The 288,358-nt window shown below is 40.8% G+C and overlaps 11 protein-coding genes across 16 annotated transcripts; 4 read left to right on the top strand and 7 right to left on the bottom strand.

The window, feature by feature from the left end:
* The first annotated feature begins 80,019 nt into the window (after nt 1-80,019).
* vps53 (VPS53 subunit of GARP complex) lies at nt 80,020-103,293 on the top strand. Its single transcript, XM_044031898.1, has 22 exons — nt 80,020-80,155; nt 80,568-80,648; nt 81,664-81,713; nt 81,821-81,887; nt 86,990-87,076; nt 87,446-87,561; nt 88,467-88,586; nt 90,931-91,009; nt 91,120-91,263; nt 91,371-91,513; nt 91,914-92,055; nt 92,622-92,720; nt 93,275-93,369; nt 94,346-94,588; nt 95,649-95,796; nt 96,039-96,121; nt 96,227-96,305; nt 96,492-96,640; nt 96,740-96,809; nt 96,939-97,076; nt 101,035-101,139; nt 102,060-103,293. Exons 1-22 carry the CDS (start codon nt 80,069-80,071, stop codon nt 102,228-102,230), a joined length of 2,496 nt encoding a protein of 831 aa, XP_043887833.1. The 5' UTR covers nt 80,020-80,068; the 3' UTR covers nt 102,231-103,293.
* A 945-nt stretch (nt 103,294-104,238) lies between these two features.
* LOC122773310 (refilin-B-like) lies at nt 104,239-107,055 on the top strand. The gene is made up of 3 exons (XM_044031899.1): nt 104,239-104,772; nt 105,668-105,762; nt 105,941-107,055. Exons 1-3 carry the CDS (start codon nt 104,464-104,466, stop codon nt 106,257-106,259), a joined length of 723 nt encoding a protein of 240 aa, XP_043887834.1. The 5' UTR covers nt 104,239-104,463; the 3' UTR covers nt 106,260-107,055.
* A 935-nt stretch (nt 107,056-107,990) lies between these two features.
* Nucleotides 107,991-115,805, top strand: LOC122773880 (tRNA-dihydrouridine(20a/20b) synthase [NAD(P)+]-like). 2 transcript variants are annotated; one of them, XM_044032858.1, is made up of 13 exons: nt 107,991-108,319; nt 108,679-108,800; nt 109,281-109,398; nt 109,662-109,784; nt 110,232-110,458; nt 110,970-110,971; nt 112,721-112,824; nt 112,909-113,009; nt 113,335-113,482; nt 113,940-114,075; nt 114,222-114,324; nt 114,413-114,513; nt 114,767-115,805. In XM_044032858.1, the coding sequence occupies exons 1-13, from the start codon at nt 108,228-108,230 to the stop codon at nt 114,800-114,802; spliced, it is 1,413 nt and encodes a 470-aa protein (XP_043888793.1). In that variant the 5' UTR covers nt 107,991-108,227; the 3' UTR covers nt 114,803-115,805. The 2 variants fall into 2 exon arrangements, with proteins under 2 accessions (XP_043888793.1, XP_043888792.1); XM_044032857.1 differs by lacking the exons at nt 112,721-112,824; nt 112,909-113,009; nt 113,335-113,482; ... (2 more) ...; nt 114,413-114,513; nt 114,767-115,805 and having other exon boundaries at nt 110,640-110,980.
* Nucleotides 115,806-116,894: 1,089 nt separating this feature from the next.
* Nucleotides 116,895-123,124, bottom strand: LOC122772977 (protein lifeguard 2-like). Of its 2 annotated transcripts, none has more exons than XM_044031320.1 (12): nt 122,964-123,124; nt 122,550-122,595; nt 121,616-121,683; nt 121,410-121,474; nt 121,243-121,296; nt 121,085-121,135; nt 120,670-120,709; nt 120,531-120,568; nt 120,357-120,444; nt 120,181-120,276; nt 118,597-118,650; nt 116,895-118,504 (listed from the first exon to the last, which is right to left on the bottom strand). In XM_044031320.1, exons 1-12 carry the CDS (start codon nt 122,976-122,978, stop codon nt 118,355-118,357), a joined length of 765 nt encoding a protein of 254 aa, XP_043887255.1. In that variant the 5' UTR covers nt 122,979-123,124; the 3' UTR covers nt 116,895-118,354. The 2 variants fall into 2 exon arrangements, with proteins under 2 accessions (XP_043887255.1, XP_043887254.1); XM_044031319.1 differs by having other exon boundaries at nt 122,550-122,598; nt 122,964-123,123.
* Nucleotides 123,125-127,785: 4,661 nt separating this feature from the next.
* LOC122772959 (nuclear receptor subfamily 1 group D member 1-like) lies at nt 127,786-131,194 on the bottom strand. Its single transcript, XM_044031284.1, has 4 exons — nt 129,784-131,194; nt 129,492-129,677; nt 129,192-129,402; nt 127,786-129,095 (listed from the first exon to the last, which is right to left on the bottom strand). Exons 1-4 carry the CDS (start codon nt 130,432-130,434, stop codon nt 128,899-128,901), a joined length of 1,245 nt encoding a protein of 414 aa, XP_043887219.1. The 5' UTR covers nt 130,435-131,194; the 3' UTR covers nt 127,786-128,898.
* A 1,605-nt stretch (nt 131,195-132,799) lies between these two features.
* si:dkey-202l22.3 (7 transmembrane receptor domain-containing protein) lies at nt 132,800-144,759 on the bottom strand. The gene is made up of 4 exons (XM_044031542.1): nt 144,571-144,759; nt 138,289-138,761; nt 137,128-137,525; nt 132,800-136,376 (listed from the first exon to the last, which is right to left on the bottom strand). Exons 2-4 carry the CDS (start codon nt 138,743-138,745, stop codon nt 136,149-136,151), a joined length of 1,083 nt encoding a protein of 360 aa, XP_043887477.1. The 5' UTR covers nt 138,746-138,761; nt 144,571-144,759; the 3' UTR covers nt 132,800-136,148.
* A 7,440-nt stretch (nt 144,760-152,199) lies between these two features.
* si:dkey-202l22.6 (interferon-induced very large GTPase 1) lies at nt 152,200-159,976 on the bottom strand. Its single transcript, XM_044031514.1, has 4 exons — nt 159,807-159,976; nt 158,701-158,835; nt 153,192-158,130; nt 152,200-153,087 (listed from the first exon to the last, which is right to left on the bottom strand). The coding sequence occupies exons 2-4, from the start codon at nt 158,741-158,743 to the stop codon at nt 152,946-152,948; spliced, it is 5,124 nt and encodes a 1,707-aa protein (XP_043887449.1). The 5' UTR covers nt 158,744-158,835; nt 159,807-159,976; the 3' UTR covers nt 152,200-152,945.
* A 910-nt stretch (nt 159,977-160,886) lies between these two features.
* LOC122773002 lies at nt 160,887-163,490 on the top strand. 2 transcript variants are annotated; one of them, XM_044031356.1, is made up of 4 exons: nt 160,887-161,140; nt 161,453-161,569; nt 162,756-162,798; nt 162,971-163,490. In XM_044031356.1, the coding sequence occupies exons 1-4, from the start codon at nt 161,087-161,089 to the stop codon at nt 163,168-163,170; spliced, it is 414 nt and encodes a 137-aa protein (XP_043887291.1). In that variant the 5' UTR covers nt 160,887-161,086; the 3' UTR covers nt 163,171-163,490. The 2 variants fall into 2 exon arrangements, with proteins under 2 accessions (XP_043887291.1, XP_043887292.1); XM_044031357.1 differs by having other exon boundaries at nt 160,888-161,140; nt 163,034-163,490.
* Nucleotides 163,491-166,484: 2,994 nt separating this feature from the next.
* LOC122773631 (Down syndrome cell adhesion molecule-like protein 1 homolog) lies at nt 166,485-256,641 on the bottom strand. Of its 2 annotated transcripts, XM_044032435.1 has the most exons (35): nt 256,042-256,609; nt 246,655-246,975; nt 240,162-240,308; nt 200,586-200,732; nt 199,453-199,731; nt 198,735-199,010; nt 197,711-198,010; nt 195,019-195,161; nt 194,231-194,360; nt 192,228-192,506; nt 191,513-191,641; nt 191,197-191,376; nt 189,226-189,431; nt 187,885-187,981; nt 187,574-187,702; nt 187,210-187,377; nt 186,953-187,023; nt 186,468-186,708; nt 182,793-182,939; nt 182,542-182,697; nt 179,771-179,910; nt 176,750-176,903; nt 175,257-175,374; nt 174,056-174,219; nt 173,873-173,971; nt 171,607-171,795; nt 171,000-171,128; nt 170,721-170,879; nt 170,464-170,619; nt 170,265-170,295; nt 170,017-170,135; nt 169,729-169,881; nt 169,286-169,480; nt 168,854-169,162; nt 166,485-168,064 (listed from the first exon to the last, which is right to left on the bottom strand). In XM_044032435.1, exons 1-35 carry the CDS (start codon nt 256,082-256,084, stop codon nt 167,478-167,480), a joined length of 6,291 nt encoding a protein of 2,096 aa, XP_043888370.1. In that variant the 5' UTR covers nt 256,085-256,609; the 3' UTR covers nt 166,485-167,477. The 2 variants fall into 2 exon arrangements, with proteins under 2 accessions (XP_043888370.1, XP_043888371.1); XM_044032436.1 differs by lacking the exons at nt 166,485-168,064; nt 168,854-169,162; nt 169,286-169,480; ... (22 more) ...; nt 192,228-192,506; nt 194,231-194,360 and having other exon boundaries at nt 195,069-195,161; nt 197,718-198,010; nt 256,042-256,641.
* Nucleotides 256,642-269,330: 12,689 nt separating this feature from the next.
* Nucleotides 269,331-277,565, bottom strand: fxyd6 (FXYD domain containing ion transport regulator 6). Of its 2 annotated transcripts, none has more exons than XM_044032730.1 (8): nt 277,311-277,565; nt 272,920-272,973; nt 272,306-272,329; nt 271,472-271,507; nt 271,275-271,349; nt 271,145-271,172; nt 271,003-271,052; nt 269,331-270,342 (listed from the first exon to the last, which is right to left on the bottom strand). In XM_044032730.1, the coding sequence occupies exons 2-8, from the start codon at nt 272,966-272,968 to the stop codon at nt 270,308-270,310; spliced, it is 297 nt and encodes a 98-aa protein (XP_043888665.1). In that variant the 5' UTR covers nt 272,969-272,973; nt 277,311-277,565; the 3' UTR covers nt 269,331-270,307. The 2 variants fall into 2 exon arrangements, with proteins under 2 accessions (XP_043888665.1, XP_043888666.1); XM_044032731.1 differs by having other exon boundaries at nt 269,331-270,339.
* A 789-nt stretch (nt 277,566-278,354) lies between these two features.
* Nucleotides 278,355-287,249, bottom strand: tmprss13a (transmembrane serine protease 13a). The gene is made up of 13 exons (XM_044032729.1): nt 287,076-287,249; nt 284,331-284,499; nt 284,126-284,236; nt 283,405-283,566; nt 282,910-283,036; nt 282,438-282,542; nt 282,162-282,205; nt 281,694-281,856; nt 281,417-281,595; nt 280,588-280,686; nt 279,774-279,916; nt 279,505-279,657; nt 278,355-279,097 (listed from the first exon to the last, which is right to left on the bottom strand). The coding sequence occupies exons 1-13, from the start codon at nt 287,097-287,099 to the stop codon at nt 279,083-279,085; spliced, it is 1,494 nt and encodes a 497-aa protein (XP_043888664.1). The 5' UTR covers nt 287,100-287,249; the 3' UTR covers nt 278,355-279,082.
* Between the last annotated feature and the right edge of the window lie 1,109 nt (nt 287,250-288,358).

Genomic DNA, 288,358 nt, shown 5'->3' with positions numbered 1-288,358 from the left:
CCGAGACCTCAGCGTGTCTGTGCAGCTCCACTCCATGCTGCTTTTGAAGGGGGGTTTAGTGGAATGGCTGTAACTGATCACTGTGAATCCACCTGCTGATTCGCCACATCGTGCCTGGCTGTGCACGGCTGCACCTGGTGTGTGTGTGACAGACCTGTGGTTATTAAAATCGCAGAAAACTGCTGGTCAGGTCTGTTCATGATTTTCACTTAGAGAGTCTGCCTGTATTTGGGTCTTTGCTTTGTTTCAGGGAAAAAATAGTCCAAAGTGTTCCTTCCTAATCTTAAAACAGCCGGGTGTTTATATTTTTTACACGTCTTCCGCAATTGTGTCATGAGTGACACAAACTTTGTCTCAAAGGCAAAGTTAAAAGTAGCAGAATGATGACCATGGCATGAGTTTTACAGTCGGTTGTTTTTTTATACACCCAAAGCCGGTGGTCGGTTATGAGGCTGTGTGTGTGTGTGTGTGTGTCGTTGAGGATTTAGTCTGCATTGCATTCAGTGCACGTCATCTTTAAGGCCCTAATCTAGTCCGTTGTAGGGGAATTCAGAGTTTCTGTGAAGATAAAGTGTCCCACAATATGCTTTGATGTGTTCCTGACAGAATTGTGTCCTGTTCAAGTGACCTCTCACGCGCCTTCAGTGCACATTTACCGCGTAAACACTGGGTGACACAACTGCTGGTCACTGGCGGCTGAAACATCGGTTTAGCAAAGCGGAGCATCATCACAATCACGCTTTATGAAGCCATTTTGGGTACCGATCTTCATAAAAAGCAACACACAACACTACAGCTGTTCTTTTACAGGAATAAGAGAAATACTTCACTGATCAGCCTGCAGTTTGTTTTTCCAATTCAAACTAACCCTTTTTGAGCAAAAATTCTCCATCGGAATCAATGTTTAATCATAACTTATTATTCTACTCACACCAGGCCTTGACCACTAAAGTAATGTAATTTAGTTTTCCCATGAATTAATTATGGATTTAATTCAACAGGCATTTGAAATATGGAGATTTTAATAGAACGTTACAGTTTATCACAGTGTATTGGCTTTGGTTTAGAGTGGTGTTATTATGCTCATGGTGGTCAGGCTACATGGAAGTTAAAGGGATCATTTGCTCTTTGATTAAACAAAATCTTCTTAATTATTAAAACCTGTGCAGCCACTGTTGCATCACCGGGTCAGGGCTCATACATGAGATTCATTGTAATCCCACTCTGTTGTTCACAGTGTAGTATAACCCTGAAGTGATGAGATAACGTATTATCATGGATGCCTTTGTAATTTCATTTCTTTTTTGTTTGGGCGCTCATGACGACTCGAACGAGTTCTATCCGTTGCAACAATTTCATCACATTTACTAATGGCCTCAGCCTTTCAACTTGACTGCTCGTGTTGTGCTCGTACTTGTGGGGGCTTATTTCAGGGCTGGGCATTAAATGAAACTCAGTGAAAGTTGTATCTGAGAATGAAGAACAACATGTGCGTACACAGAGCCATGTGTGCATGTAAAAGAAATCCCTAGTATGTTGTAGAATAAGAGGTTATATTGTTTTGGTTTTTTTTATCAGTGTAATTAGCATATTTAATTTTGTTTGGTTCCTGTTCCTGTTATGCTTTTTAAAAAAGCAGATTTTATTATCACCATTACTATGTCTTAAACCAACCCCTGCCTGCTTCAGACTTTAAGTGTTTGGCTATCTTGATTAGAAAAGTAATTGGGTGTGCACTTATATCCAGTGATTCATTCTCTCCTCAAATCATTCTGCCAGCTTTAATTCAGCTTCTTCTTTTGTTGTTGTAAAAACACCTGGAGCCTGCAGGCTCATAATCTAGTCCAGTCTGGCATTCTGCTGATCACTGCAAACAAATCTAGCTATCAACAATGGCAACTTACCAGAGGAGCCACACACACATGTGGCTTTTACAGCAGTGTCATTTATTAAAGGTTGCTTCCCTCACCAAACAGAAAGTCATAAAAAAACTTTGACTGGGACAAAGTGCTGAACCTAACCCCATTATTCCTCCCACGTTCAGAGATAATACTTTGTCTTTTATGTTGCGTAGATTGACAGTGGATATAGGCTTCATTGCACGAGATGCATCAAGAATAGCCCGTCTCTATGATTCTATTCACACCTGAAATAATAGCAGCATATTCAGCGACAGCATCTGCACACACACACACACACACACTCACACACACAGCACATAACATTCACACCAACACTGATCTCACAGCTTTCCCTGAGTCAAGTAAGCCTTCACACATCCCTGCAAAGTCACAGTACAAGCGGAAGAACAACACAAACAACTTTTAGAACACATATCCAAACAAACCCTACCACACACTGTTGAATACGGCCTCATTTCCTAAGGTGCTCCAGGAACGAGGCGGTGAACATCCAGCCAGCACGATTTCCCCCAAACCAAGCGCGGCACCTCCTCGTGACGTCAAAAGCAGCGCACCCTGCTACCATAGCTATCAATCAAGACATAAAGCACAGCTCTGCACATGTCCATAACACTCTCAGAAAAGTGTCATTTCCATTTCATGATGTTCTCCCTAAACTATTGGAAATGCTGCTGCATCAGTGACAAATGTAAACCAAAAATATCCTGTTGCTGCTCCGTCACAGGCATTTTTTACAAGACACGTGGGGGAAGGGGGGCAATTTGATATTTGGAAGATTTCTCCCCAGTGGTGTTGCAACAGTGGCAACAGAGATAAACAAGCAGCCCTGACTTCACTGCCTCTAAGCTGAGGTTCCATTAACTTGTTTTTGTGTCAATCAAAGGTAAATAAGAAGGGGTGCAGTGGAAAATAATTTAGTTTCGTTTTGAAATCACACAACAAAACTGTCTCTCCAGATTTCCGTATTTCGCTGCACTGGAAAATCAGCCAATATTACTTCAAATGGAAACAGCAATGAAATGCCACCAACAGCAACTCTTTATTTAAGTAAAGTCGCACCCTCTTATTATCAAGTTTTATTATTCCTATTCGTATTATTATATATATATATATATATATATATATATATATATATATATATATATATTTCTTTTTGTGTTTCAGCAGACTTTAGTCATGCAGCCTCTGGCCTCACCACCCAGAGGCGGATGACAGTGCAGGTGGGTGAGCACAGCTGGCTCCAAATGCAGGATAATTCACCTGCAGCCAGACAGAAGATAAAAATGAGGCAGCAGAAGGTAGAATTTTCACAGCATTAAACTGCAATCTGTTCCACTGTTTCGAAAGGACACACTGTTGGAGCTTAATTCAGCTCCACGACACTGCTTTTTTCTGTTGACTTAACAGTAAACACATGGATGTTCTTGAGCACAGATGCTGCATCAACTTGTCAAGTACCATCTCTGTGTGGGAGTGGTCTGTGTTAACGAGTGTGTAAGAGGCGACACAGATGAGAAAGGGGGTCAAAGAAAAGAGAAAGAGAGAGAGACGTGTGTGTGTGTGCATACAGACGTCTTTGCACACAGCACTGCAGTCGAAACAAAGTTACAACTCATTACACTTATAAGCTATTTTCTTTTTCCCTTTTTTTCCCTCTCACATATTCACTAAAACTTTTGAGAAACAAAGATGTCTGTAAAACAGGAAATGTGAAATTCCCCTCGTCTCTCTTTAGCAGTCGCTAAGTTTGGGGATATAAAGTATGGCCGGAGGCAGGAACACACAGCAAATGAGATTAAACCAGTGTAGATGTTCAATTCATTCACAACACCCTCCCTCTGTCTTCACCTCTCTCTGTAACTGTCTCTTTTATTCTTTTCCGTTATCATCTCACCAATCCACACCTCTCTGACAAAGCTTCCTTCTGTCTGGTTCTGTCCTGCCACCTCATTCTCAGGCCTCATCCTGACACGCGTACATCCTTTTTTGTCCTATTTGCTCTCCCCTTGTACCGCTTGTACCGCTCACACTTAATTCCATGTCTCTCTGTTTCTTAAGTCCTTTTCCCTCTCCGTCGCACCCTCCCTCCATTAGTCCTGTGTCTCTGCGGTGACACGAGCTGATGTGTCAGCTGAGTTGATTATTCCCTCCAGCTGCTGTCTGCCAACCGCAACTCTCCTTCCGTCATATGTCACCGTCTCTCTTTCTCTATTTCCCGCTGCCTCTCCTTTTCACTCTGACTGTCTCCCTCCCTTCCACCATCTTTCACTCTGTCACGTCCACTCTCCTCTCATTCTCTCTCTTTCCTCCCCTCCCACCCTCTATTTTATTTCCCTATGAGACAGGCCTGTCGGGAAGAGTCAGTCACAAGCAGTCTGATGTTGTTGTACCCGTCTGCATATGTATGTACACACGTGCTGTGTTGAGACGGTGACTATATGTCCCTTGACCTAAAGCATGTAAGACCACCTCAAGGTTTTTCCTCTTGGTTTTAGAAGTAGATGGACAAAGTGAAGACAAATGGACAGCAATGTAAACAAAGTCTTAGGTTGGACAGATTGGACGAGGGATGGAAACAAAGAAAAGGCTGGAAAAGAGCGCAACAGATTTCATTGTCCATGCGCAAATGGGAGAGGCCTAGAAATGCGGTAGATGAATGGATAGATGAATATTACCAGACTAATATTTTGCAAATGGGTAATGGAAGAAAAGCTACTGAAATGTCCTTCAAATAAAAAGGACTGTGAAATTAATCATCATTCTTGGCACTATTTTATTGGATTTTATCATGGACTAACTAACGTGGTAGTAAAGAAGGTAGAGGCAAGATGTTGGCAGCAGCATCAGGAGCAGCAGGAGCAGCAGGAGCAGCAGGTCCAGCTAAACAGGGTTAATAAAATAAGGCACTTATTAGTGATTAGCTTCAATATGGGTGAGAGAACAGAGCGGTGAAGGTTTTGACTGAGATGTTTTTAAACTAATGAGAATTTGTATGTCACGTAGGGTGAATGGTAACCATGGAAGTGTCGTCAATTATGTAGAACAGGAGTGGCTGGATTAGTGGATTAGTGCCTTACTTGCTATAAGGCAACAAAGCCTGTTTGGTTTAAGGTCCATTGTGTAAAGTATAGGTAAAATTGGTTGATTGGTTTTATTTATTACTCCATAATAAGAACAAGGGTGATGGTAGCTCAGCGGTAGAGCGAGTTGTCTTTCAACAGGAAGGTTGTGGGTTTGGGTAAGACACTTTGACCACATTGCTGCACATTGATGGGTTGTATTGACGTGTGAGTGAATGGATGTGAAGGGGTGAAAACTGCAGTGTAAAGCAGCTTTGAGTGGTCATATCATGGTTTGTAGTAAATGCAGACAGAAGGAAAGCATGCCCATAGCATCATTTTCAATATCAAACAAAAACCACACACTTTTCCAAACCAAAGGACTTTTGTATGCTAACTTGAGGCAACATTCGGTTAGTTTGGCCCAATAAAAACCCAGTGAGCCTGTTTTGTCCAAAAATAACCAAATCCACTTATTGCACCTGTAAATCTCACAATTTAGTGAGATGGGTCCATGAGTTAAATTGGTGAAATGGTACATTATGGTCAGTGTCACTCTTTTATTGCCACCTGAATGAACAATAATGTTGGAAAATGATATGAATGATTACTGTGCAGTTTGAGTTGCTGCAAACTTCCACCTAGCTGCACTGTAATAATCCCCCACGTCTAATCCCACACAGCCGACACTGGAGATTATGTGAAACTGACATGACTCTGCACTGCTAATCAACAATTACGGCATAGCACTAACACTACCTGTATTACATTTCATTCTTTAGCCTCCATTGTCTATTCCCCTGCTGTATCTCACATCATGTTATGCATACAAATGCCTGGTGCGGTGAACTCAAGACATATACGTCGCCGAATGTATTTCACTGCGTAATGGAATACATTATAAATGCCATGCTTGTCACTTAAACTTTGTCACACCTGCCTTTTTCCATATGATATTAATCTAAATGCATAGCTAGCTGTGTCCGGTGGCTCAATTATGAAAATGTATTCAGAGATCTGAAGATGAATGACCACATAATTTGAGAAAACGTGATAAATTGCAAATTTCAACCATATTTTGAAATGGAACCCTTTGTTCCAGCTTTGTGAGTCATATCACTGGTTATCCACCCCTTTACCTCTTAATCATACACATCCGTCTTTGAGTATTTGCATTTGGGTCCTTTCTATAGACTGAAAATAAACATGGATGATGCATTTGTCACTTGTCTGTGTTCATGTTGTGCCTGGTCAGGAACTATGACATGAGATTTAAATCATGGTACGGATGTTGTGATGATCTGAGGAACAACTACAGGTTCCTAATCAGGTGCTCTTCGCCTCATAAATCTTTATCATTGGCCGTCTTTCCTCAAAAAGCATCACAACTTGTTAAGACACTACCGTGTTGATATGCACATTTGTAGATTAGATTAGATTAGATTGGATGAGACTATATTGATCCCACACTGGGGAAACTCACATGTTGCAGCAGTTAAAGGACAGAGAATAGAGATACAACACAGTCAAACAGATGTGTAAGTAAGTTTACTTTGTTTCACTTCAGAAACATACGTCCCTTTTAAATCATAAATGTGACTGCGGTTTTGTTGTTTGTTGTGTGGAAGACAGGGTGCTATAACAATAAGCTCTTTTAATGGTTCTCTTGCTTTTTTTATTGGACCTGTGACACAGCTGCTAACATGGAGGAGGCCGGATTTGTGACCTTAACTGCAGCCAGTACCAGGGGGGAGATTCAGATGTTTGGGCTTCACTTTTGTGGCGCAGTTATGTCACCCATTGTTTTGCAGTATCTCTTTCTTCAGTCTTTTTAGTTTTTATTATGTAAATGATTTCATATTTTTCTCATCAGTTTGCTTCCGCATAATAAAGGATGGGGACACATGAAGCCTAAGGGAATTAATCAAGCCTCATGTTTATCTGTGCAGCACAAAATGTACATATTTTTATCATTTCCTTCCACACCCTAAATTGATGAAACAATAATGGGTGAATTAAGTTATAAATGAGCTGCTGTGAGCTACAACAAACAAGAAATGATGACTACACAGGCTCGGTGTCCGTCTTAATGATGCTGATTGAATTAGTTTTGCCTTTTTTGTTTTGAGAGGATAAGATATGGGGAACATTACAAGAGACTAAAGATGCTGTCGGAGGGGAGGGGGATGTAAAAATGGGGGGATAAAAAAATGCACAGATAACTTTTTTCTCAAATCATTTTCCAAGTGTGTTTATAATCTGACATCGATCAGCCTCAAGTTTAAGTTGGCTGTTGGTAGTACATCAACAACAAATGTTCCATTCTCTAGAAAGTGTACAACTGAACACATGTTAGCAGATAGCAGTCGCGGTAACATTGGCGACAAAAGTCAATCATCATCGTTGAATGGGCTCAGGGACGAGAGAAGCCAGCTGGCAAATGAGGTGCACATCCATGATCCCATGTATGAGAATATACGTAGGTAGAACTGCTCACACAAAGGACAATGAAGACGCACATACACACTTTCTTGCACAGCATGCATGGCCTAACATTGCTCATACTTGGTTTTCTACAAGGTGTTCTCACAAACCGATCGTACTGATTACCCCCGAGCTGTCATAAAAACACTACTTACGCGGCGTGACAGCGACCATAACCAACACCACGTCTTAATTAGATAAATTGAAATCTCTCACACAATGGAGATTTACCGTACCTTATACAATGCTTGCCGGTACGTGCTTATGGGCTATTCCTTGGTATGTATTCTGTAATGTCATTGGACAGGATGTGCATATTAGCTTTGCTTCAACAACCCACTTCACCACTAATGCTACTACGCCTGTCAAACACTTCTGTTCAAGCACAGGATTTATACAGTGCAGAGCTAAAATGGAGGCAGCTTACTTATAGTGCTTAACAGTTGTTACAGGTAGAATTATTTTAAACCTTTAAAGTGTGTTTTTTTGTGTGTGCTGTGAACTTCCCGTGGTGATGAAGTAGAGCAGCCAAACTCTACTATCTGGTTTAAAACAGGTTTGCAGTTAAGAACAAGCACCAGTAGTTGATGGTGATGATAAAGGTACGAATAAAGTACAAATAAGCGCTGGGCTTAATTAAAGACTGCACACATCAGCACTAATGTATGCATAAGAAAAGAAGGAGATTACAAAAGTCACTAAAGACTGCTATGTTGTAAAAGGATCACGTACTTGGAAGGGTGAGGAGGTAGTGGGTCTGTGAAGTACATTTATTTGTGTCAGGGACAGTGAACAAAATACATGTATCTCAGCAAGAGGATATAAGCTTTTTTACCTAATTAACTAGCCAATTTCCATTTGTAGTGCCACGTGACATGGTGACACTTGCAGCTCTGTAGCGGATAAACACATCTTCCTCATGTGTTTTGAATTTTGAAAAAAAAAGCACTAACCTTAGGGCTTTTGTACATCAAAAGATGCATTTAGAGTGGTTAAGGAAACAAGTGACATGATGATGTTTTTGTATGTATATATATATATATATATATATATATATACAAATCATGTATGTATATATATATATATATATATATATATATATATATATATAACTTAACCTAATGACTCACCTTCAGTGCTGCTGCTGTACACTTTGCTCCATTAATCAATGTATTTGAATGCAGACTCCCATGTCCATACTGTTTTGCCTCAAAATTGTTCCCATTACCAGTGATTCTCAGTGTGAACACATGGGGAAAGGATATAGAAAAGGTTTTATTTTTCTGCTTTGTTATCATGAATGGGGGACATTCCCAAAGGTGGGGTCCCTGACAATTTGAGGCAAAGTGAAAAAAAAAAAAAGTTCTAATCAAGATGTTCCAAAAAATTAAGATAATATTTTAATGAAGGCCAGTGAGACTGTAAAAACATAAATTAGTAAAGTATAATTCACATAAAGTAATGTGAATAATGTAATTGTACTTTATATCAGAACTGCCAATAGTGGCAAAAGTATAGGCAATATTTCTCTGATGAGCAGACAAACTTTGAAATCTCTCCAATAAATATGCTGGCAGGAAACCCATTTGTGAAGAAAGTGAAATTAAGTTGTGTGCGAGTGCAGTTTTATTTATTTTTTTTTATTTTTTTTTAAGTGGCTCTGAGGACCCACTTTAATATAATGAGGTTGTCTGATGCTGGGCTAAGATTTGGAAAAAGTGACTGAAATACTACTTTAACTCAGCCAGTGTGAAGGCAGTGCTTTTTCCTGATAAAAAGGTTGGACATAAAATAAAATAAAATAGAAGTCCATCAATTACCTAGGTGGCATTGATTCTATTCTAGAAATAATGTATGTTTATTCATTCAAGCATGTACTGTGTACTGTGTGCAGAGAAGATTTACTTTAGTTATTGTGGACTTATGGTTGTCAAATGCAGTTCTATATACTGTAGTTTTTTACTTAATACTTCATGTAAAAATGTGCTAGTGGTGAGACAGAATTTAATTTAGTTAGTTTAATTTGGCAGAAATTGAAAATAAAATAATACTGATTGTGCGAATTGTTGTTTTTCATTTAGCTGTAGAGTAACACACAATGGACAAACTAATGAATACATTTTGATGGTAAGTAAAGTTTGCATAGGGTGAGGTGAGAGACATTCAGCTACTACATGTAACTATAGCTCATACTTTCTGCATGTAAGCAAAAGCATTTTGTTTGCCTGCAGAGAAGCAGAGAAGTGTGTCCTCTATGGTCTGCAGCAAATGGATTGGGGCGATGTTGATGAAGAACAAAATGCCAAACTGAAAAACCGACAAAATGCAGCAAGAAAAAAACCCCAACAACAACTAGAAAAGAACCAAAGAGAGGCGGTGCAAATCATGGTACTACAGGCAAAGTCTATTTATTTAGCACCATTCATACGAAATCATTTACAAAATAATTTCAACATTACATTAAAAACAAGGGAATTTAAATACAAAAGAAACAATAAAAACAAGCAGGTAAAGTACTTACCTGCCTCTTGGGATTTGAAACAGGGAATTAATACAAAGTAAAAGTATGATTTATAAACTAAAGCAGGTAACGTGGCTGAAGAATTAATGGGAAAACTGCAGTAAACAACAAGGTTTTTAACCCTGATTTAAATGAGCTGACGGTCTGTGCACACCTCAGGTGTCCAGTGAGTTTGTTCCACAGGTGAGGAGCATATAAAGTAAAAGCTGCTCTACCCTGCTTGATTCTGACCCTGAGAACAATGAGTAAAACCTGTCCCTGATGACCTGAGGGGTCTGGATGTTTCATACAAGTAATGCTTAGGCTCAAGACGATCCAGTGCATTGTGGACCAATAACAGGATTTTAAGACCATTTACACACTGGAAGCCAGTGCAGCGTCTTAAGGACAGGTGTGTTATTTCCCTGGTGTTGGTCAGGACTTTGCCAGCAGCATTTTGAATGAGCTGCAACTGCCTGGATGATTTAAACTGACACTGTGAAGACACCATTACAATAATCAAACCTAGTGAAAATAAAGTTTGGTAATAGACTGATTTTGTAAGAGTATATGTGGCAGTTAAAATTCAGGTATGAGTCCATAATTACACCAGGAAATGTCACTGTGTCAAGTTGAGTGCTGATCATTAACCTTGCATTGTTGGGACCAAAAACAATGACTTCTGTCTTTTCTGCACTGACGTGGAGGGAATTCTGGCCCACCCATTCTTTTATTTGTTGGACACATTTACTTAATGAATGTACGCGACGAGTTATGTGATGACACAGTAATGCAGAGTTCTGTGTCATCAGCCTAGATATGGTGAAAGATGTTATAATTCTAGCATGTAGACATTGAACAAAAGCGGCCCGAGAATGGAGCCTTGAGGAACTCCACATGTGATCTTTGTTTGTTTAGATTTGTAGTTACCAAATGAAACAAGTAGTCCCAAGTTGCACCATCCGACCCACAGTATCTCCAGTAGTATGTTGTGACTGACTGAGATCTAGTAATACCAAAACTGAAGTTTCTTTTAAAGCATCAACGTTAAGGTGTATTTCACTGAACACTTTAGTAAGTGCAGTTTCAGTGCTGTTGAAAAGCACTGACGAGATGGCTCAAGAAAATGTGAACAACCCTTTCAATAATCGTTCACAGAAATGTTTGGTCTGATAAGAGCCTGTAGTTATATATTACTGAGGCATCCAAATTTGCCTTTTTTTAAAAAGAGGTTTGATCACTGCAGTTTTCAAGGCCTCAAAAAAAATTCCCTGATTGAAGAGGAGCTTTTATATTTGCAATACTTCTGGTGCAACACTATTAAAAATGTTTTTAAAGAAGCTTGTAGGCAGCATATCAAGACTGCAGTGTTGAACAATTTGTGACAGAGATGCATAATTTAAGAGGTGGAAGTCGCCTTTATTCGCAAGAGAAAATGGAGGGGAAGGTTGTCTTATTGTTGAAGTTTTACTTGACTGGGTTTTGGTCTCCATGAGGACTACTGATTGTGACAAAGTCAGTGTTCATGCCAGAAATGGTTATAAAAAGGGAAGCAACAAATAGAAGTCATATGCGCTGCCATGGGGTGTGTCGGAGGAGTTCATGTGTCATCTGAACTAATTCCTCAGTGTTGATCAAGCAGAACACAAAGCGGCTTATAATGACCTAAACATGGCAGCTTTTCTTATAAAACCCTCATGTTTTATGGAAAAGGAAAACTAATAATACAGTCCAGGGACTCAAAGTATGCTTCTTCTTTTTTCAAATATCCCTATTACTGAACCAAGGCCACCTCAGGCAATACATTTTAATCCAGCTGAAATATTTAAGAATACTAACAGAAATGTATTCGTAGGTCAAACAAACTGCAATAATTAAATCCATGGTCGTCTTGAAATAAGTGTCATAGTGGCACATTTGTTCTAATTCCTGCATTGTTCAAACTGTAGACATTTAGTTGTTGTTTTGATATTTTGGCAGAAAAGTTGCAGGAAGAAAATTAAGTCAACAGCATGAATTAAGCCTTGATCCGTTATACAGAAAATTTCAAATACAGCGTGCTCCTGTTTATTCGGCCAGTAGAAGTACTGCTCCGTTTTGTTGTGTTCACAACATTTACAGAGCATTTCCGCGAGAAAGTCTTGTGACTTCAGCTGTCCAGCCGTGCCAAAACGGGCGGACATTAAACGCAAGCAGTGAAAATTGGCAAAGCTGTGCAACAGAGAGCATTGTGTCCATTCTGCAGTGTATTTACCCGGCAACAATAGATACTATTTTCTGATTGGCTGATAGGATGCTAATTAAAGAGAGCTCTGGTTAAATTGTACCTAGAGATTTGAAAGCATTTGATTTGCATTATGAGGATCACATTTAATCTGATAAGAAAATGTGATGTATTATATAGTATAGTCAGGCCAGCTTAAGAGCTATTGGTTGTCTCACTCTTTTTTATTTTGTGTCAATATTGACACAAAATATGTTTTGCCTTACACATAAAGTTAAGGGTCAGTGACTGAATGTTGCACCCTGTCAAGCAGCTGAGTGATATATGACCAATGTCCTGATCCTGTGGTGAAGCTACCAAGTCAACCATGAGTGTATACACTTTAATGACATAGGGAAGTTTCATGTTAGAATTGTGCCGCTTCAGTACATGCATGTGAAATAGCAACAGTAAGTTGTTTGATTGTAGCTTCAGGACAATAGTATCTGTGGGCTTGCTTGACTTTCCATAATGTCTTTGTCTGCTGGTCCGCTGACTGCACTCTCACCCTCTCACATGCAATAAATAAAATCAAGGAACCACAAGCATCACTCAGCGGTGCACACGCGCAACTGCTCGTGAGCTTGAACATAAACGTAGTTACAATGCAAATAGAGGAATAACAATGATGAGGTGTCCTTGCAAACAAAAACAGCAGACAGTTCCCTGTTTTTTGTTAAATTATCTTTTGCATTGTAATTAAAACTGGGGATCAGAATTATGTCTTGTTGCCCAGCTTAAGAACAAATCAGTCAGGAACAATTACTTGCTGTCACCTTGGCATAATCTTCTCCTGTTCAGTTTTTTCTAAAGCTCTTTAGTGCAGTCACATCATATCCAAAACAGATTACTGTTATTAATCCGTTATGTTTCATAATTTACTACCTTGGGCCACTGCACATTTTGCCTTCTTAGATATCGAGGTTGCTCAAGGCACATGTGTTAGCATATTACCTAATAAAGGAGTGGCATGCTGGGAGCTTACAAACTGAGTGGCTGTGCTCCACTCACCTGCCTCACTGTCTCACGTCCACCCTGCTATGCAGACGATTTACAAGCTACGCTTTACAGTAGCTGCACAACTTGTGTAATAATGTGCTGCTTCAAACTGAGAACGTACTACAGATCCTACACAGAGATGATGAATCACAGTGTTTGCGTGTTTACCTGCTACTCCTACCTCTAAACACAGAAGAAGCAAAAAAAATCCATTGTTTTTCTTAGTGTGGTATTCCATCCTGGGATGTGTATATAATATTGTGTTGAAACATCACAACTGACAGGCACAGCACTCGTCTGTAGTTATCCGTCTCATATAGCGGGTCTCAGTGTCCTTAATGTGCAGCCTTGTCTCCTCCTTGACAAGCTCAAGTAGTGAAAATAACGACTAACATCAGAGGGTAGTTAAAATATTCTTTATTCTTTAACAAATCAGGCACTGCTGGACTTGCTTATCCCGGCGGCATGTCACTACTTAATGAGGGGAGGAGACCGTTCAGTCTGCAGCATGATTGGCTGCAACACTAACATATTCAAGTATTAACGTGTATGTCCAATTTAAACATGACTGACAGGCTGTACATGGACGAGGTTTACAATGGCAGGTTATTAAAGTGCACATACGGCATCTCCAATTTACCAGTCTGTAACTGGATGTCTCGTTGTGATTGAAGCTAACCTTTGTGCTAAGCAGCTGCTTATTTTTCAGCCTTGCAGCCACTCCTTACACATCATGGAAATAAAAAAAAAAAAGGCTCTGACATTTTCAACGCATCAGAATAATGTGAAGACACCATATGTGTAATTGGCCTGGCAGCCATGACATCAGTGTAAAATCTACTATACGAAATTCAAAGATTTCTTCCCCTCAATTACTGAAAAGCTATCGCTTAAGGAGGGAAAAAAGGTCCCAGTGTGTTTCTGATGCTGCAATAGAAGATGTAATGCTGGATGTTCTCTGAGACATTCATATTCATGATGTGCATGTAAATGAACTTTAAAGAGAGGAGACGTCCACATGGTGTCAGCAACCACTTCTTCTGGAGCCACTTAAACAGGGGGGAAAAAAAGTCAGTAATTACAGCTCGAAAGATAAAGGACAGCTGGACAAAAAAATGAAAGGTCACAAATGACGAAACAGGGAAACTAATTGACAAATTTGACAACTATCAGAAAACTTAACATCCGCCACTGTGACAGAAAAGGGGAAATAAATAAGTATGGGGAGTCATTTTGGAGGCAGACGGAAAAACAAAGAGATTGAAAGAGAGGAAGTGAGAGTGAGCGTAATTAGTCTGATTCCCCTATCATTGGATTACAAATCCATTCTAATCTAGAGAATTATTTGCTACAGGGATTTAAAGCATGAGAACCTGATGTGTTGACAAATCTCAAGCATTTTATGGTTCAGCAGTAGGTCAGCTGAATTGAAGGTAGGTTATTGTTTCAATTGCAAATCATTGTAAAATTTGTTTTGTTTTCTATTGTACACGAAACGTTTTGTCTTAACAAAAATGACTGCCCTGTAAAAAAAAAAAAAAAATTAAAAAAAAAAAATTGCATAAATGAATTGATATTTAAAGTAATAGCTATGTCGCTATGTAGTTTGCACTGTTAAAATGGCAAAGGCTCCTGAGTTCCCCCGGAAAATGGAAACACAATGTGCAATTGCAGCTGATCTCATCGTGAAACCTGAGTACTTGATGATGCTGCGTGTTACATGCTATAAGTGGTATTTCCTGTCATGAGCAGTGACTTTTTGACCCGTAACAGCATTTTCTTATAGGATTCAGTGTGAGCGTGTCTGATCTTTTCTGTCATAAATGCTGACCTTGTCTGGACCCATGTTAGGTTAAGGTTTGGGTAACTGGTTAAAGGTTAGGGATAATGCTTTTTTTAGGGTGTCCAAATGAATTAGTACAAACCTCTGTGTGTGGGTTTTGAGTCAGGGAATCACCCTTTAGTCCATATTTAGTGTGAGGGTTTTCTCTACTCCTTCCAAAAGCTATTTTTCAACAAATAAAGCTCTGATCATGTAATTATAAAGTTACCAACTAATTCTGAGGTAATGAAATGAACGTGATCTCATAAGAATATACAGTGTGTTCCTATTCAACCAAAAATATACACTCCATTTCAGTGCTTGAGGAACATGTTGTCTGTACAGACCATAATCATTAAGTGTGAGGAAATTAGGGTGATGATGATAATAATGTCCTGGTTATGATTTTATGTTTCGGAAGAATCCTGTAGTTTAGGGAGGAGATTACATTTCTACATCATAGCGTACATATCCCTTTAAGCACCGGTGTCAAACTGGCGGCCCACGGGCCATATGTGGCCCCCAATCATTTACATGTGGCCCATCAGTTAATATCATGTTATAATGAAAACATGGCCGGTGAATATAATACTAACTATATTGGCCAGCAACATTTTCACAATTGTTAAATGTATTACATTCAGCAGTAGATTTTTAGCTCATTTAGTGTTTTAATGACCGTAATCTAGTAATAGATTTATTTTGCATCATATACATGTTTTTTATCATGCAATATGCATCATTCCATATCAGTGCAAAGACTTTTACTTTAAAATTTGTGAAATATCATCACATATATGTCTTTTTTTTGATATCATGATGGAATATTGTACTTTTAAGATCATATTGCCCACTCGCTACCCAACTGTTGTTTTCCTCACTTTCCCCCCCCCTCTTGACCAAACTTGACGCTCATTGGCCCCTATTCATTTGAGTTTGACCTCTGTCCTCAAAAAGAAACACACAAAAAAGCACAAAGTTTGCTCCTGAACTAAGCTGCTTGTTGTCACCATCTTTGTCACACACTCTCCTCCACGGTGGAGGAGAGGAGAACATTTCACCTCAAATTCCTTGTAAAGTGTGTCACTTCAGTGATATGTTAGAATGAAACGTACTATGGGAGGAAAATGTGTTCCTTACAGAATGTAATTTGTGAGTGCAGTTTATTTTTTATTTATTTTTTTTAGATGACAGGGTTGAATAAAAGAGGTAAACAAGGAAAGACTTCCAGGAAGAGGAAACATGACTCAAAGATGACAGGATGATAATTTAGCTCTGTGTCTGCTGACATCGTGACATGTCACTGTGTATCACATCCATCTGCAGGGTGTTAAAGTTTAATGGGATGTTCAGCAAGTTGGTTTCCTCCTTTCTTTGCTCTTCTTTGATGATCCAAGCAATCCAAGAATGAGTGAGGCTAAACTGAGGCCATTACCTTGATTATCTCATGTTTATGCTCTGTATGTGTGTGTGTGTGTGTGTGGTGGGTGGGTTTGAAACTAATGTATGTAACACGGTCAGACACTACTGGATTTTCTGAAACCAATCGGTCACTCATCACAGTGAAGTCTGAAACTTGTCATGCAAACCTGAATATTTAGTGCACACCTGTGCAAATGCATAAACAGAGGAAAGGAAGAAGGTGAAGGATAGAAAAGATATTAGGCTGGAGAATATTATAGGGATCAGGGGCACTGTATCTCTGTGTAATTGCACAGCTTGTCACCTTGCTTATACATACGCAGACATGCATATACATTCCTGCACATAGTGTTTAATTCACAATGACTTGAGGACAAGAAATGGAAAAATGGTCACATCTCACTGCTGTTTATAAAGCACGTCACATGCACAGACGTGAATGATCGACGTCAGGCCATAGTAATAATGGGATAATACTGTTCACAGGAAGCATATGTTGTAAATCAGAAGAGATAAGTCGACAAAAGACGGAAGGGTTTTGTTTTCATCAGCGAAAAAGGACCAGTGATAGAGGAAAGAACATAGAGACGGCGAGGGAGGAAGGCCGGCACGGCAAGATACAGCGGAGTCTTTATACTCGAGCCAAATCCTCTTGCTTTTATAACCAGCCAAACATTTTGTGTACATATCTTTTTTTTTTTTCTAGCTGTAACACACACATACAATCCGACGGTTAGGGGTATGCATACATGTATGCACTGCACAAGGTATAGTATATTGTGTGATTACGCCATTTGTTATATCTCATTAGGGGATAGAGCGTAACATTCTTCTTGGCTAAATCTGGTAAATGCTTTCCTGTCCAAAAGATTCATGTCAGCGTATAAGTGCTAATCAACAGCAATCATTAACCAGCATCTGAGGTCGTCGATCAAAAAAAAACATTTACTCCATACCATCCTTGGCCTCGTCCTGCTTATTCAAATGTGAGTTAAGAATCTAATTAGTGTTAAAAAAAAAAAACAGGAAAAGAACAATTGGCAATTTGTGGCCTTGCCTCCTGAGATGTGTGTGTGTATTTACAGAGAACTCTTACCGCCTACAGATTGACGGTAGACTCATGATTAAAACAGGACGCTTCAGGCTCACGTTACAGCAAGACAGAAGCCATCTGGTGGATTCAGTCCCTGCTTTTAGAAGAAGAAAAAAACAGCCTACAAAGGATGAGTGTGTCATGCATGCTGGACAGCCTTAAGGCCAGAAGGAAAATGAAAGGATTGACAGAGTGGTCTCTCCTTGGCCAGACTTTATAAGCCATGTAAGAACACACGTCTTTGTAACGATGGACTAAATCAACCTATTGTGAGCAATCAAAATACTTGTGGTCAAAAATCTTGCACGGTTCCCTTTCTATCTTGATGTTCCATCTTTAAGCAAAAATGCATTGCACATCAAAACCAACGTGTGGTTATTACGGTAATGTCACTTGCACTGTTGCAGGAAGTCGGAGAGTCTTTTGTCACCAGAATGTGACAAAAGGGGCAGAAACGCCTGTACATAGTTTCCATTTTTTGGCCTGTTTTTGGACATTGAGACTCAACAATTGTTATTTTCTTGTTGTTTTAATTGTTGTTGTTTTTTCAAAATCTGGAGTGTGTGTACAACTGCAGTTTTTTCATTTTAACATGCAGTACATTGTAAATAACTGCCAGATATTGAAAGTTATTCTGGAATAATTGACAAAAGCACATTTTCTGTCCCGTTTATGGTTAAAATAAGCAAAAAGAAAAAAAGTCCAGCGCGACATTTTGACGCTTGTTAAAGGGTTAAGATTCTTTGGGGACTTCTTTCACTCTTTGTTGCTTCTGCTACGTTTAAAGCCTCGTTCAAGTGGCATTAAGACATCTGCTCATGCCACTCTGGTCCTAAACCACTGACTGCCTTTAAAAGTAAAGAATCAGGGGAAATGGAAGTCACACCACTATTTCCAGTGTCGGCTGTACAAAGAGAGATGGTACATCTCACACAAGTGACACAAGGAGCTATTAGTGGCTGCTATAGATAAGATAGTTAAACTGACAGAGACCTATGTAACTACAAATGTATGAATTCTTAATGATGGCTTGACGTACACGAAAATGAAATCCATTAGTACTGATAAAAGCATACGCTGTCAGTCTGACTCCACATTTTGGAGTGAATCATCAGAGACAAGCATTTTCCTTTCATTTGTTGGAAAATGCTTGAAGTTGGACAGCGTCGTGTTGGAGACTCGTCTCACGCTTCAACTTTTGAAGAAAACTTGTTTGCCTTTAATTTGTCATTATTACGTTCAAACTTATTGCACAATGGGAATAGGAAAACGACACCGTCTGTGTTTATATTGATCCCCAATAAGCCTCGCTTTCACGGCTGTTCCCTTTGCAGGCTCGCGCTGCAGAAAAACGGCGACTCGATTGAGCATTCACCTCATATCTGAACGCACGGATGCTCGTTAAGACAACAGAAGAGGGAAAGTACCTCGACAGCATCTTGATAATGCTATGTATTTGTGAAATCAGTTTTCTCAAATTTGAATGCAGTGACCTCCCATCTTGAATTCTTCTTGGGAAGAAGCAGTCCAGCTGAAATTTGTGCCTGGTAATCCTGAACTTATGATGCCCCAGGTTAAACGGATCACACTCTTATGTCTGAACTCATAGCCAGTGATGAAGATCAGTTTGAGTATGGTGACACATTTTGTTTGGGCAATTTAACATCGAGAATGTGGACAATTAGTTTAGCTTGGCTAAAACTGGAGGCTTCTTTTCAGCTCTTCCTTCCTTTCTCAATATTGTCGCTTGCTTGTTCTCGTCCTTGCCACAATAATGGTCATTATTTCAAGCTCTCCGTCCAACCTTTGTACAGCCAGGTAAGGTTTATTCACAGCTGAAGAGGCAAACACATGCTGTTGAAATGCAGACAGTTGTAAAGGTCGCAGTTACTAACACTCCTTGATTGGCTTTATGCCTCATTGTTTCGAGCAGACAGTGAAAAGACTGGTGGAAAAATGCTTCCTTGCAGCCACAGTGCCAGCATGCCCACTTCTCTGCGCCAGCCATTCTCTCTCCACTTCCCTTTCATTTATATTGTTTCTTATTTCCTCTGTTTGTTCCTGCTGCTCCATTTCCTTCTCCATCTGTTCCCTGACTGTCTCCCACACCCAACATGCCAAGGCCTCCCTGAAAGTAGCATGTTTAATGACAAAACTCAAACCACGCTTTAACAAAAATATAATTTCCTGTATCTTCTTTAATGCCAGATCCATTTTTCTTCCTTTCTGTCCTTGTACCACAACCACCCCCACCTCCCCAAACCTCCATCACTCTCTCTCCGTGTCTCTGCTGCCACAGCCAAGGTCTGCAGCTGCCAAGGCTCCATGTACACAAGAGCAAGGTCCCACTGAGGAGGGTGAGAGACAGTCCCTGTCCAAAAGAGAGAGAGAGAGAGAGCGAGAGAAAAAAAAGGTGATAGAAAATGACACTGCCATGGACCCTGAAGCTAATCACTCATACAAGATTCATTGGGAAACATTAATATTTAATATTGAAGGGCAGAAAAATAGTATAATTTCTTGTTCCTGCACTGCAAGAAAAATATGTATTTTAAAACTGTCCGTCCTGAATATCGCCCGGTTGAATAGCTTTATCACGGCAGACATTTGTGACTTGTTCGACAAGCACTAGGTGAACTAGATGTTGACTCTGTTCGTCTATTCATGTCTCCCGTTAGCATGCCTGTGAGTCAGCATGAACAATACCCTGACCCTGAAAGGGAAACAGCTTAGTAAAATTCAGACATCTCTGGATGTGTTATTATTATTTGTACCTGTACTCGTCCTTGTGCGACATCTCGCTGCTCCACGTGACTTTTGTCACGATGACCAGTGGGTAAAATGAGTATCACCGTCTGAGTTTTTCTCTTAACGATGTGCTCCATGAAACACACATGCAGCATAATATGCAGCACATACTGATTTGAATGAAGACTTCCACCGTGCAAACACACGGTGAACTACACGAACCTATATACATCGAAACTGATTGTACACATATTATTTATTTGTGACTTTGTGATATGAAGACAAAGAATTATCGTGATGTGCCATCAGAGATTAAGGACACAATTAAATCACTGGCTTCACTGATAGCAACGATGCAGCTGGTACATTCACAAAGGGAAGTTTATGTTTTGATTTGTTAATCCGGTCTGCTGCGCCACCCACACACTGAGGCATCGTATAGCGCTTCAACACACGTGGTGCCAGCAGAGTGAGCAGAGAGCAGCTAAGCATCTTATAGAGTGAACAATGTCGAACCTAAAAAGCCTCACTACACTTATCATTATTTTGTTGCTGGATATTTAAAATGTATAATGTTTTTCGGGTCAATATGTGTCACCTTGTGTTCTCCTCTCATGGGATTATTCTCTCAAGCAGGCACACTTTCATTTATAATCTCTGCCTGTTACTGACATGCTAAAGTCAGGTTGTATGTTCATTATTGCCTATTATGATTGTGCATGTGCACAGTTTAACACAGGGTATAAGAAATTCTGACAACCTAACTGAACTACACTCCTGCAGTGTTTTGAATTGAGCTTGCAGGACCATTTTTAGCTCCAAAGTTCGCTGTCGCACATTATTTTACATAAATCATCCTGTCTTTTACTTCTTCCAAAAAAAATCCTATCCAATTTTATTTATAAAGCACATTTCTAAACCACAGAATGGACCAAAAGTGCAGTATGTACAACACAAATCAACAATAAGAGGGCTAATGAGGGCTAAAGGACTCAGTATTTACACTCATTGTTAATTTTTCTTCATTTGAAAATTGTTCTCCAGCTGAGTACAATCAGCCAGGGCTGGAGTCAAACTTGTGACCATGGTGTCTTTCGCACACAAGGTGCTGGTCTTAACCACTGAGCCACTGCACCCCCTAAGAACAATCTATTCTATGTTATTCCTCTTTTGTAATTCACTTTGGATCACAGCGTCTGCTAAATGCTTCAACGTAAACGTAAATGTATCCACAAACAAACTCTTTTTCTTCATTGTCTCGTTGCATGTGTCGCCTCATGTTTGAGACAGTTAAGTCTTCAGCACGGCAAGCACAGAAATGCACATTCACACAGGCGCACAGTGCCACACACACACACACACACACACACACACACACACACACACACACACACACACACACACAGTTACCGCCCCATCGACACATGTTCACGGACGTCAGCTACATGTTGAGGGTGATTGTTCTTTTGGCTTACGGCATGTTGTTGTGACAAAACTGTCGTAGGAGAATTATTCATACCAACATCCTTTCGAGTGTCTCATTGTCGAGTTGGCCCAACCTACGTGTGTGTGTGTAAGTTTAGCTTACACCCACCACTAACCATCAGCAATGTGATGCCCATGATAGCCCAACAACATTTGGTGATCATGTAAACAATGACATGACACAGTTATGAGTAAGAATGTTGAGCGCACTGTGTGATTAATCCTCATCTTTTGTGCAGCAGCATACTGGCCCATTATAAAGTGTAGTTTATTTTATTTTTTGTGCTTTTAGTTACCACAGTGTCCTTTGGGATTTCCTTGCACAGAAGCCAAGGCACAAATAATCCCTGTATTTTGGGTCTGGGTTATGTGGGTTAAACTGTGCTGTCACTGTGTAACATGTAAGAAACACAAAAGATCATAGTTTTTGCACGACTATGAACAAGGCTCTTGTTCCCATTTGTTGTGACAAGTGTGGTTGTTATTTTGTAAAACCTCCCTCTTTGTTGTGTTGTGCGAGTCTGTTGCTCTATCAATCTAACGCTCTGATTTTCTCTTTTATGATTTTATGTTGATGTGCTGACACTGCTCTGCGTTTTCACCTCCCCCTGCACTTTCTCTCCGCTTTATTCCCTGTATTATATCTGTCGTCCCCTGTTATTTTCCCAGTTCATCTTCTGTCCAATTGTAACCTGCCTTGCCGCCAAATATTGTTTCTCTTTTTATTGGCCGCCACCTATTGTCCTGTTAACTGCGGCGACCGACCTGTTTTTATAACGCCAAGACCAAAGGTGTGAGCTAGACATTGATTGTTCTGGTGGCGAGAGCGAAATGTTATGGATTTTCACTTGTATTCATAGATGTGATTACAGCGGGGCGTTCGTGTTTTCATTAGGTGAGGACAGGAGGTCATCCATCACAGTGCGGCCCTGGAATATCGAACATTACTGTTGCCACAGATGCGCACACTGTATATGTACAGAATCACTCATTCTGGGCAGTTCATCGCCAGATTTTGAGCATCAATAACATACGTGCCAAACTAAATTATAAAACTGTAGGAGTCATGTTAGAGAACAACTATTTACTTTTGTCTTCTGACATTTATTTTATATTATAAGTGAGCAATTAAAATAATAACAATAATAATAATACCAATCTTGTTGTCTTGTTCTGTTTCCCCCGATTGAGGCCTTGAAGTCATAGACCCATATTTTATTCACTTGCTCTCTCTCCTTCCAAAAGAAAAGAACGTCTTTGTTTTTTCGATGCATTGTCCCATTTCACTCAATGTGTCACTGCTCTCTTGTTCGCTGTATCTAATCTTTTTTTAATAAAGTTTCGAAAACAAAACTATCAATGGTGTGTGTGGGGGAACTCAGGAAGAGTGTTAGTGACATGAAAAAATACCGGTTCCTTTTAACTTCTCAAGGACTTCTCAACATTCATTTTTTATTTGCTATGGGTACATTCTTTCATTCCTGTACAAGCTTTTCTGTTAACAGCAGTTATGAGAGTTAAGAGCGTCTCCCAAGGTTGTCTCGCTTTTTTTTTTGTCTCTCTCTGTCTCTCGCAATGGCTTTTTCTCTCTTTCTCTTTCACTCGCTCTGATTGTTATTATTATTATTTTTATTTTTGAAAAATAAAAACAGAATTACGATATAGCGAGTCATAATTGTTACAGATGTTTTTGATTATCAGGTGAGATGAACCTATGATGGAACCTCTGGAATCAGTGATGAGGTTTTATTGAAGACAGCTCATGAACGTGCCAGGTCTGATGGTGACCTGTGATAGTGAGATAGTGTCTCAGGCCCAGGTTCATAGTTTGTGTCTTATCATAAGTTATGGCTGTTTCTGTTGAACACTGGGTCTGGTTATAAGAATATGTGAGTAGTTAAACATAAAGATGGCTGAAGATTAGAACCTTCTCTCACAATAAGTGTGCGAGATACTAAATCATAATTATGATACTCTAAGTCATTATTACGAGATACTTTCCCCTGTTTCCCAAACAACAGGCTCCCTAATACTGAAAATGAATTACTCTCTCGCACGCAATATTAAATGGAAGCTCATAATTATGAGACACTTTCTCTTAATTATGACTTAATTATGGTACGCATTCTTTTTTCCATGTGGTGGGAACAGTGAGCATGAACAGGAAGAAAGAAAAGCTGCAGTTACGAGGAGATATGTATGGTACACATAGTACAAATCTGTATGTGTCGTACAACACACCAGCTCTGTGTCACAGAGAAACTCGGTTTAAACGTCCAAATCCCTGCATCTCTGTATCTTCATATCACTGCACACACTGCATACATATTGCACATAACACATGGTGTACATATGGCAGGGAGTGGCTTACATTAGAAAAGTGGCCAGTAAAAAAAAAAAAAAAAGAAAAGAAAGAAGATAATATGCTATAATATGGGCCCTGTGTATTGCCACTTTGTATTTTGGCTCTGTACATGTTGAAAGTTGAGAGATGAAGATGAAAACAGTAATAATAATAATAATAATAATAAGAAGAATAATAATAAGAATAATAAGAATAAAATAAACACTGCTTTTTTCCACAGATGCTAAATGAAAACACCAGCAAAAACATGCCAATTCTGTCAGGGGACAATGAATGACAGACAGCAAGCGAGAGTTGCGTTCAGCAAAGGCAACAATGAGCAGTTATGATAAAAATCCATCTGCACATTTTATATAATCTAGAAGTACAAGAAAATGTTGAATAGTGCCTGTTCACTCCAAAAGACAATTATGCAACAAGTTGACGAAAAGTTTTTGGTTTCATTTGTTCAGCTCATCGTCAGCCTATAGTCCTGTAACTTTCATTACATGAAGCAGGCATGTACAGTTGTTGGAGGTCTTTTTTGCGACCTGTATGTAACTCGGCCCTGCGATGGACTGTCCACCTATCGCCCTACAACCTGAGCAGGAAAAAAACAAACTGCTGGATGTCCTGTGTTGTTATCTGTCCTGTTCGATGTCATGCTACGCATCTCGCTGACACGGCCTTCAGGCACGGCACACACCCCGCCTACCAAGTAAAGGTTCCCACTCAAAAGGCAAGCCTGACTGAGGGCTTTACCGCTCCAAACCGTACTGTAGTACTGTACCCATCCAAACTGTGCCGTGATGGAAACATGGCTTTTGACAATGGAGCCTCTCAGGGACTCCTACTCCCAGCGGGCACTGCGGTTGACAGCTTCTGAGCTGCTTCCCCCACCACGACGCAGGGGATCAGCTGAAAAAGGAAGAAGCGGGCATAACAGGGCCAATTCCTCTGAGACAGCCAGTGCGAGATAATTGGCTCCTTCAGCGTTGTTTAATTGAGATATCTCAGAGATTTGATTCAATTAATTTGATTGTGTTGACTGATTATGAAGGCAGACTTTCGATTGTTCTTCTCTGACTTCAGGGTGGTGCCCCGATTTGGCTAATTAATTATGAATTCACCTATTTAATAATTAAACAATTGTTTCTATGTCATTCTTTAAGGGTTGGGATTATTGGTGAAATATGTTCACAATGTTCTATCGCAGCAGTAGTGTGGTGGTCACACACAGACATTATCATGCATCTTTGCTGAGGTTGTGCTGTTAGTGTTTTTTCATATACTATATAGATTTGTATTCATCTATAAACACAAAGGTGAATTTCTGTCCATTGTTGAGCCTCCTTGTCCTATCAATAGTAAATAACAGTAATATCTCCACTTATATAGGAGGAAGGAAGCCAGTGCCCCAGATTATGCCCCATAATGCTCAGCAGCTGCTTCTTGCCATGCAGTATATGTTACAGCCAAGAAATCCCCCATGCTATTAAATAGGTCATGGCATTTAAGATGCATGGAAATGCAAATGAGGGACAATTGCAACTAAATAGTTGTGGCACTGTACCCCGAACCCCACTGTGAAACACACAACGCGATGTTGAAAATAAAGTACACAGAAGCTAAAACCTTTTTTTATGTTTAGCCTCTAATAGACTTGAACACGGTATCATTATTCAAACAACCATGTGCTTTTTGCTTTTTTTCTAAAAATGTCATTTACATCACATCACATTCTCATCTTGTGAATGGCACATTTTGTTCCCTCTCCTGATTGTAATGTGTTTACCTCCAGTCAGCCTGAAGTGGTTTATATCATCTGCGCGTGCATGTGTGCGAGACACACAAGATCAGTGTGACAAATAATCCCAAATAATTATTGGATCACATTCTCTCTCTCTCTCTCACTGACTCACACACCAAGCCTCTTAGGTGGGTACTGTATACTACTCGATAATTACCTTGTCTATCAGACAAATGAGCTCAGAGAGAACAAACAAGGCAACGAGAGGGGGAGAAAGAAACACAGGGGGAGGAGAGGGGCGATCGAGCGAAGTTGACTTGGTGGGAGGCCAAAGCTAAAGTTGGTAGCAGGACATCATTTACATGAACAAGGTAGGAGGAGAGGAGATGCCGAAAGCAGGTGTTCTGTTACGGCGCAAATTGTCACTTTTCTTCTCTGTGCTCACTTTCATTTCTACCTTGTTCCAAAACTGTTGCCGCCTCCAATGCTGTTTCTTGTCATCTCCGTTTCCCTACTTGATCCTACTGCCACTGTCCTTCGGGCTGCACCTGTGGCTGTCATACATAATTCTACAGCTTCCATCTCTCTCTGCAGCACATCTTCTGAATAACTGTAATTACACCAACACCCCAACTGGTTCTCACTCACACTCAGTGTACATTGAGTTTCCCGTCCACCTACATCTTCTCCTCCCGGTCTCGCTCCTACACCTTTTTCTCCATATGTATCCGACTTCAGTATGGAGAGCAAGAATGGAAATCTATGCCAAGAAAGATTGAAATTCGCTGTCAGTGACTTGTAGGCCATTAATTCAAGTGAGTGAGGTGTTGATGCCTTATATCTCTTCCCAGTGTCCTCTCAGAGCAGGAAATGTGTTTTAAACAGAGTGTGAACCTTATTTACGATCTCCTTATTTAACTCACTCTCTTTTGTGAACGGGAAGAAACTGACAGAACCAAAACCCTGATACATATTTGACTCGTTAAGTTGTTCTAGCGTGTGTGTGTCACCAGTCGCCATTTCCCTACATCCGTTAGACACGGATCGCACATAAGCATTCATTTACCACATTTTTCTAACAACCTGGCATATCAACAGTTCACTCTGTTCACAGCTCTGTCTCTGCCATCCACCCAGGAACAAATCTACTTTTATAACCATCTCTCTTCACTTGCCAGTCACAGTTTTTCTCTGTCTGCCAGTAAATGTGCCATAAACCAAACGAAGAAGCTACAAAAAAAAAAAACACTTCATTTTAAAATGATAGCTGAGTAGGTTTGTTAAGCACCCGCTTTCACATCAAAGCAGGCATTGTGTTTGAGTGTCTGTGAGGTTAAACTTTGTGCCAATCCATGAGATTGTTGGCTGTGTATGTGGCGCATATACAGTACACAAGAGTATATGCGAAAGATGTTTGCCTTGATCAAAAAATGATGCATTGACTGACAACCTTCAAGATAATAGGACGTTATTGACATAGTTATTCACTCATAACGATACTGATATTATAAACATGAGCTTATGAACCAATATGATACAGGAAATATTATCTTTTGCCTCTTTTACTTCAACTTAGCTGTTAGTTACACACGTGTGTATTGATGAATTTACTGCTTAGTTCTAACCAGCCACTTCAAAAGCATAATGTTCATCACCCTGACAGACTTGTGCAGCCCTCATTCACGTACCAGTTTGGTGCTCAGTGAAGCTTGTATGTGATGTTTAGAGTTTATGGATCATACCAGATTCCACTTTTCTTTTTCCAATAGCCGATCCGGATGTTTCAATCAGTATCGGACCACTACCATTACTGAGTGTTGTATCAGCTTATCCCTATTTCACACACCAAGTGGCTACTAATTAGCCATTTCCTCTTGATGCACAGTTGCTCGTGTGTATTACGTCCTGTTTGACATGTGTGCATGTACTGACGTTTAAGTTTAGTCGAACCAAACTTCAATGCAGCGTACTGTCATCCATGCTTGATTATGCATCATGTATGCCAAACACAGTATGCTCACTACAAACTGTGCCAGGTAGAGTGCAAAACGGAGTGCTCGGATACCTCTGTCATGCCAGCTGACACGGCACCTGTTGCCGGGGATGAAAGAGTGAGGATTACTTGGAGGAACTTTGGGCAGATGGGAGTTGTGCCAGCCAGCTTTGGAAGCAAGCCCAGCGATTGAGGCCGTATCCATATCAAAACAATCAGGGTGCAGTGAAAATGTCGGCACATTTCCCTGATTTGTTAGCACTCGGGTTCTGCTTTTGCCAATTTCTGTGACAATCATTGCAATGCTCATGCACGTATTGCACTTCACGGGATGCGTCATCCGCACATAGAAGCACATGTCATGCTCAACAGAGCAGCCATTATTCAGTTTAAATTGAAATGTTCAATGGAAGTGTACTCAGATTCATGCAGTTTTCTCTAACATGTGTCTGTATAGTTTTTGGTGTGTATGTGTACATGTCTTATTTGAGAAGAGCAGAGAGTTTATATTAATTGGGACAAAAAGATAGATAGATAGATAGATAGATAGATAGATAGATAGATAGATAGATAGGTAGATAGATAGATAGGTAGATAGATAGATAGGTAGATGGACTGGTTATGTAGATACTATTCCTAATGGAAGAGCAAAAATATATGCACTGTACTGTACAAAACCAAACCGTTCAACTCGGTTGACACTTGGCCTCAGTATCTTGGGGTCTTGTTCACAAGTGAGAGAAGAATGGAGCGTGAGATTGGCCAAAGAATCGGTGAAGTGAGAGCGGTATTGCGTTCGTTCCACCTCACCATTGTGACGAAAAGGGAGTGAACGATGGGCGATGGGTCATGACCGAAAGAACAAGATTTTGTGCACAGGCGGTCGAAATGGGTTTTCTCAGGTAGGCGTCTGGGGTTTCCCGTAGAGATTGGGTGAAATACTCAGTCATCCAAGAGAGATTTAGAGCAGAGCCACTGCTCCATTGTGTGGAAAGGAGCCAGTTGTGGTGGTTCAGGGCATCTGGTGAGGATGCCACACATGGCGCTTTTGCTAGGGAGGTGTTCCTGGCACGTCCGAGTGGGAGGAGACCTCGGCACAAACCAAGGGCGAAGTGGAGAGATTACATCTCCTCGCTGTCCTAGGAGCACCTGGGGATCTCCAGTCAGAGTTGGATGATGTAGCCAGGGAAAGGGAAATTACTCATACCTATAGCTGCCCTATACTGTAAAAGGAATTCTACAAACATTGCTTGCAGTGTCATCTGTAACGGCTAAGCATAACTTTGTCTCATTAAAAATTCTGTTAAAAAAAATCTCAATCTGCAGTTGCTGAGATGAGAAATTTAATTATTACCTGCTTTCCAGATGTGTACACTCCTTCATCCGTAATATGATGACAAAAACAACCTTCCTGGATCATATTCCATATTCTCTTGTATGCAACACCATCGCACCATTATTTTTTATAAACACATTGTTATTTTATGTCTAAACCCTCCAAACACTGTAGCTACTGTCAGGCTGCATCAGACTGCTCCCACACACACACACACACACAGATGAAATAACAGTGCATAAATAAGTGGAAATTTACTATAAACGTGGTTTGTGTGAAATGCACACAAAGGCACACACGTTTTCTCATTTCTCATTTTTGACTTGTCATCGCATAACACTTTTTGCCTCGCTCACTGTCTCACACAGAGGCACAGACACACACACACAAACATGCACATCAAATTCCCAGACACACTCTTTCTCTCTTGCTTTTCTGTCCATTCGAAAAAGACAAATTCTTTGTAAATATTTAATTATTTTTATCGTCTTGAAGCGTGTGTGTGTTTTTTTTCAGAGCAACATATCGCTCGTGGGCACAGACAGAGAGGGAGGCTCGCGTTGTCACATTGACGACAGAGAACCCAGACTTATGTCAATGACGTCTAGGTGGATGTTGGAGGTGTGGAGGAGCTTTCTGATGTCTGCTGTCATAGCTATTTTGGGGGGTAAAAATAGATATTCAAAGTGATGCATGACTGTTTTAATCTCAAATCAAGTTATTTTATTGTATTATTGTATTTGAATTGCTCTTATCACCCTAAAACATCAGTCAGGACTCAGTGTAGTCTTGCATGCTTTCTCTGATCAATAGGTTGTGTTCCAGTTGGATGTTGCAATATTTTATTGTTTAAAAATGTGACATTCAGTTCTCCCAATTGTCCAGTATTTCTTTTATCCCCCTCCCACATTAGATGGTCCCACTATACAACTCTCTCAAAATGTCATAATTCTGTGAGTAATTCTGACTGAGAGACAGAAAACATAACCTCAGGATGAGGGAATTATGTTTTGGATCAGTGATTCTCAAGCGTTGGGCAGTTTGAAACAAATACAGTGGGTTCCATGACTGGACAATGCCACCGTGTTACCTCGGGCACGAGACATGGAGGGAAATATTTAAGACAGCACACAGTGAGTAATGTAAGTTAAACACAGACTGGACCTAGAGGTGCCTAGATTTACTCACACTTATGTACGAAGGAGTGTTAGGACCAAAATATATATTTTTTTGCCACAACAAGATTAAACTCGACATTAATCTGTCCATCAGAGAGAGTGACTGCTCCACAGGAGCTGCCACTGTATCTGGACAGTCAGTCTCAGACAGGAATCCTCGCTCTGTTAATTATGCGCAGAAACACATAATTAGTGTAAGGACGTTGAAAAGGTTGTGCCGGAAACTGTGTGTAAGTGGGCACATTCTTGCTAAAAGTAATAGCTGGAAATGGACAGATTTCAAGGATATCGATGCTTACGCCTGCGTGCAATACAAAGAGGTTATGTTGTTTCCCAAGACACAATAAGACAATTGATTAAGTTGCTTGATCCTGAGGGTGTGGAGCACAGGCGTGCTTCTGAGATGCAGGTATTTCTGCAGCAAAGGTCCCAAGGTGCTCCGGCACATGGATGGGTACGATAAACTGAAGCCATACGTTGTTGCTGTCAGTGGTGATATTGATGGTTTCGGGGTTTCAGCAGGTCAAAAATGCACATTCACATTCCCACCACGTCTGAGACTGATTGTTTGGAGTCAGTGGCAGCTTCTCCTCAACGTGGGCGGGGTCTTCATAGCATTTGATTCCTGTGTTGGACGTCGCGCTCGTGACTGTACCGGTGACAGCTCGCTTGGAAACTCGCCAAAAAGAGCACCAGGCACCAGAGGCTATCCCTAATGGAAAAGCAAAAAAAGTAGTGCTTGAACGTTATATCATTATATATCTTATATCTCCTGCACGAATAAAAAAAAGAAAAAGAAAAAAAGAAACTGCCTTATGGGCACCGAGGCTACTGCACAGGATGGTGTGTGACAGTGAGTGAGGACATTTGCTGCAAGGCTGGTGATGACAACAATGACGATGAGGTTTTGTTTACCTGCCAACTATCACAGAGGCTTAGTGAGAGCCAGCTGAGAGAATTTGGGAGAGAGAACAAGACAGATGCCAGCTCCTGTCTTAATATATCCCATAAAAACTCTTCAACCAACACTCACGTGGAAATGAATTCACATGCTTCCCTTTCCTTCATCAGCCTTCTCTCTCCCTCTCTCGCTCTCTTGCTTTCTCTTTCAGTGGGCTGTATTGGCATGGGAAACATGTGCATAGTGCGCATATACAATTAAATGTAATTGCACGAGAAAGAAAATGCTATCGCACGACATATGATCTGCAGAGATAGGTGCATAACGCCTGGGCTAGGTGGGTTGCAGATGGTGACGGTTTAAACATCAGGAGGAGGAGGAGGAGGAGGAAGACCCGGGGGCCGAGCTCTCACTCCTGTTCAAGGTGGTTGCAGTGCATAACAAGTCCTTTTCCTGTCACAGCAGTTCACAAATCTTGCTGCTGTGTTTGCACATTTGCTCTCTCTCTCTCTCTCTCTCTCTCTCAGACACGCAGCGTCACACACATTTATAGACACGCATGGAGAAAGTGCATCCATCATTTGATGGTCACTGTATTACCATTGTGCCCCGAGCGATAAAAAAAATGACATGACCCATGACAGAAACACACTTGTGCACAGTATATTTGTCTGGGCCCCACACTGATGTACATATAGCTGTGGTGTGTGTGTGTGTGTGTGCGTGTGTGTGTGTGAGAGAGAGAATTAAGAGGCATGCCAAAGAATAATCTGATAGAGATAGATTGTTCGTGTGAAGTGTGTTAGTGTGCGCGGTATGAAACGCATGTTGCTGTGTCTTAATCCACCGTGCAAAATAATACGATGGAAGTCACAGTCACAGCGAGGGAGTAAATCAAGTGGCGGAGAGGAAAAAGAGGGGGAAGAAGAAAGTATGTGCATAAAGTCATTTACTGATGTCTAGATGCTTTGGTTTGTTTGTGAAATAATTAAATGGGACATAGAAGAGGAACAAATGACTAGTTATTTAGTTTGACCTGATATGAGGGTTTAACTCAGATATACCGCACTGTTCTCATTATTTCTTTGCATTATCCTTCACATCACTTTCCCGTTGCGTTTATGCACTTCCTACATGGTGCAGTTTCACCCCACGGCTTAAACTGCATCAGCGCTCAGCTTGCAGGGCACTGATTCAAGGTCTCGGTGACTTTGTATTGAATTACGCTAATTACACTCATAGGGAAATTAAAACAGGATAGGAAATGAGGAGTGTGGGAGAGAGAAAGATAACACCTTGGAATAGATAATTCTGCTCAAGTCTGTGAAATCCACTTTGATAATGCTGTGGGATATTTAGGCGTGCAGCCTCGTTATGGTCTCAGACACACAAACAAAGCGGGTTCACACTAAAGATGAATTCAGAGAGCACTGGCATACTGGGCACCAGTCTATTACCTGCAAATGTAGGGGGAATTTTCACAATAAAATATCAATGAGTGCATGTTTTATCTATTACTGTTATTACTGCAGCAATAGCCATAAGCAGATGTGACTAAATGTCCAATTTTACATTTGTGGGATTCTTATGTGCAATCTCTCGTACGATAACGTGCAATTTTTATATAGTATGTTTTATACAGTGTATTTTATGTATGTATACATATATATACTGTATATATGTATATGTATATATATATATATATATATATATATATATATATATACATACAGTATATATAATTCTATTTGTCTTATTTATTACTTGTACATAGGTTGATTCTATTGAGGGAAAGCCACACAACATTTCATTCTACCTGTATATAATGAGAATAAAGCTCATGAAGCTATTTCTTTATTCTCTATATCCAAAATAGTTGTGACCCCTTTTTGTACTTGTATTTGGACCTTTTCATGTGAAAGATAATGTGTTTAAGGAGCAGCAGCAGCAGCATGACAGTCTCAAGGTCTAAAGGAGAAGGAACCAGAGCATGTGCCGTTGTGCCGATGTTTGTTTCAAACATCTGTTTTCCTAAATGTCCTCTCACACAATCATCTCTCTTACACACATACACTCAAACCAGACAGGTGTTGAAGAGACAGAAGTTTGTCATAATTATGCTGTTTAAATATTTCATCTCCACCTGATAAATGTGAGGCGATCTTGCCATTTTTTAAACCTCCATGTCTAGTTGCTCTGCATTCTGCTGCAACACAGTTGCTTCAGCCTGATGAAGACGTTTGTGTTTGAGTAATCACCGTTGGTATTATTGTGTTTTCTTTTTGCTGCCACAGCTATTGCCTTGACATGGGTTTAAAAGCATTGACGTTATAGGCATTGCTTCTGTGTCTTTATCTTGATCTCGCTGCCATTTGTCATTGCTTTGGAACTCCGGTTAAGTGTTTGTTTATCATTATGATAAATACTGCCTCTATCTGGAACAACAATGTAATAATGCACGGTGTAATGCAGGTTTATTTGCATTTACATTGTAAATCTTCTCGAATACAAGCAGTGCAAAGTCACAATGTGGTGTGCAGCTGCAGTATATAATACATTACTTGGGCTGTTTAAGCAGTCCTGCACACACACACACATGACTATACATTGACTTCCATTCATTTGGACAGCCTAAACAGAGCATTGTCTATAAGATTAATAATAACCAGTTAAAGAGCCAACCATCATTCAAATTGTGGAAATGAGGTTTCTTTCTCATCAGGACCAGGTATTGGTCTCCTGACGATTGGTCCTGCTGTGTTTAAGCCAGAAAAGGTCCTAAAGAGGAAACAAATACATGCACACACACACACCTCATTTATCTTAAGCATCTGAATCTCTCACCCATATGCTGGAGTGCAGCTTGTGTTAAAACAAACAGCCAATGCTAATTTTACCATCTCATATCATTCCAGTCCAACACTTGTCTCTGTTGCTGAACTTTCTTAACATCGCAGGTCATCATTGTGGCTTCTCTGTGGATTGTGCATGGCGTAGCAGCTGCGTCTGCCAAGAAAGTGTTAGACTGTGTAAAATATCACTATCTCATTCCTTTAAAAAAAAAAAAAAAAGGATGTATATGCACTTTACAACACAATTTATGGCCCCTGGTTTCACTGTCCTATTTATTTACCCCAGAACAGCTAGTTTTTGTGCATTGTTACCATTATGTGGATATTTCCAACAACAGTTTTGAGCTGCAGTGACTCCCGGTGCACAACTGTATTCAAACTTGCTCCGTCTTGATCTTTCTTCTCCGTCACCTCTCTCTTTCTCTCCCTTTTCTGATGTATTCCCTTCAGCTTTCTTTCCCCATTTTGCTCTCTATGTCTCCCTCTCTGTGTGTCCCACTGTGGTCAGCCAAAAAAAACATTGTTCTTATTAGAAGCGAGGTTCTTTGTTTGTTCCATCCCACACACACATTGTTTTCTATCTGGAAGGCTCAATGAAGCGACATGTGATCGATACAAGCCTGCTGCCACAGCTGAATCTGTCTCTCTCTCTCTCTCTCTCTCTCTATGTTTCCCGGTGGAACCTTGAATTTGAATTCAGCCCTGACCCTCAGCCAAACCCCCTGCAACAACCCCCCCCCCATGCTCTAGTCGACACACAGTGAAGATATGCCAACTGGCTGATCACCGGCAGGCCCCTCTGTGCAATTATTTACCACATCCCTGAATAACTGTCAAAATAAAACAGATACGCAGGGAATGAAAACAAGGGAAAATGCCGATCCTAACCTGGGAGAGAAAGATATCTAGCTGCGAACAACTGAAATGAAAAGCAGGGAACAGAAGAGAGACTAACCAGAGGAGATGAACATGCGATGAAAAGGGAAGGTGAAGACCACAGGAGGGACCTGGCGAAAAGGAGGGAAGTGACTAGATGAAGATGGAAAGCTGAGACAAATCCCCTCTTATCTGCTCTTCCACTTTGGAAGAGCAACCACATTTAGAGAGGAAACATCTTGATGTTTTGCACAATTTAGGTCAACTTCCATCCAGGGCTACAGAGAGGACTCGTTTCACTTAGGAAGAGACATTACAAGTCAGAGTCAAAGCCTACTGCCATTAGGGACATGAACAGGAGAAGAACAGGAGGTGTATGTGATCACAGGGGTAAACATGGCATCTGACAGGCTGAGAGGCTGACATGACGAGACAGTTTGACAAGAGGGAGGTTTGTCTGCAAAGATCTGATTATAAAGATTATAAAGTCACCGCATTGCGCATTCACTTGCACTACGTTTACTGTGTTAATCCTAATATGTCAAGAGGAAGCGGTGATGTCACTGAATGCTAGAATGTCAAAAGTATGCCTGGTGGGGGGGAGGGGGATTGTTTGATCATCCATCCATAATCACAAATCCACTTTTACTTTGATCCCTTGTGCTTTCCCCGCAGCTGCTGCTGCTGCTGCTGCTCTACTCCCAGAAATGGAGCGGCGACGACAACTATGCCCAGCTCATAATTTCACCTGCTTACTTTATTATAATGCAATTCGCTCGGCAATTCAAAATTGATGAATGCATGCTTTATTTGTTGTTATCCATAAATAGACCAAAACAAAACGCAATTCTTTCAAAGTGCCCCTGCACTTCGTGCTAATTATGTGCACAGTGAGTGGTTTCTCCACTCCTGCTCTTGAGTGACTCAACAGTGTGGAGGAGGACAGGCATAATCTGAGTTTCAAAGTGTCACATGCTGGATCAAAAGGTGCGCTGCTATTTTCTCGTCAAGGGTGGCGTTTGGCATTCGCTGACTTTTTGAACTAGGCTGCTCAGACAGGTTGCACACAGGTTGCACACTCCCCCGCCCCTCCACTCCAACCAAAGTTGATGGCCACACATGTGAAGATCTGTCACACTTTTTTGACACTGAAATTATAGTGTTTGTGTCAGAGTCTGAGCATGTCTCACACTCCCATGCTGCGTCTGTCTTTTGCATGCATTTCTGAACCATTACTAACTTAACTTCTTAATGCATTCAAATGCATATTTTTATTTGATATTTTGTTAGTTACCACACAACTACTGTTGTGTTGTGTTCAGCCTTCCTGTATAATGTCTCTCATAACTTAAATGAAACTATGTGTGCAGACATCAGTCTATTTCACAGGTCTGGAAGAATTTATAGAGAACATTGACGGGTTGTTGTGTTTCTTTTGTTTTGACCAGATGTCAGGCCACATATCACAGTTACAAAGCCCCAGAAACACAAATAAAAGGTGAAATGATTCAAGGCTTGAGTCTCAGATCTGTATTTGTTGTAATGTGTCTGAAAGCCGGACACTTGCTCTCACTGATAGCACGGCTGCTGTCTCGGCCAGAAGGAAAAACAGTATTCCTTCTTTATTTGTGGAGCTTTAGAAAAAAGCTCCGCCAATAAAATCCAAACCTCCTTAAATCCATGATATCTTCAGAATACGTTTGCTTTTGTGTCGCTCTTATACCTCACACAAACCCACTTCAGAAACTCTGAATAACTAACTGCACATAGGAGTTCTCACCCTGTCACCTCGCAGGATGCGGGTCTCCGTCCTGTGCAGTGCAGCGGAGCAGTCCATCATATGATGTTGTCAAAACGGCTACAGCCTTAAACCTTGAACGTCATTGCTGCCAGATTATATTGAATCAGCATGAGAAAGCAGAGAGATGTGTGCAGCGCACAAGGGACAATTAAACTTACTCTAGGTAGTCCAGATTAGATTGTTTCTACACACAGTGCAGCTGCAAGGTGTTTATGCAGCTTTACCTTTATGTTGACGTTCTTGTTTATAGTCATTTTTCGCAATGACATCTATTGAGCTAGTTGAAGAATAAAACAGAAGAAGGGAGGCAGGTATGTTACGGGTATTTCAAGGGGTATATCAGCAGAGCTAATAGTGTACATTTTTAGTAGGCATGATAGCTATAGACTGTACTGGTGCGCTTCTTTTATACCACTGAGTTTATGTCATTGTTCATGCAGAAACAATGCATCATTTCTAGGCCAGTGAAAATATATGACCTGGCAAAAATGCTAGAAATGCTTGGGCACACTACCATTACATTATACAGTGACGTTACAGCAACAGTGACGTTATACGTATATAAAATGATATATATATGTATATATATATATATATATATATATACATATATATATATATATATATATATATATACATATATATGTATATATATATGTATATATAGTTATACATATACTGTATATCTATAGATATAGATATATATATATATATATATTGGTAAAGACTCTAGAAACACAGTCCAATCACAGTGACTAGCAAGTGACTGGCAGTCTCCTCATTGTTTCACTGGTGTCATGATGCAGCATTTACCCTATTAACAGCAGTATTATACTGGTTTCTGCTCCTTCAGTGTTGCACTTCAGGTCATTTCCAGCCCTGGAGTTAATATGTGTTGACTGCGATCCAATTACACCTGGACAGCCCTAAGTACTGCTGTGAAGGCACCCAAGACAACTCGACCATTTTAAAGCCTGATAATTCGGACCCGTTCGGACTGAGCACGAACATCCATCCTCAGAGACTTGATCCCCATCAGGCAGCTCGGAGTTTGCCTGTTCACACCTGGAATTCAGCCGGTCTTGAGCATGCAAATGCATGCTGATGTGTTTGCGTTCACAAAAGGGCAAATTATGTGGTTAACCATGTCTGACTGGCACCACTTTGCTCCGCTCTCCTTTCTCTCCCTGTTCTTGCACACACACACACACACACACATTCTCACGCAGCATTCATAATGAGGAAACAAAGTGCTTTTCATAGCCCCTTACCCTTACCTTAAACATCACAGCGAATGGCGTTTTTCCACGAGTGTGACTCGACTCGGCACGGCACGGTTATTTTGCTTTTCCATGAGCGACAGAACCTGGTACCTGGTATGATTTTGTAGTACCTGCTCAGGTGAGGTTCTAAGCAAGCTGAGCCGATACTATGTGTGACGTGCATAAACTTAACCCTTACTCTTACCCTAACCTAAACCTAATTTGATCCATAAAAAAGGCTTTAAAGTTGTGAGGACCAGACAATATATCCTCACTCACTCAGATTTGTTTGTGCTCAAGAAGATACCCATACAAGAACACAGGTTTGCACAGCTATTTTACTTCCCAGTTTGGTATCAGGTACATCGTTTTCCATTACTTTATAGTACCTCCTCAACGCGGGTCGGGTGACGGGGGTAACTAGTGACGAGCAAAGCAATTCTTCTCAGTGTATGTGAATATTACAATCAGTAAATGAAAAGGATTTGTTTGTGCCCATTACGCTGATTCAGTGAGTGACTCATGTCTGGAACGACTCACGTTCGTTCGCAGCTGTCTATGACCATTCGCCCGCCCGCTGGCCGCTGCCTCATTCGACCCGCAACCATGAGATGAACAAATGATTTCACTAAGTGAATCAGTTACGAACGACACGACACCAACACAAAAAATGCAGCTCAGTCTGTAGCCTTTTGTCACACACAAAGGGGATCACAGCCCATGTACACTCGCTCTTGCCGGTTTTTAGAAATGGTGGGTTTGATTCTTGTGTTGGACGTCATGCTCATGACTCTTCCAGTGTCACTTTCTGACCAATCAGTGGCCGGCAGTCTGTTGACGTCATATTTTACCAGGTACCAGTACTATCCTTAACGGAATGGAAGTCGAGTAGTGCTAGAACTGTATAATATAATATCTGTATGCCTAAACAAAGCAGTATTCCTAACTTAACCATAGTTAATGCCTATTCCTAACCTTAACCTCACCGCAATTGAAATCTTGGCCCTAACCATTTACTCAGAAAAGAGGTTCTGGCTCATTAGGATCAGGATTTGGTCTCCATGAGGACTACTAGTCCTGACAAGGTCAGTGTTTATGCCAGAAAATGTCGAACAACAGATCCATCATAGCTAGCCTGACTTAATGCATTTGCATATAGAGCACAGAAGAGAGACCTGGTCACAAACGGTCACATCAGATGTATTCAGGGTGAATTCTAATGTCAAGTGTGGACAGATGACCTCAAAGCTGCTCCCTAGTGATTGGAAGTCTTCAGACGTTTCATTATGGAGTCAACTTCAGACAATGTCGTCCATGCTCTAACACACAAATGCCCAAGTGTCTGCGCTGTCAAAACTTAAGAAGGGCTAAACTGGAACTAAGCGGATGGAAAGTGATCAATAAATGTGATCAGCAGGGTGAATTGTTGGTTGAACAGACCATTTCAGGCTCCATTAACTTCACTGATGGTGTGAGAGAGGTCACAATGAGGTTTGTCTGCAAACAAGTCTAAGACTCTAAGATGTTTGCAGCAATCCATTCATGCCCTTGTACCTCATTTACATGGTCGGCCTTTCATACATAGAAATGAAAAAAACAGTTTCCATTTTGGAAAAGTGTATTTTTCCCATGAACTATTTAGCAGTAAGGCTGAAATGAGTTGTCCATCTTCTATTCAGTCAATTTAACATGCTTCTCTTTTTTAACTCACTGTATGTAGATGTCAGCCTAAAGCATCACAGAGTGCAGGAGAGACCCAAGAATATGCTTCTTCTTCTATTTCATCTTTATGGCTAGACTATTTTGTGAAGTCAAATTGCTGCCAGGGTGCTGGAAGTCACATCTTAATTAGTTGCCAAGACTGATTTCAAGTATGCTCCACTTGCAACTGATGTGCACCAGTCAGACCTTACTGTGAGTCTTTTGGGTTTGATTTTCTGACAATTTAGTTGTGAATGCAGAGCGTTTTGCCAGCCAGCTGTCACATCTTGGATTTCGGTGCTTCCCACCAGCACACGAATGGGTCGTCTGTCAACTCCATTTCCAAGAAAGTGAGATGTGAGTTATAGAGGAGTGTAGCTCTTTCCCCTCCTAGCCTTTCATATCGCAATAAAAAGCGTAGAAAGAGCAAATGTAGGAATGAAATGTATTATATTGTGATTTAAGAACTCTTTAGATTTTTCAATGTCTTAGAGGGATTATACATCTAGTTGCAGGCCACAGCTAACTTAGCTGGACCACAGATGTCAGTATTCTAACCTACAACCTGTGTGCTTTGTCACATTTCAGTCTTTGAGGACAACTTTTGAGTCTTTATTCAAAGCATAAGTATTCATGTAAAATCTTACAGAAATATTCAATTCTAAATCCCGTCAGTCAAACTCCTCCCTCTTATTTTTTTCCTTCTTCTAAGTTTTTTCCATTCCCATTAACACTTTTTTGCTCCATTTTCCCTCCCTCCAGCCTGTTCTTTGGTTTTCTTTTTAAGGACCTTTGACCTGCTTAATAGTTCTTGCTGGCAGTCAGATGCCACATCACTAATCCGCTTTCTACAACACTGGGGAGACTGTGCTAATTCAACCAACAATGGACTTTTAAAATAATGACACTGGACAACTATTGAACAACCACTTTAAAGTACCTGTTAATTAGGTAACTCATGCTACTCTTCTTTGTATTCAGTAAGTCTGTCTCCCATTTAGAATCTGTTGTATAGTTTCACACTTGATTTGCAAAAGGGCAATGAGTGCAACTGACAGATGTGTGTCTGTGTGTTGTGTGTGAGCATTTTGTGTAGCACAGAAAGAAAACACCATGTATGCATAATATATAAAAAATGAACAGCAGACTGGATTTCTGCCAGTGTCAGTTGCTGGTCTTTGAAACAGGGGAAGCTACAGGGAATGAACAACTAGAACAAGGACACATGCTATAAAGGTGTTTTTATTTTTATTTTCAGTGTATATGTTCAAACAAAAATTGTCTATATCGCTGAGCAGCTATTTGTCTGCAGACTTCCCTCACAAAATCCATAAAGGACTGAGGCAGAAAAGGCTTCACTGCGGTACATTTCTGCAACACTACCAATCGGAATTTCTGGTTCTGCCTTTCAGACATTGTCCGCAACACCCTACCGCTCCATTGACTCCAAGAGAAGCTGAGCTTCCCTGGAAGTGACACACTATTCTGTGTCGTCCCATAGAGAACAGTTGAAGCTGAGCTTCTAGTGGTTTTCTAGAGAACGCTGAGCTTCCCCTCGTCATCTCAGAGCATTCGCGACTGGTTTCTGCATATATGCTAATGTCGCTGCATGTCTTCTTGTATCTTGCAGTGTCCCCTCCCTGACCCCGTCTGTACTCCACAGCTGTCTTCCTCTCCCTTTTGCTGCCTTTGCTCATCTGTAGGCAAGTGCTTGTCTACTAGTACTGACAAGGTAATGGAGAGAAGGGATGTGTATGGACTACTGAACAAATGCCCACGCCTGCATCAGATGAAAAGGGATAGAAACAAAGAACTTTGGTAATAAGAGAAAGGAGAGGGGAGAAAAATGGGGGAAGAGAAAGGTGGGGAAATACAAACTCAGTGAATGAAATGGAAACTCTGAGGATGACAGACAGGAAACACCACCGAGGACATAATTTCAGCATCAATAGCAAAAACTCCATCAAGAAAACACTTGCAGAGTGAGGTGATTGATGCTGTTAATTGCTTATTTTCACATTTGCTGCTTAAGCATCTGCATTTCCATACAAAGTGACTGATAAGATGCAGCGCTACAGTGGAAACAAAACAAGTAATGATTTTTCCTCGGGGCATTGTGTTGCTACGTGTATGATCAAGTTGAAACTGTGAATAATTCATAAGTTTTGATTGATGCTTCTGGCCGTGTCTTTACCAGGGTGGTCCCCGTGTTAGACATCGCAATCATCCAATGAAAAAAAGATTTTCTTTGAAATCGATAAGAGATGGTGTGCTGCAATGCACTATTAAAACCAAAAACTGAATAAAGGATATTCTGTACTTATATTTATATATAACGTTATTTATTTATTGTGTATTATAGATATTTCCATGGCTTCAGATGGAATTTTCTAGGGCTTCTATTGGCTTTGCACTAGTTGTCATAGTGTCAGTGTAGTTGAAATGGGTGGCTGCTGTTTTACTCACTTGGTGCACTCTGCAGTTCACTTGCAGGTCACACACCTCCAGTGTTGTGTGGTGGAAAAACAGAGCCTTCCTGACACCTGGTATACCCAGAAAAAAAAAAAAATAATTAACAACCTCAGTGGTGTCAATAATTTTGTGAAGGTTGTTCCTCACTTGGAGAGAATTTTCATCCTTTTCACACTAAACAATGCTATTACCTGATGAGAGCACAAGTCACAGTCCAATAACTGTGAAGTGGAAAGTGAGGGAGACAGTCTCAGCTGACTGCTCTTGTATGGTGGCTGTCTGGGAGCAATTAGAGTGCGCTGCTGTGGTTTGGGCAGAACGTTTTTTAACAATATGTAATGTGGAGTTGTGTGGCCATGCAGTTAGCAAATGTTAGTGTGGTGAATTGGATATTGTAAACGTGGTGCGGTTTTTCATAAGTAGCAGCAATCAGCCAGACTCCACCTCTGTCCCCGCCTCCTGATTAGGGCCAGGATATAAAGGGTGTCTGTGGTATTTTGCTGTATATATTGCTCTTTTGATTTACCTTGTATTCAGTTGTTTTGCAGTTTCATGATAGTATAGAAATAACACTTCTGGTCAAACACAAATTAAGGAAATGTGTTGTAAACAAAACACCACCCTCTCCACCTCACACTGGCTGGTCTCCATCCCAGTCCTCAGCAATCAGAGCGCTGCTGATCTTCAGTCATGTTGGCTGCAACTTGCCCTCACCTTGTTACATTACATTACATTACATGTCATTTAGCAGACGCTTTTATCCAAAGCGACTTACAATGGAATTAAGTACAATCAGCCAGGGGTGGGATCGAACTTGCGACCATGATGTCTTTCGCACACAGGGTAGGGTCTTAACCACTGAGCCACTCCACCCCCACCCCCACTAGGACACCTTGTGTCCTAGAATTGATGATTTGATGAATTGATGACCACGGTACACAAAGGTGCGTATAGTACCTCCGAGAGCCAGAATTAAAAACCACTGACCCAGAACTTCATTGAGCATTTTAACTGGAACTCACAAGCAGACAAATGGCTGCAATTCTCTCAGGGATACTGCATGCTGCCTTATGTCATTATGAAATGACTGGATTTGTCATGAGACCTGCCTTAAGAAAAGCATTATGAGTTGGACTATACAGTCTGTGTCGTGTCCCTGTTTACTAAAGTTCCCTTTTGTTTCTTATTGCTTATTTAGTCTCGTATTTTCTGTTTAATTTTGAAACTCACATCTTGTTCATTGCGAGGTGTTGTCACTTCCTGCCGCCCTGTGTTTCTCACCTCTTTGATTACTAACCGCACCTGCCCTAATGTTTCACACTTGCTCCGACTTGTGTCCCTTTGGAACAGTGGTTATCAATGTTGCCTCACAGCAAGAAGATGCTGCGTTCACACCGCGGTCCATCCCAGGATGTGTAAAAGACAAATGTCCACACATTGGGATGAACAACATTTCCTTAGCCTTAACAGTCCCCTCAGTGTACAGTCTCTGTGTTCCAGCTCATCCTGATATTTTGTCACAAGTTTTTTTTTTTACAGTTTTTGGATTTTTCCATGTACCATTTTTGGTACAAGGTTTTGATTAAAGCACTGATTTTTGCTTCAACCCCTGTGTCCGAGTCTGCTCTGTGGGTCCAAAACCGTGGTACAGTGTGATAATACGAGCAGCAAGCTGTGTCTCAGCATGACAGCGGTTTAGTCGGCTGTCTCGGGCAGTCACAGCTGTGTACCAGACAGTTGCAGTGGATAGCCAGCTCCCTTTTTGTAATGATGACTCTCATCCGTTCATCTGGTCGGAGATTTAACGTCCCGAGGTCTAAGACTAAGCACTATAAAAACAGCTTCATTATTGCTGCAAATGCTCTTTTAAATACGTCTTAGTATGTTTCATTTGCACGTTTCCCCCTTATCTTATTTACTGGATCAGGGACTTTTTTTTTTATTCGTTTTTAATCCTCGCGAGTGCTCGTCTGTGTCCATGGTTTGTGTGGTTTTAAGCCGTCTTAAGGTCTGTGTGTAATATGGATGCCTCCCTCTGTTTTACTGCAAAACGAATCCACCAGCAGGTATAAATGAAGTCACCTGAACCTGACCCAGCAAGAAAGAAAATGTTCAGGTGCACAGTTTGGGGGCCTTCAGGTTTACAAATTTAAAAAGCTTGTGGTTGTCAAAGTCATCTTAATTACCTATATGAAAACACCAGCAGTGCATTTGTATTTCATGTTAAATGTAAGAAAGGTATTGTATTAAGTCGTAAAAGGACCATGTCATGTCATCAGATATTAAGGAAACAGCTCGTAGCACTTTGCCAGAAAAGTGAGTCTTCACAGCAGCCGCTTGGTCGGAAATGCCGGACATTATTGAACCTGAAAAGCTTCAATATCCATCTCGAAAATGTCGTGACTAGAGGACAAGCAACATGAGGGTTTGCAGAGATGCATTAAAATGCAGATGGCTGAAAGTGGAAGGGAAATTAAAGATTATGTCTATGACATTGTGGATACTTTTCTCCTGGACATGGAGGCCAAAGACTGAACGCTTCAGCCAAGGTCAGCAAAGACTGTCTCTCCCACACACTGTTGGTAAAAATTCTTTACAGTTTTTACATCATTTTCTGGGTCAGGGTCACTCAGAGCTCATTCATTGTAAGTGCATGAACACAGTTGAAGATTCATGTTCCAACTGTGGCAACCATATTCTGCAATGTTTGGATTACAGTAACGATTTTAAATGGCTAAACGTCACATATTTTACATTCATCCCCTTTCAAGGAACATCTTGGATCCCGAGAAATGTACAATAAAACCAGCTCATGTGCATCAGACAATTCCCACTCAAAACGATCTATAACCTGCCCAGCGCCACCACGACATCAGCACTGTGGACATTGCTGTGTTTGCATTCTCACATAGAATTAAAAAAAAAAATACCGCTACACAAACACAACATCCTCGGGCCAAACTGCACACAGGCATTTCTGTCATTGATAAAAGCTCCAAAGCAGCACGAGACACAAGTACAGAAAAGGACAGGACCCAACTCACAGTGAGAGGCAGCAATCTTCCATCAACATGTCAGAACTGAGACCCGTAGGTATTTGTACTTTGGGAGCAGCTTACTCTCTTCGGATATTACACATTCTGCAATATTTTGTATTGGACATTGAATAGATCAATTTATGTATTTGCTGCATTCGATTCAACTCATTGCAAAGAGCCCCGCTCAGCTATATTGCTGCAGTGCCCAGCTACTGAAGTGTTTTACCACTTCACTGGTCTTGTTTTTCCCAAGTGGGTTCTTTTGCTGGAGGTCCATTGCTTCACACCCCTGCCATTGTTTCTCTGTGCCACAGAGATTAAAGGGCCTTGTACTAAGTAATAGTCTGTCTATTTCTTATTTAAATACATCAGTGTCCTGTTGGCATCACGTACAGTATGTTAACAGAGTGAGGTTAATGTAGTTGTACTGGCAAAATAGGTCATTAATTGTAGGCGTACAATGTGTGATGTGATAAAAATGGACGTATTGGTGATGCATAATTAAAACAAAGGTCGACCATTTGTGTGAATATGCATCATTTTACACAGTCATCTTACATCACAACACTGAGCTCACTTTGTTCTTGTCCGACCACTGAGGTTTGAAGCGTGTGTCTGTATCATGCTTTAAAGTTACGCTTTGATGTATTATCTCCACATGTATGTTATGCATCATGTATATTTCAAAGACTATCAAAGAGAGGAAGAAAGCGCTCTCTCTCTCCTACGGGGCTGCTCTCGCTTTATGACACCGTTCAGACGTGACACAAATGTGTCCTGATATGATCACAAACCACATGAGGTATTTTGTGGATGCATGTGGTCAAACTAGTGTGCATGCATTAATGTCTCCTTCTTACAGTATTTTCTAGACTTCTCGGTGGCCCATACATTGATTTATGAGTATTGCATTGGCATTAAACATGTTCATTCGTAGTCATTTTAACTTTAACCAGCGTTGTAACCTCTATTTATGGAGATAAATGATTTATCGTTCACTGTCAGTAATGGAGAGAAGCTCATTTTAGGTTAATACAGTGACTAACTTAACATGCATAAAAGTCAACACACGGATGAGTAACCAATTTATTTCTACTCTTGAGTGAAGAGGGGTCACTCATCAGCAAACTACTTCATTGTCATATAACAGTTAAGGGTACTCTGGATCCGAATAAATGTGGCCACTTGAGTTCAACTGTTACAGTGGCTCAGAACTGGTAATGTGATAAATATGAAATACACAGTCTCTGATGGTGACAGGTTTTCCTAAAAGACGGAACAGTAAATAGAAAGAGGTCACGCAACACTTCAACTCTGCATGAATGACTCTCAGGTTTGTCAACACTAGCACGACTCGACTCACCTCGCCTCGCCTTGCCTCGCCTCGGCACGGCATGGTTATTCTCTAATAAGGTGTGTCCCAATTTGGGTGAATCTTTGTAAAACTGAACATAGGAGGATTGTTTTATCACTCCGCAAATCAGAAAACACTGTCTGCAGCCATGAAACTAAATACATTTTCACCATTTTTCAGTGAAAAAATGTTGTATAAATAGTTTTGAGAACATAACCATAAAAGTAAGGTTCTGTCATTGCAATATGGCAGTTATACATTCTTCAGCATCCTAGGATCTATAGCAGGGGTTGCCAACCACTCAGAGACTAAGAGCCACATTTTTTGAAGTGTTACTGCAAAGAGCCACATCCCCCCTATCCCCTCCTCTCACTCTCTCTCTCCCCCTCACACACACAGAAGACAGACCTCTGCTCAGCCAGATTTACTGTAACTGTCACACACCAACGACATGACAGAATGGCTTGCTGTTTCGTTCAACAAATAAAATATCAACTCTCCCACTTTGTTAAAAACGTCCTCCGTTCATCTTCGTATTTTCGTGTCGCTGTGCATTTCTTCATTTTCAGAGCGAACTTGACACAAATTGTTAACGCATGTGCACGTTTCATATTGACCTAAGGCGAAAATGTGTACACATATACATGAAAAAAAACAACCCACACACACATCATTTGATATGAGCGCAAGAGCTGCATGAAACTAGCAATGAGCCGCATGCGACTCAGGAGCCACGGGTTGGCCAGGCCTGATCTATAGCATAGATTCATATATCCCCACTGTATTGTGCATTTCACCCATTTTCTTTTATTGAAGTTTTATTATTTTAATGAGGATTTTTAATTCCTTTTGTTACAGTTAAAGTGTCATTTTCCGCAAAGAGGGTACAAATTTCACATCCATTTTAGACAAATTGGTCTCACTGTACAAGCTGTTAAATCACGTTTTAATATGCCGAGAAGCATGTGAAATGTGGTTCTATTTGTGGATCGCTCACGAGAAAGTTTGAGTATAACTGGGTCATGCGATGGACAAAAGATCCAGTTCAACAGACCAAAGACTTTTCTGTGGGATCCTTTGCCCGTGACTGTTCTCTAGTTAGTGATATGCCTCTGACATGTCACAATGTCAGAAGCATGTTTGTTTGTTTGCAGTTTGGTCTCTTCTGGACTATTAAACTTGCCAGGTCTTTGCGCGAAGGCACAGAACAAGCAAATTTGTAGAATGAGTAACGATTCTGATGGTCCTCTCATGTCAAACCACTTATTTGAACGTGTTGATACTAATTGAACCTATAGAAGGTCAAATCTTGGGATTGGCATCTGATACAAAGCAGGAAATGTTGTCATCAGGCAACACACACAACATTAGCACTAGAAGCCGTTCTAAAAGCAAACCTGTGACACAGTGTTTTCTGAAAATGACATGGATGAGAGTGGCTAAATTACGTCCATGAAATGACACAGAAATGCTATTATTTTATGAACGTCACACCGTGTTCTCCTTCTGGGAGCAGATGATGTTTGTATGCACTGTCTATTTCAAGCCAACACTATTTTCGCCTTCTTGTCACCAGCGCCTTATGTTGTTGGAGTGGGCCTCCTTGGCAGGTTCTGCACTGTACTAGGCACACTGGTGGATTTACAACCCATCAGTAACAAGGACATCTCATCTCTTAAACCCTCCACCAACTGCGTGGTGTCCGAAAAAGCGACAACAGGCGCCTCAAGCTGCGGTCTACAAACTTTTCCGCACCACGAGTTAGAAGTCACCTCATGCTCGCTTGTCTACGTTGTTGCTGAAGGCCACACATCACCCTCGTGAATTGGATTTTATTTCCTTTCTATAGATTAGTGGCAGACACGAGTGAAACATTTCTCACAAGCCATTGCAATTGTATCCTCATTGGAACCCAGCGCAGCAGTCAATCATAGCTGTCAATGTCAAAGAGCCGTGATGGAAAAGTGTGAGATTCCCGCAAATGAAAAACAACTAAGACAAAGTGTCCCACGTTTTCTTTACCTTTCACTTCCTTTACCTGCCACCACTGAGCATGAACGTCCTTAGCCACATGTGAGATGTTCATTTATTTCTCACGGAGTAGAAATGACTGCCTTCTCTGCTGTGTCAGATTTGCATTTAATGGCTATATTTCACTCCCAACAGAGTTAGTAGACGGAAGTCCCAGGAGAAAAACTTAACAGGATTCATTTGCAGCAAGGACGTACAGTATGCAAATGGCTAAAGTCTCTGAATTATCCCCTAAACACAAAATGGATAGTGCTTAACTGCCTCTTATGTTGCACAGCAGTATGTTACAGCATATTGCATCATACAGTATGGAGAGAAAACAGCAGTGTTTAAAGGCGACATCGAATGCTTGTATCACACATATATGTTAGTTATGGAGGTCTACTTACATTTATTAACTTGTTTTCATGGTTAAAAACCTCCTAATCGCTGCAAACGAGCCGATCAAAATATCTCCTAACTGGCGCGCTGTTTCAGACAAAAATCACACCCCCAGAACGTGGACTGTGTTGTGATTGGCCAGGTACCTGGAAGTGACGTAATAGATAGGCCAGCTCTCAGATACACAGCTCCCCCTCTGGCACGGTGGATGCTCTGCATCTCAGCAGCTACAACGAGAGTAGTTCTTCTTCTGCGGTTGAATGTACGCAACCGGATGTGCCCGGACTAGTGCCCGCACCAGGAGGCGCTACGGTGGTGAGAGGAGTGGTGAGGATTTCTGATGACGACATCAACCTACGGAAGTGCCGATCCGCTTCGCAGAGCCCAGGAAAACAATAAAACCCTATTTTCTCAGCAGTGGCTGAACTGTTTGTTCTGAAACTTTAGGGTTTCATAAACGAGGTAATTAAGCAGATACACACACAAACGCAGCGTTAATTGGAGCTTCCGGTCTATGTTGCCTTTAAAAACATAACGGCATCAACTAAATATGCTTGCGAAAGGACATCAGCTGTCAGTCGTGTGGTCTGGATGAATCCATCGGGCAGAGAGAGCAAGTCACCGTAATGCAGAGAGAGGAAAGAATAACTGGACTGGACTCCAGAGCTCTCCACATTGATCAGGCGGACCTGACTATATAGTTAAAGAGTTGAGAGATAGTGTTGGTGGAGCAGAGTGCGTCACCTAGAGACGTTCTGAAGTGAAGAGATAACACAGATATAAACGAAACACATTACTAAGACAATTACGAGGGCCCATAGTGGACAGAGGACAAAAGTATGTAGGACGAATTTCATCATTGTGAGTTGCTGGCTTCTCATGAAAGCTATCAAAAACGAAATGTTCAACGCTAGTTAACTGAAAGTGTAGTTCTGATTGTCCTCATGCACTATCAGGAACTCCGCTTCAAAAGCAGATCTGTTGACGAGAATTGATCTTCCAGATTATTCTGTCTGCCAGACAGAATCTATATGAACAGCACAAACCTTATCACATGCAAGTGACAGTGTGACTTTTGTCATCCCAAAAACCAGATCGAACAAAGCTGAGGCAGTGATCGCGGCGTCATTTTAATCAGTGACAGGGTCCAATATGTGGTGCTTTGGATGACCTTCATAAACAGACAATGTGTGAGAAATAGTTTTGCAGGAAAAAAAGACATATATATGTATATGTATATATATATATATATATATATATATACATATATATATATATACATATACATATACCTTTACATGACAGCAAATCTAAAAGTAAGTTAAATGTTTGTTACCCTGGTGGTGTCGCTCTGATGACAATGCAGAATTTTACAGCCTTGTTTTAACATGTCAGGACTTTTTCAAAATGTGAAACAAGTCTCGCTCACTGAAGGCTCTGTAGCAGATTCATGTTGTGGCCGTTTTTGTCTATAAAAGCATAACCATTTGTGTCATTTGTAATATGTTATACAAGTATATGCTTGCAGTTATTTTATTACACATAATGGTAATTATTATTATTATTATTATTATTATTATTAATAATAATAATAACAATAATAATAATAATAATGAACACAGATAGCTTATATTATCTATGGTCAATGTATAATTGTTTTTGCATATTGACTGCCTGGCAACAGGAGGGAATTATACTCATCGGCTAAATACTGAATCAGTCAACACAAAACGTTAAGGAACAAGACATCAGTAGAATATCAGGGGCATTAGTATATGTCCTAAATTCATTAAAAGATAAAACACCTGGTGGATTATGCGGTGGAGTCTTCAAGCTTAATGATTTTCTCTGTACAATGACTCACCAAGGCACGTTTTTTCTCACAGCATAGGTTGTAATGTAATACACACTTTTACCTGTGTTTATCCACATAAAATGTGCAAAGAAAACTCTTGAGCTTAAAAAAAAAGGAACATGACGAACAGCCGCAAAATGACTGGTAGTACATAAGAAGAAATATCCCTTATATTTTCATTCATTCTATCTACTGTACACCATGTACTTTTGCTGCTTGTCCTGAATGTGCTTTCATACGAGGGACTCAGAAGGATTATGGGGAACCATTGAATGGATTGTAAACAAAATGATGCCTCGATGTCCTCTATGTTTGATGCTGCCCGTCTTCTGTGACAAGAGAATATTGCTTACTAATGGTCCGAATCTGCTGTGATCTCGCTGCATCAAAGACTGAGAAACAGCAAGGGGGTGTGCAATATGTTGAATATTTTTAGCAAAACTTTTTGATTCACATCGGGTCAGCATTGGCCATAGTGGGAGGCATTAAATCACCAGTGACTCATAGGTTTCAAAGTGTGACTCTTTCATGAAGAAGACTTGCATTGGCCTGTTGCTCAAACATGAAGATGAAAAAAGTGAAATAAACAGAAAAGTGTCGCAGAGATGCTGTTGGTGTGACATTATTTTATTTGAGGATAGTTAATGATGGAAGAAATCGTAGCCCAGATTAGGTCCAGAGTCTATACAAGCCTGTAAGATGGACGTAGTCCTTTGCTAGGATGTTTTTCACTGACTGTGAGGTCCAAATGTAACCATGTTGTTTACCGGGCCTTCCTTCTTTAAATAACAACAGGTGGTGCAGAAAGAGACGCCGCAATGCCGTTTAAACAAAGAGAACTTTATTGTTACAAGCCAGCATCAGTTCAAACACTGCAGAGTTTCAGCCGAATCCTAGAACATTCTGGCCTCCGTCATCGCAAACATCCATTTTAAAGGTTATCTGACATCGTCATCCTATACATCACATTGCCCATTTTTGGTATTCTAGCTTCAGCACAGAGTCCACCTGGAGGACCAAAGATGGTTCTTCCTTAATCCAGTTTCTGGGCCCACGGTTGCTGAAAAAACAATTTACATCAACTTATTCTGTACTTACCTTACAGTCGTAAATATTCAATGCACAATGACAGATTTGACAGCAGTGCCATTTAGTCCAAACAGGTTGGCCATTTTTTCCAACCTGAGTCACCCCAATATATTCTAATTTCCTTGTTGGCCTCTATGAATCAACCACTATCTGGGTTGTCGCAAAGATTATCTTGCTTTGTATCATCAAATGTAGGGCGCTCATCTGTGAAACCAAGGAAAAGACACATGCAAGTTCAAGATAGGCTTTTGAGCTGTGTTCAAAAATCATTCTCACATACTGTGTTCTATCAGTTATCTCCCGAGAAAAAAAATAAAAACTAAACAAACGTGGTGTATCCAAGAAAATAACCCTAATCTCTTACTCAGCATTTAAATAAAAAGGGTTTGTTTTCCCCCAGCCTTAGAATAAGCCCTTTATATGTGCACTTAAGACAAGGCAAGGGCCTTGCTTTAGAGAGGCCAACATCCCACGCCCCCATGTGTCTTCAGCAGCCTGCAAACAAACGAGCCAGAGCGTGTATTTTGAAGCAGAAGCTTAGTATGCAAGATAACAATAGCTCCACCCACATAAATGAATACATAAACCAATGTGGTGGAAGGAGGAAATGGCAGAGAGAGTGGGAGAGTGGAAACATGAAGAGAGTTATGAAAGAGTGTTTACAGCCTCTCTGGTATATGATGGGAACTGTACAGTTGGACCCTGAGACACTTGGGAAAGGGAGTGGTGGGATGAGGAGGAGTCGTCCATTTGTTGCAGTCTGCAATCTCACCATTAGATGTCACCGATTCTTTCACACTGGTCTGGAGAGGTGACACCACGTGTTGGTCACTGGGGTTATCTCCTCGCTGGACTATATCAGATTAAAACTTGGAGCATGTTGCCTTAATTTGCAATTGGAGAGTTGTTGAATGAAAGGAAATTAAACATAAACATTTATGTAATCGACTGTATTTAATGCAATTATTGTGTTACACATAATGTGCATATTGTCCACTTGTCCATATTAACTTTGGTACAAAGGCCTTGGATGGCGGACTCAGTGGAACAAGACATCAGGAGGAGTCAGAGGTGTCAGTATATTATGTCATACCTTTTAGGAGGAAAAAAAGTCAAGTCTTAAAGCTCACTACATTTTCTCTGTGCACTTGCCAAATCAGCCTACTCACCACTACATCACACATGTTATCTTAAAGCACAGTATGCATGCAGTGAACACTTCCACCCTGACGCCTTAGGATCAGTGAAGAGTGTAACATCTCAGGACGGCGACAACTTTAGTGCAGAAACTGTCCGAACACTTTCGTAGCTAAAATGTTTGGTCGTGTACACATTTGAACATTTACCGTTAACACACGACTTCCCATTGTTTAAGGCCTCTAATGTTTCATGTTGCGGCGATAACGGTGGCACGTTTGTTGACGGCAGGTGGATTCATGGAAATGTGAAATCATTGTGGTGTGATTGGGAGGCTACAACAGTCCTTCAACCAATACATAAAACAAACATAATTTCATTTTTCACCATCTTTGTATGGTATTGGGCTCAGTAATAACCACAACCAACTGTTCATCTGCATAAGCCAACTGCTAATATGTTAAATGAAGACATAGTTGATAGAAATGTATTTGAATTCTGCTAAATAGGAAAACAACAAGAAAAAAAGAAAAGAAAGAAAAAAAACGCTGCTAACCAAACTCATTTTGTCCATTATTCCAGCTCCACTCACACTGTTTCCGTATGCAGACAAATCCAAAGCATGACAGTGGTGATGTGCCCACTGCAGTTATAAAGGAGCAAGGATCAAGAACATCTTTATTATCCCAAAGGGGAATTGCTGTAGAGTCAGCAGTAACCACACAGCCATCAGACAAACAGTTATAGAACAAATGGACAATAAACACAACATTAAATTCTCACTGCATTATGTTTGCTCAGCCATAATTGAACAATCACTGCACAGGGGAAGGGTTTTTAGAGAACAGTAAAGTCATTATTTTAGCACTTGCGCTCACAAAATTACCAAAAGACCTGTTGGCCTGAGAGACCATGATTACAGCTTCTTACTTCTTCTCTGTGTTCTTTGTTCTTTGATTCTGACAGAAATATATATGTTATGGAATGTTATATAGGTCACTGTATACATCATGTACATTTATTCAGTGTGAACGCTATGGTTTAGAAGCCTGTCAGTTCCAATGCAGCTTAAATAATTAAACATATTATAAAAGTTACTACATTCATTCCACCCATACAGCCTGTGGGGCAAAAAGACAATAATAGGACACAGGGATAGTACCTGGTGCTTTTTTAGTACCTGTTCTGACGAGGTTCCAGTCGAGCTGAGCCATTACTAAAATGTCCTGAGTCATGAGTGCGACGTCTGACACAAGCGTCAAACTGAACAATGCCGAACTGTCGAACAGTTAAAAAGAGTTGAAAATCCTGAAAACATACGTTAGTTTCCAACTCACCAAAACACCTTCCCCTCACGCTATTGTTTTCACCAAAAGCAAAAAAAAAAAATCTTTGCGAAACTTTACTGTAAATTAAGCCGCGTCAGCTTATCCAAATGTGCAGGGGCTGTAGTGCAGTGTGTGGAAGAGTTCACTTTTCAATCCAAAAGTCACTGAAAGGGAAAGACATCTTGAAAGGAGTGAAACTGTCAAGATAACCACACTTGGGCTCAGTTGGTGTGGGCTGAGTGAAGTGGAAATCAGAAGGGAACATCCACAGGGGTTATGTGAATGTGTTAGACATAAGACACTTCCACATGTTTTACTTCACAGTGTGATATATAACAAGGAAGATGAGAAACTATTTGAAGACCTATTTGACTTGGAGTGCGCTCCTTTACCTTTGCTGCAGCTGAATAAGGATCAGTGCTTACAAGTGAAAAGGGCTGTTTGGGCATCATGGAGTTATTTTCAGTTTTTACATACAGTTATTTGATTTTTGTATTTGATCAGACTTTTCTTAAAATCTGCTCATCAAAACAGTTCTAGCAAAACAAATCTCACGCTTTTTTCAGCAGCATTTTCACACACACACATGCTGGTTTTGCTTTCTGTTGTTTGTTTGTTGTTTCTCGAGCCCCTGAGCCTAACCTCAAAGGAATACTTCACTGCTTTGTATTACGAGAATAGTAATACAAAAATACTACCCCTATTCTAATACAAAGCTAAATGCAAATCAGTGAACTATTCCTTTAACCATCACTACTAAATGCCCTAACACTGTACCCTAATTCTAACACCTTCATCCTCAAAAATTCAAGTTACGAGAACCAGCCCAAATGTCCTCACAAAGATGTGTTTACTTGACAATTGTCCTGTTTAAGACATGCATTACATTACATGTCATTTAGCAGATGCTTTTATCCAAAGCGACTTACAATGGAATTGAGTACAATCGGCTAGGGGCGGACTCGAACTTGTGACCTTTGCAACCATGATGTCTTTCGTACACAGGGTACCATTCTTAACCACTGAGCCACTCCACCCCCGAACCCGCATGCACACACACACACGCGCGCGCACACACACAGACAGACAGTCCGGGCCAGGTGTCATGGAGATGGATAATATTCTAATCATCATAAACAATAAAACGTTTTTTCATTATTCTATGACAGAGGTGTCAAACATAAGGCCCACGGACCAGAACAGATTAGAATCTAATCATAAAGTCAAATACTATATTGTTCTGTTCCAGACACCTGGGACTAAAGGTTTTGTGCCTTTGTGGATCCACCGTGATCTGTAAGCTGTAATGCACGTGTGTGGTTGTTGGTTGTTATGCTATTATTTTACTGGTCCGGCCCACTCCACATTGTGGCCTCTGAACTAAAATGAGTTTGACACTCCTGTTCGATGATTACATAAAGAAATATGATGCAGAAAGGACATCTGTTATGTAAATGCTCATAAACTTGGATACATCCCATCCAGACATAATTGTAATTGAATGCAGTTTTGCACCTCTTTGTCATTTTGTCATCACATATGCACACGACGCACACTCAGGATATACAACTCTTCTGGCATTGTGGCCCCTCCTCCGTCCCGCTATCGTATGATGTGATCTGTATATTTTAAATATTAATTCACATTTAGTCATTTGGAAAACACTTAAGTGCAGGCAATATACATCTGTAGTAATTTACTGACGGAGGATTTTTAAACGAAACCAGGCTTCATTGCCACTTTAGGTGCTACATTAGTGTCCATTTCAATTTAATCCCTGTTTGTTTTATCAGGGGAATGAATCATGGAGTCATTTGCTTTTTTCTTTCTTTTGCACCGAGCCAATTTACCACAGCCACTAATCCAAGCTGGTGGTTTTAAATGACTGCAACACTCAGACGTCGAATCCCTCTGCTTTGTAATAACTATTTGTAATCTCTGTGTGCACTGTTTCTTCACCCACTTTCATTTACACTTAGTTAAACTTAAATCATATGCAAGTGATGGAACGTTAAGGGCTTTCTTGATCAAATTAGGGCAAGGATGAACTTCTTCAGTGGCTGTCTTGAATGCGTCTCCCTTCCTTTGCACTTCTCCATTTCATCCTCCCTCTCTCTCACTACCTTTGCTCGCGCGCTTTCTCGTATAAATATCACACTTTCATTTTAAGTTGGATTATATTTTCTGCCAGAGGGAGAAGAGGAGGAAGAGGAAGACAGACATAAAGGAGCGGGTGAGGCAGAACAGAGCGGCTGTAAATGTGGGAGTTCACACCTAAACTGCAGGGGAATACAGAGAGGAGGTGGGGTAGAGGAGGGAGAGATTTGATTCTACCATATTAGTGAAGAAGGCATGACTGGAGAAAGAAGCCCTGCAGCCTCCGTGCACTTGCATCTCTGCACAGACAATGCGAAAAGCACAGTCCCACATATTTGTGACCATGTTTGACAGCTCTTTTAAATGTGCATATGATATGTGTGGAGCTTGGAGCACAGCGACAGCTGCAGCTTAATCAGGTGCTTCTTTTTTTTCCCCTATAAGTATATGATACGCTAGCATCCCTAAATTAACATTCTCCTTTTCGTTTGGTCATTAAAATAAAAGAGCTTTAGAGTCTTCAGTGCTCAGGATTATTCCTAAAAATGTAATAAAACTCACAGTTGATCAGGGAACTCTCTTCCCCAAAGCAACAAGATGAGAAATTCATGAGACATGAGAGCTCATAAAATGAAGAAGCAGTTCACCATTTTGAGACGTGGAGGATTGATTCACCAGAGACTGCGCTTTACATCTGCTTTGATTAAATGGGCCACTCGGGGGCAGCGTAACAAGCAAGTGGCAAAATGGGGACTTGAGTGAAAAATGCATGATGCTTTGGGTGTTTTTGTATATTTTATTAACCTTTTTTTTCCTCAGTTGTGTTTAAAATGATAAAAACTGACCACTACCATGATAATAATCGAGGCTTCCATCAGTGTCATCTTAAAAAAAAAAAATATATGCCACGTGCTCCTATGGATTTGATCCCCATTTTTGAGCTGTGTGGCTGCAATACCAAAACAGTGAGCGAAAAAATATTAAACTTTCCTTGGAGCTGAGAAGAACTGCAAGGTCTGTCTCTGTGAGATTGGTAGAAGTGAGTCCGTTTCCATTATGCATAGTCATTTCATCAATAGTTGACCTAAAAGAATTATGTTGGCTAAGTCAAAAGTTGAAGTAAGCCTGCCGAATTTAGCTCCAGTTTTTTTAAACTACTATGATTTTAAAGCACAAAATGTGCTTTCCAACCGTACCAGGCAAACCAAGCCTTTGGATAATACTCCAAATTTTAAACCTTAAATTTCCAACAGTGTCTGAGAAATGCTGAATGAGGAGTTTGAGGTCGAAATAACATGCAAATTATCTTCCTTGGTTGAGGTCGATTTGTCTGAACTACATGTCTGTCCATCTCAATTCATGATGTGTGTGTTACCGTACCTGTTTGCTTATTTGTCTGTATGACATTTCGTTTCACACCTTGCTTGTCGTGTTTGTGTTTTAAATGTCACGCTTTGATTTTCACACCTTTCTACTTATTTGCGTGCTTACCTACTCAAAACCGTGTCTTAAAGTTCAGAAATTCTCGACTGTCGTAGTCATTTTGAGTTCCACAAATTTAGAACTGCCACCGAAGTGCTCATTTTCCATCAGCACATGCTGTTATTATTTTGTTCTCGGACGTGTTGACCTCTCAGTCATCCTCAGTCTGACTGCTTGTCTGCATTTTTACTCCTTTTGTCCTGGTTGTCCCGTTTCTGTGTCTGTTCCCACTCAGTCTCTGTCAGTTTCTGAGCTCTTGCCTTCTTCCTTCCTTGTATCTCTCTGAATTCCCTCAGCTGAGCTGTCAATTAACAGGATCGTTTTCACACAGTACCAGAGGGGAGAGTCAAGGACAAAGGTGCAATTGAACAGCTGCTAATCAGGAAACACGGGAGTGAAGGATGGTGGAAGGACGGGAGCGGAAAACAGCTGCTTGCATCTTTGGAGGTTTTGCCTGAAAAGAGGAGAGGATTGAAGCGAGACATGGAAGGCAAGGGAGGAAAAAGACTGAATGGGAAGATAAAGGGCAGAACAGAAGAGTGGAAGAGAGAAATATCAACGCTATAGAGGGAGAAATGTGCCAGGTTTAGGACGGTATAAGAGAGAGAGAGAGAGGGAGGGTAAAAGAACTCAGAGCACTTAAATGTGTGACAATGCTGCACAGACCTGAATCTACCATTAGTCCATGTGGTTTACTATAATTCAACTCAGCACAGGTCACATGTTCACTTGGGACTTTAGTTATAGCAAAGTTCCTGTGTTGCATCGTTAGTTTGGTTTTAAGAAAGGGTGCTTTCACTTCGCTCAGTACCTCAGGATCACGCGTGTGTGTGTCATGAATCACGTTCCGTATTTTCATCGCACTGCTGGAGCAGTTTCACATACGCGCTTCGAATGCCCTCTATTAGTCAATGCCAGAGACTAGAGCTGAGAAAGGGGTTTGGCAATCTCTTTGCAATATAATAGACCACAAGGGTGTGTATTGGCTCACAAGCCACAAGCTCACAAGCCAGTTAATACTTTGGCATGGGGACTGAAAAGTTTCTTTAAAGCTGTCAACTTGGCCCCGTGTTTAAAGACCAGATCTCACAACTTCTCAAGGGCATACACACACACACACACACACACAAAAAAAGCATTAATTTTTTTAAGCCCTGCGTCAAGTATCAAACATTTTTCTCATGAGGAAATATAGGGGCTGGGTCGTATAACTAGAGAAGGTGGATCTGGGCAAACCGGGGTCAAAGGGATCACTTCTTGTCCAGTTGGAGATCATATATGGTGAATTTGAGAGTTGCAATGATGGATTTCACGCTAGCAAGTTATACAGTATTTATTCTTTATGTTTTCCTGTAGTATTTGCCTTAAGCCTTCAGCCTTTTTGGTGCTGCTGCAAATAATGTAGGTAATGTAGATGCAGGTAATGAAAATAATGCAGGTGATGCAGGAGGGAATTTGGCCTTTGTTCTCAGCCACATGACTCCACACTTTCTCTGCAGAGCAAAACTCAGGCTGCCAATTCCTTTTATTTGCTCTCTGCATCTGTTCTATTCTCATCTCTCCCCATTCTATTCAACAGAAGGTCTACTAGAAGTGCCTGTGATCCACCAATGTGTGAAGTTTGTGGTCTCATTAACTGCACGATAAAAAAAACTCAGCCATGACCTTTGGGGACAGGGGATTACTTTTCAAATCTGTTCTTAACTTTTAAGAGAACCACCCCATTAAATCGCTTGTTGTCAACGTCCCTGAACGTGATTCAGGGCTAAGACCATTGTTTTACCTCACCTAAAAGAAACAGTCCCTCATCAACTGTAATGGTCTCACTGTGGCCAAGTGATGAATTTCCTTTACGCTGCTCATTTACAATGAAGGGCCGTTCCCTGTGCATGGTTCCATCTGTGTTCATCACTCATATGGCCTTGTGACTCTCACCTTTCACTGATATTTCTCATTCAGTAGTCAAATATTTAGCTGGTCTATTTGGAGGGAAGTCGTTGTTGTTGTTGTTGTTGTTGTTGTGCCTGCATCTAATCTGTGGGAGAGAGTCTAAGCTGTGGTGAGCATATCCTATAGTTCTCTGTGTTCCTGTGATGCGCTAATGAGTGTGAATATATAGGTGGTGTATATACAGTGTGTGGGCAGATGCTGCACAAAAGAAAGACCATGGGCACTCCGCAGTGTTCACAAATGTCCTATTTCCCTCTCAGACACTTAAAGATGACAGAAGTTCAGCCATGTCCATCCATTACACTGCCAAATCATTGGTGGTCAGTTGTGGCTGGAGCCAACACCAACTAATGTTGAGCAAGAACCATTTGACTCTGAACACACAATGCACACATTCATGCTCACGTACGTACCTGCAGGCAGTGTAGAGTCTCCAGTCATGGTGGGAATAACCTGAAGTACCCGCTAGTGATGGGAACAAAAGTTGCTTTCGGTGTTCTGAATCTTTAGAATCAGTTCACTGAAACGATTCATTCACCGGATCGATCAGTTCTTCCTGTCGCCGAACTGAAACAGAACAGTTGCGATTCAGTTTAGTCAGTGCTGTCGCTAAATACACCAACCCCCCCCCCGTTAAAGTAGAGATTTTAGAGATTTCCTTGATAAATGTTGGATTTTAACACACTGTTTCTGGAATTGTAGGTCTTTTGAACTGATCTAAAGTTCAACATTGTTCTGGGATTTGCTGAGGCAGATGTTCTGACACTTTAAGCCACTGAATCACTGAACTGGAGAACTGATACACTTATCAAATCAAAGAACACAAATCACTTGATGTATCAGTCCACGTGCTGTTTCCTCACAGCGAGAAGAACTGAGACGTCTCCGTCCGCTGTTTTTGTCATATTGTAGGTTTCAACATGCAGCGGAAACTATGAAAGGTTCAGGTCAGAATGCCGCACTTTTAGACATAATTCCATCTTGTTGCACTGTCCTCCTCCTCCCATCACAGTGGCAGCTGAGCTGCAGCGTTGCAGAGTCTCGACACTGTCCGCTCATTACGGGCCAGCCTAACATTTAAGTTTGTGCTTACTGGGAAAGTCTGTAGTGTGAGTGAGTGACTGATTCGTTTAATTGTGTCTGCAGTGATCTCAACTGTGAGACGAACGAGCCGTTTCAGTAATCGATTCAGTTCAGTTCGTTCACCCCAAACGATTTGTTTTTTTGAACCAACACTCGTACCCACATAAAACATTTTTTAACAAAACATTATAGTATTTGTTCACATCGACATCAATATTCCAACTTTTTATGATATTCTAAATTTAACATTAATGATGCGAGCCAGTTCAGGGAGTCAACTTGAGCTTGAGCATTTCAATGTCCATAAGACACGCCTCATGTACACCCCTCTCAATTTTGTGTGCGATTTAAGCTACAGAATTTCTCCATCTCTCCCTCTGCTCGTCAGTGCCATAGCTACTCATGCATTAAGCCCCAGCATCCACCTGCAGGGATTGAGTGATTAAGAGTCCAAGTCGAAGCTGGGATGCCCAATGATTCAATAAACAGTCAACTAACATTCAAATGTGAGATGTCTGACTGAATTGAGATCATGAGGAATGTTGTTTTGCATTGTTAGAATATGCAATGTATATTCCCGCTCACCAGGTTAAGACTAGGACGGTCCATAGCCGTCACTGAAGCAGTGAGTGGCATCGTTGGCACCCTTCGTTTTAAATTCAAATCAAAATGTTGCCTACCATATGCAAATAATCAAACTTTTCATTTTAATCCAGACAGACTCTTATCCTAAATGACCTTTGCAGAATCCACTCTATTTGTTACATGGTTTGGGTAAAAGGACTTGTAGTCCTCCTTCAACTACAAGTACAGATGTAGAACTTTCACGCACCCTTACAGGAGAAAGGTTCTGGATAAGATTTGCTGTGGCAGTATCCGGATTATTCACTTTGACACCCAGAGCATTTATTTCCTCCTCTAAAGTTCTGGCTGCTGCAGCCCTGCAGTATACTTTCATCAGTTTTACGTGAAGACATTCTTACTTTGCTTCCTAACAGCTCAGCACTTCTTTGCCTCCTGTGAAGAGCACCAGTTTTAATTTCTTCCCCCTGCGTTCACAGTTCTGTCCAGTTGAGTCCTACTTCTTTTGTCACTGTTAGAGACACAGAGCTCCATTTTCTTTCATTTTGAGGAGATAGATGCTGCTTCTCCATTGCAAAAAAAAAAAAAGAGTCTGCAACCTAGGAATAAAGTGCAAGGTGGCGATCTTATTCCTTTAAATCATCTTGGTCAATGTCTCTGAATCCTGGTCCTGGAGACCGAGTACTCTGCATGTATTAGTTTCCCTTCTCAAACACTCCGGATTCAAATAAACGGTGTTGTCAGGCTTTGATGATGAAGAGCTGATGAGTTTAAATTGAAAATGGTGGTCAGTGATACAAGTCAAAACTGACATTACCTGGACTAGTTCACCAGTTCTATAAGTGCATCTGTATTATTAAGTAATGTACGGCTTAAAATCACAATAATAAGTCATGTAAATTTAGTGGAGATTATAACTGAAACATGGACATGCATCCATGAAGCACTGAAACGGGGATGAGTGGGTGAAAACGGATGCCTGTACTGTATATCAGAGTCTACCCTTTTGATATGTGGCAGCACACATTGGGCTGGTCATAAATCCACCTTAAAGGTCTCCTGAGACGTAACCCTTTTAGATCTGAGTTTGGGTCTGAAGATCAAATGCATAATTAAAGCGAGACTCAAATGTGAATCCTTTGTGTTCTACATGTGTTCGTAACACATGACAATCAGATATTTAAGATGTAGCAAATACCTTAGGAAGTTCATTATCATTTAGACCACACTATTTGTAGTGTAAAAGCCACATGTCAACGCCCACCTCAAAACTGCATCTGGTGTTTTTTTTTGTTTTTTTATAACAAGCTCCAATTAACGCTCAAGTCAAAAATCAACACCTTAAATTTAGAGAGAAAAGCAAACAGCCCCCCAAAAAGCTTTGGATTTTTAGGTTTTAATTGAGGAAACCATCCAAGTCTTATAGGAAAGTGAAGAAGAGGGTGTAGAGTTAAGAAAGATGGGAAAGAAGAGCAGCTGGGAGGGATAAAGCAGGGGAAAGCAGATTATCGTGTCTTTGACATTTGAATGTTTTTTCTTTTTTCCTGAGGATGGGAGAAAAAAAATATGGGCAGACAAGCGATTATGGGCCTGAAAAGAAAGAGGGCTTCTTCTTAAGATGCTTTCTCTCTTCAATGCAAGTGGGCAGAAGTGAGAGGAGGACCAGTGGTCAAAAAGAAAGCCAGAGAACATAAGAAATAAAAAAATGTGTTAGAGAGATGAAGAAAGGAAAAGTGAGACAACCCTCCCACATTCAGTAGTCTGTTATTTCTAAAAACAGCCTTCCAGGCTGTCAGCATGGAGTGACGCATGTCTGTAATTCCTTCTTTTTTTTTAATACGCAACCTCAGAGATACACACACTTTCAGAAAAGGAACTTTAATTTTCTTGAATAATGAGCTGGGTTTTTTTTTCCATTTCTGTTCCCATGTCCCCAAAAGAAGATGGAACAGAAAATAGGCAGAACACATCCTCTTATCAGATTTCATTAGGGTTATTTTGAAAGCCAAGATATGACACATTAGCACATTCTATAGAATCTCTTCATAAGCTGGCTGTTGGGACGTGGCCAAGTAGGGTTATTTTGAAAGCCAAGCTGTCACACAATGAGGCTTGAATAAAGAAACAAAAGAGTTAAGATTGTTCATGTTCCCAAAAAAAACCAAAAACAAGGCCGCTTTTAGATTCCAGTTTGGAATAATAACGTATAAGTACAATGTTTGTTCTTTTTCTTGGCTGTGCAGCCACCACACGTCTGTTGTTCTCTTTTAACGACGCAAGATTACTCACACAAGGCAAGAAAAGCGACTTGTTTTCTTGGGGGGTTTTCAAAGTGGGTTGGCGTCACACAGAGGGGACCTGGAGGTGTGTCTATTGTAAGGGTTAAATGAATACTGAGATCAGTGGAGAGTGCAGAGAAACTTTTATGTAAGTGCTTTCTTTACAAATATCACTGCCTTTTGCCCTAACTGCAGTTTGTGATGACCTGTGATGAGTGACCAACATCCCACTTTCACTTTAAATTGCGGAGGACCATGCATCTGCTTATCCTGATCCTTTTGCTATAATACTTTGCATTGTATTTCCTCTGTTTCCTCATTTGAAGGCCAGAATAGACAGAATAGTATAGAGTCGTCAACTACTGCAAACATTTCTATCATACATTTTCCCTGACTGTGATGTCTGTCCGTCTTTGTACAGATAGATTTGTTATCTGACAAAGGACTTTGATTACCCGGAATATAAATACAATAAGCAACATCTCACAGGATGTGTAATGTATGTAGGAATACTCCTACACTATTTGTGTATTATAAAACACTTTTTATTTTTCATGGTTAATTACCTGCATTTAACACCTGTTGACTCCTGAGAAAGCTTAAATGCCCAGGCAACAAGACAAATAAATTTCATTTTGTCAGAGCACCTAATACTGCTGTTGACTGCACAGTAATATTCTGCTCAGCAATCCACCAGCATGGAGATCACACACATAATCTTTTAAAAAAGTACAAATGGAGGCGCACTATTTGTTCAACACTGAGGTCAATATTCCAACCAGAGGTAAAAGGAAGCAAAGACAATATGTTATCTCCAATATACGTCGTAGCATCTCATAGAGAACATCAGTGATTGGTGTAAAACCAGCTGAAGTGCAGCCGTGTTGCTCCACAAAATCACGTGTAGAGGATTTCTATAACGTAACATATCCTGCTCAATCAAAGTGTTTTAGAAATACAGGGTCGTCCTCCGTCACTATACCATCCGATTTACTTCTGAATACTGCGTTTCTGGCAAGTGAAGGCCTGCCTCTTCTGAAGAATCCACTTTTGCCTTTTGTTTGAAATAGACTACCCAAGTTAAACTACTCATTCAATGCCTTCGTTTTTCCTCTGCAGCCTCAGTAGCCAAGAGTCAGAAGTGGAGGTGCATTTAATACCTCTTCTCGAGATTGTGATATGTGCTATATCTTCTGTCCCTCTTGGCCAACTGAATTACAAGTCTGACACCAGTAGTGAAAACCTTACCTGTGCCAGGCTGTTAACTCTCACAGTGTGGACAGTTGTGTTTGGTTTTTTTTTGTCTTGTCACTCTCTGTGTGTGTGTCTCTTTTATCAAATTCAAAAACTGATGGAGACAATCACTTTGGACCTGTTTCAAAAGTGTCCGCGTGACAGTAAAAGCCTGTGAGACAGATGGTTCCCAATTCTGGTCCTCAGGGAACACGGCCCTGCATGTCATGCTAATTATGACGTCGGCATACCAATATAGTACACAGTGAGGTGATTGATATTTCCATTTATTCATATTTTTATGACAAAAAGGTTTAAAGAATTTCAGTTTTTATGAACACGTATGCTGAATGAATATATAATATTTTGTATACAGTTCATGTTCAATTATTAACATTTTAATTGCTTCAATAGGTGCATGGCGGAACAAAATTCACAGACCTGCCACTATATTTTTGTAGTGTCTCTCTCTGATTTGGACCGAAGCATCTTGTATTGGCTTTCCTTCGTTGGTTTCCAGTCTATGTGTATCATTGGCTGTAAATCTCTGTGTTTTTTTACAGTGAGATTTAGAGGGAGGCAACGAAAGCCAATCAGAGCAGGGGCAATTCATGTCACCACAGTATAGATGTAATAAGTCTCTGTAGTGTGTATCTGTGTGTGTGTGTGTGTGTGCACAGTAATAAGTTTGTTGGTGTCTTCATTTCATTTATCTGCAGTGACCTTCAGTATTGAATATTCTGCACACACACACACACACACACACACACACACACACACACACACACACAGGTTCATGCAACTATCCTTTTAAGGACTCCTCATTGACTTCCATTCAATTGGACAGCCTAATTTGGGCCCTAACTTCACCTTAAACCAGATTTATGAGGGTTTAAGCAAACGTGTGGGCCTTGAGAGTTCACAGTTTGCAAACAAAATCTTCACGCCATCAGCCAAAACCTCAGGCAACAAAGCCCGCACAGGCCCAAAAAAGAATAGCTTTTAAAAGGCGCCACTTATACTTAAGTGTTGTTGAATAACTGCTTCACATTTGCTTTTCCGTCAGTTTTGCTACACTTCGGCCTGACATAAACACTTCCCTGGAGTGTTTGAGCCCCTGAAATGGGGACTCATGGAAACACTGTTTTAGTTTAAAAACTTTGGTGATGCATTATTGTCTGCATGCTGGAAAATTAGACTTTTTTTTAAGCCAGTGATGTAGACATTAGGTTCCTGATTAGCTATTTTCAGTTGAATCAATAACCATTTGTCAGTGCAACACAAATAAATAGAAAGTGCTGTGAGGGCACACACCTCTGCCAACATTTTAAACAGTTTGGCCGCACAAACTTCTTGAAAATTTAATCGGTTCTTAGTTTTTGACGAATCCTACTCACAGAAAGACACACAAATAGCACCAGAATAACCTATAAATAAAAAGTATCACACTTACTTTCAGAACCATGTACTTCCTTCATCAGTCCTTTGAAACAAGTCCCTGTCCATACGTTCTGTCATTGCTGTTCCTCATTTGTAGTATTTTGTGCACATAAGCAACCAACTGGGGTGTAATCAGTCTGCTTGGGTGGAGTTTGTTCACTTGCTTGTTTGTTTGTTTCGTTTGCTCAAAAGGGAAAAAAAATATGTTAGCACCCGCTTACGACCACCAACCAGCTGCTGGAGATCCTCCATTGTTGTCCGCTGTGTCGTGTCCGATGTTTTTGTTTATTGTCGCCGCACTGGTACGACTTCACGCTATGCATCCCGCTGGTGTGGCCATCGGGCACAGCGCACTCCCCTCCTACTGTACTGTAAGTAAACGTGCTGTTACCAGTCGCAAGCCTGACCCACGGCTTTACTGTACCAAACCAAACGGTACTGTGATGGAAACACGACATATGTAATGTTGTTTATAATCATACAGTTGTATGAATGATCATGCAGGGATTGGTATTATAGTATTTGTGGAGCTGAGGCGGTTGGAGGCCCCACAATCAAATTCTGCAGAGGGCCACAGAAAGCCTTAGTCCAGCCCTGTAGTTATTATGGAAAGATTTCAGGCAGGAAATGAAAAAGAGCGCCGGTTGATTGGTTTCAGAATCTTGAGGGGGAGAAATAATAGAATCTGTGCATCAGGGCTGATGACAGGTTCCTTCGGTGTGTTTTGATCTCATTACACTCTCCTGTCAGTCTCTTAGACCTGCATGGGTCATTTTAGGACCACATGAAAAAGAAATCTGATTGTTATTATGTTTAATTCTGTCACTCCATCAAGAGGAAGACTCTGTGTCGTGTGCTGTGGGTTAAACTGGGCTTAAAGTTTCAAGTTTAACCGTGACAGGGACATGACAAAGATTAGTTTCCAAATAATCCTAATAACTTTGGATATTTCACAGTAAAACAAACTGTAGAGTAGCAGGGTCTAAGGATCAATGGTATCACTTTCTGTACAGACTGTAAAACCCTTCAAGGCAAACTGCGTTTGTGACGTTGGGCTTTAAAAATAAAACTGACTTTAATTGACTTCAGTTAACGCTAATGTAAAGTAAGGAGCTGAAGTGGATGACTGACAAAAAAGAGGGAGGGAGAGAGAGAGAGAGAGAGAAGGGAAACAGTGAGAGGTGGTGACAAGACGAGAACGAGGGAGCATGAATCATGAAGGTGAGAAATTTCTGTGTGAAAGATCTGTCACCTAGGGGGTCAACTGTTTTTTTACTGGGACAAAACTTTTAATTAGAGACATCCATAGAGGGTAGCAGTCGGCTCTGTTTGCAAAGTTTAATTACTACCCTTTTTTTTTCTTGAGTAACAATTGCAGCCAGTAGAGCTTTATCTATCGAAGCCGAAATACTGTTCAGGATGAAAAGTGTTCCCCACTCCCTATGGCTTGTTACCTAACCACAATTCAAATCTTAGTCCGAAACGTTTAACCAGTCCCTCATAAATGAGGTTCTGCCTCATTAGGACCAGGTTGGACGACTGGTCCTGGTGAGGTCGGTGTTAATGCCAGAAAAGTCCTGTGGGGCAACAAATATAAACACACACAAACACATATGGGCATATATAATGCGTTCTGGAAACTTTTGAATCTTTTGAGGCAATAAAGCACCTTTGAGCTTCAGTTGCAGTGGAAGAGATAGTCTGTGAGCAGTTTATGACAAATCTATTATGTTTGCCTCATAATCCTGCAGTGTATATTTTTGATAGATTTATTTTACACAGATGTGAAGATTAAAAAGAAATATTTGCCATGAATTTATACTGGTCATAAAACATCCAACTCAAAATGCCCATGAAAATGATGTGTGTGTGTGAGTGAGAATATTCTGAAACGTGACCTTAGACGTGAGACACTGGTGAGGTAAAGACTGTTCAGACAGTGGCGGAAACTCTCTCAGGAGATGACACAAAGACAGTATCGCAGTGGTGATCGGGACCGAGCAGTGCCGTGCAGCACTTTGTGCCTGAAAATCAGAACGACAGATTCGCCAATGACATTTAAAGTTCAACAGCTGCCAGCTAAATGATGCGTTGAATACAAGAAGAGAGAGCTGATTTGTTAGATAGGACAACACTCGGAGTTTAAAATGTTAAGCTTTGTACTTTGATCGAGTGGGAAACATGTGAGTTACACATTTGGATGTGAAAATTAAACAGCAAGTCATCAATGGATGCATTAACAAAGAGAGAAAAGCATGACAAATTGGGTTGTATATTGAATAAAATGACTTTTTAAACAATGTGTTACCTTCAGGCTCAAACAATAATATTTTTAAAGATTTGAATGGCGCATACTGTTTAAAAACTGGTGCTGCTTACATGAAGACGCCACAATTTGATGCCATCCATAACATAAAGTTTCTGAAAGGGCAAAATGAATTCACTGAAGTGGCCAAGGAAGGACCTCAGAGTGGGGACCGATACAGTCAGTTCTCAAAAGACTACTCTACAGTCTGAGTCACAACAAAGCATTTCCCTCAACCCACTGTGGAGACTCACATATGAATTCTGCTTCATCTTCTCAGTCGCAAAATGTGTCTTTTTTGTGGAAAAATTCCCTTTGGCTCCTAAAATAATGCGGGCCACACGGTTGGTGTAGTGGTTAGCACTTTTGCCTTTGCAGCAAGAAGACCTAGGTTCACGACCCGGTCAGAACAAGGGTCTTTCTGCATGGAGTTTGCAAGTTCTCCCCGTGCGTGCGTGGGTTTTCTCCGTGTCCTCCCACAATCCAAAGATATGCAAATTTGGGGATTAGACAAATTGGACTCTCTAAATTGAGTGTGAGAGTGGATGGTTGTGTGTCTCTCTATGTGGCCCTGTGATGGACTGGCAGCCTGTCACCCTGTGTCAGCTGAGATTGGCAGGGCGTCCCCACGACCCTCGAGTGGAGGATAAATCAGTGGAAGATGAGTGAGTGAGTAAACACAACTGACAGGCCAGTATGCACATACTTTCTCTCGTATTAAAATAAATCACGTTCGTTAAATTAAATAGAAAATGATCATATACATTTTTGATCGCACATCAGAATTCATATGAATTCTACAGATGTATGGAAAATGGTAAACTCAGGAGTTTTAAAAAGAGAAGAATGTGGAATCTAAAGTGTATACCTGGAGGATTTTAACATTTGACAGCCAAATGTAAATCTGATTGATCGTATAGATTATAATTATTGATGCTGGTGTTAACCCTCTTATGACCATAATTATAATCAGTCCGCCTGGCAATTATTCAATATTACTGTGTGTTTTGACTGTGCAATAACAGTTTAAAGGAATAAAAGACAAAAAACTGATTTGGATGTGACAAGTTTATAACAAAATAGGAACTCTAGAGATGACACAAACGAACAATCTCACATTTACAATTTGAACTTTGAACTATTTTATATATGTACAAAAAAATGTGTCAGTCCTGGACTTCTTTCTTTCTTTCAACTTTCTGCCTGTTTTTGGAGTATATGTCTAACCGTTTTTATTTTGTGTGGTACTCCCTGCCCTGCATGTTTCAGGTGTTTCGCTGCTTCAACACACCTGATTCATATAAATGGGCCATTACCATACCATTACCATTATTGCCATTTTTGCAGAGCTTGGCCATGAGCTGACTATTTGAATCAGGTGCATTGGAGCGGTATATGTATATAGGTGCAAGCTCTATTTCTCTGCTTTCCGGTAGTTTTTGAATTCTCTAGATATCACAAATGGTCTATAGGAGGTATGGTAATGAGAAGTACGCATGCCAAATATTCATGGTCACATGGTCATGACAGTGTTTCACCCGCACAAAAACTGGCTCTGGTGAAACAAAGGCGGTGAAAGCTCCTGTGGTGCATGACATCACAAATACACACAGATATGAAAGTTATGAGAGTAGAACTTCTTATATGGGTCATTTTGTGATTCCGCCACATAGATACACACACAGTTATTCATCATTTACTTATTGTTTTCCAGTGGCTGCATCTCATTTTGCTGCATCGGTGGTCAGCAGAGATTGGGAGTCACTTTTATGCCAACTGTAGGCAGAACATGAGATGGCAAGTATTATGTTAAGTCTTTATGACTTAACCTTGACTTACGGTGTCCGTATACCTCATAAAACAGATTTAGTTTTCAATTTGTACGGGTTATGGGGGCTACAAACAAAAGATATTGTCCTGTTAATACGAAAATGCTTCGCTATAGAAGATGTGGACAAACATGTAGTTGTATCATCTGATGAACTTGGCCTTTTGAAAGTACTGGATTTGGACCAATGTTCCCTTCAACCCCCAAGTTTCTAAAATAGTCCAAATGATTCTGGAAATATCAGGTGAAATTTGAAAATCATCACACATTTGCTGACCCCCTAACCTGACACAGCAGATGGTTTGTTACACAGAACCAGATGGGAAGGCTGCAGTGAAACTGATTTGGAAAGTGTTTTTTAAAAAAAAAAGAAATACTTGGCAGCTGATTGGCTGAACCATCTGCTCATTACTGTCTATCACTTTTTGAAGAAGAGTGAAAAGACCTTTTTTCTTTGCGGGAAACACCCCCAAATTTTTCATTTTTCAATGAAAAAGAAAGTTTGAAAAAAGATAGATTCGATAAATCGGACCATACAAAAGCATCGGCGTGAACTTGTGTCACATTTCATCGGTTTTTAGTGTGCTTCCTTCTGTTGTGTCGCTGTGTGTCACTGTTTCCCTATTCATATATACATTTAAGAGGGAAGAAACTATAGAGGCAGGAATGAGAAGACATGGCTTGTTCGAATGTGCGGAAAGTTGATTCAGACCAGATTCACAACAGAGCGCTTAAAAGTGAATGGGCGCCGAGCAATATAATTCATCCGACAGCAAATACCAAAGCTTTATGTCTCGTACTGTATATTGCAGTTGCAGCCAGAAGGAGCTTCAAAGTTCAAAGTTCTGTATGACAGAGTTTGGAGAACTATGACCATTACCAGTGTGGTGGCGAACTCTTGGTGTCTCTTGTGCAGACGCAGACGTTTGTCTCGTTAGCTGTATGGTTCCAATGGCTTGTTTTGACCCTTAACATCCTCACATGCACATAAAACTTTTGTTGTTACGTACATCATTGAAAAATCCTGAATAGGAACAGTTTGTATTGGCATCTGCAGCATTTGAGTAATTGAATACTGGTAAATAATGACACAGCGTGCACTGTTTTGTTTTCCCTTCCCAACCTTCTTTTTGGATTTGTTGGATGATTGCGTCTTTGGGGGGCGGGGGGTTGGGGGGTAACACACAAAGATGACTTTTTGAAATTGATTTTTTCTTTTCTCTCCACATTGATTTTGCTCGTATTTCCCATGAAATCGCATGCACTGAAATAATGAACGTGCGAGAACACAACAGATGGTCTGACAGAGGCTATATACAGAGATGGACTTCTATACAGGTGGATGCAACAGTGCATGAAAACAGCCAGTGACATGACTGTGCATGACAGTGAGGCTTTTGTCATTTGACCCGGAAGAGATCCCACCTGCTCCCATGCAGCCTGAACTTCTATCTTTGCCTCCACTTTAAACACATCACGCCACGAGAAAAGCAGATGCCGAATATTTTATAAGAATAAGAATGTGAGAGAGAGAGAGAGAGGGTGGGAATAATGTAAAAGGAAGTCAGATTGTAAGAATGAAGACAGTGCCAGAGGTGAGACTGCTAGAGAAGCAAAATATATATAATAGAGTAGATGGAAAAACAATGAAAGTAAGATTCAAGTTTGAAAAGAGAAAAAAAATAGAGATGAGGTTAAAATTTAAAGAGAAATATGTTCTCCAAATATTTAAACCTTTATTCTGAGGTCTGACTCATTTATGAGACATGCTCATAAGCTATGTGATGAGTTTTGATACAGGCAATTGTGATGGTAATCTAGTTTGATGCATTTGTGTTGCTTTTTTCTTGTTTTGTTGCCAGGTGGAGGCAACAATGACTGATGCACTGCTGTGTAATTTGGTAGTTGAGCCCAAGCCAGACCTTTATGGACCTTTCAAATTCTATCACCCTGCAGGAAAGACAACACAGCGGGGATTATATATCTCTGTAAAACTCTCCCTCCTTTTCTTAACTTGTCTCGTTCTTCTCTCTCCACACTTGAGCTCCTCTCTCGTTTCCACTCCCTTCTTTCTCCCTCTGTCATGATTTTGTCTGTCTCTGTCTAATTTAATAAAAGCGGCAAAATAAAGGGTACAAACTCAAAGAGGAATCATTCAGGGAGCCGGGGAAAACAGAAACATCCTGTCTTAATCGCCGCGTGCACACACGTGCATGCACAGTTTCAAAAGCACCCACACAGAAGCGCATGCTCACATACCATTATCACGGGGTTCCAGGCAGCAGATAATCCGGTAATAGCTGACATTTAACAGCCATGTTGTTCACACAAGCACATTCAATAGAAGCCCTGATTAACACTGGGCATTAACACATTCTATGAAGACAAGATTAACACCAGCTACCAGGAGATCCATGGCCTCAAAAGCAGCGACAACACAAAACAAACAATAGAGTCTTGCATTGCATGTGTGTTGAAGGTTTTATATAAAATGATAGAGACTAAGTCTCAGATAGAAATAGGGAAGTGAGTCATGTCTCTTTAAGTGAAAATGTAACACCTTGAAAGTGTGCCCTTCTGTAATGAGATTACAGGATGAATGTGGTTTTGTTCTATGTATTCTTGGTGCCGATAAATCCAATCCCAACTGAAGCCAGTTGTTCTGTCGAGAACCCTTGTCAACAAAACAATTTATTCCAGATGGAGTTGTGTTTCTGTGTGTGTGTGTGTGTGTGTGTGTGTGCTCATCACTGTCTGTGTGTAACTGACTGAAATGTCGAGTTTTCACACTGAACTGGAGGAATTATACATAAGTACTTAAATAAAGCCATCAATCCATCCATCTTCAACCATTTTATCCTTCACAGGAGGGTCACACTGTGCCAATCTCGGCTGATATAGGGCGATAGGCGGGGTCACGCCCTGGACAGTTCGCCAGTCTATCGCAGGGCCAAATATAGAGACAAACGACCATTCACGGTTAACCTGACCGCTCACGGTCAGGTTAAAGTGTCCAATTTACCTAATCCCCATAATTGCAAGTTTTTGGACGGTGGGAGAAAACTGGAGAACCCAGTGAAAACCCACAAACACAGGGAGAACATGCAAACTCCAACCAGGGCTTCAATAAATAAAGAAATTATTTTTGTCCTTGTCAAGTAAAAAAAAAAATGAAAGGAGCCTACACAATAGAAAGGTACAAAATAAAGCACTTTATATGCACATTTGAAATATGCATTTTAAACTCAAATGACAAATTTCAGGAAGAAAGGGTGTAAATTAAGTTTCCTTTTGTCCTCGTTTTTAAATGAAAAAGAGCCTGTTCAGAATAAAAACTCAGAATAAAACCTATTTATTCTACTTTTTCCTCTGATTTATAAGTCTGTTCTTCTTCCCCTCCCTCCTCTCCTTGAAAGTGTCTCACACAATGACTCTGTCTGAGTGTCTTTATATGGCGCATGTTTTTGGTCTTAATTTTCTGGTGCCAACCGAACAGGATATGTGTTTCGGTGTAGTTTATACCAAGTGAAAAGCTTGTTCACTGATCCATCCAATCCTCGAAATTCGCAACTGTCTGGGTGTGAATGTGCCCGTGGGTCCGAGCAACAATTTGACAGCAGATTGGAAATGCATGAACAATAATCGATGAACTGACTTCACAGCTTTAAAAAATGAGACAGAAATATGTGATGGAAGGGAAAGGATTACCCACAGAGGCAGGCTGGGGGGAAAAAAGAGCAAACAGAATTATGCATGTAATTATTCTGTTGATTGCAGTTATAAGACATTCAGCCTGAGAGAGGAAGAAACATAGAGACTCTACATGGACGGAGTCATTAGTGCACTCCTGCCGGGTTCTGCTACGACAGTATTTCTGCCTCTACAGGGTCTTCCGTGCTCTGATTAGGCCCACACATCCTGACACACACTCTGGCAGTGTCAAGCACATACATGCAAGCATGCGATCCACGCTCAGCCATACGTACAGCGCTTCACGGTCATCTGCTCCCACACCTGCACGCATGCACAGGAACGCACCACGCATGGTAATTCCTTGGTTTGTCATAGCTTAGTCATATGGCACAGAAAAAAAAAAGAGGTAATCGTGAGGAAAATATGAAACAAACATGAAATTAGATATGTAAATTTGTCAACAGAAATATTGAAAGGATTTGTTTTTCTTCAAGATTTTTTTTTTTTCTTATATTAGCAGAGAGATGATGCTTCCCGTCCTCTCTCTTGTCTGCCAAAACTACACATCTGCTTTCATTCCCACGCAGCTGTGTGTCACACCAAGTTGTAGAAAGGCTTACAGCATTTCATACAGCAACTTCTGCTTCATTTGACTTTTTTTGTTCAGGGTTTGTGTGGGTTTTGGTGAATTCAGCACTGTTTTGATTTTTTTTAACACTTTAGAGACATGTTTGGAGATATGTCCTTGCTTTTGTTTGTGTGCTGCATCTTGAATCTGTGGCTCAACGTTTAAGAAATAAGCTAAAACGTTTTTTTGCCAAGATAATAATACACCTAGTTTGCATCTTCTCCCCGTGTGTGCGTGAGTTTTCGCCGGGTTCTCCGGCTTCCTCCCACAGTCCAAAAACATGCAATATGGGGATTAGGTAATTTGGACACTCTAATTTGACTGTAGGTGTGAATGTGAGAGTGAATGGTTGTTTGTCTCTATATGTGTCCCTGTAACTGTCCAGGATGTGACCCCGCCTATCGCCCTATGTCAGCTGAGATTGGCACAGCACCCTCCATGATGGAATAATAGACCTATCATATGTGTGGTAAATATGAAGCTGCAGCCAGGAGACTAGCTTTTAGCATAAGGATGGAAAAGAGGTCTAGTCTGGCTTTGTCTATAAATGGCCACTTTTCATAACTAATGCTAGTTGACCTTTAGAACACAGAGCATTAAGGCTGATTGTTTTCCCCATTACCATGTTAAAACATATATACAGAGGTTACAAAAAGGCTATAAGAATATATTCTTCAGCACAACCAATAGGCATTCTGATGAAAAAAACGCTATAGACACAACTGAGCAAAAAGTACTCAAACGAAATACGTCAACGTTCAAAGTTCGCTTGGGTCATTTTTTTATGAACAAAAATAAAAGAAAAATGATCTATTTTGTGACTTTTGCACAATTATCACTACTCCCGTTTTTGGGCTTTTTTTTCAAAAATATAAGTAGTTGTGTATTATTCTTGCTCCAATTTACCAAAGGTGTCTGTGCCACATGAGCACTAAGAGTTAAGTATTAGTGTCAGAAACTGAATTTAATACCTGTAAGTGTGTTTGTTTAAGTGTATAATCACCTTAACATTAAAATTGTTTGGTTTTCATAGCATCAGATAAAGCCTTTTATTTGTACTTTAGGCAAGGACCTTGCTTTTGGGAAGCAGCTATCTTGCGACTTTCACTAGTCACTCGTTGGTCGCATGAAAAACGGAGACACAGCGGTTTCATGCAGTGGGGTTTCATGTGCTGTGATGACTCCGCCCACGTTGAGGAGGTACTATAGTAATGGAAAACGAACCAAACCGTGTAAAGTAGAGCCGTGCCATGTCGTGTCACCCTGGGACTATATAGTGGAAAAGCGCAAATGAAGAAGAACAGCATCATTTCTCAAATGTTGAAGGCCTATTCGTTCCTTGACATGATCAGGAAAGGGAGGGGTGAACAAACGCTTCCTCCATTTGTTTCAATACGCAGTCTCACTCTTAGATGTCACTAATTCTTACACACTGGTCCGGTAAAAAGTGAAGTGAACTATTAAACTTTGACTGTTAACTAATGGTCATACTGTGCGCACGCACACACACACAGGAAATACACACACGGTCAAACACACTCCCAAATCCCAACAGGTTGTTCTGTTCTATTCTTTGGTCATAAAAACGAGGTCATTCCCCACATCTTGGGCATGCAAACCTCACAGGCAACCGTGCAAGGTTATTAAATGGGCCATCTGTCTCACACACACACACACACACACACATTTGCCCATGTGAATAAAATTCCAAGTGTTATATGAACACACAAACAAATCAGTGCGCACACATAGATGCTGCATGACAAATATAGCTTTCCTATATACTCACTGTATACACATATAAAACATAAAGGTTATTATTTATATGTATCCCTGTGTAATGATCCCATAATGTCTCTTCACTTTGGTCAGAGTTAGCTGTTTTCATTGTACTGACATAAGCTCAATATATCATGATAATTAATTTAGAATAAGCAGAATGCCGGCCAAAGCTGTGTTTAAATAAAACGGTCATGACTTAATTATCAAAACAACAGTGATGCAACACAAGGAATTGTGCCTTAAAGTTCCTTCTATATCCTTTGAACTTCATGGTTGTGCTGTGGAGAGACAGGAAGGAGCTCAGACAACAGCATCTCCACGTTCATTTGCAGTTTTCAGGCGTGATCAGAAAGTTGTCTGGCTTCCACTTGAAAAGTGGCTGCACTGCGGTGCATCTCCCTCTGCCAGCGTTGCATCTCTGCCTTTGCGAGTGTTTCTCCTCAGCAGCAGCTCGTCACCTCCAGTGATAGGGATTGTTTGTTTCATGCTGTTTGTCACATGGATGGTGATTTATGCTTTGTGATCATCCCAAGGAAGCCTGACAAGCTGCTTCGATCCCGAGAGCTGGAAAAATGTCATCTGACTTTCAGCAGGAGCCTCCCACAAATCCCAGTCGTAGATATTGCGGGATCAAACCAATGGCAATATCACAGAAGTGTGGTAAGTGTTTGAAGGATCACAAAAACAGAGAGAATCTGAGTTTCACGAGACTGACAGTGTTTATTAAACATTTTGGTTAAGGCAAGATGAAGTAACAAAATGAACATTAAAAAAACAACTACAGTTCTGTCATCTAGCGACTAAATCTTAGGAGCAAATTTTAGAATGAAAAAATAAGATGTACTGTAGGTTCTGTACATGAGCATCTTTTCCCCTCTTCCCGGAATGACTTTATCCAGACATCCATTCCTTTCCTCTCCATATACTCAGGTATGCTGTTCGTTGCTAAATCATTTGTTGTTGTTTGACTCGAAGTCTGTTTTTCTTGATGTTGACCAACAATTGGGTAACAAAAAGAGTTGTTAGTGACAATAGTTGAGCACAGTCAACTCATGCATATACCAGTAAATAGATTTCTCCAAAGAACCTTTCTGCAAATGAAGTGTTATCATGGCTATGATTGTCTGTCTATGCGGGTCACAAACCTGGGTCTTCTTCCTGCAAACAGTGCTAACCCACTGCTTTATATCTGCTGTCTGTCAGCTGCTCTGCCCTGTGCACACAAAACACAATATAGCCATCTTCTTCTGCTGCTATCTTTGTCTTCCATTTCAGTACATCAGTCCAAAATATCAGACAACAACAACAACACCTTTTGGCCAATGCATTTCAACAGTTTTATCAATAGCCTTTACAGTGTTGCTCTGTGAAGTATAAATTCCATATGTCCTGCGATTGTCTTGTCTTTCAATTTCACCAACATAAATCCTAGAGGGAATCTGAGGACTTGTTTCATCTGATCTCTTCATGTCTTTCCCTTTTTTTTCTCCCTCTATTGATTTCCATCCAATCATATCCACTTCAACTTGATACTGCCATTTCTGTCTTCTCCTTTCTTTTCTGTCTTCCAATTTCACTTAACACCCCCATGTTTTGATAGTTTCCTCCCAACTCCCATCACTTTTCTTCTGCTTTCTTTGTCCTCTACAATAATCAGTCTTGTCATTCTTCTTTAATCCTTCTTTCTTGTCCTCTAAATGTTGTACGAACACTCTTTCAATAGTTTATATGCTCGTTTATGTGCATTTGGACTAGGATGGAATTTGGAGTATGTGTGTGCGTTTGTGTTTTTTTGGTTTGATGACAGCAGGGGGCACTGCTGTAATAAATTACCATAGTATAGGAGATTACATTCTTAATGTAGTCCATGTGGTGGTGGAAATTTTAGGTAAATTGGTCACTGCACATGGGAGCAGGCACATTGTCAAGGGAGGAATCATGTTACAGGTCAGTAAAGACCATGATATGCTAAATCAGAGCGGCAGCAGTGGAGAGATCCAGGTAGATGATATGGGGAGCAGATGTAAGGCTGTGAAACATTTAATTAAAATAAGGATAAAATGGGGATTTTCATCACCTCAGTTCACACAGGGCTTTAAGTGATGGAGGTGGAATAGAAAATGAAAACAATAATATCTTAGAGAACTTAACCTTCAGATATCTGGTATATACATTGTATATATATGTATTTGATTACAGTTTGTGAGGATGTATTTAAAGATGCACAACCGTTTATGCTGTCAGAGTAAACCATGATGCATTTTAGTGGCGGTGACAGTATACCCAGTATACCCACCACACACCACTGCATGTGTCTCAGCTAAACAGTTCATCACACCTCCAAAACTCTTCGTCATCAACATAGCAAATCATACATGTCTCAGTATAAGCTCATTCACTCTGTTGCCACAACAGGCAGGAACCAGACACTGTCTCTTTTAGCACACTGAACTACAAACTACCCCAAAAAAAACAACAGAGAGGAGTACATAAAATACATTTTATCTTTAAAGTTTGATGTTGTTTCGAATAAGATCTTTGCACTAAATGATTGTGTAATTGTATAGTGTAACAAGAATGAATCAGCAATGCAGAAGTTTCATTCTATATGTTTTTTTACAGTGATTTACAGTAAAATGCAAGTGGTAAAAATGAAAGCACAAAACCTCAAAATATATACGTAGAACATATTCAGTCCTTCTCTTCTGACCAAAAGTAGTTAACCTGGACAGGGTTTCAGATGCAAACTGCACTCAGCTGTGTATTGATTTTTTAGCTCTATTTGTTTCTATAAGTGTTTCATGCGACCAACTATTTTGAAGTGTTTTAAGTGTTTTTGAACAATTTAATTGTAGAAGCTATGGAAGTATAGTCTTTTGCATGTTGTGGACTGAGAAAAGAGAGGATTAATTCACTGGTCACTGAATTGTGGCATTTTATTTTATTTTATTTTATTTTATTTTATTTTATTTTATTTTATTTTATTTTATTTTATTTTATTTTATTTTATTTTATTTTATTTTAGTTTAGTTTAGTTTAGTATATTTTAGTTTAGTTTAGTGTGCAAAAATCTATACCAGTTGGTGGCGGTATTGCGCCAAGTCGTTGCTTACCAACTGCGATAAAATAAAATAGAAGAAGACTCCTCCCACTTTTTTTTTTTTTACCAGGAAGTGAAATGCCGGAGACGTCTCCGGTTTTGTTTTGACAATGATGGAGGAGGAAGAATTTGAATTTGCTGAGGATTTGGAGGGTATTTTGCACCTTACCCCAGAGGTGCAGTTAGCCATCGAACAGGTAGCTGCTTGAACTCGTTGCTGTTGTATGTAATTTGAACGTTGCTGTTGGTTTTCATAACACACAGCCAGCTGTTAGCATAGGCTAACCTGTCCTGCAGGCTCCCTGGACGTGACATTGCTGTTTTACTATGACATTCGCTTCTTCGGCTTAAATAACGATGCTAATAAAGTCTGTCAGATCGTTTTATTTTTAAATTTAGCTTCTCGGGGAATCACGTTTACGAAGCTATCTCAACTAGCTCCACTAATGTCACATGTGTTAATAATGATTAGCTACAGCTCTTGCATGACACAAGTGAATAATGTTGTAAAATATCATGGCTAATCCACAGTAATCTCAGAGCGTTGTCAGATAGTCAGAAAGACAGTAATGACTCTCCAATAAACATATTTTGTCTGTTGTTTACAAGGTTTTCCCCAGCCAAGACCCACTTGACAGAGCAGACTTCAATGCTGTGGAGTACATCAACACACTGTTCCCCACCGAGCAGGTGAAACATCCGCAGCATCCTCATGTTATTTTAGCCAATTTAGTGTGACTCAGTGTGATAAGCTTTCATGACATGGCTTTGCTTAGTAGAAAATAAGGATAGTACGATCCACTCTATTATAATGTGCATCATAATAAAAAGCACTGACAATAAGTTCACTGTTGTGAATTTGTATTATTGGGATACTTCTTAATGCAATAATTCATGAGTAATTCACATATTTTATTGATTCATAGCAATCTCATTTTATATTCTTGTTTTTTCCACTTTAGAATAATTTAGAGTAAAAATAGTAACAGTAGTTCATCTGTATTCTCTGCATAAATGGGACCTTTCTCGGTACATTTGTTTTACTTTCGTGATAAAATACTAGTAACAATTATAACCCTGAGGTAATAAATGAAATGGATTGATATACATTATGTAGGACCTTTAGCTGAAAGCTGCAGTCCCTAACTGTGATTTGTCCTTTTAACACGCACACAAATAGGATGACAATGTGTGTACAGTATGGGATGAGATGTCTCTTTTTTGTCATGAATGTCATGAATTGTATTGGACTTACAAAGCACCAATACAGACATACATTATATGTCTACTATATGACCATTTGTGTTGAATGAGTGTTGCACATTATTTTAATTAAACTATCCATACATGGGTATATAACATGTGCATGTATACCCCATCTCCATAAGGGGTCACTGTAATCCTATAGTTTGTGTTTATATTTTGCACTAGAATATTGCAAAATTTCACCTACTTGGTTTTGTGTGTAATTATCCAGCAGGTGAATTTACCAGTTGATAACGTTGAGCAGACTTATTATCCAATTACAAATGCATGGAATACTAGAAAGCCTGTATTTCTGTTTAGAGTTGTTTTATTATGTGTAAACATATATACAAGTGTTAGGATAGGTACTAAAGGGTGTCACTTGTGAGACAGGCTTTAAATGAAGTAAAATGTGACTTTTAGGATACAGTGTTTTTCTGACTTGTCTACCTGTCCTCAGTCCCTGGCTAATATTGATGATGTGGTGAACAAGATTCGTCTGAAGATTCGGTGAGTGAATAAAATAGTTAGACATGTTTTTTATGTGCTTGTAGTGATACTGTATTGTTAGATTTATTTTTAACTTGTTGACTGCCATTTTGTGTCACATTTCACAGGCGTCTGGATGACAATATCAGGATGGTGGTGAGAGGCCAGACTAATGTAGGTCAGGATGGCAGACAGGTGAGTTGAGCTTAAAGTCTTGAATGAACAAACTCAAGCAGAGTTGCCCACTCAGTTGACCTTTTCACTGTAGAAATGCAGCTTGTGTGTGCCTCGATGGGAAGACAGAGAACTGCTTTTGCATCTTGTGCAAGCTCATCGCCATGCCTATTAGTCATGAGTGATTTTTCAAAACAGCATATTTCTTCTAAAGTAAGAATGGTGCCATTTGTTGCTCTCAACCCAGACAACATGTCCCCCCCCTCCTCCCTTTTTCTGTGCTTTTCCTTCTTCGCATTGCTTCCATGGAAAAGGACAAGATGACTCAGATCCATTCCTGCTACTTAAACTGCAACTCTTCATGGAAAACATATCTGGGAAATAGATTCCCATATGTAAATACTTGGATTTCTTTAAAACCCAGTCGGTTGAGTCTTTGCCTCTTCTTGTGGGAGCAAGACGGAAAAGAACAGCCCCTGCTGATTTTAACCAGGTCCTTGCTCTGTCAAGAAGCTGTGGTTTAGAAGGAACGTGACACCTGATGGGTGAGCCGTGTATGCTCTGACCAGCTGACATGATAGGTGTGTGCTGTCGTCAGGGTGTCTGGCCCTGTGGCCCTGTCTTAACCAGTTAGCTACCGTTTGGTAGCAGAAATGTTCTATATCCTATCCAGACCAATAACATTATACAGTCGCACACAGTAATTTCAGTTTATTTTTCCAGCCCCAAAGAGCCATTCCAAAATTTCCAGGGGTCCTTTCTGCAGATGGAAAGATGGAGAGGTGTTCATTTCAAGATGTGATTGAAACATAAAGACAGCAACAGATTAAAACCAACAGGATCAGCGGTTTTGACATTTCTATGTTGACTGGACTAATTCACTGAGCTAAATGCTATGCTGTTGAAACCCAAGTTGGTAACATTAATAGAGGAGGACACGGAGAGCTCGATAGGAAGAGAGAGAGAAAGGAGGAGGAGGAGGATTTCTGGAGAATGGCTTTCTCACATTTTCTGTATGTAGACAGTGGGTAATATGCTGCAGGTCTGAGACTGGAAATTTGATTGTGTTTGTGGTTAGAGCCTTGCAGCTAATGGAGCTGTTGGATGATTGTGTTACTGTGAACGTGCTGTAGTTCTTTCTACATTATATTGAAATGATTGCACATTGCACACTTAGATTTATTGTAGCAGCTGATAATGTGATTAGAGGTCTGTTGAAGGATAGAACCACCAGTTTTATTACCTGTTAAAAATGGCAAAGGACACTTTCATAATATAATGATTTGCCAAATACTCAACATCAGTATTTTGTTGATATTCAGATTCAAATGACATTAGATTACCATCATTTGCAAGTCCACACAGTTTTGCAATTAATTACCAAGAAATGCTCAGTTGGCTGTTGCGTTACATTGACTGCAGACAACATAATTGACTTTTATAAATGGCATCGAGTCGCAGATAGAGACGGACTCAGTTATAATGACATGAATTCTGTCATTAAACAGATATTATGACGGTTACAACTACCCGGGCTGAGTTGTCCAACCTGTATAAAGAGCTGTATCTGACTCCAGTCTGCCAACTGAGAATTTGCTATCACGCAGCTGCCATTGTTCAATGTCCTCATCTGCCTGTTGTCATGGCAATGTGGATACCACACAAGCCCCTGCTTCACCGTCAGCACGAACTGTATCATATTGCTAATGAAGAGGTTGTGTTCTATTTATTCATTTTCCTGGGATGACAATTGAAAGCGTTTTGGCTGGAATCCATGTGTGGACGTCTGAGACAGACGAGCTCATTAACAAAACCAAATTTTTTGCTGTCCGTCGTTCACATTCAGTGGAATTGTGGCATCTTCTCGTTGAATTTTTGTTTTGACACATTCAGCACAGGTGCATGCTTCACAGCGTTTCCTCTGCAATGGAAGTCAAATAGGACTGCATTTTTCCCCCAACACTCTTGGATAGTGCTTCACATACATGGGCACTTCAATAGTGGATACTAGAAATGTGTTGTACTTTTACAGTTTTCATTCATTCATTCATTCATTCATTCATTCATTTATTAGTTATACTTCTCACCCTTGGGTTGTGAGCTGGATGCAAAGTACACCCTAGACAAGTTACCACCTCCCCGGGCTAGCATACAGAGACATATAACCATCCATGTTCATGTTCATTCCTACGGGCTGTTTGTAGTCTCAGATTAACCTAAGACAACCCTGACTGTTTGGCTGGTTCAAACATTTTTGTACATTTAATGCTTTCTTTTGTATCCTTCAAAGTTAAGCACCAGTTAAAGTTATTCACCAGAATGTATCTGTTTACATTTAAATATATTTACAGAATCACACTGTATTAAGAAGGTATGGCCTGACATTTTTCATCTATGAACTTTTATATCCATTGTAGTACGAAGACAGCCACTTTAAAAAAAAAGACTGCTGAGTGGCCTTTATGTAGAAACGACTTTAATGTAAATATTTAATGTTGACTCAAAAAGAGTATTCACAGTTTCTTTAAGTTTCCGTGCCTTCAGCTTCTCAGAGCTTTAATCCTACACTACTACACCATACTACGCTGACTTTCCTAATTTACATTTGCAGTGTTCAGGAGTATTCACGTCTTTCTGATTTAGAATATTGTCTGTAAAAAACAACTTTATCAGAAGTTTATACTTTTTCCAGGACTGAATATGAAGCTGAATTAAAGGAAAATATTGTGGTAGTGTCTTACATTTTAAACATTTTTACTTGTTAGTGGCACATTTATTTATTTTTCTCTGCACTGTGAAATACTCATCTGTCTAAATTGTCTTCGTAAAATATTTACATGAAAAGCTCCATGTGTTAAATGTATTGTCAGTGGCCCTTAACTTGTATGAAACATTTCAAATACACAGCTGGACTGATGTTTGTCAGATAAAGTGTGTTTACTCCTGTCTAAGTTTTTGGAAAGAAGCTCTGCAATACCCCTTAATGTGTGCCAAGGAACATGATCTGCTTATTGCATGTTGGGGGTACAATGGTGTGCATGTGCACACATTTGTGCAAGTGGGAAAGTAGATAACATCTTGGGCATGGAGGTGCCTGCTGGGCAGTGGGCTCTCTCTGCTTTCCTCGAGGCTTAATGCAGGAAATGAGTGCTAGGAAGTGAGCCAGATAGACTAAGCTGAGTGTTCATGAGCGACAATTGCAGCCTTGGAGGTTTTCGTCTCCTCTCCTCTGCATGCACTATGCTGGCTTGAGTTGTCCTCGAGGGAAGCTCTTGAAAGATTCAGTGGCACTCTCTTCTCGCTCTCAGATCAAAAAATAATCACATAACCTGCCTTAATTTTCCTATTTTATTTTTTTTATTCACCCAACAACCTAGCCAAACTTACAACTAAAGGCTTTTATGAGGCCGAAAAAAAAAACAATTATGCAAGACTGGAGTTGAGTCGTGCTCAACTTGATTGAAGAGTGGCATAATTCACATTAAATGTTCCTCCCTGTCTGACCTCCACAGCAGACAATGCTCACAGAAAATCACATCACACCCAGACTAGATGAAGTCTTAATTTCATTTCACAACATTCAGGAGAACTCTCCTCTCAGGATTAAATGGTAAATTGTTTTTGCGACTTTTTGACCTGGCCATGTTTCCACCGCACTGTTGCAAGGCAGTGTGCTATGATTCCACCCTGGAGGGTAAATTAATCCTCTCTTGTCACTGCAAGCTGTATTTATGTTTTTGTGTGTAATATGCAAGTCTTCAGGTTCTCGGTTTGCACACTCACTGTTCACTTGTGTCTGAGAGGTACTTGTAAAAGTAGTAAATTCCTTGCACAGCTGGTGCCGGCTGTTAGCATTCCCTGTATGTGTGTGCGCGTGTGTGTGTGTGTGTGAGGGAGAGAGGGAGAGAGAAAGTCAAAGTTGTGACTGCAGCACTGGGCCGAGTGAAGCCAATTACCTTGGCATCAGATGTCAGAGCTGAATTTAAGTTTAGGAGCATCAAAGAACAGCTGTCCCATCAGGGCAAATTTCACAAAAGCACTTCAGCTATCTTACAATTGTATTTGTCTAATGTCGTCTAATTCAGTCTGGCTTTATAGGCTGTTAAAACTACTAATGATGCCTTTAGCTTTTACAGTGTCATCCTTTTTTAGCCTTCTGGCCTGAATGTGGATGTAAAACATATCAATATCAAGTCTATATAACTTACCAATTAGAAGTCCAATAGTCTGTTTGACATTAGCAGGATACATTTTTACACATCATGCTAAAGCCAGTGGCGAACTTGGATTAAAAATAAATAAATCATTGGAACACTGGTGATATTTGATATTTGACATGATATTTCTTCCATCCTGTTCCTTTTTTTTAAAATGAGAAATGTATTAATATAGTTTTTTTGAATAATATGCGATACATTTTCATTAAAGGTGGAATAAATCTGTTTTACCACCTTCATTTTGTGCATGAAGGAATATCCAGACTTTTGTCCTTTGCATGCAATTTACATGTAATTGTGCATGCAGTTTCTTACAGAGAGACACCAGAAAGTAGTTTAACATGCATTTTGAATATTCATTTGTTAGGGATGAAGATGGAAGAATGATTTATCGCCGTAAACACACACGTAGTCTGCCTCCTGTGGAAACACTAACCACAGATGAGCATGTATCTTATTTAATGGCTATAAAGTTGGACACATTAGTGTTGCACTGACTCATCAGCAAACAAGTACAGACTCCTGTAGATGTCCACTCGATGGAGCTGTGGCTTGATAACCACCTTCTACGAGTATCATTTTGTCTTGAGTAAACTGAGGAAGAAAGATTTCATGTCAATGTTCCCCTCAAGGTTTTGGCAAAATGTCTGTGTTTGGTTTTCCATTTTCCATCCACTTCCTGCTGTTGAAGCAGCTTTTGACTGTTATTCTGGCTTTATTATGGATGTGCTGAGCTGGTCTTTGGCCTTGAAGACCCCTACATTTTCAAGCTAGATTTATAGCGTTGCCCAATCTCAGAATAAACACATCAACACTCACACACATTCTTGGTGGGTACATGGTAGTTAAAATGTGGCTTCTTCGTATGTTTTACTTGTTGTATTTTATTGCTCTGTTTTTGTGCAGGCCCTGGAAGAGGCCCAGATAGCCATCCAGCAACTCTTTGGCAAAATCAAGGACATCAAGGACAAAGCAGAAAAGTCTGAACAAATGGTATGTGCACATGGCCACACACACACACACACACCTTATCAGGGACATGACCCTTTAAAGTCGGGGTAGTGTGTCTTCCATGTGTCTCTGTCACAGGGGGAGGCTGTGTGAATGTGTTTGTGTGTCGGTAAGTATGAGTGCATAAAGAAAAAACAAAGATAATTTCTCAAACAGCAGGTGCAGGTGTGCTCTATTATCCTTCATCACTTGGCTCCATTCAGTGAAGAACTGTCTTACCTTCATTCACCTGTTTTTGTTCTTTAGTTTTTTTCTTACTTTTACCCCTTCCTTTCTTCCTGCCATGCTATTTCTCATTCTGTGTCTTTCTCTGTACACCAGCGTATCTGATTGGTTTCTCTTCCTGCACAGGTTAAGGAGATTACAAGGGACATTAAGCAGTTGGATCATGCCAAGCGCCACCTTACTACATCCATCACCACCCTCAACCATCTGCACATGTTGGCAGGTGGTGTGGACTCTTTAGAGTGAGTATCACTTTTCACATCAAAGTTCACACTCAGTTTACCCCCAAAAACCCTATTGCTAAAACCAAATTAGTGTTGTATTGTGTGGAGGAGATGCTGCCACACATGTAGGATAAAGCATTAGCTGTTTCCAGTACAAGACAGATCTGATATCCAACCTGAAATGAACTCCAGATCAGCAGCTGAATTCATATCATATTTGTCTGCTGTGTTTTAGTCGTGTTGGGAAATCAATGACCTTGGGATAAAAGCTGCTGCTGTTTACTGTACTGCTGAACAAGGGGAAAACCTTGTAATCTATGATTCACTTTGATGGAAGCTGGACTAATTTGGATGTTTATGAGGATGGTTAAAGCTGCAGTGTGTAACTTCTAATGATTAATTGTATTATTATTCTGCCTCTGTTAGGTCCTTGTGAACAGAAACAATGTTCATGCCATGTCCTTCATCTGTCAAACAATACTATATGACTGAGGGAGCATTTGTGTGTAGACAGTGGCAGCTCAGGGGTAGATGGGGACAAGAAGTATTTATCCCATCAAACTGCTAAACAACCAGGTTTTTTTTTGAGCAGTAGAATTCACTTCTGAAACTTTTTGTGGGTGTGTTTTGGGTTTTTTCATTCATACTCCAATGTGCTTACAGATGTCTCTCTTTACAAGGGCACTATTGCCTCCATATGTCTCAACATAAAACAAAGTACTTCCTGCGCACAGCAGGTTAATGTCACTGGGCAACAACGAGATCCAAAAAACTTTCTACTGAGAGATTCTGATCGGCTAAATTAGCATTGTGCGGATTCATTTGACAATGGATTGTATCTAACACAAGATTGTTTATGTGTAAAAGAGAATATTAAGATGTATTTGAAATGGATATTGTTCAAAATATGTGTTGTGTTACAGAGCCATGACCAGAAAGAGGCAGTATGGTGAGGTGGCCAACTTGCTGCAGGGAGTGGTCAATGTGCTTGAACATTTCCACAAGTACATGGGCATTCCCCAGATCAGACAGCTTTCTGAGAGGTAACTAATATGCACACAATAAAACCCCCACACACTTTTACTTGCACACACTCTCTGTACAGCTGAAATATTCCACTGCTGGAAAGTGGTTGCAGTGTTTAGCTGGAGGTATTGTGCGTATTGCATCCTGTTTATGCAGATATTCACACACATACACAAACAGTCCCACACATACAGGAACACACAGGAAGGAAACACACTCAATAGGGTTCTGTTATGCCAGTAATTCTCCCATACTCGGAGATTAAATGCATTCTTTTGTGAGGGTGTGTTTGTATCTCCATGTTGGTACTTTTGTGGGAGCATGATGATGCATTCACCACACTGTGTGCTTCTGGTTGAGATTGTTGTGCATGTTAAATGGAGCATTTTAATTAACAATATAGTTTATAGCGACTGAGAACAAGTACATTTTTATGCTGTTGTTTCCCTTATCTCTGGCCTGTTAAATTTCCAGCTTTATTAGTGTATAAAGCTGTATAATCACACACATAATTAGTTTGGGACATGTCAATGTTCAGGTTCAAACAAGAAAGGATAGCCTTCTTTTCTGTTGTGACTTAGGTGGGGCAGAGTGTGTTCATACCAAATAACAGCTGCACGGAAGAAGTGACTCTGCTGGAGAAACAAATGATAGGAGAGACACAGGGAAGGGAAAGATGTAAGGGCAGGGCAGACAGCTGGACACAAACAGTTAACAGAAAAAAATGCACCGCTGCTCTGCGAGAGACCTGGGCAGACTTGAGTCATCAGCCGCCACAGTGCTACAGAAGCCAGATCAGACCAGATAAAGATGCACAGACAAGTAGACGATCAGACAAACCAGCAACAGTTGATGTAGCGATACTATAAAGGGGAGGATGATGTGGGGAGTTTACAAAAGGGCCAAAATATTGGAAGCTGAAAAGCAACAGATTAATTGTCAGTGTAACATATACAGTCAGACCATTTTTGTTCATAGCTGCAGGAAATGTCTACGTTTTCGTGAATAAAAACATAAAAGAGAAGATATGCTCTACACCAAATTACGTATACTACATTAGTGGGCTGTAAACAATCACTCGCAAGGTTAAGAAAGGCTTGTGGGAGACGGGGCTTTCTTTGAATTCAATTTAGTCAAATTGGTTGATTGGTTTAGTTGTTGTTTTTTTATGATAATCCTTGCATAATGCTTTTCTCATGATCATAACAATAATCAGCTGTTGCAGTCACTGTCTATGTATGGCTGTACCTTTTGCTCTATATGTGAACATGAATGGACAAAGTGCAGCTGCACCATGAGTACAGTCAGACAGATGTTGACAGATAACCTAGCTGTACACACTTGTTTTATGAATTAAACACTGGGATGTCAGGAGTTACAGGATAGTGTGTCTGATCAGAGACTTGTACCTAATAGTTCCCAGAGCGAAGTGGATATTTCGTTCAACAGAGTGCTTGAAGTAAAGGCTATAATTTTAGGAGACAGCCAACAGCATGATCTCTCTCCTCCCTTTTGTTTTTATTATTATTCTTGACGGTTGTCTGGACTTTTGGTTAACCTGGCCTGCATGCTTTTGAATGTAAAAAGAGTGTGATTTCTCTTGTCACGTCTCAGTCAACACTCTCATGTGTGGATTTAGTGTGTGAACTCTGACACTCAGTTGTCCCAAACTGCACACTGTCTGCTGACAAAAATAATTGCAACAATAACTCCAACTTTCTGACAGCTTGGACTCAAGAGTGCATAGACCATGTACTTCTAGATATATAGAACATGTTGCCATTCTCACTTGTATGGATGCACTTGTGCACTCAAAATTGCAAGTGCGAGTAGGAAATTGTGCAAATTGGGACACTGCACATGCCTTTGTAGTGGCTTTTTGTGCAGAATACACTTTATTTAACCTTTACAGAAATAGATACAGACTCAAAAATACAACCGCAAATGCGTATTGCTGCTAGGAATGAAAAATGGTTACTAAATGTAGGGAATAACTGGTTGTGACAGGTAATGGTAAAAAGACAGTTAGTGTCTATGCAAGGACAGTGTTTGTGTTTTTGCCATGAATAGAAGATATGGAAAACACAAGCTTTTACACCAGTGACTGTAAAAGCAAATAACTACATATAACAGCAGGTAGCTTGAGATATAGTGATCATGAGGAATGATACAACGAATATGAGTCTTTGTCACTGATTTTGATTCTTAATTAAAAAAAGAGGCACCATATCTTGTCGATAGTTTTACTACAATAACCAGTGGGCTAGAACACTCGAAATTTGAAACCTTGTACATATTGGAGGGAATGTTGTGACCAGGAAGCAATGTAAAGCTCAGTGTCACTTTTTTTGTCCTTTTTAGAGTGAAAGCAGCACAGAGTGAGTTGGGTACTCAGATACTGGCAGATTTTGAAGAAGCCTTCCCCTCTCAGGGCACTAAGGTAAGAATATTAAATAAGATGTTTTGTTTTTTGCCCTCTGTTTAGGCATTTTCCTCTTCAGTTTCCACCTGTTCTCAAAAGTTTCCACCTCTGTTTTGTCATCCATGCAGAGACCAGGTGGTCCTAGTAATGTGCTGAGAGACGCCTGTCTGGTGGCAAATGTGCTGGACCCACGTATTAAACAGGAGATTATTAAAAAGTTCATTAGGCAGCATCTCTCAGAGTATCTAGTGCTCTTCCAGGAAAACCAAGATGTGAGTAAAATTGTCAATCAAACATGGATTTGGAGAGCTTCGGAACTTATCTCGTTGATGTCAATGACCCTAGAGATGTATAAAAATGCCTGCCCCCGGTCGCTCAGGTTGCATGGCTGGACAAGATCGATCGCCGCTACGCTTGGATCAAACGGCAGCTGGTGGACTATGAGGAGAAATATGGACGCATGTTTCCTGAGGAATGGTGCATGACGGAGCGTATTGCTGTGGAATTCTGCCACATCACCAGGTAATGAATGCTAGATTATATAATTATTTTAATGAATATTGTTCATCTTTGAAAGAAAATAAGAAATGAAAACAATCCGGTTAAACCCACAGAAACTGACATTGTTTATGGCTGTGATTTTTGTACTATCACTGGGTCGTCGTCGTAGGCGGCCCACCTGAGCAGTGACCTATTGGCCGCACTTGTCAATCTTTTCCCTCAGTGACACAAGAGAAGAAAGTAGCTGTCAATGTTCCCTCTACCTGCAGCTACGTAAACAATCGAGCAAAAAATGTGGTGTCATTCCAAAAAGGAATGATAGTTATGAGCAAGGATTATTTTGGGATGTTTAAGCATGGTAATATAGTCAACGTTTTTGTGTGTGTGTGTGTGTGTGTGTGTGTTTTTGTGTGTTCCTAAGGGTGGAGCTTGCCAAAGTGATGCGAACACGGGCTAAGGAGATTGAGGTGAAACTGCTCCTGTTCGCCATCCAGAGGACCACAAACTTTGAGGGTTTACTGGCCAAACGCTTCACAGGATGCACCCTCACCGATGTACCAGGAGTGAGAAAAGCACACAATTAGTCTTGCAATACAACTGTCTAAAAGCTTAGTTCCATCTTCTATAAATAAAATGAACACGCATTTTTCAGTGCTGCTGAAACTGCTGATTTGTAGCATGTTTCATGTAAATGATACAAACACAGTAAGTACTCTGGTGTCACGGCCTGGAGAAAACCTTTTAATTCCTCATGTGTGGTTGAACGTGATACACAAAGGATGGACACACTGTGAAGGGTATGATTACCTTTGTTCGGACACATATCGGCAAATCGTGGTCAGAACTGAAAATATTTTGTATATGCTTAAATGATATACACTCATACCTGCTGGGGTTTGTAATTCAATCATGGATTTGGGTGACGGGAATTTCATAAATGGAGGTGCAATTTCCTCAAAGTCGCCCTATGAAATGGTTTAAGACATTAAAAGACAGCAATGGAACCATGGCTGTATTTGAAATACTGATAATGTTACAAAACTAAAACTAACTTGAAACATTGTTATTCCAGAGTGTAGATGATGATGCTTCTTATTGAGCAGAAAATGAATGTTCTGTGTTTTTACAGCAAAAGAGACCAGAGAGCCCTTTAGAACCAACTAACCCCTTCTCGGAGGATGAGGCAGGTGAAGAAGTGAGCACAGAAAAGGATGAGGATCTAGCTAAGGTAAGTTCCTCTGGCCTGGCTGACTGTTTACCAAACTCCTTTTTTAAAGATGGCATAATGAACCTATTCACCATATAAGTCATATCAAGAGCAAATGTTAAATCACATTTCTCACTGTCTAAATGTAACACCCATTATTTTTGAATAGTTAAATCATCATTTTCAAGAGATACAGTATATGTTTGATAAATGAATCACAACATTGTATGCATTCTTTTGAATGAATCTTGGGTAAACGGCTGGAATAAAATTGACCCAATTATGGGTTCTGACCCAGTCTCTCAGAACCCATAATTGACCCAGTAATGACTGACCTAAAGGGTCCATCACATATTGCTTTCTCACGTGTGGAGTTTCCATGAGGCCAGTTAAACTACAAGGGAACATGACTACAGTATCGAGCTATAGACTCTTAACTGACCGCAACATTGAATCAACATTTAATAGTTATGTGCCATTTGTAGTTTCTAAAATGTTGAATATTTAAGGTAGTTTAGACTGTTTAAGATACAATAGCCTGCTAACGAATACATTATTTTCCTCCATTTTTTCAGCCGAGGAAGCCCAAAGCTCCAGACAACCCTTTCCATGGCATTGTGTCCAAGTGTTTTGAACCTCATCTATACGTCTACATAGAATCCCAAGACAAGTAAGCAACACACACACACACACACATGGAAATACACAAGTCCAAATGGTGTTGTGGTACACAGACCCCAAAAGAGGAGCAGGTTGTGCATAAAGCTGGCACCTACATTATTTTTCCATTTCCCGCTCATCAATCAGATCCTTCTCCTACCATTCTACTCCATTACCTTCTCTGTCTTTCCATCTCTTGTTCTTGTACATGCCTCTGTCTCCACTGTGGCAGAAATGTTTCCCATTAGCTGCACAATCACAGACACTAGAAGAGAAAAGAAGATTGAGGATTCAGATCTGCCTGTTTTTATTTCCAACTCTCTACTTTTCCCCTTTTTGGTGGGCATTTGCTGTCTCTTTCCTTGGGTGTAAATCGTCTTTATTTCCTCTTCTCATTCTTAAATCTCACCCTTTCCTCTTTTTTTCCTTCCTCCTTCACTTTCTCATTGCCATCATCATCATCGTCGGTCTCTCCCATCCCATCCCCTCCCCTCCCCTCCCCCATTCATGTTGATAGCTCTTGAAACAGAGCACAGTCCTGGTTTGCTTGCAGCCCCCAGCTCTGGGGCTCACCGGTGCATTTAACGCTGTTTGTCTGTCCAAGGGAAAAGAATTGACCTATTCTGCAGCTACTACCTCATTTCATTTCTGTCCAAAGGCATTAAACAGGCAACAGCCAGATCAGTTTGTCCCTAGTGGGACATAGCAGCAGAGAACAGTGGCTTGCTTGTTTTGCCTTTGGCTTTAGTTCCAAAATTGAGTAGCATTGGGCCGCACCAACAAACTGTGGACTTGTTGAATGGAGTACCGAGGATATTTTCTTTTGTTTATCCATCTGGTTTTATCCTTTCATTTACATATTGGATTAGAGCCTGACAATGTGCTTTTAATGTTTGAATGTATCAATTTTAATTCCTTTCATGTGCCCCTAATCCCACCACCCATGTGTACATGAATGATTTACAGTTTATTTTGGACATCTGCAGGAACCTGGGTGAACTTATCGACCGGTTTGTGGCTGACTTCCGAGCACAAGGTCCACCCAAGGCAGGCACGGAGGAGGGCGGCGCAGTCTTGCCCAGCTGTGCTGACCTCTTTGTCTATTACAAGAAGTGCATGGTGCAGTGCTCACAGCTAAGCACTGGAGAACCAATGATTGCCCTCACAACTATCTTCCAGAAATTCCTGAGGGAGTATGCTTGGAAGATTCTCTCTGGGAATCTGCCTAAGTAAGAGTGGTTCAAGTTTAGTTCTTAAAACAAACACTAATCTTTCAGAATTTTACTTTCTCATGTGGAACTAGAAAGACCCATGGTTTTCTCTATGAACATTTTTTCCATTCCACAATGACAACATAAAACAGACATTGGAGAAAGAAAAGGTCACAAACACTGTTTTTGCTGTTTAAAATGATCACTTTTGTGTTTTGATAATTTCCATAGAATATTTACTAACCCCACACAGATTTACGTAGGATTAACTTTTCCCAAGTGGCATGTTGCACACGCATATTTGTTCCTCCTTTTTCTCTGGAAGTGGGGTTGTCTCATTTAGTTTAGTATGAAGCTTAGAGTCTTTAGACCTTGCTGGCTTTGATGGATTGCGATGGCATGTAGGAGCGATCTGGATTTGGTTACGATGTGGCGAAGCTTAATAAGCTAACATTAAAAACATCTCTAACTCATTGGCCTCATTAGAACTCATCGCTGGCTGTGGTGTACATGCACACACTCACACAGGCACACGCTCGTTTTCTTTGTCAGATATGCGTGCATGCTAATGATACACTTGCGTTTACTGATTAATAGATTCCGTATTGAGCTGCAAAGAGACACTCGGTCAAAGATGCACTCGCATTTTTTTTTTTTTTGAATTGGAGCTTGTATTATGTTGTGATTTTACCCACATGTTTCAGTGTCGAACATTTAATAATGACTGGGTTGTTGTTGTTGAAGCCTATTTGGTCCAGTATCCTGACACCTTTTATGTCTCAAGTTTTCAGCAAAACGAGTCTTACTATTGTGGATAGTTTAACCACAATAATTCGCAGCATTTCCGGATTCATTTCAACTCCCAAACTGATCAGTTGACAAAAGCAAATTACAGATTTTCTTTCCAGAAATCGAAGTCTCTGTCTATTGTACATGTCAGTATGCAGCATGTGGTACATAAGTATTTATTTGTCTGTCTCCTCCCAGTCTTCATTTTTTTCCTTGGTTTTTTTGTCACATCTTTTTTCCCCTCTCTCGCTCGCTCTCTCGCTCGCTCTCTCTCTCTCTCTCTAAACAGGTCCAGCAGTAACAGTGGTGGTCTTACCATCAGCAGTCTACTGAAGGAGAAAGAGGGCTCAGAGGCTGCAAAGTTCACCGTAGATGAACTCTGTCTCATCTGTAGCATCCTCAGCACTGCTGAGTACTGTTTGGCAACCACACAACAGGCATGTTTATCCACACAGATGCATAGCACTCAGCAGCTATATTGTATTATACTGTGCCTTTAATCAATATAACTGTAGTGACATTACACGTGAGGGAACATGAGTCTCATTCATGCTGTTTTGGCAACAATCACCATTTTCAGTTGATGTTTTAAAAATAAATGCATTCAAAAGACAACACAATAATTCCTTATGTATTATTGAGTTTTAAAAAGATAATTTTTATTATTTATTTGTTCCAGCTGGAAGAGAAGCTAAAGGAGAAAGTTGATAAAGTCCTGATGGAGAGAATTAACCTGACTGGGGAGATGGATACATTTAGCACGTAGGTGACAATGGGCATTCTTTTTTTTTTTTCCTTATGAAAAGAGACCAGTATCTTCCTATAATGTGTAGACTCTGATTTAATTTTTTCATGTATTTCTTTCAGCGTGATCTCAAACAGTATTCAGTTGCTCGTTCAAGATCTCGACGCTGCCTGTGACCCTGCTCTTACTGCAATGAGCAAGGTTGGACACAGTTTACACACTCACACATTCATATATGAGTATTATCCCAGTGAACGATGCTTTAAGAGGTTTCCACGTTAAAAAAATATGATTTATGCATTAGGCATTTGTCCCATAATCTAGATTATCTACAACAGTGTGTCATCGCTAACACTACATCTTCTGTCTGTCCTTCACATCATGCAGATGCCGTGGCAGAGTGTGGAGCATGTAGGTGACCAGAGTCCTTATGTGACGTCAATTATCATGCACATTAAACAAAATGTGCCAATCATCAGAGACAATCTGGCCTCCACACGGAAATACTTCACACAGTTCTGCATCAAGTTCACAAAGTAAAGCACACGTGCACACACGGTTATGCTTGCACGCTCTGTGAACTACAAGTAAAGGATGCTGGGTTTAAATTGATGTGTCATTTGTTTTCTATTTAGTTCTTTCATTCCCAAATTCATCAACCACCTGTTCAGATGCAAGCCTATCAGCATGGTGGGAGCTGAACAAGTAAGTTTAAATAACGATTTTCTGTCTGAAATGGTGCACATGTATCACAGAGCATTACATCAGAAAATCAGTGGACTGCATTCATTTAGTTGAGTAATACGGAATGTCTCGTGTTTCCTACACCAACAGCTCCTCCTCGACACCCACTCCCTGAAGACGGTCTTGCTGGATCTGCCCTCCATAGGCTCCCAAGTGCTCCGCAAGGCCCCTGCCAGCTACACCAAGATAGTTGTAAAAGGCATGACCCGAGCAGAGATGATACTTAAGGTGATGGATGGAGGGGGGACACACACTCTTGTACAAAAAGCCAGCACATTCTTTAACTATTTCAGTATACCGTCCACAGTGTAAACATAGAATGAACTTGAATCCTTTTACTGATGGATTTTAATGAGATTATAAGTTCAAGCTCTAAATACAAAATAGTTTAACTCAAACACACGATCAGAATCGCTCCGACTTTATGGCACACTTCAGATTTTATGACACTTAACTTGGGTGGCTAAATTCACGTTGGCCATTTTTTACAACCATCGCTACAGTTTCTGACCTTTAAAGGATTGGAACTTTCAATCACCCTTTTTGTGTGAGTGAGGCTTCTTTATCTTTTGTGTGCCTGTTTATGAATTTAATGCAGAGCCTCTTAAATATCCACTTAAACGCAACCTTTGGTGTTGATGGTAATGCTTTACAAAGAATTGCCCTGCCCACAGTGCGGCTAACTGCTTTTTCCACTAATTGAGGTTCCATCGTAAGAGGCAGCAATAGACCAAACAAATACTTCTCTTAAGTGTTTGTGGTTTGACTGGGGACCCAGAAACCCTAGAAATCTTGAGTCACAAAACCATATTATCCACCTGGATTTTATTTGTGGGTAGAATAATCCTTTTAAATGTATCATTAACCTCACTCAAAATAGCACTTTATGAGCATGTTTCCATAAAACAAATAACTCACTTCATGCGAGTTAGAAAGGGAATAGAACAGGAGCTCACACACCACAGGTTTAATGAGAGACACACAAAGAAAACATGCATATCCTTTAACACAGTATGTGGCTGACGCTGAAGCCGTGGAAAGTTCTGAATGAGTGAGTAAATAAACAAATGCATACAACTATTTGTCTACTCCTGAAAACCCATGCAGCACAAATGTGTTGTAAACTGGTTGTTTCCAGTTGCCTCCCAATTATTTCTTGAGACCCGAGAGGACACCGGTATGTAGTTGCCATAGATTAACCCCTCCCTAATTAACTGTCCCTGGAGTGTAGAGAAATGCACACACACACACACACACTTGTATGCAGAGGCTACACGCCTGTCTGTCCCTTGATTTCATTTAGACTCCTGGGAGGCCTTTTTCCCTTCCTGAAGTTATCTTTGTTAAAAGCAGGCAGTGTGACCTGCTTTAACTGTGATGTGCCCAGTTTTGTGCGTCAATGGCATTTGACTAATGGCAAAATTCCTGTGTATGTAACCACTCATGTACGCTGAGCCCATAGGATAGACTAACTTTGTCTTTGAGGCTAAGACACTGATTGGCTTTCACCATTTCTTGTTTCTGCTTGAAGCTGGGATGCTCAAGGAGTGTCTTTGTTCCATGGCAAAATGCCCTGAATGGATGCACATACATTTCCACTCAGCCGCCAAATGGTATATAGGGCATTTCACATTATAGAATTATAAAATGTCTTCACATCAGTCCACTACTGTCTGCTTTCTTTCTGAATCAGACTGCCAGTGGGCCTCTCTTGAGCTGCAATGTGATCTATATGGTTTCTCAGAGTCAGAGCTGATGCTGCATGAAGGCCTTTTGTATGATTCATGTGCAGCATTGAAACAGCAGAGGACAAAACAATCGTTGTGGGGAGAAGAAACTTTATACTAGAACCAATATCAAGATCAAAAAAAGTACTTCTAACATAGAACGAACGTCTCTGTTATACTGGCTCAGGCTAAGATAGATGATATAGTCTAAAATTTAAAAGTAGCAAAAAAGCACAACTCTTTTTCGTGGACTACATCTCTTTGTCAGAGGGTAGTCTACACAAGAAGGCTTTTATACTGCAGCCATCGACTTTTTGTAAGGTTACTTGCAGGTAATTGCTTCCACCTTGGGCTAAGACTGATGCTTCTGAAAGAAGAACCCAACAAATATATGGTCAATACAAAAATTCCTCTGCCAACACTCAACAATAGCTTTAAATGACCCTTTGTGAAGCTGTGACTTAAAGTTAAATCCAGCCCACCCCAGCCAAGAAACCCCAGTTGCTTGGGCCAAATGAAGGAACACTTTAGAGTTTCAAAGCTCACCTTTGAGAATGTAGTATATAGCCGACTTGTGCCCTTTAAATAACTACGTTTTATGAAGTGGAACCGTATTGTTTTTGCAAGTTTGGATTTGAGCCCCGGAGAACTTGTAATAATGGTCACGACTGACAGACGCACACATATAAAAGACTGGATGTTTTATAGTGTTTTTTTATGGTTTTAGAGTTTTTTGTTTTTTTTTAACAATTCAATTGATGTATTTGTTTTAATTGTATTGTACCCGCAGTCAGTCGCAGGGAAATAAGCTGATACCTCACTAGCCATGTTATTATCACCAAGTTAGGAACTGTTACCTATTCATACATGCAGGCGATTTGCACTACCATTGGGATTGATTTAGCGTTTGTCTTGTTGAATTGTGAGTGAAACATCTGGCTCTTTAGCTGCCAGATGCTCCACAGTGTTCACCAGCTTGTTGCTTGTGGCGTCTCTGCTCTTTAGTGCTGAACAGGTAGCGAATGCTGGGTTTATCTGAGCTCACGTGGTCCGTAACAATGGGGGAAAGGAATAGTTGGGTTATAACTCTCTCCAGTAATTGAGTTTTTCTCACTCCGAATGAGCAAATTCACATTCCATTTACTCATTTGGTTTGCTGTCGATAAAACAATAACAATATTGATCAGTGCAACTTTATACTGATGCAATAATAAGTTGCCCTTCAGTTCACTGAATAGTTCAACTGCTTATAGTCCTAGCTGCTTTATAAGATCCTCTAAAAGATAATGGCGTTGTCAAACTATAGCTACTGTTAAAAATAATGCATTTGGGTCGTCTGTTATGTTAGACCGTGTTCACTTATATTCAAAGCACATAAGCTTCTATGTGTGCCTGTCTCAGCTTCCCCTGGCTGATGCGATGCCTGTGAGGCGTGGCTGTTTTCCACACTCTTCATCCCAGCCCACCACAGCTCCAGCTCTTCCTTCCGCACCTTTGAAGTTCTCTTCTGGGGAGTATTTTAAATGGCAACCCCCCATCCCCACCCTTGTTTAGCCTTTCTCCCCCACCTCTCTCTCTCTCTGTTTCTCCCTCTCTTTTAATGCCAGATTTCATTCTTAAACTCCCTCTCCCCCATTCTTTCTCTCTTTTTTTTTTTTTACAAGGTCGCTACAGGCCTTTCCCTTGGCTTGGCTCCAAGACAGTTGCTAAGTAAATCACTCAGTCAGCAGGGCTAGAAGGAAAGCAAAGAATTCCACACAATCTCGAGTCTTTAATGTTTGCACTTCCCTCCCTTTTGCTTCTGCCTCTCTTTTTCGGCACTCTCCCTTCCCCGTGCAGCTCACCTATCATGTCGTTTATCTGAAGTAAGAAGTGAGTAGCAAAGCTTGAAAGGAGAGTGTGGAGCTTTTCTGAAGTGAAAGATAGAGTCAACATTTTGTGAGATGGTCCCTGCATGCATATGCTTGAGATAGGAGGTGGGGGTCTGTCAGCCATGTGTTGGTCTGTCTGCTTTGTAGTGGCTTTAAGAAATGTTACCCGATCCCCGTTTTCCACCCATTTGCTATTGTCGGAAAAAACACAACCACGAGACTCCAAACCAGAAAGACTTGTGCCCCATTAAACTTTTTCTGTCTGCTTGTGACTGATGCAGATTTCTGAGCTCATTATAGTCCCCAAAACAATTTCTGGTAAAGCTGATTGTTGCTCGCTCATGTGTGGAGTAATTTGTTTATAAAATAAAGACATATTGAGGAATAAACTTCTAAATATAGAACCATAATCCTTTTCTTTATTTGTAGTCATATGTAGCCCCCCCACACACACACACACACACTCACACACTTTTCTCATTCTGGCACATGGCTGCCTCATGTGGAATCATTTAAAGATCTCTTGGTCATCCCAGGATGGTGCACAGGAATGGAGAGCAACATTAAACACTATACTTTTTCACGCAGGTGGTGATGGCCCCACATGAACCGCCAGTGGTGTTTGTGGATAACTACATCAAGCTCCTGGCTGATGGCAATCCTGAGACCTTCCAGAAGATTTTGGACATGAAGGTCAGTTGTTGTGACCCATAGTTTTAGAATTTTAATGTGTTCTGCCTGTATAGATAAAACTCGTACTCTGCTGTAACTCATTTGCTTCAAAGTTTGATGTGTTGTGAATTGAGATATGTTCTTCCACAGACCTGCGCTGTAACGAGTGGTTATTTGAGTTGCTGTTGTGACTTGCTGTTGCTTTTCTATAATTTAGAGAAAAAAGTCTAGCCGTTCTTCTCTGACCTCTGGCACCAACGAGGCATTTTTTGCCCTGAGAACTGCTGCTCGCTAGATATTTTCTCTCTTTCTGACCAATGTTCTATAAACCTTAGAGATGGCTGTGCTCAGAAATCCCAGCTCAGCAGTTTGTGAAATACTCAGACCAGCCCGTCTGGCACCAACAGTCATGCCATGGTCAAAGTCATTTGAATCACCTTTCTTCCTCACACTGATGCTCAGTTAGAACCTCAGCAGATCATCTTGACCGGGCCTACATGTCTAAAATGGATTTTTGCTGCTGTCATGTGATGTCATGTTTGGCCGATTAGATATTTGCATAAATGAACAGTTGTACCTAATTAAGTAGCCAGTGAATGTATATCTATATCTTTGATATGGAGATTGTCATATATATGTTTTAGTAAGCTTTAAAGCTACTTTGTAGATTTTGTGAAGTTTGGACTAACAAGCTGCTGGCTCGAAATCCATACTTATTCTACAGATATAAGGGTGGATATTTTCATGTGACTAACGGCAGGGAAACAAATGAGCATATTTTACAAAATGCCACTTGGACGATTTCTATATAAGGTCTACCATATTATTGTCAAGCACAACACCCAATTATTTTTTGCACTGCCTTCTTTTTGCATGCTGAGAGAGACATTTCTAACACTGTGGTATCCCCCCTCTGTTTGTGTGTGCTTGGGTGTGTATAGGGTCTGAAGCGCAGTGAACAGAGCAGCATGCTGGAGCTCTTCAGGCAGAGGCTGCCCACTCCACCTTCAGGGGCTGACGGTGGCCCGTCTTTGTCCTTCAGCGCCCCGACCCCAGAGCAGGAGTCGTCCCGCATCCGTAGACTAGAGAAACTGATCAAGAAGAGACTCTAATCAGAAAGGCACTGAACTTACATAAAGGACAGTCAAAAGGCTGTAGGATAAGACCTAAATTTATTCCTCTCACAAACTCCCATCATGACTGAAGGGACCATGAAGAATGACACAAAGAGAAAAAAAAAAAGCAAGTTGCTTAACTTTTCTGACTGTGATGTTGAACTGAGTTGATGTCAAATTATGAAGAAACCTCTTCAACTGATCCTTGCTGTTGCTACATATGTCATCCACTTATGTAATTTCCTCTTGCTTTTCGTGACACTAATGTCTGGGCTTTGTAGCACTGGTACATGGTTGCACAGTACATTTGCACTCACAGGACAGAACGTAGTGCTGTCAACTAAATTCTGCTCAGTAATCCACTGGCTGCCTCTGGGATGTGTCTAATCCAAGATGATCACCAGCAGCCTGATCTTACTTAAAGTTGATGTTTTCTGAATATAGTGCACTCCAGCGATACCCAGGGCGTTGCTCAATTATTTTAATTTAAAGTGAGGGATACTGGGTCCAATTCTGTGTGCATCTCTGCATTCCATTAAAGTGAGAATGCGTCATAGGTGTCGGCATAGTTTCTGTGAACGGTGACCTAAAACAAATCACTAAGCCTGAGAAAAAGACATGAGACCGAGGTTGACTTGGAAAGTAGCTAATCAAAGACTTTGGGCTTGGGACTTTGCCTAGAACAGGCCGATGATGGTATACTGCATGTAAACATAAGCACATAATGTGTGTGGTCAGTCCTGTTTTGTAAGGTCAAAAGTATTCTCAGACAATTTAATCATCGCTGTCTCTTGATTTGACATATGCTAAAATGTGTTCATGCAAGAATGTGTATTTGTCTGTTCCATCTACACTTTGCTGTACTTGCAGGGCAATTTACAAACTGTTATTTGTGAATTAAGTATTTATCCTAGAAATACACTGAAACTTAAGAACTGTCTCAACACTTGTGGGAACTGACCTTTTGTTTATCCTCATGTATGTCAAACACAGCAGGTATGCCACAGACTGCAACCAAGGTTCCCTGATTCCCTGCACATCAAATAAAATGTAAATGCATTAGTGTAGATATTCCTGTTTTCAGGTGCAACATATAAGCTTGTGTTTCTGGCAGACTGTCCACACTGTTACTTGCAAGCGACCAAATCAGATTTGTATCTGCATAAGTCGCTGTGGTAATCATGTACCCATGTGCCCATGTCTGTGGCGTGGTTTCAAACATGAACGCACCTAAAAAAAAAATGCCAGCGTGTCGTCTTGCCCTCCAAATAACTGCCTCAAGAAAGATTCAGTGACAGCGGTGTGTGAAGGTCACGTTCCCGCCAGGATTACTGTATTGGTCCTTGTGCCGTATTCATGTCCTCGAAAAACCTCACTGCAGCCAGAGCCCGGTCAGTGTTCAATTCCTCGTTATGGAGGATGTCGAGCAGCTCTTGCACCTGGGTCTGGTATGTATCCCATGCTCAAATCTGTAAATTTAACATATTCTTCTTTATTAATTTATGCATCCACGGTGAGTTCTTAGTTTGTGTAGTAAAGCCTCTGTTTCAAATGGCAAAATGCATCTGGCTGGTTGTTCATTTGCTGTAGAGATGGGGTGGTGCAAGATGGTCGCCTCTGTAAAGCAAGGCCTTGCCTTGGGTACATATAAAAAGGTTTATTCCAAGACTATGAAAACCAAATGATTTATATTTCAAAGTGATTAGACACTTATACGAACATACTTGTTGACAGTATATTCAAAAAACTCAACGTCACAGTCAACTGGGGAACATTATTAAAACCTTGCCACTGATTTCTCCCCTGTGCACACTTCTTCATTTTGCACAATACCAGGGAAAAATATCACCTTGGTTTCAAAAGGGTCCATGAGCGGTGTTGGAAGTGTTCCCACCCATCCAGAACTTCGTCTCTTGTTGCCCACTTATCCCACATCCAATCAGAATCCACGAAACGCTTCAGAGGGCGTTTCCTTTGCCGTGTTTGTGGACGTGAAGGCTCCTTGAGGGAGAATCAGTTTGAAGAGGAGCCGCGGGAGTTAATGTGCGTCACTACTCTGACCTCTTCGCATAAAAACTTGTCATATTTTCTCGTGTACATCGACCGTGGGAGCGATTCATGTGTTTAAGCGTCAAAATGAAGATATTGTTTTAGTTTTACAGGGGTCTACTGGTTGGGGATCTAATTACTGAACGCCGGTTGATGGTCTTTCCAGCGGGGGCAGCTGTGCATGCTGTCCGGGAGAAAGTTAGTAGTTAACTCCGTGGAACTTCCTCTGGAAACATTCCTCTTTCGAAACCTGCGTGTTGCTCGCTGGTGTTTTGTAACTGTTGAACTAGAAATGGTTGGCAGGTTAAACTTGCCAAATGTTTGTGAAGGAGAGCCACTGGATATGAGCTACAGGGCTGAGAGAGGACTTGACAGCCCGGACTCTGGTTTACCGCCGAGTCCGAGCCCCAGCGCCTGGCTGCTGCCTGCGAGTGCAGACAAAGCCAGGGGCGTGAGCCCGGAGTCCGAGGACGAGGGACGGGGTTCCCTGGTAGGTAACGTGTGTCTCTGTGTCTCTCTCTCTCTCTCTCTCTCTCTCTCTTGCAATGTTACAGTAATTTGATAGTGGCAAATCCATATTGGAATTAACAATAATATTACATGTCCACCTGTTTCCTCTGTATCTGTAAGACATCGTATTTACCAAACCCTGTCTATTTACTAATTACTTACTAAAAGTAACTTTACTTACAATGCTCACTATCTTGCATACATACTGTCTTAGTGATTTATTCTTGGAGGTGTTACAAGTGTTTGGAGGTGGAGTCTTACAGTACCCCTTATTTTTCACTATGTTCACTAAAAACATGCATCATTCTGTAGTAGAATGTTATTGTACAAAAAACAATGGTAATGGTGAGTTATTTCTTTGCAGAGATACACATTATACGCCTGTATTTGTGCGATGAATGTCGTCCTGCTGTTTACATTTAGAAATAAACAGTTTGATGTTTTGAAGCATTTTTTTTTTTTTATTAATTGCAACCATATCATGGTTCAGTGGTTTCAGTTATTTTGGTCAGGATAATTCTGCTAGGAAATTTTCACATTGTCCAATGTTGTCTTTGGAGCCAAGCAAACCACCACAGCTGAATATTTGTTTTAGATACCATAACTTCATAACTTTACGGAGTTCATTCTGCTGCAAACATACATGCATGCAGTTCAGCTGACCCTCAGCTGAGTCAGTGTTTTGCTTGAATAAGTAAAAGGTTGGAATAGGTAGTTTGAGTGTGCATTTTATTTTGCAAGAATTAGCTGCATGTTCTGGCCAACTGTTCAAAAAAAATCATCAGGGTCAGATCGGCAATGATTTGAGGCACTGGGGACTACTTCAGATTCATTGGCTCTGCGTGTGATGAATGTACTTCACTTTTTCACTCTAGGTTTCAGTTTTACCCTCTGGATCTGCCCCGCTGCTTCACCCGCTGTCTTTTGGTGAAGGCATAGCCCTGGATCCATTACCACCAAAAGAGATAAGGTTGGTTAATATTTATGACTTGTTATGTGCATCGTTCGACCTGGTGGACGATTCAGTCAAACAAATTGGGCACAGTGAGGCCATTTGGGCTTTGATTTTTACTTTAATATGCATTTAAGTGGGAGTACCACATTGTTTTACACCAAATAAGACCACTGCACTTCACACTCTTCCACAGATACATCTCATCCCTGCACTACAACTCAGACCGCCACTTCATCCAGGATCTGGCTCTGCAGCCTTCAGGGCAGGGCCTTGAACACTGCAGGCAGACTATCATGGCTCTGCCCCACAGCACCTGGCGTCACTATAAAACACAGCTAGATTTCCAGCCCCGCCATCGGCTTGAGCGCTTCAAGAGCACCACCATCATCTACCCCAAGAAAACCAGTGCTGTTTTCACCACAGAGCTGAGCTATGACTGCCACCGGCTGTCCAGGCGTTTCCTCTCCAGTGTGGAGCTGGAGACAGTTGGCCAGAGAAAGCTACCTCAGTGAGGGAGGGGCCAGGTGATTGGGGACAGACGAGGTTTGGTCATTTCCATGACCCTGCACTGTGGTTCCCTTGAAGTTGGCTGCCAGTCACCTGCTGTGTTGTATGTTTGCATTTGTGTAGGCCATTATCCTTTTCAGTACCTATCCTAAGCTGACGGCTAGAAGCATCTGTGCTGTGATGTTACAGGGAACAGTAATGTATGTGTGTGCTTAATTTGAACAATGAGGCCTGTTTCAGTTCATAGAATTTAATCAAAGGGAGTTTTTTATGATGCTAACACAATAGTGTTTAAACAACTGGCATGTAAAGGAGAGGAAGGGTGAATAAATGTGGGGCTGGATTTTGAGTGCATGTGAACAGATCTATAAATTATCCACACTGTACAAAGGAGGTGAAAATACCTAACACATGTTTAGATTCTTGTGTATTTCTGCACATAGCACCAGCTAAGCTTTTCCCAAGCCTGATTTATTATATATGACCTTTTTTGTTCATTATGAAGTGGTTAGTGACCATGGTGTTACTGAGAACTGGGTTGACTTTTTATCGCTCACTAACTATTGAAATGAACAAGCTGCATTCCACTGCTATCACTTTCTTTGGCTGAATTTAAATTGTATTTATTTTGTTTGAGTTTTAAGAGAATTTATTAGCTGATTAACGGGTCTCTTATTGTTGTGGCCATGGACATATTTGTGAGGCCCCTTTATGTCTTTTATAGATTTACCTGTTGATGCTTCTTCTTAAAAGTTAGTCACTTATCCAGTACCAATTTGAAATAAAGTGTGTGGTAGTTCATCAAATGTGTAGTTATTCATTTTAATGACCACAATGTTTAAAATATGACACAGACCTCTAAAAAAAACTCGAACTGCACAAAGAAAAGCATGCATATTCGTTAAATGGGTTATTATGTAGGTATGTTTTTCAAACATGGTACAAAGAAGCTCCTTACGCTCAAAACATATTCTACCTAAGGAATCACATTACAATACGTTGGATAGTTTGTGTTGCCAAAATGTTCAGAAATCATCATAGACTTAAAATGTCCATTTTGAAATTCGATGAGCAGAACCATTTTTATACAATTGTGGTGCTCCATTGCCCTCTTGTGGCCAGATGGTAGAAATAACAAGGGGGATCCTGTCCTTCAAATCATATTTCCAATACTGTAAAATTATCCTTATTTTGATTCATAAAACGTTTTGCATGTCGGTACAATTTCAGTCATAGTTTCCAGTCCAAACTGCTGTAGCATAAATGTCCTAAAACATCAAATTATTGTCCTTTATATTTGATATTTGATTTTCATTCACTATATTTTCCGAATCAAAATGCCTTTGTCACCCCTCAGCTGTACAAAAAAGAGGCTACTGCTCCTCAGTGGTGAATAGACAATTTAAAAAACAATTCAGTGCGTAAATATAATTGCAAAACATATTAGTGCAGCATTGGTCAGTCTGCATAGTCCCGTGCTGAGAGTCTCGGGAGGAAATTTTGTTATGCTTGCATAATAACAATAAAGAATCTTGAATCTTGAATTAATGCAACAGTAAATAATCACGGTGGCATTTAATGTTTTTTGTTTGTTTTTCACCAAAATATGTAATCTAAAAATTGTGTTAGTTAATGTGAGTCGTGATGTTTATAAGGTGAAGATTAAAAACAAACTCACAATTTGGGTTACATGACGTATGAGTTCAAAGGTGACGGCTATGCCCCGCCCACTTCCCCACCCGCATGGTGGACGGAAGTACGTCACGTCAGTTTTGTTTATGTTGTTCAGAAAGTAAACCTAGCTTTTTCTATGCATTCGTTAAGAGTTTTGTGCTGTACACCACTTTTGCTATTTTCTTCTATAAACGAAATAGATGTTTGTCAGCAGAATCGATCCTAAACGCTACTCTCCTCGTGGATATTGTGCTAGTTAGCCCTTAGCGCTAACTGGTTGCCTGTGCTACTTGAGAAGCATGAAGAGTGTGAATGGAAATGCTAGCATCATGGACATGTTTGAAAAGGGAAAAGTCCTGAAAATATGCGCCCCAATGGTTCGATATTCGAAGTAAGTGAAATCTGGTTTCCCGTTGTCATATTATTTTTCACAGAACTTAGCAATGGTAAAGGGAAAACGTACTTATGAACGTTTCTTAAATCGTGGGGATATATAGATAGACAGACATTTGGGACATTTTTCTTTGGTTAACTAAGGTTAACTACTCATTATCATTATGCATTTGGGCACATATAGACGGAGAAGAAAATACAAACGTTAATTCAATAGAATCAAAATCGTTAACTTCAGTCAGGAAAACTAAATACATAGTTATACGTATATACATTTATTTTGACAGCTGCACATGATACATGCATGCATGGACACAATGTAGTAGCAATATGATGATCAATCTTTTGTTTCTATAGACTTGCTTTTAGGACCTTGGTGAGGAAATATGACTGCGACATCTGCTTCACTCCAATGATAGTTGCTGCAGACTTCTTGAGATCTACCAAAGCTAGAGACAGTGAATTCACAACCAATGAGCGTGAGTAAATAAACCCACAATAGTTGGTAAACACAGATGAAACTAATCCAACTAGAAATTTGTGTTTGTTGCACATTATATATGTGTTCAGTAACACTAGTTCATGTTTAAGTGGCTGCTGTGAAAAAATGCCCCTATTGCACCACCTCTTTCTAATGCACGGCAGCCACGGTATTTACACAAAGATATCAGGTGTTCCTCATGATTGATGTGTTGTCATTGAGCCTTATCTATGTTGTCATACTGCGTAGTCACACCAGGAAAAGTACAGGTAAAATTAAGCATATTAATGATGGCTGAGTTCAGTTTAGCTTCCTCAGTTTTGAGGTGTATGTTGGCTCACTGTCGCACTGTGCTGACGTACATAAACAGAACAGAGCCATTGCTGAGGTTGTCAGTCAGACCTACGCATTTCTTGCCCAAAATGTCTGCTGTGTCTGACTATTGATATGATAGATTTTTTTCCCTTTTTATCCTCAGGTGACCGGCCCTTGATAGTGCAGTTTGCTGCCCATGATGCACAGTCTCTGGCTGATGCAGCTTGTGTGGTAGCACCTTTTTCAGATGGAGTTGACCTCAACTGTGGCTGTCCCCAGAGGTACAACAACAGTAGACCCTGAGACAGTTTGAGAGTGTTTATTAGTCTGTTATAGCATTTATTAATTAATAGATCTTAGTTTCTATTTAAATTATTTACATTTTTATTTCCACTTTCCAAATTCTGTGTTGGAACAGCTGGATCAAAATTTTTCTTTCTTTCTTATTGTGTTTCTTTTTTCTTCCATGTTAGTTTGAATATCAATTAAGCAAGGATAGGTTAACAGAATAGATATTTTGGCTTTGTTTTCTTTGTGTTTTAAGGTGGGCAATGTCAGCTGGGTATGGTGCGTGTCTCATTAACAAGCCTGAACTTGTGAAAGACATGGTCAGACATGTCAGAAACCAGGTGGACAATCCAAACTATACAGCATCCATCAAAATAAGGTAAGAGTAAGAAATGACTTCAAATTCACTGTACACAAGAGCTAGACCAGTGATATGTGAGGTTGATGTCGTCCTTTAATCTAAAAGAATCTAAGCTCTAGATCAACATTGCTTGTCACATGTTTGTCAAAGAACTTGCAATGTTGTCTTTTTAATAATCCAATCTATCTCTCACAGTGTGATAATAGGTAGCCCACATATTCTGCTGTATGAAGTAAAAAACACATATGAATACATTTTTTAACATTTAAACACTTCATGTGTGTAAATAATAGTCAACATTTTTATTATATATAATTATATATATTATATTTTTGTTATTATATTAATTATAATTGAGTGACTTGAAGGTGGACCACTCTGTAAAGTCTCTGATGGGTTAGGGGCAGTAGTTTCAGAGGGAGATTAAGATATTGATGGTGATGATTGAATTCATGTCACCCACAGAATTCACAAGGATTTGAGAAAGACTGTGGATCTATGCCAGAAGGCTGAAGCAGCTGGTGTGTCGTGGATAACGGTCCATGGCCGTACAGCAGATGAGCGTCACCAGCCAGTCCATTATGATGCCATAAAGACTATAAAAGATAGCCTTTCTGTACCTGTCATTGCAAATGGAGACATAAAGTACCTCCGTGATGTGGAGTCCACCTACCAGCTTACTGGTGTTGACGGTAGGTTTTTATTTTTTTAGTGAAAGTGCACTCATGATTACATTTATTATTTAACGTATCCCTCCTGCTGCCTCCTGCTGCCTTGTGTGGGTCACTCTGACCCGAGCGGTTCAGAGTGACCCACACAAGGCAGCAGGACATTAATTTGTAATGGGGATTTCTTTCTTTTTTCGTTTGTTAGGTATGATGGCTGCACGGGGGTTGCTTGCTAACCCTGCTATGTTTGCTGGGTATGATGACACTCCTCTGGAGTGTATATGGGACTGGGTGGACATCTCTGTAGAGCAGGGCACTCCATTCACCTGCTTCCACCACCATCTTATCTACATGCTCGAAAGGGTTAGCTCCCAGCCTGAGAGAAAAGTGTTCAATTCTCTATCCAGTACCTCAGCTGTAATAGATTACCTCCAGAACACATATGGGTCAGTACAAGATCTTGGAACATCTGTATGTTGAAATGGTTTTAAAACTATTTTAAATTTATTTTTTTGTACCAAATAAAAGTGCTAAGGTGTTGTTGTATTAATGGTGTCTGTCTTTTTAGTCAAGCTTTACTCAAGCAATAATCATATGGCTAAGTAAACTAGAGCTGCAACTAACGATTATTTTCATAATCGATTAATCTGTCAATTATTTTCTCGATTAATCGGTTTGTCCATAAAATATCAGAAAACCTTAAAAAATGTTGATCTGTGTTCGTCAAACCTGGAAATGATGATGTCTTTTGTCCACAAACCAAAATGATTCACTTTTAATGATTTCTTTGTTATCCAGAGCAAAGAAATGAAGAAAATACTCACATTTAAGAAGCTTAAACAATCGGAAATCTTGTTTTAATCATGAAAAAGGTTGATTTGATAATCGATTATCAAAATAGTTGTCGATTAATTTAATAATCGATTAATTGTTTCAGCTCTAAAGTAAACTTAATATTAAGTTGTAAATGCTTGTCTTACTTATCTTAAGATGTTACTTCTCAATTTAGAATGTTCTCAAAACCAGTGTATGATATAAAGGGCATTCAAAACTAAAAATATCCTTTCATTGTAATTAACAGAACATCTCAAACTGAACTGAAATAATAATATTGGTATAACGATTTATTATCAACATCTAGCTTTTTGTGAAGCAATTCTATTACTTTTGAAATAATCTATTATGATTATTTGGGACATGAAAGTACAATTAGTTGGCATGTACACCGAAGTAAAACTGATGCAACCGTCCTGAAATAAATTCTAGTAACTAGGAAGTGCATGTAACTAGGAAGTGTTTAACACCGGAAGTTAAGTGGAGTTAAACAAAGTGCCCCGAATCAATTTTAAATGAGGGAATGTTAAGTCTGAATTGAAAACTTCCAATGTCCTTTTACATTTTAGAATCTAAGTATATAACAAACAAATACGCATTTTATATCCGCCTTAATGTTTAATGTTTGTTACGCACATGTCCATGGCTTATTTTTTAAACCCCGACCGGAAGTGTACGCTCTTTCGTCGAACTTGCTGAAGCAGGAAGTGATACAGGGGGCGAGCAAACTTTGCTCTGTTTGATATCAGAGGTAAGGTGAAGAAAACCTACACTCGTGGTGTCAGTTTTTTGGCAACTTGTTGGTAAGGCTTATGGCTTTATGTCTCAACATTTGACATGCATTTAGACACTTTCATTATTGTATATTTAAAAGTTTAATTAGCACCCTGCTGCTCTGTAAACCTCCCACGTTGAGCTAACATTAGCTGATGTAACGCGTAACGCTAATAATTTGCTGGGGTAAAGTATATTTGTCAGACAGACTTATGCTAGATCAGACTGATCAGAGTGGTCATGTAACTGCTGGAGTAACTTGCTTGAATAAACGGTGCCAGATACTGCAGAGTGTCTCTTACTTCGTGGATCCAAGATACCACAATATTGTATGATGAAAGGAAGAACGTTTACCCTAAAGTTTAAGTGTATGTTGTTTGTTTGTGCATTGTGTTGGAGGCATATAACTGCCTTGTACCTGCCAGCAGGAAGTAGACTATGTATATCGTGCATCATTTGGCGCAAGAGTCGTTATATTATAGTATGTAAACTAGTGGATAAGAAGCTTAACGTAGTATTCTTACCAACAGAGGGTTTATTGTTGTAAGAGAAAACATGCGTATTACTGGTTATAGTCACACCCTCCAGTTATCACAGCTTTGTGTTTGTCAGAGAGGGAGAGGTCGTTTCACACCTTGTTTCCTGAGTGTCTGGTATTCGTGTTTTTGTCTGTAGGAGGCACCCACGACGATGACACTGCAGTGGACTGCTGTGGCCCTCTTTCTCTATGTGGAGATCGGCGTTCTTGTCATCTTCTGTATACCCTTCATATCTGCCAGAAGGTAAGTAAAAGTCAGCTAGTGTTTATTGTCTGGAATAGATTTACATCCTGCATGTATGTAAAGCTTGTGCATGTCCGGTTCCAGATGGCAGAGTATTTTCCGGCTGAGGGTTTGGAGCTTCATGGCAAGATTCTGGAACAAAGTGTTTCTCACCATGATCATTGTACTTATCGTCCTGTTCCTTGGTAAGTGTGACACAAACAAGACGATGTGAACTGTTGTGTTTTAAGCTTCCAGTTCAACCTTTACGGTACTTTTAGAGGTTGAAACTGAATCAATGTGGAACCACATTTAATGTCATCTTAGCATTTCAGACTGCATGTCTGTCACCTTCAAGGTTTCATCTATAAGAAACACGGACACAATAGGCCTCTGCCCCCATTGTCCAGGGTCGCACAGGAACAAAAACATGGATGCATGTACACAAACTCACATATATAACCAAGAAAGAACAGTTAAGTAATATTAAATAAATACATTCAAACCAAGTCTTTGCTTCATTTTCCTTAGATGCTGTCCGTGAAGTGAGGAAGTATTCGAGTAAAGACGCCGGCACGAATGCAAAGCTGCAACCAAACATGTATGACCACCTGCACATGAAGCTTTTCAGAGCTCAGAGGAACCTCTACATCTCTGGTTTTGCTGTCTTTCTCTGGCTGTGAGTCATTCATTTTTTTTACATTAATACGAATAATACAGGAGGAGTTTAAGTAGCTCTGGGTCTTGTTCACGAGTGAGGGGAGCGCTGCGTGAGAGATTGATCGGGCAGTGTCTGCAGTGACGTGGATGCTGTGCCCAGTACGTTGAGGTGAAGAAGGCGCTGAGTCAAAAGGCAAAGCTCTCAATTTACCGCTCAATCTATGTTCCCACCGTGAACCATGGTCATGAACTCGGAGTAGTGACAGAAAGAGTGGCCAAAATGAGTTTCCTCCGCGTGGTGTCTGGGCTCACCCTGAGAAATAGGGGTTGAAAACGACAATGGTGACAACAAAGAAACAACAAAGAAAACATAATAGAAAACTACTGCTGTATGGATGATCTGGAGTGAACACACCTGCAGCTGCAAATCTTTGCTTAGATCAAGGCTTTTTTCTGAACTTCGTTATATTTTGCAGGGTTATGAAGCGAGTGGTCACCTTGATTAACCAGCTGGCAACTGCGTCTGGGACGACAGCTGCTCTTCAGACTCAGGCTGACAATGCTAACCAGACTGCCAAGAAATACATGGAGGACAATGAGCTGCTGAAACAGGTAGGCCCCACACTGGTTGGGTGCCAACTAAAAAAGTTTCTGAAATAGTTCTAGATTAAATCATAAAGGATGAATGATTGACATTTACAGTTCAATAATGTAACTGTAATGTACATTCTTTGTTATAATTTGAATTTGCATTACAGACTTTGATGGAAGGAAAGGGTGATAAGGCTACTGCAGCAGGCATGGAGCTGTTGCAAAAGGAGCTGGAGAAGCTGAGACAAGAACAGAGGACTACAGAGGAAGGTTGGTATCAATGCTCTTGTTCACATGTGCACCTCACCTCTAGTGGATGCCGACACCCTGTGTTGATGTGCGATTGATTCCTCTCCAGCCTTGAAGAAGTCCCAGTCTGAGGCAGAAGTGATGAAGAAGCAGACCGATGGCCTTGCCAGGGAATACGACAGACTGTTGAAAGAACACCAGGAGCTCCAGGTAATGCACAGATCTAAATATAGCTCAATAATTCATTTTTTACATACAGTTAATACTGGCAAAGTGAGACATTAAAGACAAAGGCTGTGTCCACATAATTCACATTCTGATATCACAACTATACAATTTACAGTAGATGAATGGTAGATTTAGTTTGATCAATTAGTATGAAAAAAAAGTCCAAAACTTCTCTGCATTTTTATTATCGGATTCAATATTATCTGATATTTACTTTTGTTTCTTATTGTTTCAGAATAATCAAGATATTGAAAACAAAAAGGACGACTAGCTTTTTGTAAGACATTTAAAAGTTGGATTGCTTACACAGCAGAGTTCCGTCTCGGGAGAACCACTGCAACACACACTTTTCCCTTCATATTCCTCCTTGTGTCACAATGCATACCGGAGAAGCAGGATTGGCTCCTTGGAAGGACAGGCGTTTGGCTGATATCTGTAATGGCTTTAAAGCATGGGGGAGACTTTCTATCAAAGCACCAGGCTTCCTGAAATAGAATGGGTATTCGAGGGCTTCTTGTTTCTGCCTGGCACAGAATTTTCAAGTTTACACTTAAATCACAAATTTAAATTGAGTAGTCTAACTGGGAAAGAATTGACTCAGGTCTGATCACAGAGCATTTAAGGCCATGTTCAAGGCATTTGTAACTAAACTGGGTGTAGTTAAATGGTTTGTGTCATTTGTTTAAGCACAGTACACTGTTATGTGCATTTTCCTCTTTCTGTTCTCAGTTATTGTTTTGATACTCAATATTTGCTCCTTTTATTTCTGTATCCGACAGAAATAGTTTGCTGCTTCCACTGAGTTCTTGCCGCAAAATGCAAAGTTAGTCTGTCCACATACAGTTTGAATACATGATTGCACTTAAACAAATCACCTTGACATGGGCAGTGTTCTTTTTGGTAAAGGAAATGCTTTTGGTGGATGGTAATAGTCGGATAGCATATTATTTTCCTCCTTAATTTTAATATGCAAGTCTGTGGTTATAGTTTTACAGCGTATCATTGTCTATAGTGACCAAATTTGAATTGATATTATTATTATTATTATTATTGTTGTTGTATATATGCGGCACTGCATGTTTCAAGTGTTTTTTTAGGATAGTTCACCAGTTGCACTCTTTTTTTAAATCAGGAACATGGCTGTATGGTTTTCCCCGTCGCTGTTAAAGACGGTTCATAACTAAGATGTTCAACAAACACAGAAGTCTTTTATGTTAAAGACATAAATCAAAATGAAGTGCCTTGTTTAATAAAGATCTCTTCCTTTGTCCTCAGCCTTGTATTTAAACATGTATTTAATGAAGCACCTTGAATAATATCGAGTCAAATCACATGTAGTTTCAATATTGCATTTTAATATATTCTTCGAAACTGTTACAAAAAATAATCCCAAAATATATTTACATTCTGATTGAATGCAAGAAAATGTCTCACATTTTTGAAATGCTAACTTACTGCCTCTCACTGCTCCTCTGAGTCTACACTTGTGGCCACCTGTGCCCGATACTGAACCTGAATTCAAAAGACAGTCACTACAAACGTGTACGTTAACAAAACAAAAAGGCACATAAAATCTCACTGAAATGTTATACATTTACAAAAACAAAATCATATTTTCCAAACAGAGGGCTTGAGTTAACATTGGTAGTGAACTGATATACTTTAAGAAATACTTGTGACAGAGTTCAAAGTAATGTATTCTGATTTAGTGAATGAAATGTCAGAGATTGGTTCCAGCCAGTCCATAATTTACCAGTGTAAATTAACTTCTTCCAAATGGATCTCAGTAGACAGAGATCAGCACCCTCTGACACCCCTGAGAACATTAAGTTGCTCTTTCCACCACAAATGAGAACAGTTTGCCTGGTGTGAAGTAACTGGATGGTTCTTGTAGGATTGTGGTGATAGATGGGTCAAGATGTTGCTCATCAGTCATCTGTCGTTTTATAAATCCTCTCATTATGTCCAGGGTTACAGAGTGTGCAATTCTGCTGGGGATGGAGGACGAGAGCCACAACTAACGATTATTTTCGATTAATCTGTCGATTATCTTCTCGATTAATCAATGAATCGTTTCGTCCATAAAATATCAGAAAACCTTAACAGATGTTGATCGGTGTTCGTCAAACCTGGAAATGATGATGTTCTCAAACCAAAATGATTGACTTTTAATGATTTCTTTGTTATCCAGAGCAAAGAAATGAAGAAAATGTTCATATTTAAGAAGCTTAAACAATCAGAAATCTTGTTTTAATCATGGAAAAACATCAATTATCAAAATAGTTGTCGATTAATTTAGTAATCGATTAATAATCGATAATCGTTTCAGCTCTAATAACAATAATTATGAAAGACAGACAGCATACTGTTGAGTCGTCGGTTTTATTTGAGTTATTTGTACACAGCTCAGTGTCCTTATAAAAACATTATGTCATATATTAAGGTAAATTTATGATGTAGGTAAAAACATTTAGCTTAAAAAAAAGCTTCAAATCTGGTCAGCTTGTTAAAATATGTGTTTTCTATTTCACCCCAAAGGCCACGGTAAAGTCAGACAAAACATTCTAGGTATGAGTAAATGACTAAAGGTACGGTGTGTGCAGAGACAAGCACGTTTTTCCCTTCATGTTTGGCCTTTGTTGTGCACACACACACGCGCGCACATTGACTTCCATTCTCTCAATCAGCCTAAACAAAATGTTATCCCACAGTTCATATCAGCCCTGAACATGACCACATTCTCAGAAATGACGTTTTTCATCATTATTAATACAGGTTTGTGTTTCCATGACGACCGCTGGTCCCGACAAGGTCAGTGCTGATGTCAGACGAAAGGTCCTTACACAGACACACACGTGCGCAGCATTCGTAGTGAGGACCCTCATAGACATAATGCATTCCCAAACCTTAACCTCTCAAAAACCCTTAAAAGATATGAGGACCAGCCAAAATGGTTTATATGTTTTTGTCCTCAGAAAACTACACACACACAACCTTCTTTTTATATCTTAGTGAGGACACGTTTTCGAGCCCTTTACCTTGACCTTAAATATCACAACTAAGTGCCTGACCTTAACCTAAACTTTTTTTTTTTCATTTTTGATTTCCCTTCCTGCCTGGCCAGGTCTTTCTTTAATCCTAACCCTAATTTAACTCCACCCTGTAATCCTAACCCTACCTGTTTCCCTGGGGTTCGCTACTGTAGTAGACTTTTCTATTAGAGCACATTTGACTTAACCTATTTTATCATTAGTATTTATAGAAAAAAGGTTTTTAAGGTTGTACTGTGTGACAGACTTTAAACGTCAGGCGCCGGCCTGTGGTTCTGTGGACTGTTGTGTTGTCTTTCCTTTACCTAACCGTATAAAACCAGGTGCTAACCCTGAAAAAGCCCTTTAAAGTTGCGGGTTCCCAAACATAATGACCCCACAAGGTCAAAAATGTCCAAACAAAGATGGGTTTGTGCAGTTTTTTTTGGACCTCACGAAGACGATGTGTGCTGTACATCTACATAGCTTTAAAGACACGGTTATTTACAGAGCAAGTTTCATAAACGCTAAGTTGTGACGCAGAGAGAGACGCAGCCAAGTAAAGTGAGCACTGATACTGATGAACTCTGTGACTGCTTTCATCCACTTATGGGCCTCGTGTGTGTTTGACGGCTGAGCTCAGATTAACAGGAAGGATCAGACACAACGGACAACTATGTTGAGGTGTGGTGTAGGTGAGGACGAGATTACACAGCCGGAGACAATGGCTGCTCTCTTCCTGCTCTCAGGTGTGATGGGTCTGAGAGGTGAAACAGACACGTGCATGAGGTTCTTCAGTCGCGCCCCTGTCCTGTGATCTGTAGCAGGAAGCTAAACAGGTAAATAATGTCCAGGTAGATGCTGAGCGTGGCAAAGATGTATTCCTCTGGACTTATGGCGTAGCGCTTGTTCCCCAACAGCATCTGAGTGTCAAACGCCAGGAACTGTAGCAGCAAGAGGCAAAAGAAAGACAAGAAGTCAATGAGGAAACGTCTATCATTTCTTTTTTAATAATGTCGAAGCATCTGCTCCTCACCAGTGTGAAGACGATGGCTCCTATCACGGCGTAAACAGCGTGTAACCAGGGAACCTGTGTCAGAACAATGTTACACAGAACAGAGTTAAGAAGGAGAGAGACGTGTTGCTAATTTAGGCGAGACAGTGAAGTGCTTTGCAGAACACGGCGTGAAGCTAAGCCCCTGACGCACACCCAAACACGGCCACGGCACCTGAGGTATTAACCTGCCAATGCTGTTTAATAATCACAGCTATTTTAGACCACGTCGTCTTCTCACTCTGGATGAAGGGAACACACTGTTACCACACTAGTGTCTCCCTGTGTGTGTGTGTGTGTGTGTGAAGCCTTTGTAACATTTACCATTCCAGGTATCTGTGATGTCAAAACTACAGTTACACATATCCATAATTCACTTTTTACATAACTTGCCATTAATGTGTATGGGGTTTGTCATTATAGATATTTACGTTTCATAAATGTGCATATTTATAATTCGTCACAATTGAAGTTCAAGTTATCTACAACTTCATTCCAACTATCTGAAACTTAATTCAGGATATCTAAAAAGGGCAATGTAGATATCTTCAATTGAGGATATTTAAAGATATATTAAACTTGAGTTATGACTAATCATAATAATGCTGTCGATACAGTTTTTATTGAGTTTTGATTTATTTTTTTTAATGAGTTAATGAGTTTAATTAGTTTTTTTGTTTTATTTCAGTGAACAAAAATTGCTTTTTCCTTATTGTGTTAGTTTTTCATTAAGTAGAATAACCTTGGTGTGTGTGTGGGTGTTGCAGGTGTGTATCCTTGATTGAATGACGTGTGTGTGAGCGTCTCAGTGGAGCCTTGGAGCTGATTGGTCCAGCACAGGTGGCTCCAGTATAAAAGGTCTGATTGTGGCAGCTGTGAGAGGTTCATGGTCTTTGTGGACGTTCTGTGCTTGTGTTTCATAATCCTTTCAAATGGTTTTGTTTTATGTGTTGCTGGAGTCACCTCACTCTTGTTGTCATCAGGTTTCACCTCGGCCTGTTCTTAACACTAAATTATTATTAATCACTATTTTTTTATCAGAGAGTAGAGCAAAAGAAAAGCGACCAAACATAAAGAAAGAAAGAAATGAAACCTCTGCTAAACATTAGACGACTGTTTCAAAGTAAAATACACATCAATTGGCTACAGCAAATAAATGTACTATTATAAATGTGTTACCTGTAATCTACCTGTATGCAGCCAAGTCTTTATAGTACATTTTACTTGCAACAGTTATTTTAATATTTTACTCCCACGTACCCAATTTGCAATTAAAAGATTTGTCAAAAAGTCAAGAAAATAAATGTAGACAAGAATAAATGTTAGTTCACTTATTGTAAGTCGCTTTGGATAAAAGCGTCTGCTAAATGACATGTAATGTAATGTAATGGAGTCAAAGATCAGGAGCTGAAGACACTTAGAAACAGTTATTTGTGACGTCCTATTCTCCTTTTAAGGAAAAAAAGAAGATGACTATAATAACCTGTAGCTCACATAATAACGTCTATGTTTAAAATACTTTTCTAAAGCTACAGAGAATAGAACCATGAAATATGGTGAACTTACATAACCAAAGGGGACGACAATGGACATGGTGATGGCACAGAGAAGCATGACCATGCACAGAGAAAACAGGACGCCCTGACAGGACGTCACATCGATCTGCAACAGTGCAGGAGAATAAAAACAAACATCGTTTAATGAGTCATTCATTATGATTATTAATAAGCTGCTTCTCTCACCTTGCTCTGAAAACTGAAGACAGTGACACAGAGACACACCAGAGCTGTGATTCCCACACACAGCAGCACAGACTGAGTGTTGTAAAAGCTGCAGGGAAAGCAGACGCGTGTGTTCATGAACGTGGAGCTCTTTCTCTGCACACACACGAAACACACTCTAGTATATTTTATTACCTTGACACAAATCCCATCATGATGGAAATGCTTAACGTCTAAGAAGGAGAGAGGAAATCCATAATTAGTTTTGATAATTGGCGTTTGATAAACTTTATTTTAATGTAATATGTCACATTTCACGATGTGAAATACTCACAAACAGAACTAAGAGAATGATGTTCCACGGAAACTGCCTCCTGATCAGGTAAGATTAAAAAGAATCCAGATTAAGTGACATCATTCTGTATGTGCTGCTTTAATATTTGTGTGGTTATTGATTTTAGGGCTGATTAATCTGTCGATCATTCTCTTGATTATTCACATTATCATTTGGTTGATATCTTCTTAAATGTCTTGTTTTGTCCAACACTGATTCAGTTTTAAGGATTTCTTTGTTAAATGGAGCAAAGAAATCAGAACATTTTCACATTTAAGAAGCTGAAAAATCAGAAAATTCTTTACAAAAACACTCAACCTGATTAATCGTTAATCGAAATAGTTCACGATTCATTTGGTAATCGATTGATAATCCATTGTTTCAGCCCTTACTGATGTTCCAGAGAAAACGTTACCTCAGCTCTCCACAGCAGGACAGTGCAATGTAGGTGGCAAAGAACATCATACTAAAAAGGGGGAAAGATAATAGAAAACTTTAGAAACAATACAAATGCAAAGGAATAGAAGGTGTAATGTATCACGTTATATAAGTTATTATATCACAGGCACTTACTAAGAGGCCATGTACAAGCCGGGATGAGTCTGAATGAAAAACCTGACAGGAGCGCTGCACACACAGACATTCAACTCATTAATACTCTGAATAATAATGAATTAATAAATAAATAAATAAATTAAGGAACAATGTAAATGATCATTCAGAAGAAACAACGTATTTACCAAAATGTAAAGAGACCAATGATCGCCACGGTAACCAAAAGCTGAACCATGAGGATGGCGTAGACCTGCAGGAGGAGAGGGTTTTATATCAGAGAAGTGGAGTTTATATTATTATTATTATTATATATATTATATTATATTATTATTATATAGTGTTTTTCTGTGTCTGTGTCATCAGTGTTTTTCTGTGTCTGTGTCATCAGTACCTTCCTGATGAAGGTTTGCCTGATGAACTTATCGTCCCAGGCAAACTGAGCCTCCATCTCCTCATAGCCTGAAGAAAAAGAAGCAGTTCTTCATTGTTAATTCTTAATTTTGTTTATTGCAGAAGTATTCAGACACATGAATGTCAGCATGTGCCTGACAGCTTTGTTTGTAAATAAACTGTGTGCATTGCAACGTGTACATTTAAAGGTCCAGTATGTAACATTCAGTGGATCTATTGGTTAAAAATGTGATATACTACCTATATGAAGGTTTATTATAATAGCCTCTAATAGCCTTAGAATAAGACCTTTATTAAATGTACTTTAGGGCAAGAGACTAGCTTCACTGTTTCATATACATAACTACTTCCTGTCATTGATAATGTATCACAACAGTTGTGGAATGACATTCAAATGTGTACAAAAATACAAATACAATGGAAAAAGACGATAAAATTGTGAATTATACTTTTCAAGAATTTATTTACAGAAAACCCTGATTTGTTGTGCATGTTTAAAACTGCAACGACTTTCTGTTACTGCAAATGACAGTTGTGGAACACTTAAAATCGCTGTCATAAACCTGTCATAAATGATTGTGACAGGAAGTAGTCACACTTCGCACATGTGCAGAACAAACCGAGTTTCCGGTAAATCAGGTAACAACGACAGAGGCCACCGATTTCTACAGGAGCCCAAACTAGGACAAACTAGTCAGAATGTGAGTTTGTATGTTTTCAAAGAGAAGCTTCTGACGCAAACCAAGACTCACAACATCCTTTCTGGTATGTGAAGGCCACCGTAGTTCACTGACACAGCCGTCTGTCTGTTACCGCTCTGCAGTCTCTAACTGTTACACACTGGACCTTTAATAACTTAAATGATAATCAAATGATTACTTTTTTAAATAATGATAAGGATGTGTTATTCTTACCTGCTGTTGCCTCCTGATAGGTGGGAGGCTCATTGTCGTCAGTCACCTGCTGGGATAGGATTATAGTGGTTGACTTATCATATACATATATACATAATTCACATGTAGAAGTTGAAGCAGCTCAGTAACAGATTGGCCTATGAAACATCCGCCATGTTTCATGTGTTCAAAGGATTAGGAGGGAAGAATGTGATGGATGTCCATCTGTGTTGATCCACCACAGATGTCAACTGTGTTACAGCTGCATGACAGAGAAGCTCTATGTCATTTATTCTGACTCACAATAATTCCATTTTTGAACTTGTCGAGGACAGTCCAGATTTAAGTTCCTGTCCATGATCAATCAAATGACAAACAACAACAAAAACAAATGTCAAAAATCTAAAGAAATCACAAAAAAAATCAAAAACCTACCTTTCCCTTTTTCATGATTATCCCCTTTTTGCTCCTTTAACTTCCTGTGTGTCGTCCAACAGCGTGATCAAAAACACTGAGTGCTGTTGTTGTTGCTGTGAGTTTGTCTCCTGTGTGCGGATTACACCAGAGCTTTATAGGCCTCCATGTGGTTAATCTCTGTCTAACCCTGATCCCTCGCCACCCCCGGTCTCATCCGAATGGTCGTTCCACAAATGTCCAGGTAGTTTCCAAACATTGACACAAAGCCAGACTGAACCACTGCTGCTGCGAAAATAGGGGGGTCTCTAATCTGACGTGCCGCCTGTACAAACCTTGTAAATAGTGTCCCGTAGTAAATGATCACGTGTGTTTGAATTACTGGAAGATTCAAACAACTGGACCTGCTATAAATCAAATGACAGATTATAGATTACAGATTACAGGTGGTCCACTAGTTATGCCCACGTGTTAATGACACAACATGTCTCATAAACCAGTGATGTCACCCTTTTGTGTAAGAGACTGATTTAGTAAGTAGTCACTCCAGTCTAATGAGATGAAGAACATTCCTTTCACAAACAGTAATAATGAGATTCACCCACTTTAAGAAATGCGATTGTATAACTTGACTTTTTACTTAATCCTAATCCTCATTTTAGTGTCCACTGTTTTCTAAGGATTTTTTTCTGGATATTTACTGATATTGAAGACCTGAATAGCTTGATTTGTGTCAACCATAACACAATAAATTAGAAATGGGTATGGCTTCAACAGGGGATTTTATAGTTTTCAAAATGTAATATGAACAACGAAATATCGATTGGATTGAAGTGGAGGTTGAAATTTTATGCCTGAAATTGCAAGTTTGACCAAAAGTCGCCGCTTTATTTTGTTCATTAGAGAAGCCTCAGAATTGAGCTTCAGATCAAAGTTTTTGATCACAAAAGAACATAACTATTAATAATTTACACCAAACCTATCTACAATCTACAAACCTAACTTGAATCGAGTTTCAGGTTTGAATCACAACAGTAAGATGTAAAATTTACTTGAAATCTTATAAAAACCGATGCCAAATATTGTATCGGCTCATCCCTCGGGATAACACAAGGGCAAGAAGTAAAATTGGAAACTATCCAGCCAGCGTGTCCGTGTGGGCCCCATAAAGTTTTTATTTGGCCTGATAATATGGCTCCCAAGTTGGTGTCCATGGTGGCCCCACATGTTTGCTTCCTATGTGGGGCCATGTTACTGAAACCATATGGGACCTGCACTTCATTGCCCACTTAGTACCCAGGTAGCCTGGAAAGTTTCCTAAGGGGGCCGAAGGTTGAAGTGGACCAACAATCGTGGGGCCACCATGGAAACCACGGACAAACCCGCTTGGGACCCATATTATCAGCTGAAATATGAACCACATGGACACATGGTGGCTGGATACAAAGTAGAACAGGAGGCAAAAGAAGAACTAAAATAATCCAATGCTCTATTGTAAAAATAACTGAAATGCCACTCATTGCCATTCACTATCATCCACGATGTCATCAGAGTGATTGGTTGGAAATTAATATAAATAGTCTGCTATGGTTCTATTTTTCAACAATAAATTGTCTCCTTTACAGCAAGTGATATGTTATATGTAAACTGTTATTTGCATAGACATATAATTGATTCAGTAATGTTGAGAAAGATACATAAATGAAGGGAAAACAATCCTTGAAACTTGCATTCAATGATTTTATTTTGAAGAAAAAAAATGCTCGACATAAACTTTCAAAATCAAATTTTTTACGCTCCTTCCTTCGTGTGGCCACTAGATGGCACCAGAAGACAAGACATTATGATATTGGGAGAAAGCGTGTGTCAAAAAAACACCATGTGCTTCCTTTGAGATTTGCTTCTTTGAACTATTCTGAATGAGAATCTATGACAAAGAAAAGATTGAGAGCTCATTCTGTGATGAGCTCAGACATTATCTCTCCTCCTTTAACCTTTAAAGAACTTCACGTGTGGGAAACAAACAAAATGTTTCAGACATGAACGTGACACACGTCGTTGTTGTTGTTGTTGTTCAGATCATATCAGCGTGTTCTGTTTTAGAAAACTGGGAAATTCTTTAATGAGTGGGTGTGTGCGGTCTGTTTGAAGTCAGGAGGAAACAGGTTATATCAGTAACGTATTTTTTTATTAGAACCCAAACAAAGTGCAGTGACAGTGCAGAAGCAGGTTTGTTTGTGTTATGGCGTCTCACTGTGGTTCTGTATCAGCTGCAGAGTCTGGACAGGAGGTCTCTCTGGTGACCGCCTGTGAACTGAAAGCTGAGATTTCAGAGAGGAAATCAAAGTTATGTTTGTACAATATGGACAGCAGTGACCTGAAGACTTCTAAATGGTTGCTGCAATCTCAGTTGAAAACATTGCAGGAGGCGTGAATGCCAGATTACGACATTACGTTGTGTTCATGCATAAAAAACATTCACATACGGACAATAACTTTGTACTTTTTATAGTCATATTTGATTAATATCAGCATGTCAGTGACAGGCGGAGATAGAAAGTATCATAAGGGTCTTTATTTATTTAAATTTAACCTCTTTCCTCAATCTCTGGTGACACATCGAGGTCATTTTATGTATTCAAATAATCCAGGCCTGTCCAAAATCCGGCCCTCAGATTATGTCATTTGACTCGAAATATTCTCATTTTTTCACTCCTGTGCGTCTTAGATTTGGTTGCATTTCCATTTAAAAATGATAAATGAAAATGTATATTTTATAAAACAGTGCATTTGTATGTAAATGTCATCAAATATGGCCCTCGTTATATAACATAATCCATTTCTTTCATATAGTGACAGGTGCTCAGTGGTAGAGTGTGTCGTCTTGCAACTGAAAGGTTGGGGGTTTGATTCCCGGCTCTGCTAGTCAACATGCAGATGTGTCCTTGGGCAAGACACATTGCTCCTGATGGCTGTAGCTTGTGAATAGGTATGAAAGATGTGTGCAAGTACACTATATGGACAAAATGATTAAAATCTTAACGCTTCAGAAAGACAACTTGGACGAGTCTATGCTTCCAAGTTTGTGGCAACAGTTTTCTATTCCATCATGACTAAATGAAGGAGCATAAAGATATGGTTTGATGAGTTTGGTGTGGAAGAAGTTGACTGGTGCACACAGAGTCCTGACCTCAACCCCATCGAGCACCTTTGGGATGAACTGGAACAGAGAGTGTGAGCCAGACCGTCTTGTGCCTGACCTCATAAATGCTCTACAGAATGAATGGAAACAAAACACTTAAAAATCAAGTTTAAAAAAAAAAATGTGGAAGCTGTTATAGCTGCAAAAACATGGACCAACTCTATATTAAAGTACTGTCTATATATTTGAGTACGTCATTACAGTTGGTGTGATGGTCAGGCGTCCCAATACTTTTGTCCATGTAGTGTAGATGCAGTATGAAAGTGTGAGTGAATGTGTGTGAATCAATGAAAACTGTAGTTTAAAGCAGCTTTGAGTGTTCATCATGAATAGCAAAGCATTATTTATATATAAATACAGACCATTAGAATTATATTACTACCAACACTACATTTGTTCCTGCTGTTACTGACCCGTCCAGTAGATGGCATGTCCTCAACATTCATCCATTCATTTGTCTCCTGCTTATTTTCTGCACGTGACGTTTGCTGGAGCCGATCCCAGCTGACGCAGGGTGACCCGTGGGCCACTTCCTGGACAGATTGTCAGTCCATCACAGGGACAAATAATGACTCACTCTCACAGTCACACCTGCTGTGTCCAGTTAACCCTGGCAGAACATGCAAGCTCCATTCAGAAAGGATCACAAACCCGGGTCTTTTTTTTGCTGCAAGGCAACAGCGCCAGCCACTATGCCACCATGTGGCCCCATGATGGTGCATTGATTTGACTGAGACACTGGTGGTGTCGCAGCACTATTTGAGCCTGAGCTCTAGCTTTTATTGGCTATAGCAATGAAAATGAAGCCTTGCTGTGTTCATTTAAAGAAACAAATGTGGTTGACGCTCATATTTTATATCTCGTTCTTGTTTGTTCTTGGTGTTTTCTGGCAGTTGACATCTGTAATGTAATGTTACGGCCTTCTTCTCTTGCTGCCTCCATCCGGAATCAGATCTTAGAATATTGCTTCTTTTTTTAAAAATATTAGAAACATAAAGGTAAATTTGTGTTGCTCATCTTTCATCTTTGAATGTGTCTGATATTAGCACACAGTTTATCAAATAACAAACACAGACATGGGGCCTCTGTGTCTTAGGTTTCAATCTCAGCTCACCAGACCAGAGGCTTGTGAAGGCTGCAGTTGCTGTTTACGAAAAAATGTTCCCAAATATTTATACTTGAATGTTTTCTCCGAGGCCTTCCCACTCGACTGTGGTGATTGGGGTGATAGCAGAGGGAGGGACCCTCACACCCAGAGTTTCCAAGCACATTAACCCACTGACCAAGTGTCTTGTTTAAAGTCACGTTTGCACACGTCACAGAACCAGATGCGTTTGAATTTCATGACCTCCCTCCTCCCCCCCCACCCCCCGGCACGTGCTCCGCATCTCTGCTCCACAAAGTCACCGTGACCATCACCTCATTCTCAACGCAAGTGTGTCACCACTCTGTAAAATAACATTCGTTTGTTACCAAAACACACAAATATGATTAGTCTGGCTCATAACAAAGCCTCTCTAATGGCTCTCACACCTGGAGCACGACTGGCTGACTGCGCCTGTTGCTAGGCGACGGCCCCCGTAGCGTGCGGCGCTGATCGTCATGAGGGAGAAAAGGAGAAGAGATGAGGACAAGGAGAGATGCTATAGAACATTATTTAATAATGGTACTCTATGGTGTGACCATAAAACATTTACAAAATATTCACAGGGTAATGCAGTCAGTCAACAATACATTTATTTTAATTTTATTTATATTTTTATTTATATTCATATATATATATATATAGAGATAGATTTTTTTTCAAAAAAAAAAGTTTATACTTGGAACACATGGTTCAAATGCTGCTTCCTCTGCAGTCTATACAGCCATCTATGATGTGACGTCGTACAATAATTTCAATACTAGCTTCATTTACATATTCCAGGATCTGCACACTAGCGTGGGTACGAACCGGGAGCGAAAAAGGTTATGTACAAAAATTTACAAGCGAACACTTTTACACACACACACACACACACACACACACACATACACACACACGTTTACCCATCAGACACGGTCTGAAATGACCGGAAACTTCTCCCCTGATTACCGCAATACACACACCAATCATTTCCGGAAGAAGCAAATAAAAAAAGAAAAAGTCTTATTTCTCATTCACAGATGAGATGATTTCCATAAAGATTTCCCTCACTGGGAACATGCTGTCAAAATAGCTTAGGGTGGTTCCAACGAGGCAAACACAACGTGTTCTCCCAAATGTGACGGGTATTTCTATTGCTATATCATCATAGAGTAATGTAAGAGCATGAATGTACAGTATGAATGAGTGTTTGTGTCCACTTCTCTTCCAGGGAAAGAGGAGCCTGTGTGTTTCCTTCTTGGATAAGAGGGAGGAACAGAGAAGCCCTCTTTCACTTTGGTCTTCAGAAGATAAACTGCAGGAGTGAAAGCTAAGTGACTCGGAGGTTTGACGTTGGCCCGTGGAACCCAAGGAAGAACACCGGCTATGTTTATTTATTTTTATTTTTGTTTGTTTTTTTGCTATCCTGGAAGCAACTGGAGAGAAGGTCAGTTTCGAGTTCAGGAGCTTCTGCTTCCTGCTGTGCGTCCGTCCTTTACAGAGTACACTTTCTCACAGCAGGTGGGCACGGAACAGCTCCCACATCTTGTCCATCACGCAGAGGCCAGAGTTCTGTATGTGATCGGCCTGGTTTCCCCAAAGCAGACACCTCAGTCCGCCGTCTGACCTCAGGGATCGATGCGGAAAGCTAGAAGCTTGTCAGAGTGCTGGTTGTTCAGGGTGCGCAGGTCTGGCAGACGGAGCAGCAACTTTGGGAAGAGGGTGCTGTCGTCGGGGCGGCGACTGGTGATGAGAGACCGCAGAGCTTTGATCAGGTTCTCCTGCAGCAGCTCCACCGCTCCCACGTCCACAACACCGGAGCGATCTGTGAAAAACGGAGGAAGAAGCTTGGTCAGAGGAGATCTGTCTGTGTGTGTGTGTGTTTGTTTGCCGAGTGGAAGTGGAACAAGTGTAGTCTTACCGGCTGACACGAGCACGACGGCCATGAAGAGAGCCATCTCATCCGGCTCCAGACCCAAAGATCCCAGCTTCTCGCTGAAATCAAACATGGCGTCCAGTAAAGAGCCCATGCCGAGAGCCCTCAGCGACGCCAGCGAGTACGTCTGCCCGTTCAGGAAGGTCACCGTCCTCTCCTTGGCATCAAACAAGGAGCAAAACCTCACCATCAGAACCTGTGAATAGAGCCGGCATTAGAAACACATCTAAACTCAGACGGTGAACAGAGGAAGTAAAAGTCATACTTTGGATGAAGTGGATTTACCTGAAAAGTGCCGGATTTGAGCAGCATGACCTGATCATGCTGGCTGAGGGTCTGGAAGCCTGGGATGCTCTTTGCAAACTCCACCACTTCTTTAACAGCAGGAGTGAAGCACTGGGAGAAAGACTCCCACACCTCCTGACTGGAGCGGCTGGCTGGAGCCACAGGACAGGAGTTGAGTGGACATGCCTGCAGGACACAGGGAGACAAATCAAGACGTGTTATTGATGCAACTTTCATAGATATATACACATATATATATATATATAGTTCTCTGGGAAAGAAAAAGACTCACCAGCACTTTGGCGCCACCACTCAGCTTCCAGGGGCAGGAGTTTTGGTTCTGGGACTCACTGGCTGGGAAACCGTTGTGATTGGACGAGTAGGCCTGCGCTGATATGTTGCCGCTGACGGGACACTGGTTCTGATTGGAGGAGTAGGTGTACTGGGCGTTATCCACATGAGGATTAGCGGAGTGTTCACTGTGAGTGGGGGCAGCGGGGCAGTTTGTGGGGGCGCTGCCGTAGCTCGACGTCACGTTCACCTGCTCCCTGTGCGGCGCGTGCTGCGTCTGGGTCGACGTGTGCGTCATCGCCGCGTCCTGCCCCGCACTGTTCCGGAAAGAGGAGGATGGAGTGCCGCTGCCGCCGCCGCCGTTGTTGTTGTTGTTGTTGTGGGACGCCATCTTGAGCGGCTTCCCGTCGCCGTTCACCAAGCCGCTCTGGTAAGACTGCGGCGCGGGGCGCTCGTTCGTCTGGTTCTGGGCACCGGCGAGGGCGTCGGGGGGAGAGGACACCTCCATTTCCATGGAAGCGGATTCGTTGAGGCTGTTCATGTAGCTCTGCATCTCGTCCAGTAGCCTCTGCTTCTCCCGTTTGGGAATGCGGCCAAAACGCACGGCTATGGAGAGAAGAGAAAACCAGAAGGGGACATGAGATGTTAGCATTTACTGCTGAGAAGAGCATCGCTGGCAGAATTTTAATCACCCTCAGTAGGAACACAGACAGTTAAACGATCTTCACATTACTCTATGAATCAGGTTGATCGGCTCTATGTCAGAGCGATCGATGAGATGTAATCTGGGCAGAAGTGAAAGGGGGTTCATCTCTGGATGAAAAGGCCTTATTCTCTGCATTTGTGGAGTGTTCTTGAATAAAACACGCTTGGCACAAACAGTTTTCACATTAAACCAATAAAGAGCAACAGAACACTTTCAGCTCTAAAAGGAATCCAGCATCTGACCCTTCCCTCTAATCTCTACACGGACAACTAATCCCAATAGTGTGGCTCGTCTGTCTCCATCACAGCTGTTTCATGACGACACAGACAGTAAAGCCTTCATCTCGTGCGCCCGCCTCATCTTCCTCTCCAGCCTTTGCAGTCCTCCCTTCCCCCCCTTTCCAATAGCGCACCTCCACTGACAGCCCTATTTATAGTGCTCTGTATGCTACACCACCACCACCACCTCCTCCTTCCCCCCTTTTTTCTCTTTCGCTCTCTTTCTGCCCTTCACTTGAGCTCTCCTTCTCTCAATTCCCGTGGAAGTAGGTCACTGGGTCAAGTGCACTGAACATGATGTCATTAGTAAAATGACATCCACAGTAGAGGGAAGGTCACGCGGCAGGTAGCAGAGGTGAGGAGACAAAGGGTTGAAGGAGGGACAAAAAATGATGGTAAACGAATGTGAGAGCAGACGTCGCGTTTTCAAGACGTGAAAATCCCCCAAAAAAGGCCCTACTTAAAGGTTCTACTTTTCTGTGAGGATAGGAACCAGTAACATATGGTGTCCCTGTTGCAATGTGATGAATTAGCAGGTGATTCAAAAAAGTCATAGTATAGTATGTCGTCTAGATATCTATAGATTTTGGACCACATACTATACTATGACTTTTTTGTCTCATTTTGGACGACATACAATACTATGACATTTTTGACTGATTTTGGACGACATTCTATACTATGACTTTTTTGAGTGATTTTGGACGATATACTATACTATGACTTGGAGTGATTTTTGACCTACATACTATACTATGACTTTTTTGACTAATTTTCGACGACATACTATACTCTGACTTTTTTGACAGATTTTGGACGAAATACTATACTATGACTTTTTTGAGTGATTTTGGACGACATACAATACTATGACGTTTTTAAACTATGACATTTTTGACTAATTTTGGACCACATTCTATACTATGACATTTTGAGTGATTTTGGATAACATACTATAGTATGACTTTTTTGTCTCATTTTGGACGACATGCTATACTATTACTTTTGGACTGATTTTTGATGGCATTCTATAGTAGGACCTGTTTGAGTGATTTGTGACGACATACTATAGTATGTCTTTTTTTGAGTCATTTTGGACGACATACTATACTATGACTTTTTTCTGTGATTTTGGACGACATCCTATGCTAAGACATTTTTCGGTGATTTTGGATGACATACTATACTAAGAGGGGCCACACGGTGGTGTAGTGGTTAGCACTCTCGCCTTGCAGCGAGAAGACCCGGGTTCGAGCCCCGATTGGAACAAGGGCCTTTCTGCATGGAGTTTGCATGTTCTCCCCGTGTGTGCGTGGGTTCTCTCCGGGTACTCCGGCTTCCTCCCACAGTCCAAAAACATGCAATGTGGGGATTAGGTAAATTGGACACTCTAAATTGACCATAGGAGTGTGAGAGTGAATGGTTGTTTGTCTCTAGTTGTGTGTGTGGCCCTGCGATGGACTGGCGAACTGTCCAGGGTGTACCCCGCCTATCGCCCGATGTAGCTGAGATTGGCACAGCACCCCCCGCGACCCTCTGGTGGAGGATAAAGCGGTTAGATGATGACTGACTGACTGACTATACTAAGACTTTTATCTGTGATTTTGGACAACCATATAGTAGGACCTGTTTGAGTGAATTGTGACCATATACTATAGTATGTCTTTTTTGAGTCATTTTGGACGACATACTATGGTATGACTTTTTGGAGTGATTTTGCACGATATACTATAGTATTACTTTCTTTTGTGATTTTGGAAGACATACTATAGAATGACTTTTTTTGGCGATTTTGGACGACATCCTATAGTATGACTTTTTTTGGTGATTTTGGATGACATACTATACTAAGACTTTCTTCTGTGATTTTGGACGACATACTATAGTATGACTTTTTTACTGATTTTTTGCCAACATATTATACAAACAACAAACAAACAGACAATCTAAAGGCTGAAAACCATCATACACTCCAGAAAGTCTTATCTTTTTTTTTTTATTGAGATCATGTTCTTTGAGATCATAATATTCATATTTGCCTTGGTGATGGACTGAACCTTACAGTTGTCTCGAATAACGTATCTGCCCCAGACATAAAAGGAAAAATATTTTTCAGTGTAATGCAGTTCATTGCAGCACCATCACTTAACACAACCCCCATAATAATTACATACAGCATTTTAATTCATAACTCATTTAAACACCTAAACTGGCCATTTTAAGCTTTCAAGCTTCATAGCTGTTGTACTGGATTATGGAATTCATAATTGTTGTTTGCACTGGACAAATGTCCAGATGAGCAGATTTGTTTGTGACCACAAACAAATCAACAAAAGTCTTTACAGTTTTTCCTCTCAGACACATAAGTTCAGGCTGTCATTCATAGGTGATGGGTAACACTCAACATTACAGTACAGTAACAATGGTAATAGTGTAATAATAGGGAGATAATATTATGATCTTATTTCTGTACTACTCACCAAATAAAAGCTTGGTAAAAACAAATAGAAAAGGGTGCAGCATGGAAGAGAGAATACATTTTTGTATGATATTATGATAATATGCCAAATACTAATTCTGATTCCCAAGCATTTTACTGTGAAACAGTAATACCAAGACATTACTTGAAATTTACTTATATATTCTCCTTATTACAACAATATTACTGTTGTTATAATTAAGTTGAAAATGGCATTAGGCATAAGATAGTAATTACCATAGTAATATATATTACTAACCATAACTATGTTGTTACTTTACTGTCATCACCTGGTGACAAGTGTCACCAGGTGATGACAGTAAAAAAAAAGAAGCTACAAAATAAAGAATAAAATCGTTTGGTTTTAATTTACAGACATAAACCAACATGTGTGGATATGAAATACATGTATTTATGTTCGACAAGCATAGCTGCATTATTTTGCTTTGTTTGTGACACACAAAAGCTGTTGCCAGAAACCACTCACCCTTGCATTAGGGGAAACATTCAAATTTGCATGTCAATTAATATCCATAATATGAAACAGATGACCTGGTTTGTCTACACAACATGTTTATGAAAACAATTCAGAGGTCTCCACGTCCCTACAATTGAAAATAGGGACATGATTGCCGTCTCGTTGGCTTAAGGTCATTTTTGACGACACAAAAGGCATCACGTTTGTGACTGTAAGAGAAGATGAATAATAACAAATTTACATCTGTCGCCTATATATTTACACGAAGAAGAAGAAAACATTTCTTTTTAAGCTTAATTAATATACTCCAGTATTAGTGTTCTTATGTTTTGAAGATAACCACATCATTATTCAGTGTTTTGATGTGCCTAAAGGCCATTGACAAAGTTGCATTATTTATTTATTTATTCTTGGTGACCCAAACAGTAAATGTACAGGTACAAAGCTCTGGCGTACGTTCATGTGGATAAACTATTCATGCACGCACACTCTCATTTTCTTTAGGCTGTCAGTTGAGTGCCACTCTTCATGCTGTTGTAATTGGCACCCTCTGTCTGCCCATCGCTGTCTTTGAAGTTTCACCAAATAAATCATTTTTCATCCTTCATCAGTCTCAGCCACCATCACTATCAGTGTCTGGACTCCGTGGAGGATTAACTGGGCAGCTGCTCAGGACCAGATGCCTTAGATCTCAGTATTTCCCTATTTCAAATGCACCAAACGCGCTGTTAAGACTTCATCATCACATTAATATTGTAATGTAATATAATATTGTAGTAATTTCTTTCTTTTGCATTTCTCTCCTGGTTGAATTGCTTTACAATGAAAAAAGGTTTTTATTCCCAAGGAGAGCTACTCAAGGTGAATTTTAGGTATTTTGCTTGACAGATGTCTGTATTTCTGTTCCACTTTTTTCTCTGCTCTTTTCCTAAAAGTTCAAACCTATTTGCAAAGGCTTTAACACTTAAATGACACAGTGCCTGGCACTGGGCACCGGAGGAAGGTGCAATTCATCTAAAAACAGCTGACCTCTCATCTAAAGGACAAAATTATAAATCTTGGAGACCCTTTCAGCATGAGAGCAAAAAAAATCACATTGAGTCGAGGTGAACCTTGCAGTTTTAACGTTCACTTAGAGAGAAAAGCCAATACAACGCCGGGAGCAAAATAACCTAATTGCTAAAAGTTAACAGTTGGCATCTGGTTTCATTACCTTGCACTAAACCTTCATGGGGCATTTTAGCGCTTCCAGTAGGCTGACCAAAGACACTGCGTATTTTATAATCTGCAAACTTAGTTAGCTGATTGAACAAATGAGCAAGTCGTGTTAGCTGATGGACAATTTTCCATGCAGAGCAATATTTGTAATGCATCGTGCATCAATCAATTAAAAAAATAATTATTATTTCAGCCTTAATCATTGATAATAATTATAAAGAAAACTGTAGCTTGAACAGAATTAATGTGGCTTAAATGTAATTCAGATTACATGAATACGTTTAGTGATGAGCCTTTCAACAAAGAAGAAAATAGACTTTATACCAGCTTTTGTACTTGTATTGTACCCAGTAGGAACTTAACAGGATTGGTGTCAGTGATGCTTCGGGGCCTATTCTTCGTGCTCGCAATATTAAGTTGATCATTGTGTCCGTCTTGTTTTCTAGACAGAATAAAAAAAAACAACAAGACTTAGTCCATCAGGTGACATCAATATGAGTTTGGCACATTGGCACAGTTTTACAGAGAGCACGTGCGACACACAAGTTTAGAACGCGCAACAAAGTAATAGTGAATAATACCACGCAATGACGCTAAAACAAAAGGCAATGCGTATTTTATACAACTTATCTAATACAATATGTCTGACATGTAATACAATAGAGACATAATTGATATAGAATAAGATACAAGAATAAGATTTTTAGCCGACACAAAATATTCATCCATCTTCTTTTGCCAGCTGAGAAGAGTTCATTGTTAAGTCACTTCCCTGAAGTCAAATACTGTTCAGGTGAAACATGTCACCCTGTAATCAGTGTAACCACCCCCAGCATATGTTTGTTACACAGCTCCTGTCATCTGTTTATCCTGTTGGAACTTTTTGAGCTAACAGGATCTGCTTAATGTCGACACCAGCAGCTCGGCCTTCCAACAAAACGTAGGAATCCAACTGTGTTAATCTTTACATCACAATAATTAACTACACTCCGGTGTGCATCTGCATCTTTGTAATAAGTGACCTCACTTAGAATTTACAAGTGGTGAACCTGTACAAGAGATGACTAAATGTTTTAAAGTCACAAAATACAAAACAAAGACTGAAAGAGCAAAGTGACTCGAATGTGTAACCAGAAGCTGGTTTGCATCAGATGTTGGTGTTTGAGCAAAGATGAGGCTCCGTATGAGGCTGCTAAAGAAGAAGCAGTTAACTCCTGGATGACGCTCTCTCCACCATGTCACTCTGTCGTTTGCGGCAAGGACACAGGTAGCCACTCAGGTGCATGCGCACCTTGCTGTGCAGTGAGGCATAGATGAAGGGGTTGTAACACGCAGAGCTCATCGCTACCAAATGGCAGCAGACCTGTAGGACGTTTATGTAGCGTTTCCCAATGATGTGGAACTCTTGGTCCAGGTCCAGCAGCAAGTTCAGGACCTACACAATGACATGAAAACACCTGTGACTGCACAGAATCTGTGAGGATTTTGAAAATAATTTTGTCTGACTCCGCCGACCCTGAATAAAGGGACACTGGACAGCAACTTGTGTGTTGTGTTGTGATAGTGGCATGCTCATTTATATGATCTAATGAACATGTTGTGCCAGCTTAGGCTTACGTCCAGGAGCCCACCACAAATGTGCAGAATGTACAATGAATCACATTTAAGCATTACTTTCATTCATTTTCAGATGCTTCACTGTTCATAAAAAAAGCCACTTGTGATGCACAAGCTTAACATGATTCGCACTTTTATCGACAATTTGCATGAGACAGACTCAAAGTATGAAACTGCCATCTGTGTGGAAGCAGTGCCCCAGGAAATAAGCCCAGCATCTGCACAAATCACCCCGCCTTAATACGATGAAGAAGAAATCCCAACCTGTTAGCCTTTTGCACGGCTCATTGTTGTCTCGGGGACACAATTACCTGCTGTATCAAATCTAACAAGCTCAAGGGCAATAAAAGCTTTGCTCTATTTTTAAAATCACATCTCTGTTTTCAAGTTTATTATTTACAGATACTTGCAAGATCCTCCTCATCACCCTTTATGTACTCAAGATAATCAAATTCTGCTGGACTGAACAGTTATAGTATAGTTAAGTAATAGCAGAGAAGGGATTGTGCAGCTAAAAGAGTTTTTGATTTCAGACCTTTTGATTTTTGGATCTTCTCACGCACACTCACCTGCAGGGGCAGCCAACACAGTGCAAAGGCCAGCACTGAAGCGACCAGCAGAGAGAAGGTCTTCCTCCTCTTTTGGTTCCAGCGCTGCTGGCTGCTGGATAACTCCCCTGGTATTGAATAGTGTTTAAGGCTGACAGATATGGCACAGTAGGAGACACTGACTGACAACAGAGGAATCATATAAGAGGCGACGAGAATGAAGCAGGAATAGAGCAGCCGCAGATTGCCACTATCTGGCCAGAATTCCTCACACACAACCAAGTCAATACCGCTCGGTCGAAGGTCCAGGTAGCGAGTGTAGAGAGATGGCGGCGCAGCCAGAGCCAGAGACAAAAGCCATACACCCAGAGTCACTGCACCACAACCCCATGCAGAAATCCTCTTCCTCACAGGATGAGCTGAGACAGAAAAAAAAAAATTCAGACATAGCATACGATAGGTAAAACTTAAAGCAGTACAGCGTGCCGTGCATTAGATCTACAATGTGAGTTGTAATGCTCATAATCCTGGTGAAAACTGCTGCACAAAGAAACAATGAAAAATAGTTACAAATGTTCGGTTTCACTTGGGACAATTTTACCCGTTAATCCTTTAAAAATAATGCTGTATTTAAGGCTGCACAATTATTTAAGATGAAGTCAAATCCTACAATTGAACATGCAATCATTTAAAACTGTGTGAGACACTGCGTGAGGATGGCTGATATCAATATTTGTTAAAGCCGTTTTCCACTCAGACATCTGAATGTAACTACTTCTGATTCCACAGTTCATGGTGTCAGATTGTGTCAAGGATGGAAGCCATAGGTTTAGTCTTTAACAATGTAATGTATACTCTTCCAGGTTTGCCGTACTGTCCTTCATACTAAATGTAAGTGGTCACTGAGGCTGCTGAATAAAAGTACAATAGTGAAGTGGGAATATAAAATATCATGAAATGGAAAACACCTTGAACGTGTGCTAAAGTAAAAGAATAAAGGCCAATTCCTTGTTTCCCCGTGAACGTGTCGACTGCTCCAGAACATCGATGTGAATGTGGAATCATCGTCCCATGACCGACAAGGACCCTCACTATACTATGAATGGAACTGCAGACAAACTCTCTGTGGACAGAAAATATGAAGGTGACTTTTTATGTACTTATCACTACCACTGGCCTTACCTACAACAACATAGCGGTCAACGGCGATGGCAGTGAGAGAAAGCACTGACGCAAACACTGTGGCACATTGCACCAATGGGACCAGGTGGCACAGAGGTCTCCCAAAGGCCCAGCCGTGGCTGTCGAAGGCATAAGACACAGTCAGTGGAACACAACTCAAACACATCAGCAGGTCTCCTGCCGCCAAGTTACCGATGAAAAAGTTGGTAGCGTTGTGGAGCTTCTTGTCGGCCAGGATGCAAGCCAACAGCACGGTGTTTCCTACACCAGCCACGGCCACAACAAGACAGTAGAGAGGCAAGAAGAGAGGCTTGAAACGTAGAAGGAGCTCCAGGCCTACGAACACGTCCAGGGGGTTGCTGTGGTTGAGTCCATGCAGTTTACTTCCCTCGAGCTTTTCTCGTCCTGTCTCGTGGCTGGTGTTACCGGTCACAGTTAAGTCCAGGAATATGTCCATGTCCCCGCAGGCCGACCTACATATAAAGGACAACATAATCCTTAATGAACCAGTAAGTATTACAAGAATTATAATAAACTGATAAACATCACATTTGGTATTCTTCCGCTTCTCCCAGCCTCGTACGTATTAACAATACGCGCCTGGACATGTTCTTAGGAAATTGACTAAATCACAGTGCGACTGACACATGATCGGCCAATGTTTACACATTTATTCTCACATTCTAGTTGATTTTTCAGTAACAACAAAAGTAAATGGGCTGACCGTTTCTCATTAAGTAGATATTCACCACACCATTTATTTATGAGGATGGGGATAATTTGTTCAATTGATGATAATAATCTTTTTTTTCTTTCTTCATATGCAGCCTATTGTTTTGACGGTGAATGGAACACATACAATTATATCCACCCTTTTTTGTGATGGTGCCGCAACAAAAGAAACCAAAAGCACCCGTTTGGACGACGCAGGAAGAGGAAATAGCTAAAACTTTAGTGCAGTATCTTATACTTGGGGTTTGGGGCAAGTAAATAATCCCTGGTAATTGTAAGAAAGATGTGTGTGTTATGCTTTTTAGTGAGCAATCTGCAACAGAATGTGCTTAATTTTTGCAAAAGCACACTTTTCAAAATATGATGAGTTACCACTGAAGTCCCCGCAGTTTGTAACTGTATGTGCACACTTTGTTACTGAAGAAAACTCCTATTCATAGACTTCAATTGACATTCACCTTTCACCTTTCACCTCATTCAACGACTTCACCCTTTCCCCAATTTGTAAGGGTGACACTGACTCACTGCAGTGGGCGAAATTATGCAAGTAAGGTATGTTGTTTCGTTTCAAACTCATCATACAACTGCTCTGACAGACACTGGTAATTGTCTTAGACTAATGAGGGAAAATATTTTCACTTAAAGTAAAGTAAATTAGGGTTCCACTCCAGAGAGCCAGGGTCATGCTATTGTCCAAGTGTTATACTCGACACTAACCTGTAGACGCTGTGCTCCAATGAAGCGATAAAGCAATAATTATACTGCGTGGTAATTATAGCATTGCTAAAACAACAAATCAAATGGTGGCCTTTTGCAGTAAGTGCTGTGTCCTTCAAATAGCTCATAGATCAATTTTCTGGTCACTGTTCAGTGCAGCCCGTAAAGGTGTAAGACAGGAGCTCACATCCAAAATTAACTAATCAAAACACTTTTATCTGTTCTGTACCTTTTTAAAGTTGCTGATGTGTCGTTCACAGCGTTATATTCTAACTGCTATCGTTGGTTAGTGGCACTGGGTTCTCACTCCCAGGGGTTTTCAGTATCTCATAACATTTTATCCATTCAGTGACCAGAGAATGCAGAGTGCAAAAAGGACTCCTCTGGTCTCCTGATGCCCTTGGGAACTGAAGTGACCTTCATATGTGACTACTCTCTCCGCTCTCCATGCCATTTCCTATTTCCTCCTTTTAATTAATTTATGCATCGGGTTTAAATAGACTGACCTATTTTTCTTCATTTGTGTATTCATTATCTATGGAAGCGCATTGCATGCAATTCGTTTCCGTAATTATCCACTTCAAAATGAGAAAAGCACACTGCATGTGCATTCAGGCTGCTCTAGGAACATGGCAGCACAAGGTGATGGCCTCTGTAGAGCAAGGTCTTTGCCTTAATTACATTATTCTAATCTTTCAAAACAAGGGTATAATTTGTGCCAATAAAACCTCCTAAATGTTACACACTGGATCTATAATAACTTAATAATGACCGAAGTTTACAAGAACAGTTCAAGGCTTTGTGGATACTTTGAGGATATTATTATTTTAAAGTTGTTTGTATGAATTTAGCCTTAATGTGGTGGTTTTTAAAACAGTATTCAGGAGTTGTTTCCAATTAATGAGGAATACAAATCACTGACATACAGTGGGAGAAATGTCAGCATGTTGACAAAGCTATCGTGACTAACACATGGCGTGTAGGGTCATGACAGGATCAACTTTCCTGTTGTTATAGAGGGAGTGGGATTGCCTTCTTAATCCACCACAATTCTAAGCTGTTCCCCATACATACATAACTGCGTATGTGTCCTTTTAACTTTGAGTCAACACTGCAAACACCAAACTGTTTTCGTGCTCCTGGTAAACAATTCCCTGCACTTTAAGTGATTTCTGATGTCTGTGAAACTTTTTGTTAATGTCAGCCAGTTTTCATAAAAAAGAAAACCATCTGACCTTTAAGTGAAGTATTTCCATACAGAATCAATTCTGGTGGTAAAGCAGTTTTTTCATCTATTTACTTTTCCTTTAAAGGTCTGTGTGCAGATGCAGTTGAAAGTACTTACTGACTAAGAAGTGTAGCAATGTAAGGTGCAGTGGATTTGAATGTAGCTTCCCTGTTTGGAAATAAGCTCATGAATGCACCTGGTACAGTTTACTGCTGCTACTGCTGTAAACCCTCAGTTTGAATACGATAAACGTCTTGATCCTCTGGGTACAGATTATTTTCTGGCGTCTGTAAACACAGGGAGAGAGTGTCCTTTTAAGGTGAGGACCAGATGCAGTGGAGATCAATAATCCATTACACACTACACAATATGCTTAAAAACAGTTTAGTCTTGAAGTGATAGGATTACTTACAAAGTAATTCATTATTTTATATCTCAAGGGGCAACAACAGAGGAACTGCACAAAAAAAAGGATTAGGATTGTGTATAAGTTAACAGCATTTACAAGAACAGTCAATACAGTTACGATTACACCATATGAAGATAATTTATAGACAGTACATACAAAGTGGACACAGTCTTCCACTTTAAGTAAGACTCTATTGAATAACCAGCAGAGGTTGCAAAAAAGATCTCCATTTGAATGGAAGAGTTTGCTTCTCAATCAATTTATAACCTCAGTAAACATTTTCCTGAGAAGTAAATGGTCTCAATCACTCGTTTCAGGCCTTCTACAACTGTCAATGATGCCAGCTTTGTAAATTGTCACACCTTTTATAGGAAGTTAGACAATAAAGCATGACACATATGAAAGGACGCCAGTGTGTCCAGTCCCTGGTTGCAGGTGTCTGTAGAATTCTGGCTGCAAAACCCTCCGTGACGTGACCTGGCCAAAGTCGAGGTTTAAAAATAGGAGTTCAGATTCTTATGGGAGACGTCACAACTGTTTGACACTTGATACGGCTCATGACGTACATGAGATAAGACATTTAAATCCATTCAGTTATGAATGTCTATGTAACAAGACAAGTGTCAACGTATCACCTCACTCTGGAGACACTGCATGTCGTTCAGACCGACACTGACAGCCCCTGATGCACATTGTTAGAATGCAGCTGATTATGGGACAGGGTCAGTGGCACATTTTAGGATGATATTTTAGCAAATCAGTCACATGATCACGTGTCTGCAAACCACAAATAATCTGAGCTCACTTTTCTGAACAATTGAAACGTGACTTACAGCTGTGTTTATCATCATGATAGATTTTTAACCACTTGTGGTGCTTTTTAATAAATATATGTAAAAAATTCTCACGTAAAAACACTGAGGAATTACTGCCGTGTCATAACTCTGTCTGTCAAAACTGAATCAACATCTGAAGAGCTTTTATTGGCTACTATAAATCATGACAAACAAGCTTTGAAGGTCTGAGTTGAGAAGAGCCACTGAAGACAGTGATGATGAGTGATCTAACTGACATGACCGAAATAAACATATCAATAAATAACTAAAGTCTTCCATGACTTGTGTGAATAAATGATGACACTGATAAAAATCTTTAGCAGATGGTTCCAGTGCAGTGATTGAGTATGAATAGCACATCAGTGCAGCCGGTTTGAAGATTATTTTTGGATGATTTACAAAGTCCAATTCAAATGCTGTTAGGGGCCATTACTTGCTCAGCGGGTCTCATCATTTTGGATCCAGCGTCTCTAAGCGGCAGACGGCATTGTGTACTCTGATTTCCAATTGTTCCGTCCATGTTCATAATCGATATATAGGTATAGGAATAGTTTTTTTCCCTGCTCCCATTTAGGTTCCCACTGTCTACCTTATGTGACCACTACAAGGATAAACCCACCATTGCCTAGTAACACTGTTACCATGGCCTTTGTAGAAAGCAAAGGCAGCTAATTTGTGAGGCGTGATGAGAATTGAGCACCCTCGACATGCTAAACAGGAGGGACGACTCCTGATGACTCCCACCCTGTTTTGCTAATGTTCTCTTCCTGTCTTCCCATATTCCTAAATACTCACAGTTTTTTTTTTGTCTCTCTGAATCGACTGACGTTCCCTAAATAGAGCAATTCATATCAATCTTGCATTTCCATCATTCTGCAGCTGCTGATGCATCCAAAATGAGCCAGTTATATGCCAATTCAGATTTGATGGTTTTCCTAGAATTTGAAATGGAATTATAAGAAGCTGTTTATTTTCAAAACTGCCCCACAAACTTCATACCAGTTTTAGTGCAGATATACATGTGACATACATGTCTGTGCATGTATGTAGATAACATGTTCCTGGCACTCAACAGCACCATTTCCCTAAGTGAGATGTTAAGTAGGGTTCTTTCTAGGTGTTTGACACTAACACTGAAGTTCACACTGCAGTGAGGATGTCTTTCTGCAGGGCTAATGCTGAATGCTGGCTAAATGTTATTATCTCCTGCTGACTCGTTCATTTGGAGAGGTCAAAATCACTTTAACAGCATTGGCTCTGACAAATGGCAACTGAAGTTGTGCAAACACATCATGCACAGAGAATAAAAACCAGAAAAATCAGAATTTAGAATGTTATGGTTTGCTATTTAAGGTGAATTATCAAAAGCAATCATCCCCAGTTTATGTGTATTTGACGCTGCTGGTTAGAAAGTGTTCCTGGGGAACATATATACCACTTATGTACTGGATAAGTGTTTGTATTAAAGCAACAGGCTTCTGCTATTTTTCCCTCAACATTTATCCTTAACACAACATAAAAGGCACTCAGTCACTGCTGCACTCCTTTAGTCTTCATTCATGCTGACAAGATTCTCATACAGACGTAACAAGAATGTGAAAAATAAGTATCATTTATTTTCCTCAAGAAAACTTAACTGTGCTTTGGATTGATGATGACTCATATTGTGCTGCATGTCAAAAATGTAGGTAGGGTATCTTTACCCAAATGTCTCAAATACCCAGATGTCTCATCGCTAATCTATGTATTTACATACACAAACGCTGATTTGCAGGACTCACTTTTTACACTGTATACGCAGCATGTAAAATCCCACTTTATTAAAAGCACTTTATTAATGGCTCTCAGGACCGATCAGACTGACTACGTGCTTCTGCATTTTGGCCACTGCTGTTCAGCTGCTGCTCCTTTGAGAACACACACTGACAGAAGATTATAATTTGGATTGATCCACATGTCAAATTGTGGATCTATTCAAACGGATCCATGTTTTCAATTATCAAACTACTGATTGTAATTTAAGTTAAAATTTAGATAAGTTACATTTAAAAGTTGTTTTTCCAACAGGCATTTCATTATTCATATTGTCTCATACAGGCATTTAATATCAACAAAAGATATGCTGATTATATAATACAATCTAAGATCCTTCTTCTTGCAAGTAACTGGTAGCTGATTCCAAAGAACTTCTATTCACTAATAATGAAGATTTTTTTTTTTTCATCAATTGTGCTTAAACTAAGCAAATAAAACTAAATATAGTGCAATATTTGAACATTTGTGGTAGAATGCTGGTGTTTCATTTTTTGTATCTTGAGTAAATCAATAAATGTCATTGCAAAGAGTGAAGGGAATCTTACCTGTGCAGATGTGTAAGACTGAGAAAATCCCTGTGTGGTGTCTCTTCAGTTCAGCATGTTCTCGTCTCCCTTTTCTTTGTTGCCTTTTTGTCTTTGCATGTGCTTTCTCTATCTCTCTCTCTCTAGTCACAGAGCTTATATCTCAAGTGAGACATGCTTTTCTGCAGCTTTTACAGAGCACCACAGTGATTTGAGGAATCAGACGGACACGGCGTCTCATTCAGCACTGAGCGAGAGTGACAGAGGGAGGGAGGAAGAAAAAGGACGACATAACCTCTCTCCCTCAAATCTACAGGCTGCGCCTCCTCCCACTTATTCTTTGCATTGTTTGCATCATTAGTCCTTCACACCCATGCAGGTCTGTACAACAAAACACGAGCTTGGAGACATGCTGAGGACCACTGTTCAGCAATGCATGACATACCCACTAGAGAAGAGAGGATGACATTTTCCTCTGCTCTATTTGTTGTTGAAATCCTTGGTTTTCTGTATACTCTCTGAATGACGGAGAAAATGAGCAACCACGTGAAAAAAAGCGGGAATAATTAGATTTTTGTCTCCACAGAGGGGACAGAGATGAAATTATCCACGTACAGCGTCATCAAAGACTTTTAAAAATTGCAGATGCTCACCTAATTGTGCTGGTTGAGAAGACATTAACTCCTAAAAACGAACAAATACAAATCCATATTAGAAATTGAACAGATCTATTCTCCAATAGCTACTTATCTTAGTCGTGGCTTTTGTAATAAACCTTCTTGTAAATATGGAATGTAATAAATACTGCAGAAGACAAGGACTGGAACAATCCTGCAGCGATTCACACATCCACCATCGTTTATATTGCAACACTCCAACCTGCTGCCACCCTCACACTGAAGTGAGAGAAGGAAGCTGTACTATTTTATTTTTATTTAACCAGGGGGGATTAAAAATCTCTTTTTCAAGTGTGTCCTGGCCAAGACAGGTAGCAACATGGTTAAAAACAAAGAGATTATTACGAGGTCACAGACAAATAGGCAGCATCCAGACATAATAATCAAATAAGCCATTTTCAGGATCACAATCATTATCATAAAACTATAAACTATAAATCATCCATTTTGAGGTAGGGCGATGTGTATATGTGTGTGAATATTACTCCCGTCTTGCAGCTGTGTCACATGTTCGTTCACATCAGTGGTAAAAGTTAATTTAGCTCAAGATAATCAGAATCAGAATCAGAATCCTTTTATTATCCCGAAGGAAATTGTTTTGTTACAGTTGTTCCATATCAGACTCAGTAAGTACCAGAAAAGTTACAATTTAAAACATTTAAAAAAGAAAAAAGAAAAAATAATTAAAATTAAATAAAAATAGCACAAAGCCCTTGTTTAAACAAGATTATCAAAATGACAAAAATGTACAACGTGTACAGGATAAACATTATCAATGTAATAAATGAACAGGATATTAATATCTTTGTATATCCCCGACCCCTGCGTGCGTGCGTGGGTGCGTGCGTGCGTGCATGTGTGTGTGTATGTGTGTGTGTGGAAAGAGGCTGCTTTTAGAACCAATGTTTAAATGTGATGATGACCATTCGGCAGAACTGTGCAAGGGGCAATTCAATACAAGATTGACACCTCAATACTGAACACTGACTAGCTGACAAACCCAGGAAAGACAAGATACAGGAAAGCAGTGGGTATTGATTGCTTTTCTCTTTTTTTCAGTTTTCAAGAGGAATTTTGCACAGCACTGTTTTTGTTTGAGTCTGTAAGAAAAGTGAACGTTTGTTCGGCGTCTTTGTCCACCTGTAAATGTTTACAAAAAAATGCCAGACCATGAGCATTCAGGCCTTGTGGCACTGAGTTGACTTTTAATGTAACATGTTAACAGTACGTCACTGCTGTCTGTGCCAAGTGACTGTAAAAGTATTCCATTCCACAACTCAGCTGATCAGCTGATCTTAGAGACCGCAGAGGCCCAAATGGCCTATATATATATATATATATATACGTATATGTATATATATGCAAAAAGATAGCTACCAGATGATTTGGTTATGAGTCAGGCCTGGCACAGCTGATTGTGGCAATGATGTCCTGGGAAGAGTCAGCTGGAAGAAAGGAAAACAGAAAGTATGAGACAACTGAAGCGTGCAGCAAAGTTGTCTTGAAGTATATCACTGCAGCAACCATCATTTACACTTTTGTACGTCTTCATGTGTGTCGAGCACTGTCACCTTCACACCCCACAGTCCAAAAACATGCAGGTTAGATTAACTGTAAATTTGTAGGCGAAAATGTCAGTGTGATTTTATTTTTTATTGTTTTTGTCTCTGTATGTTGGCCCCGTGCTAGTTTTCCAAACAAAACACAGACATTCAGTCACCTGTTGGAACGTATTATCTGTCAATCACACTGTATTCACTCTACTATACTATAGAACTATAGCAAGAATTGAGATGAACTCCTCAGGAAAGGCTTCATGTGACCCTCAAAGGATAGACAATTGATCATTTCTGTCTTTTTTTCTCATCACAAGACACAAGACCACAGGGCTTACATAAAGGGACAGAATCATTACTCCCAATCTAAATAATTATACACCATGAGTCAGTGCAGAAAAAGGAAAGACACCAATCCAAAAAGGCTCAAATTTAAAAAGGCAGTTCTGCATCAAAGGTGTTTAGTCTGCAAGACTCATATTCAAGCCTTTTAGAAAGACCCCGTGCAATTTTACCCCTTGAAGCTTGGGAGATGTGGAGCCATTAAACTTCAATTAAGCTTAAATTTGAGAAGCTGAGATGATAAAAAATACAATATTCAAGTGTGTAATAGTGTGAACAAACCAGCGATTGCTTGTTTTTTACATATTAGAATCAAAAACAAGAAATGATTCTGCAGTACGCTGACTTTTTGATTTTGATTACAACTGAAACTGTGATGTTTTGAGGGTGCAGCGGCACAGCTCGCCTGCCTCACGAAATGTCACCGTCTGATAAGTTTTGACTCAGCGCTCCTTAAGGACACCTTTAGCAGCAAACAGTCACAGTAGATTAGCTTGGCTTCACACCCCCACATCATGGCTCTGACCTTCATATGTCTCAATGTACATTCAACCACTTTCATGGTCCCAGTTTTGGACCCCGCTGCCTACCTGAAAGGAAATGCTACAGAGATCAAGGAAGGGAAGAATATCAGGCAACTGGCAGTGACATCAATCATTAGAATGTGAACTCCTGTCTTTAAACCCTGAGATTGACGATTTAGCCAATAGTGGAAGTTCAGAGACGTCTTTTTGGATGATGCTAGCTGTCAATCACTCATGTGTGCCATACTTTAGACTCTGTTTTTCCTTTAAATGGGCCGACGTGCATCCACTCTTTTAAAAAATAGTCCATGGATGATCATTAAGAGAAGTGTACAGTAGTAGTGGCTCGAGTGAAAGCAGAGGATGGGTCTTTAGACAGAGGAAAACTATTGATTTTAGCAAAAAACATTTTTAAAAAAATAATTAAAAAAATGTAAAAAGAAAGAAAGATACAACATTTCACTAAAAGGATGGCTTCATTCAAAAGCTGTATTTTGTGATTGTGTGTCAGTTCATCTTGATTTCATGCTCATCTTTGATTCCATAGGTCAATCTGTCCTTGCACTCCCAAAGACATTGTTATGCTCATCTGCTTCTTTTTCTTTCTTTTTTTTTGTTACCCAAAAAGATGATGGAATCTGGCTGAGAGAACAGTGCTTTGTTGCTAAGCGTTAAAGTGATATTGCAGTATGGCAGTCTAAACTATTGTCACTGCAACCTGTGCCGTATATGTCAGCTCGGTCAGTCTTCGTAGCAAACACACTTTCAGCAGTTTCCTGGTCAGTAGATTACACTTTTTGTCAACATCAGCAAACACAGGTACCTCTGTAAATGAAAAGGAAACACCTCCACCCCAGATAGGTCTACTTTCACACAATTCCGTCCACCGTAGTGCTGCTGCAGCCAGCTGCTGACAGAATGTGTTGACTCCTCGGACCAAAAAAGTGACAACATGTGATTGTGTTCGAGAGGCACTGAGGTTCCAAGGCTCGAGGACCATTTGCTGCTGTTTGTTCTTGTGTGGTAAAGAAACAGCATCTCTGAATCTGAGGACTTTAGATTTAAAAACAAAGATTAAGTCCTATTCACCACAGGCTGCTAAAACAAGCAGTTACTTTGTTTTATATAAAATAGACTGACAGAGCAGATATTGCATCCTGGCTTTTTCAACATAGGCTATATCTTGGTAGTAGACAGTGAAGAAAGGATCTATGTTCACATCTCAGCTGCACATGGAGTTGTTTTTTAATATATATCCACTCTAAGTCAATATAGATTTGACCACAGACCAGTGACTCACTGCTGCATCAAACTGTCTATTGATTGTTTTTATATAAGCGGTCACATTGTATGTAATTGCTATCTAGAGAACCATTAGCGTTCGTGTATACTTTGTCACTTTAACTGTCCAAAAAAGTGCCTTTTTCGCAGGGCCTTTTAAGCAGCTTTTGTTTTCATTTGAGTTTGGTGAGAAAGTTGAACTGTAGGCACTTTAAGTACTTACAAACGTATTCTCAGGCTGGAAGAATTGGCTTTGTAATCAGTCAGTCAGCAGGTCCACTTGTACTTAACAGCTGTGTATGATAGGCAGGGGCTGGTGGCAGTTATTGGCCGGCTGTTTTGCTGTTTGCAATGTGTCAGAGGGAGAAATCCGTCAGCACTAAAACCACAAACACACACAAAAAACTGACTGCGCTATAGTATTAGTTTTGAGCCAATATAAGGTGTCAGAGTGACAGAATACACTATTTCACAGCTCAGATATACTGTAAATAGGGCAATCACAGATGCAATCTCATGACACACAAGCAAGGGAAGACATGGATCATCCTAACCTGCACTAATATAAGCTCAACTTCATGTGGTCAGCAGCTAAAATGATCAATTATAAATACATTTAAACACACACTGTAAATGACACTAAGCATAAGGCACACTAAGCCATAGGTTCCTTTATGTGGGTGCACATTTTGTATCCGTTTGTGTGTGTGTGTGTGTGTGTGTGTGTGTGTGTGTGTGTGTGTGTGTGAGGCAATAAAAGAGTAAACACAGTCATCGCAGCAGTGTTTACTGGATGGATGGCGATGTTTATCTGTATATTTCAAAGACATGTTTCCTCCTTCTCCTTCTTCAGCCTCAATTTACCAGAAGAAAACTATGGCTGAAATATTATTGCTGAGTGAGTGCAAATCAAACCCAAAAGTGATTCTGATTTAAAAACAGAAGAAAATACAAACAGCTGTTTTCAATTCTTTCTCTCTCTCTCTCTCGCTCCTGTTCTTGGAATGTGCTTTAAAAATATATTTCCCCAAGTAGATGCAAGTAGTTCATGTTGTCATTTAAAGTGTGCCAACCAGATGTTATTAATGTGTGCAATTCATTTCAGTTTGTTAATCACTGGTTTGAAGCAGTGTATGGAAATGTTGTGCACGACATGACGTGAGGAGATTTTAGAATGAATCCTCCACACACACACACACATATTTAAATTCATATATATATATATATATATATATATATATATATATATATATATATGTTTCTTGTGTACTTAAAACTTATGTAAATAATATAATATAGCTACTTATTTTGCAAAACTGGAATTTAAATTTAAATTTTTATTTTATTGCTGCACAGTTCCACAGTGGGGCTTGTTGTCATTTCACTGGGGGTGTACTTGTACATCCACATGTGACAAATAAAACACTTGAATCCTGAACACTTGTCTCAGTATGTTTACACATTTTTACCCCAGCTTTGTTCCAAACGTAATGGAAAATTTGATCTACTTGGCTACCACTGAGCCACTCCACCCCTGTAATAATTGCATTTCATTTAGTACACAACACTGACAGTTGTCTTCAGTCTAACACTCTTCATGCACTTTTCTCAGCCACCTGCCTGATTCTCTGTTTGACAAGCTACATCCTGTCTTCTTATATAGAATATTTCCCCTTTTGCAGATATCAGTTCTTTTTGAACACTAAAGATAACTAGAACTGTTTTACCTTTGATACTTTACCTCTGAAACAGGAAATATGTTTTGTGGTTAATGACTGGACTCTATGAGCATAGCAGAGTACAGAGACGGATGTGAATTCATAATGTACTATAGATTAATAATGAATTAATCATTAATCATGAGTGGAAGAGTGTCTTGGTTTAAAGGAATTACTTTAGCCTGACTGGAGATTGACGCTCTGTTTCCTAAGTAGGAGTCCGGGCAGACAAGCATGCAAAGATCCACAATGAAGCAGGCAGTGAGGGAAGCTCGCTGATAGAGAACAGACAAAGTCAATCAGCAGGTTCAGGGAGGCAGGTAAAGTAACGTCAAGATTTAGTTCATCAGCAGTTCAGCCAAATTGCATCTAACCACAGTCAGTGAGGCGATCTGGCAGATTTATGGTAAATCATGAATATCAGGAATAAAATGAATATCATGATTTATTTATTTTACCGTAGCTGATATAAATCTGCTACGAGACAAAAATATGCAGGAGTGTCAGTTGAGGGTCAGACGTCCAGAAGCCAGAATGCACAGACACAGAATCAACAGCAGGACCCAAGGGAGGAGAGGCAGAGAGAAAAGGAATAAGAAACAGAGCACAGAGTAAAGCGACTACACTCTCTACAGCTCTCCTGTATGCTATTAGATTGTCTTTTCAGGCTTGGTGGATATATTTCTGAGCATTGACTCATTCTTTTTCAGTGGCCACAGTGAAACGTGTCACACACACTGTGGCTGCTTCACCATCACCACAATCTTCAACTTCCGTTTTGATAATGTCGAAATAGCTCTTTGTCATTTAGACATGGCAGTAATGAATTGTTGCCTTGACTTTTGTTTTCATCGTTGAATAGCTATTGTTGTTAACTGTTGTTGTTAGTTCTGGGTTGCCATGGCTTTGGCTGTCAAATAAAATCCACCAGATTTCTATATAATACAAATTTCACCACAAGAGGGATGAATGCCATATATCTCTGTCAGATCACATTTCCACCAAAAGGTTAATCATTTTCAAAGACCACATTGTTTCCTGGACAACATCTCAAAAGTCACTGACTACAGCATAATGCAACTCAACATACCATCACTGTCAGATTTGACAATGTTTGAACAAAACCAGTCCAAATTTATATTAGTCAACATACAGAGCAATGGTCTTCACTGAAGTATGATCAAATAAACCTAATGTCATGCTGTAAATCTGTTGCTCGTAGTTTGTTTGCTTGTGCAAACAAACAGCAACCCACCCTCATTTTAACCTTTTTTGCCCTGACTTTATTTTCATTCAGAGTGGAGAAATCCTTTAAGAATTGAAGGTCATGACTGGGATCATTTGCCATAGATCCTTGCGATAGGATGCTGTTCATCATTGTGATGTTGCTACTGCTAGGTCGACGCAGTGATGTAATGTTAACCATGCTATTAATTTACTGATTGCGTCTGAGATTTTCTTAAATGATGATGATGATGCATCAAAAAAACACAACATTTTGTGACAACAGCTTAAAAGCAATAATTTTATAAAAAAAAATCAGATTCACAAATGAATGAATTAATTGATGGATTAATATAAGAAATAACAAGACAGATTCAGCATCTATATATACAAAATAATGGTCTCTGAGATTTCCCATCCTACATCGCCCTCTTGTGGCTCTCACCATTTGACTTTGCCTTTATCTCATTCACTTCACTTCAGTGATGTTGTGATGCAAACATCCACGCGTCAGTAATATAAAATGCTAAAAGTACAGTAGACCATGTGTATTTAAAAAGAGCAAATAAGGAATACAATTATCACAGTTGTAGTGTTTTTGTTGCTGTCACTTAAATACTTTCCCTTCCTGTTGTTGTAACACATTTGACTGTTTCACTGGCACATCCTCCAAGTGAAAATGTATCATCGCAATGTTTATGTCTTCATATAAAACTAGGGCTATGGATATACTGTGGATAGACTTAGCACACACAATATGTTACATATCTGCACATCTAAATTACAGGTTTAAAAGGTTATCGGGTTGCAGTGGATTTAGATAATAAGGTATACGATTTGTTTTAAAAAAATATATTATTTCTCGATAGGACCATGTCTTATTAAGGGAATGACTAAAAGAAAACATAATATAATCATTTAAAAAAACAAGTCAGTTTCCATCATCAATGTTTTAAAGTATGGTTCTCAGGAATATTTTTTCTGACAAATGTTGCTGTTATCAAAATCAGTGGTGAATGTAAGTCTGATACAAGGTCATACCCGATCTTTATCACCAAAATGTGTTGTTGTTGATCAGCACAGTCTAGTGATGTAAGCGTCCTTCAGACTGCTTAAAGCCTCCTCCGCAGTGACTGTATTCCACTCCAGAGGAAGATTTGCTGCCATCTCCCCATATTCCCTGAGAAACTTCTCTCTGAACCTCACCAAGACATACCTGCAAATGAAAGGTCGATTAGCTTTTTTCATGCAGCATATAAAGAAAATATAGACCAGGTAACATTTTAATATCTGTCATGATAATATTTGGAACTAACTTACCTCCAGTAAGCACTGGACATCTGCATGTTTTGGTCCTCAGGGTCGATGGCCCAGTCTGTGTTGAGGGAAAGGAAGTTCCTGCATGGCACATATGTACTCTGCATGTTCTGGTTCTGGACCGAGTCACACTCACTCATAATTTCAGGGCAACTGATAACGGACACAAAAGGCAGCATCCATTTGGGTCTGTGGAACACAGCTCTGTGAACCTGATGTCCTTTTGTCTCCTCCTCACACGGGGCTCTGCAGAGTGGACATCGCTTATCACAGCCTCTCACTCTGTTGAAGAGGGACTGTTTGGGGTCACTAAGGCAACTAAGAAGTTGGGTGACATCCACTTTTTGGGAGAACTCCTGGGCGAGGTCCAACCGCAATGCAGCCAGTAACTCCATTAAATGTTTGACAAAATGATCCCATTCTGTGACGATACTGAAGAGAGGTCCATCCAGAGAGGACCTGGAGACATCCAAATCTGCATCACTCTCTAAAATGAGGCACACTCTTTCCAGCAGTGGCTTTGTATCGCGCTGCACTCCATTTGTATCCTCTGCTGTTTGGCTCATTGCTGCTGCAATCTTTCCTACAATTTCTCCAAGTCGGTTTAGCCTCCAATTATTCACGTTGGTTGATTCAGAGAGGTAAGCCACCAGTGTCTCCTGGACCTTCTTCTGCCTGTAGGCGTCATAACAATGCAAGTATTCCAGAAATCCTTCAAAGCTGTCTTCCTTTATCAGCTCTTCCAGCAAGCTTTGGTTGAAGGCGCGTGAGGACTGATACTGCTGTTGTTTAGATTGGATGTCTTGTACAATATGTGGCCCCAGTGGCCCATAGATATAGTCCAAAACAGCAGGTTTGATGACTATGGAGGTGAATGCTTGTGCCACCCTGTGACGTTGGTCTCTCTTCCTGAACTGGTAAATGAACTTTGCCAGGTATGTACTCTTGCTCACAGTCATGTATGTCAAAAGCTCTTTGTCTTTGGCATAGCGGTCATGTACTTTTTGGAAATCCTGGCACGCCCAGCTACACAGATACACTTTAAGATCCACTTCAAAAGCTGTTCTGATTCCCATAGACTTTTCCCTCAAAGTTTTTTCAACATTCTCTAAAATTTCAGTAATGTAGCTGTCAGAGAAATTTGCCACTAAGCTTGATTTATCTGCCACAAACTGTTTGTATTCTGCTATCAAAGTGCATGCTACCTGTTCAGCCTCTGACTTCTGGAGTTTGTTGTTGTCCTTTTTTAACCTGTTGCGGTATCCAAAGTGGTCATCATAAACTTGGAAGCCAGATATCAGGTTTTGGCTAATGTCTTCAGTTTTCTTCATGTGTTTGTGGAGACCACGGCTGATCAGATTCTGTCTCAGGATATCTGTCACTCTTGCAGTTATATTCTCATTCTCTGTAGGCCTGAATTCAAAGCTGGACAGTGTTGTATTCCATACAGCCTCAAACTCCTCCTCTAGTTTTTCATCCTGTAGGAGAACTTTGGTTGACTTGCTGTTCTCTAGGAGTTTGCACAGCGTGGACTCTTGCTCTTTTTCCAATAAGGTCTCAAATTTGTTCAGCTGTACATACGAACAATGACTCTCACTGGCTGTTGCCAACCTTTGCATTGATTCTTGAGTTACTCGCTCCCGGAGGTCATCAATATACCACATACAAATTGGCTGTAATGTTTCAAATCTCTCTTTGAGGATGTCATTTGCCAGCATATAGGTATCTACGTCTGACTTGAGTTTGTCTAACTCTGTTTTGATGTCCACCTTGACTTCATCCTTCAACGCACTCAGAAGGCCATTTTGGATTTCAGCTTTTAAAGCCCTTTCCTTTGTGGCAAAGATTTTTCTTTCTGCACCCAAAAGCCAACTTTTTGTGTGCTCCAGAAAACTATCCTCCCACTGAGAGAACTCTATGCAAAATAAAGAAAACGCTAATGCTGTGTTAGTATTTTGCAAACCAGTGGTGAATGATTCTTTTTTTAGTGCGTCCCAAACTGCACTCAAACGAATCATAAATTGTGGCAGACTTGTGGCTTCATATTTAGCTGCCCATTTTTCCAATGACTCAAACACGTTTTTTTTAAACTTCAAAACAGCCTTACCATACTGACTATCAACTGGATCAGATGGGGATGCACTGGACCAAGGCCCTTTGATACAGGTGATGTCGCTTGTGTTCTTTGTTTTTTGCTCATCTGAATTATTCGTTCCTTTGACCTCAGTTGCATCTTGAAGCATCTCACAAACACGCTTTAACTGCGAGGCTAGTAACAAACTGTTTATATCTTCATCCTGAACCAGGATTTGGCAGCTGGGTACGGGGCCAGATTCTTTTATTCGTAGGAGCGCACTGACAATGACAGTGAAGTCTGTTTCGAAGTCAGAACTTGCATTTGAAGCAATATTATGCATTATAACATTGCTCAATGCTGTTGCAACAGTGACCATCTCATTGTCATGGATCCTGGTATTTATTTTGTTGTCTTGAGAAGGTGAGCAGAGACCATCTACATTGATTAACAGTAGATAATCACACCTCATGGGCTTTCTCAAGGATTGTGGGAGACAGAGCACAACCATGTACACCCCTCTAGTGGTTCTTTTGCCTCCATTGGGGAACTGTACACCAAATAATGCCAAGAGAACCTCTGCATTATTTGCATGATGTACGCCAAGATTTGTAACCACTCTCATTTTGGGTTGCTGTGGGAGTCGGCGTTTGAGCTCTCCAAAGACACAGCCCAGCCAGCGAATGGGAATGTTTGAGGCATCCCCATCCATTAGCTCAAGTGGAACCCCGTAAAGGAGCAGGTCTGCAGCTAAACTGGGTAGACGCAACACACTCTGGCTCCCAATGCCAGGGCTGATGTAAGTAAAGTCAAAAATTAGGCCCATCTCACGCAAAAAGTGCTCAAGCCCCAGTGAAGATGGATCAGGTTCAACCTGATCAACTTCAACCTGATCAGGTTGAACAACCTGATCAGGTTCAACCAGATCCATCATCACCTGTGGTTCAGTGGGAACACCTGGGTGCATACGTTGCTCAGTAGGGTTTGAATCTGCGGCTGCTATTGTTAGCTCATGTTTACATTGCTGTGTCTCTTGGCAGCTCAAGGGTACATCAGACTCCAAATCACTGTCTTGGTTTTGTTCTTCAAAACAGTTTTCAGTTATGCCTTCGCTTTGAATTGCACCATTGGATGTCATATGCAACTCCTGCTCTGGAACTAAATCAACTGCGGACCCAAGATTTTCAGTCAGTCCAGCATTTACAGGTTGCTCATCAGAGATCTCGCCTTCAAACATTGAGTCTGTACAGAAGCTATCACTGTCAAAGAGGTCATTAGTGACATTCTGATCATCTGAGAGCTGATCAGAATGTTCAGACATACCATTTTGACTTTCTGTCTTCGGATCTGTGAATAGATCATGTGTATGGCTTTCTGTTTCAGTTTGCTTTAGCGTAAGCCTCAATTTCATCCAGTTCAGGAAATAGGTCCTCTCTACTTTATCTGTTGTGAAAAGCGCATTGGTAAAAATCTTCATTGCTGGGGTCATTTTGTAGCTCCTCAACTCAGCCAAAATGGCTTTCTTTTCTTTTCGCAGTTGGAGGTGAAGCTGTTTTTCTTCTTTTCCCAGTTTACTCTCCTTCTTTTCTATTTCTGTCAGATTGCTCCACAAAGGCCCCTGTAAGGGAAGCTGCTTCTCCATAAACTGGTCAAGTCCATCATCCAAACCTTTTAATACTTTCTCCATTGTGGCCATTGCCTGTTTACAGCATGTCCCTTCATCTAAATTAAGGCCAAGTTCCACTGCTATTTCTGCTGCTTCCTCTAATGTAACAAGTTTCAGTTTGTCTGGATACAGCTCTTTCAGTATCTCACACAACCTTTGAGCAAGTTCCTCCTCACTCAAATCTTTCCCTTGCAGCACTGACCCTTCAGGTACCCCCATGTCTTTTACAAAGTTTAGACCAGCAAACCCCACAACTCTGTTTTCATTTTTCCCAGAGTCCATGTCAACCACTATGAGCTTGCTTGCCATGTCTTTGTGGGAAGCAAGAAGTTGTTTGTCTTTTTCCCTAAGAGTATCGCAGAAAACAATCACAACTGAAGAAGCTTGACATAGAAGGCTGAAGCATTTCTCATGCATGCTGGCATCACCACGTAGGTTAGAGATGACCACAGGGACAGGGAGAAAATCTCTCAAAGTGTCTTCACTGGGGACATACCATCCAATCTCTACCAGGCCATTGGATAGTGTTTGGGGAAGCTGCCCTCCATCCATTCCCCTGTGTACAAATGTTTCATTGCAAGATTTGAGTCCAGTTATGATTTGGTTGAGCACCTGTGACTTGGAGACACCACAGCGACCAAGTTTCACACAAGAAACCATCGGCATGCGCGTACTCGCCAGATTACCTTCTTGAACCCTCTCATTTTGTGCGGGTAAGTGACTTGTCCAATGGCTCACAACACTTCTCATGGGCCAGAGAAGAAAGTGACTAGGTTCTTCAGGAATCATACTTGGTAGGACTAGGGGCACAGCAAACTGACACTGCACCATGCGCCATGTCATCTCCTGCTGAAGGAAGTTGTTGGCAGACATGAAGACAGCTGTGACTAGATCAAGGGGATTTAAGATGGACTGGCTTTCTCTACCCAAACCATTCGGTATCTCAGGTAAATTGTTGGTATCATCTGGAGCATCACTTGGACCTTTGCAGCAAGTACTCCTGGCATCTGGGCTGAGTAGCCAAAGACGTCGAAGAAAAGCATTTGGCAGATCTTTGGACTCTTGAGGAGCTTGATCCTCCAAAGACCAAGTGCTGATCTCCAGCATGCATGCTGGGTCCATTGGTACATACTTGAAGAACTCCAGGCCCAGGTTACATAGTATCTGTGCTCGGAGATTATCATTTGGAGGATCTGGAGGATCTTGTGAAAAAAAGGTTATAAATTAGTAGGTACATTAACCATATTCATTATAAATAATAATCTTGAAACGATTTCAACCAGTTAATTATAAAGTAACGTTTTTTAGGAGCAGGGACTTTTTTTTTCTTATATATATTGTTTTGATTGGTAAACTTGTTCTTGTTTTACTTCATGCTTCAATCATGCAAGGAATTTTAGTTCTGAAGAATTTTATACTATTTTCACTAAATTACTGGGTTATCAGCTGTTAAATCAGTACAGTATTTAATCATGTAGTAGTAATTATTTAAACTTTTTGAGCTTATCTTTCCTGTTACTGTAGGTAGGTGCTTAAAGAGTATCCTAGAGTATCCTATTTTATCTAATATCCCAATCTAATCCAATATAATTTATAATCCATACATTTACATTTAAGCATTTAGCAGACGCCTTTATCCAAAAAATATACATCCCAACCCCCAACAAAAAATAAAATAAAATAAAATAAAATAAAATAAAATAAAATAAAATAAAATAAAATAAAATAAAATATAATTTAATAACGGGAGAAAGAAAGAAAAAAATACATACATTTCTTCTTGCTGCTTATGCGTTTAGATAGCTTTATCGACATGATGGCGAATCCACTTGAGTGCCTCTCGTCTCTGTGTTGAGTTCTTCTTTATTCAGCCACATCACTGATAGTGTGGTACGCTGAAAGGAACCCTGTGATTAAAGTTTGTAACACAGACATTAATGACGTTTACAGGACAACAAAACACCACAATCAAAAGTATGTTACAGTGCATTTGGTCTAAAACCATTTCATTCACATGCAGCCTTCAGTATTTCTCTGTTACAATGTAAATGTAAATGTATATCATTTGTAGATGTGTAACAATAACACAACAAACAGTGTTGGAAAGTGCAGGGAAGCCTGTGCGGCCATGAGATCATTAATGGAAGAGAAAATAACTTTTTTGTGTGATATTGGAAATCTTTACCCTTTACTGTTTTCTTAAACAGGGTTAAAAGTTTCAGCTGACAAATGGCTGGTATTATGTAAAATACAGCATTGGAGAAGTCAATGAGAAATAAGAGAGAAAAGGAAGTGAGCAAGCGCTATCATGGAACTCACAAGCAGCCGCGAGGGAAAACACAGGAGACTAAAATACTAATGGGTGATCTAAACAGGAGATTAAAGAAGGTAAAAGAGAAATTAAAAACGTATTAGTAACAGATCAAATGTAATGAAATAGATAAGTGAATCAGCAGTTAAAAGAATTAAGTAAATAGATGAATAAACAAAATAAATAAATTAGGTGAGAATGTTAAAGGAAGAGCACTAAAAAGGACAAGTAAATAATAAATATCTGGTAAAAGCCACGTTAAAAAGGTCATGTCTTGTTCCTTTTTTGGTTGAATGTCAGATTTTATAGATCAGAGTGTTTTTACTTGTGCCATTCATGAAATAATGGTAGATTAACAAGTAAGAAGGTGGATGCAATTTACAGTATTTCACTGAATCTACCAGCCATCATCAACCAGCTCAATTTAATATATGGTACAGTCATATTTGTCATGCCGTATCAATACAAATCTCCTCATAAAAAGTATATTGTTTCATGTATAATTTCAAAAACAAGAATGCAAACATAAACGTGCAATAGTGTTGTAGAATATTATAATGTTCTTACCTTTTTCTCCCCACACTTAGTAAAAGAGGACGTGTATCCACAGATGTCTGTGGGTCTCTGGCCGTCAGGGAAGATCTTATATCTGTCATCGAGGTGTAAGACACATTCCTGTGTTTCTATCTGATCCCACACTGTATGTACGAAGACTCGAAGCGCCGCCACCAGCATCACCAAACGCCTATAATCAAGTTAAGAAATGACAATATTGATGAGGTAAACATTCCTTCAGAGGACAACCTTGATACCCAAGCGTGATAACCGCAGGCTGCGTCAGTGCCAATACACTGGTGAGATAATATGTGCACAGGCACCTGCCCACACACTTATCATTAGTTTCAGACTATGACGCACAGTCACACACAAACATTTACACGTGTGTGATGTCCGAGATACGGGCCTGTCTGGTTGTAACAGATAACTGACATAAGAGAGGGAGCCTGTTAGGAATGATAGGAATCAAAGTTGGAAGGTCAGATTTAGGCTGTCAGAATAAGATTTGAAACTTGCAATTAAAGCTTTATTCATTTTTTACAAACGCTTTATTAAAACACAAAAACATCTGATTTAAAATATTGGTGGTGAGGTTTTTTTTTTTTTATGTTACGAAAATTATTTGCAAAAAAAAATAGCTCCATCCATCCATTCATCTTCTACCGTTTTATCCTCCTATACGGTCAATTTTGAGTGTCCAATTTGTCTCATCCCCAAATCTACATGTCTTTGGACAGTGGGAGGAAACTGACGAACCTGAAAAAACCCCACACACACACATGGGGAGAACATGCAAACTCCATGCAGAAAGGCCCTTTTTCCGACTGGGTCATGAACGTGGGTCTTCTTGCTCCAGGAGTGCAAACCACTTCAAAGTTGCTCTTGTTAATATTAAGCTTATTCTTTTTCTTACTCTTACATATGCAAATAAATCCTGATCTGGTCTTTGTTGCTGGAAAGGTGAAGGAACACCTGAGGGATAAATGTTGTGCCGAGGAAAAAGATTACTGCTTCTCTATTTCTGTCCTGCAAAGCTCCTTAGCAGTCTTACCCTCGTGTGTCTGTGCGTGTGTGTTAGGCAGCATGTGATTGTGTTTACTGGACGAGCCCGTGTGAGTGGACATACTCATCACTGTGGTCAAACGTCCTTCCCTCTGAGTGGTGCTCTGTTACATTCCTGATTGCTGTCGCTGCGTGGACTTATCTTTCCAGCAGTGGGACTGAGGAGAGCAGACAAGAAGCAAAGAGAACGCTGAGGACTAACAGAAGCTTAAGGAACAGTGGGCAGGATGTTGGTCACCATGCTAACAACCATGTACATGGTGGTCAGAGTCATAGAATCGGTAAGATGATTGAAAGGATAGATGGAACTGAGATAATTGCAGCAAAAATGATTAAAAAAAAGAAAGAAATGATAACATGAAAGCATTCATTCAATAGGAAGAAAAAGGAATGACAGCTGCAATCTTAACCATAAGATTGTTAACCAATTCAGCAGTTATATCACATACCATCAAAACATTTAACATGTTCATTTTTCCCCTTGTTGTTCCCAGTCGTTTCCCTTTTTCTTTTTTTTAATAAGTATTTGTAAATAAAGTGGCAGAAATGGGATGTCACCTCCGCAGTGACCGTGTTCTCCTGCTCTCTTTCAGATAGGAGTACGGTTTGCACGGCAACAGGAACCTTTACCTTATATGGTGTCACAGCCTTTGCCTTGGCAGGTTCACTCAGTGTCCCACAGTCGGAGGAGCAGCAGCAAAGCAGATGAGGTTTGTCATCACGAGACACGGTGGACCTGTAATTGTTATCGTACATGCAGCCGTGAACGTAGCTGGCAAATTTCTATTTCACTCATCGATTAGCGTTTTTGAAAAATCTTCTGGTTATCTAATGGTCAGAGAGTGCATTTGGAGCGTTGGGCAGTCAAACCTGACTCAGCATGTGAGCATGTAAGCTGGTCTCAGTCAAGGACTGAAAAGGAAATGCAGAGAGATGTGATTTACACAACAGAGAGGAATTTTGACTCTCCAGCGACAGTCAAGACAGTTTGACAGTGAACCATCATTCACCTTGAAAGTGAGGAAGCTAAATGTAACTAATGTATTGGAAATAATGACATTGCTAATCTTATTATGTACATACGTTTATACTGTGTACATGTTATACTGTCCACAGTAACGTGGCCACTACCCAACCTTTAACTTGCCCTCTTTAACAAGAAAAACAGGTCGGTCAACTTAAACCTCAGGTGTTGTTTACATAAGAGCACACACTTCACCCTGTCTCCGGCTTTTCATGTACAGTGTAATTCATGTGCAACAAAGAGCGAGCTGGCAAATAAAAACCAGAGGCAGGCTGAAGCAGGACAGAAGGACTGTGGTGGCTGAGAAACAATGTTGACGGGTAATAAGACGAGAGGTTGAGGGAACAGTACACAAAGTTAAATTGAAGGACACTTACTTCTCTGGTAAAAGGAGAGACCAGAGGTCACGGAAGAGGTCATGACTCCGGTGTGTGGGACTGAGCAAAGACTCAGAGCCAAACTGATGCATTAACAGTGTAAGCTGCTCCAGCCTGCGGCTTCTTTGCTGTTGCACTGCAAGAGCTGTAATCCCAATTAAGGGGATCAGTAATTGAGGTCATTAATGTGGCTGTGGATAGAAAGGATACATACACACACACACACACACACACAGAGTATATGACATGTCATTTTTTTTAACAGCACATTCTGTACAGTCGGGTTGTGCCTGTTCTGTTGATCTGTTTACATGTGTCTAACATTTGTGCCGACAGTGGTATGTGAACAATGTTTCCATATCAGATGGTTTCCTTGATAATTAGCATACCTGATGGTATCTGATGTGTCTTGCACACAATCCTCACCCAGTGACTGCGTGTCTCAGAGTGTGTATTCATTTGAAATCGTCCCCTAACACAGGCGTTCTGTTTCAGTTCGATGGCTTCAGGAGGAACAGCATAGGCGTGTACAGAAAGAGTAAGTACTGTTAAATAACTTGAATGCTGGCTTATTCGATGTCATTATAACTCCCGCCTTAATGTTACCACTTTCAGTTGCTAGTGTCAAATCCATATGACTCAGATTTTAATCAGAATGGAATCAAAGTTTTATAAGTAAACCATGTGTTTGGACTCAATCACTGCTACAGACTTTGTCTCCATGGCTATTGCCTCTACCTCTCTGGCTGTCCCCTGTGTCCTGTCGTGCTCAGACTCTAATACCAGCAATGGGACGTGCACTCCTTCGCCCGCTCGTCCACTCAGCCCCGTGCCAGTTGAGAAGGCCGCTGCAACCATCCAAACCCATTTCAGGAAGTTCCAAGAGAAGAAACAGAAGAATGGCAAGTAGACACAGAGAGGGATGATGGTGGTACAGGTACAGCGAGCCCGAGAGACAAGAGACAGCCCGGGGACAGTCCTACATGTCCACAAAATGCACATAGATCCACAACTGTAAATAAACAAAGAAAAATGGATTAGTGACAGAAACTTCAGTAATATTTTGGATCTCATACAGCTGCTAAAACAGCTCATATTAAGGATTAAAAATTCTAGGTTGAACATGTACAACTGTGATAAGAGTGACTGTTAGAGTGTGAGTATGTTGTCATTTATGCATGACTGACATTTTTTTTAGTAAATAAATAAATATGGAGAAAACAAATTCAATCATTTGTAACACTGTGGACTTTTTTTATTATTATTTACAAATAAAAAATCCTCGCAGCATCCCATAACCTTACCTGAAATCATAGATCAGAAAGAATGGAGACTGCCATCACAGTTCATAAAAAGATAGCTTTATTGCACAAGGTGTTGAGTACTCTTTTTCTGTTTTTGTTTGTTTTCATAGAAAAGAAAATGTAGAGTTAAACACAAGCAATTTGCAAATTGAAGCAATGTTTCCCCATAAAAGTTTAAGGAACAACTTCTGAATTTTTTAAAACGTTTTAATTGTTATTTTTTTTCCTTTTTCTTTTTATAACCAGCAAAATTTTCAGAACATGCAATGCTGCTGTCCTCCCCCCAAAAAAGTGGAATTAGAAAAAAAGGCAAAATCTGTGACAAAGTAAAAATACTAAAACAAACAAACAAACAAAAAAAAGATAATGCAACCAAATGTCCTGTAAAAGGAGAAATCTATTCATGGTCCACTCTGACATATTTCAACTGCTCCATAAATCAAATAAAGGGTGTGTGTGTGTGTGTGTGTGTGTGTGTGTATATAGTTATATCATTTTTCATTAAGTTCTTTTCTGTTTCATTACAATAACTTCAGGTATTCAGAGTTTACATTGTGCCCTGGTTTCTAGTGAAGATGTCGAAAATAGTACTCATTTATACAAAACACTTTTCTATGTACACAAGTCTATTATGGAGTACAGGTGTGGGCAAAGGGGTACAGTGTAGGCGGGGTGGGAGACATCTGATTGGTTAGACAGATGTGGAAAAGGGGGAGGAAATAGCGTGTGAAGTTGCCCACACAAACACAGACACAGAGTGAGTTTGAAAGTATGTCTCTGCACTTTGAGGGGAAATCCAGCCAGTCACTAAGTCACCACAGTAAACGTGTCATATCTATAAGAATAAAAACATTTGTACTGTGTTGATGTAATTGTGGGGAAACGAAAAGGGTCAAGACTAAGTCATAAGTAACGAGACAAAAAAGTCCAAATCACTCACTACTGAATTAATACTTTTAGAACCAAATGCTGATAAAGTATGAAAAAATATTAATAAAAATGTGATGGCAGGATATTCCCTTAATGACAGATGATACATTTACTTTGGTCAAACTGACTGTAGATCTGTGTTTGGAAGTAACTTTACAGTTGAACTGGGGGCAGGTTAGGCAGTTTATTTAATCACTCCATCCAATATCCATACAACTGGAGTAAGGAACCCTCTGGTTTTTTTTTTGTTTCTAAAAAAAAGTCCTGTCCTATTTTTCTCTTTTTGCATAACTTGGAATGTAAATGCTGAAATAAAAATGTAAAGTAACAATCTATAAAATGGAAATTAAAAAATACATCTCTATTCTGACTACATGGGGGCGGGGGATGACGACTTTTATGAGCAGTTTTACTTTGTGGTATTTGTTTATTGGCTTTCAGTCCTAGAGTCTGGGGAGAACTTGCTATGACAGAGATTAGAAACAGAAATCTGTGTATATCTGTTTGTCTTCATTAACCCATAGTCAGAGGATGGCATTGAGTTTGTGAACACACCTTTGGAAGGTACAATACAACATATTACAATAGGCTCATTTACTGTATAGGCTGTCCTTGTTTCACTGTTTTCTTTTTCAACACCACACAGTTCACCAGCGACACAATCGCACACTATAATTTGACTTTACTGTGCTTGACCTCTCAGCTGCTACCTGCTGTAGCTGGAACATTTACACATTTATCACAAGGGAGTCATTGTATCATCACCACGTCATTTTCTTTCACACCATTTTCCTTTCTCTCCAAGGTCTCCTGTCCATGGTTGTGCTACCCGTTTAACCTTCCTTCTTTTCCTTCCTTTCTTCCTGTGTTTTTTTTGTTGTTTTGTTGTTGTTTTTTTAACTCTGAGCGATTGTCTTGTGATCTTTTATATATATTTTCAATTAGAACAGTTTCTATATTTCTCTGCTTTTTTCATTATTCATATATTTGCTATATATTTGAATAGAAATATATATGTACATACTTTTGAAAACAAACATATATATTGTATCTTTTCATTTTTTTTCTATTGCGAGAGCCCTGATTTTACATTTTACCTTTGCAAAACATTTGGAGCAACTCTGTGTTTTTTTGTTGTTTTTTTTTTGGAACAATCTTTGTAATGGGAATAAGCTTTGGGAGCAGAAATGGGAGAAGAAGAAGAAGAAAAATAAATAAACAAATACAGTACTGTTTATAAAGCTAAAATGAATTTCCTTGAGGTGGAGGGACTTGAAAACACATCTGTTAGTTCTAAAAGAAAATCTTATTTCTCCGAGTTGTACCTTCCCGTTTCCCAAACACAACTGCAAATTCTATTAACACTTGATCACTCCGTCTATAATCTCAAAGTCATTGTCCGTCCATAAATCCAAGTTTATGTCTAGCTTCATGTTTTCATCTCTATAACTTTGCTGTACGTTTCCACTGCACTTGTCCAACAACCCATTCAAGTTGTCTTTGAAAATCAAACAGCATTTCTGGCTGTCTGTGCATATAGGACCTCTTCTCTCAGTCTGTCTTCAATAACAAGCCTGTAAAGGCAGCACTAGGTCACAGTGACACTGTATGGATATGATGGGGGGCCTGGTTGGGGATAAGTGAGGGTGGGGAAGGATAGAGAGGGCTAGAAAAGGTCAAATGAGTCAGAAATAATAAAGGTATTGTGGCACCAGGATGAATATATATAAAAGGGCCTTCGTCTTCTTTGTTCTGAGAGGAAAAGCAAAGAAAAGAACTCTATCTCGCTCTCTTTTGAAACCACTTCTTCAAAATCAGCATCATCACTGTTACTGTCCCAAGATCCTCCTTCCTTGGTACAAAATGAACACTAGGGGGCATTGTTCAGTCGTGATACAGATCTGCAGAAGTGGTCAGAATACAGATTGATTTTAAAATGTCCACTGTTGGTGTGTGTGCCTGCCACATGTACACATATACATATTTACACATATACACTCACTCTCTCTCACACACACACACACACATGCAGGCTTGTGAAGGTTTATGTTACTTGGATCCAAGCTAACTCTTAGTGCACATGAGATTATATTCCCATTGTCAGAGAAAAATAAAATAAAATAAAAGGTTTTGGATTCATCTTTCACATGATGATGCTCAACATTGTTTATCTGCTCGGTTTTGAGTCTGTTTATAAAACCATCAGTTAAGACCACTATGCTGTGTCATCCATTGCATGTATAAGAAAATTGCCCATGTCTCAAAACTGGACAGTCCTTCCACTGTCTTTTATGTATGAATCCGTGGTGGAATAAGCTCTGAGAGCCAGTGTAACCCAGAGGCTGGTGGTTTATGCATACAGTAAAAGCATCCCGCCATGGCACAATACTGTGATATGAGCTCTTCTTCCATCACAGACCAGAGAAAAGTAACAGATTTTTTTTTTTAAAAAAAGAAAGAAAAAAAAGAAGAAGAAAAAACTAAACTAAAAAACTTCAACACATATCTGTGTGAAAACTCAAGCAAATCTAGTTCAATCTACCACCGTCTTGATGCAGAAGATCAGACAGTGCTTGGTGAAAGTATTTTGTGCATACAGTGTCCTTACTTGAAAAGTAAAAGATAGAAGTGAAAAGATAAATCATTTATGATTTGGCAAAGTGATTTCCAGGGTGATGAAATAAGAGAGAGAAAGATGACATGATGATAATAATAATAACAATAATAATAATAATTATAGAAAGCAATCAGGCAGAAAGGAAGGCAAACCCCTGTGCTGTGGAGAGCCACCTCTGACCCCTTCATACAGTAGTGTCGATGGGAACCCAACCAGCCTCCTGCAGCCTGGCACAGCGCAGGCCCTGACAGCTCAACTGTGCATTTGTGTGTTCCTCAGCTGGCTTTTCCACAGAGGCTCCAGGCAAATGCCAGTTTGACCAGCAGTCTTTAAAGAGTTACAGTGACAGGCCGCGGTGATGGCAGGCTACACCAGTGTGTAGGACTTGGAGTAGGCCCCTGCCCCTCCATCCCGCTGCTTCTGCAGTCTGCCTAAGCCCGAGGAGCTGCTCTCCAAGAGAGAGTCTCTGGATCCTCCCATCTTGGAGGATGATGAGGAGGCACCTCCTGGGGTCCCTCCTGTGGCCCCTGCTGCTCCACCTCCACCGGAGGATGCTGATGCCGCAGCAGCTGCAGCAGCAGTAGCAGCAGCAGCAGCCACTGCACTCTGAGCTGCTGAGGCAGAGGAGCCGGGCATGGTGAGAGTCCTCTGGGGAAGTGTGGAGCTGCTGGAGCTAGCAGATGCTCCACCACTCCCACAACCTCCACCCCCTGTTGCTCCTCCAGAGGATGCCCCAGAGGAAGTCAGGTTAGACAGGCCAGAATGACCCTTGGACAGGGCCTGCTGCTTTGAGTCCATAGTCACATGACGGCCCTGGGTGTGGTACGATCTCTGGGCCAGGCCCCGAATAGAGGCTTCACGTGGTGGAACCACTGGACATGGGTCATGATGCTCCGACTGCTTTCGGAAGAAGGGGTCAGACTTCATGTAGAGGGGTAGGTTGCAGTAGTCACCTAGAGGGAAAAGTTCAAATTTGCTTTGTCATTGTGGAACGATATGTGACACATTTCACAAAAACTTAATATTATATATATATATATTATTATCATATATTTTTTAGCATTTAGAATGCTCCTTTAACCATTGAAACTCTTCTCTATCTGTTTGCTTTCATAAGGTAACATGACTTGAAAACTGAAGTGTGTAACTTGAAAATATCAACACATTTATACCATTGACAAATTAGCTCACACATTAAACCTATCAGCTCCTAATGACTGTCTCTCTGACTGTCTTCTCGGTATAGCAGTGTGTAGATCTCATGTTGCCTGGCAACATTCGCACACAGGAAGTGATTTGTTGAATTTGGTGAAGCAAAGCGGCAGCGGACAGATTAGAATATGTCCGAAAACACAAAGAAGCGCTCACAAAACGATTCAGAGGGAAATTCCACTGTTCATAAAACCCCTGCACTGCCAGTGTGTGCAAACAAACGCTCCCTCAGTCAGCTCTGATAGTATTGCTTGATAGAGTCTGCTTTTTTAGATGAAGAAGAGATGACGCAGAATGCAAATAATGTTGCATCAGTTCTGTTCACAGAGACCAAACAGAGGCAGATAGTGTCCTGTTACCTACATCATCTAACACCAACAAAATCCCCAAAGATTATGTACTGAAGCTCTCTAACGTCTGATTGTTATATATTTAATACTATTTGTTCTGCTTTGGGCCATTTTAAATATAAAATGTGAAATGAAAAAAACACGTTTCAATTAAATATCTGCATTGCAACAGCCACTCACTCTTGGCACGATGTGGAATGGGCACAGCTACATTCTTGCCACGGTCATAGTCCTGGGGTTTGGGTGGCGAGGCAGTGAAACGGCAGATACCAGGCTCCGATGGTGTACTCATGGATGTCATGCTGTCTCCATTGTCGTTGGTACCTGTGGTCATCTGGTCAGATGAGCTGTCAGAGATAAAGCACTCTGTTATCTCAAATTTGGCATGCTGCAGGTGCTCCTCCAGCTTGGCGTGCTCATATGCTCTTGCCAACTCCTCGTAGGTGGAGGAGGCGCTCTCTGTCGATACCATGCTGTTGCGACCCTTGTCTGTAAATGCAGAATGAAAGAAACATTTAACACAGACTTTTTTGAGGTGTAGCCCACAATATAAACACATTCTCCAGCACATTTGAATTTGTAATGCTCAGTGTCATTTCAATCTGTGCCAACCTGTGTCCTGTGAGAGGCTGGCACTGTAGCTGTCACTCTCTGTGACGGTTATGCCATGCTGGGAGCCCACTGTACGCCAGTCTGAGGTGAGAGTGCGGGCTGGCGTGGAGGCCTGGCACTTGGTCAGAGTCCACTGACTGGAGTAGCGGTTTCTGATGCTGTGGGCTGACTTCACACTCTTCCTCGACACTGGATCTGTGGATCAATGGATGCAGAAACATTGAGGGAAGTCAAAAAAAAAAAATTTGAAAAAAGCAAAAGGTCATCTGTGATGGTGAAGATATGATTAAATTACTTAATTGATTTGATTAAATAACTTTCAACAACAGTACAGCTTCTGCATTGTTTTCAAAGAAGGAGGGGATTTTAGGCAACAAGTGATAATACTAACTTAATTGGTAAGTCAGCTATTAATGTCAAAATTACTGATCATAATCACTTACTGGTTCCTGGTCTAATGTCTGACATGTCAATCAAAGGGCCGGTGTTCTGGATGAGGGCAGGGTGATGAACAGATACGCCTGTGCAGAAGCTCTGGGGGTTTCCAGTTTGGTTGAACTCTGTGTCTGTCACAGGAATCGTGGCCTTATCCTCACCTGTACGGATATTACAGAAAATGTTTAAAACAAACAACAAAAACCTGAAAAACAAAAGACTATTCCATCTCAAACAATGTGACATCAACATAATGTGATCCACACACACAGCAACTCTGTCTTTCTTCCTCTCACCGATTTGCTTGATGCCTTCTTTGTCCTCAATTAGCAGCTGCACTCTGGGAATGTCAATGTGTAAGCGTGGGCCCTGGGGAGGGCCCTTCACTGGGGTGTCGAAACTGCGGTTGTTTTTACTATTTCAGATTTAAAAGAAAAGGACAACATTTATACATAACTTTGAAGAAAAGAAAACAGTGGATTTGTGAAATGGACTTTGAATAACACTAAATCATTTTTTGGGGAAGGAAAAAACGCAGCCTTACCTGATCAGCATCTCAGCCAGGCTCTTGGCATCTAGGCAGAGCAGAGAACATAATAAATCATTTATTTCCCAAATCAGTCTTAAAATAAAATAAATGCTACTCTATAGATTATATTCAAGCATCTGTCTGACATCTGGAGACTGCATTGTTCTTCTTGTTCACAATACTTCTCTCCCCCTCCTTTTACTTCTAATCTCACCTCTTAGTCTCTTCAGCCGTTTTTCTTTGCGTTTCTTGCGAATTATGAAGAGCAGTGCAACACCCAGGGTGACCAAGATGACGGGACAGCCAATAGAAAACAGCGTCTTGACATCATCGTTCTTTTCCAAGGGCGATTTGCTTGGTGGGATTGTACCTGCACAAACCCACGATAAGCCAAGATGAGTTACTGATTTTTCACAATCATATTTAAAACTACTTTTTGTCTGCCATTTATTAAATGAATATTAAACTTACTGCCATCAAAGTCCAGTGTGGCAAATTGGGAGGTCTGATTTCCACAGCCAGCGCTGTTACATGCTTTCATCTTCAGTTCATACCAGGTGGCCTCATGCAACTCTGCCAGGAACACGTCTGTGGTGGCATTGGTACGTACAATCTGCCATGACCATGTACCTGCAACATGTTCGCAGTGTCAAGTCTCACTTCATTTAACAAATACTTTCTGTCTTTATTTTGTTGGGCAATAATCTCAAATATTACAAACACACACAAACTGAAGAAGCAGTGACCCACCCTTTGGTCTAAACTCTAGTGTGACAGCACTGATTGGACAGCCTCCACTGGCCCAACCCTGGAGGTTGAGGCGGGCATGGCTGGAGTTGATGTGAGTGAAGACTGACTGATCCTTATTGAACATGGGCTCTGGAAAAGACGCAATATCATGATTTAGTAGTTAGCTGTCGGCGACTGGACTTGCTTGAGGTTAAGCCTGAAGACGTTTCACCTCTCATCCAAGATGTCCCTTCAGTTCAGAGGCTTATTCAGAAATGAAGAAGCCTCTTGGATGAGAGGTGAAACATCTTCAAACTTCAATGCAAACAGACAATATCGTGACAAATGACAGTATGAGATGTGTCAGTGAAAATAGGAAAGTGGAAAATATAAAGAGAGGGTCTATATGACTCCACAATAGCTTCAATTCAGAAACCTATAAGAAATAAAAATCATCATTATTAAAAAAAAAAGTTTTAATAATTATGATCTCAGTCAAACTAATCGTGGTAAGATTAAATGAATGAATGGATTTGGTTGTAGGCCATTCACTGAAATGTGATGTCTCCTTTGTGAAAAATATGGATTTCATTTGTCCTTTTCACCTTCATCTACCCAGGCTTCTCACCTCGCCCGTGGGTCTTTGCTTCAATGATCTCACTGATGCGTCCAGCTCCAACACTGTTCTTGGCAGCGAGCTTTACTTTATACCAGGTGCCACAGCGCAGGTTGTCCAATTTGAAGGAGCGCTCAGTAGAACTGATAAAAACATCTTTCCATTCCTCTGTGTTGTCGACAGAGTACTGCAGCACAAAACCTGCATACAAACAAAAAAAGGCATGTTGTTTTTTTGCTTTATTAGATCATTTATTCTCTTTGTCGGTTAAGATGAAGGACTTTTTTATAACCTTTATGTCACTAGACAGTCCTAGTGAGATTAAATGAGACCTAACAAACAACATCAGAAAAGAATCAGTCATCAATCATGTACCAATGAATTATTGCAGTTAGCAGTGACTGTTTACTGTCTTGTATATTTAGCAGTAAATACAGGGATTAGAATTTGTAGTTCGAGTTTGGACTGAAGATTGTTGCAGGACCAAAGATCGTAGTGGGAATGATTTCATTTGTTTGTCTCTGTCTCTGTCAGAGGGGATTTTAAAACTGGAGCCTATTGTGAGACCTGAGATTATGACTGTTTTGTAATAATAAAAACATCTGACTCATGTCAGAAACTTGCTTGAGATGACTTTATAAATTAAAATGAATGGCTATTTATTTCTTGGTATAATTATACAGCATACAACACTTATACCTCTACTGTCCACTAGATGACAGTGTCAGACTGTATTTTTCTTGCCTGGATAGGCACTGAATGGAGGATAATCTAGTTACAGGGTTTCTCAATCATAGTCCGGGGGACCCATTGCCTTGAATGTTTTAGATGTTTACCTGCTCCAGCAAAACTGATTCAAATAAATGGGTCATTATCAGGCTTTTGTAGAGCTTGAGGACAAGGTGACTATTTGAATCAGGAGTGTGTAAAAAAAAAAGAAGCATCTAAAACGTGCAGGGCATTAGGTCCCCACGATGAGAAGTCCTGGTCTAGTTGTTCTTCTTTTAAGTTGCCATTGGTTACCGACAAACCTGAAGACTGGGATGATGCTGACTGAGCATCTATGCAAATGAAGATTTTTATAATCAGCTGCCTGGAAGAGCTAACATCTTCCTGCTCAAAGACACGTTCCTTGTCTTTCCTTCTCTTTGTAAATAATTATGTATACATGTTTGTCAACCACTGTTTTTTTTCCTCTGCGCTATGTACAGTCCTTTTCTTTCTCTCTCTCTCTCTCTCTCTCTCCCTCTCTCTCTCTCTCCCTCTCCCTCTGGAACAGATGGCGTGATAGAGTAAAAAACATTAGAAGGGTTAACATGTGCAGATCCTGCAGTGTGTGTTTGTTAATAAGTTTTACAGTCACCCTCTGTTGGTCACAGAGCAGAAGAGAACATCGGCAGAACAGAGCAGAAGAGTATTGACCAGAACAATTCAATAACAGTCTGCTATAGAACAGATAAAATCATCATTTTTTTTACATATATATATATATATTTATATACTAAGGCTTCAAAAATAGTGGCATATCCAGCTGAAAACATATTTTATCAGAAAAGGAATAGTCTGCAGATGCCACTGCACCAATAATGCAAAACAGATTTCTGGATGGCGATTGTACAGATGGCTTCACAGACACACAGTCATTCTGCTACACATAAAAGATATACAGACAGAACATATGAGACACAGAATGATATATGCATTTACTGATTTAGTGGACAATCACTGTTTACATACAATGCTTCATACCCATAACACATGGCACAAAAGTTTAGATTATTAGAGTATTTCCTTCCAGAGTGTTTGCCTGTGATGCATGTAAATGAAAATAATTTTCAGTAAATTCCTAACATGGGGGTGAGGGACACAACAATATACTGTCAGGGCTTTAGATGGATAAAATGTGGGCTTACACAAGTCAAACATGTGACCCTTTATACATTTTATACTAACAAACAGAACTGTTACAATATTTGCATGCCTGACCATTAAGGACAAATGCCACATCTATCTTCAAACTAAAACTAGATAATCAGACACATAGAAGTAAAAAAAAAACAAAGCATAAAATCATACCTCCAATGATTAAAGTAATAGATTAGAATGCATGATAACACTGTGAAAGCTAACAGGAGGAAAAGGCATGGACTACGATGATAGGCCATGTATCTTTCATATTCTATAGCATAAATCCAGCTGTATAGTCTCCGATTTAGACATGAAAACTACAAAAAAAGAGATGCGAGAACCTAAGAAGACAGATGGAAAGACATTTTACCTCTGATAGAGCTACCTCCGTTGTCCCCTGGTATCCAGGCCAGAGTGATGGAAGAGGTGGAGGTGGTGGAGACAGTGAGACGAGGCTGGTCTGGGGGGACTGAGGAAGAATGCACAGAGCTCAGAGTTCATTTCTCATTGTAGGTGCATTGATGGGAAAGTGGCATTCATGTTATACTTCTACCTTGCACTAAAAGGTTGACTATGATGGTGTCAAAGCCGAGGGTGTTGGTGGCTGTGCAGGTGTAGTAACCCGAGTCTTCTGCTTTGACAGAGCGCAGCACTAACGTCCCATTGGTCATAATGAGACGCTGTCCATCTAGAGACACTGGGATGGCTGTGTCCTCGCTAAGAAAAAAGAAGAAGAAAAGTTCATGAATTCAATGTCCTGCAAATTATAAAGCTTGCAGCCTACTGCAGTGTAATATCGTGGCTGGAGGTGGACATTTCCCAATGCTATGATTTTCACAGTGGTATCGTGCCTCACAGCAAGAAGGTTACTGGTTCAATTCCAGTTTGACCTTTCTGTCAAGATGAAGGTAAATGTATTATTCCCCATGGGGAAATTCATCCTCTACATTTTATCAACCCTCTACTAGAAACCTTCTGAGAACAAGAAGTATTGGGCACTGAGCAGCGCTCGTGGACCAATTCCAGATTGAATGACATATGACATGTTTTGATGGTGAGAGGAAACTGAAACACCTGGGGAAAACCCACACAAAGTAAAACCAAATCATGGAAACGGGGGAGGGGGGCATGGAAACAGGGATTCGAACCCAGGACCTTCTTGCTGTGAGGCAACAGGCATATTCTCCTTGTGTGTGCATGTTCCTTTTCTCCAGGTGCTCTGGCTTCTTCCCACAATCCAAAGATAGTCCAAAATAATAATTTTGTTCTTAGCTGTGACTACGAATGTTCTTTTTTTCTCTGCGAAAGGCTGGAGACCAGGGTAGGTTAGGGTTAGGGTCCAGTGTCTGCTGGAATTGGCTCTAGCTCCTCTGTGGCCCTCAAAGACAATGCAGCAAAGCATAGAAAACAAGAAAACAAATTAAGTTTTTCAGGCACATCAGGAACAGTGATTTCTATGGTGAAAAGGACTCCCTTTGCTGTGGATGTTGGTGTGTAACTAAAACTCTATTTATGCACAAAAACAGTGAAGGGAAGTATAAAAGATACAGGTAAATTTTTTGTGTTATTGATATTCACCTGCGAGAAGGGCATTGTACTTGCGTTGTAAGGTCATATAAAGATGCAGTACTTATATGACATTGCTAAAGAACTGACCTGAGATGCTTTCATACAAACCCATCATTCAAAGACTTGCAGCAGCACTGTGCACATAGCTTCGTACGGTAAACAAATGGGCAGTGATGGATTCTCACCTGTCTTTGGTCCATTTTATCGTAGGTGTTGGTTCTCCAACTGAACTACAGGGCAGACGCACCTCTTTCATCCAAGGAGTGGTTACAGTGCCCCCAAATGACAAGATCTTAGCTGGGGCTGGGGGAGGAAGAGAACAGGCATATACAAAGAGGTGATGAGAGATAATTGCATGAAAACCAAGACAGCACATAATACAGAGCAAAGGTGTAATTAATATGTACCAATCAGATTATGTTGCCAATGTCAAATAAACAATTTCCAAACCAAATAAACAAATGCTGCAGAGGCATCTCGATGTGGATCAATATCCTGCGATGTGAAACGTGTACTGTATTTCCTGGGATTCACACTTGGTGGATAAGAAATGTTAAATGTGACAGTGTCCACCAAAGATTAGGATATGAATATAAGATGGGAGCAGATGGCATAAGATAAAATATCCATAAATTATTATTCTTTCTTTCTTTCTTTCTTTCTTTCTTCCTTTCTTTCTCTGTTGCTCAAACTTGGCATCTTAGTGGTAGCATTCATCTCCACCAATGTTAAGGCTGAATGAAATATTGAGTGGGCAAGTCAAGAGGACACTGCCTTCAACTGACAGCTGATCTACCCCCTTCCCAGCAGTCAAGGAAATAGAGAGATTTAGAAAAGTGTAACATGGTTCAATGGGCACTTTATTCAGCTTTGTTCCCTTTTTCCTCTTATTTTCTATTAATCCAAAGTCTATTGATTTAACTGCCCTCTTCCTTTTCTTAAACACTTGCTTTTGTGTTGTGTATTAGTTAGCTCTGATTCTGTTGTGTAATTTTCTTTCTCTCCACCTGCTCTCCTCTCTTATTATTTTCCAGTTTGGGGGCAGTGTAGTTGGTGCCCTCTGAACTTTGTGATCAATAGATCACCTCATGTCCAAACAAGCACCACCAAAGAAAAAGAAAGGGAAGGCAGGGGAAAAACGAGCTGAAATAGAGATACTGTATATGGAGCAAGTGGGAAAGTAAGAGGTATCATTTACACAATTCACAGAGTCATAGGGGATACAGAGCAAAGCATCCATTAAAAGTGTATTTTTAGTTCATGGCATTGTCACTAAGAGGGTTAGGGTTGAAGAGGAATACTAGCACTGTCATAACTGTTCCTAAGAGGGGTGTGTAGAAGCAGAGACAGGGAGAGCGGAAAAAAGAAACAAGAAAATGCAGGTAAAAATCAGTGTTGTCTCATCCACAAACAACAACAACAACAACAACAACTGACTTGGTGACGTGCAAGCCACTGGACTTTCAGGCAGAGATATGCAGCAATTTTTTTGAGGACTGTAAATTGCCCCACCTATCTTTTAACCACAACTGAAACAATTGTTAATTGTAACATTAATATAAAAAATATATACATCTAAATACATTTAACCTCACTTTCCTTCCACTTGAACATGACCAAAACCACAGTTGTGTGTAATTTAACCGTACAGAGTCTCTAGTTACAGGGACTCACTCACCCTTGGCTGCTGGCTCTACAGTGACCTTGTCACTGAAGTTACCACGGCCTGCTGTGGTAACGGCTGCAGCCCAGATCAGGTACTGCTGCCGGTGGTTGAGATGGGTGATTCGGTAGAAAAGCAGCTGAGGATTGGCTTCATACTCACTGGGCAGCTGGGGGAGAGAATGTGGACAACAGAATTTATTAGCAGAAAATTATATTTTTCTTTCTTGATGGAAGTGAAGGATCTACTGGTTGGCTCATGTGTTTTTACCCAGAAAATTTCATAGAAATGAGCAGCAAAATGTAATACATAATGTATGGACAGACCAGAAAACTTAACGAAAAGTTAAAATATGGACATTTTCCACACATTTTCTGAATCTGCCTACTAATATACTGTATGTCAAAGAAACGTGTTTGTGCTCTGCTAACAAAACGGGCATTTTATCACAGGTGCTAAGCCACACAGTAAATTCTAGGGGATGCCAAAGACAAGATCATTTTGTCACTTTAGTGTAAAGGCAGGATTAATGTGAAGGGCTGAGTGAACATCATTCAACGTGAACTCCACCCTGTATCCTCTCCACGAGTCAGCACTACAGGAAAAGAAAGCAGGATGGGTTGGAGGGCACAGAGGTTCTGGGGCATATTATGATAAGGCAAAACTGTGTGAAAGGATGGCGCTGGAGGGAGGGAGGGAGGGGGAGAGATAAGAGGGCTGGGTCGGGGGAGTAAAGCCCACCCCCTCTTCTCATCTGTTCTCCTCAGGGAGAGCAAACAGAGATATGATACAGAGAAAGACAATGGGAGACAGACAAATGAGACAGTCAGAGATATCATGAACAGTCGTACACTAATGAGGCCTATATCTTCTGCAGGCATCAACATTGAAGGGGAGAGGGAGAGGAGAGGGAGAGGGAGGGAGAGGAGAGAGGAGAGGAGAGGGAGAGGAGAGGAGAGGAGAGGAGAGGAGAGGAGAGGAGAGGAGAGGAGAGGAGAGGGGCAGATAAATCGTTAAACATAAACGAGCACAAGTCCACATGCAGGAATATACACATATAGAGTGGCATTCATGACCTGGAGGTGGATGTGTAATTGCAGTGGTTTAAACCCAGCTATGTGTCTGCTGTCTAGACATATAGATGTCACTGCCCCTTCAAAACACACACACACACACACACACACAGTAGATGCACAAAGATATGAACACATATTCCTACCATCAACTGCTGTCAGCTAAATCACAATTTTTACTATACCCAACCAGTTTGAGTCACATCTTCTTAGTGGCAGTCACTCATGCACAGATGAATTGATGACTGTAAGTCGGTGCCAAACGGTCTGAAGAGTCTGTAGACGTGGCAGACCGGTAAAACTTGCAAAGACAGTGCAGCGTTGTTGAGCACTGTCCTGGCTTGATGGTTTGTTGTCTGCAGAACAGTTTATTCTGGGTAAACACATTACGGTATTCCTGTTGTTTTTCACATTTATGAACGGGCCGTCAAGGAAGAATCTACTTGGCTTTTTATTTCCTATTCATCATCTATTCCTCCCGTCTCTGTCCTCTCTTTGCTCACCTTTCTGACGATCCTTTACCCCACTGCACCATCATTTTCCTCTCCTCCTGCCATCGCTCTTCATTTCCCTGTCAGCTATGGGCCCACTCCTTGCTATTCCCTCCATCCATGCACAGATAGCCCCCCTCCATTTTACGCCATCTCTGCATTTCCCCCCTCCCCAACTCTCACGTCTATTAATGTATTCTCTTACTCTTTCATCTCTGTGCATTTGCCTATATACAGTACTCTCCACTGCAGTCAGAGGTATGGACAGAGGGATGTACGTAAGTATGGATGGATGAATGGGTGGGTGGGTATATGTTGAGAGGAGGGGAGGGAGAATTGACAGAGTGTGTGTTGCTGTAACGGATATTAAAATATTCCTCCAGCGTGGAGATAGCAGTGATCCAGGGAACGATAGAGAGAGATAATGAAAAGAGGAACAAAAGTACTTCCCACACGGTGCGTCTGACCCCCCATCCCTCCTTCCATCTCTCCAGTCGCACTCATTTACATAGTAATCATCCCAAACTCTGCATGGGGGCTTCAGAGAGAGGGAGAGAGAGGGGGGGCGAGAGAGAGAGAGAGAGAGAGAGAGAGAGAGAGAGAGAGAGAGAGAGAGGAGAGAGAGAGAGTGTGTGTGTGTGTGTGTGTGTGTGTGTGTGTGTGTGTGTGTGTGAGCGAGCAGTAAATAGATAGACAAAAAGAGAGTGATTTGTGAATGAGCGACTAAGAAGATGGATGTATATTTGTAGATAGATACATTTGTGGTGTGTGCCTGTGTGTGTGTGTGCTTGTGTATGCAAGTATATGCAAACTGGATATATTTCTTGCTTCTGCATTCACTCATTCACTCATGTCACAAAAACATGAGTTGCATATATGCATGTATGCTTGGTGTAAAACACACACACGTGAGTGTGTATTTATTCATGCGAGCGTGTGTATCTGTGTGTGAGAGTGTGTGCTTGCTGTCGGCTTGTTTTCTGCCCTCGTTGATGAACAGATGAGGTTGTCCTGGCAACGTGATGAGACGCAGATATGCAAATTAGGCTGGAGGTTGACTTTGCATGCACACACACTGCGGTATGAGGAGAGCTCATCTCACACACGCACATCTTGCTGAGACTGCAGCACTAGACCACACGCACACACACACACACACACACACACACACACACACACACACACACACACACACACACACACACACACACACACACACACACACACACACACACACACACACACACACACACACACACACACACACAGATACACATCCACATAAATGTAGAATGTCCTCATTATCAAATATCCTTTATCTTGTCATCATGCTAATTCTATAACAGAAGCTTTATGCTACATTTAAAATTGACCCCATCTTCAGCCATGTTTGGATGGTCTTCTTCCCCCTTTTAACTCTTTCATCCACCTTGCACTCCTGAAAAACTCACTGCACCCCTCTTCTAACTCACCGGTTGGCCCGACCCGGGGCTGGAGCAGTAGATGGTATATTTGCGGATGATTCCATTTGGCTTATGAGGGGGTAACCAGGACACCACAACACTGCTAGCAGAGGAGGGGACAGCTTTGATGCCAGCTGGTGGTCCAGGGTCTGAATCATACAGAGGAGAAAAAATGTGAACCAGCTACATTTCTCTGTGTGTACAATACACTGACTTAATACAATAATGATGAATGTTAACTTTTTTTGTACACTGCATGAAAAAAAACACACCCTTGGCTAAATTGCTGCCACTCACAGAACTCACATTATAACATTTAGTGGTTGGTTCACATGTAAAAAATAATAATAATAATTTTGTGATTCTGCCTCATGTCAATATTTATCTATCTTACTTTTTAGCAAAAATGCCCGATTTTAACTGGTTATGGCTCCTCATGTGATTTTTTTACCCAGTATTTTTTATTAAATTTGAATAGTTCAGCCTTGCCTCTGGGGAAACTGCATGTAAAAAAGAATGCCTGTGTTGACTCTAATTGATCTAGGTCATAGTTCTCCAACGTTTTACAGTTTACCCGCAAATCATAGGGGAAAGAAAATCAAATTTAAAAAAATGATTCATAACTGAAGACAAGTTAGCTGCTGCACTAATACACATCATCCTATTTTTCATTGTGTGCTGCTTTTGTCCACAACCTAGATTTGCACATTGTCTAATTTTTTTTTTATCATTTCGTTATTACAACTCCTTTTTGTTTATTTATTATTACCCATTCAAACAGTTCTTTGAATGTAAAGACTCTCTTTTCATTGCACCTTGTATAAACCATACCGTGGCTACTGTCTGATTCATATATAATTCTTAGTTGGTGGTTGAGTGTAAGCATGTTTTATGGTGTGATTTTCCTTATCATATAAATTGGTTATCAAGCCATAACTTCAAGATTAGATTCAAGAGCCAAAATATCCCAGATGTGGGTCCTGCCATTTTGTGCTGGTGACATAACATGTACTTTGAATCTGTGCAGTAGTGATTGTGGAATGGAGCCTCTGTGTCGAGGTCCAGTCTAGATCCAGTGTTTTGTTTGTTAATTCTGGGATTCTTTTGAAACAAGATGGTACAACAAAATGAAACCCATGGAAGAAAATGGCTCATTCTACAAACAAAAGGTAACCAAAATCTAATTATGAATATTCTATTCTACAATTGGGCCGTGCGTACGGCGGAGTATTGGCACGTACTGTTGCCTTACAACAAAAAGACCTGGGTTCGTGACCCAGTCCATCCTCTATGGAGTTGGAAAGTTTCCCCTGTGTGTGCGTGGGTTTTCTCTGGGTTCTCTGGTTTCCTCCCACCCAAAAACAGGCAGAGGTTAATTGGACACTCTAAATAAACCAATGGTATGAATGTGAGTGCCAATGTGTCTCTCTGTGTTTGCCCTGCAATGGACTGGCGACCTGTGCAGGGCGTACCCCGCCTTTCACCCTTTGTCAACAGGGATTCGCTTCAGTGGCCCCACGACCCACATGTGGAGGATAAAGCAGTAGACAATTGATGAATGAATTAATATTCTACCTCTACTACTACTACTGGATCCTTTTAAATCCTACCACTGAACATTTAAAGTTAAAATCGTGCAAATAAGCAACATACAACACACACTCACACATACGCATTCATATTTTCAAACAGATGAATGACACCATAGGTGTGTGGCCTTTGCAAAGAGCATGAAAAATAACTGCAGGGTGAACCCATCTCCTTCACTTGAATGCTTACTGACTTTTGTCTTTGTGTCTGAAGGTTGACGCAGGTTGAAAAAGGCAGACTGAGAAGTGGCTGTATGCACAATTGCACTGCAAACAATTTTCCATATGCTACAGAGAGAACTGAGGGCAAACGGAAGGATGAGGCCTAGAGAGACAGAGGAGGTTGAATGCACAGTATGTGAAGAGGTTGCCCCTGGACACAGTGTCAACCCTCATCAGGGAGAGAGACACTCCACGCGGGCAACAGATAAACATGCACACGCACACATATTTAAAGAGCTATTGCAGCGAGGCCAGCTTATAAAATGGAAATACAGTGTGGAAAAGAGAATAAAGGCCTTTTCTGAAATGGCACTTCTTAAAATCTCTGCTCCCCCCTCACTCCTCCGCTCCCTCTCTCCCTCATTTTCTCCATCTCCAGACGCCTGCCTCCTCCTCTGCTTGGCCCCAGGGAGTGAGAAGAGAGGCGGATACGGATGTAATCCATAGCCCGACAGCGTAAGCACAAAATTAATTATTTCTAAGCCACAAAGAATTAATCCTTCTCCTTGTCCTGGGTGCTAAGCTGGACCTGCACACATACAATAGCTGTATGCACACATGCATACAAACACACTGTCTCTCTCTCACACACACACACACACAGACAAATTCTAAGAAATCTACACATGCACACACACTTAACCCTTCCACACATACACACGTGCAGACACACACCCTAAGGCTCCTTAACTAATCACACACACACACTTTTGGTTTTATAATTCTCATTAGCACTGGTAATGGCACATCAGAGAACAAAGAGGTTTTAATCAGCATCCTCAGCCTTACAAAGACCCTCTTCTAACCCCTCTGGCTGTCCGCCTCCCACACACTGCTACCTACACCAAGCAGTAAAAAAACATTGGACCTGCCGAGTAGATGTGGTCAAATCAATTCACACATTCCTGTATGTGTGTTTATTATTTGGTCTACCCTTTGTGAAAAAGATCTACTAAATTAAAGACTCACAGTCTTCACGAGTCTGGATGTAAAGGACGTTGCTACGGACTCCATCTCCGGCCTGAGTGTAGGCCAGCACCTGGATGCTGTAGTTGGTGAACTTCTCCAGGCCTCTGAGCTCCACTTGCTCCTTGGTGGTTGTTATGTTTTGCATCTCACCCCACTCTGGGAGACACATAGAAAAAAAAGATGTTCAGATCAAGGGCTGAGCGGTTACCAGCGATGGTGTCGAAGAAAGATGACAGACACAGTCAGCCCACCTCCGTCTGGGAAGACGGCCCAGAAGACGATGCGATATCCCTTCAATACGCCGTGCAGAGTCAATCTGGGAGGCTCGGCCCATGTGATTACCGCCTCGTCTGATGTTACGGAAATGGCTCGCACATTCTGGGGAGGCTGACTGGGCACTGGGAGTCAAAGAAGGAAAAGAGATTACATTTAGTAAGAAGTATTTCACAGCTGAATAAAAATGTTCTATTTAATCAAGGTTAAAAAAACAACCACAACAGTATTTGATGATTGTGAAATTTTTAGGGAGGTCACGTTTTATTCTCAATGTGACATTATCACCTGTAGAGTAAATTTTCTATTAGGTAAAAGTCTTAATAGTAGCTATATGGTGTCTACATGAAGTTAAATATTTTTAAAAGGAATTTTCTGAAGAGTTCTCAAGTTCATATAAGCAAACTTTGGAAACTCAGTTGTCCACCAGAGGTCAGAGACATTAAAAAAACATATATGTAATGTCTGATTCTATTATACACTCTGTGTGAGCTTGTTCCAGATTATAATTGAGAAAAAAGTTCAGATTACAAGCAACCTTTTAGATGATTTACCACTCCTTTTCATTTATTTTACAGTATATACATTTCCCCAATATTTAGCCTGACACATCATTAGTATGTATGAATATTTTTCATAATATTGAACTGACTATTGAAATTGAGTTTACTGTATTTGAACAAAATAAAATGTGCATAATTTGGCCTTTATTCTGAGATTTCAGGGGGTTTTAAGTTTACATGAAAACATAAGATGATGCAAAGGTGTCCCATCAAAGGTAGGACTGGTTTGGTTAGGTGATTAATGAATAAAATCCATTAATAAATCCTTGCTGAATCCCAGAAAGGCATTTCCATAGCAAACCTGAAGTGAGTATACAGGCTAGAGATAGATGAAAAGCCCATGACATGCATCCAGCATGATGTATAGGACCATCTCTATAACCACTACCTCTCTTTCTCTGAACAAGCCACCCACTGTCCCCTCCAACCCAGGTGTCTCCTCTGCTGGCTATTGCTGACCGCTAGTCTTTCAGAGCCTGAATAATGCACAGTGTTAAAGACGAACAGAGGTCAACTTGTGTGAGAAGGAGAGGCAGGAAGAGAGGAAGAGAGGCAAGTGAAAGAAAGACAGCAATGAAAGAGAGAGATCGGGCCAAGTCCACCAGGGAATTTCTCTGCAGCTGGAGAAGAAAGTGGTGGTGTGGAGAAGGATGAAGGAAGGGAGGGAGAGGAGAAAGGAGGATTAAAAAACTAAATAAGGGTTTTGCGTGAACAAATCTTTAGGGTCTACGTTGAAATAATCAAACAGCATCACAACATTTACCTTTACATCACCTTCACTTCACATAAACAGGATTTGAACAAAAGGTGTTTCCAAGTTGTCTGTATTGGAGCTTATGTAAAGTAATGAAGGAAGGCAGATGGATAAAAAAGTTAAATAAAACAGCGTTTGTGGTGGTATAAAATGATCTCAGATAAATAAGTGTGCAAGCCGGAGGAAAAAACAAAGACAGGAACAAAACAAAAGCCAGTTTTTGGACTGAGGCTACAGAGAGGAGGAGATAAGGGTTGAGGGGCAGAGGAACAAGGGAGGAAGTGAGGAAGAGTTAAAAGCAAGAGGAGCAAAGGAAGGGCAGAATAAGATGAAAAGAGGGAGCAGGGAGACAATGCGCTCAGCTGTGGATAATTACAGCAGGAAGCTAGCAGAGGGAATGAGAGAGAGAGAGTGAGACAGACAGAGAGACATGCTAATTATAATTATTTTTAGTATGCTTGTTGTTATCACTATTATCATAATGGCCATCAATATCACTGTCGCCACGGTGACAGCGACAGGAAAGAATTGGAGGGCTCTGTCTCCTCTGGACTAATGGAGCTCAGCCAACTGTTCACTGGGTGGACATGTAAGTATGTGACGTTGGCGCGTGTGTGTGTGTGTGTTTTATTTTGCTTTATTTGTTTGCTGATGGAGGGAGGGCGCCCTATGATAGAGAATAACAGACGTGACATGAACAGAATTTATTTTGTGTGTCTGTATAGTGTACAGATTGTTTTTTTGTTTTTTGTTTTTTACAACAGCTCAACAATAAAGAATACAATAGAGGAAAGCAGTTCTTCTACTAGCTCCAAAAATGGAGGGAATTTTGATGGAAAACCTCATTTGTTGTGTTTTTTTTTATTAAGGTAGAGTCGGTTTCAGGCCACATGGTTGGTGTCGTGGTAAGTGCTAATGTCTGTACAGCATAAAGACAGAAAAAGGGCCTTTCTGCATGTTCTCCCCTTGTGTGGGTGGGTTTTCTCCAGCTTCCTCCCACAGTGCACTTGTCCATAGGTATGAATGTGAAAGGGTCTGTCTCTGTGTGGCCCTGTGATGGACTGGCGACCTGTCTACTCTGTAACCTGCTTTTTGCCTTATGTCAGCTGGGATTGTGGATGATAAAGTGGTAGATGCACAATGAACAAATATTTGGTTTCAAGGATCCCAGGATCCTGGGTCTGATACCTGGTGCAATTCAAATTCTATCAAAAGACTATCTGATCCACAAACAGATGTGATCCAGAAGGACAATATTTTAAACTAATATTTTTAATGCTTTGCACTCACATTGGAATTACATTAGAAATAACATGATAATACCTCCATATTATACAATTATTACCATTGTATTACCATGTTGTTACTGTACTTTTAAGTATTGCAAAAGTTGTGATGTTGAAAATGTTAGCATTTCTCTTTTGGAAGGCAAATTATGGATCTACAAAATAACTCTTTTCAGTTTGGTAAATGTTCTTGAATGAGTAAATGAGTTGTGAATCTGGGGAGTATTCCCAATTCTGCACCTAGCTGATCGTTATGTGCATTTTCTTGCATACTCAGAGGCAGATGCAATAACAAATTAAACTAAATACAGGATTGTCCAGCCTTGAAAGTATGAGTCTGATTCCTAAATGATTTTTTTAGTTAATTCTGCTGAAAGAATGGTTTCTGTAAGAGCATGTGTCCTTGATGTTTGTAAAAAGGAAGTGGAGTAGCATTTAGATTAGAGAGGAGAGAATGAATATAGCAATTTTATGTTGTGTGCCAATCACACAAAAGCACAGCAAAAACAGAACAACAATCATAAGAAAAAAATTGCACTTACAGTGAATCAAAGCAAAAGCCGGACTGACATATTCACTCTTCCTCTGTATGTAAAGCACCCTGTTGTTTTACCTGCTGTATTTCCCTCATTGCTGCTGGTCACTTAAACCCCTTTTCCACCTATGGTCCCAGCCCGAATCGCCTCGACACGGCACAGTTTAGGTTGTGTTTCCATAACAAATTATAGTACCTCCTCAACGTAGGCGGAGTCATCACTGCACAGCTGCATGAAACTGCGGTGACTTTGTTTTACACGTGACACACACACAGGGACTTCAGTGTCACTGAATCATGAGAATCAATTTATTAAAACTATTTGTTTAGTATTTCTTTCCATGACCGGAGCCCAGACTCCGTCTGACACAGTCACTGCACTGAAATACAGCAGCAGGGTTTGTGATGTCGCTCGCGATCAGCAAACTCCTCTGTTAAATTTCCCTGGTAACTGTTGGAGATGAACCCAGAGTGCATGCTGAGATTCTGTATGTGTGTGTTTTTGTGATTCTCACCATCCTCCAGGGTTGTAGCGTTGATCTCTGAGCTAGAAGGTCCTGTGCCAGCTCTGTTAAAGGCCTGGACGACCACACCATACTGGGCAAACTTCTTCAGATTGTCCAGAGTGTAGACTTCAATGTCTCCAGTGGCCTTCATCTCCACAATACTGTACTGGCCATTACTGCCAGGGCCGTTCTCTCTGTAACCGATCTGGTAACCCCGGATAACGCCGTTCTGCAACTCTTTCCTCGGAGCCTAACAGAAGAAAAACAAAGAGACAACACTCACGTCATATCGATGGAGTCATACTGACATTGTGCATAATGACTCAAGGACATCAGGAGTCTTTAAGCATTTAAAGTGTTGGACAAAATGATCAGGAAACTTCGCAAGCACCAAAACATGATAAAGTGAGATAAGGCAATGTAACACAAATAAATAACATTTATAACAATAACAAAAGGGACATAGTATTTCTGAAATAGCGGTTAGGCTTTACCTTCCAGGTTACCCTGATACTCTGAGAGGTGACAGGCTGCAGGATCACATCTATGGGTGGACCATCAGGCTCTAGAGAGAGACCAAACAATTCTAAATGGCAATGTTTCATATACAAATGAACAATTGTCAATTTGTTTTATTTTAATGTCCTTGAATAAGGACACTTTTAAAATTCAATGACAGTGTCACCACAGAGGCTAAAAGCAAATTCATCCACAAGGACAGTGTTAAAAAGCATCCTGGCTAAATACTTACGCGCTTCCTCTGTGCTGATGGTGAGTTCCTTACTGGCCTCGCTCTTTCCGATGGTGTTGTAAGAATACATGCGGATGCTGTAGACTGAGGCAGGATGAAGGTCCACTATGTTGGCTTGATTGTTGGTGGGGGAGATATTTCGAGTGGCATGCTTCAACTCCCATGAATCTGAAAGGAAAATATAAAACCATTTTCTTTTTAAAAAACAAAACACTTAATATGGTTGGGGAGTTATATGATTTTTTTTTTATTTTCTCAGTCCTTAAAAAAGTACAATTCTAAGCCATGGTCCAAAAAAAATATTCCACTGTCAGAACCACTCCTTCATTTACTGTCAAATAAAGAAAATACTCTTCTTATTTACCTGTCTTGTTCTTATACTCAATATCATACGAAGTAATGACACTGTTCCCATCAAATCTCTGAGTCCAACGCAGATTCATGCTACGATCTTTCACTTCTCGCACTTCCAACTCCGGAGGGTCTGGTGGCTCTGAGGATTTAAAAAAGAGGAAGGGAACAACACGAGGGAGGAAGATAAAGGAGGGAAAGTTATAGATCAAACGAGAAACAGACTTGTGTACTTTTTATCAGTAAGATAAAACTACAATACACACATCGGTGAAAGATCAATAGATCCTGGTACAATACACACATTCGCGCAGGAGTGGTTACCTTGCACAGTAAGCTGTATAAGGCCTCGTCCTTCTCCATAAGAGTTGATAGCATGACAAGAGAAGAAGACTGAATCCTCGCGCTCTGCTGGCTTTAGCTGTTGGGAGAAAGGCAGAAAGAGTAATGTCTAGGAGACAAACAGCTCTGTCTTGGAGCCAAAGAACTGTTTAGCTCTGGGGTGATGAAAAGAGAGTTGTGTAATAAAGAAAAAGTGTCACCTATCCACGGGTACACTGTATTTAAAGAATAAAAAATAATTTTTTGCATCATTTTCTGTGCAATTGCTTGAAAAATCTCAAAAGCAACTTTGTCGACACTTAGAGGTGTATGCAGGTGTAATCGTTCCCTCGGTAGAATGAGGCTAGGACCAGAATTGTTTAGGAATGGCATTTATAGCAGCCAGTAGCTTTGAAGGTGCCTCATGGCCTCACTGAAACAACTAGTAGTTGTTATCCAGTATGGAACTAGTCTGCTGTCGGTTGTTGAGGACTTCTCGCTGATGAATCAGACAGTGTAGGTCGTTTTGCGCCAGACACAATAGGCAGAATTTGGACCAAAATTAGAAAAAAGCTCTTGGGTAGAAGATGAGTCATCAAACAGTTGAAGTCATTTTACACAAAATGTTGTTTTTTGACACACAATTTGGCAAAGGGCCAAGAAATAATTCATTGAACAATTAACACAAAGACAGAAAATAAAACATTTACAAGTAACATTAGAAATAGACCTTTTTAACAAGTACCTATACATTTACATCAGAATCTTCCACTTGGACTGGAGCACATCACACGTTGTGCAAAATCCACACAGGCACACTGAGAATTAATTTGTATAATAATATTGCATCACCAGGCTGCAACAACTACATGCCTCATCCCAAATTTAACATGTGAAGAATCTTTTGGATTTTTTTTTTGAAGTAAATATGGGCCTTATGGTTGCCATGAGTGATACATTGCATATTTTAATTTTAATGTCCAAAAACGTGGTTTTATATCATATTTTCTCTCAGTTAATCCTGGCCCGGATTTGATAAACTAAACTACCAGATTAAGAGGAAGCATTGATGTTTAAACAGCTAGAAGATCTGATGTGACTAGCCATGATTGGTGCCAGCCTTTAACAGTTGTTAACACACCAACTGACATAACAGTGGATTGGTTGGATCTATTCGCCAGAGTATGCACATCATGCTGCATCTGGACTCTGAACTGCAAACAAGAAAAGTGAAAAAGAAAAAACTGAAAGGCACCTATTGATCACACGGAGTAAGAGTAATGGACACACAGCTGTTTGATTTCATCAAATAGATGATCTAACAAATATACTAGTGTTTCTTACCCTGAGTGTAGACAACACCTCATCAGTCTTCTCATTGGGACTGGTGGTGATGGAGTAGCGGGGGTTGCGGTCAGGGTCAATGACTGTGTCACCTCTTTCCCAGCGGATGATGATGGGCCATTCTCCCCTGGCTGTGCAGTTCAGCTCCTTCACATGACCCTTCTTAGCCATGGTAGTGTTAGGGTGACTGGTGATCATTGCCGGGACTGGAAGGAGAAGGGAAATGCAGTGTGAGATGAGAAGAACGTGAGGACAAATGGGGAGAGGCAGGGAGAAATGGTGACAGTAAACACGTTGATGAGTGGGATATTATAGATAACAAAGGCAGATACAAGAGGAACAGGATGAAGAAAGGAACGAGAGAGTGGACAATAAGTTGAGTTTAAGTGAAAAGGGAGAAAGAAGTGAACGAGCGGAGAGCAGGGTATGATATTTGTCAGTTAAAAAGTGGAGCTCAAAGTAGCCAAGTTCCATTGCAGTGGAGTAATCAAGAGCTATGGTCAATGAGGTAAAGTCGATAAACCTCCTCTCTCATTCTCCAATAGTTAACATCACGGTCTCGGTGAATGAAGAGGCAAAAACAATACACTCTACCTTTCTTGTGCACTCCATACACAATTCACTCACACACTCGATCCTCTCTGGCCAACACACACACACACACACACATACAGTCTGGACTTCCAGGACTTCAGAGGACATTGCATTAACTTTAATCTAACCATAACCATAACTACTACTGGTCTAACCCTAACCCTAGCCTAACTTTAATCCTAATCTCATCCTGACTATACAGTAAGTCCTCGCCTTAAAATGTAATCATTTACGTTATTGGAACTTGTTTTTTTTCCCCATAAGGAAGACAAGTCCTGGAATGCGCGCGCACACACACACACACACACACACAGACACACTATCGATCCAAGGAGGGTTCTGCTGTTTTGTTTTCATCACTTATTCAACTCACCCTCCCCTTTTCCTCCCTCTCCACTGAGCGAAACAGACAGAATTGAGGGAAGCAGGGGAGAGGAACGATTCAATCAATAACACTAACACCAGTAGGAGAGAGAGAGAGAGAGAGAGAGAGAGAGAGAGAGAGAGAATGGAAGAGAGAGAGAGTGAGGCAACCCTGAGATAGCAGAACACAGAGAAACTAGGAGATGTATTTATGTACACCTGGTTATGCGTCTGTGTGACCAAGAGTCAAAAAGTTCCTGAAGTTAAATCGTGTGAACACTGTTGGATTGTCAGGTCAGTGCTTTGATACTGTACTGCTTCCTCTCCTACATGGCCTGGTGTGTGTGTATGTGCATGAATGTATGTATATTTGCCTATACATTACCACACAGGGTGTTACTGACAGCAAGGGCAGGATGAGGAGATTGATTGCAGATAATGATTAAGCTCAAAGTGTTTTTGAATGTCTGTGGACAGATCCCAAGAGTCAAGAGATCAATCGCTCAGTTGCTCACTTTCTCACTGCACTCTCTCTCTTACACACACACACACACACACACGTTCGACATTCATGACTTGCGGGGACATTGCATTGACTTACATTCATTTCTTGGAGACTTACTCTAACCTTAACCACAATTACTACTGGCCTAATCCTAATCCTAATCCTAACCCTAACCCTAACCTAACCGTAAAACATATCTTCACCTTAAAATGTAGTTATTTACGTTATGGGGACTTGCTTTTTGTCCCCATAATGTGACTGTGTAAACAGGTTTAGGTCCCCACAACATTAGTAATACCTGGACACACATACACACACACACACACAAGCTGTATATGTTCTTATGTCCATGTTCACCTTTGCCCCTTCACTTCATCATCGAGTGTGTGTGTGTGCATGGGTGTAAATCAGGGGCACTGAAGAGTCCGAGACGGCCTCACTGCAGACATCCACGCCATGAAAGAGTCACACTCTCTGATCCATTAGCCGATGTGAGTTATTATACTCACTCTTAACAGTGAGAACCATGGATTTGCTGATGTCTGAGCCCACTCCATTAGAAGCCTGACAGAGGTAGAAGCCACGATCCTCTTCCAGGACATGTCTGATGAGCAGAGAGCCATTATTCATGATCTGGATACGTCCTGTCAGAGGCACAGGGTGGTACTGCTGCGGGTTCCCAATACCCGCTGCACAGAAAGACAAAAACAATCAAAGAGGTGATTATGTTATAGTCGCTGGCAAACGCTTGGACAGGACAGACCTATGACTACCATATTGCGCAAAGAAGACAAACAAAACTTGATTGAAAAATGGGTTGCGTACCTAGTGCACCTTTGGCATGCTTCCACATGACCTTGGGAGGAGGGTATCCATCAACAGAACAGTTGAGGATCCCAGCTTTCCCATAGATCCCATCCTGGTTGTTAGGCTGCACCACAAATCGAGGGGGTACTGGAGGAAGAGAGAAAAGGCGCGCTAGAACAATATTCAATGTCTACTTGACGTCCAGCAAACAGCGTTTCGGATAAAGCATCACCACTGCTGCACTACATGTTCATCTGTGAAGTAGAAATTACAACATTGTTAAAAATGCTAAATTTTCAAAATTTTACAAGTAAAAGTACATAAGTGTGATCAGCAAAAGTATGTTATTAGATTGAATTAAGCACTTAAAAGAGTTGTAATTTTCAGGTTCAACTTTGGACTTCATCACTGGTGATTCACACTTGGACTCAAAACACTGACACTGAAATTTTACATATCTATATATATATTTTCAAATGGGCCTTGGTAAGATATTGGAAACTATATCAATACTGTAACATTATTCAGTTTAGAGCAAGGGTAGACACAGCGTGCATGTGGAGTGATGTGAACATTGTCAAGGTTATTGCTGCGTGAAGTTAGTTTTCACAAATTCTCCAACAAATCACCCTCTGCTGGTTCACTAAATCACTGGAGTGCTCTTTAAAATAACCCCTTTGCTTCCTCAAAACCACTTACACATTTTCTATCCTCTCACTCCTTTTTCTCTTACCTGTGACAGTGAGCTGCCTCTCTGTGCTGACAGTGGCAGCATCATTGCTGGCGATGCAGGTGTAGTTGCCATTGTGTTTCAGCGACACCTTGGATATCTGGAGGGAACTCATGAACTCCTTTGTGTCAATAGTGATGCCCGAGGAGGCCACAATCTCTTGCCCGTCCTTGCGCCACGTGATGCGTATAGGCATGTCTCCAGATGACACCACACAGGCAATGTACATCAGTTTACCAATGGAAGTCGGAGGAAAGTCAAATGGCTGGATCAGCGGAGGAACTATGAGAGACACCGAAGGCAAGTGTGATACAGAGAGCATGGGGTGAAAGGAGGAAAGCGACAGAGAGTAAGATATGAACAGAGGAAGGAAGAGTAAATACAAATGTAGTAGAGACAAAATAGTACAGTAAAATGAAATAGAAGATGAGTGAAACAGAACAGACAGATCATGTGAGGAAACATATAATGAAAAGGCAAGTGGGGGAGATTGACAAGGACAGGCAGGAGGGTGAAACATGGGTTAGCGAGAGAAAGAAGACAGAATGTGGAATACATATGAACAAAAAAGATGAACAAAAACAGGGTTGTTTAAATGTGTGGGGTAAGGAAGAGGTGAAGACAGATATTTAAGGCAGATATGAATAAGTGAAGAATAGGGAAGAGAGAGAAAGTCAGATGTGAAGGCACAGGGAGAATATGGGTACACACAGATTTGAAGAGTCGAGGGCATCGAGAGGACACAAGGTGGGAGAATGAGTGACGTAAAAAAAAAAAAGAGAGAGATGGAGGGGAACAGAAACAGAGAAGGGAGACAAAAAGATAGTGAGGGCATGGTTACAAAAATCTGCCATTTTGACCTGGAGGGCTGACTGGTAAACAACTGGTCCATCTGCGTTTGACTGACAGTGAAAATAAAACCTGCTCCCATTAATGTTTCCTCTAAGCCTGAACCCTACTTTAACACAGCTTGGCCTGCTGGCCCACAACCCATTCCACAGATGCATGTACCCACTACCAACCCCTCAACCCCACCCTGGTAAAGCTAGCCCATAATAGTTGCTCTAATTAAAGCTTCATCCACAGGGGGAAGAACGGTGTTGCCATGGAGACCAGTGGAGGTGATGGCGGTTGTTTGGAGTGCGGGAGGAGAGGGAGGGGAGGTAGTGGTGGTGGGTTACAGCTGAGACATCTGGGGGATTTAATCTGGGCCTCGTTAAAATTCATCTAATTAAATCAAAGACCTGACGAGCCCACATTCATACAAGCACATACCTACAGCCATGCACTGCGAATGCACGCATACATACATACACACGTGAGCACGAGTGTGCACGCGCACGTATGTGCAGAGAAACCATCCATGAGGCGACCAAGTGCCACAAATTTCACCGCGTCTACTCGTGTCAGGCAGAAACCCACACTCATCCTCGACAGCATCCTAAAACAAACATGTCATGCTACCGCTGCAGAGAGCAGAGCGAAATAACACTCGGGCTGACATGCAGAAAACACACACGCACACACTCCTTGCAAGTACAGATATGTATGCACATGAAGCACACACATACACACATCGCCCATCTTATACAACAGCGCTCCTGCTCTATGTAATTGCTGAGTGGTTGAGAGAGCACACTAGGCCACTCCGCCCCTTAATCAGGGGTTATTAGAGGCAATGCATACAGCTTTCTTCTTTCCTCTCCCTCTATTACAATAACACCCGCCTGCTACAAACCAGTCTTACTCACTCTCCATACAATAATTCTGTTTTACATTCAGAGTTTTAGTTTTTTTTCCACACAACCTTTTATGGCACAGTAAATCTCAGCACAGCTACACCCATATAAATTACAATTCTGTATTATTTCCCATACAGTGCATTCACATTATTGAAATTGTACTCTTTGGTTAAGCACAGTCATCTCTGACTGCAGTGGTAAAATAATGAGTAAAATCCAGTGAAACATGGTCCTCAATTGAATACATCTCGTCCCGTCACTGACCTTTGACAGTGACATAAACAGTCTGTGTGATGAAGAGCTGTGGCTGGATGAGCACGCTGCACACATAGGCCCCCTCATCCATCCCTTTCTGAACGTCGCTGAGCTTCAGAGTCCCGTTCTCAAACACCACCTGAAACAGACGTCAGAAATGTCACATGCCGAGCCTGGCCTCTAACTGTATATTCATTTCAGATACAGGTGACAAGGCTCTAACACAAGGTCAACAAGAATGCGAAGAGAAGTCCACTTGATTTCCTGTGTTCACTCAAACGATAAATCACAAAGTATAACGCGACAAAAGTGGCTCAAGGGGACTTAAGAGGTTAGTGGTCATTGCCAGTGACCGTGCATCTGATAACAAAAACTTTGCATTCTGTCAAAAGCTTGCTCGAGTTTGGTTAAACATCAGTTGGTTCAAATTGTTCACCTTTACATTTAGTTAGCCAAAGGTCAAAGGCCAAGGCAAGACATCAAATCATTGTTTGGCAGTAAACACATTGAATGACATCTAAGGAGACTCCTGCTCTGTTCCTTTACATAGTACATGTTTGAATTAACTGCCGCATTGAATAGGATATAGAAAATAAACGGTTTTACACTTTCTCTCAAAAGTAAATGTTTTTTCCTGCAAGGGCTCTGTACTGTTACAAACATACTTATGGATATATTATATACAATTTCTACTGTACAGTATACATACACTATACCATATAGAGAGGGTGAGGACTTATGTGCATACAAGTTATTGTAAAAGTGTGTCATGCAATGCAAAGTGCAGAAAACCCTACCTGGCGATGGTTATCAGGCAGAAGAAGTCCCTCCTTGTACCAGTTGATTGAGTAATAAGGGTAACCAATCACCCGGCAATTAATGAAAGTGTTTCTTCCTGCCACTGCGGTGATGTTCTTCATAGGCCGAATCCTTGGAGCACCTGGAAGGACAGAGACAGCAGAAATAGGCAGAGAGAGAGATGAAGAAGTGGGTTGTGCAGAGGTGAAAAGACAAGGAAAAGAAGTTCATTAGTTGATGGTGTCAAAAGCAGGTCATGGAATTTTAGGAATATTGGGAAGGGATTTGGGGAGGAGGAGGAGGAAAGGGACAAAAGAGGAAGAAAAGCATGTAGTGGTGTAGGGAGAGCGAAAGAGAGAGGTTTGAATGTCTTGCTTTAATATTAAAAATCAGCTTTAACCCTGGAGTTTTTCCAGAGCTGCACCACCCACTCACAACTGTTTTCTGCTGAAAATCTGTTTAACCATCCCAGGCGTATGTGGGTCTTTTGGAATTGTTGAGAAATACAGTTACACAGCAGTTTATTAAGCTGCCTTTGTAAGATGTGAACTATAAATAAGCCTCACCAGATGCATTTAAAAGTTAAAAAGTTTAAGGGAACAGAAGGTGTGCGAAAATGTCATAAATCATGTTCCTGGTTCTCTGATATAAGTAATTCATGTTGTTCAACATAGTAACAGACCCCAAAAAATACTGGAATGTCAGACTTCAGAGCAGCAAGGGTGTATTCCCTTAGCAATGGTTATTTTGTTTAATGTGACTGACATTTTTTGTAACCCACACTACAACTAATCTAAAAAGAGAAAATAACAGACAGTGGGAAAAGTGAATGAGTGAGAAAGAGATTACAATAAGAATGAAAATAATCTGTATTCTGCACTTATTTAACAAGGTCCCTGTTTATGGAAATGAACACGCATGGGTAAACCCCTGTGTGTCATATTTTCATATTCATTTTCATTCATGCCAACCAACCGCAGTTTAATAGCAAATGTTTCCCACACCTGCCACATTTGTGCTGCACAGATCCCTCCAGTGCAGAAGCCACAACATATTCATAGACTGAATGTGTGCAATGTGGTTTTAATCCCTCTAGGACATGTGGACAAAACTATGCATCTTTCATGATGACATTGTTGTAACTAATGCATACTTTTTCTTTACGCTATAACAAATATGAGAGGTGAGAACTCTATAATGTTGAGTGACAGTGAGACGGCAACAGAGGCCAAATAAAGATATAAAGTGAACACATTTGAAAACATTTTTTACACGGCTTATCGAGTTGTACAAAAGTCCGTTCTTTGATCTAATTGTGAATACATCTCGGGTTCTCTGTCCCTCTATGACTGAGAATTAAATATCTGGTACCAAACAAAATGTTTCAGAATTTTCTGACATTTTATGGACCAACTGATTAACAAAGAAAATAATACAAAGATTTTATGACGATGAAAATGATCTATATTATTTGTAGGTTATGTTATGTATCACTGCCAAAACACCAACGACGGTGGGCTGCAAACAAAAAGTCAGACGAAGAAAATGTGTTTAGCATTATTGGAAGACAGTGGTGGGAACTATCACTCATCCATCACTTGTCTTCTGACCTTCTCACCACTGTTCATCTTGTGTCTTTGTTTGTTTGTCTCCTTCCAACCTCCTACCCCCCACCTCTGTCTCTCTGTCTGTCTCTCAGCGTATGCTGAGCTTTGAAGTCACAGCTCTGACGAGTCAAAGATGTATTATTCAGGAGCACCGTTGCACAGAAATGAACATGCACACACACACACACATACACAAAGACAGCTGCACTACACTTGTGGGTGTCATGCATTACGTCTGTGCGGCTCAGTATCTTTGCTGCTGGCCGCTCACTGAATGGGATAAGTTAGGCCTATCACATGTCTGTGAGTGGATAAGCGTGGCAGTGTGTTAGCGATTTTTCATGTGTGGTTTTGCATGAGTGTGGAGCTGCTGGCTATATTTGTGTCAGTTTGTGTGGCATGTTGGGCTGAGGATCTCTGGCCTCGTTCTCACTCCAGTGATCACTAGGACAGGACTGCTTGCAGAAGACTCACATGTCACAACTACACATCTCACCACAGGATAAATAAAAGAGGAGGAGCGACAGAGACAGTGATACTGTCGTATCCATCTGTGTCACTCCTCATCACCAGTCCTGTCAACAGAGCTCACATCACTCCCTAAACACTCACTCCACCCTTCTCTGTTCCTGTTCTCTTATTTCATATATTCTATCACTGTCTATGGCCTGTTTTTATTTCCTCTAAATTTTCCTCTGTCTCATGTTGCCTCTTTTTCTCTCCATTTCTCTCTATAATCACTCTATTTTAAAATGTCGTCTAGTTGCAAACATGTTTAGGTGAATGTGTGTGTGAGTGTGCATACAGTAGGTGGAAGAGAGAGAGAGAGTGCGTGTGTGTGTGTGTGTGTTCCAGGCACACACATAAGACACACAGCAAAACATACAGACTTTACAAAAAAAAAGAGACAAAACATACAGTCTGCTGGAGATACAAAATGCCAAATGCTGCAGATAATTAACATATACTGTGTGAGAAAGGTAAAGATGGAGAAGGGTACAGGACAGGATATGGGTCAGGGTAGGGGAAGGGTTCAGGCTATGAGAAGCCTCTGTATAGCTGATATTGAAAAGAAGACAGGCACCTCTTACGTTTATGCGCGCTTGGTACTCGGCGCTACCGGCCGAGTTTCGTGCGGCGCACCGATACACTCCTCCATCACGAATCTGTGGGCTACTGATGTTGACGTGGCTGACAGTGCTGCCGTCTGAGAGCGTGTACTGGCTGGTTCTGATACGCGACAAATCTCGCGCCACAGGCTCGTCGTCCAGGGTCCAGGTGATGGTCGGGGGAGGTGCTCCTTTGGCAGCGCACATCAAATAAAACGGTTCACCCGGGACGACAACCCTTTCACTGAAGGAGGCAACAATTCGAGGTGTGCCATCTGAGAAACAAGCAGGACACAACGTGTGAATTTAGCGCATTTAAATTGAAGTCAACATTATAGTGAGATTAAAATTAAATTAAAATGATATTTAATAAACTCACTACTATTATTACATGGAATAATAACCTTGCATGATGTGTGTGCTGAGCAAAATCCAATGCATCCGTTTATACACCTTTGGTTTCTTTTATTTATTTGCTTTTCCTCTTGTATTCTTTATCTGATATGTGAATAATTTAATGCTGAAATTCCAATTACTCAAGAAACTTAATGTAACATGAGAATTGCAAAGCAAATGTCAATGTGGTCAGTTCACTCCACTGACATTGCAGACACAGGCGTGAAGTAAAATTGTAACATAATATTTCTCCAGTATTCTTAGTTGATGTTAACATGTACTATGAACCAGCCACAGGAGCCATACTGTAAATGGGTCGGAGGAGAATTTTTCCAGCCTTTTATGAAACGTTTATCCTCACCTATTCAAAAGAATATAAGGTGTTTCAGAAATGGCAGTAAAATAGTCAGAAACATTACATACATAAATTTGCACTTCCTTTGTCATCTTTAAAAAGAGGGGGCCCCGTATACAAAGTTTGGGAAATACTGCTGAAAACCAGAGAGTACATAACTGTTATGTCCTCAAAGGTCATTTTTACCATTAAAGTAAAGTACCCTTACTGAGAGTTTTTTTTGTACTAGTACTGTAGGGTGTCCTCACCTTCCAGCAAGATGATGGAGAAGTCCTGGGCAGTCTGGCCCTTTCTTGTGGCAAAACACTGGTAAGCTCCTGAGTGTCTCTTTTGTGCAGCAGAAATGAATAGTGTTTCATTGTGAGCTCCCTGGATGGAAAAGTGCTGATCAGGCATGACGGGTTCTGTGTTACGGTACCAGGACACAGAAAAGTGGGGGGAGCCCTGGACGGCACAGGACAGGATGACTGTACTGCTGATCCCTGTCTTCAGGTTCTTGGGAGACAAGGTGACCCGCAGCGGCTCTGGAGGTAAGAAAAGATAGGGGAGGAGGGACAAGGGTTAGAGACATGTAACTATTATACTGAAAGCACAGTACTTGGTGTGAACAACCATCAAATTTTCTCACATCCTCGCTTAACACGACAACATGCCCACATGAATCCCATTCTGCTCTGTCACTGTAGCAAAACCTCAATGGGGTTTAAAAGCATATCAGGGGAACAAGCTGTTTGTGGAGATGAAGATCACCCTAGGCATGTACGACAGCAGGTCGGACTGAGCAGTGACCCAGCACACAGAAAACGTTTTGTTTTCTGTTTGTAACCTGACATCACAATATTTACTTGTGTCTAAACTGTCCATCTCACTCATTCGCTTCATCTTTAGTTTCGTCGAAAGTGGCCATGCGACTTAAATAGTAGTATTTTATTACTCGGGTGCTCCCTCTCTAAGCCATTTACCCACCTATGACATTGAGATGACCCGTCACCTCTTTGGAGCCAAAGCTGTTGGTGACCTCACAGATGTAGTTGCCACTGTCCTCAAGCCTCAAGTCTGAAATAGTGAGGCCAGTGATGCGCCGTGTCCAGCGGGAGTCTGCGGGTAATGGCCGGCCGTCCTTCAGCCATCGGATGGTGGGGTTTGGGTATCCAGATGCGATGCAGGGCAGTTCCACGCTATGCCCCACCTGCACCTCACCGGACTGAAAACTGTCCAGCAGTGATGGGGTGGACTCCGTAGGGTCTGCAGGTGAAATATGTTATAGAAATTAGACATTTCTGTGTCATCTTTAGGCCAATCAACAAGCAGCTTGACGACTTGGAGGAGTGTGAACACAGCAAACAAAGGGAAACAGCTATCATGTCTCAACCTAGTGACACTAAATCTACCTGAGCTCAGTATAGCAAAGCAAACTGTGATATGTGAATTTAGGCTACAAAGATCTGAATACAGGCCTGTACAGTACATACTCGGCAGGAACAGAGAAATTTGTTCTTTTTCTGGAGGTGGCAAGAACAACAACATAGTTATTTCTGGCCAGGACATTTCATACTTCACGAGAAACTGAAGTGCAGGACTCCTGGGACGTCCTCATAGGGAATGACAGCATTTCCCAATTAACCACGCCCACTTGAAATTTCTGGCCAATCACACAATAGTTGTCGGACACTAAGAAAAAAGTTCTGCCCGGATTATGTGTCAAGAACTTGCTGCAAGTACTCACAGCTCTCACACTCGCAGCTGTGGGAGAGAGAACAAATTTCTGTGTTCCTGCAGAGTATGTACAGGCCTTAAGTTGGAAAATGTATTTGAAGTGTATAAACGGTCTTATCCTAAGCTAAGCTAACCATCTCACTCAAAACCTTGATGTTTACCATATAGACACAAGAGTGGTATAATTCTCCTCATCTCACTCCCAGAAACAAAGCAAATAACCACAGTTCTTAAAACGAACAACTTCTGTTTCAAGACTGAAACCTTGTCAGACTGTTAAAGGAAATGGCAAAAGAGAAAATAGGAGGGAAGCCACTCATTCTGATTTACATTTAGCTGCATTTTGCAGCTGTTACGAGTGGAAACAGTAACTTGTTGCATACCCATAACAGAGAGCCTGGCTCCATTGCTCTGGCGAGTCTCTCCACTGTACTTGTGCTTTGTGATGCAGCGGTAGGTGGACAGAGCGTCTTCCTTCTGCACTTCTGAGATGTACAGAGCACCGTAGGAGGTCAGGAAGAAACGGTTACCTGTGGAGGACAGCAGGAAGCAGGTAGAGGGGGAGGGAAGGTCAGTCCACGTATTTGGATGTCAAATGTGTCAAGTGTCATTTGCATGTTAGGTGTGGTGTCAACACAGCTGCTTTTGCATTCGCCTGGGTTCCTCTGAATCTCACTTCTCAACCCGACTCACTCGCACCACATATTCCAGTGACGTAACTCGTCGGTTCACTGACTCATGCTCTTAAACTGTGTCTTGGCATAAAATAGTGTTTTTATTCACTATTCTGAATGTAATAAAAATCCATAACCTAACACTACTCCACCCTGTACATTTGTTATTGTAAAAAAAATAAAAACACCAAAAAGAGCAATTGCCGGCGAGTGAAGCAAATGACTCCAGACATACATGTGCTGATTCTGAAGTAAAGCAAATACCAGAATCTCCACCATCTGACCCACTTAACACAATCTGAGCACATTTCCAAAAGAGAAACAACTGAAACTGAACGACTAAAGCAAAAAATGAGGGAGTACAATTTACATGTCTTTGAATGGCCCGACCACAGCACTTAGGTGAACACATGGGAGCTTTTAACATACTCGGCCTCATCCATCTGGTGAGAAGAACACAATGAGGAGAAAGAGAAATAGGAAGGAAAGTTATTGTAGGTGTTAATAATTGATGCGCCTGTGTGTGTTGTGGTAACAGCAGATTAGTGTCATTTTCATTTCACATCAGTGACTGCTTGGTCTGCCTCTGATTTATCTACATGTCAATAGAGAGAGAGAGAGAGACAGAGAGACAGAGTATGTATTTATGTGTGTCTGTGTATGTGAGAGAGTGAGAGAGAGACAGAGATAGAAATAGGATAGAGAGACGGAAGAAAGACGAGGAGAGAGTATTTCAGTGTTTGATTCCTTACGCTTCTCTGAGTCATTTTGTCTTCTCTTTCCCCAAAGGGTTATTTTTTTTTAGATGGAGTGTACTTCAGTGTTTGTAATAGATTGTCTGCTTATACGAATGCTATTGCTCTGTGTGTGTGTTAGTGCTTGTATTTATGTGTGTGTTGCTGTACATGATGTCTTTTTGCAGTGTTTACAACAGACAGCTTGGGTAAAACGCAGGTGTATTAAATAGTTGAATAGTGGAAATGTGTGTCGCACAAACACAATCACACACAGCTTTGAGCAATAGGTCAGCATCACGACACAGCAAATTTATTCTGAAACATTTTTGGTGCTGGATATTAGATGCGTTATATTGTTGTTGTTGGTGTTCTTAAATAAAAAGGTTACTATAGTGCTTCAGTTTTATATTCGGATGGTTTTCATCTTGTTCTTAAATGATCACTTGTGAGCCAATACTGGCAAGTCATATTCTCCATTCTTCTCCCCATGTGTTGATTGACAAAACTTTGTGTTTATTGTTTAATACAAGTGTGAATCTGTACATAATTCTGCACATAGGCATCTAAAATGTCAATACACTATTGTGTGATCAATGAACACGTATAGAGAGGAATGTGTAGTTGGGCCTGAATAACCAAGCTTGTATGTGTGTGAGTGTGTCTCCTGCCACAATGTGAGCAACGACAATCGATGCATTTTATGGCTGCACAGCTCCATCCAAAGGAGATTTATTAAAACAGCGAGGACTGGCCTGGCCCCTTGCCCCACACACACACACATGCACGCACACACGCGCATTCTATCATTCTAACAAGACTGAGAGAGGAGAAAGTGAAGGATTCACCTACTCTTACAATGTGAACAGGTTTTCACTCAAGAAAATGTGACTCCACATAAAAGCCCCTCATTAGTCACTCCTTTCATTTCCTTTGCCATCGATAACTCAGTTGATGTTTCTCAATTAAGTCATCAATTCATCCATAAAAAATTTATTTTTTTAAGTGAAAAGGCCATTACACTTTGACAGAAGTTAGGGTTAGGGTTTAACCCGTAGGGTTTAAACCCTATCAAATTGGAAAACCAGTTCAGATGAGAGAAACATCATCACTGCTCCATTTGACTTCCGAGATTCCGAGATTACAGTTTGTTTTTAATTGCAAACAAGCATTGTTCAAGACTAAAACCACTTTTTCAAAACTCTTCATACATTACCATTCACGCATTACATTATTATCATGTACGTCCTGGTTAAGTGCATTACCAAAATCCACTCAAATCACCAAAACACTTAATATTATGTCTCAAAATAAGCTTATTCATAGTCACTCACTGACTCAAAAAACCCCAAAAAACTTAATATACAGTATGATTTTTCAAATAACATATTTCAATAGACAATTAAAAATAAGCTTTCAGTTTTGTTTTGTTTTATTCTTTAATTAGATATGTCTAATTCAATATATTTCTTGCATGGGCAGAATGAAATGTTGACACAAAAACTGTGGCAGTTTTTGTCCAGTTTTGGGTTTCTCAGGTGGTAGAAAATGAAAAGTATTAATGGATTTTGAAAAATGTTGTCATTGAATGCATTTTGTGTCAAGGCAATGAAAATGATCCTTCACTGAGACCTTCTGTTTCCTTGACTGCAAAATGTGATTTTATTTTTGACCAGTGCTTGTTGACTACTAAAAAAATTGTAATGTTGAGCTTGTGAGTCAGTGTGTGTGTGTGTGTGTGTGTGTCAATGCCTGTGTGTATGCATGAGCGTTAGACATGTATATGTACATATCTCTACAAAACCCTGTACATCTCCACAGATGTGAATGTTGGCCTGTGCATCTGCATGCTTATGTGAAAGTTCACACACACACACACACACACACACACACACACACACACACACACACACTAGGGCTGAACGATATATCGTTATCGTATCGATATCTAGATATGAACATTCAAGATATTCATATCGAAAAAGCAACGATATAAACAAAATAGATTTTCCCCCGCGCTCGCCCTGCATGTACAGCTCTGGCAGTCACAATAAACTTCATTTTTACGATTGCCCTTGAATGCACCACTACGGCCAGCCAACCACAAACCTTATTTCATGCTTGCTGTGGAACGACAGCTGAAGCCAACCAATGACAAACATAGGAGGGCGGGAGGGAGACGGAGACTGAGACACGCACATACACACACACATACACACGACATACACAGCGGGAAAGAAAAGTGACAGAAGATAATGCGGCCGGTGGCGATTTTGTGCCAAAACATAAATCATCCTCCATTATTTGGAGGTATTTTGGATTTTAAAAAGGATGTCAACCCGAGCGAGGTGTTGTGCAGGTCGTGCTTGGCGAAAATTGCAACGAACCAAGGTAGCACAACAAACATGTTTCACCACCTGAAACAACACCATCGCGTGCTGCACGAAGAGTGTATTACAATGAGAGAAACACCGGGGACTTCTCAGGTATCCCAAAAGAAGCCCAAGTTAAGTGTGTTTACTGATGCGTTCAGTAGTGTTACACCATATGAGTCGACGTCCACCAGACATAAAGGCGTTACAGACGCTATAACATGCCACATTGCAAAAGACATGGTACCCGTGTACACAGTCTCACAGTGAGTTCTCATCAATAAAACACTTTCCATGTGGAAAGTTTCCACAGTCTTTTGTATTATGATGTTTTTATTTTTCTGAAAAATGCTTGCTTTTCACCGAACCCGTAGTCATATCGTATCATATCGATATCGAGATATCTGGCATGAATATCGAGATATGAAATTTTGTCCATATCGTTCAGCCCTACACACACACACACACACACACACGCACACGCACACGCACACGCACATGTTTTCATGTGAATCAGACTGTTGTGCTGAGTGCTAAGTGACGTAAGCTGTAATTTCCAAGCCTGCCCTTTTGTTCCAACCTGGGTATTAAGCCTTACAGGATAATATGCACTTGGCGAGTAGAACCCTGTATAACACACTGCTACGCCCTGTCACAACATGCCTGGAAAGAGAAAGACAGACCGGAGGGGGGGGCAGAGGGGGACTTTAGGTTGGGGTGGTGGTGGGTAGACTAAGAAATTCAGAGATGGTTAAGAACAGAGGGAAATAAAGTGGCAGATACAGCGCTGGAAACTTCCCTCGTTCGAAATGGGTTATGGGTTACAGAATTAATCATCGACTTCATAAGTTGTCTACTGAATGTAAATAATTGTTTCATGAAGAGTCCAGGAAGCTTTACATTTAATAATATATGGAAATACAGCTTCAATGCAAGCATATGGTTTAAGGATAGACATCTTCCTTAGATAAAAAACAATCTGAAGACCATTAAAATATTTAAAAAATAAAATAAAAAATCCCTCTGTTTCTTTCCCTTGACCGCTCTGACTTCAGCTTTCTGCCCTTCATCGCCTCCTCTTTTTTTATTTACTGATGCTCTTCCTACCTGAAATTTAATTTTCCATCACTAACTGGTCTCCTGCTGTCTGTGGAGATGTGACACACCTAAAACAGCAGACAGGGTGCAAGCAGCAGTAGACGGGGGCAGTGGAGGAGAGGACAAAGCTGACCCTACAGGGAGAAGGACAACAGATGGAGATGGATGGAGGGGGAGATAGGGAGATAAAGGGAAACATGCTGTTGGGAGTGACAGAGTAGGGAGTGAGAGGGATGAGGGGCCTGCAGGCCTGACAGCCACACATGGGTAAAAACAATTCTTCTAGGTATTTTCTATCCTTTTCTCTTCCTCTCTCGCTCGTTCTCCCCTTGCAAGCCTCTCCTTGTGGGAGTAAAGATCAATTCTCGTCTAGTCTGTCTACGCCTCCAGGAGTTTATTGTTGTCGAGTGTGTATGTATGGGCTGCTCTGTCTGTTTTTTGTTTTTTTTTCTTTTTGCTGTGGCAATGAAATAATTTTTGGAGGTCTATCCCACACCAAAAAAAAAAATCCACTCCACTTCCTCCTTATTCTGACCCATTCCTACCCTTCTGTGTGACATCAAGCCTCCAGGCCTGATCTCTCTACCTCCAGTCTCCCCTCTGCCCTCTTCCACTTTCTATATCTGTGCTCCCTTTCCCTCTCTTACAGGGGGTCTGTGAGTAATGGAATCAGTTCAGCTGATCAGCCTAAGGCAGGACGTCAAGCCAAGTGCAGAGTGGAGCTGCTGCTGTTGGATTTATGTGTGTGTGTGTGTGTGTGTGTGCATCAGAAATCCCACAGACAGATATGAACATGCAAATAACGAGACAGAGAGACAGGAGTGGGAAGGAGAGGCACAATGAAAAAAGGATTAGGAAACCCTGGAGCATCACTTATCTTCCCAAAGTTCCTCCAGAGAGAGGACACCCCTCTTTTTTATTTTTGAGTGGGAGAGACAGAGAGGACGGTAGAGAGGAGATGGAGGGGGAGGGAAAAAAATGAGGCAGAAGACGACGGGATGCAGGAAAGGCAGAGTTAAATATATCTCAGTGGAAAATATGGCTGCCATTTTCAATAAACTATCATCGCATGGAAGGGAAACGTATAGCAACGTGCAAGATCATTAAGAGCAAGGCAATGAGAAAATGAAATGATATGGGTTATAGGAATGCTGCAGCCACTACAGAGGCTGGGAGGAGAAATGAACAAATCACACCAGAAAGAAATACTAAAAAAGTTACTAAGAAAAGATATACATATTTTGAGATGCTGGCAAGACAAGATGTAGATAAAACGGAGAGAGGAGGCAAGAACATAAGCAATTTGGAGAGAAACAGAGCAAGAGAGGAAATGGCGTAGGTAAGGGGGTTTGTTCCTGGTGCTGCTATGCAAATGAAGGCGGTGCTGCAGCAATGCTAACTAACAGCAATTCACACTGTTGGACTCATCACTTATTAATGCTCTACAGCTCCCCCTCCCTCTCCCCCTCTCTCTCTCTCCTTCCCTCCAATCTCTTTCTTTCTCCCTCTCTCCCTCTCTTTACCCATTCCCCTCTACCCTGCTCTCACCAGGATCTCTCTTTTTTGTTCGCTCTCTCGCTCACTGTTGCTAGGGCCCATGTGATCACGTGACAGCAGCTGGGTAGGGGGCGCTGCGGTGGTATACAGCGGCACGTGTAAGTGTGCGTTTCATGTGTGCTTTGCATGTGTACATAATTGTGTTTGCGACAGAGTACCCTTTATTAGAGGTAGAATCAGCCATGTCAATGACGGCGATGCAGATCACAGGAGAAAGTGCTGAATGGATGTGTCACTGCTTCACAGGCCTGGGCCACACAAACGCTCAGCACATCTCTCTCTCTCTCTATGCGTAATGTCACCTCATTTTCCACTTGTGCTTTTCAACAAAAACAAAATGACAAAGTCTGTCATAGCCAACCGTTGTCAAGGTTAGACTTTCAGATTTAAGGTTAAATGAGCCAAGGGCTCAGTGAAACACAGACAGGTCAGGTGCATTGCAACAACTCCATTTCCTTTGAAATACACTCGGATATCTGTCTCACGAGCCACACGTTCATACTCCCACTGTCTCACAGTCCACGTTTGCAGAGTGCACTCAGCAAACTCTGTATGTGAGTGTGTATTTTGGTGCAGAGACTCTTCACCACAGGACGCCACAGCAGTGAGCAGACAGTAGAGTACACACCTACACATTCCTTATTTATTCGTCTTCCGAATTCAACTTTACATTTTTGCCTTTCTTCCCTTTTGCCACTTTTCCTTTCGTTTGACTGTGTCTCTACTGCAGTGGACATGAAAGAGCAATCACAGCTGCAGTGACGAAAGTGAAACAAAATCTCCCTTCATTTCCCACAGGTTTAATAATATTAAGCCGTTATTAAACTCCCGAGGGCCACTGGAACTTCACAAAGAAAACGTCAGCTTCACACGGTCGAATTCCATAACTCATTTCCAACAAGAAAACATTTAAAACAACCGTTATTAACCATTACATTATAAAATAGGCTTGAGGTTTACTGTTTAAGGTACACAATACATTTACGTCTTACTATCCATCACTAATTGAATGCAGGGAGAAAAGCAGAGCTGTCATCATCATTTAATGTGATAAATTATATAAACTACACATCTATGCTCCAAACAGTGTGTGAAAAGTGATGCAGTTACTGTAGGAGGAATGTTCAGGCTTTACAGCAGAGCAGCACCATTACTGCAACTCTACAATATATTCAGGAACACTGGCATAAGCAGCACCACGGACAGCTCCACAGCTGCTGGGAAACCTTAAAAATCTCAGCAAACGTGCGTGCGTGCGTGTGTGGTGGTGAGGGGCACAGACATACAGACAAAGAGAAAAACAGGTAAAAACATAGTGCAGGATTGAGTGGTGATTAAGGTGTGACAGACACAGTGAGGACTGAAAGGCAGGGTTCATTGAACTTTCCAAAAGTCGAATTAAAGCACATTTCAAGCACTTTTTCAAGCACTTTCAAGTTCAATTTTCATATTTTTCCAGCATGTTACAGCTGTGGTAAAGTTATATGAATACATACATATCATTATGCCACTCCTTTTTTTATCACTATAAAAGAGGGCACTTTTCAAACCTTGAAAACAATATTAATATTCAAGCATTATCAAGGATTTCAAACAGCTGTTTGAACCCTGGAAAGTCAATGAAGTCAATGAAATGATTTAGCAGACAAGCACCAAATAATCACACACTGGGGAAACCATGTTGATGCCCGACACATCAGCATCAGTTCAGAGCATGGAGCTTCAGGGAGGGAGCAAAAAAGAAACGGTGATGCTCATGGCAGCACAGACAACTTTGATTTAATCCACAGGTTAATAACTTTCCTCACCAGTTCACCGCTATTCCTCAGCCTAAACCTGAATGACGTCCAGTTAATAGTGTCTATTAGTTCAAATATACCCCCTATGGTAGTGCTGGGCAGTAAATGTTGGTAAAGTTCATTATAAAAAACATGTTTTTGTTTGTTTTTTTATATATAAATGTTTCTTATACCGCATCTCCCCACAGGTAAACGTTAAAGGTGAGGACTGAAAATGAAACGTTTGCTTTAGATTTTGTTACAGCAAAATCATGTCTGCAATCTGTAACAACTATACCTCAACTGTGCGAACAAAGAATTACACTAAAACAGTCTTTCAATTAGGTATGTGTATGTAAAAGAATGAAGAGAGGCAGTCCTCATCCCTCTCCTTCCTTGGCTAATTTATTTGATAATTAACCATTGCACACGAACACACATGCCCCTACATGTGCACAAACACACATGGCTTTGTGCAGCTATTCTTCTAAGGACACAACAGCCTAAGCGTTATCCGTAACCCTAACCACAACCATTACCAGTTAATGCCTAACCCTAACCCTAGACACAATTCAAATTAGCCCTAAACTTAACCAGTTTCTCAGAAATTAGGTCCTTCCTCATTAGGACCTGGTTGTGGTCTCCATGAAGACTACTAGTCCTGATAAGGTAAGTGTTTATGCCACTAAACCAATACAAGTAGATATATATACACTCACACAGAGAGAGAGAGAGAGAGAGAGAGAGAGAGAGAGAGAGATGTCATGTACAACTATGAGTCCATTCAGGACCAAACAATCACCTCACCTCCACTCACATCTAGAGGCAAGTGTGTGTACATGTGCACCAGTGCATACATGCATGTGGACATGAAGGACAATAGACAGGATTTTAATAAACTTTTCTCATCCGCCTAAATGCCCCCCCCCCTGCCATATTAACACCACCATTACAAATGAAAAGAGCTATAGTGTGATTCCCTGAGTGTCAAATCAATACCACTCTCCACCTACTCCTCCTCCTCTTCACTTCAACTCCCACCTTCCAACTGGCCCTCTCTCCCTTCACCCCCTTTTCTCTGCCGCAATCATTTTCCTATTCTCCTCTCCTCTAAGAAATGGCATGTGTTTGACGAAAGGGAAATCTACACCCAGATACAATAAGCCTCTTTCTCTGTCCGAGTCCACCCCCACCACTCTCTGGTATAAAATGAATGACACTTGCTCCCATCTCTTCTCAAATCACATTCAAAGTAGTCCATAATAGTTAAGTGCTGCTGCGAACAAGCCAGACACAGAAAGAGCCACAAGGACAGTGTATTACATCCACTTTCTTTGACTCAATCAGAGACAAGAGCTTGTGTGAGGACTGGGAAGAAGTTGTGTCAAAATATAGACAAAGGTTTACAAAGAGGAGACTTTTGTCTTTTTCTCTCATTCTGAGTGCAGGACATTCTCGAGACAGAATGACTGAAGGGATAATCTTGATGCACTTTCATTCGGGCCTTATCTGTTTAAACTGGTTCCGGTCGTTCAGTCTTAACCTTTGACCTTTCTCATCCTCCTTGTTCCAAATGTTTTCCATGTACAGTATAATGTAGTGATCTGAGGAATGACATGCAGTAGACTGGGTATGATAAACCATAAGTCAATTAACAGTCCATTTTTAACTTATACCAGCAGGGGACAGACATCAGCCAAATCACTGATACAATCAGCAGGAGAAGAAGTCAAAGAATACAATACTGTTTGTGAAGCACTACTTTTCAACTTGTATCTAACAAAAGTTTAAAAACAACAAAACTTCCTCCACGACAAACTCTCTCCTCTGAATGTAAAGAACGTTGTGTGGAGGAAAGCAAATGAAACCACATTCCCTTAGTCAAGTAATATCTGTGATTTAAGGAACATCTGTAACAGAGCAGCTTGTTCTTGTAGTATTCTAGTATCATATAACTTATGTGCTGCTTATATTCAATGTTCCTATTATTCATTGTTCACGATTAATTGACATTCACTTAAATCTATCAATATCTATTCATTCCCATATTCTCCCTCTCTCCCTGACACTATCTCTCTGTTTGCCCTTCTACATCTGTGGTTAGAAGGTGACACCCCTCACGCTCAGGGCAACTCATTATTATGAGACTATAGCAATCGAAAAGAGAGGACGAAGACAAACAAACGAAGAAAATAAGCAGAATACACTCATCCAAACCAAGAAGAAATAGAAAGGACTCTGATAATCAGACAACCCACTCACCCTTGTCTCCTTCTCTATCCCCCCACCGTGATAGTTGAAGGCCTCTACCACACTTAAGCAGCCTTAATTGGAATGGCCATGAATATTCAAACAGCAAGAATGAGGCAGGAATGAGTAAAGAGATGAGGGGAACATGTTTCAGGGGTGTGCAACCAAAAATGACACAAAATGACCTCTTTTTCCTCAGCATTTTTTTTTCCCTTTTGCTTCAAATGTATGTTCTCTATGTGAGAGGGCAAGAACAAATGCACGACTCCAAATACTTATTTATCTGTAATTCACTTTGGTCACCGACGATGACATACAAACAGACATGAGCTGTCCTCGTCTTGTCAACATGTGGTGCATTGTGTCGCTTTTGTCTTTAATAATTTAATCTCATGGATAATTGATACAGACATGTTCACCAGTCATGAGATGGCTAACGGGATATAGCTAATGCATTATACACACACACACACACACACACAGTGCACATAAAGAGTGAACTCTGCTCAAGTGTAACCTTATTTCTACTTTGGAAAACATAAAAACAACCGTCTAATGTTGCAAACAGGTCTGTTTTTCGTGATTGTTATGCATTATGAAGAGGAAGACATACAGACGAGGGAAAAGACTAATCACAGGCCTTCTGAAAGCAGCATTTTGTTTCAGGCCGACTCCATTGTGTACCTGTGTAAAGTGCATCGCATTCACACATGTATCCTCTCTACAGTGCTCCTTCAGTGTGCATGAGAAGGGGAGACACCTAGAGACTGTACTGCCACACATGTGATAAACTCTCACACAAATCAATAATGCCTTGCCCTTTGCAAATCCATGTTGTCCTCAGTGGGAGTAGTACAGTGCCACAGCATGTAAGCAGGACCACAGTGACACACACTGAATCTCAGGGAGCATGAGGTCACCGGGGAGCGAGGCCTGTGTGCGGATGAGTGCACCTTGCATGGCAGGTGGATGTGAGGAGCAAGGGAAGGAGGGAGGAAAGGGAGGGCAAGGAGGGAGTTTGAGAGGGGGGGAGAGAAGGCCTGGCATTCTCCTACGCACTTGTTCTCTGGCTCCCCTCGTTTGCCTGCACCACTGTGATGATGCTCCCTCACCACTGTTGCTGGGCATCTTGGCGACAGAGACCCATAAGAGGATGAAGAGGAGGAGAAGGGGGAGGAGTCAAAGAGGGAGAATGTAATGAGGGCTGATGGGAAGCAAAAGAGCTGCAGAGACAGATGTTGCAGATTGGAGTGGAGTAATGGTGACATGCTAAAAGTGGGTTCCCTAGGCGTTGCATGAAGGCCTGAGGGGCCAGGAGTGCCCGAGGTACGTGCTAGGAGGAGAAGGGGGCACTACAGCAGAGCAACAGCTCTCACTGCCTCCCTCCCGCCCTACATGACTGTCTCCCTGTCTCTTCTGCCTCACTGCCCCCCTACACTCTGTCCCACTTTAGCCCAATGTCACTGCCAGATCAAGGGGGAGGGAACATAAAGAAGATACAGAGAGGAGATAGAGTAATAAAAAGAAAGAAGGTGAAGAAGTAAAGAGGTAGAAAGAGAGAAAAGACTGATTGAGGACAGAAGAAAGATCCCATGAAGGAGGAGGATGATGATGAGGACAATGATGGGAACATGAGGAGTCCAGCTAAGATGCCTTCACAAGTTTTCATGTATCCAGATTTTTTCTTTCTTCCTTTCACAATCTTTCTTTCTCATTGCTTTGGTCTCGTTGTCACACAAACATACCATACTCAGCATATGTAGCGTTACACAGGCAGTCAAGCACAAAGTCACTATTGATAATGAATGTATGTGCAGGCACATGCTTACAACAACACACACACACACACACATATATACAAGGTGGCTAGTGAAGCATTTACTGTGGTGATGTCAGCTGATCCAGAGTCCCATGGCATGGTGATGTGTGATTGTTGGACATAAGCACGCTTAACAGAACAGTGGTTCCACAACTCAAAGTCACCATGGACAAATAAACATTATGATTCTTTGACTGAGCTAAGCTTACTATTAAATGTATTAACTGTTGCAGAACATCAAATCCCACTGGACACAGTTGACGTAATAAATGAGAAAGTAGAGGGGAATCATAAATCAAAGTTTCAAAAGTTAACATTAATATTACACTCCTATATATTTTCAAACACAATGGACTGTGCCCGCTGCCAACCTGCTGCCTACATTATACACAACGTAAATTGACTGCCGTTAGTTTATTCAGCTATGTATATTTTTTTTGTTATTATAGTGGTGGCTAATGTCACCTCGAGCAGAGATGAGAAGGCTACAGGAGTTAATTCTTTCAAACCCCACACCTTCATGAAACTTGTGTTATTCAAGCACAACTAAGGCTGACAGCATCTCCCACTGGAGTCACAATGAATAAAGTTTTTTAACATGTGAAGCAGCCACACAATTGCAGTAGTGGTTAGCGCCTTTGCAGCAAGAAGACCCAAGTTTGCGACCCGATTAGAACAAGGGAGACTATAAATTGACTGTAGGTGTGAGAGTGGACGGTTGTTTGTCTATGTGTCCTTGTGATGGACTGTTCGATCTGTCCAGGGTGTACCCTTGGAACAAGATGAATGAATTAATGAACATGTGAAGCCCAAAACAGGACTTTGTACATGCAACAAAAATGACAGGATGATAGAATGAACAGGTTATAATCATTATAATATAAATCATCAAAGTGATGATGTATATTTGGATATTAGAATAGAGGAAAATGTGTTGAATAGTTGCAACATTTGAAAACATGAACAAATCCCATTTCATTATAAACTCCTACAATACGTCCATCCCACCAAATTTCAAAGACACCAGTCATTTCTCCACTTTTCATGTATTATCAGATAACATTCTGGCTGTGGGACCATAATACATCATGGGGTTCATATGTCTTGACATATCTTATGCCAAACTAAATCCAACTCAGTGTGTAATAACACAAATCGACTCCATGTATAGTGCTGATATGGACGTCATTGTGATTTCTCCTGTTAAATATAGTCCACACGCACCACTGAATGAACTCTCTGGGTAAACATATATATGGATCCAGTCATGTAGAACAGAGCAGGATAGCGTGAAAGAGCAATCTCCTGGCCCCTGCCCATACACTGTAACCCTCTTCCAATTAGGTATTACAGGAGAAACCCCTCCTCTTTCTCCTGCTCTGTCCACTGCCAATCCCTGTATAGTCCTCAACATCCCTCCCTGAAGAGTTGGGGGGTCTCATCAAGAGCTGAACCCGAGATGTAGCAGTTTGGCTAGAGGGGGCATTTGCCAAGGTCATACTTTCTGTCTGAGGGTGTGCCACCATTTCTGTTGCATGAAAGAATCCCATCACATATTACAAATATTCACAAATAGTGCAGAAACTGGCCATTTTTGTATTTCACTTAAACAGTATGCAGAGCAGAAGCCATCTTATGAGGCTGCCTAGCTGTCTGTCTGCAGTACAAGGATGCTGCCTGGTTTTAATGGGCCAGCAGCTCAAGCTGAACCTCAAATCATCATAATGAGAGAGAATGAGATCCTTATACGCAAGGGGGAAGAAGGGAAGGTAGATACGGAAATTGGGTAAACAGAGAGGGAAAAAGAGCAGGGGCAAAGAAACTGAGGGAATTAGGGAGGAGAAAAGAGGAGTTAAGAGAAGTAGAAGGAGGGAATGAGAGCGAGGTTCCTCTGCATTTCTGCATTTTTGTGCATCAGAGTGACAGAGTGTAGGGGAGGAATAGATGGAGGGAATATCGAATAAGACGATATTCCGTGAAGGGAAACTAAAAATGATGGCAACAATGCAGGTTGACATTTTGACCTCCTTCAAATATAAGAAAGTAAATATGTGAGGACAGTTATAACAGGGAAGGCGATCAAACTACCAACTGTTCAAGAGTCATTGTGTAAGGAGAGGATTCCTGTAGCTACATCAGGGACACCAAACAGAGAGTAAAGTTACCCATTAAGATGTTAAATAATGTTGCTCTATTGTTGAGATCTAAACATACAATTGCTTGCAGGCGGAGGCCGAGTGAAAATCACAAGCACATTTGTTTGCTTAAGACAAGCTTGATTGTTTTGGTTTATTAGGTTTTGTCAATTTTGAATTCACCCATGACAAGTACGTACCATCTATCTGTTTATTTAAATGTACTCACACAGTCTGCTGTGAATTCCAATCTCCAAAACTGACAGAATTAAAACTAAACATAAAGCAATGGCTGCATTCAAAATGTCTAATTCAAGTTGCTTTGGTTTGAGGATTGGAACTTGCACCTAAAAGCTAATACTGTACATGTTTTTATTTTCATTTTGTTGTAATGGACCTATAATTATAAGGCGGGTGGTGCGTTTCTCACAATCAAAAATACCAACTAATAGGCTCTGACAAAAAAAAAAAAAAGGCTTGTTCCACTGAAAATGTTGTGATGTCTAAGTTGCCAAAAGCTTCATTTAGCTTCTTCCACAGAGCAACAGACCTCTACACACAAACTATTACAAAGACATAAATGAGCCACAGAGTTGCACTGGATTACATATCAGCACATGACGAAAAAAAACATGCAGTTTATTAAATCAGTGTCACCTGTAATGCCAGTTCTGCCATATTGTCTACACTGTGCCCATGTGTAAAATCTCAATAACTGTTGTTCGTTATTAAATAACCACTATTGCACCCAATGTGTTACAGTACACATAAAACTATATATTTATATGACTAGTTATGGATTTACATAACGAGTATAAATGCAATTACAATCCGTGCTGAGACACCAGAGGACGACTGCAATGACATGGGATCTTTTCACACTAAGAAACAGATTAATGGTCGTCTTAAGCATTGTTGTAAAGTAAGTCTACTTTATTCAGAGGGCCTGCTTCATCAAAGTGCAGTGGTCAGCTGGAATAACAACAGCACGTAAGTCATATAGAAGTTGAGGGCGATGGAAATAGCTATGGCCTAAAGAGCTTCAAGCTGTGAGAAAAACAAAGCTGAAAAAAAGATCAAGAGACTGGGTGCAGTACAGTGTGGGAGAAGACGCTGGAAAAGAATGAGGGATCATGCAGGAGAGGAAGGAGCGTGGTGGAGAGAAGGAAATAGGGGGAGGGAGGAAGAAGAGAGGGAAAGTGACAGAGTGGTGACAGAGGGAGCGAGTGGAGCACTGTGTGTGTCAGGACTGTATGTGTCTCTGTGCCCGTGTCCCCAGGCGCAGGCACACATTAGCTGCATTAAGTGAGTTGACAGGTCCCTCCCCATTACCACTACTGGTGGCCAAGACAGGAAGAGAAAGAGAGGGGGAGAGAAAGAGAAAGAAATGATAGAGCCTGTGGTTCTTGCCTGTTGTCTACACACACACACGCACACACATGCATATTATTACAACATAATTACACATATACAGCAGCACAAAAAACAGCACAAAACCTCTGATACATTTTTGCATGCTGTTCACTAGCTTTTAAAAGCTATTTTGACTATCAGACATAACCGCACGGATATACAGAATCCTTACGGTGAACTCCCACAACTACCAACCACACACAGTACACACACAATAAATTCCCTTGGTGTGCAGAAAAACACACACCATACATCATACAGCCTGACAGCCATAAACTTGTTTCTCATAAGAGAATATAACTGACTTTATGTACAGTATGCATGCGTATCTGTTTGTGAATGTGTATGTGTGTGGTGTATCATTTCTTCTCTGCTTAAATATTGATTATTGTCTTGTCTTGGGTTCAGGGTTAAAAACCATCTGCTGCCTCAATCCTTCAATTATTCAGTCACACCACCACTATCATCGAGCCCCTCTACTCCACACACACGCACACAGATTTGTGCAGCTACTCATCTTAGTACGCTGCATTGACTTCCATTCATTTGGACAGCCTAAACAAAGCATTATCCCCAGCTTTACCCATAAACAGTTAATAATTCAAATCTTAGCCCTGAACTCAACCACTTGCTCAGAAATGAGGTTCTGCCTCATTGGGATCAGGTTCACCCTCCAAGAGGACTATGGCTCACACACACACAAACACTATAGTTGTCATCCTTTTTCAGCGGGTTTAACAGCACAATACTACATGTTAATGGTTGCAGTGATTTCGTGGACAGATTGAAACATAGATACACTCATAAAGCACAAATAAAACACTGTTTGTTCCATGTTTGGCTGCTCACACTTGGTGGTGGCACCAAGGACAATAATGGCATGAAGAAGGAGCAAAGAAACAGCAAATGAAGGGGCTGGAGAAATGACCATGACAAGGAAGTGCAAAGAGGATAAATAGTTGTGGAGACCGGGTATGGGAGAGAAGACGAGGCAACGCAGTGAAAGACGGTGGAGGCAAGAGAGGTTGTTGACCTCTGGCTATGGAGCTTGTCGCTACAGTGCAGGCGGGGAGGGGAGTGATGGGTGGAGGGCGAGAGAGAGAGGGAGGCAGTTGTTAGTGAAGATGTTTTTCCTCAAATGCAATGTCTCCGTGCTGTCGTCCGTGAGTGTGTGCCTATGTGTGTGTGTGTGTGTGTCTCTGTGTGTTTGTGTGTAGTTTCCCCAGGCAAATCCCTCTTTAGCCAAAGCAGGGAAGAATAGAGAAGAAAGGGAAAAGCCATCTTTATCCAAATCCAATTGCAGCTAGAAGAAGAGAGAGTAAAGCAAGGAGCGAGTGAGGTGGAAGGAGAAAGGAGGAGGAGAGGAGGATGTTGTAATTTGTCTGACAGATTACAAGAAGTGCTGGCAGAACATGACTGCTGTCTGCATGTGTGTGTGCGCACACACATTTGTACGCATATGTGCGCGTGTGTACATGCCATGTCCTAACCCCACAAATTCAGAGCACAACAACATCGGAGTCGCATTTCCCTAACATAAATAGAGCAGAAAAATGTTTTATTTAATAATTCTGTTCATAAAATCATCCAAGAGGTAGACACAGAGGACAGATGACTGGCCCTTTAAGTTCAATGTCATGTTTGTTAGAACAAAATGTAGTTACAGTGAGCACTGACCACAGAGGTCACATTTCTGTTTTTCCACCACCAACTTCCAGCACTGAAGAATCCTCTCGAGAAATCTACAAACCCCATACAGACTTAGTATTAACATCCGTCCCCATTGATTTCATCGTGGTTAGATTGTAAGAAGTAAATGTCTGAATGGGCCCAACGTGTCCCCGGTTGCATCCTCAGAGCCCGATCCCAGAAACCACATTCGGAGGAAGTTTTAGAGAAAATTCTAATCTTCAGCAAACTTTAAGTTAGTTACACACATATTCTTATAACCAGACCTGGTGTTCAATATTAACAGCCATAACCTACGATAAGACACAAACTAGGTGCCTTTTCAAGGTTCCCTCACTAGATACCAAGGAGCCAGGCATCTGGACCAGATACACTATCTCAAGTCTTACTATATGCACCAGACCTGGCACACTGTTCGCCAGAATCTGCGAGAATGCCCTACTGTTCAGATGTCAGGCATTGTCTCAGTTCTCCTCAGATCTGAGCTGTCGTCAATAAAATCTTTCAACTTAACTCACCACGGACTCCAGAGGTTCCATCATCGGTAGTCTCACTTGATAATCAAAAATCTCCGCAACACATTTCACCACATTCCTGAGCTGCAAGAACACAATCCATCCTCCGGGCGGATTAGAGATCATCTCCTCAGCTGACGTCATCTCAGCGGTGGCATTATTACACCAATCAGTGCACATACGTAAATTCATTTGCTACCACTGCCACAATATTACCACTGATTGCCATGGGATTTCTTTTTTCTAAAAGGTCAAAACTTTTTTTCAGTGCTTAAAGAGCTTTGATTCACTCAGCTTCGCTCTTCTTTTCTTTCTTCAACTCTCTCTCACTAGCGCAGATACAAACACACAGTGTTGTGACTTCAATATGTATTTAAATAAAGGGCTGGGTCTCATATGCGCTCACAGGAAACACATCCAGGACACATTTTAATGCGAGGTGTCAAAAGTTGTACAAAACCCAATCTGGCCGTGACCAGCAACAAATCCACAAAATATGTAATATATCTGCATAATTTGAGTTTTACTTCACTGATTATACCTTTTCCTTTTTTTACAAAAACAAATAGCCCTAAATATACATATTCAACCACTGATTTAACACTAGACTGAGTCAGATACAATAAACTGCTTTCAACCCACACGTAACAAATGGGGACGGAACCACTTGTGTCCGCTAAATCTGTCAAATATAAAGAGGTATCCAGACAACTGAAGGGTTAGGAAATTGAGAGAAATAAAAGGAAGTAGGAGGGACAGAGTGAGGGAGTTGGAGAACGATTGTGGAGGAGAGGAATTGGCTTAAGGCCAGAGTTTGGGTGCCACGGTTTGATGTGATGTGACTGTACGACACACAATAACACATACAGTAGATCTGCCTGGAGCAGGGTTTAAGTTGAGGACATAGTGGAGTCAGATAAGTGTCACTGTGAAACAACATCAGTGTCTTTCTCTGTCTCTCTGAGTGACAGTGATACAAGGCAGCCTGTCCCTTGCAAAAACACACACACACACACACACACACACACACACACACACACACACACACACACACACACACACACACACACACACACACACACACACACACACACACACACACACACACAGGTGCCCAAAGGCTCTGTGCAGAAACAGATGTTCTGCTGTGACACACAGCATACACTGCACATCACATCAATTTCACAGCAGTCCCTTATCCAGAAAGTAGTGGACAACAATGACACCACTGCTTGCTTCACCAAATGCTGACACACTCTTCTAGGCATTACCTTCTGTCCTCTTACTGTCCTGAAGTATTATGAGAAGGTATGTAGTAAAATGAAGCCTACATATTCATAAACAGATACAAAGGTTAAGATTCATAGTTGTGGACAATATGACGGTATTTCCATTGCTTGTTTAGGCACAATTATGTAGATGTCCATCCTTTTTTATATGTATTTAGAGTATACTGTATGAAGCCATCCTAGGGAAATGTAGTTAATCAATGAGCAGCAACACTGGCCTTTATCACAGTATAGGGTTACTGCAATTCATTTTCCTGTGGGGAGGGGTAATTATTGGATTGTGGGGGCCTCAGTTTTAATCAAATAAGCACCCCAAATAAATGTTTTCTTTAGTAGAGTTTTTGTTGTCTTATCATAACATATAATGGGCAAAATGAGCCTGGCTGAGAGCAGTTGCAAACCAGTTGAACTTTGTCGATTTCAGTGCAATTTCAAACAAGGCAGTCAGCCTTCAAAACAAAAAAAATGCATCCCAAAAATGTTGGAAACAACTTACATTTTTAAGTTCCCATTCTTGCTTTAGTGTACCAGTGTTTTACTGTGGTAAGGCGACACCTTAAATCTAAACACAGTAAATATTGAACCGAAGACTGACTTAAAAAGCTATTTCGCAAATCAAAATCTGTTAGAGTGAATTGTTTTATCCAAATCTTTTGCGTGCATAACAATATAAATGTATACAGTGCCATCATCACTGTACCACCTAACCCATACCAGCCTCTACATGACAGAGAGTCCAAAACTTCAAGTAGGAGACCTGACACTAATAAGCTAAAATCAACTTTCAACACACCATTTCCAAATACATCCTTTTCTTTTTGTTCTGTATAATTCCTAATCAATATTTCTGAAAAGGCTGAAGCCTGACTCTCTGTTCTTTTCTGTCCTGTTGCTCAGGTAAAGTCATGACTCTCTCTGATAAAGCCACAGGTAGACTTTGAGAGAAGGGAAGAGATTCAGAGTGCTTTTCTGTGTTCGGCCATCTGTGCCTCCTCTCCTCCGTTGGACGAAGGGATAGAGGTGAGGAACGAACTGAGGGAGAACAACAGAGGGAAAAGACAAAGAATGTAAGCCCCATAGCAGCACTTAAAGTAAGTCTGCATTATTGATGAGGAGACAAAGCGAAACATTTATTTATCATTGAGGATGCGTAGAAGCTAAGCTGATCCCTGCAGAGCCAAGAGACGGAGGGAAAGAGCGAAAGAGAGGATCAAGAGACAGTAACAGGCCATGTTGAAAGAGAAATTTCTATGAAGGCTTGAGTGTGTTTTGTGTGTGGGTATACACTAGAAGGTCAAGTCTGAGATGTGCCCTGTGTATTTTCTCTGGTCAGCAGTGGGATTTCCTCAGGGCTGAAGGATCGAGACATTGCCACAGAATTATTTATAAGCCTTAAACAGACTTCCATACTACACAGCGTGTTTAACCCCTGCACTGCCCTGACTTTGATGGTCAGGGCTCAGGTTCATCCCTTGACTCTTGTCACACACTATCCTTGTCTGTCTTTATTTTATTGTGTAAATGAAAAAAACAAAATAACAAAAAAGATACAGGTATATTTCTATTAGTTATCAACATCAAATCAATTTACTCTTAAATGTTATGAACATAGGTCGCCATCATTAGCTCCCATTGTCCAAGTGACAATGAAACATTGGTATTGTTGAAGATAGATGAAGATGAAGATATTCCTCATAAAACAATAAAAAATGGATAATATTTTTAGAGGTGTGTTGAGAAAAAAAATGATGAATGCCAATTTTACAGATTGCTTGATTATAAAAAACAAGAAGAAAATGGAAGGAAATGGAAAAATGAGGTAAAAACATTTACGAATATGTATATATTGTACAAACAATGAGTGAGTTCATTTCTAGATACAGGTAATGTCCGAGGAGTCCGCTAGAACAGGGACAGTGGGACAAAATCACTCCAGTAGCATAAAAAGCTGAAAAAAGATTTATAACATGCTTAATCTGGATGCCGTGTCTACATTTGGTAAATAATTTACACTGCAGTTTTTGCTTTTCACTTGTGCCCACTGCTGACACTTGTGTTTGTCACTTGTACATAACTTTAAAATATAAACCATTATGACATGAGCCTATCAGCTTCACACGACTCTCTCCGTGTTTCTCAGTATAGCTATGTTATGGAGGAATATAACAAACTAAGCATGCGTCTTGACGGTCAGTGATGCTTCTGACCTGTCAATCATCTGTGGGCCGTGTGATTAGCAGGAGGTTAAGAGGGAACACCTGTGTGTTTCCTGATAGTTGTGTGTGGAGCAGGCAGATGTAGGAGCTGTAGTCAACAGCTATGGATTAGGCCGCTTGCCTAAAATATGGACATAAGAAGGTTTTTCATGTAATTAACAACTTTCCTAAGGACAGAAACATCTGCTCCTGGATATGGAGCCACTGTTTGTATCAGCACCAGTCAGAATCCACTGCAAAGACTTTACTCAGTATTACTGATGTGAGCACACATGTTCCGTTACTTAACGAAATGACGCACACTATTGCACAGTATGTGGTAGTTGACTGTGTCGTGGATTTGTTCTGCAAGTGTTTATAGGAATTATAGGAAGTTGATTAAAGCATATATGTGTCATGTCTCCTTTAGTGATTAGCTAAAAAATGCTTATTTTCCAGGATTTTCCAGGACAATTTCCAGAAATTGTCTTCTTTTAGATTTGTCACTAGTCACAAAGTCAATAAGTTGACAACACTGTTGTTTGGTATGTTTTGCTTTATGATAACCTTTATTTTCTCTTTTTATTTCCATTTCTTTCTTCTGGCTCGGTTCATTCGGTTTTTGTGATTATATACATTGTAATGTATATAATATAATGTGTAACGTCTTCTTTTCTGTTTTTGGTGTAGTGTTAGAGTGCTACTTAGAGGCCTGGCATATGTACTACAGTGTTTTGAGTTGTTTTGGGGGGGTGCCATTACCTGAAACTGTGCCACTTTTTTTTTAACGATAAAGAAAAAGATAGTTTACGTTCCGTTTCCATGTGGATATGACCTGACTGTGAGGTATAATACCAGTACAATGTCTAGCAAATGAGACTAAAACACATATACATACTGTACTGAGTTGTTGGATTTCAGATTGTTTCCACCACAACTATCATGAGAGCAACTAATGAATGAACAAAGGCTGTTGTTGAGACATCTCTAACATAAACACTATAGTTACCATAGTGAATAGGCTGTTGTAATAGCCGATCAAATTGTCACCTGTCACAACCTCTGGGAACCCTTCACTCCATGTCAGATTAGGCATAATGTTTGCTTTAAATAATGTTTCTGGCTGTGACTGATGGATTTGCAGGGAACTGACGTGTGAAAGTGGCTGAGCATGAATGTATGAATAGTGCAATTTTATGGACATGGCTATACATTGTGTGTGCATGTTTGTGTGTGTATTTGTGCGTAGGGGAGGCCGTTAGGGGATAAGCACTCAATAACAGCTGACACTGAGCTGCCCTCTGCTCTCGCTCACACAAAGGACTATGATTATATTACTGTTTGACTGGCTGTGCCCCCCCCCCACTCCCTCCCTCCTTCATCATACGCTATACTGGCAAGCCCTCTGTGCACTCAACGGCTAAGATAATTACCACTATTGTGTGTCACACACATACACACACACTCTCATGCAAAGTGTGCCACGTGCTTGCTGCTCCCCCATCTGTCCCCCCCCCCACCCCCCACTCTCTACACCTCTTTTCCCTCACTGTATTCTTCTCTATATGTATCTGTTTTTATTCCTGCACCCTTTGACATTTGGAAAAGAGAAAATCCACTACAGAGGAGTAAAAAACAAAGATGTGTGATTTTTTACAACTTACATTTATTCAGCTGTTTATTCAACAGTCAGCTGTTGATTCCAATTTCACTGACAAGCAGTGATATAATTGTTATCAAGCGATCATCCTATAGGGTGAGAGCTGCACAAGAATAATACATCAGTGTTGTGAAGGACCTATTAATGAATATCAATATCTTTTTACGATACCTGATAATCTCCCCCACTCTAATTCTGCCTCTCCTCTCCTTCGGCCATGAAGATGAGCAGAAAAGCAGAGAATTTAGACTGAGTAATGAGAGGCAGAATAGCATGTGTGACAGTGCTCTGATGTCCCCCTTTTTATTCCTCCCTCCTTTCTCTCCTCCCCCAGTTAAACTTTAATGTGTTTTCCTGCACAAGTACGCAGGGAAACTCCTCAGAAATGGCTTTGGTTGCAGAAACACCAGAGTGGCTGAAGTGCTGCTTTTGTGTGTGTCTGTGCGTGCATGTGTATGTGTGTCACAATGATGTTGGAGTGGTGTTTACATGAACGACTGAAGCCATGGACAGATGTAGCCATTAATACCAAAGGTCTTTTTCTTTCTATTCTCCATCTGCCTTTTCCCATCCGTCCATCTCTTCTACAAAGTCAAATAAACTGTGGAAAACACACACCTTTCTTTTTCTTTTTTTTCTTTGTCTTTCTGTGTTGAAGGTTGAGATGACTACCATGACAGTGTGTAATTCCTAAATAGCCTAAGAGCTCCAATGTCCACCCCAGGGGCCTTTTGCTTGCTGAAGATCGATCACACCCTCTGGCTGCTGGTGGCAACTTTGAAGAGATATGCAAAGGGGCAGACAGTGAGTGCTGCTGGAGAGATGGACTGAGACAGTTTAAGGAAAAGAGCAAGAGAGAGTGAAGGAAAGAGGAGTGCCTCCCTTAGTGGCTGCCACGTGGCTTTAGCCATCTGTTGGCAGAGTCTAAATTAATTAGCTCCGCTCAATACTAGTTTGCAAGAGGCTTGTAGCCTAAACCTGCTCACGACAACCGCTCCCTATTTCTCTTTCTCACAGTCCCGTCTTTCTGCCCGCTTCTCGCACAACTAAAAATCTATAACTTGGATTAAGCGTGTGAAAGCTCACGGTGTTTATTATTCTTCACTGATACTAAATGTAAAACATAGAAAGTTTAAATGGGGCCCTCTGGCCAGATTAAACAGCAGCAGCAGATATAAGTGCACTTTCTATTAAGCTCACAAACACAAACACACAGGTTGGAACATTGGCTGGTTTTCTCAAATCAACACAGGCCATTCAAATAGTGCACCAAACTAATTTTTGTAAATGGTACAGTGCTTTCAGCATCTCTCTGAATAACCACTCAAACCTGTTTAAAGTCACAGTCCTCCATTCAGTCACTCACACACACACACACACTCATGCAGTGCATCTATAAAAAGATATCGCATACATCAGGGGCAATTTGCCGTTCCAAGGACATGCAAGATCAAACCTCTGACCTTCTGATTAGAGTACAACCTGCTCCATCACATGACCAACAGCTTCAAACATCATGCACCAAACACCATCAGGGACGGACCAAAATAATTGTACCGTGTTTTTGTTCATTATGAATTTCAACTTCATTCATTTTCTACCACTTATCCTCTGGAGCATTGCAAGGGGAGGTGTTCACCCTGAACCGGTCACCAAGCCCATCAAGGGACCAACATACAGTACAGAGACACACAATTCAACTTTTCACACTCACATTCACACCTACGGTCAATTTCGAGTCTCTGATTAACTTGACCCCAATCTGCATGTCTTTGGACAGTGGGAGAACCACACACACACACACACACACACACACACACACACACACACACAGACACACACAGACACACACAGGAATAACATGCAAAGTTAAACACAGAAAGGCCCTCGGTCAAACCAGGATGCAAACCAATTACCTGCGCTGTGAAGTGACAGTGCTAACCGCCATATCATCGTGTTGCCCTGATTTTCAACTCGGTTAACTTTGGAATAGTAGTTGTTCTGAGTGTATAAAGTTGAATGTCGACTTTAAAAGCAAAACAAGTTTGTCCTCACCTTCTGTACTACCTTTTGTACCTTGTGTTTAAAGCCTGATATACAGTATATTTGTGTTGTACTGACAACATAAATAATATTTTTCCTGATGGGATAAAGTAGTCTATAAATTTAAGTTAAGTGTAATAGGAATAGGGTCGGTACATATAAGTTTAGTTTATACTTCTGCCTACTCCTTTTCTACCATGTGAAGAGATGTAAATGTATTTGTTGTAATGTCTATCTATCTATCTATCTATCTATCTATCTATCTATCTATCTATCTATCGCTTTGCATGTTTATCACTTGAAATTACAATTATGAGGAACGCAACTCAGACACTTGCTCTGTGCTCCACAAAATCAGTTACCTGTCCACGTTGACCGAAACTGTGATATAAATTTACAGGTGAGGCCACTTTAAGGTCACATGATCCAGAGAAGAGCAGGACTCTATATCCTGCACATGCTATAAATACAGAACACCACTCCACACAAGGGTGTGGTGTATCACGATCTCATGAAACGTGCTTTCAATTAAGTTACGAATGTAATTGGTTGAATTATGCATGACAAGTAATATTCGTACAAACTCAAATCAAATCAATTCCAATGCACGCGCACACAACAATAAAAAATCCCTGTTGCGCCACTGTAATTGTGCATATAGTGTAATCAGTGCGTTTATTTTGTAACACAATTACTATTAAGTACTAGGGAAAAAATAAAAATGGAAAAATGGAAAGGATTTTTTTTTCAGAAATAAATATAAATTGTGGACATAAGGTGACGTCTTAGGATGTGGTATCCAGGATTGTAGTTTGAGACACTTAAAGCCCACAAAACAAATCTCAGGATTGACACTATGTGAGGAAATAAACCTGGTCATTTTGTCCCTCTAGACACTCTCTCTCTCTCTCTCTCTCTCTCTGCCCACTTATCCCACTTTTCCCTCTCCTCCTCGGGGAGCGCACTGTGCCACCACAGAGACGACAGATGGGGCTCAACATCATCCAGAGAGTGAGAGAGTTGGAGGGAGAGATTAGAGGGCAGTTGCATTCATTATTTACATTACTTGGTATTGGAATATTAATGCTAAAAGCAATCGGGTAACCCTTCATTAAATTAACTGGAGATGCAGGGGAAAAAGAGAGGAAAGGGTGAGGTGGAGGGACGGAGAGTGAGGGAGGAAGGAAGATACAGTGGGAGAGCAACACACTGTTAAATGGGCCCTAAAATTAGTGAAGCAAAAACACCTCCATTAAGAAAGCTTGCATCGCACTCTCTTCCCTCCCTTCCTCCACTTGACTTTGTCTCTCCTCTTTTCTGCTCTGTGCCATTTTTTTACAACCCCTTTTTCCTCCTTACACAAAAAAATCACTGCTTTACCCACAAGTGCCTGCTCTAAACCTCTTTGAGAAATATGCATTTCTGTGCTGTCCCTCTTAAGTGCCTGTTCAAACTTTAAACATGCTTATGGCGGCAAAAAGTCTCTTTCGTCCCCATGTGCATCTCTCTAGAGAGCATCCCTCTGTCTTTCACTCTCACTCAATCACTCTCTCCGCAACAACAGCTTCTGTTCTCTATTCAGTATCTCTTTCATTACTTTATTTTAGCCGTCTACTTCCCATTCTAGCTCTCCGTTTCTCACTCAGTGTATTTCTCCTCAACCCTTTGGCAAACCACAGTATATAGAAACACATGTACATCTTTGGACATACATGCATCGCAGATGCATCCAATGTAGGCCCTTCCTCTAACCTCATCAATCAGAATTGAATGCCTAACAATAAAAAAAATACCCTTAATCTAATTATAAACACAATATTAAATTGTCTTAACCCTCAAAAAGTACTTCTCTACCCATAGGGACCTCAATTTCTCTCTCTCCACTGTGCTTCAAGTTCCCATGGGTTGATGTCTGTTCAGGTTGAAGTCCCAGTCGGGATATAAAAATAAGCACACACACACACACACACACACACACACACACACACACACACACAGAAAGAGAGCGAGAAAGAGAGAGAGCGAGAGAGCGAGAGAGAGAGGGAGAGGGAAAGCGAGAGCGACACACACCACAGGCAGTAGCAGAATGGTTCTCCCCTGCACAGCAACACATTGCGTATATGCAGAGCCACTCTCCCTATTAGTGGAACGCTGATACGCACTGTTGACTTCTGGAGAGGAAAACATACAGTCGTGTCCACTGGTTATCAACTAATGCCACAATTACCCACCCTTCCAACTGCCACTCTGCCCTTCATAGAGTGTGTGCACTGACTGCATGCATAATAGGTGGGTGGCTTCCGTATATGAAAGTATAACGGCACCCGAGGATTTCATGTAATTGAAAAATCAGGTCACTTTCTATTGGTGGGGGAAGATCAAACCTGGAAGCTGAGGTTTGCAGGTGCAAATGAGGTCCCAGTGATTCATATGAGGTCTTAAATGAGAGAACAAAAGGCTTAGGAGTTGTTTTGAAATGATTCACCTAGTTTATCATTGATTCATAAATGCATCTGGTAGCTACAACTGGATGCTTAAAAATATTTACATGTATAATTTTAAGCACAACTAATATCTAAAGTGGGCAAATTCATCCAAAATCCATTCCTTTGCCCATTACTCCACACAAGCATCAATTTTGTATACCAGCATATTGTACAGCAGAGCAGCATGCTCTGAGAATAAAGCAGTACAATAGGCAGAATTAAAGACTATCTACAGAATGTAAAAGTTTTGCTTTAACTGCAACTTGTAGTACCCCTCAAAATATCACATTAATATCACATTTAACTTATAGCTGCATTAGTGCCTATGGGAGAAGTAGTAGTTAAGTAATGGAGAAGTGAAACAAACACAGTGGAGGACCGTAGTTAGCCTGAGCCTCGTGAGTTAACTTGTGTGTTTCACAGAGCCACACACTAACATTTTGCAGGAGTTTATTATTTATTAGTTTATTATTATTATTTATTAAAAGTGCAACATCAATCCTATTTTTTTTTTTTGACCCGATCTTGAGGGAAAACATCTGGCTGATTCCATAAGTCACTGTTTTTAGTTTAGTTTGGCAAAATTCCTCAAATGTTTCTTCATTTACTTTGTCTTTTGTTGTTTTTATTTGTGCTGCTGGTCTCCTTTGAGAAATATGTTGTTAATCTCGATGTGAATTGAGCCACATTGTTTATTTTGATTTAAAAAATAAGTCATTGCACACTCAGGTGATGTAGGACTAACACACAGGATACACCAAATATACTAAAGGGGCTAATGCATCTTTTGACTTGCTTTGTTTCTTATCTGCCACAACTGACACCATATGTTACATGGTTCATAGGTTGTTTTGCTGGTTAGGAGCTTTATGTTAAAACAGTAAATAACATACACAGATCACATAATCCACCTTACCAAAGAAACAGTATATTTTTCCTGTACAGCACACATCTAAACATATCATCGATATAAGTCTCAAAATGAGAAAATTAAACTACGGAGCAATATAAACCGCGAGAGATCATTTATCCTCACCTCTCCATTTCCAAATAACCTCACCTGGATGAAATATTTGCTTATTACTGTGTGACACTCCGCTATAGGTTCATGTTTGTTTGAAGGTGTCAGAAATAAGGAGGATGGGGATCGCAGAGCAAAGGAATAAATGCCAGTCTGTTTACCCCTGAGCAGAAATAAACAAGGTGTTCACTTGTCAGCTTGCAAGAGAAGGGCACACTGTTTATGCAGAGTAAAAAGACACACACACACACACACACACACACAAGGATGCACACAATTGGCAAATCTGGAGATGGGTGCTGTTGGTGAGGGGGTGCTTAAAGAGGAAGACAAAAAAAAAAATATGATATGTAGCAGTTCCTTTGCATGGATGTGAGCCTAAATTACACTAACAATACAACAACATTAAAAGTGTCAGTTCACCTTCTTTGATCCTCAGCATTACAACAACCTAAGCTGTATACAGTAAAATAAAAGAAAAGTCAACCCTATTGTCCGCATATTTTTCTAGAGGCCATGTAAGAAATATCAAATTACATCTACATCAGCTGCAAGACAATTGTATGGTTGATGGTGATTATCTCTTTGACCTTTGATCACTGACCAAGGATTGCCCTCACAAACCTGAAAAGAGATTTCACCTTGTTGTTTCCTTCCCATTCTTTCTGTTTTGTTGTATTTGGGTTATTTATGTGTGCAGGCAACTGTAGCTATTACAGAAAAACATGTGTACATTTTTCAGAGGACAGACTGACGGTTAAGACTAATGAGTTTTAGTTGTGTGTGTGTGTGAGAGAGCGTATGTGTGCGCATGTCAAGGCTGCAACGACTTTCAACTGAAATGTATATGAGATTCAAATTCCTTTATTTATTTCCTCCATACTCTCCCTCTCCCCCTTTCTTTACACACAAAACAAGCACATTTTCAGCCAAAGGGCAGTTGGGTGTAGGTATGAGTAGTGAGCAAACACAAAGTGAGTCAGGTTTCTATTTTGTGTTATGTTGTTAGGAGGCTTCCTGTACACCTGTCAACCATGATGGCTTGTCTCCTTAGCTGAAAGGATGATGGGTCTTCACACTGGTGCAAATCTAAAGCATGAAAGCCAGGGTTACTTTCAGGGTTGGAGTCCCTCTCTGGCTCATCAAATCCAATCCAAAACACCAAATGTGCCTTTTTATGTAACTGAAAAAAGAGGCCGCACTTCAATAATGGGCTTGTCAGAAGAGTGCTACACCAAAATGTTTGGTATGCATCCGCAGCACACCGCACACAGCAATTAAGAATATGAAAGACAATACGTTCAGATCAAACAGAAGCGCTCCAAAGGTATTTCAGGATGCTTGTGGTCAAGTACAACCCTTAAGCCTGCCCTTTGCACATCAATTACACTGTCCAGAGATTAGACGAGGGATCAGGCAGGAGAATGTATGAATTCCACAAAACATTTCCACCAAGATTCAAAAAGTGAGTGACAGCTGAGGACTGAGTTTGGTTCACTATGAGCAAATATGTTAAAACACCCTTGGTTTGTTTCATCTGTACAAAAGTCAAGTTGTAAAAAGAACAACTTATAGTTTTCATGTGCTTCTGACAAAGTTACTGGAATTTGAGCCGACAAACAAGTTTGGACAGTTCTTCACACTGATGTCTGACAGAGACTTCTTCCCCTGTGTCTTCAAGTCACAATTTTCCTTGATTATCAAGAGTAGTTTTAATTCCATCCTTCATATATTGTCCTACTCTCATGAGTACTCACTGTATCACATGCATCTTTAGAAGAAACCGATGTGCTGAGGGTTAAGAGCCAATGACATAAGATTAGATGCCAATAGCAAAAACACAGAATATCACCAGCCTCATCCTTTCACTGGATTTAGGAAATTGCAAGAAGTGAAATACAGTGGTAATTCAAATGTGTGGTGAGGAGTGCTATTCATGCATGTGAAGCACTGGATGTAAGTGGTGAGCCAACAGCTCAGTGAGGGTTGACTAAGAAGTGGAGGAGAAAAGGTAGAAAAGAAAAGGAAAGGAAAGGAAAAAACATGTCAAATTTCTCCCAAGACATGTTTAAAACTCACATTGCTGTTTTCAAACAATGTCTCCAGTGAGAGAGAGTGAGAGGAACAGAAAACCTGCATTGCCCTAGGCTTGTAAAACAATGGCGATGCACATCAACAAAAACAGACTTTCACTTTCAAAATATGGTACTGAAAGTGAGAGCCGGGCAGTGAAAATAAGAAGGTGAGGGAAGAACAGGAAGAGGGCAGGCACGCCGAAAATAGCAGAAAAGGAAAAAGAAAATAATGATGCAAAACAAGAGGTGGTCAGGTGGACCCGATAAGTGCTTACAAGGAATAAATGTCAAGTCAAGCAGTAAGATTATCGCACGAGGCAGTCGGCATAAGAGAAAGTGCATTTCTGCTACAAACGGATAGATTAGTGAAGATGAAGGACAAATCTCAAACTGTCTGTTTAAGATCAGAGCTGCTTACATTATTCTGACACAGTGTCGACATATAAACATAATAAAAACTTGGAGGGAGAAAAACTAGTGGTAAAATGACCTTTTCATGTGTTATAATCCACCGACACCTATGAACTATTGATGTGTGTGCGCGTGTGTGGGGAAATGTCCATGTGTATGCTGAAATCCTCATATATGTCTTGTGGGAGTCTTCAAGACGACCCATAGATCCCCGAGAGGCCATTGATTAGCTATTAATAAAGCAGAGAGATACCACTGCTCATAGGGGAGGTCACACACACATACACACAGAGAGAGAAAGAGAGTTCAGCTTTGGGGACATTACATAGATTTCCATTTATTTCATAGAATATTACTCTGACCCTAACGTTAACCTAAGACTAAAAATTTGCAATTTCTCTAAATGGAAACATGCTTTCATTACATTACTACTGCGACCACGAGCTGAAAGTAACCTATACTAAGATACATATATTAACAACGGTATGATCTATGAAGAAAACAAACACACCTCTACAAAGACAATATAATTCAAATGTTTAAAGATCCAGTGTGTAAGAATTAGTGAAACCTAATAGTGAGACTTCAGAGTGTGACCAACAGAACTCCTCCACTCATGACTTAATTTCCCAAGTGCACCAGGGAACTGGTTAACACACTTAAACAAAAACACTTTCCCTCTCTGTTGATTCCTGCATGTTTGCATCGCAGTAAGCTCCTGCTTCTTGTGTGGAGTGGAATGCACATGGTTTTTTTGCTGCTGCAGAAACATGGCAATGCAAAATGGCAGCTGTACTCGGCCTAAAGTACAACATAAAATGCTTTTGCTGAGGCTACAAAGGCCAAACAAGTTTTATTTTAATGGCGTTATACCCTTATTCAGCTTCTGCCAATAAACACTCCTCAATGTTACACACTGGACCTTTAAACAGAGTGAGATGAGAGGGAGGACGCAGAGTGGAGTAAGAAGTAAGAAAAAAAGGCTCCATAAAATAAAAAAGAACAGACAAGTAGATGAAAAATGGGGTCAGACTCAAGTAAAAGGGAAGAGCAGGTAATGTGTGACAATCTGTTTCACTTGTCCTCTGCCCACTTTCCTACTGAGTTATCCCCTGTCCTTTCTCTTGCTGCATCCGCCTGTGTGCCATTGTGTGCCGCGTGTCCGAGCACTGTCGGCTGTCTCCATCCTGTCTTTGATTAGCTGTGATCTATGAGCTCGATGAAAGAAATGAATAAGGGGAAGTGGGTGAAAGCTGCAAAGACGGACAAAGAGAGGTAAGAGGCGACACACTGGCAGCTGATATGCGCTGGATATGACTGTGGTCAGATAAGGAAACAGCCCAGTGAAAAAGAGCAAGAGAGATGAGAGAAAGAAGAGGAGAGGGAGAGAGTGATGCATTTGCATGTCTCATTCTGCAGTCAGTTTTCATCCATTTTGTTCCTAGTTCCTCACCCCACTGCCTTCCTCCTCCTTCACCTCCTGTCCTCTTTCTGTCCCTGCTTAGCTGCCCTCCCTTCTTCCCTAACATGTACTGTACATCTTCAGGTCACAGGTCATTAAGTCAGCTCCAGAGGGGATGTGTTGGAACAGGATATCTCTCATATTACGCTGCCCCCAGCATGCTCCCAGAACACAAATATGCACAAGCACGCACATGTCTGCAGCCACACAAACGCTTCAGTCGCTGTATTTCTGTCTCTTTGTTTAATAAAGTCTCTCTTTGAAGACGCACGCAGTGACAGACTGTTCTGACCTGTTGGTCGACCGACACGTTAAATGATAAAATCATAGGTCTCAAATGAATTGTTTCCTTGTCATTACATGGCGGTGCATTTGCTTTGCTCCGTGCCCACACAACATACATCTGTAAAATTGTTTCCAATTGATTATTGATCACAACACATGAGCTTGTAAAAAGTGTAAAATCAAAAGCAGAAAATGATCACAGTAAAATACTATTTGGTATGCTAAAAACATTCAATTCATAATCAGTCTTTTTTTTCTGTTACTCAACCAATCATTCAAATACACCTTGTTGGATGATCAAGTGTAAGGGAAGCAACCAAATGTGTGGGTCCTTCTCACTTTCAAAGACTGATATGTGATGCATGATATCATTGCTATACTGTATTACTATAAGTGTACATTAGATTTATGTTTGTGGAATTACCATAGCGACCATATCAGTGCATCTGTGTGAAAACATTTTCAGTGTTTTTTTTTTAAAAAAAACTGGGTGATGGGTTCAATAAAATAAAATGTTACTCTCCACTGAATACAACAAATAATCTGTGTTATACCATTTTAATTGCTTGGAACAGAAATGTGAATGAATGGTAATGTAATGTGTTCTAGTCAATACAGCTGGAGGTCACAAAGTTTATGTTTGAGATATTTATCCACAACTGCACAGTGATCTCTCATCACAATTTCTCAAATAATTCCCAATCAAGGGTGAGGGACAGATAAGCTGCATATTAAATATAAAAAATAATATATCATCTATTTTTTTCTTCTAAAAAATAAGCACTGAATTTTTTTTTTTTGAGTTTTAATATTATAATCGTCAAGTTGAGCTGACCGACCAACAGACCATTTTTAAAAGGTCACACAAAACACATTCACATTTGGGCTTGAGCACATGTGACAAATGCTGTCAGACTCTGGCAAAAATGTTTTTCTACAAATTCATTCACAGACAGTGATGCACGCACACACACACACACACAGACACACAGACACACACACACACACACACACAGACACACACACAGACACACACAGACACAGACACTCACTTCTCCACCATGGTTGTTGTGCGATGTCAAACAACATTAGACTGCAAGGCAGCGTCAGTGGGATAATTAGAATAACACATCCACTGTTTTCTTCAATTTGTGTGTCATCTTCACCTACTCTCTCTGCATCCTCACTGGCAACACCCCCACACCCACCCAGCCCTTGCACAGGGACACAATCTTACCCCCACCCTACAAGTGACGTGCCTTTTAAGGCAAGTCATGATCCCCATTAGTGATGGCCTCGAGTATAGATCTGATTGTCTGAACCCTCATCATGTTTTTTCCCTAATTAGTTCCTTGGGCTGATGGGGGGGAGGAGGAGGGGGAGGAAGTGGGGGAGGACACGGCAGTGATACACAAAGTTAAGGCACAGAATCATTGTTTGAGGGAGAGGGTGCTGGCGAGTAGGTCATGGTGGGTGATGAGTAATGCTCTGACGTCCGCTCTGCATTTGGCAAAATATGTGAAAGCCACTCTGTCTGCTGGCATCTACTTGCAATACTATTGTAAGCACATATGAAGGATGAGGATATGTCAAGGCACGTACTCATTCTGCTCAAGATGCTGACACACCGCTGTGCTGCAGCTACACCAAGTAAAGATTTTTAAGCAAAAATCACCAGGATTATACAGTAAAAAAAAACAACAAAAGCGCATTGGCCATTTGGTTGAAAAACAAACTGGAGAGCAGAGACAAATTCACATACATGCACTCGCGCACCTTGGCGGAGTGCGGTTAATGAATTACTAACTAGCAGAGAGAAAAGGGAGCCATCTTCTCTGAGTAAGGCCAAATGAATTCGCTGAAACACTATGCAAATGTTCTCTGGGCTAACGAGACTGCTTGCATGATTGGAGTGGCATTGAAATTCTCCTCGTGCACAGCCTTCTCTTCTCACTTCCTACCTCCCTCCCTTCTTCATTCTCCCTCCATCTCTCCCGCCATTTTAATCTCGACACAGATCATTCATGTTCCTGTGCATATGCAGTGTCTGTCTGTCTGTCTTTTAAACCTGAACATTTATGTCTCAGTATAGATCTGAGAAGCTAATTGTCAATTCCATTCAAATGTCATGCCATCCACACAAATAAACATTGCGGCGCTATCAGTGTCTGGACAGCAGTGAATGCCCCTGTGTCTTACTCTACGTCTGTGTCACGAGAACACACACACACACACACACACACACACACACACACACAGACACACACACACACACACACACACACCTGCCCTGCGCACACCGCGGACACGCAGCGCACACACAGAGTCCGCTCAAACAGAGCGAGCTCAGAGTCGCTCTGCACCTGTTCTCTCTGTAAAACATCCAAACACAAGTACTGAATAAATAACCAAACCTCACACGCATCACTGCCAGGTTCACACACACACACACGCACACGCAGAGCCCATAAACACACATCAATAAGTAAACACCACCCATTTCCCCTCCACATCTACCCACTGCCCTCTACCCCCCCACACTCTCACATGAGGTACAAACTGCCACCGTCCTAAAGACAAACACACAATGACGCACTCATCATTGTGATGTGTGCGATGGTTAATGGTCAGACACTAACAGAGATGAAGAAAAAAGAGAGATGGCGCAGGGAGGATAGGTGGGGGGGACATTAGGCACTTGTCAGATGCATCTTTAATGGCAGGTTACAGCGGCTTTAGAGCTTCTGGCCTCCTCTTCCTCCCAAGGGTGCTGGGGGCAGCAAGAAAACCGAACACACACACCTATACCTCTCTGTCCATCTGCCCATCCTCTCATACATGCTCATATACCTACCCACCTTATTCCATCAAGTCCTCCATCCTATGCCCACTTTTCCATCTGCATAATTTAGCATGTCCTGCTTTTGTGCCACTTTGTCTTTCTTTTTCTGCCTATTCTGCCATTTTTTTTTGGCCCATCTGTTGTTCACTTTCAGGTTTGATGGAGTGGAAGGAAAAGATGATGCTCTGTCACTTTCCCATCTCCTAATAAGTGCCACTAGAAAGAATGGTAGAGAGAAGAATAAAGTTGAGAGAGCACACGGCCTCTGCAGAGTGGCGACAAAATGGAGACTGGGACAGAAGCTGCAGCAGCTGTGGTGACGCTACACTTCTCAAAGAGAGAGAAAGACACAACAAAGAGGGAGATAGAGAGAGAGAGATGGGGGGGCAGTGGGTGAGAAAGAAAAGGGGGATTAAACAAGCTCAGTCAATGAATGCAAATATAAAGATGTCACCCTTTTTTCCACCTAATGCTTCAGCATAAACTTACGACATGAACCAATCAATGACTTAGTTAGTTGATAAATCAATTATTCTATTAATCTATAACTTCCTGTCACTCTCATGTGGTCTCCTGTGACCTACAGTCTGTAAGTTATGGCTAATATTATTTTAAGAGTAATTTTCATAGAATAAAAACTATATTACATGAAATGAAGCAGGTTGTAATCATATTCAAATACGGTTAAAAATCAGTTTAAAAATGACTAAATATGCACAAGCCTCATGGCTGCATATAAGAAACAAATAAAGGTACATATGAAGATGTTCAGATCTTCAGCAACTCTGGCACACGTTCTGTCTTATTAATAATTTTACATAGGCACAGATATTGATGTATCGCCAATAAGATCATATTTGTTGATACATTAAACCAACCTCAACAACACAGAGAGCAAGAGACATTCAAAGAAACAAACAAACAAATAAACAAAGAATGATGCAGCTATGTTCTCTCTCTCACTCTCTGTGAGTGTGTGTGTATATATGCACGAGTATGGCAGAATTGAGCCATGGTGATGCACTAATAAAAATCAGGCAGCGATGCATCCTCACACCTTCCTCATTCCGCCCGCCGGTTCGCACCCGTTACCATGACGACCAGATAAAACTCACACTGTTTTAAGCTCCAGCTGGAGGAGGAGATGGATACTAACAAAGTGACATGCACGCACACACACACAGAGCCATATACAGATGAAGTTTCTTCATACACATCTGTCAGCATAGCTTCCTCTTTCAGTTCACTAACTGACAAGCAAACAAATGCTAATTTTCTAACTGACAGCAACAGCAGCAAACCATCAATTAGAGAGGGAAAGCGACATGGCTAGATAGAGAGATAACAGGGAAATGGGAGGTATGACATTGGAGTGTAAACTTGGATAGCCAGTCAAAACACAAAGCTCTCCCCTGTTTGACTGTCTGTCTATCTGTGTGTCTAATCCTCCGTCCTCCCACCGCGCCTTGAAAGAGCTTCAACGCAAACAGATCTGGCTGTCAAGTAGTGACACGACACCCAGGCAGGGTCGTCTCACAGTGAGGCCAGCTGTCAGCAAACACCCTCCTGCCTCTTCATCAAAGCCCATTCAAACTCCGCTTTATTGACCAATACGGCCATCGGTATGACATGTGTCATCCTGTCAGGCCAATGCCATGGCATACATTCATCGGCCCTAATACATGGTCCTAAACCACCAGGGCACATCGAGGTTCTATAGGGTGGATGATGGAAGGATGGATGGATGGATGGATGGACACAGGCCACCAGTCAGTACCAGGGAGAGAAAGAGATGAGAGGAGGCTTTGGGCCAAAGATGGATGGAAAGAAGAGGAGCACTGTGTAACTAATAAGACCTATTCATTAGCACTGCAGAAAGGAAAGAGAGGCAGAGAGAAAGAAAGAAAAAGAGAGAGAGAGAGAAAGAGAGATGGAAAACAAATAAGCTCCAAGCCTTTCAAATGCAAATTCAGATGCTACAGGGTGATTATTTTCATCATCAAATAAATGCAATAATTATGTCCTTCATCAATATTACTATTTAATATTATATTAGCTGGAATTACCAAATGATTTTGGTGCACTGTGGACATTTTTGGTTGATAAAAAAGGGATTAGTTGGCAATAAATAAAATGGTTTACTAGGTCTGTATACAGTGAAATAAAATTTATAATATAATAAAATGTTTAAAGGATCTTACATTATGATTTGCTTATTTTACGTACAATTTGTGGTAATTCAATTCTGTAAACACACTGTATTGTGTTATAGTCCTGTGTTCGCAGAGCAAACTTTGTTAAACTCAAGGTTCCACGTTTGCGATTTGGCTGCCACCATGTTGTTTTGCAACCAGGCTCCGACAATACCATTGGTTAATAGCAAGGGTGTCCACTAATTATGACATTCTTATTTATCATGTATTTTTCTCTGAATGGGAACATACTTTACAAACTTGACATCGTGTTCTATTGAAGAAGACCTGAAACTAGCAAATGACATCATTAACTCTGCAGACAAATGTTTCCTGGCGTAATAAAGCAAGTGAGAAGTAGGCTCATTTTCTCATAGATCAACCAATGTTTTTCGCCCCCTGGTGGCTATAAAGTATTATTTTACTTCTGCATTAGCTGGAAGACTATGTCTACTTTATATGGTGTATAATTAAACCTCTATTTTTACTTTGAGTGTATAATGGCTTGTTTTGATCAGCTTAGCAGCTCATTCTAAGAAACATGCTCCTGCTTGTTCAAATGTGCGTGTTTCACTTGTTTTACTAAACCTGTCCATCAGATGATCAATAATACACTCCCACTGAGTTCTTACCACACAGCCATGATACAGTGGCTTGTACAAACACACACACACACACACACAATATAACACACAGCTATCAGTCAAACAGACTGGCCCGGTCTCACCACTCTCACACTGAGGGATCCATGACAAGAGAGAGGGGAATCCAACAGCAAGCTTTATCGATCCAGACTGGAAACCCCCCTCAGGCCACACACACACACACACAAAGACACACAGACAGGCATGTGTGTGTGTGTGTGTCTGCATGCACGCACACAAACACTACAGCTGCACTGGATCAATGAGTGCTCCCGTGTGAAGGACAGAGCCATACAAAAAGGCACACAAATGCATGCGCACACACACATACGTACACACTCTTAGACACAGACACAGACACACACACACACACACGATTGAGAGAGATGAAAGGGCTGCTTGGTATCAGAGAGCGAGATAAGGGGCATAGGGTGCAGTGCATATCATCTGACCTAAACAGTCTCATATGACACCCTGCAATTTGCCATTGCGCCATGGAGCAAGCCCGCACGCACGCACACACACACATACACAAATACACACACACAGCACACCTAAACAGCAATACACAGATACGCAGCAGCATGTTAGAGTCTCAGTTTAAAAGTAATATTATTAGTATCCAGGTAAACAGTGAATTATTTAAGCAGAGGATCAAACGAAGCAGAGCCCTAAAGGTGTAGCCGCTCTCTTTTGGGTGACTGTGAAGATCACCTAAAAAGATCTATCACTATTAGAGGGCGCACACACAGAGAAAGGGGGGAAAGAAAGAGAGAGAGAGAGGGGACATGTCTACTAATGTCTGATTTATCCCTGTAACACAGCTATTAAGCGCAACAACGTCAGTTAGTGAGTGAAGAGCCACAGATGTGCCAGGAAAAGGCCATTTCATCAAACTTGAATGATTGGAAAAAAATTTTAAACCTCCTTCTTCCACTGACAAACAGGAGATGTCAGTGACACCAATAAATTGATTAGTATCGATTAAAGGGTGTCAACAAGCACAGCAAATGAGGAGGAAATCTCAGTGACGACGAAATTGGAAAGAAAAACTTTCTTTTTTTTCTAGGATGCTTACAGGATTTGTGGTTTGGGATTTAAATAAAGGGAGACATATCTCTTTCCTGCTGAGTCCACTGACATACTGGGATGACGGATCATTTGCTTTCCATTACTGGCCACCAGCTGATCAAACACATCAAGCACACACTTAGCCAAATAAAACTCGCATTGTCTTACAAATTAGTGTTTGCCGTGACAGCACATTTCAGCAATTTCAGAACGGCAAAACACTGGTGAAACTTCAGTTGAATTTCCTACCTGGGATGATGGAGACAGTGTCCTTCTCCCAAGACACCACGCTGACGTACTCCTGCACGGCTGAGGGGATGAGGCACTTGAACACAGCAACGTTCCCCCGCATGGAGCGTTGGTCAGCCACACGGACTGTGTAAGGCTCCCTGAACACTTGTGAGAGGACAAAAGACCTGAAGTTAGTCAATGGATGGATGTTGGTTGGTGGTAAAAGTGGGTGTTGCAAAAACAAACCTTGATCTTTACTTTTAACAAATAACAAACTGATAAAAGTGAACATTACTATCACTTAAGGGATTGTTTTGAAGGTATGGTGTCAGTTCATTGGGATAACATGATTAAAAATGTCTCTCAGTTTCCTAGAGTTTAAGATTGTGACTTGACATTGCTTGTTTTATCTGACAAATAATCCAAAACGCAATTAATTAGATTCAAAATTGAAAAAAGATAAAAGTTTCCCATTTGCAAAACTGTAACTAACAAGCGTTCTGCATTTAAGGCTTTTGTCATTGCTGTGCAAAATTAATTGTAGGAGTAAAACTTTCGAAAACAAAAATTTGAACGTGACATCATGTTGCTTACTTAAAGTTTTTTGCAAAATAAATGAGGGCAACAATTAATCAATTCTTGAAATTGTTGCAGATTTATTTTCAGTCAGCTAATGGAGTTATCGACTCATGGTGCCAGCATTGTAAGAATTCATTCTTCTTTACTGCATGTAGTGACACAGTACATCCTTTGGGCCTGTTTAATCCACAGTAAACGCAGCGGCAGGTCTAGTAAACAAACATGTCTGGTGTTCTGTCTCACCACATTAGGCCAACATTTCCCTCTTTAGCCCCTTTAGACCTGACTGTAAGGAAGGTTGACTTGGAGCTGCACTGAAGAGGATACATAGTGAATGGCCCTCGGCCTTTTCAAGAACAACGCCACAGATGCTATGAGAGGGCAAGGAGTAGAGGGTTGCTCACGGCCAATGGAACTGTCACATGCAGGCGCCAGGCAGCAAAAACACACCCCCTGCACATGGCATGTAAAGCACTAGGCTGCAAATCTGTGCCAGTGCACAGAAAGGATGGTGGTGATTAAGACGGGCTTAATGATGAAAACAGTAGCCTGTAGCTAACCGAATTATCTCTACAGTTAACTCCGTCACATTCAGCGTAGTGCGAAATGTGAAAAGTGCTGAATCAGAGCGTATATTTTCATCACATAAATGAAGTAAAACAAAATGAAATATGTGTTTCCTATAACTGGGCTCCAACTATAACCTGATCCTATCTCCATGAAGGGTCGTTGCCAAGATTATTTCTACAAACTCAAACTAACACATAGAAAAATGAAGCTACTTGAATAAGTAAACAAAAACACAATTAGAGAACCAGGCTTCCATTAGAAATGAGGACAGTAAAAGCTTAACAATGTAAAACACACACATACACGAGGAGTGGCCCCACCCTCTCATGTGCTCTCCAGTGATATAATTAACGCCTGGCCTGAAGGCCAGTTTCCGTGGTCATTAATAATGCTTTTTGCCAGCCGCCACTGTCACTGGAACCCAGTGGAACCAAAGCCAACGTCCTTGTCCGAGTGGTAGAGAGACTTTCCTCCTTAAGATCAACGTTTAATCTACCTTTCTATCTTTCTACTGCTGTACACTTCTGCTGTCTGAACCTTGAACCATTCTGTCTCTCTTTGCTGCCTTGAAACTGGAGTCAGAATTGTTGACACTCATCCTTGTATTATTCAATGTACATGACCATGGCCTTTAGACCACTCACGGTGTTGCTATGCTACTTTGTATCTCAGCTAAATTGATGGCTGCACTAAGATTTGCTCTGGGGAGTATATCACATCGGTCCTCTGATACAATGGCTACTAATCTGAGCTGAAGCCTCATTTGTAAACAAATCAGATCTAACGGACAAATAATTCCAATCAAGTCTTCATTTTAATTCTTCATTCAAACAGCCCCTGCTTCTCATTGATGCCATCTACCTGCAGATCAATAACCAGGATCGACTGAGGAGCCTCATCTGTTGTGGCCGAGCCAATTCTTTCAATCATTTATTTACTCTCTGATTGACCCGGCTGCCTCTTCTCAATAGCAGCGAAAAATCCCTAGTGCCCAATAAGCCTCTCACAGAGTGTTTAAAATCAGCTTGACAGCTTGTAAATGTTTGGTTCAATGATGACAGTCATCACATGTCAGTTCAGCGGTGGTTCAAATCCAGTCAAGGTCACATCAGGTTTGTACATCCCATGCTTTGACCCCCAGCTTGTCCTACAGTCGCTAATCTCAACAAAAGTGCTGTTTAACCACTCCTCTCCTCTGCTCATTAAAAATCGGTCAAATAAGCCTTGTATGGCAACATGCCCTGGTACACAACCATGTAACCGGTTCCAATAAGAGGCAACTGTTGTGATAGCATTGTAATTTAACACACGTTTCTCTTCCAAGATATGAAAGACACAGGGGAGGAAAAAAACATTACATATTCATTCTCCTCAGCCTTGTGACAGGATGCAAATGGTAACCCAACTGATTTGTGTGTAAATTGCACTCCCCCTCATCGCATGCGCAGCAGAATCATTAGGATGTTACTGATGCCTGACTATATGCAGCCCGGTTGCCTAGGAACGAGCTAAAACATGGGTCTGGTGCACTGGGTGCACTGGGAGGCAAGTCCTGTATCACTGTCGCTTCAATAATTAACGACGGGAAACCAAATACTGCATTTACTTATTCATAAAGCAAGCAGTAAAAACACTGAGGGAGAAAGAGAGAAGGAGTAAAAATAATGAAATACAGAAGTAATGAGTGGATGTAGGTTTCATTATTGAATGGATAAGAAAAGCAGGCCTTGTGGATCAGGTTCAGGGACCCTACTTACTGTATTAGTAAGGAAATGTCAGCCAAAGATGAGAAGGACAGATGGAGGAGAGGCATCTAAACACCTGCTGCCATTGGCCTGAGCATATGTAGGTTTTAGTTGGGACAAAGGGGAGATGAGGTGATCTCATTGAACAGGTGTCCCCATTTCATTTTATTAAGTTTGTATAAGGAGGTGTGTGGAGCCTGGTTACCAGGCTGAACACTTGCACAGCGATACCGATGACTAACTGTGTGTGCAAAGGGTGTGCTTTCATTTCCAGTTCTTTGACTGCTCACTATAAGTGAAAACCATTTGTGCATCCTACAGAAGATGAAGTAAAACAGAGAGGAGAAGAGACCCTTAACATACAGTAAAACCATATTGCTGGAGCGACTGACGCTGCCAAACTGCATAAAAAGCTTTGGTTGGAGAAGAGATGTCAGACGCCATCACTAAATGGTCATAAAAAGACATCACAAACTATCCATAGGCCAAACAGGCCCTTTATTCATTGACCATCAAAAGAAATCCTCTGTAAAAATAACAACTACAACCAAATGGATTAGTGTGGGAAAAATAACATATAACAGTATGGTATAAGCCAAGCTAACTGAATCCTTTCATATGAAATTTGTTATGAAATATGTTTATTCATTTAAGAATCAGACATAATCAGTTAGTTAATTTGCTGATGAGAAATCTATGGTTTATTCATTGGCACATCACTGGCACATAAAGCAGCCCGCCATGGGACAGGAACTAGAAAGACATTTTAGAAATAAACTTGTGCGCTGTCAGTACAGCGTCATTATGATCGGTTGGCAAAGCAAGTGCAAGTAATTCAATGTTACATTAAAACTGTACATTTTTAAGACAGGTTTGTAAATCATGGGAAACGACCAGAAGAGCTTTCTCTGGGTTTAAAAAAAAAACACCTAAAAAGGACAATTTATGTGATTAGGAATTGTATTTAAGAAACTAAAAACCTGCAAAAACACAACTTTATGGTTCTTTGACAACTCGTTTTTTTGTCTATAGAGCAGTTTATTATTCATTGTCTTTAATGGTCAGTCAAATCTGTAACTATTTCAAAAATGCATGTGTGCCAATGGACTGGCATTCACAAGGAAACTAACAGACAAGCTGGAGGAAATGTGAGAAAATTATAGTTGTGACGAACGAGCCAAACAAAACATCCGGGGGGGGAAGCTGCCCACATAGTGATTTTCATAAATGTAGAGCTATCCAGACAGGTGCTGGTGCTATTATTGGACCGCAATCAGCATGCATGGGAGAGGGTGAGAAAGAGGGGGAGGGACAGAGAGTGATGTGAAGATGTGAAGGGAGAAAGAGAGGGATGGTGATGGGGGTGGGGGTGTGGCAGATTTTTGGGGGGTGTCACAGTGCGAGCTGTCGGCTGTCATCATTCTCCTGCGCCACCTGAGACGGGGCATGCCACACCCTACCGCTCACGCCTCTGTCGCCCATGGCAACTGGAGTGTGTGTGTGTGCACGTGTGTGTGCGCGCATGTGTGAGTGAGCGTGTGTGTGCATGTGCAGAACTCTGGAGGTAATGAGGTACACACACATTACACGCATGCACGTGAGGCCTGGTTATGGAGCTGTGGAGTTGTGGTTGCCTCAGCATTTAATTGATTAATTGTTGTAATTATTTGGGAGGGAAGGTCATCCCAACACCGAGGCTGGCTAGAAGGTCACTCTCACGCTGGAGGGACTGTCTTCCTCCAGGGAACACACTGGCCTTAGGGGCGTGTTTGTGTGTGGTGGTGACGTAGAGGATCCAGCAGCGTTTCTGGAGAATAACCATGTCCGTGTACAGTACATGTGTGTGATGGAGACTGCTGTGTTCATACGTGTGTGTGCGGATTAAAACTGTCAAAATGGCTGCATGCCTTTTACCAAAACCAGATAATCCACTTTTGCCATGATTCTGTTCACATCTTTCTATGTCTGTAGTTGATGCTCCAAAATGTTTCTTGCCAAACACCCCGACAAAGAGCTGGCAACTAAACACCACGAGCCAGCTTGATGAAAATGGCTCTGCATGTGTGTGTGTGGTTAGGGGACTTTCCAGTCTATGGACAGATGGAGAGACTGGGAGACAGGAGGCTTGCTGGCATGGGCTCTGCACAGGCTGGTGTGCATGTTAGTGTGTGTGTGTGTGTGTGTCAGTATGTGTGCATGCGTGCATGTCTGTTGTACACACATGCATCCAGTGTGTATTACATTAGGTCAAGTGTCTATGATGTTTGGTGTGTGTGTGTGTAGCAGTAACACCTTCCCTCAGTGTGTTCACAGCTTTGACCTTGGCAGACAGTGCTGACAGGTCACAGAACCAACTGTCTACGTGGCTGCATATGTCTGTCTTCTAGGGGATTTTTAATACCCAGGGACACGATGTGGCGCTCGGAGACACTTCAACTCCACTGGGAGACGTTGTTAGTGTGGTATTCCAATATGACTGCCGTTTGGGTGACCATGTTTGCAGGTGTTGGGCTGCAGATAGGTGACGCTGGTGTGATGATGCCACCATGTGACAAAGTTAGCTGCCCCATGCTGGGTATCGGCATATTTTTTTAAAGATGAAGTGAAGTGAAATATTTAGGACTGATCACAAAGTAATTGTTTTAGGAAAATATTGTTATCTTTTCCATCCATCATAACATTTATTCCACCTGGATTTATTTTGATTTTATGACTGTAGAATTGTCAAAACATGTTCAATGAGTGAGTGCTTCACAGTCGCTTCGTGGAAGTCCTGAGGGCAACCGTGATGACAAGTATATGGGCGCAAAGCTCTATTTCTCTACTTCCCGGTTTCCATCCATCCATCTTCTACCACTTTATCCTCCACATGAAGGTCACAGGGGGTGCTGTGCCAATATCAGCTGACATAGGGGGAAAAGCAGGGTACCCCCTGGACAGGTCGCCAGTCCATAGTTTTTGAATTTTCTAGATATCACAAACAGTCTAGGAGTTGCGACGACAGGATCTTGCATGCGTACTTCTCGTTACTGGTAACTGAAGGGTTAAGATTGGTTTACTACTTAACCTACTGTTGACCTACAAAGCACCATTAAGTGAAATCTGATGGGGGCCTAAGAGGTTTTCAAAGCCTGAAGAAGTAGCCCAACTCATAAAATCAGGATTATCTCAGAATGAGATTGAGATTTCAAAACATTTTACAATATCCAACGAACCATTTGATGAGAAAGCAATGACTGAAGATGTGGATCTTAAAGGTAAAAGACAATATTGAGTTACTGTAGCCGTTTTTATTTAAGCTCAATGGATAAAAGGGGACGAAAGTTAGGATATCTCAGCCTCGGGTGCTTTGATTTTGGGTTGGATTTTTTTATTTTATATTTTAATCTATTCCCACTCATAATGGTAGATAGATAGAAAGCGTTGAATCCAGAACATTTTCCCCTCCCTCTTTATTATAACACCGTTTTAGGTAATTACACATGATGTTGGTAACACTACAGTCAATGGCTGACTCCTCTTAGCTTCATGCATGAAATTGGCAAGTTCAAAAAAACCTCGGAAACTCCACTATCCCTTTAACTGATGCCATAGTTTACATGGTGTCTAACCCTCACCTGCTTTGATGTGGATGCTGGGGCTTCGAATCTTTCCTGCCTGGTTCTCAGCAGTGCAGAAGTACTCATTGTCGTGGATGATGCTGTTGTAGGCGGAGGGAGAGAACGGGTAGAGCTGGAGGGTGCCGTTGGCATGCACGTGACGGATATGGGGCACGTCGTAAATGTCGTCTCCGGCGGCCAGGTACCAGCGCAGGACAGCATGGGGGGCGCCGCCCGCAGGGCAGGGCAGGGACACCCCCACCGAGCTGGAGAAGGTCACCCGCTGCAGGGAGGCGTTCACAAAGTACAGCCGTGTGGAGACAACATCCTCACTGTTGACTGTTAGGATGAGAGAAAGGGCGACAGATTTGCTTAGTTTAGTGGTAAGATTCATGTGCTCAGTCAGAAAGCCAATCAGTAACACTTTTTCACTGTTTTCAATTATCAAAACAATGGAGGACACAAAACCATAAATCCTAAACACACAACTTGCATGAATCACATGATGCTGCAGACATAACTTGTAGGACATGTGATCATTTGAGATATTAACCGTTTAACTCCGAGTGTATCACAGACGACACGTTCGCACAAGAGCACTTTGCCTTACCATAATTAATTACGCAACGTTTTGTGCTATCGGAAACATTCTGATGTTTTCAAAAAGCTGAGAAGTTGCACGTCTAAAGCCAACATATGAGCATCGCGGTAATTTCACTCGTGCTGTTGCAGGAAGCCGGAGAATCAGTGTCTTTGTCATCAGAAAAAGAAAAAGTGGGAAAAGCACTTGTACATAGTTCCATTTTTTGGACATTGAGACAAAAACTCAATTTCTTTTTATCTTAAAAAGGTTTATACTGTGCAGAATCTGGTGTTCCTGTACCACTGCAGTGGGATTTTTAAATAAAACTTTTTTTTTTTTCTCATTTCAAATTGTTAATATACTATTTTTACATGCAGTTAATTGTTAATAACTGACAGCTTATTAGAAGTTATGGGCAAAAATTGGCAAAATCACTTACTCACAGGACATTTCCTGGCCCTTTTATGGTTAAAATCAGCAGAAAAGTCCAGATGGATATTTTGAGACTTAGGTGTTAAAAGGTTAAATGGTGCATTTCAGTAAATAATAACTAAAAGGGCCATGTGAGCTATATCTAAATTTAGTCCCTTAGTTGAATGAAACAATACTAGTGAGGTTTTATTTCTGAAAACACTGCCTGTAATCTAACACAAACTTACACAGACACTCAGATCCAGGTCAACTCAGCCTAAACAACTATCTCCATATGATCCAACTGCAGCCACTGGTTTAATCCCATACATGTTCCCAATACTATAATTTGATGTAATATCCAAGGAAACCCAGCACTAAAGCATAAACTCAGTGAAAGCCTGTCACATCACTGAGGAAACATCTCCATCAAAGGAGGTGGCTGAATCATGTGTATGTGTTTGCTGTAAAACAATGCTCCTGACAAGCTGCTGCCAGATATGTCGTCCCAGGGGAGTCAGACCACCACATACCTTCTCCCTCAAAGCGTCTCCTCTAAGTATAGAGTTAGGTTTCGAGGCATCTGTAAGATCTGTGTGTTTCTGCGTATGTATGTGGGGGTTGAGGAGTGTAAAGAAGTGCTGAGCTCAGCTTGGCTGGGGGCCAGGGGAAGATGCTGTGCCCCTAGCCAGAGAATTTTCTTCTCAGACAATGATACTTAATTAATCCCTTTTCCTGGATTGTGTCAACAATGACTGGATTAGCCCTATCTCTTTAATTCTCTTTTTGTGGAGAGGAAATAGGGTGGCAGCTAAGACACATCAATGGAGATATGAAGACACTATCAGATGTCATTTTTCCACAGATCCTCTACATCAATGGATATCATTAGTCACTAGCAATAAAATGAAAAACAGAATTTGTACTGGCTGCTTTTTAAGCTCTAAATAAGCCATAAGAAACATTAAAAAAAAAAGTGTTGATATCTTTGAATTTATGCTGCTGTCCCGTTTGAATAAGCATGCATATTAACAAAATGGCGTGAATGGGATGAATCGCATAAGCAAAGGATTAGAAGTTAAATGCAATGATTATTTCCATTCTCTCAAATATCTGCATCAATCTCTAACTTCAAGTTACTTTTAGTTTTACAACTGCTATCATTCTTTCACCTTTCCCAGAAAACATTTCCCCTGCCACACTAGCTACAGGCAGTGTTATATGATTGGAATTTGCACGCCAGACGTGGAGAGTTAAACCCACATAATCTCCTCTCACATTTAACACACACGGGTCTATCCAGTCCGTAATCGCACTGCCATGGGAGGCCAACATCCGTGGGTGTAGAATGAAAAGAGAGCCAGGCAGAAGTGTAACACTGTGGACAGGGCACAAGTGGCTGGTTTAAGTAAAGGTGCTCTGCTGCGAGTCAGGAAGTGTGTCCATGTATGTGTGTGCATCGGTGTGTGGTAAGGTCAAAGGGACCGAGAGGTTAATGTTAAATGACAGCCTCAGTTGTTGATGTCAAACGCAGCCAACAGCAGAGGCTGAGGTGCACAGGAAAACGCTGCATGTGCAGAGCATGAAACTCTAAGTTGCATATAAGTATGAGGGAGAAGCTGAGGAGGTGGAGAGTCATTGTTCAACTGCTTCACAGCTAAAAATGGAGCAGATACTCTGTGTTTAAAAAAAAAAAAAATTCAGGTCAAGTTCAATCCATCCTGCCATCCGAATCCATGTCAATCTTTCTTACAGGCTGCTTGGCTCACTGATATGCACTTTCAGCACCAAGGAGAGCGCAACAAAGAAGGGGAGGAACACACACCGATGTGTTTGTGCAAATAAGGAAGGAATGATTACAGTTATAAATGTTCAAAAACAACTCCAATGGAAGGATATCGCTCGATCAGAATTGTGCTAAGAATAGTCTCACGTTGTCACATACCGATAATCACAAAGTAATGTTATTCTCCACACTGTCAGACGTTGTTGCTCAGTGCACAGGCTGAAGAAGTCATTCATTATACATGTTTGATAGATGGTGTGTCTTGTTGGAATTGTTTGATAGTATTTCATCACAGAGGAAACAGCAGTGCATCCTTGGCTACACATGCAAATGTCCAAGACCAATTTCTGCTGAGACTGTCAAGGTGTCCACATCACGGTTGGTTTGGTCAAGTTTGCATTCATACAGCTACAGCTACGAGTAGCAGCTGAAGAATGTGTCAGCGATTTATTTATGTCCTTGAGCTATTTGTTTTTGTTCCTTCTGCCAACGCAAACAACATTTAGGGTGCAAAAATTGCAAGGATATGTTGCACAAATTAGCATCACACTAGTTTGTAATCATGTGTGTGTGCTGATTAGTTAAATATGCTTTTAATCAAATCAGTTTAAATTATTCACGTAATTTATTTGATATATAGCATAATCTGTCAAACTCCTTAAGGTAGAGAATCACTGTCTGACAAGTGTTGGCACCAATTAATGAATGAATGTTAATATATGCAGTTATTTCCATAGGAAGAAATATGTACAAACTTAAAAAAAAATTAAAGAGACATAACTATATCCCTATTTCTACATATATTTCTCTTTTTAATGCCTTAGATGTGATTGCCGAAACCCAGGTTGAGAGCCACTGCTTACACTCAGAAGTACAAACAAAAAAAAAAATCAAAAAAAAAAATCAAACCAGCTAAGATGCAATGACTCGACAACAGTAATCCTGCAACATCAGCATCCTCTGAGAAACCGGACTTCTAAAAAGCAGCAGCTTATGATGTGACAGTTAATTACTTTGTCCTACAGAACACACACACCCACACACACACAACACCCCCACCCCCACACACACACACACGTGAAAATATAAGTATACAGCTACACGGAAGCAAACCATGGTTTACACCACATGGATTACAGCCTTCAGCGATGGGACCACAGTGATGACCGCATGCACGATCGAAGGCATGTCTTTGACTTTGAGGTCAAATTTGCAGATGAGGGTATTGTTACCTGGCATGAAGGGTCACCGACTGTTGCTGTTGGGTTTGTGTGTGTGATGTGATATTATAGACACATATAATAGAGCTGTAGGTTTTTGATTGACATGAGTGAAATTCTATCCTGTCCCTAAAAGTTGAGCAACGTTTAGTTGATGTGCAAATGAGACAATAATCAAATGTAATACCTGGAACTGTCATAAGCTTCAGAACCTAAATGATCTAAACCTGACCTTTCATGTCATTTGAATTAGCATCAAAAATTCTAAATATTTCATGTAAAACAAAAGCACAGAGGACATAAGATCTAACCTTAGACGGTTATCAGGGTTCTTTTGTGGCTCCAGGCTTTTGCACCGGAGAAATCAACTGTATTTTTACTGTATTCCCTTCTTTGAGCGTGAATACCCTGATTTAAAACAAAAAAAGGTCAAACTGATTTTGGAATAAAACACTCAGTCAGAGTCAGAGACAACTCTTCACAATAGTTTTTACATTTGTTAATAGTTTTCCCCATTCTCTCCCTTTCCTATTTTTCTTTTGACTCAAATATATATTTTTTTTTAGATACACTCAAATGTTCCTGTTTTTGCAATTTGTATGAAAAGGTATGGTATGAATATGTATGCTGAAGAAGCATGGATATTCTGTCTCATCTACATTCATCCAGACATACACACACTGAGACAGAGAGGGATTCACACACACTATTTGCATAGAAAAGCAGGGCTATAAATCCCTCTCCTTCTTCCTCCCTCTCTCACTCCTTCAAACGCATAAGTCACATAAATACATTTCAGATCGCAAATATACATCCATAATAGCAAGTGGATTTCCTATTCGGTGAACCATGTAGCACTACAGATAACAGCACACAAAGCACATTCAGGCCAAATAACTGCTGTAATATTTAAGTCAGTGGCAAAGCAGTCTTTGTAGTGATGCTACAAAAAAACAGTGGGACACAATGGGCAAAAGATATGATCAGGTTTAATAGAGGAGGCTGCTAATTTACTATACAATAACTCCAGGGTGAGATACACATTAGGTTTGCATGACAATGTTTTGCAGTTTTTGTGTGCTGTGCAGTCAAGAAAAGGAAATCAATTTCAAACATGGTGTCATGTCAGTGGGAGACAAACTGCCTGGCATGATATTAGGGCTATGCATACATGCATGTAAACACACACACACACACACACACACACAGAGATGTGTGGGGGTTTTTTGTGTGTGTGTGGTGGGGGGAGTGTACAGCTCCTATATGTGATTTATGCAGTGTCAGTAAAATATTAGGGAGCCATTTCAGCATTTGAAAATTCACTTCTCCCACTTCAAAAAGATGTTTTCTTCTGTTGAAGTGAGTGTCAGATTTGTAGAGATGTTTTTCTTCTATTCTCCCTCAGAGACTGGGCCATAAATTGTTTGATAGTAAGCAGAACAGGAGAGAGAGAGAGAGAGCAGAGTGAAAGAGAAAGATGATTGTGAGATGCTGAAATATTACTGTGTGCTTGTTTGAGTTTTGTTGAGGTTGCCTCGCTACAGGACACCACAGTTGTGTTGTTGTGTCTAAAAACCTGTTGAGTGAGTGGTCAAAATCAACTTTGTCTGTGTGATATAACTGGGTCATATAACATTGCTGTTGCTATGGACTCTACATATGAAACAGACATTTGATATAAGCCTAGATATCTGACCCCATGCCAGAGTACCTTGACCATTAGCACACTCTGTTCAAATTCCAATTCATCTGAAGAGAAATAACAACAAACCAGCCAGTACTTAACAGGAGGGAAAAGTGCAATAGAGGTTTTTTTTTTATGCGCCTCCAAGGCAATACCACAACTGCCATTATTATCTAACACCACTTGGCCGACGTGTTTCAAGACAAACAAAATGTTCAGACTGGATATGAGACTTGATCAGATGGACGTGTTTATGCTGCACCCGCTCAACTGCCAAACGCAGAGCGCCAATAACACCCGACTATGAAAACAGGCTTTGCGCGCCGGAGCACAGCGAGGGAGGTAAAGTTAACGTGAGAGGGTGACATGTAGCTGTTATACTGTGTGTGTGTGTGTGTGTCTCTCTCTCTCTGTCTGTCTCTCACTGACATGCTGCGCAGACACAGTGAGACAGAGAGCGGGAGCAGTAAGACACACAGGCCTTGTACGTGCTTGTCACCGCCGTGCGTTATTGGAGACGTGCGTCACGGATACTATAATCATCTAAATCATTCATCTACATACCGCTGTGTTAGCTAATTAAAATGGATCTTTACACATGCTTTAAACTAGAGAAGGGCTGTGGAAAAGAGAAGTGGGGTTTCGCCTTTTAGGGCAAGGATTACGCACAAACTCTGTCACCTCCGGCTTTTACACATTGAGAACTTTTACTTTGCACATAGACCAATATAGCAAATGATGAGTATCATTGGAGGACATACACACACACTCACACATATATGTATATATATAGAGAGAGAGAGAGAGAGAGAGAGAGAGAGAGAGGTTTTGCAGGCAGAATGAAAAATACTGCCGCAATATGTTTCCATCAGCAACATAAGAAGCCTTCGTCACATTGTGAGTGTAGCTTGCCTGGTCGCCACTACAGTCTGACTCATACTGCAATTACTGGGCTCCCCCTTCAAGCACTTCTCCTCCTTTACCCGCTATCTGTTTAGATACCACTTTTACACACAGCCCCGTGGTCCGCAACACCACAGGTCTCAGGAAAACACAGGACCCCTTTGTGGAGGACTGACAACTCTGAAGCGCAGGTGATAAAAGCACCTAGTTACAAACACATGGAAATGGCAATAACATCTGCGTATTATTCACTGAAACCGAGAATTAAATGTGTTCAATGGCTGATTTGATCCTCACAGTAAATGCGTATATACAGACCATCAAATACACAAATACAGTCCATGCATATAAAACAACGTGTTTGGATGAACAGTCAATATTCATTTTCACGTGTTGCAGGAGCCACGTCGACCGAAACTGGATAAAACCAGAATCACATTAGTTAATGAAATAATTATAGCAGGATGTCTCACTCCACCTCAATCAGCCAACCATCTTTCCATGAAATGTGTACAATTTAACTCCTCAAATTACTATTCTAATCAAATAAAATTTTATTTAAAAAAGGCCTTTAGTAAAAAAAAGAAAATATATATTAATTGCAATAATGTTTAGCCTTCACCATTTTCTCAGGCCCAGTTCTGGCCTATCAGGCCTCAAAGCCGATGCCCTCACAGTCCTCAGCTGAGTATGTCTCAATTTTAATTCCATAAAATGACAGGAACCTCCCAAATCATGACAAAGAGGAGCGTATTCCTTCCCCCCTCTCCTCGTATCTATCCATCTATCCATCCCTCCTCTCTTCTCCCCCCCTCCTCCGCACTCATGCGTGCAGGTGTGCTGACATGCAGCCAAACCAACGCAACACACGGCCAGTGATGACTAAGTTAATGTCGAATTAATAACCAAGTCATCTTATACAGATATAATGTGTGGGGCTCGGAAATATATTTTCGGATTCAACACAGTTCATTAAAAATGTGTGTGTGTGTGTGTGGGGGGGGGTCGTGTGCAATTCTGGGAGGCGCGACCGAGGCAGGAAAATACGCAGTCCTAATGCATATGCATGTGTCAGAATAGACCTCTATTTCCGTCTTATAATAAAGTTCATTAAAATTATATTACTCGAAAATACACAACTCCCACGCGAGACCACAAATCACATCTGATTCCTGCAAAGTGGCTGGAACATGGCGTTTGAAAGGCAACGGAAAATGGAAGTTTGTTTTCCACTGCGTTATCTACATCTCTCCCATCTCAAGCACTCTTTCCGCTCCAGTGACTGTTTGCAGCCCCCAGCCCTCCTCCCCTCTCTCCCTCTCTCTCAAACACACACACACACACACACGGGCGCACGCATACACACACACACACTACATCTCGATCAGTCATGGGACAGGACGATGTACAGTGTGTATAATCAAAAATAGACCCTGTAATCCAATTACATACAACAAAAAACAGCACAGAAGTGCAGCCTGGCAGAGGGCAGTGCCAAGGCCAGTGATGGAGACCAGGACCATGAAACACTGCACGTCCTGATCACAATGATAAACTAATGCTTAATATTACTCCAAATGTCTTATTACATAAGCACCATCATCATCATCATCTTCATCATCAGCAGCAGGCATCTTAACGCACAGAGGAGTGCGTAAAAATGATCGTCTGTGTAAAAATCTTAATTGTTTATATTTGCTTGTTGCAAAGCAGCGTCAAGTAATACACACAGAAACAAAAGAAACTAAATTTTTTTGCACGTCAGAGCACAGGTGAATCATTCTCTCCCATCTGCAGCATTTAAAGCGAAGCCAATCAGTGGAATCTGGTGCCACAGAAAATGGTGGATGAATAATTAGACCATGGGATGATGATCAGCAGCGAGTGTGCACACACTGGCACAGCAGCATTTTAGCAAAGCAAAGAAAGTGTGGACTTAATATGGCCTCGTCTTTCAAATGTCCAAGCGGGGGCACATTATCTGCAAATTAAAAGCCAGCGCTCAATAACCCCAGCATCAGTTCACGCGTCTCTCATAAAATGTATTGACCCTTGTTGCCTCACAGCAGGGAGCGCGCGCGCACACACACACACACACAGTATTCTGTATCCTTAACTTAACTGATACAAATGGCTTAACAACCACCCAAGCACACACACACAAACGCACAGACTTCATCTGACATCTCATTTGTTTGGGGGCCTAAGGGGGAAAAGTCAGCAAATCTACATTAAACTCCTCTAACCCCGTTTGACTTGAGTGCGTAAACAGCGGCTACAGCTGTGGCCAGCGCCACTGCTCCTCCGGGTCGCCCGTCTGCCCGCCTGCAGATCCTTATCTGCCTGTGCTCCTGTTCAGCATCCTCCATATTCACGACACCACATCCGCGTAATCATCATGCAAAATGCAAATGCACATTGTCTTAACCCCCCATCTGTATGAAAAGCGCTTAAAAAGATCTGTGCCGTTTTCCCTGTAGGTGTGTTCCAAATTAGGTACATGTTGTTTTAAAGCCCGTGATAAGCTTCTTTTATCATTTATCAATTACAATATCAGCGAGCGTGAGGACCTATAAGAGGAATGCGAGCACTCGTTGGGGGAGAAAAAAATAAAGGATGAGATGGAAAGCATCCTCTCAAAACATGATGAAAAAGTTACCAGTTCTTCTCCAAAGGTGATGGAGAGTTTGATTTGACATCTGTGCCTGTCACCTGTGAGTGGAACCACTTCTACACAACATGCGTCCATCTGATAAGACGATCAATACACACACAGCCAACTTCACAGTCACAATGAGAGCAGATAAGCAACACTCACCTTCTTGCAAAGAATACAGCAGAAGTAAAGTTACAAGCCACATGCCATTAAAAGCAGTTATATTTCACAGGAATGTTGTGCAGTCCCCGAGAAGAGTGCACGGCGCAGCGGTCGGCCAGGCGAGGCTCCGTGCTGGACTGGTTCTGCTGATGCTCCCCGGCGGCGGTCTCTCTCCAGCCCTGGTCCCACACTCTCCAACGCCGAGAAACGAGCCGCGGAGAAAGTACCGCCTCTGCTCCCCGCTCTCTCCTCCCCTTACCGGGACAGGCTGCTGTCGCTCCACCCCCAGTATCGTAGTGATGCGCCGTGATGGAGAAGTGAGCCATACGCGGGACCAAACCACTGGCACCACCTCAGTGGAGACGTTGATTTTATCGAACCAACTTTAAAAAAAAAAAAAAGAAAGAAAGAAAGAAATGTCACAAAAGTGATTGAAATGTAGCTTTAAGCAAGTTCAGAGAGGAGCGGTTGGAGGGGGAAAAACGCCAGCGTACATTCTCTTTTCAAATGAAGTGAGGAATGTGCGTAAATCCGTTGCCTGTATTGTCGGTGCAGTGACGAGCTGATAAAAGTTCAAATAAAGTTTCCCTCGCCACAATAATGCGCCACGAGAGAAGACCACTCGCCTTTCACAGCGCGAGTTCATTCATTCATTCATTCGGGAGATTGGGAAGATGAGAACGTGTGAAGCGCGTACAGGCTGCAGGCTCCGTGTGTTTCAGTGGGCAAGTGAAAAGTGTGCATGTCACCACTGGCGGTCAAAAGGACTATTGCTTATGGAAATCGATGTTAATCGATCGATGTTAAAACAGAGCAGGGGATTATTTACTTCATTAAAAAGTGGCCATCATTCTGTGAAGCCCTGGTCAATAATTAATCTGAACTTTGACCTTTGTCTCGCTCTCTCTCTCACACACACACGTGATTTTTTTTGTCACATAACTGCAATTTGATTTGCTCTATAACTCTTTTAAGTCAAGCTTCACTTAACTGGTTATAGATTTAAAACAAGATGGAGCTTTGCTTCATAAGGTCCCACCAAAATATTAACTCTAACACGAGGATGAGAATCTAAACATATTAGCTGTTCCAACTCCTATGGGTTTTTTTAATTTGGCATATAACAATAAAAAAAATGTAAAAAAAATAAAAAATGAAATGTCTTTAAAGGTGGATGGGAGATTATTTCTATTTCTGGATCAGTTTTTACTGTATTGCTTAAAATCCTCTTTACTCTCCGATTATAACCAATTCATTAATACATTGTCACAGGAAAAAAACAAAAATGCAATCAGCCTTGGAGCGGACAGGCCTGCAAAAACACCATCCAATCATAATGAATGGTCCCAATTATGTCATTGGATCGTGATGCATCAATCAAACTGCCATCTGACCCCTCTTTGTGCACTAATCGCGCATGCTCAGCAGACAACGCCAGAGCTTATGCTAGCTTGCTAAATCCAACGAGACAGTTGCAGCAACGCTATGTCAGAAAAGGCGTCAACAACAGGTGTAAACAGGTGCAAACGAAAGATGCTTTTTGGGGAAAAGCTACTGCCAAGAAAAAGTGTTCCAAGTGCTCGGGGATCCGTGTCCGTTGCATGTTCCGTGGCCTCGGAGGGCTGGAGAAAGGGGCATAGACTTTTAAATTCAAAATATAGCGTGCTCTAACTGTTTTTTCCAGGACCTCCAACCCTGTCTTTAATGTTTGCGGTTTGCGTTGTTAAAATTGCGATTATTTTTTTTTTGAATGGAAATCTGCAGCTCTTCTTTTGAGAGGTATAAGTTAAATGGCCTAACAGATACTAAAATCTTAAAATATTACTCACAGGGTAAAACTGTTAAATGACCTGGGGGCCACATGAGCTTCAAGCCTGGTCAGTAGGGGGCGCCCATGTGAAGAAAAGTCCAACTGTGTAGGGTAAAAAACTGTGTCGGGTCAATATTAGTTTAAATTACATCACAATATTCCAACATTTGGGACGATATTTTACGTTATTTCGAAATAAAGGTGTTAATTAATTAGTAATCAGTAAATGTCAAAAACAAACACCATTTAAGTGAAGATTAAGAGTTAAGAAGTTAAGAGCCACATGTGACCCGCTTGAGGTCACTGTCTTAATATATAGGTGTGAATAGTGAAGCAGCAGGACAAACAACCTGTAGGTTCTGCACATACAAGTCTGTTTTGCATGTATTTGCACTGCAGCTGTGCAGCCTCAGGATACAACCTAAACATTAAAGTTCATCCTCATCTCAACGTCTAACCTGTTTGAGCAGCAGTGTGCATGTCAGTGTGTATGTACGGACCTATGTGTGTGTGTGTGTGTGTGACTGTGGCCTCTCTTGTTCGCATTGAAGAGACGCCCTGGTGCGGCAAGCAAGGTAGCACACACTGCCTCCACTCTCCATTATGTAACAGGTGGAAACACACACACCCACGCATCCCCTTCCATCTCTCGCTCTTTCAAACACACTCACAAATGTGCACACAAAAAACACAACCACCAGGACGCACAGGAGCCATATCATAAAATATTTCGTACATGTAATTTCAATTTGAGATTAATGGGGAGGGGGTTTTCTTCAGTGTGATGCACTCCCCTAGTTGTAAACTGTGTTTCAAGTTTAAAAGTGCAATGAAGAGTGAGACGGGCACTCCAGTTTAGAAATCTGACAGCCCTCAGAGAAAAGAATCCGTCTCTGCATCATATATTCTCCACCTCAATAGTCCTCCTCGTGTCCCAATGACAAACTGGACGTATAACAACACCCGGTACCTTGACACTCAAACAAAGCTCCTCACACACAGCAGCTCCACCCAGCACCTCTGCATGGTAACACATGAAGTCTCTGTCAGGACTTCAAAAGGCAGCATGGCGAGCTGGTTAAGGGGCTGATGTGAGTCAGCCTGACAGTACCAAGCAGGTTGTACTCTATGTCAGCCAGTGATCATCATGGGCTTTGACAGCCTGAGCTGGGCCAGCCAGGCCAAAGTACAGGCAAGCAGCTCCCAGACAACTCCAGTGACTGTCAAAGGGGACGGGACCCAGGACAGGCTGCCACCACACCACTAAAAACTACAGCGACCATGTGACTCTGCTCAATCACTCTGCTCCATCGTTGCCTGGAGATAGGAAGCGAGGGCAGGAAGAGACTATGAGGAAGACAGTCTGTTGACTGAGGAAGGAAACGGGTGAGAACGCAGAGGGTAGAGGAGGGGTGAGTGGCAGGCAGACGGAGTGATGAGGCAGATAAGTTAATGTGGTTGTTAATGCTCAGACAATCAGAGCTCCCCCTCAGGCTTCAGCTACATGCTAGGATCATATTAACAATAACGTATCCAGTATTAATGCATCGCCCATGGCCCGGTGAAAACTTCGTCAAGGTCAGAATTAGGAGAGGGTGAGGGCAAATGCTGCAGCTGCTCAGCTCTGTGCAAGGTCACAGGGATCAGAACGGGGATGAGGAAAGAGCTGCAGGAATAGTGATGATAATAGTGGACTGTGGTGTGAGGAGCCACTGGGTAAATGATTCAGTAAAGGGTAAAAAAAAAAAAAAAAGCATAGTTATGATTCTTTAGAAGTATTACATGGCAGTGAGAATGGACTTCAGAACGTGAAAGCAGAGTGGGCTGCAGAAGCCTGGATCTACAGCGGGGCACCAAGCTAACCCCACCCCACGCTACTGTCTGTCTGTCTGTGTGTGTGTGTGTGGAGCAGCCTCTGCATTAGGCTAATGTGAACCACACAGCACCATGCTGCAGCTCATTAACAGGAAGGTGCCGACCAATAGAGTGTGTTTATCTTTAACCAGGCATGCGTGATCGCTGTGGCAGATGTGTGAGAGTGTATCAGAGGATGTGCGAGCGAGTGTCTACATGGCGGCAAGAAGTGTAGGACGTTTACCTCTTGCAGCTCCTATGCCCTACAGTGGAGTGTGTGGTCTGCATGCTTTTCTTCCCGGGTTTGTATGTGTTTTTGCGTCAGAGTACACAGTAGACATCAAGTGGTGTTAATTTATTCAAATGAGCTGGAGAGTATAACAAGAGGATGGGGTGAGGGGCTTAGGTGGTGTGTGTGTGTGTGTGTTTGTTTCTTCTGCTGGAGGTTCATCTCTACACCCCACACACACACTTTTTTTCCATGCTTTCAAATCAATTCAAATCAGACTATTTGCATGGCTGATAAGGAGGGGAAGCGAGAGGAAATGTATGTGGAGAGGAAGAAGGAGAAAGAAAAGAAAACTGGAAATTGTGAATGATGCGATTCAGAGGCAGACAGAATGCCTGCAGACAACAACATACCGTGCCAGGGCAATACCGCCACTTCCAAGATGGCTGCTGCTGGAGGCGTCCTCTGTGGGACCAACCTAGAGACCTGCTGCTCTTGCTCTGCAGTGGGTGACACACAAACAATATTATTGTCTGACGCCTGCTGTAAAACCACGACGAGGACAATGACATGCAAACATAAAAGGATCAACATTTACAGTTTGGATTTGAATATGTTGAACACTTGAGATGAATATGGTTGTGGCTTATACAGAGATATTGATCAGAGATATCTAGTGACACCCAGTGGTTACAATTAAAGATGTTATCATTAGAAAATCACAGTCCTCCTGGTGCAGGTTGATGAAGGCAAAGTTCACCCTGTGTGAAGGTCTTCCATAAATTAGTGATGTCAAACATCTGACCTGCTGACCAAGTTCACTTCTCCCTTTTATCCAAATTGTTTTTGGTTGTTTATAGATATTTGTAAAAATGTTTGATAAATATAAAATCACTAAATGTGGGTTACGGCCCTGGGGCCCCAAATTCTTAGGGGGTGAATGGGGACACGAGACCAAATATAAGCTCCATGGTCCATACACAGGTTAATATAGTAGGGGTGCACAGCTATAAATACCAACACTGGCATCTACACACTGATCAGATAGTCGTAACAGATAATCAATAAGCCATGTGGCTCACTGTGTCGAAGAGACAGAGAGGATACTGAGCCACAAATACTTGATGAATTAATTGGTTAAAACCAATTTGCATTAAACAGTTCTCATTCTAAACAGTGATCATATTATTTTGGTGATCTTGTGCATGTTTTCATAAATCCAGCTGTAGTGACATATAAACAAGGGATGAACGACAATAAATGAACAAGTGTTGACAGTCAAATCTTTGTAGTTCTGGTCTGTTACATTACATTGAGTCAACAATGGGCCGAGCAGTGACAGACTACGAAAGAGAGACAGAAAGACAGGAGAGACACTGGAGGCAGCAGGGCTGAACAATTAATCGAAATTTTATCGAAATCGCAGGAGGCGCAATATCTGTTAAAGCCAAAATGGGTGTCAAAATGTAATTTTAGATCAATTATTGTCCAGTTCTACACACGTCTTATTCTACAGACTGAAGAGAAAAGATTTGTTTTTCACAGATCTGCACACATATCACACAATAATCATTTTATATATGATATATACATGTAATTTGTTTTTCAAATGAAAATGAGAATAATGATGTAAAAATGACAATTCCCTCTGATACCGCGAATCATATTGCAATCGCAATTAGATATTTATTCAAAATCGTTCAGCCCTAGGAGGCAGGAAAACAGAAAAGAGAGGAGGTGCAGACGAAGACATGGAGGCACTGAGATCTGGCAGGTGTGAGAGGATGTTTTAGCTGAGGGCAAAGTTTTCATCTTGATACATTGTGCTTTGATCTTATCATGTTTCCCACACTTAATCACTCTTGTACCTTTGTGTTAATGGCTAACCACACATGCACACACACGCACACGCAGACAAAATCTCATTTAAACATGGAATTCTTACTAGAATATCAAACAGAACTGAATAGTTGTGCCAACAAACTGTGGGATTTGTTGGCAACTATGACAACTGGGGAGTTTGAGACATTAATACTGGCCAGAGCTTACATTTTACGTTACTATCAACAAATTCCATCAAGTACAGCTGCAACCAACAGTGATGTTCAGGTTTGGTAACTATTCCTGCGAGGTCACAGGGATCTAAATGGCTCTCACTTGGCGCTTTGTCTGCCTTTGAAGAGATAACACTGTGTCCCACCTCCTTCAACAAAATGCAACTGACTCTATTGCTGTGTAAACATGGAGCTTTTCAGATCGTTCATTGCTCATACCCTCATCATCCGTAGGGACGGAGTTATTAAAGTGGCTAAATATCCTGGTGTAAGTTAGTTGAGGTCACTTCTTCAGGTCCTCCCATCACACAATTCACAATAAATCTATTGCAGTAAAAAGACTAAATTAAATTCTTTGAATACACAGTAAAGCAGGCTGGCAGTGTGAAACTAATGCTAAAAGAGTCAATTTAACTCTTTATTTTCAACTGTTAGTGTTATGTTAACAGTAAATGAGTTAAATTTAACACAGATCCCGTTTGCATCTCGTCCTAATCAGAATTGGTGTTAACTTGAATGATTGCATCATCCCTTCTGAGGTGTAACGCGTGATGTTACCCACATGTTAAATTTCACAATTACTGTGGAAAACACAGGTTCTGCTTCAGTGACATTAAATTGTGCCTATAATTCATGCAAAGTGGACAGAAGAGGAATGGATGGTTTTTTTTATCATTTTATCATTTATCTAGGATAAAATTCATCAGAGAGTCACAGAAACAACATTAAAATAGTAGCATAAATCGCCACCCATGTAAGAACTAAATAGGCATTAAAAATGCAAGTGCTTAACAAATGTGCAGTTAAAACACATCTACAGCCACATGTTTGTGCCTCCAACTCATTCAGTAGCCCTTTAAAGTGTTCAGTGAGACCAGCAGCTTCAGTTTAAGCTGATTTTGCAAAGCATTCCACTCACAGGGAGCAGTAAACGCTTGGTTCTCACTGATGGAACTGACTGATAAAAGCAAGTGCGCTGACCTAAGACCATAAGAACCTGCGTGTTTTTTTCTTAAAATAAGTCCACACAGCTGACATAATCACTGCAGAATGGCAGTCAGTCCGATCCAGTAATTATTTGACTGGTATCTTCAACGGCTCAGCAGCAACAGGATAGGACCTTGGTGTTTATGGGAAGAGTGAGTGATCAGCCCTCTCACACCTGTCCAGCATGTGTCTGTGTTGTTGTTGTGTGATGTTATCAGCTCTAGTGAACTGTGTGATGAAGGGCTTCTCATGCTTACCTCAACTGAAGCCCTCATGAAAGCAGGTGACCTGAGCCCTGAGGGATCAAACCGGTAAAACCGCCTGGCTCCCAGCACTTGGCAGCTTGCTGCAGTAACTTTTACAGCCCAGTCCCTCATTTTCCCGCAGATTCAGGAGCCTGAATGGAAGAGTCCTTGGGACTCACTCAGCTGACAGCTCCTGTCTCCCGCTGTAATGACTTATTTATACAGAGATGATTAATCAGACACACTTTTCTGGCAGCATGATTAATGTGCTTTGTCATCTGTGCTAGAGCAGAAAAAACACAGTGGTCGCTTCTTCCCTGACTCTGACGTGAAAGCAAAACAGGACGTCCTGTTTGAGTATGAGTGAGTTAATGTAACTTTCTGATGCATGACTGAGGTCCTTCCTGCAACCTTTGTTGCTTCTCCCCCCCTCTATGGTTGTGTTGCTTCCCATGTGGTACATGACAGGAAAGGACCTGTGTGTTTGTGTGTGCGCGCTGCATAGGGCTGAATAATCAATCAAAATTCTATGGGAATCGCAATAGAGCCTACTGCAATATTTTTAAAGCCAAAATGTGTGTCAAAATATCATTTTAGATGAATTATTGTCTTGACCTATACACATGTTATTCTACAGACTGAAGAGAACGTCTTTGTTTCTCACATATCTGTACAAATATCACACAGTAATCGTTTTAAATGTGTTTTTTTGAATGAAAATGAGAATAGTGATGTAAAAATCTAACAAAAACGGTGAAATCTCCACTTTAGCATTTTCAATAATAAAATAAAAGTTTCACAAATACAATAGCAGGCAAAGTAAATATCTTACCTAAACTGTTTTCACTAAATGTTACGCGCTGCAGGACTGTTTGTCCTGTTTGAACACTTAACTTTACCCTTAAGTGACGAATCAGAAGCTAACTTCAGTGTCATTCTGATATTGCTAATCATCTCACAATCCCGGTCAAAGGAATCGCAATTAGATATTTATTCAAAATCGTTTTGCTGCAGTAATACATTCAAAACACTCCTACTATTATTCTTATATTACTCCTATATATTCTGTCTTATTGTGGGACTTTCTGATGTTTTTGTCTTGAGTCACCAAATAAATTAGCTTATTTTTTAAAGTCTATGAACAAAGACTTTTCTTCTTAGTTTTAGTTTATTACGTTAAAAGGTTATTATAATAAGCCATTTCCACACTTAGGAACTACTAAACTATACTGTAAACAGGGTCGCGATTGTTTGTAATCGTTAAAAGTGGATCTATATATATATATTTCTTTTTTTAAAAGTTTGTGGGGGAAACACGGACCTTCAGTGTTATTGTTATCAGACAACGGTCTAATAATCTAAAACTTCACGATAGAATAAGTCAATATCTTTCAAAAACGTCCATCATTGCAGCGAGTTGAGTTTCCACCTACTTCTAGTTTCCCTCGTTTTTTTGCAAAGACGTTTGATTTCCCTCTCTTCTTCAGCAGCTTCCGTCCGTCCGTCCTTCCTTCCTTGCACCATGAACTTCCTCTTCTTTCCTGAGGTCATGATAGTCTCATGGCGCCCCCTACTGTTTGGTTGTGTTACAGCAAGCCCAAGGAACTGTAGTACAGCCCATTTTATAAACACAAACCAATTGAATTGAGGCACACACTTTCTTCCTTTTTTTCTTTCTATATTATATATTGCTTTTTAAAATCCCTTTTAGTTTAGTTTTATTTATTCTATTTTATTCTTAATTTATTTGTTATGTATTTATACTTACTGCTGCACTGGCCGGAGAAGCGAAGCAATTTCATTGTATACCTGATGTGCACTGATAATAAAGGTTCTATACATCAATTCAAAACATGAATTTTCCTACAACATGACTCCAAAAATGTTTAACACTATAACCTCAATTCCTCTGGTCAGTCAAGTGAAAAAGGTCCAACAGTTTGGTCAATAAAACTGTTAAATGCAATGCGAAACTGTGATTGGAAATTAAAATTATATCTTGATAATCCATCATGATGTTGCAATTAAAATCATTTAGGATGATAATGCACACCATTTCAAAGGTGTGCAAAAGTGTTTGTTTTGATATATATGGCCAAAAAAACATTGAATCTGTAAATAACAGTAAAAAATAAAATAAAATCAAAACATTAAATCAAAATAAAATGAATATATGGTACATACATTATGTAAAACTTAATATTTTGGTGCATTTAATCCATATTCAGCCTTTTATTACCCTACATGAAGGTGAAACTGATGTGATTTTCACCGAAAATGACAACATGGAATTTGTAGATATCAGGTGTTGCCTTTTTTTTTTGCAAAATATATTAGAAACCTCATGATTCAGGACAAACAAAAAGCAAACAAATATAGCAGGGCTACACACACCGTTTTAATATAAAACTCTTATATTTTAAACACACACAACAGTCGGCAATACTGTGGCACATTGCAGCGCTCCTCTTCTTTACTCCTCCTGGACGCGTTTTGGCTGAAGACAAAAGAGTTGGGGTTATTTTCATGAATGAGAACTTGACAATGTTTAAATTTAACACCACCTTTTAAGAAATCGTTTGTGCATGGTCTCGCGGTGACCAGCAGATGTCACTATATAACCATATTTAAATGCAGCTGTTTGACACCAGAGTTCTCTTACCTTGGATTTGCCACATCTGGTGAGCTTGTTGCCTTTAGAAGAAGAAGAAGAAGAAGAAGAGATGATTGAGCGATTATTTCTTCTTAAAGCTCAAAATTGTTGTGGAAAAAAAATTAGTCACTTTCTGAACAACGCTGCTGTACACAGTGGGTGGTGGGAGCTGAAATACATTTCAGCCTCATGTATACAAAGCACGGGCTTCCGTGTCCTTATTATTAGTCATGTTGTCCTAAAAGTCCTAAAGTTCCCCAGAATTCAGGTTCTGCCTCAATAGGACCAGGTTTTGGTCTCCACAAGGGCTACTGGTCCTGACAAGGTCAGTGTTTATGTCAGAAAAAAGTCCAAAAGAGGCGACAACTACAACATACAAACATGCACAAGGGTACACAGAGTGGATGTGTGGCTGTTGACTTACCTGCCAACAGAAAGAAGGAAAGGACCACAATGACACCAGCAAACACCAGCCCTCCAACACGCAGTGTGTAGTAATCTGTAAAAAGAAAAATCACATGAGATATTGTCAGCAGCACATATAATATGTATATTATATACATATTATATGTATATTAGCAGCACATGAGATTATGGCCCTCATTTCTCTTGTCCCTCTTCTTATTTCCCAATCTTATTTTCGATACCATTTTCTGTTGCATCTACTCACCATAGACAAAGTCAGCATCAGGATCAATGTCAACACCTGTGGGCAGAGAGGAAATCCTGTCAGATCCAGTCATACAGAAACCAGCGTGTTATCTCTGGATCGTCTGGGATGGATTTATACAAAGTTAATACAAACAAGCCTGTGTGTCTCTATATTAAACACTGTATACATATATATGTGTGTGCGTATCACTATACCACCTGTAAGAGGCACAATGTAACATGTTAGTACAGTTAAATATGCATTCATAATTAATCATTTATTGATTTTTTTGCTCTCTCAAATTTAATTTCCACATAGTGACATTAACATACTCAGGCAGCGTACATAGTTATAGTTTTAAACCCTTTTCTTCATTAAACATTCATAAACTGGATTACACCTCCTGTCACTTGTGTCAGAATGAAGTTTCTGTGCCTGCAGCTCATTGTGGTTTTTGGAAAAGTGAACATCAACAATGAGTGTTGCTGCAGAACACTGAAAGGTGAGAAGATGAGACGACACTGTGCCGCTACAGGGCCGTGTTTGATTCTCCCTCTCGGTCACGCTCTGACGAGTTAATAAGTCAGCGTTGTGTTTCGCAGGTGTGAGATGAACACGTTCGTGTTGAGCGAGAACACACCGTGAGCCTGTAAACACCGGTCATTAAAAAGATGTCAGGTCAAAGTGGCTATAGGATACATCAGCTGTGTGTAACTGACCTTTAGGGGACGACATCTTGGCCTCGCCTGTGTGTGTTTGTGTGGTCAGTCGACAAAACTGCAGGGACATTATACAAACAGTGTTAACAATAACATCACAGCTGCCAGCTGGTCATTCATCAACGTCTGTTGTTTTAAATGATTTAAGCATGCCCTTTATTGTTTTAAATAATGGCAGTCAAAGGCATTCAAACATTGTCTGAAGGTCATAGATGTTGCATGTGTTTCTTTCACGTTTTAATAAAACTGGCTTTAAAATCGGCTAATCCGGTTTAAATGAAAGGTGGCTGAGAGGCTCAGAAACTCTATGTGTCCTTTGCAAAGTGCCTTGGTGTGCGTCTCTGCTGCAGACTGAACAGCTTTGATCTACACTGAGAACTTTAAGAGCATAATTGATTCTCACTCACTCAGGCCCCTTATATGATTCACATCTCTCGACCTACAATCATTAACTTTCAGGGATTAACAGATGAAACATTTCCCTCTCTGTCCTCACTTGTGTACCACTGTGGTTTGTTGCTTTCCTTTATCGTGTGCGTTGGCTTTTTCAATGCACCACTGAGTGTAAGGGCAAACCGGACAGTTACTCATTAATATATTACAGCACCAATATTCATTAACCTTGAACCTTGCACAGTCTGATAGAGGTTATAGATGGAGCAACAAAGAGTAGCTATATCTACCGTGGCGGCTACCTAATAATACAATAATTGATACCCATATAATTCTGACGTATAATCACCTCGAAAGTGGATCACTAATTTAGGATTTATTCAGCTGTTGGTAATACAGTAGCACAACACTGATGCTTTACTGTCTGTCCTCTAAACCTACTTTTACACTAACTGAATCACATGTGCTTTTATATTTATTTGATAAAACAGTAGTTTCAATCTCAGAACACAGAAACGCACACATGAAATAAAAAGATGTCTCCTTAACGAACACGTTAACACTGTTCCTGTGATATGATCCAACAGCAGATATTTTATTTTATTTTTTCACAAACTGACATAAACACAACATATTGACTTCTAAAGTGCATCCATTTTCTAGGTTGATGAAAACAGTAAGCGACTCACCTGAGCTGCTGAAGGCACGGTATTACCTCTGTGCAGGTGTCCGTATGTGTGCGTGTGGCCCACACTCAGTGTGGGACAGGTGCAGATAAAACGCCCACTCCACAGACTTCCACACCCCCCCAGACACACACACACACACACACAGCACACCTCCACACCCACAGCCATATACGTCTCATAAATGTTGGACTCTGATGCCAATAAAGAGAAAATTTGCCAACCCTTGAAATCACAGCAAAAAGTTACTGATTCATAACCTTGACTGACATTGATAGCACACTACCCAACTTTCTAGGCCCTACAGGTGCACGACACAGTCCCAGATCCAGATCCAGATCTTTATCGTCCAAAATGAAAACCTCAAAACTCAGCCATGTTTATTGTCTCACATATGAAGTTTTGAGCAGATCGTCCATGTATGGCAAAGTTACAGGGGCAAAACGGGGCTAAATTGAAAATGGCTGTTGGGTTCCTGTTGGGTGAAGGTCATGTTCGTAGACATGTCCAGGGTCACGTATGAAGTTTCGAGCCGATCGATCAATGTACAGCAAAGATAAAGAGCACTTCCTGTTTTGTGGTTGATGGTTCCTGCGGCCACTTCCTTTTGAATCTGTGAGACCTGTTGATCGTTGATGATGAAATCCGGATGTCTTGCTCATGTCTTTTCCAGCGACAACACTTTGACTAATCAGTGGCCGGCAGGCTGACGACGTCATGTATAGTATCGCCTCAGCTCGCTTAAACGTATCAGGTTCTATCACTAATGGAAAAGCAAAATAATCGTGCCGAGGCGAGTCGAGTCACACTGGGACCATGTAGTGGAAAAGAGCCATTAGTTTTGGCTTTGTTCTACATGGTTTCACCTTGGGGGGTACTACCGAGCTGTTTGGCACCACTTGTATGTATTACCTTTGTTTAATAAAACTTTGGGCCATTCGCGTGCCAATGTTCGACTGTTTTCGTCAAATTTCGTTTTTATCTTAGTGAACGCAGAAAAGACATTCTTTCGTGTTTGGACATACTTTGATTTATTTATGCCAAAAGCACAACAGTTTGCTACACAACAAGTGGTCATGCATTGACTGAACAGAGCATGTACTTGTACAGCAGTTGTCTTTTAAAACCAGTTCACTCGGACCCAACGCTGCTGAGAGCCTGACAGGGCGACTCATTTGTTCTCTCATCCTCAATCTCTCATTTCTTATAGGCCTCTATTAATAATGTAGTTAAAATATACAGTATATCACGTGAATTGTGAGTTGTATTCCCCTCAGACTCTAGTACTACACGTGTGATTGTTCAAAGTATGAAGACAGCAAACACGAAACAGACCCTGCATGGCTTCACAGATTTGTGGCACTATAGTGAGTGTGGACAGGGGAAACTAATCATAGTGTGCAGAAGACTGGTTAATCCTGGCGGAGCCAGTGGCAGTGAGACAGCTGACGCAGGAGCTCCCATGACTGTAGTTATTAAAAAACACTTCAAGCAGATTCCTGCAAACGCATCCATGTGCTCAGTCCAAGAGCTGTGGCAATGGAGATTGTCTGATATAAGGCTCTTTGCGTTTTCATTGTAGAGTCCACATTCACACACACACCCAGACATTCAAAGACGTACGTTAATCTGTACTTGTATATAGTGTATACTTGTTCTCCATGCAGGTCAACTGACAAAATCCTAAAACCTCCAGGCGTTTGGAATGACACAAGAAAGAACAGCGAGCGACAATCACACAAAGGCACAGCAACGACGGACGAGACAAGCGAGGGACTGACACGGTCACGACAAGGGCACAACAGGTTAAAGGTTTGTCTTCAAGACTCAAGAACAATAATCTATACATTACACCTCTAAACACACAGGATACCTTATCTCTTACGCTGTCAAATAACCAGTTACAAAAATGTTATAGTGTTGTTACAGTGGCTGTATATCAAATAAAAGAGCATCATGTCAGATCTGATCCCGCGGCGTCGCCTCACATCTCTGCTGTCGTCTCTTTGGCAGCTGCTGCTGCAGAAGAAAAGGGGCGAGGGTAAATTCATCTTATACTTGTTTGTCTGCTATTCTCCACTTCACTCACTCATTCGCCCATTTGCCAGGCTGATGCACAGCATTTCAACAACTCATTTAACACACCAGTCCTTTTTTCAATGTGACGTCACATAATACAATTCAGTTTGCAAAGAGATGGAGCTGAACATTGATAACATTTAACTGCTCAATTTCTATTTATTTAAATTTGGAGTCAACAAGAAATGACAAACATCGATTAAACATTAGTTGACAAATTTGCAAAAAAGAGTCAGAAGAAGACTTATGCAATCCCACCCCTGCTTCCATTTTTTTTTTTTTAACTCAACACCCATATAATGCATTATATTATAAAAGTGGGAGAAGGTTGTGTCTATGGTGGATGCGTCATTCAAGCACATGGCCCTAAAAAGGTGAATGAATGAGTTCTGTTTTTAGATAGATCTGTTTTCGATCAGACTCTAGCTCACGTTTGATCGTACGGAGAACGGTTTAAGACAAGGAGGAGCATATGTGGGAGTGACCGCAGATAAAAATAAACAATACACTACACACACTTTACTGAGTCTGAGCTGATCACTGATCCACTGTATATGAGCACAGGACCTGTGTAGCCACAGGTGAAAACATGCATCTTACCGTTGGAGACAATCGGGTTCTCCTCCTGCGCCTCCTCGTCTCCAGTGTTCCTGAGAGAGAGTATGTAAGTGTGTTGTCATGGTAACCAAATTACATACGACAAAAGACACATCTCTGTCTCCATTTTCAGAGATCGACATACCTGCGCTTATTGCAGTGGCATCGCCGACCTGTAAAAGTAAACACACAAGTTGCCATTTAGACAATTTAGAATGTAAACAATAGGTTTTATAGATTTGTACACACACACACTCACAGTGTCATTAACTTACTGAGGATTAGAAGAATGCCCAGTGTGAAAAGAATCACAGCTAATACCAGTCCCCAAATCCTGAGAGTCTCATAGTCTACAGAAGAGATTGGTGTGAAATGAATGAACATTAGAAACAGTCAGTGTCTTTATGTGCAGCAGGAGTCACTGTGTCCTGACAAAGGTTTAAGCCAAAAGCAACAACTTTTATGAACTCACCGTATTCAAATGGGTTTTCTTCTTTCACCGGGCCATCTGTAAAATAGCAGGAATCTTTAGGATATTATAGGACAATATAATATAGGTCAATTCCTCTAACCCTAACCCAAACCCTTAGCTTGGGCATTTAACATACCAGCTCTCCTCTTTTTTTACTTCCTCTTTTTCACAATTTAGTGAAGTCTTGTTTTGAAATGGTATTTTGAAATCTTGCTTTCTGGCCAGTGATTATTTGAAATGACGATTGAACAACATGACAACAGTCGGAATGGACCAAGAAAACAGCATCTACTGCGTCATCATGTGCCTCCTCGTACAATCATCTGCAGCTTAATCGACACTAAACTCCAGCCACTGAGAAATCTGACATCTGACTTTTCAGAGCAGAGAGTGTTTGCGACGAGTGAAATCAGCACCAAATGTTTAGGTGCAACGAAGCAGTTTAACTCGAACACAAACAAACATAACAACATTGACAACAGATCGAGAATTAGTTTTGTCTTCTGTCATTGTTTTAATAATCGGGACCACATGCTTCAGTTTTACTGATCCAGAATTGTTCATTTGTCTAATATCAACTGTATTAATCCATTTTATTCCTCATTACCTCAGTTTCTTATTGGCATTGTGTTATACTGTAAATAGATAGTCTCATTAGTATTTATGTCACTCTATACAAGTCTCTATACAAGTGTAAAGAGCCCACGCCCCGGTAATCTTCATTCATCTACAAAAGTTCATTGTAGAGAGACGCTTCATCATTCATCATTCATCTCATCTGCAAACACACTGATCAACTTCAAGGACTTGAGTTTGACATTAAATGTTACTCACCCTGTATACTGGGCTCTGTTACAGCTTTGAGTCAGAGGGTGACAGGGGAAAAACAAGAGAGGAAAATCAGACAGCGAAATATTCACAACAATCTTCCATGTACCTGTCTGTATTTGACCTGACACTGACCCCAGGTTTCATAGGAACATTTGCAGCAGAGCACAGAGTGTGACAGCGGTACGTTAATGTGTCTTACATTTAATCACACACTGTAGACGGACCTCGCACGCTCTGTGAAAACCACAGGTAAACCCCAAAGCAGTAAATGATGGGGTTTCACGGGTCCTCACAAAACAGAGTGTCTTTTCCTGTAACGTCACCTGCCTCTACACTGCCACCCTGTGGACATTTGGTATGTGTGAATGTGCAGCTGCTGTTAGGACTGTTCCCAGGAGACCACGGTTCGCCGAATCCTGAGCTTTTACACAACTGACATATTCAGGTGCAACAGCTCTCACACTGATGTTCTTTCCCCCCCAATAACACCGTGTCTCTTAATGTCATTTAGAAATATATTTACTGTGCATTTATTTTAAAATGTCCCCGTGTCCATGTCGCATGTCACGCCACTGTGCAGGACTTTTTCTGTGTTTGAGTAATAGAGGTGCTCTTACCGGCCACACAAACCAAGAGAGACGAGAGGAAGAGTAAAACGGTCTCCATGGCAACTGTTGATGGAGAGTAATAAAGAGGGAGAGAGAGAATGAAAGAAAAACAGTGATGTTATGTGTAGGGGTGCAACAGATGATTATTATTTTTGATCGGGAAACACTGATTGACATTTTCTGACAATGACGAATGGATTGTGAAAATAGTATTAAAGTCCTGTATATATGAAAATAACAATTAGTGCTGAGAACAACCACCCATATGATAACAAAATAAACAGAATAAGCAGACATATGATTGTCTAAAAGGGAAAATCAAACCACACAGCACTGTCCAAACCCTGGGAGACTATAGTATCGTTTTTATCTTCCATTACAATCCATGTTCAGCACCGGCACACTGTACATGTTCTCTTTTTCTGGCAGAGAGATTACTCCCGCCTCCCTGTGGACATCACACAACCTTGACCTATTTTCACGTGGCATCACTGTGGCGCCATCTTGAGGTTGACATTCATGGTTTTAAGTGAAACTTAAGGCAACTTAGGGATGAAATTTGATACACACTGCGATGCCATGCCACAGATCTAATGACATTCCCCTCAGCTGCCTCCTTCACTTTGCAAATGTGTGCTCATCAAGAAGTGTCAGCTACGGTGTGATGCTGGGATAAAAAAATAAAAAAACAAATATGAAACAAACACCATGAGTATAAAAGCGTTCTGTGCTATGGTAAAGACCACACATACCAAAGTCAAATGAAGTCTAGTCTGGTCAGGAGGGGTCAGAAGGTCAAGTTTGTGGGCAATGTGAGATAAAAATGAAAACACAATATTTCATCATGATATCACAAGAAAGATATTCAGAAAGTAAAAATGTTGATATAGAGCGATGTATACTTCTACAGTGATATTCTATAAAGCTAAAATGAAGTCATTTAAAAGGTGGACATAAAATGCTGTATTGTATTCTGTCAATAAATAAATAAATGACTATCAATAAAATGTCAAAAAGAAAATGTTCACAACCTTTAAGATCTGTTCCTGGAATATTTGAACAGAAGATCAATGGTTGAGGATCAAGTTGAATAAGTCAATATTTACTTTCTTCTCGGCTTTATTTCCAAGAGTCCACACAACGTACATAACCTATAAATGACATTTATTTCCGTCCAGTCACTGATTTGCTCCCTCATGGACTGGGTCCGTTTAAGTCCAGCTTTTAGCTGTTCACTGATACTCATCTTTATCAGTTGTCCTGGATTTAATGCACTTAAACGAACAGACTCAATTACCGACATCAGCAGAGGTACATAAACATAAGTCGTCCACGTGTTTGATTGGTGAGTCTTTATGCAGACGGACGAGGACGTTTGTGACATCACGCGGCACGAGATTGACAACTGCATAACAACCAAATAAAATGAAACCTGTGCCATGTTGGACAGAGAAAGGATATGGTGCAGTCGAGTTTGCACCTTTTCACAGTCACCTCTGCACGTCCTCACAGACGAATCATTGTTTTGTTTTTTTGCATCATTCAAATTCTGATCAGTCAAGTAAACAAACAAACAAACACGGAGCCATCTCAGTCGCAGGACGAACTAAACCTATCGTCACCCGAGTCTGAATCAGTTGTTTTCAAATATTCGGTTGTCACTGACTTAAATCGGTCACCTGAGTTATTACATAATTGCTTTCAATTATCTGTGACAGGATATGCAACAGCAAAGCCCTGACTGTGACCTAGATCTGGAAACATATTGTTTTTTTTATGTAATTGCTTGTCATTCGTGATGTCTGACGCCTTGGGTAACGTAGCCTTCATTAACCTTCCTCCTATTAACCTCCACATCTTCTTTCATCATAATCCCATTCAATCATAGTCTCTAGAAAGAAGAATAACTTCCAAATACAGTAATGTAAATATTATAGTGCATGAGGTACGACACCTTCTTGCCCCTTACACTATGTTTAGAAATGCAGTGCAGTGAATAGATATGCAGCTCTATCAGTGTGAGACAGGGAAAGAAGAAGCTGCTGCCGATGGCTGGTGGATGGAGACACTTTGTTTATCCTTTCGTGTCTCTTCACTTTAGAAGACTTGTTAAGAGCATAGAGAGTAGTGTTCAGGGTTAAGTGGCTCACTGAACAACCTCCACTAAACCAAACATAGTCTGGGGTCAAAGGCCAAGCTCAGTCAATTCAAAATGCCATTCAGACCACATTTTATAAATGATTTTATAAACAGTTTTTTCTATGCATGGAAGAAACACAAAGACCGCCCAACTGGGCGAGTGGGGATTTTTTTTCTATGTAGTGTGTGTGTGTGTGCGTGACATTTTTCTGGGGCTTTTCAGGTTTAAGGTCTGGTTTTAGGGTTAGAATTGGGTTAAGGTTAGGGATAGGCCCTTATTTGGGATTGATAAGGTTTGGGAAAGGCTCTAGGGAATGTGTTACATTATAACTGGATCCCTGGGTCCTGCAGCATTGATGATTTCAGATGGTTTGCAAAATGAGCCTCACACATGTGCTTCACTCCACTCCACTCCCTCCCTCCCTCCAAGACATTTGCCCCTCACTTATCCCTGACAAAGCCACGGGTATTACGAGTGACCCCACCCATCCCTCACACAGCCTCTTTACACAGCTTCTTCCTGCCATCTGGGAGACACCGGAGCCCTTCAGACTATCTAACATCCATCAGGCTGTAAGCTGGTGGTGTCTCTGGTGGTGTCTGTCTGTCTCTGTCTGTCTGTCTCTCTGTCTGTCTGTCTGTCTGTCTGTCTCTCTCTCTCTCTCTCTCTCTCTCTCTCTCTCATCAACACTAACTTATCCATTACTCACTCTACTACACAGAACAGCACTAAGGATTTACACATACCTACACTCACGGTGAAGGGCATGCAGAGGAGATACCATGAAAGAACAACGTCTTTCGTACGACATTCCCAACATAAAATAAGCAGAATATTTAAAAAAAGAAAAGAAAGGCAATTTGAAAGTGCTCAAGGCACCACATGAAAAACTGCAATCTCAATTAGTGTGGGTTGTTTTTTTTTATTTCAGACTAAGCGAAAATGACACACACTGTGCTCTTCAAATGTGTGTGTGTGTGTTTATATTGACATGTATGATTTTGCCAATGTCCTCCTATATAACATGCAGCCATGTCCTATAGAGGACATCAGTATAGTATAGTGACCATTAATCAACAATATATAGGGCAGCAGCAGCAGCAGCAGCAGCAGAAGAGGGAATAGGTCACGCCACACAGGTCTTGTGGAAAAACACCGGAATTGCCAACATAACGATGTTAGATCACCATGGCAACACTGTGCATCGTTCCATAGTGTCCGTTTACTGAATCCCCCTGTGCCGACCGTCTCCGACTGAAAATGACAGGGATGATGGTGATGAAGGTGATGATGAAACACATGAAAACACGAGGGAGGGGTGTGGCACTATAGACTCTGAAATCACAATATTTGTCAGGAGTCTTCGTGAGGTTCAAATTCAGCTGAGCACAAACACGCACACGCTGCTTGTTACTACGACATAATTATTCGGTTCATCCACGCGCGTGCTTCAACCTGTGGATCACAATCTTCTTCTTCTTCTTCTCTCAGCTTCTCCCTTTAGGGAGTCGCCACAGCGGATCATCTGCCTCCATCTTGTCTTCTCTTCCCTTGTGTCCTCTCCTGTTCCACTTAAACTGTCCTCTCATGTCCTCCTTCACATCATCCACCCACGGACCTTCTCCTGTGGTCCTCATCCTCTTCCTCCTCCAGCTCTCCATCTTTAGTGCAGCACAATCACTGTCCCCCGCTGTGCACGTGACCAGAGCATCTCAACCTTGACTCAATTACTTTGTTTCCAAACCATGAGCTGAGCCTGTCCCTGGAATATGTTCATTTCTAATGATCTAATCCACCCTGGCCATCATAATAATGGAGTTTTAAATTAAAGGCAGTGACATCGTCCATGACGTCAGTTTATTTGATTTTACACTCGCAAAAGTGATGTGGTTGCGTTCGTTTGTCACTGTCAACACAGACACGCCCTCATGGTATAGAGACTGTAGAATAACATCATTCCTGCCAGTAAATGAAATCATCTTTAGACTGATTCTGTGAAAATCCGTCATTTACATGATTATTGCTGATTGGATTGATTTTGTTTGTGTTGGTTTTCCCGCATAATCCTGCGGAAACCCGCACGAATTCAGATTAAAAAACATCCAGTCCGTCTTTGGTGGCTTTAAAGATCCATCCTGATGATGGATGGGAGAAATAGTAGCATATGTATATATACATATATGTATATAGTATATATATATATATATAAAATAAGCAGCAAAACACAGAACACATAATGCATGCGCGCTCTTCCACTTACCTGTGGTTTTCTCCAACGGAACCTTTTTAACCAAACAAACTGAGATCTTCTTTTTCTTCTTCTCAGGGTATTTAAATCAGACTCTCGGTCCAAATGTTTTCATCTGTCAATATGTGCAGTCACTTCTCACATCTATCCGGGAACAGACACGTGACAGGCAACAGTACAGTGTGAGTCGTGGAGTGACAGCTGATTCAGTCAGTGCACTCAACCCCTCTCTCTGTTTGCTCCTTCTGCCCCATCTCTCCCTCTCTCTCTCTCTCTCCCTCTCTCGCTCACACACACACACAGGCCAGCATCACACCAGCCTCACGTGTGACTGACAGTGGAACAAGTGGAATGTAACTGGAAGTGAATTAATACAGGTTTTAATCTTTTTGTTTGCTATATTATTCCTTTTGGACTAAGTCACCCAACAAAGCTACAGGTTGTTTTTTTTTGTTTGTTTGTGTTTTTTTTTTTTACTAATTTCCAGATATAATTGACTGTGCCAATTATAAGTTTTATGAGGAAAACTGAATCCACCTCTGTAATGTAATGTGAATTAAACATTAAAGAGCAGCATTGTCATTGATTTAAGTTTACTCTTCATTTGACCAAGTGAGGGGAACAAATTGGACACACTTGTTTGTCTCTATGTGTCCCTGTGATGGACTGGCGACCTGTCCTGGGTGAACCTTTTGGCCGTTTGTCAGCTGGGATTGGCAGCAGCGCCCCGCCTGTGACCTATGTGGAGGGAAAAGCGCTAGGATGAATGGGTGGATTTCGAATCATGAATAGATAATCATTAGGTATTTCACTCACTTGCCCATCTTCTACCGCTTTATCCTCAACAGGAGGGTCACAGGGGGCGCTGGCGCCAATCTCAGTGTGACATATGTCAAAAGGCGGGGTCACACCCCAGACGGGTTGCCAGTCCATCACAGGCAGGAACACAGAGACAAAAACACCTTCGGGTAATTTGGACAGTGGGAAGAAAGTGGAGAACCCAGACGACCTGGAGAAAACCCGCGCACGTACGGGAAGATCATGCAAACTCATTGGGTATTTTAAATTTTTTTTATTTTTAATTATGTACAGTGTTTAAAAAAAAATCTGCGAGACAACATGGCCAGTCCACAAAAACATCACACAATGAGAACGTACACGTTCACATACGATGTGAGAATAAGAGGTTTCAGACACATTTCACAGTGCGAGTATATATACATATATATATTTATATATATGTATATATATGAGGTGGTTCTGGTGCACACGCTCACACTTTCATCCTTCATAAAGTGACTATATACATAAAGTGCCCTATTTGCCTTATTTGTCTTCACCTGAGATGTGTCCCTGAGGCAACAACACACCTCTACAATCGTAAATCCACCTCAAACAGCATCATTCTCAAACCCAATGAGATCACAGTGCAATGGACTGTTTCACTGGCACAGAACACAACCATTATTAACATGTACTGGAGGTAAACATTGGCATAGTGTATGACTCATATCCCAAGTGACAAAAGGATGAACATCTTTAAAGTTATTGCTTGATTAGTAGGGATTAAGTATAGAGTAGTTCACACAACAGCTGTGTGGACAGAGGGTGAATGCACTGTAGATGATGGAGAAGACCTGTTGTCAAATTTACGAGCGATTTACAGTCTGTCGGTAGCATCTCTTCGTCAGCTCGTTCATCTTTGACAACTTCACAGTGCTGGAGTCAGCAGCGCATGGGGGGGAGGAGTTTAAAGCAGAGAACCCGCAGCAGATTAAGCCACATCACAATCTCTCTTGCTGTAAAAAGGAGGCAAAGGTAAAAGAGTTAAGATGGTGGCAAAACCCTACAGTACTCATCATCAATATTCAGACTTGGCACTGAACATGATTTATTCTCTATTTATGCACTTCTTTTCCACCATGTTAGCTGTCGTTCTTGAACTGGTCCTATTTGACCCAGCTGTGGTTTCTGTCAGTTCTGTAAAGGGACCATTGGGGATTTTAAACACCTGGTTAAATGTGTGTTTTTGATTTGTGGATAAAAAGAAAAACCTGAATGGAGGCAAAAAATTCCTGCACAAATATAACAATAACAAACTGAAGAGTCGACAAAATGTCCCCCTACATCAACAACTAATGGGGTTCTTTATTTGTCGTTGTCTGTTGGTGGAAAAGAGGCACATCTGCTCTATTTATTTTCTTACCTGCATCTTGCTATAGACCCAAGGGAGAACACTTCTGACATTGGTATAAACACCAGGGTAGTTTGCTTGTCCACAGCCAATTCCCCAACTTGTGATTCCCACCAGGTACCAACGACTATCTGTCTGACATACCAGTGGTCCACCACTGTCACCCTGGAATGAGTATTTCATACTTTAAAAAGAAGTTTCCACTACATATTTTTCTGTATGCCAGAAGCAGAAAGTCCATCTTATGACTGTAAACCTGTGCCTTGACATCGACAGCTCACCTGACAGGAATCTCTGCCTCCAGCCAGGTGCCCAGCACAGATCATGTTGTTTGTCACACGGCCACTGTACACACTGGGACTGTTACACACTTGTCTGCCGATGAGGTCCACAGACACTTCCATCAGGTCCTTGGAGATAGTGCCTGAAATAGACAGACAATTAGTTTATGGATTTTTCTATCAAGGTTCTGAAATGTGGCAAAGTCGAGGCTTAAAGTTTCACATTGAGTGTGAAAATACAATTCGCTGATTGCCATTGCAGCAGTTCTAAAGCTTAGCATCTGCCATACGGTTTGCTTTGCTATGTTCGTTCTCATTCTCCATCAACCTTGGTATATAGAGAAGTAACATCAGTTTTTGGAATCCTGCCTAATCGCACCACAGATGTTTAAAACTGAATTTGCTGATCCACGGAGAAAGACAGACATTAGACAGAATGAAAAGGTATTCTGATCTTGTCTAATTGTCCTTTCTGTTTAATAAATGCACTTATCTATCCAGTAACAATGCTGTAAACAAACAAGGGCCTACTGCACAAAGCACTTAACACCAGCAGTTTACATTAGCTTGCCTATTGCATTTTACTGCCACTGCCCTTTTATGAACTGCTCTTCAATTAATTATGCATGAATTTTCTAATTATGTCAATTGTTGCATTTAGTGGTTACATTCTCTATGCATTGTCTGTCACCTGCCAAGGGACTACAGACTGAAATTAGCAGCTTCTGCGAACTCAGTCGAAATAATAAATAAATAAATAAATAAATAAATAAGTAAAACAAAATTACACCGGGGATCCAGTGTCTCAGCTTACCTTTTCCTACATCAGTGACACCAAAGCCAGAGGTCCAGCACTGTGTTCCCTGGTTAAATTTCTGTCCAGAATTCGGTAAACAAATTGGCTGAACTTTGTCTGAATAACACACACAAAAAAGAAACATTAAACAAGTGCAGACTCTTCTCTTCTCTCTAGATCCAATAAGGCCTTTCAGTCACTGACCTGGCCACACTATGCTAATATAACATTTGACACATGATTCAATATTCATATTTATAATGAATGAATATTTACAATATTAACATATTGTATATAACGTGAACGTATTTTGAAACATTATTTTAACATCCATCCATTTTATACCGCTTTATCCTCCACAGGAGGGTGCTGTGCCAATCTCAGCTGACACACCCTGGACAGTTTGCCAGTCCATCACAGGGCCACATACCATTCCCTCACACCTACAGTCAATTTAGAGTGTCTAATTGACCTAATCCCCATATTGCATGAGAACCTGGAGAAAACCCACGCACACACACAGGGAGAATTCTATGCAGAAAGGCCCTTGTTACAACCGGGGCTCGAAGCCGGGTCTTCTTACTACAGAGCCGAGAGTGCTAACCACATTACAGCAACATACAGTTTATTCAGCGCGCCGCTGGCGATCAGCCGAGCACCGAGCGTTCTGAAAGGGGCGGGTTTAGCAGGGTTATTGAACTACTATGATTCTTCATCCTTATGGTATTTTGACCAAAGCATGTCACTGACATGTTCATTAGGACACCACGGAACTATTTTAATGGGGGAAATAGGGTATAATATGTCCCCTTTAACATATTACATAACAAATGATTTTGTTACTAACCAGTGAAAGAAACCGAAGTTTTGAGTTTGAGCAGAGCTACATCGTGGTCGTTAGTCTTGTTGTTGTATTTCTCACTAAGCAGAATCTTCTGAACCTGATAAGGCTGAGGTAGATTGTTCAGAGACACCACTCCAGCATACACTGTCCAGGCCCGTGCCGACTGTGTGAAGGGGGCGCTTCTGCAACACAGACAAAGACTCTTCAGTGGAAAGCAACGGGGGGGGGGAATATCAACAGTGGAAAAGGTTTGCAAGGAGACATTTTGTGTGTCACTCACTTTGGGAAACAGTGGGCAGCAGTCAGTACATAATCAGGAGAGATCAGGACCCCACCGCAGACGTGGGATCCTCTGAAGTGGAGGGTCATCTGCCAAGGCCACTGACCAGTCTTGGCTACACTGCCTCCAATGATTCGGGATGTAGACTGCTGCTTACCACAGTCTGGGGGAAAAAAAACAAACAAAAGACAATCAAGTCCAAGAAGTTCAAACATCCTTTACATGGTGTTGAGCTATGATTCAATATGTGCATTTCAATGAAATAGTTCATTCAGAGTTAACATTAAAAGCTCTCTACACTCATGTGAAGAGATAATGATCAACTGCTCATGTTGTGTTGTTGGGGTGCTAAAAGGGATTGATGCGTACAGTATGTCACTGGTACTGTGTGTGAGAGAAACACACAAAACGAAAGAGAGACAGCATGGGTATGACACATGACTGCAGGAGCAGATGGAGGCTCCTTACCCACACACTGCAGGGAGACAGTCTTCTGGTCTGGACAGGAAGAACTGTGTGATGCCAAAACAAAACATAAAAAAGCTTGTTATTCATTTGAGTCTTTGTAACATTACAAGCAGTACAAATATGTTACATCTGTGGGTGTTATATTTAAAATGATTTCACAGATATTTCCAAATAACAATGAGACTGAATCCATAATAAACTGGGATTGGAATGGTCACAGATTAAATGTGTGAGCTCTGTGTGAAACAAAAAAGAAAAAAAGATTAGAATTTATACCTGACTTTTACCAGACCCTGCATAGGCACAGGTGAGTACACGTCAGTGTCGATCAATGTTACACCAGTGGTCGTCTCGGTTATCTTTGCTTTGGTAAGAAAGGACCTGGAGATAGAGACAAAGGCAGTTAAAAGAAATGCACACACACACACACATTATGTGTGAGTGTGTCAGGAAACGGATTCTAGTTCTGTCACACTGAGCTAACCAAGAGGAGCGTGTGGAGAATCAATACAACCCTAAACTCAGAGCAGCAGGTGAGGATTAATTGGATGGATCTCATCCGGTAAATCACAGGCTGGAGATTGAAGCCACCATCTAAATTGCTTGATCATAGGACGAGCTACACATGAGTGATTGGAGTGAATGGTGCCTCGATGCTTAAGGGATGAAATGTTAGTGCTCTAACATTTCTAACACCTTTTATCTGAAGGTTAGTTTATTAGTAGTTTAAAGAGTGGTGATTGCTTACGTTCTGAAGCCGAGCTGAGTGCAGGTCTTCTCAGAAAATGCCTGGTTCCAGCCTTTGAAACACACAGGGAGGAAGCGGCTATCTTCATTTGTCTTGATCTCCAGACCGTTGTCTTCACTGAACCTCACTAAGGAAGACAAGAAGACAGAGGAGCATTTACATGGCGTCCATTTAGGGATACATTGTTGAATGCAACATTGTTGTGATGTTGTGTCTTTGGTCTGTGTGTAAGTAAGAATAAAAAAGTGAAAAGAAATTAAAAGCGTCACATTGCAAGACTTAAAAACAGGCGTGTTTTTTATTGATTTTACAAAATTGAGTTTGATTTTCAGACCCTTTTACGAAACCTCAACAATGCACCTAAACAGGTTATTATTATTATTATTGTTATTATTATTATTATTATTATTAGTATAGTATCTTTTTGTCCTCTGATCACAATTTCTTCCAGTCCTTGTGTGGTTTTAATCTTTAGGTGTGAATGTGCCAACTTACCGCAGGTTGTTTCGTCGGAGCCTTGTTCACAGTCTTCTATCCCATCACAGTAGATAGTACTGTTGGGGCAGATGTCATAATTCTTCTCTGGCTCGTCATCTACGTAGTATTCATCCTCATCGTGGAGGATCGCTGCCGTTGCCAGCCTGGTGCCGTAGCGAACTGTTGTTAGGGTACAGTGGATGTTTATGAGTATGGGTGCACAGAGTCTGACATATTATCTCCACCATGGACAATTATGCTGTTGTTAGGATGAATACTCAAAATGAACCAAGGAGAAATCTATTAAATTTAGAAGAGGGTGAATATATATATAATAAAGGAGGTGAATACAGAAGTGACTTTCTTAAAAATAATAGCTCTATATTATATAAGAAAAATCAGGACACGTAGAATGGTTTTATCTGAAAATTTGGTGCAGAGCTGGATAATGATAATGAACCTACTAAAACCACTAGTAACTAATTAACTAACAACAGGTACACGCATTTTACTCTCCTCTGCATCCTTCACTGTATTAAGATGGTTTGTTTGAACTATTATCTAATTAACTATTAAAAAACTACTTTAATGCCTAGTTATATTTTACTCATTAAGGAGCCACAAGGGCAAAACCAAACATAGGCTTTGCATGCAGGTACAATTGTCCTGAATAAGTACCACAGTAAATGAATATTAATGACCGTGTCCAGTAATCTGTGCGAAAATAAAATCAGTGTACCTCCAATCCAGATGGCTAGTGCCAGCAGAGCGAGCACGAGTATGACACCCCCTGACCCTCCGTAACACCGGGCATTGTTCTGACAGCATCTCTTCCTCTTATTGCTGGAGGCTGAACACAGGCGGAACACAAACTTATACACAAGCACACACAGATAAACCTTAAAGCGCTTGTTTCATTGGTTTCACTGTATTATATTACTCACCAGGCTGTGTGACTGGGGCCACAACCACAGGTGATGGATATCGGGGGATATAGTATGGCTGACTGGGCGGCGTCAGGCCTGGGCCAACACCATATACTACCTCCTCATAGGGCTTGAGGGGGGGCAGGGTGTGCACGATAACAGAGTTGTAAGGAGGTGGCGCGTCCTTCTGTGAGGTGAAGTAAGACAGAATAAAAGAAAAATGAATTCTTTATTGTGACAAGACTGAGTGTCGCCCATTTGCCTCACATATAAGACACTGCTATACTTAATAGACACATGTTTATGTGCTAAACAATAGACAGGAAGGCAAAAAAAATCAATGTTTTTGGTTGCCAAGACAATGTAGCCTTTTCCATTTGTTTCAAGTAACTGTGTTACAGAAAGCTAACAAGGTTATATTTTTTTTACATATATTTTTGAAAACAGTGTTTTATTAAAAGTCTATTCATCCATCAATCTTCTACCACTTTATCCTCCACATGCTAAAAATGACAAGTAATGTAATGTAATGAGGTTCGCAGGGGTCTATATTTATACGTGCGGTTACATGTGAATATGTATTACAGTGCTGTTTTTGTTGAGGCATGATGAGAACTAACTTGTGATCTGGAAGTTCCAGGAAGCATTCTGTTGTGTGACTAAACCTGTTTGGGTACAATGTTGTCGTACCAGCTGCTCGCAGTCTCATGTAGGACTTTCCAGAAGTGACAAATCATTGACAACTATCTGTTTAGTTAAAAATAAATAAATAAATAGATAAATGTTTGCACTATACTTTACATTTCAGGGTAATTGTCCTTTACATTCCAGTAACTTCACAATATCAGCACCATCAGCTCACCAAGAATAGTGATAACTGATTCAGTTCCAAAAAAAACAATGATCAGAGTTTCTCCATGGCTGTTGTGGCCCTTCTTCATCCACCATGTAACGTAAGCACTTTCACCTGTTTAAATTCAGAAGCTTTTCACATTTCTAATTAAAAAACATTAGCTATCTTGCTATCTGCTGCGTATCGATCTTATGTCTGATACACGAGTGACAGTATTTTGCCTCGATTCACGCTGAATATTTATTTGGAAGTGACAATAAACCCATTTACATTGTTCTGATAACAACAAAATAATATAGAATAATTCATCTGTGGAGTTAAGAGTAACAAGGTTATAGGTGGATTCATCACAAAAGGTCTTTCATAAGACCAACTGAATGGCTTTCAAGATCAAGTTTCAAAATGCTCTATAGGCAGCATACAGACCATATACATGAAGTAAAATGGCTGAGTTGTACTGGGGCAGGTTTATCATATTTCACTCCTGTACATATAGAACATCTCAACTACTAGCTTGCCTTTTGGCCATCGTCGTAGAAAAATACTGAGACAACTGAAACATCCGGCCTCGCATGGATGGCCTTTAAAAGTTATTGCTTAACTCAATCAATACATTTGACACTACAACCTGAAATTAAAACTTTATAAACGTTAATGTTCCCTTTAGCAAATGTAGAAATGATGTTTGTCACTGAATGTGTACTTCCTGTAAATCAAGTTAGGTTGGTCCCTTGTGGCGGTGCACTTAGTTGCAGCGATTCCGATCAAACCCTCCATCAGACCTTTTTCGGAATTTTGTTGTGCAATTTCAGTTCTATAACGATAATAACTATCCTTTCCTTTCCAGTAGGTGGAGCAGTGAGTGGTGTCCCATGTTCTGAATGGATCCTAGACAGACTTAAGACTTGCCAGAGTGAGTTTAAGTGTGATCTGATGAATGTTGCGGGAATTATGGTTAAAAACCAAATTTGCTAATTTTGTGTAACGCTTTTTCGACAACCCAAGAAAAGTCATCCCTGAATAGTTTCAGTCGAACTGCACAGTTGTTGCAGGTCATGATTGTGCACATCAGGTTTGGTGAGATTTTCATGCAAAGTCAGGCCCTCAGAAGTGTGCAGAATAATCCGAGTGGATACAATAGGGCGTCTGCACCACTCAGTGCTCGGACCCTAAATATTCCTGTTTATTTATACAATCTCAAATTTTACATTTTTGTCAGAATTTTACAAAAGACCCCTTCGCCCTTCAGAAACTCAGTTTGGATAAGTAACCAGCCTCTATCATTTATGTGGTGAGTGACTAATTAGGATTAATTATGGTTAATATGGTAAAATGATTTTCAACAAAAGTTGAAAATCTTTTTCTATAGAAGATGAGACGTTAAATGTAAACTATGATTAACAAAAAGATATACCTAAATCTACACAACAACTAAAGAGACTCCAGTTAAGTATTTAAAAGGTACTATAAAATACAGGGTACCCCGTTTTAACCGTGTTACAAGAGAAAACACTGAGCAATCCTCTGCAAGGCTGCTAGGTTTCTCACAGTGCCAACACAGTCAGGTGGTCATTCGTATCCAGTCAACCACATAAATCAAATAAAAAACTGAATCACAACCCATGACCCTTTGAGTTATGGCGCTCCCAGAAAAATGAACACAGTCAAAACATAACCTTGTTAGTGGAGGTAATAACAGTTTCAAAACCAACATTCGAATTCCCTTTGCACCTGCTGTCAGACACCAGGGACAAACTGAAACTCAAGGTGCAACAATGAAACTCAAACAGAGCGAACAAAGAATCAGGTGAGTGTTCACACAAAAAGAGCTTGATTATCAAATAATGGAAGCTGAGGAAACCAAGAGAAATCCAGGGGCCAAGAAAGAGATGAACAAAAGAAGAACTTACTGAGTCACGGTTCCCATTCATCATTCTCAGAGCTTAAGAGAGTGGAGAGAAGACAATACGAGACGTTTCACATCCAAGTGTTTTCCCAAGTCACAGAGCATTGGTCTCTTCTCCTTTCTTCTTAACTTCATAAACTGACCACCTAAGTAACTACAGGTAGATCTAGCTACCCCCCTTCCTAGTTAACACCTCCTACTTCTGGTCTCCATTCTTTCAGTCCTTCATTCTTTTCATCACAGAAACGGGTGTGTCTGCTGTAGCACTTTCCCACCTGTCAGACTGGTTTCTTTGCAGACAGAGACGATTAACCCTTGTTTCCCAGATATGACAACTCAAGTATGGCTCAAATTACAACAGCTGACCTGTCAGGGACCTGAACCAAAATGGACTCCTCTACACCGAAGGTGCCTGTAAATGCTGAGAATGAACCATTTTAACTTCTACCTCTAGTATTCTACACCAGTCAACTTGATGAATGGCGCAACATTCAGTGAACAACTCAATATGCTTGTTGGTAGTTTGAGGATATTCTGGGAATGAAGAGAAAAGACCTTTATTTCCAGTTACTAGATCCTGGAAATAAAAGTGTGCTCATATACCATCAGATGTCTTATTGAATACATATAACCTCTGATGTCAGGTTATATCCTCTGTAAGGAATCTGTCAGCAAACAGGATATAAAACAGGCTCATGGCTGGAACTGTGTAAGTGTTTTCTTTTACCCCTTTACTATTACCACCCTCCACTAGGGGGTGACATAATATAGAGACTGCCAGTAGTTTACCCTTGTCACTGGGAACTCCTCATGAACCAAATGAGATGTGAGAAAATTCCCTACTTTGAACAGAAAAAAAATAAAAAGAGTCCGATGATATTTGACTCCCACAGCTGTCGTTAACACGACATGACAGAAACCGGAAGTGTGTGACTGATGAACATGCTTGCATATACCAGGAAGAAAAACTCAGTCACATGAAAAGAAATGTGAGACAGAATAGGGAAATAGGGTGACATTTAACTATATATACTTAGAATTGAATCATGTTTTGAATTAGTCACAGTTAGAACTCGTGGAAAAAAAAAAAAACACATACTGATGTTCCCTCAGAGAGAAAGAGTGTCAGATAGTAAAGACTCAAATATTAAGTCAGCAATGTAGCAATGTTGCTCTTTTCATGTCAGTGTCCCCAAAAAAGAATGTGAACATTGTTGAAAACGTTGAATTGTTGAATCACATTGGTTAATTCATTAACAAAAAAAAAGCATCCCCTTATTTTTACAG

The sequence above is a fragment of the Solea senegalensis genome, linkage group LG8, assembly GCF_019176455.1.
Source record: "Solea senegalensis isolate Sse05_10M linkage group LG8, IFAPA_SoseM_1, whole genome shotgun sequence".
Lineage (NCBI taxonomy): Eukaryota > Metazoa > Chordata > Actinopteri > Pleuronectiformes > Soleidae > Solea > Solea senegalensis.
This window is presented reverse-complemented; position numbering and strand designations above follow the sequence as displayed.

Coding starts and splice junctions, on each gene's coding strand:
- vps53 (XM_044031898.1), top strand. CDS start 80,069: ATGATGGAGGAGGAAGAATTTGAATTTGCTGAGGATTTGGAGGGTATT. Junction 92,721..93,274: donor AGGATGAGGATCTAGCTAAG/GTAAGTTCCTCT, acceptor CCATTTTTTCAG/CCGAGGAAGCCCAAAGCTCC. Junction 94,589..95,648: donor CTCTCTGGGAATCTGCCTAA/GTAAGAGTGGTT, acceptor CTCTCTAAACAG/GTCCAGCAGTAACAGTGGTG.
- LOC122773310 (XM_044031899.1), top strand. CDS start 104,464: ATGCTGTCCGGGAGAAAGTTAGTAGTTAACTCCGTGGAACTTCCTCTG. Junction 104,773..105,667: donor ACGAGGGACGGGGTTCCCTG/GTAGGTAACGTG, acceptor TTTTCACTCTAG/GTTTCAGTTTTACCCTCTGG. Junction 105,763..105,940: donor TTACCACCAAAAGAGATAAG/GTTGGTTAATAT, acceptor ACTCTTCCACAG/ATACATCTCATCCCTGCACT.
- LOC122773880 (XM_044032858.1), top strand. CDS start 108,228: ATGAAGAGTGTGAATGGAAATGCTAGCATCATGGACATGTTTGAAAAG. Junction 109,785..110,231: donor ACAGCATCCATCAAAATAAG/GTAAGAGTAAGA, acceptor TGTCACCCACAG/AATTCACAAGGATTTGAGAA. Junction 114,514..114,766: donor AAGAACACCAGGAGCTCCAG/GTAATGCACAGA, acceptor TTATTGTTTCAG/AATAATCAAGATATTGAAAA.
- LOC122772977 (XM_044031319.1), bottom strand. Junction 121,684..122,549: donor CTATCAGGAGGCAACAGCAG/GTAAGAATAACA, acceptor CTTTTTCTTCAG/GCTATGAGGAGATGGAGGCT. Junction 120,277..120,356: donor TCTTCAGTTTTCAGAGCAAG/GTGAGAGAAGCA, acceptor GCACTGTTGCAG/ATCGATGTGACGTCCTGTCA.
- LOC122772959 (XM_044031284.1), bottom strand. CDS start 130,434: ATGCTAACATCTCATGTCCCCTTCTGGTTTTCTCTTCTCTCCATAGCC. Junction 129,678..129,783: donor GTGGTGGCGCCAAAGTGCTG/GTGAGTCTTTTT, acceptor TGTGTCCTGCAG/GCATGTCCACTCAACTCCTG. Junction 129,403..129,491: donor TCAAATCCGGCACTTTTCAG/GTAAATCCACTT, acceptor CTCTATTCACAG/GTTCTGATGGTGAGGTTTTG.
- si:dkey-202l22.3 (XM_044031542.1), bottom strand. CDS start 138,745: ATGGACATATTCCTGGACTTAACTGTGACCGGTAACACCAGCCACGAG. Junction 137,526..138,288: donor TGACCGCTATGTTGTTGTAG/GTAAGGCCAGTG, acceptor TTTCTGTCTCAG/CTCATCCTGTGAGGAAGAGG. Junction 136,377..137,127: donor TGTGTTGGCTGCCCCTGCAG/GTGAGTGTGCGT, acceptor GTCATTGTGTAG/GTCCTGAACTTGCTGCTGGA.
- si:dkey-202l22.6 (XM_044031514.1), bottom strand. CDS start 158,743: ATGTCGATAAAGCTATCTAAACGCATAAGCAGCAAGAAGAAAT. Junction 158,131..158,700: donor CATAAGCAGCAAGAAGAAAT/GTATGTATTTTT, acceptor TTTTTTCACAAG/ATCCTCCAGATCCTCCAAAT. Junction 153,088..153,191: donor ATGTCCAGTGCTTACTGGAG/GTAAGTTAGTTC, acceptor TTTCATTTGCAG/GTATGTCTTGGTGAGGTTCA.
- LOC122773002 (XM_044031356.1), top strand. CDS start 161,087: ATGTTGGTCACCATGCTAACAACCATGTACATGGTGGTCAGAGTCATA. Junction 161,141..161,452: donor TGGTCAGAGTCATAGAATCG/GTAAGATGATTG, acceptor GCTCTCTTTCAG/ATAGGAGTACGGTTTGCACG. Junction 161,570..162,755: donor GCAGCAGCAAAGCAGATGAG/GTTTGTCATCAC, acceptor GTTCTGTTTCAG/TTCGATGGCTTCAGGAGGAA.
- LOC122773631 (XM_044032435.1), bottom strand. CDS start 256,084: ATGTGGCTTGTAACTTTACTTCTGCTGTATTCTTTGCAAGAAG. Junction 189,432..191,196: donor CATGGTTCTCACTGTTAAGA/GTGAGTATAATA, acceptor TTCTCCTTCCAG/TCCCGGCAATGATCACCAGT. Junction 170,136..170,264: donor CTGGCTGAGATGCTGATCAG/GTAAGGCTGCGT, acceptor AATCTGAAATAG/TAAAAACAACCGCAGTTTCG.
- fxyd6 (XM_044032730.1), bottom strand. CDS start 272,968: ATGGAGACCGTTTTACTCTTCCTCTCGTCTCTCTTGGTTTGTGTGGCC. Junction 271,508..272,305: donor AACAGAGCCCAGTATACAGG/GTGAGTAACATT, acceptor GCTATTTTACAG/ATGGCCCGGTGAAAGAAGAA. Junction 270,343..271,002: donor GAACCCGATTGTCTCCAACG/GTAAGATGCATG, acceptor TTTCTTCTGCAG/CAGCAGCTGCCAAAGAGACG.
- tmprss13a (XM_044032729.1), bottom strand. CDS start 287,099: ATGATGAATGGGAACCGTGACTCA. Junction 283,567..284,125: donor ACTAGCCATCTGGATTGGAG/GTACACTGATTT, acceptor CCCTAACAACAG/TTCGCTACGGCACCAGGCTG. Junction 282,206..282,437: donor CAGGGTCTGGTAAAAGTCAG/GTATAAATTCTA, acceptor GGCATCACACAG/TTCTTCCTGTCCAGACCAGA.